The sequence below is a fragment of the Strix uralensis genome, chromosome 1, assembly GCF_047716275.1.
Source record: "Strix uralensis isolate ZFMK-TIS-50842 chromosome 1, bStrUra1, whole genome shotgun sequence".
In the NCBI taxonomy this organism is placed as follows: Eukaryota; Metazoa; Chordata; class Aves; order Strigiformes; family Strigidae; genus Strix; species Strix uralensis.
In genome coordinates, this window is record NC_133972.1 from 23,390,613 (window position 1) to 23,678,970 (window position 288,358).

A 288,358-nucleotide genomic window follows, 5' to 3' on the forward strand; every position below is an offset into this window, starting at 1 on the left:
TTTTTATGTAAAATTGTGAAAATGCGCTGATGCACAGTATTTGTAGTTCTCTGCAAATGCATTGCGGTAGCTTTTATGGTTAAGATTGTTGCCATGTAAAATGTTAGCTGCAGAACAAAAGGTCAGTATTTCTATTTTTTTTTTTCTTTTACTCTCTCAAATTCAACAATCCTCGATACTTACGCAGAGGACGTTTGGCTGAAGAGTGGCTCGCAGGCATGGACTGGCAGAAGTAACGTTTGTAATGCAAAGACTATACCCAGCACGCCCCGTTGTCATGACGAAAGCACACGCTCAGCAGACAGCTTTCTACCACACTGCGTATCACTGACCTGTGCGACCAACCTTTGGCAAGACGAAGTGCTCTGAGTGCCTCTGCTCGGGTACAGATTTACCTGGAGGACTCCGCGGACTTTGTCTCTTTCCTCCCCCACGTTAGCAGTGCACGCTGCAGTGTGCCTGTCGTGGCGTACAGTGGTGCCCGGTCACGGCTTGTCTCTGTCCTGTAGCTATGATGAGTCTGGCCGTGATGCTATTCCCTGTGCTTCTTGGTGCGTTTTATAAAGGTTGAGGAATGAAGCACCGCTGTGTGTAGGGGAAGTGATGCAGGAGCCGCTATTCATGTGGGGAAACTGAAAAAAGGAAAGCTGAAGCAAGACTACTGAGAAATGGCATGTACTAGACAACATAATGGCATACAACATATATGAGAGGTGTCTGTAGGTAGTTTGATCTTTAATTGAAACATTAGCTAGCAAAGCTGCTTAGTTTTTAATGACTGATAAAATCAAATACACTCCAAATCCACTCTGCCTGATCCACCAGTGAATACCAGGAATCAGCACACAAGTGTCATGTCTTTTCTTGCATATTCCCCCACATGTGTATCAGAAACAGTTCCTGATACAGTTACTTAACAAACAATTTCTCATTTAATTGCTGCAAAAAGGCCATTTGACATGCACCGCCTGCAAGATTTTGGTGAAAAAAATACTGGATTAAGAGATTACCCAAGAACAAATTTCCACTCGTCTGGTATTTTGTCTTCTTACTTCTTCGTACATAATTATCTCCATTCTGCGACATGAAGTTGATAGCACTGCAAACTGCTTTGACATTTGCAGAGCACAAGCAGAAGAACGCTTCATTTGATCAGTCTTCAGCAGACGCCTGCTTAAGGAAATCGGAGAAGTTGCCCTTAGATGTAGAGCAGCTTGCAAAAGGGTTCTGGTGGAGTCCTTGCCACCGCATGGACCTCAGTTCTCTTCAGAAGCTTAATCCCCCTGTCGGCTTTGGGTTGCTAAGAGTTTGCCGTAATTTCAGACCTCTACAGCCAGAAGGGAGAAGGGTTATCATTCCCATCTCTCCACCAGTAATTGCCATCTGAAAGCAGGCAGTGGTGGCAGCAGTGCATGATGTTTTGCTGAAGTATTAAATTTACAAAATGTCAGCTTGAAGTCACCTTAAAAATAATCTTTTAACCTTAGAATCAGTATAATAATGCTCATGCTAAAATGTAACAGTAGAATGAGAAGCTAGAGTACCAGTTCCTAGCTGGTGTGGCATGCTGCTACTCAGTGTGAATCCTGAAATGAAGCATGGGCTAGCATAGGGCTGGCACCCTCTGCTTCCCCTGAGGATGCAGCAGCGTGTGTTCAAGCTGTGGTGCAGAAGCAGCTTTGCCTGGTGGTGGAGGAGGATAAAGTACGCATTTGGTTTGATTGTACAGCTAATCCGACCTAGCGACTAGCTGTCACCAAGGCGGGCGGCCGTGCTTCACACTGATTAGTCTCTCTCCCCCGCCCATCCCTGTGCAGCTACTAGTACATGTCTGACCCCGTAGTGGCCTGATTCAGGGAGCTGAGTGGCAGGAAAGTTTCCCTGCATTTTGCAGGACTAATTTCCTGCTGATTTAGCTTCCTGAATTGTTTCCTGAGACACCAGGCAGGTGTTGGTGCTAACACAAGACAGGGTGATGGGAGTACATAGCAAGTGAGGGGGAGTAGAAATGTCCTTTCATGCAGCAGCTGGCTGTTAGATCATATTATCTGTACCCTCTGACTGCATCCTTAGTCTTCATAACAGCAAATGCCACAGATCCCTTCATGGGAATGTAGGTGTGATAGATACTGCAGTAGGAGATAATAAAATCTGTTTTCTGGTTTTCATTTTCTTAGGAAAACCAGTTGGAAACGTTCACGTGTGTTTAAATCAATGGCTAGACTAGAGGATGAATATATAGATAAACCAGTTCATGAACCTTAGCACTGACGAATTGTTGTGAAGGCCTTTAGGCTCTCACGTTCTCAATTTCCCATCTCACATGCTTAGATAGCATTCAGGCTGGCAAGGCACGCTGGAGGGACTGTGGAGCTAGCTAGGTAGCTCGCAGCAATCTTGTGTAAAAGAGATTTCTTCAGAAAAGCTGTAGCACTTAATATGAAAGCACTTTGTTTTAGAAGGGCCAGATGAGCTACATTTGACTTCTGATGAACTATTCATGAAAATAATCTTTTCGATGGCTTTTGGTCTTTGCTAGGGATAGAGAGAAAAGCTGCTGCAAATTCATTATTTATGCTTAGATGCTTCCTCCTTTTCCAGCCACTTCCCCATACTGGAATACCTTGATGATTTTACAAGAAACTATTTCCATTCCAATGAATAAACATCTCAGTAGAGATCTAATTTAATTTTTATGAAATATGCTCAATCATTTGAATGTACGATCCAAGTTTGGTTGGAACAAGAACTTGGAATGGCATATAAGAAACTTTAAAAAATCCTTCCTTTCACATCACAGTATGATTGTAGACTCATAGTTTCACCAGGTGTATCTCTTCAGTGACATTTATAAAGAACAGTTTCACAGTGGGATAGCCAGCAGTGTCTATTCATACCTGAAGCATCACTAGAAAATAATGGAGATCTGATGCCAGATTGTATATTTTTATGTTATAGGATTAATTAGATTATTGATAGAAGATGCTGTCTATAATTACAGCACACATGAGACAGAAAGAAAACCTGAAAACCTATCAGGGGGCTGCCATGAAGAAATACACAAATCATTTCTAAATTCCCTCTTCCTTCTCAAATCATAAACTGCTTTCCTATGTATCAAGAATGAGAGGGAGGTTATGTGTCACTAATGTCAAAAAGTGACTATTCCTGGACAGCAACCAGTTAACAACAACCCACGCGTCTGTGCCCATCACACCTCTTGTACCACTGTTTGTGTATATTTTCTGTCATCATCACTATTCTTGATGGGGTCTCAGCTTGGTAAATTCTGCAGTGATGTGTAAGAAGGTATTGCTGCTCTGAGTAGCCTACGTTCTGTGAGAAAAAAAAGGGAATCTGCCATCATCTGTCTTTCTTTTTTGGTTGTTGTTGGGTAATCTCTTAATCCAGTATGGTTTTGATCAAAATCTTGCAGGCGGTACATGTCAAATGCCCTTTTTGCAGAGATTAAATGAGGAATTGTTTGTTAAGTAACTGTACCAAGGAAGGATGTTCCATCTGTAGGGGAATGTGTAAGGAAAGGCATGACACTTGTGTGCTGATTCTTGTTATTCACCAGTGGATCAAGTAGAGTGGATTTGGAGTGTATTTGATTTTATCAGTCATTAAAACTAAGCAGCTTTGTTAGCTAATGTTTCAGTTAAAGATCAAACTATCTACAGACACCTCTCATATATGTTGTATGCCGTTATGTTCTCTAGTACATGCCATTTCTCAGTAGTCTTTGAGCCCACTTAATGAGCTGTGTTGTCAGCCTGTATAACTGTCAATATTGTAAAGTCCTAATCCAACAAACACCTGTATGGTTAGCTTCATTCCTGTGCAGGGACTTGTGAAGGAAAGCCGGCCACCTGCCTAAGATTTCGTGTGATAGGGGCCAAGGTTCAGTATGTTTCTCTGAAAATGCAGGATCCATCTGGGCACTTTATATGCCCATACTGCAAATGCAATACAATGAGGATATCAATAATTAAAATATAAAAGAAAGTCAAAAGTGAGAGGTGGCAAATCTTTTTGGTCACGTTATCATCAAAATAAGAGAAACTACCTAGGATCACCCACACGTTGATGCTGTGTGGGTGCCTGTTGAAAAGAAGTTTGGCCAACCTGCCTTAAGGGATGTTGATATCAAGAAAGAGCCAAGCATATAAAAAATAAAAACTACATCAATATATCAAAAAGTATCACATTTGCACAAACGGACACCCTGGCTAGGACTCTCAGTATACAGTAAAAGGATGTGACCTGGACTGCAGACAGAATTGCTGTTGCTCTCCTGCACCTTCAGCTTTTCGAGAAATTTAGTCTAGAGTTAAAATGTGTTTCTTAAGTACTGCTGGGATGCTCGCATTAGTGCCTATGCTGGTTTATATATTGCATCAAGTTAATAGCACACTTCAACCGCTTCAGCATGATTTTAATTAGATTTCACACTAGTGAGCTGGTGGTCTTGTGACACAACAGTGCGCTTGCCATTTCAATGTGGATGCTGTGTGCACAGTGGCGGGGTAAGTTCAGTCTTGATATATTTGTACTATCAAAAGAAAGCAGTTACTTGCTGGAAAGTGAAGGGCTGTGTTCTTAATCCAACCCCCTTCAGCTATCATGAAAAATACTGGAAGGAAAAAAAGTCAAACGAAAAACCTGATATTCTTTATTTTTATTATAATTTTAACAACATGAGTAAATTGAAATCTGTAAGCAAAGCAATTACATGAGGAGGGTCTAATAAAGTTGTTCAAGCTACAACCTACTTCGATTGTTGAATCAAACTGAATAAAGCAGGCTGCTTTGATGGGTTTTTAGCTTCCACGAACATAATTGGCAGTGACATCTTCTGCTTTTATGGAAATGGTCTTATGTGGGCTGGGAGTTCCATAATCAGCTGAAAGTAAAAAAATAAATAAAAATTGGTCACTACTATACAAATCAGAAAATTGCTGAACCAAGAACTATCCTTAGTTCAGCTGGTGAAATCTCATCAACTGCAGCAGGATCTGATTATAACACAATTTACCCCTGACCTGAGTGGAAGAGCAAGCCAAAATCTGTGGATCAGATTCTCAGATATTTCATGACTAATGGTGATTAAGGATCTTAAAAAAGCCCAAGCAACCCAACCACTGTAAAGGTGTTTACAGATTATTCCCAGAGGACAAATATTAAAGAGTCTGAACTATGTTTCTTCACAAAAGGTACAGTCGGTGGGCCAGATTCTGTCCTTGGACTTCAGGGGGGAACTTGTGTGCTTAGAAAGGGAGCTTCCCCAAGATCACAGCTCTAATATTTAGACGGTATAGTGGGAGGAGGAGGGAAGTCATAATGTAACCAAGGCAGGAAACAACACCACAGCTGCTTTGCAGCCACTAATGTAGCCACCAGATGCTGTAGTAGCTTTTTAATTTCACATCTCAAATCTTCAGGGAAGTGACACTCATAGACCTACTGGTGTATTCCTAAACCTCCTCCTTCCATGGCGGTGCTAGAAACCCCATCTCCAATACATCAGGAATCTCTGCACGACTGGGTTTGGGGTGTTATTCCCCTTTGGCAACTTCTCCAAACCTCACCATCTACCACCCAGCCTTATGAAACACAAGAACCACCCTAGTCCTATTGCTTCCAGCAACCTCACAACCGCCTTCCCAGGGAGCACATGTTCTCCATCCTCGTGGCACACCTGCTTTTAAGGACAAGTACCTGCTTTGTTCTCCATCCAGAAGGCAGTGATATGCAGCAATGTCTTTTTCCAGCTGTTGTTTGCTGGTCAGCAGATTTTCACGATCCCGTTGCTGCTGCTCGGTTTCTACTTTGATTTCTCCCATCTCTGCCTCCAGCTTGGAAATGACAGAGCCTAGGTTCTGCAGTTCGATGTCATGCCAGTGCTTGGCGTCGTATAAAGAGTTCTCCAGACCCCTCTTCTGTAAGGGCAGGACAGCAGACATTAAACCAGTTAGTTTTCATATGCTTCATAGAGATTTTTATTCAGGTTTGGCCAATATCTCTGTGGAATATGCTTAAGTGGAGATGTAGTGTTTTGAGAATTCTTTTCTTTAGACACTTTGAAAAATGTGTATGATCATTACAAAGGTTGAACTACTTTGGTTACAAGGGACAAATATTCTTCACATTGTCAAGTACTACCCACCCAGCAATTTCAGTGAAATTATTATTGAGTATGAAGACAATGAAGATTGAAATTTGGGACCTGGTTGTTAAATGTGGTACATTTAGTGTACCACGTCAGTCAAGAAGAGCCCAGAAATGTCTGGCATCTCTGGAAACAGTATCAGCTGGAAAATGGGATTTATTCTTAAGTCTGCATCCCAAGATGGGAAAGTTTTCCTCAGAAGGCATGTTGAATTCGTACAGAATATACCCACTGAAAACCCAACATTACTTACCAAGGTTCTCAAAGATTCGGTTTCTGCTTGCAAGCTCTGTATTTTGCAGGCTGTTTCATGGAACTCGGTTCTGAGGCCCTCCACCAGCTCTTCCTCCTGGGTTCGCACGGCAGCCGTCGTTTCAGCCTGTTGCTGGTAAAAGATGGTGACTGTTGTCACAGCCTACTCAAATTATGTTTTAGTTTCCTTACATACCAAACTGACAGTTAATATTTTCACAGCTTGTGGCAATTCTGACTTTAAGTTTGATTCCTGTATATTAAATCCTGTGGTTAAACAATTCTGGATACTTCTTAGTGTCAAAATTATCATATTTTCTATGCATTTACTGTAAAATGGCTTATTCATGTAAGTGTATATATTTTATCTATGCCAACAAAAGCTGTTCAGCATTCATACTAGTACATTTAAAATGACCTATAAAAAGAAAATGGTGCTGTAATTCTTCATTTTGTAGCTATACTATAATATTTTTTGGAAGTTAAGTGTTTTCATTTAGTCAGTTGGATTTCAGAAGTAGTCACACCTTGATTTTTCACATAGGATTCTATGAGTCTATAAGTCATATCACAGAGATCAGAAAAATAATGTCTGTTAATTGAATTAAGATATTCTTATACAGGTTCTTGTTGCTTGTGGGTTTTTATATGTATGTAGTTCAGGCTCCCTGAAAATAGGTGAAGGAAAAGGTACCTTAGTAAAAATAAAATGTCTATACTTTTTAATGAGGTCTGAGATCAAGGTTTTCAATCCAGAGCTCTGGGTTCTCTAGCAAGTACAATTCTTCAGTCAAAAGCTACATTTCTTCTGGTTGACGCTAAAGTTAAACTATGCAAAATACTTCCATTCCACTCTGAAAATTCATCTTGACCTTGTCCTGCTTTCCTGATTAGGCATTCATTTATTTTAAAAGTAAGATAAAATTAAAAAAAATCTGGGACCATGCACCAGAAATCATTTTTATAATTGTTTTTTGTACCATTATGTGAACCCCACACCTTGGTCATTGTGAATGAAATAACCTCAGGTGCAAAAGGTCATTTAAGTACCAGTTAAGTCTCAAACAGAATTTGGGATTTATGAACCTGTGTTGCAGAGGGCTGAATTTCAAGCCAAACACCAAAACTTTCCTTTCCAGCAAATTACACGGAGCCTGTGTTTTCCAGAAATACTTCACAGGGGGCTTGTGCTTCAGAGAGACATAATCCCACCTCACTAGTCCTGGTGAACCCAGCCTAATGAAAATGGACCTGCCACTCTGGAGTAATTTGTGTCTCCTAAGTTGTGTTGAGAATGTACTCTGCATGTTATTATGGTACAAGGACTATAAATGCCTCTTTTTAAAGAGATACATAGGGCAGGGTGGGTGCCTTTGCATCTATATTTACAGCCTACACCCATTACCTGAAGCCTGGCATCTCTCATTCACATTTACCCTGCTGATGGCCCAAATGCTACCTGTAAATCCCACTTGCCCTCACCACAGGTGATGTTGAAACTCCTCCAGGAGTTACCCGAAGCTGTCACGACTGCCTGATGTTAGTAATGTGAATGATAGAAAAGGCAGATGGAGTCAATGGAGGTGGCCACATCAGGCCCTAAAGGGGCATGACACAGCGAGTAAGCACACACTGAATGAGCTTGAAAGCTTTTGGTACACACAGGGTTTCCCCATCCTCCTTCCAGGATTACCAGCTGAGTCATTTTAACAGTCCATGTGGAGGGTGATGCTGGGCATGACACTTGGCCTCAGCTTTGGCGTTCCTTCTGTGAAAAGTGCAGATGTAGTCTTTGTGCCCTCTTCACTAAGCAATCAGTTGTTTTCTGGGGCTCTGCCCTTCCTATTCCTGAGATGCTCCACAAGGGAAAGGCTATACTGAACTGTGGTGCCCACAAGCAACTGGATTGATGGAGGGAGAGGGTGAAATCATCCTCCTAAATCTTTATCATTTTGGTGCTTGAGCTCCCTAGGAATGTGTAGATTTCAAGCATGTCTGCACAGTTCTGAGCCAGGAGTTGTGCAAGAGCACCGAATCTCTCATTAGTCTGTTTTTCATGGAATCAAGATAATTAAAGGATGATTAGGGATAGAACAACAACATCCAGGGTCCGATCAGCATGATATCTGCAGAAGAAAAGTGTCTTTCATAAGGTCTTAAGAGTTCTGGGAATGTGGTAGCAAATTAGCAAAGAAGAGTGACACAATTGACATAATTCACAAGATTTTTCAAAACCTTTTACGAGATCTAGCATAGGGGATGACAGAGGAAGCTGTGTAATCATGTGCTCAGGGCAGAGCATTGCCATGGATCAACAGCTGGTCAAGAGACAGGACATGAAGAGAAGGATTAAGGTCTAGTTCCATTATGACAGATACTTAACAGCTTGATGTGTCAAGGTTTACTGCCTTGAGGATGAATCATGAACTATAAGGATTTATGGATGGCAGAAAACAATACAGGTTAGCAATGAGCAGGGGTGGTTTTGTGGAATTGAACTACATGAGTGAACAGCACCACATCATTAAGTAAAGCATTTTTCAGGGGAAAATATTAAATATCTTGCGTGCCTTACAAGGGTTTAAATCACTTGTGTCAGTTCAGGGAAAGGTTTTGAGCATTATGGACAAAAAAGTGAAGAGATCAAACCAATGGCCTTGAGTTTTGAGGTTACTTACTCATCTAAAAAAGTCCCATGTGAAACCCCACTAGGTATGAATGTTAATTGGTATGTTTTGGTGCCTGAATACCCGTGAAAAATCTAGCCAAGACTGCAAATCTAGTCATAAAACAAAGCAAGTGACACAGGGAATTACACAGAAAAGAACAAAAATACTGCCCTGATGTCTAAGTCAGTGCTAGGATGTAATTTGAAATACCTTGGGCTCACCTGGTCACAACTACCCCAAGAGTGAGTCCAGAGACAGGAAATGAAAATATTAGGAACTGAGGAAAACCTCACAGAGAGAGATTGGTAAACTAGTACTGAAGAGCAAAGGAGAGAAGGGAACTGCTCTCCCTACTCTGATGTCACAAAAGAGTGAGGGCAAATTTTTCACAGTGTGGATAACTAAATGGTGCAATTTAGCCACATAAGATGATATAAGTCCACAAACTTAGCTGAGAAAAGCTGAACTCTTGTTATCTGTATAAATAGTAATAATCTGAATAGATCCATATGAGATACAAAACTGTATGAGATACAAAACTGCATCATCTGGGCTTAAGAGAGGTATATTTGGGGACAAAACCCCCTAGAATGTCATACCAGAACCTGCTCAGAACCAGAACTGATCTTCCCATAAATCTGTGATATTCTGATTCTTCCTCCCATTAAAAAAATCACAAAGCAAAACAGGAACAACTTGAACTAGGAAGAACTTAGACTAAGATGGACAAGTAGGGAAGGGGTAAGTATCAAAGACACGATAGTGGGTTCCAGTGATCAGTCTAGTACGAGCTGGCAGTTTTCCCCAAACGATATCTCTAAGCAGCTGAAAGAGCAGATATTGAAGGTATGAAAGAAATAGGAAGAAAGAAGCTGTGAGGGTGTGTTTGCACAGGAGAACGACGAGGAGGTGGAACAATCATGACAGGAAAGTGGGGACACTGAAGAATTTGGTGCCATCAGAGTAATGCTCATTTTGCTGAAACCTGGCAGTGGGCCAGGAACAGTATTTCTGGGGAAAGCTTAGGAGGCTACTGAGGATGCTCTGACTTTTCAGGGCTGCATATGCTTTGTATGGAGGCACTCTCTGGGCTCATGCAGTTTATTACTGTGTCACCGACTTCCTTTGGGCTCTACGAGCTGAAAATCAGGCCCCCACAGATTAACCTTATGAAAACTTTGCTTAGTAGCAGTCTGTCAGGCTCACAAACTTGATGGAACCTCTGGAATAAACTCCTCTGGTTGGCTTCTTGTACATTCCCTAGCACCTTTGGTATCACTTGTCACAGGATTTTTCTTCTTTGTTTTGAAAATAAACACCTACTCGTATATATCTTTACAAACATATTTCTTGCTTTTTTTTCTTGCTGTTTGCCTTCATTACCCCCTACTCCTCTCATGGCAACTCTGTACCATAGAACAGGGTGCGGCTATGTTTTTGCTAAATATTTCTATAGCACAGCTGTAGTTACGTTTTGCTGTGCCATGCTCTGCTGTAATAGCCAACTCAAAATGAGATGGCTACTAACATATAGGATTGTCCACTGAACTTAATGCTTCAGCTCTGCAAAAATACTTACTTCAGCCAGCCACTTTGGAAAAAGAGTGATCTTTCATGACGAGAAAAAGCTGCATATAAAAGGCTGTTTCAGACTCAGCGTCAGGAGAGGACTTTTAAAGGGAATGCCTATTATAATCACTTTTAATTTCTCAGTTAATATCAAATTTTCCTAGTGCTGCCAAAAGAAACAATTTCAAGGCTGTCTAATTAGTGTAGAGCAATGTGTTTTGCCCTTTTGATTTATAGACCCCTGTAAATTGTTCAGTGGAGGAACGGCCCTAGTAAGAAGGGTAATGACTGTGGCTTATCTTAGGCAGAAGGTATCAACTGATTAAGTTTGTTTTTCTTAGCCAACATTTCAGATCTCTTAGAAAGCTCCCACGTATACCTGTGATATCAGCAGGACCATTTTCACCATTGTTTTACTCTGTGCATCCCAAGAAAGCCACTGATATTTATGAGCATATTTTCCCATGGATTTGGGCCAAAATCCTTTAGATTCTTATTATCTTTTTTGTTTCAAGAAAAAAACAAACACTCAACCCTCAAAGTTATTGCAGAGTATTAGACAGATTTTGTGTTTGCTTCAAATCCTGTAATGTTGGAGTGGGTTACAGAGTGCATACCTTGGTACGGAGCAGGGCACCTGTCTCAGCACGATTCTTTTCAATGTCTCTCTCCCAGTGGATTCTGATTTTTTCCAGTATGTCATCCAGGCCACTTCCCATGGGAACATCAAGTTCTTCCAGCTGAGATCCAGCAAGCTGCTTGTATAATACTTTCACATCCTTAAACAAAAACAACAGACATAAAAGAAGGTGAACAGGACAATTGAATGGTAGCTTCAGGCAGGCTCGAGGAAGAGCTCTTTTGGTGCCACGCACAGAGAGAGTAATTAAATTTGGTCCCAAAAGGTGTCTCTACGTTAATGATTTAGTGCACTGGAGAGTTTCATTTTCAGATGTGGATTTGCCTTGCTTCTGCATGGGGAGTCTTGCTGCAGATCTGGGGTACTGGAAGTGGTTTCCCCCTTGGTGGAAGGAGACTGAAGCCCTCCACCAAGGCGCTGCCTGGAGCAGCCCTCTCACAGTGGCAAGTTCCTCCAGCAGTCAGTTTGACGCATGCACACTGCACACCCGGGACCTGAAACCACCGCAACTGTATTGCCAGTAAACCTGCAATGTGGACTTCGGGTCAAGGAGCTAATAACTTGCAGCAAATCAAACCCTGCTCTTCCCTCTCTGCTGCACCATGCATCTACTGGGAGATACAACAAGTTGTGCAAAACAGCAGGATCTCTACAGCCTCACAGCTTGTGTGAGCCACCTGTGCGCTTTTATGCCTGTGCATGTTAGATGAAGAGCACTATCCTTCTCTGTGACACCGTTCTGTTCCTTCTTTACATATAAGTGCTTCAAAAACATGTAAGCAGTAGAGAATTAGTGTGTCTAGAATTGCACATTTAAAGGTAGTGCATCAGTTGTACATTGTATTCAGGAATGCAAGAATAAATGAGATTTGAACATGTATCTGAACCGTCTGGCACCACAATCCTTTTACATCAATCTGTTTATATGTGCTATTGGCATAAGCAAAAAAAAAAGTAGTGTAAAAGCATCTGGGAATTGTATTTGTAAGCAATGGCCCCTGACACTGACAATACTGGAAAAAAATGGATGGGCATTATATGAATTAGGAACCTGCAAGAATGAAAGCCTCAAAATGTGCCCACTCCGAGTTCATAAAAGGACTTGACACGGATTTCCTAGTGGACACACTAAAGGAAAGAAAGGTTTGAAATAGTTCAGGAAAGTCCTTGGGACTTTATTGTGCCAGAGTTCAGCTGCAGTAATTGCAATAGTTGCTTCCAGCCTTTATTCTGTGACCTCTCTTGAGCAGCTTCCCCTGTCACTGCTACCATGGGAAAACCAGGTCTGTGCTGGGGGTAAAGAAAGGAGCATCCTTCCACGCTGCAAGGGCTCCTTGCTGGCTAAATGTGGAGTGAGTAGATCAGTTACAAAGGTGTTCTCGTTATGCCATGTATATGGGCAGAGAACAGCACCAGTGCCAGCTTTTCTGGTTTCATAGCAATCATTGCAATACACGGAGGTTTAAAGGGGATCTTGTGTATTTCTATCAATTTTATGTTTTCTCTGTTATCTAAAACAACTTCCATCTTTCCTATGCCGTGCAGTGGTGCTGAAGCCACTGGTTATTTTCTGCAAAATGCCAGCCTTGGGATCAGACTCATGAAAGTACGGAGGGGATGAAGTAACCTCATCTTGGCAAGCCAAGTCTCCATATGCCTGCCAATGTTGCTGAAATCTTGTGGTTGTAGAAATAACCTGTAAGAAATGTAAGATAGGATAGCGCCTAGCTTCCATGAGCCATCTCAATTCTTTTACTTCTGAGGCATCAGCACAATTGCTTGCTGTCCCTTATGTGGGATTAGTAGTAGCTCCATGTTTGAGCCCCCATCAGTAAAGATGCTGATTTGGGTCCAGTCCTGAAACCCCTGCTGAAGGGAACAAACTACCTTCATGCAAATAATGATGGTGAATGTAATGAGTATGTGGGAAGGTATTGCAAAACTAGGTAACAATGGGCTCCCCTTCTAGGTGCCTGTCCCTGTGAGTTGCTTCAGTGGTACATTGCTCAGGTGAGACTCAGTTTCAGGAACTGAGCAGCTTGATAAGCCAAGCAGGATATTTTCAGAGGAACCTGGTTAATTCTCAGTGTTGGTGCAGCAGGACCAGAGCTTGTTCCCTGCACACACGTATTCTCTTTACCTCTCTGGCTGAGAATCAGACCTCACTGTTGAGATGTCCACATACGTGACTGTGCAACCCCGCGACCATCATGTGGTGTCATATTTATCAGACAAAAGGAATTAAAACTTAAATCTGATCATGCCTCAGAGGTTAGTGCTTTAAGTTAACAGAGAAGAGAGAAATAAGAGCAGGTTTCAGGAGAATCCCCCCACCCAGATGTGGCAGGAGGAGCTTTTTAGTGCTTGCTTTGCATTAGATGTATGATACCAACTGGATGAAACAGGCACATGCTGGCTTTGCAGTGTCCTGAGTCTGGACTTACTTCTTCATGATTCTTTGACAGCAAAGTTAGTTCTTCTTTCATGCTCTCTATCTGACTCTCCAGATCCATTTTCGTTAAATTAGCATCATCGATCACTTTATATAGGGAATTAATTTCATCTTCCACTGCCTTTCTGAATGGCTGCTCATTTTCATACCTGCAGAGGAAAAAAAAAAAAAACCAAACAAAACCTTAATACAGCACAACTCATCAAGAAAAACACTGCTTTTTTTTTTTTTTAAATGACACTGTGCTAATTATCTCGTATGTCCCAGACAAAGGCACAGAAACACAGAAGATATACTCTGCTCTCACCTTGTCTCGCTATACTTGAATTTAACTGCCTGAAGTACCCTGTCATTAACTCAGAGTGTAATAAAATAGGCCAAGTTAGCAGTCTGCACTACAGTGGTTATCAGCCTGATAAGATTCCTGAATAAGCACAGAGAGGCACATGCTCTCTTGCTAGATCTGGTATTTATATACAGTATGACTATGTGTGGCTTTTTCTCTGTTTGTTTGGCTGTAAAATGAGAATAACTGCTCATTCATCTACAAAAAAACTTTTCAGAGCTATGGTTAAAGAAAACATGCACAGATCAAGCATTACTTTTACTAACAGACATGCTGATGGAAATCTGGCCTATGTTCCAGGGTCCCAGTCAAGAACAAATCTCAGTAGTATCAAAATAAAGAGGAAATTTGAATGGTTGGTTTGTCAACTAGAATTGCTGTTAACGCAAATGGCTCATTTCTAAACTGTAGCTGCAATGGTAGGGAAAATTGTGGCAGGCAGTTGCTATTCTACAGCATTGCTTGCTGCATCGTGCCCATTTGCACCTTTTCATTTTAAGCTTTCCATTGAAAATGTGGCTGGGTTGCATGGCGAATCTCCTTGGGTGGGAGGCTTTTGTGTCAAGCCCATCCAGCCTGAGGACCTGGTGTCCAGGGAGGTTAGACAGGGCGGTTGGCAGGTTAGATGGGAGCTGGCTTCATAAACAAGTCCTGCACTCTGCCCCTTGAGAGCCACCTTCCTTGCTGGGAGTTCAACAGCTTGGGAAAGTGGCAGCTGATCCCAGTGAGAATTAGGAGCTTTTAGTATGCAGTGGATTGATTTGGCATTGTTTTTGTTATGTAGACTGCTTGTCCAAGTCAGCTGACATTTTTTAAAAATATTTTTTAAAACTACTTAAAATATGAGTGTAGCTTGCTGGTCTTAAAGCCATAAAGGTACAACAGAGTTGCACCTTTCTGAAATAAAAGGCAAACCTAAGAACATGATTAACACACTTTTTGATATGATTAAATAAAATAACACCAGGGAGACAGAAGTTTAAGGGATGATAAAAATCATAAGAAAAAAAAAATCAATTATTTTGAAATACAGTTTGTGTGACAGATCTTGCAAAAAGCTATTTGTAAATGAAAGAGTCCATTATGAGTAAAAGCTAGAAGGATCATGTCTCCTGAGTAAAATTTAAAGAGCTTCATGCACATGAATGTTAGGCTTTGCAAACAGAAAGACATTAAAGTAGTAGTTTGCCAGTATTTAAGATTTTTTACTATTCATTTATGTCAATAAAGACAAGAAAAATCAGAGCAGTCCATTTGTGTTTTCTTATCTAACATTTCCATGTTGACGTTTGTAGTGTTGCAGTTTTTGCTTTCCAGCTGCTGCAGCAGAATGACTGTTAGCACTTGTGTGGTACTGAAAATTAAAACTAAAATCTAAACTAAAAACTAAAAATCACATGGAAGTTTGCCTTTATAAAATGTCAACCCAAATTTGAATAAATACTGACCTCTCAGTAAGAGATCAATGTCTGTATATCAAAGAATAGCTTAAGTAATTTTGTCAATGCACTTTTTTTAACTATAGATCTTCAAAATCTTCCAAAATAATGTTGGCATCATAATTATTTTGCTGTTACAAAAGCCAGTCAGGTGGTTGAATATGCAACTTAAAATAACAAGCCCATACTACTCACTAAGCATTACCCCCCTATAGAGTAAGCGTTTGCCAATGCAAAGTTTCAAAGAAAGTGGCCAGGTAGGTGCCACCACAAGACTACCTGTCTTTAAAATCTTCAGCACAGGCTTGAATGTTCTCGGTGTGCAGCATAAGACGAGCATTTTCAAGAACTGCTTCGCCCACCTAGAAGAAAGAGACAACAGAGCTCAAGCAATGAAGAACTTCAGCATATTAGCTATATGCACTCTACATGTATCTTAAGCAGATGTATAGCTTTGATTCTGAAAATAAACCTTTAGCCTAGGGCTGTTCAAATGACTCATTCCAGATAATTTAATCAATTAACTTTGTACATATAAATTCACAAATTCTCTGCAAATAGTCTGTAATTTTTCATCAAACTGTTCATTGCTCCTAAGCATTCATCTTCTTGTGGAAACAGATTTATTCTGATCGTCAGCTGGTTGCAAGGGGCAAAATTCAAGGTATGTTCATCACTTAAGTCCCACTTATATTTTCTAGATACAGTTTAAGTAGCACTTATGCAGTTCCTATTCTACTTCCCATATCAGCAGTCCTCTTCAGGGTCGTCCTCTTCAGTGAGCCAAGGAATACTTGTTGCTCATGCCGCCTGCGAGCCGTCCTCAGCTCCCAGAGCGTCGTTTTTCTTCTCTGATGGGATCCTGTAAGCTCTTGCGATAGATATGAGACCTGAGAAGCAGGCAGTCTTCAAAGATTATTACACCGAATGTGAAATGCTTTGGAAAGATTGTGCAAATAAGACTGGTATCATCGCTATGGCTCTGGGGGGGGTTTCTTTAATGCCCAGGAGACACTTGAGGGGTAACCAAACCTGAAAGGCTTGTGACATAGCAGCTTGTTGTGATTCAAGAGGGTTATATAAAATGATAAAAAGGTAAAAAAAGACCACTGCTTGCCCTGGAGTCACACGTGCACTGAACTATGACCGAAGACGTGCTGAATTCGGTACCATGATTAGAGCAATCATCTCTGCAAATAACTATCTGGGAGCTCCAGCCATCCCGTGGTCCATGCCGTCTCTCTGGAGGAGCTAAACTGAACATCTCTTTGGTCTTTTTCAGGAGATACCCATGGAGATATGCAGTTGAATCTAAACCACCGCATGAATAAGAGCAGCTTTTTAAGCGGGCCAGGAGAGTTCTTGAAGCAGAAATCTTTCTTTAGATAATTAAGTCTGCAACTAAATGAGATTGCAAATCCCCTGAAGCACTCAGCTCCCCTGAGGTGAAACAGGCCATGCAATGTGGAGACATCAAGGCTTCGTCCAGACAAGTTATCTCAAGTACCGCAAATGGGATCGTTGCCTTAGTATGGTCCTACCTGTTCTTTGGCCTGCTGCTTGGTGACGGGGTGAAGGTGGACATGCACAGCTGAAGCATTTCTACGTGGTAATTAGCATTCCCCCTCACAAAAAGTGGCTCACTGCTCCAAGTATCTTATAGATGTTTGGACAAACAAATGTGAAATATGTGAAGGCATCTGATAAGGAGAGATCTGGAGGAATAACCTATTCCCCACACTGAGAAGTCCATAATGGATCATGAAGTTAATAGCACTCTGCATCTTTTAAATCTGAGGAGGCATGAGAGTTAAAAAAAGTGGTTTGCTTACTTCTCACCCACTGTTAGAAACAAAAAAGGAAGGTGGCTGTGGCTGGAAGCCTGGGGCTGAATCTCCATTCCTGCCAGCTCCAGCTTGGGGCTTGACTTCCAAAGGAAAGAGAGCTCATGCCATTGCATGGGTGGCCAATTTTTCTTTAATAAATGTAGGATTTCTTGGCCAATTCCAACTGATATGATAGAAGGATAGGCCATCTCAGAGGCATGCAGTTCTAGCGTTTCATGAAAATAGCATCTAGACAGAGAAGAGAGGTCCTGTGAATACTGCTGCTGGGAAAAAAAGCCCCAGTTTTGGCATGAGAAAATTAAGAGAGCACAGCGAATGCGTAGGAGCCAGAGATGTTACGAAAGCCCCAGGTGTGGGCAAAGAGATGGTATCTGATGGCACACCAGCCCACCCTGCTGTGCAGCACACAAGCACAGAAGACTTTCATGTGCTCTCTTGCACACAGAACTGGCTCTTCTTCATCATTCAAACCTTTATTTCCTTCTCTCTGCTTTTTTGCAACCCCACTTTACCAGCACTGGCCTAACTCCCCAACCCCTGGGTTGTCACTTCTGTGGCATTTCAGAGGGCTGAGCAGAGCCAGGACTTTGGAGGAGTACTGCTCTGCTGTCCTTGGGTCCCCTTGCATCAGGAGACCTGACTTTCTCCTGAAAGACGGAGAAAAGACATTTAGTTTTTACATGGCAGCAGCATGAAGGTAGAGGCAGTTCTTTGACTGAAGCTCTGAAGTTTTGTTTTGGTTTGGTTTTTTTTTTCTTGTTTTTTTTTTTTTTTTTCTTCAGAAGTCTTCCTGTCAACTCACACATGTGTGGATCTTCACAGAAGTTTGGTTTTTTGGTTTTTTTTTTTTTTCCTTCCCTGACTCAAATCAGGGAGCAGAAACGCTGCCCTGTGACTTGCCCTGCCCTGTCAAAACAAACCCATTTGTCTGCGAAAGTGAGCCCACACAGTTACAATATCTGACCTAAAGTCTGAGGAAAATTAATGTCTTTGCGGGAATTTGGAACACCCCCCAAGCAAAAGTAACATTAAATCCTGTGAGCTGCACAGTGTCACTCAGAGGTATGTTAATGGCTAAGTTTAGAGGCTGAATCGTGTGTAAAATGGCTTTTGGGCTGCAACAAAAGCAGAAGCAGGGAATAGCTGATGATTTGCCACTGCCTGGATTTCTGCCTGTATATGGAGACAAACTGTTTTTTAAAAGTGCTTTTCAGTAGTAATCTTGTGGGGTTTTTTGAGGCATTTGGGGTGACTTTTTACCTGACCCTCAGTGGACGTCTTTACCAGAACCCTGGTACCATACTCCTGAGGACTCTGTCAATACCCAGCTCCCCTCTTCATAGATCAGCAGCTAATGCCAAATGTTCAGTGAGAAAGTCCAGGACTTTCCAAAACTGCACACAAACCTGAACTGTGCTATGTAAGTAAAAATGGTATAAAAAAGTCTGATGTTTGGAAGGCTTCAGGGATGAGTGTTGTAGTCAGCAGGTGTTAGCCTGTCAGCCCTTGTGGAAATCAGCTGTGTATGCTTTAAATCCAACAGGGAACCTGAAGGATAAATAATTACAGGGTAGTTTCTATCTAGAAACCTGGTTTCCTGAAAAATTCTCCCTGACTTGCATGAGCTGTGAAAGTCCTTTTCTAAGCTTGAGAAGAAGAGATGTAAGACTTCCATCTAGTGGATCTTTTGTTTGATTTAATTCTCCTAATAATCAAACAGCTGGATGCAAACACGCAGCATTAGTGAGATGGATTCGTAGCCACTTTGCTGACGCAGGTACTAAAATGCATGATGCAGCTGTTTAGGAAACACCCTTCTTTGTGTCCATTGGAAATGAGAGGGCTCGCAATGCTGCAAGCACTTGGATATTGCCTCCTCTGCTTGTAAAGCAGAAGGCAACGGCTGTCCTGCCTCACAGGCTTCTGAGAGGCTTAATTCACTGATGATCGTGTGGCATTTAAATGGTCAAGGTGGGAAGTGTTATCAAAATGCAAATATTATTACTAATAATAGCTCCTTTAAGTCACGTATTGTCTTTCAACACTCGCATCTGTGATGCACATACACCTTTTGAACAAGATTTTTTTTTAGCTCTTGAATTAACGCTGAATGTTTGTGGTATAAAGCATCTTAACTAGAAAGCAGCAACAATTTTCTTTGATTTTACCGCAATTTTATGGACATGAAAGCAATTTTAATTTTTAGAAAAAAAACCCCTATCAAAGTCTGCATCAACATATGGCCCATTTACTGGGTTATGACTGGCAGTGAGGAAAACCAGCCACTTCAAGGGAGTTTGCAGACTCCAGCCTTGATAAAGGATGATGTGGTACAGACACTTATGAGGACAACTTATCCTTGATGGCTGGCAATTTTTGATTTTTAACAGACATCTGACCAAGTTTGGAACTGCAAACTTTACTATGCCTTTCAAATTCTTAGCTATGCTTTATCGATAGCTTTGTATACTTTCACTATTCTTACAAATGCCTAATCCCTTTCTGAATGCTGATGAATTTGTGGCCTCAGGTGTGGCCTGTGATAATGAATCTCATGGTTTAATTATTCACGTAATAGAAAATTATCTGGCTTTTAAGGTCACTTCAGTTAAAGCAAATGATGCCTCCGTGGAGAAAGATCAGAAGATACCAGTCTAGTCTTTCCTTCCATGGAAGGAAATACCATATTCCCTGATATCAGCCCATTGCCTCCGACACATTGTAATTCACAGATAAATCAGGCTAAAATCACGCAACCCAGTGCCTGCTGCTCAGATGCCAAGCAGTAAACTTGTCACGCTTTTGGTTACACTTTCTGTGTTGAACCCCTTTCTCAGAGCCTGAAGGAGAAAATCTCAAAGGTAGCAAGAGTGGCATTTGTTGCATCGCCTTGGGAAAGGCAATACCTAGAGAGAGGCGGGGAAGATTGATAGGTCCTTTGCCAATTCCTGCTGCCTCCAGGAAAACACAATTTCATTTAGAGATCGAATATTTTATGAGTAAACAGGACTGCATCAAAGAATTCCTGGTTCTCAAAGCAGGAGATACCTACTGAAGAAACAATCTGTAAAAACAGTAGTGTTGCCTAAGCACCAGAAGACAACCTCACCCCTCCCACCTCACAGCTGTATGTGAAGGTAGTCCGAGGTTATGCTGTTGGAGGTGGCTGAGAGAACATAATTAAAGCTAATTTATTGCCATCCTCTGTATGGCAGTTGACCAAGCTCTGTGCCATTTTGTGGGAGTTTGTTGTGCCCTTAGATCAGCGGCAGAATGCTGTTTCACCTACTTACAGACACTAATCATGCACTGTGTTGCCTTACAGTGTGTTACAGATAATACTCAGCAGCTCTCCTGGCCCCACAGCAAATAAATTACTGGGTGCGAGTCCAAATATGGTGATTCCTTGGGCTGTCAGTCCTGTATACTCTCCAGGCTTAATATTAACACTGAGTAAATGCTGACAGTAAGGCCAGGTGCAAATAAAAGTAACTCTGGAAAAAACTCTGGTGATCTTTCAAATGCTCCCAACTGTGCACAGGAGTCACAGCAGTGATCAAATTGGTCCAGGACATTGATTCCTTCTTCTGCTTTTGTGTTTACTCCTGTGACCTGAACTGTGCTGCCTGCCATCTCATAGACAAAATAAATCTCTGTGTCTCCTATGCAGCCGTAATTGAACGGTCATGGAGGCTGAGCTACCCTCTCCTCTCTGTAAACTTGCTGAGATTATTTCAAGCGTCCATTTTTCCCAGGTACTGTCTTGCTCCCTGGGAAGGAATTGCCATTACAAACAACCTCTTATTCTGCAGAGGAGACACATTTGATTAATTTTCCACAAGAAGACCAGGATGAAGCCTGGAGAAAAGGATTATGCCTGGAGTAAAGTGAGATGAATTTGTATTTCTGACACATGAATTCCTCTCTGCAAGGATTTCTTATTTCCTGAAAAAGGCCTCCCATTTTGCGCCTGTCTCAGTTAGTGTGTGTCCACCTGCTCTGCTAAAAACCAGCTGCCCAGGTGGATAATTAATGCTTGAGCTGGGTAGTGGCTTCCCATCATTCAGCTCCTGTCAGTGATCCCCTGTTGCAGTAATAGCTCTGACAATTGCAATGAATCACGAGTGGTTTTTTTCCCCTGGGGGACCTTCCACTTGTACCCTCCAAGTCACTCGTTGCCACGCTTTTTCCCCTAGCTCTATGTTTGGGAGAAATGCTGGCACCTTGTTGTTATTGCTGGGAGGACAACTACCCCAAATTTGGGATGCTGGGGCACATTGCAGGAAGGGCAGGAGGGAAACGGGACCTCTGGTCCGCTGGTGTCTCTCCTACCCCACTGTGGAGATGGCCCATCACATTTCTGATTTTGGGGCCAGGAGAGTCCTATGTGGACATATCCTTGTCTTCTCACTAGCAGGGCAAGAAGTAGGGGCTCCTGTCTAGACACTCCCCCCCCGCCTCCGTGTATTTTTCTCCACTGCTTCTTATTCAAAAATTGTTCCTATCATGGGTGTTTGGGTTAAAGTGGGTGACTGCTCAAGTGGCTTTCCACCCCAAAACTTTAACAGCTGCTTCATGCGAATGGCACCAAGGGGTTTTATGGCTGCTGGGCATCCCTCCCGGCTGAATGTGCGGGACTGGCTGGGAGTCAAAATGAATCCTCAGATTTTGCAGGAAGCTGAAAAAAGGATATGTCACATTAAGGTAGATGTGGACGTCTACAGAAAATCTAAATATATTTACAAAACTTACATCTAGAAATGTATCTGCCAGGTATCTCTCATTTCTGTTACACCTTGCTCCTGAACACCTTTTACTTTTCCTACTGGGATGCATCATGGCAGGAGGGTACTGACTTTGGGTGATTGCAGCTGTTTCTGCAACAATTGATTTTGATGTTATTTTAATAAATGTGGCAGTTTCAGTGTTGATGCTGGCATACTTTTGCCAATTAGCTCCAGGATGAATGATTTAATTGGTGTTTGGGCTGGATGAGGTCCTACTTTCATTTTTGGTTAGGTGCTTAATATAAAAAAAGAGAAGAAACCTATTAGTCAGAATTGTACATAGCAGCTCAGATTATATCTGAGAAAGTCAAAACCCACTAAGTGATGCCTCTTTTATTGATTTAATTGCAGTAATTTGGAAAACTTTATGTATTCTCTAATGTGTTTTAATAGTTAGATATGAATGATGCTAATCTTCTCTTATTTTCTATGATACTTGCAAATGCTATTACTACATAGCTTTATTCTTCTGATTTTATACAGGAAGAGCCCAATATTCAAGCTAGATTTCATTATGAGCTGCTCTGATTTACTCATAAGAAGGGGAGGTGGAGGCAATGTGGCAGGATAACAATATGAAGAAGGGTGAAAAGGAAAGCAATTTGGGTGAAAAATTATTACATGAATAAGTCCATCTGCACTACAATGTTGGGGTTTCATATAAAGAAGAATCAAACAGTCCTTCCTAAAGTACCTATGCTTCTACTTTTTTGGTCTTAACCATAAACCCCGGTAGGATTTACAGGTGAGGTCTCCAACTGCAAAATGGCCACTCGTCTGGAAAACATGGGATGGTGGCTGCAAAGCATTAACCCCCATCTCACATCAAAGTCCCCCATCTACCTCAGTGAGATGATAGGTTCGAGGGTATGGTTTTGCGTAAGCATCCCAGATTCAGAGCACCCATTGCCTTCAGCAGCTAGTCCCTTCAGGAAGCTTTATAGGATTAGCAGTGGCAATGTCATTTACCAATACAAAAAGATAGCTTTAAAAGTCAGTGCTTAACTGGGCATTTCTGCTGACATGATCTTTGTACAGCAGCTTATGCTGCCACATTCAAGGTTCAGATGACACTTGTAGCGTTCTGGCTGAGGACCTGCCCTAAAAATGCAGCGCACTATAAAAATGCACCCTCTTTCCTATGCCAGAGTAAAGCTCTGGTCAGCCCAAGGCAGAACACACAATTGTCCTGGGGAACTTAAAGTTGTCTTTCAGGTTTTCTGAAGACCTGCCAACAGCATTTTCCGTGCCTGCACAAGTGCTGCCAGGAAGAGATGTGGAAGATGCCAGGCTTCAGCTCTTTGGGGTCCCGTCCGCTCCTGCTGGCTAGAAGTCAAGAAGCCGGGACTCGTGAGGTGCAGTGAGACCTCAGGGGACAGAGCCCTGTGTTCACTTCAAGCAGGATATCAGCCTGCAAAGTCTTACTGGCCTTACTGGTCAGCAAATGGAACTGCTTCTTGTCCATGAGGTCAATACAAACACCATTTTGCACTCCCACAATAAACACTTCCCCGAAGAACCTGCAACCTGCGCTGGTGGGAGTAAGGAATCATGCGGTGGCAAAGGGAAGGAAAGAAATCACTCATTTGTAGCCATATAATTGTTATTTTAAAAATAAATAGAGCTTTTGAAAATGTGATTAAGAAAACGAGGGAATAAAGTAAAAATCTGAATTGCTAATTAAAAAAAAACCAACGTGCTTGTAATGATATCATGTTGAGGGATAAACTAATTCAGTCCTAGTAGTTTTCTTTTAATAATTTTGATGCCTAGTGTAATAGCCACAGCTAAGAAAAAAAAATTAAGAAAAAAAACCCCACCCATTTTAATCAGCCCAGACTATCGCGCCTTGGGGTGCATTTCAATCTCCCCCATGCACAGGATGCCTGAGGCAATTCTCCTGCTTAATAGGCATTTTCCACAACACACTGTGAAATGATAATGCTAATTATCATGAAGATAGATTTAAAACCCTCTGTCTAGGGCTCCGCGCCTTGAAATCAGGCGGCATTCATCATCAGCATCAACCCTCGCCGCTCAGGGTTGCTAATGACTCGTGAAGCTCCCCCCGTCCCTGCTGCTGCCGAAAGCTCTCCGGAACTCACCTGATGGTAAATTGCCTCCCAGTTCTCCCGCAGTGCTCCCCAGCTGCCCACGCTGGCCGCTTTCTTGTCCAGGTAGACTCTGATGTGTTCTTCGAGCTCCTGGTTGACCTGTTCAAGAGCTCGCACCTTCTCGATGTACTCCACCAAGCAGCCATTCAGGCTCTCGTAGGAGAGACCCCTGCCCTTCTCCAGCCCCGGGGCCAGGGGCACAGCGGCGGAGGAGCTGCGCAGACCCTGGAGGAAGACGCTGCTGATGCCCAGGGCTCTGCGGGACACTCGGGTGCCCAAGCTGCTCACGCCACCGGTGGGGACGGTGCCCACGTAGACGCCGGGGGGTCTCGACAGGCTCCCTCCACCTCCGATGCTCACCCGGCGGCCGGGTGGCCCTGAGCTCTCGGCTGTGGAGGAAGAGGGCTGCTGCCCCAAGAAGGACGACCGGCGCCTCGGCAAGGGCATGATGCTGCTCCAGCCCGCCGAGCGTCACCGCTCAGCCCGGCCGCCTCGCCCGGCACTGGCGGGAGGGATGTGCCGAGCCCAGCAGGTTGGGGCTCGCACAGGGTTTCGGCTTTGTGCGATGGCTTTCTGGAAGGGGGGCTTTGTGCTGCCCGGGAGCGCCCGTCACATTGTCCGGGAGGCCGCTGGGTCAGCAATCCCATTTCAGGGGAAATCTCCCTGCTGCTGCTGCTGCAAATGTGGCAGATGAAAAGCACAATGGTGTTTACAGGGACAGCGGAATGGGGATTCAGTGCAACGTACGTGTTTAAAATACCAGCGGTGTTTTCTACACTGACACTCAGATGATTTCCTACCCTTATACCCACAGGTATCTAGACATATATTACAAACGCCTTGGCTGCTAACACCCACACTTTCTCCATACAGAGTCTCCTGCAGCAAGATGTTACCTAAAGACAGCAAAACCCAAACCTTTGAGGAGCCAGCAGGGCCACGGCTGAGCCGAGCCAAGCCAGCCTTTCGCTGCCGCAGCACCTCGAATACTCCCTCGGCCCTGCTGCAGCTTCTGGATTTCTCTGCGCTTTGGCTTCACCACCCGACCAAGGCACGTTGCCCCAAACCCAGCAGATTTTAACTAGGGACAAGCACCCTCATGTCTACCCCTGCTCAGTCAGTTTAATGTCACGTTATCAACTGCACTTGGTCTGTTCAACAAGGGCCCGTTTCACTTTGCATAATGGGGCAACAAAGTGACGCACCTGTGAACTGAAAGAAAAGGGCAAAACAATCCCTGAGACTTATTGCAAGGGATGGGGGAGTTTGCTGCTGCTCTTCTTTTTATGTCACCGCTCTTTAGTGACTAGTGATCAGGTGGGTAGTTTCTAGGTATGTAAGTAGGATCTGTTTATGGTGCAGTGGGATCCTTCACTAGGTACAGCTTTTTCTACCTACACATAGGGATGCTTCACAGCCAGAATGTAGGATTACCGTGTGTGCGTCTTTGTAGGCATGCCTGTAATGTGCTGATGTTGGGCATTGCCCTAATGTGGTGTAGGTTTGTACGGGGGCGGTGGTGAGTCTTTGGTGAGATGGAATACAATCAGATATCCCTGTCTTCCACGGGTACCTAATCCTGGCTCGCCGGGTTGGTGGCTGGAGTCTGTTTCACTTGTTTTTTAACTTTGAGAACTGCGAGACTGCCTACAGTCAGGTCACCATTTCCCAGTTGTGTGAAGGCTAGGAATAGCGCAGCATCTCACAGCTTTGCAAATATTTTTGGCTAGCTTCTAGGCATTCTGCATTTAGATTACCAAGCAAACTGTGCTGGCTAAATGAGAGGAATCCTCCAGTATTTCTTACACAACATTTTCAGTGTATTTGCTCTGTGTCAAATAAAAAAAAACCCCTGCCTTGCAAAAGCAATACAGCACACAGAAAACAAATGTAAAAATATGGACTTTTTTGTAAAGAACTGAATTTAGCTCTCCATCACCTCGTGCTCTCTTTCCTCCTCCCTGTTGAAATAAAAGATGAAGGTTCTCATGGGATTGCTTTTGTTCTTGGCAAGACCCTCAGAAAGTTTTTCCTCTCTAATCAACCAGTGATTTCCAGGAAGCTGTTTCGTATTTGATCATGAGGATCACAAATATCATATTGCGTAGTGTTTATCCCACAGTGAAAAGATATATTCCCAAAGTGCCAATCCATGTCCGTACACAGCCACATCTTCCTGTCTGCCCTGGTCCACTCGTAGAGAAGCGGTGCATTACTCTCTGATGCTGTGCAGAAAATCAAATATCTAGGAGAGCCCCTATAACATTAAATTTTCCAGTTTCAGGAAGCCTGTGGCCCACATTCAGATTTGTGCCTCGGCACAGTAGAAGTGCATGTGTGGGACAGGGAGAGAGGAGGGGTGACAATGCCTCTGTGCCCCCCTGGTCCCAGGGGGAGCCACATCTTGGTCTGATTCCAGCCATCATTTAGTAAAGTTGTCAGATTGCTCTGACTAACCGCAGCCACCAGGACACCGCCAGCAGGTGGGAACAGCTGGACCAGATGTGCTGCTGCTATAATTCCCTTTTCTGGTACCAGCCATGGTTCACCTTGAACAAGGAATATAGTTAATGATGCTACGCTAAACACATCCTTCTCAAACTTCCCTTTCATGCAACCAAGCAATAAACCTGAGCAGCCAATGGCACAGAGCAGCCAGCTGAAGAAGGGGGTGAACTCCCTGCTGCCTCGCAGTCTGCTCCTGATGAAGTGAGGAGAGGTAGAAATAATCTCCAAGGACTGACGGACAGAGGCGGGGAGAGGACAGCTGACACCTCAAAGGACAGAGGCCATTTCACTTGCCAAATGATACAAAAAAGGCAATCTGAGAAGCAAAACTGAAAATTGTACCAATGCTGGGTTACTCAAAGAGAGAGCAGTGATTTAGGCAAAGTCATTCCGTGTTCCATGTTAGCCTCTCCTTGTAACAACCTATTTTCGATCCATCATTTAAGCTTTGTTCACCCCTACTATTCCCCTAACACTATTACAGCCTGCAATCTAGCGCTCAACTGGCTAGGACTGAAATGCCATTTTGCTCTGAAACACTGTGTTTTCATTCCTAAGGGGGGAAGGAAAGTCTCAGAGAGGAGAGGGGGGTATGAGGAAACTTGATTCAATGGCACTAGCAGTCTAAGCACACAAGATAAATAGAATAGTGGGGAAGTGGCAATGTGGTCAAAGCCACAGCACTCGGTGAGAGTCCCTAGTCACCAGATTTCAAGATTTCTGATAAATTCAAAGGTTTCTTTTCCTTTGAAGGGGACATGCTACGTGCCTTCTTTTGAGGCTGTTTGCTCTGCAGGAAAAAATTCAGGACTCACTGGACTGAAACCGAGCAGCTGTGAGTCCAAGGTGCAATGTGGTTAGGACACTTATGCAGGAAAAAAAGTCACTCTTGTCCTTGCTCCTGTAACTGGAACTTGGCTCTCCTGTGTAAGTCTGAAGAAGGTAACATAAAAAAGTCATGGGGCGACATTACTACCCCAATGGGTTTGCTCATGTCTTGAGTGGCCCTGGATCTCATGGGTACATCAGGTTTGTTTATCATCCCACTGTAGCCCAGGTTCCCTGCTCTCCTCCTGCCAAGCTGGCAGACGTTGGCTGTTTTCTACTGAAAGGGGGACTCTGAAGGGCTCATCCCAGCCAGTGCTTAGGCAGTACCGGAGTCACACAAAGGATACAAGACTGCCACATGCCATATGGACTGCTTCTGGCAACTGAGCTGGTCCTGTCTGGTTTGTATTCTAGCTGGGCAGCCTAAAGGAAAGGAGTGACTGAAGTCATTTTATAGTAGGAGAAGGGACAGTCACTGAGCAGGAATGCCCACAGCCAGGCTGTGTGATGTCATGGGGATGCAGGATGCTGTATCCAACACATGCTGCCTGCACCAGAACCAGCCTTACCCAATATTCTTCCAGACCAAGTATATTTAGCAGCAGATTGTAAATCACAGTGAAGAAAACAGCCCATCTGACAGGTGTTTTGCTTAGAAATACCTTTATTTTATAAAGCCACAGTTTGTTCTGTAAAGTTTTACCACACTTATAAAAAAGGGGCTGACAATTCTGAGGGAGAAAAGAAAAGCTGAAAACGTTTCTTGTAATTCAGGGTTACACAAAGGTTATATTTATAATATATATATTTATTTATAATTTGGAGACAGTAGATATGAAACTGCAATATGCGGGCAGCTGTGGGGTCATATTTCAGAGACTTGCTCGTGTCCCACAAATAGTGTTTCTTGACAGAATGGGTTCACGAGGACCATCCCACTGTCACGGTAGTCGCCGTTGGCAGGGGAGCGCGGCTCAGAGAGGTGGTCCTAGGAGAAAGACAGAGAAGCAGGATGAGCCCTTCACACTCCTCACCCTCCATGAGCACACAGGGCACTCCGCTGCCCTATGCGAATGCACGTGAGGAACGGACAGCTATTTTTATTGCTTCTTCCAATCCTCCAAAAGTGCCTGAATTTTGGGGGCTGCAGCTCCTGGAGAGCTAAGTTTGGTGAGCCCGTTTTGCTCTTCTTCAGGCAGTAGGAGCTGTGAGAGAAGAGCTCCTCTGATAGTCAGGCTGATTCTTTCTCAGTCTGGGGAGCCAGAATTCAGACACACCAAACTTCAGGTCCCTTAGCAGAATTTGAGCTTTCATGTTTCCTTTTTTTTTTTTTTTTTTTTCACTTTCATGACACACTGGAAGTTTCCTGTCTATCAGCTGGGCTTGACTCCTCAAAGATGCATTTTCAGCTTCTTTTTAAGATCATAAAACCACATATATGGTTCCAAACTACCTGAGCATGCCCCAGTTCAGTCATGTTCTGATCAGTTTCAGCGACTCAGATGTCAGATTTTGGAGACCAGCCAATATGTGAATAGGCCTAGCATCTGATTCTTGGTAAGTCTAGACCACGTCCTACCTTAGCTTGAGGAACATGATTGCCAGCAAAGTGGGGTTAATGAAGTGACTGTGAGTGCTTGTCTGATCACATCTCAGAGGTTCCTTTCTAAATACTTTTTTTTAATGAGTTAGTCAGCTAGCTGATCTGAAAATCACTTTAGCATAAACCCAACTCTCCACTGTTTCTAGGTTTTAAATACCTTTGAACTAAGCCAAATTATTCTTCTTTATCTCTGAGGCCAGGGAATACATTTCTATCAGTAGGATCACCTGCCCATATATGAATAATCCCACTGAACGAGTCAGATGCCTTAAGGCTGATGAGTATACACCACCACCACACACTCTCATATATTGATGGTTTGATTGCTTATATACTAGGAACACTCATCCCCTGAACTGGTATTTGAGATGCTATAGGCAGCTCCTGAGACATAAATGCACAAAATTTCTTTGCATTATTAACTCTCACTACCCGCCTTATCTGATACTGTGCAGGACACGCACAACAGACAGATCAGAAGGACTGACTGTCAGTAATAAGCCAGCACAAAGAGCTCTCCTAAGCAGTCATGGTATGGCTAGACATTGGCCGTAGGCTCAAAAGGAAGAGAAACCTGGGAACAAATTCACCTAGAGGTGGTTAACTCCCGTTAACACATAGCAATGGTGGGGAATAGGATGGCAATCCAGTTTGGCGACATATTTATCCCATCTTATACATGTGTAGGGGTGAGTCCTTCTCAAAAAGCTGTTTCCCTGAATATGTATAGAAATTTCAAGGCTTTATTAATATGACTTCCTCTCCCTTCTCCCAGCACAGCTCCAGGTACAGTTTTCAGACCCTAGTTCTGCAAGTGAGGTACCTCTGAAGTCTCCAGGGACTGGATCTCTCTCGGTAACTCTACAGCATGCCTGTTGAAGTAGTCCATGGTAATAGCATTATTCCAATAGCTCAGGTTGTTTTCTGGGTTAGATGTCTTTTTCTTCCTCCTCATGCAGCAGACTGTCAGCAGAACTGCTGTCAATAGAAACATGTCAAAAATTTGGTTATTTCCTTTCAGTGAGGACTCATCAGTACTATGGATTTGTTTTTTATGTTACTTCAGGAGAGGGCTGGTGTCCTTCATTCATACGATTCACTTTCAGTCAGATCTAGCTCTCTCCTAACAAACCCCACACAATTAAGTCAGAATCTGGGTCAAGCAGTTGAGGCTTTGGGCTTGGCAGAATATGCAGATTTACTTTCTTTTTGATGTGAGTTTATAATCTTCAAGATGTGGCTGTCTAGATAATGAAAAGCTTTGGTGTTGTAATTGATGGTATTTTAATACCTAAGCAGGGATTTATGGACCCTCTAGGACAGAGGGTACTCCCCAGGGACTGCTAAGGATGCCTCTGCACAGATCTTTTCTGCTTCTAGCGTGTTCAGACACTGCAGCGATGAGCACATTAGCAAGTGGGCAGTGAGAGACACCTGTCCTAAGCTCAAATACCAAATTCATAAATGCATGTAGCTGCATGTCTTCAATACCAAAAGCTTCTGCCCTGAAGTGCCACTGATCGCTGCCCCTGCATTTGTAACTTGGATTTTGGGTACTTTGTGACCATGCTCCAAAACATCAGTGACCAGCAAGGGCTCCGGAGAGGGGTGAGACAGTGGTGAGGTGGCATGGAGATCACCTCTGGCACCCGTCTCATGTAGCTTATGCTTCCAGGGTAGCATTGACCTCAGAGATGGGGTTTTCCTGCCTGTCTTCATCAGCCGAATCAGGATGCGGGATCTACTGATAAGTGTAATCCGTTCCCCACACTTGCCCTGGACATTGGTGGTGTTTGAGCCTGGCCTCTTTTCTTCTCTGTGAAGCACACTTAAGCTTCTGCAATCTGAAATATTTGAGTTTAAAGTAGAGCAGTTAGGCAAGACGGAGTGACCAGCGAGTGAAATGTGTTGATACAATTGTCTGTCTGGTCTCAAGGCCACAGGCACCCCCCTGACTGCAGAGATGCCAGGACAACGCTGTCGCAGCAGGCAGGCCAAACACAAAGCTGGTTGAGTGTTATTTTCTGGAATTGCTTTCAGTTTAGTCATGTCTGTTGCAATTCAGATGGGTAATCTTGGCAATTTTACGAAAGCCAGGCAAACCCACTGTAATGAACTTACTGCTCCCACTGGTCCTTGCTCAGGCAGAGGCTGAGGCGTGTACGAAGGTTTGTTCAGAGGAGTAATGCATAAGCTCTCCATGCTTATCTTACACCTGTGGAATTAATCGACCAGTTGTGCTTGTAATCTACCTGATTTATGCAGACAGACAGGTAGCTGGACATGTACTTACTTTGATTTGTACCTGTGAAATAGGGAATGCCCTGCCATAAATTCACTCCATTATTTCTAAACCCCTCATGGTAGAAAACAAGAGTGAAAATATTCATGAAGCAGAAAAATAAATTATTTTCTCAGCTACAGCCAAAATTATTTATTAGAATTATAGCCCAGAGGAAAGAAAAGACTGTGGAGAGGTCAAAGCTCCTTTGTATGTTTTGACAAACACTGCAGCTACCCATATGCCATGGGTCTAATTTCTTATCCCATCTACTCACATCAAATGTCAATACAAAAGCACAAGGCTAGAGCTCTGTTTAAAACAAAAGCATAAGCTACCAAGAAAAAAAAAATCAATGGGTTTGAGTTCAGGTGGTTTATGTCTCATTCAAAGGGAAAGGTGAGCTTATGCTATAAATCTTCCAAAACTAATGGAAAAATCTCCCGCACTGTTCCTGTCTGTTTCAGAAAAGCAGGTCATCATCAAACTTACTATTATCTTTGACTCATATTGCTTCAGTCTTTCTATCCCCAACAACTTAATTTGCTGACAGCCTGGCAGCACGACTCCTGATGCTGTGCCTGTCGGCAGGGACCCCACATGGGCCACCAGAGCTGCCCTCCCTGCCCGGGGAAGTGCTCATCCTCCTGAGGGGTGCAGCTTTGCTCCCTACCTTGCTGCTACGCTATCTGTGTCCCAGCCCAACCTGCAGGCTCATTAAGATTAGAAGGTGAAGCAGGACCTACATGTAGTCCTCCCCACTGCTGTAGAGAGCCAACAGACCTTGGAGCTTTTCTGTACTCCAGCAACAAGTGCTCCCTAAGGCACAGAACATTTCTAAAGGTGCCTGAGGATATGAGAGCCCCGATAAAGCCAACTCTATTGCTGTGCAAATATTTGAAAGCCTGAGGTTTTACAGCTTATAAAATGTTGTGGCTGCTGACAGAGGAGTGTCAGATTTGAGTTTTAGGGGCTGGAAAGCCAGTGAGTCGAGGAAATGGCCTTGCTGTGTGCAGGTATGGCTGCTATATAGCAATAATGCTCTCTCCCTTAATTACATTCTTGGCTTCCAACCTTAGTGCACACACAAACAAATGGATGGAAGACTGTGGAAAATGGGTTCCTGAGCTTCCTTGAATATAATATATTTTAGCAGAAGGCTGTCTACCTAAGCTGCACCAATTCAAAGCAGAGGAGACCTGATTTAAGAGGGAGAGAGAGGACAGCAGGGCTGGAATGGGGCTGTTCCCTCCTCATCTCATATTAACTACCCTTTTGGGGCATATTTTAGGGAAATTAATGTAGCTAACATAGGACTGCTCACTTCCAGAACAATACTAGGAACAGGGTACAGCTTTACTGACATTCTCAGATACCTATTTCCTCCCACAAATACAATTATATGTATTACAGAAAAAACTCTTTCCAGACAGACAGTTGCAATGGCCAGTGAGGACATATTAAGTGGATCAAATACACAGATGGCAGAGATGGTTTGGAAGGGAGAAATGGCAATAATAACAACAGAGCTGAAGAGAGAAACAGTAGCTGCAATATCCTGCTTATCTTTCCTGGTATATTATGTCATGTCCTCGTAAGGACAAGAAAGTGCTGTTGTTCAGTGCTGCTATGTAACACCTCTGTTTCAGAGATAGACAACCCTTTGGGCAGAAAAAGGGCTAACTCTTCTCTGGTTTTCAAGCACTCACCTGGATGCTTTCTGGGAGTCAGAAAAGCTAAACTGACTTTTCCCTTTGCCTGCTCCATGTTAAAGTCAAGAGCAAGTACCATGAGAAGGACACTTCAGCATTGTCCCTGTGTCAGGCTGAAGCTCCCCATGCAGAGGTTACAATACATGTTAGGAAATACCAGGAGTCTCTGCAATTTTGTGGACACTGGAGGTTCAGGGAGTTCAGAAGCATTCCTAACCCGCATCTTTTGACCTGTTGCTAGTCTGGCAGGAGAAAAGTCAATCCACATGCTCAGGGGCTGAGCTGCTGAGGAGCTCTGGCAGTGATGCTGGCCTCCTTCTGGCCCTAAGGCAAATTACGTCTGCATTATCTGTCCCCCCACCCATGAAACAGGAAATAATACATCTCACAAATGAGAGAGACAAGAGTCTCACAGATTTACAGGTTTTTAGGCTGGTGGGAACACGTCCATCACCTACTCTCACTTGCACAACACCTGCACACCAGGAGACTTTCACCTGTTAGCTTAACCGTAAGCTGTATGCATGGCATATCTCATAGGAAAATACCCAGCTTCATTCAGGACGTGGAGTAACCAGATATCTATCCCATTCCCACAAAGTTTGTTTCAATGCTTAATTTCCATTTTGGGAACATGTTTACATTCCCCTTGTTGTCTAATACCTCCAGCTTTATCAGCCACTTCCTCGATCTCCTTTTGCCTTTTTTATTAAAAGCTTCCACTATGCTATCAGAAAAGTCCCCCATGTACGTGGGCTTCAGCCTCTTCTCGGATTACATGATGACACGAGTGGAGTTATGTTGCATTTCTCAGCTCTTAAATCATTTGCATGGCTCTATCCTAATCTTCCAATCTTTTTTTTAAAAACATAAACCACCAGGATTATGTACCATATTCAATACTGGCCTCATAAATGCAGTGCAGTGAGACCATACTAACTCCCTACGGTTTCCTGATAGTCTTCTGTCTCTTTTCTTTCAACTCAAATATTTTACCAATCTTATATAGCTGCAAACTGCCTTCCTCCACTCTGCAGCTCCCACGTAAAACATGATGTTAACAGACCTGAAAATTGCAAGCACAAGTCAGGAGATATTCAGACCAAAGGATGTTAATTTACTTCTCCCTATGCCTGCGGATAATAATATAAACTAAGCTTCTACAGAACCCTTGGCTCAGTGACTAAAATAGTGTTTTTTCCATATTTTTTTCACTTTCCCTCCTTTACTGTGGCTTTCTATAGTAGTACAGCCTTAGTTGTAATACAGGTATCATGGTGGGTTTGGTTATTGACCACAGCTGCTTACATCTGGAGACAGGAGGTTCTTCTCCAGCTCAGTCTCAGCTCACACCTGGGGATTAGACTCAGGGCTTGGGATCTCTCTTGCTTCAAACCAGGAAGCAAACATTCGTAGGTTTTGTGATGGAGAAAGTGGGTGAGATAATTTTGGAATGCATCCCAGTGCATGAAATGTGAGCTAAGTGGGGTTAGGTCCAAGGCAATTCTTCATATATTCTTTGAGTTCTGCTGACGCCTGTGATCGGAGGCTCAGCCTTCCTCTCGCATTTTCCCGTGTCAGCAGAACTGACTGAATGAATTGACTTCTGCGCATCTGATTTGCAAGTTTCTGTTCTTCCACGTTTTATCGTGTCATTCTGTAATTACAGAGACATAAGTATTGGGAGCCCAAGGACTGGGATGGTGGGTTCTAAAATGAATTCATATTGTGTCTTGTTCTGCATTGCAGAGACAGGCACCCACACACGTACAAATGCACGTGCACAAAAATGTTCAAGGCTGCCTGAAGGACACTGCAAAACAATTCAAACTGTAACATGCAGAAAATACTGATGTTAGTGTTATATATAACTTTGCTTTTCTGGGAACCCAATGATACAGAATCCTTCATGTTTGCAGCCCACAAATTGTGTTAGCAACATTACCCCCATTATTTATACCATGAAACTGAGGTACCAAAAGGTGAAATGATTTCCCCAGGTTCACGCAGCAGACATGGCTTGCACATTCCTATTTGAAGCATTACTTTTCTGGCTAGCATTTTAAGGGATTTCAGTGGGACTCAGAAACCTGTACATCCTTAAAGAAATATGTACTGTAAGGATGGGGAGGCTAAATCCCATCTCTTATTTCATCAGGTGAGCTCCTGAGGCCTAGGTCTTCAGGCTGGTGCTATAGCCACTGAGCTGTGCCACCAGCACGTCTGGCGGGACCTGCCAGTCCTCAGTGGGGCTCAGATGCCAGGGCACAGCGATGTTGAACAAACCCTCTGCTGCTTCCTGCTCTTAGAGGCAAATCCCCACGGCAGGGATGGGCCAGCAAGGAGCCCCGGCAGGGTCCTTCCTCCATGAGGAGAAGTGCAGTATCCCAGGCACTTCTTCCAGTGGGGACAAGGAGCCAAGCGGTCCTGCAGTCACTCTCTAGCAGGTGAATTCCCCTGCTATGGAAGTTAAAATGCTCACAGGTTTTCATTTAACAGGTGCCTGTCAGTAGAAGGAGTGACAGCGAGCAGCACTTGAGGCCCTACTGTGCCATGCATCAGAGAGGGACAGACATGTCTCTGTAGCATCGTGGTACATTTTCCCTTCTAAGGATTTTGGGTGGCACAAGCTGAGAAGAAAGGCTTTTCCAGCCTCCTTGCCATCCCTCACGCAAGGGTTGGATTATGGGGAAAGGCACAAGGACTCCTGGCAGAGGAGAGATGTGCTGGCCACTGTGCAGCTCTGCAAGGGCTCTGGAAACAGCCCAGAGGTCAGCGAGTTGGCTCAGGGGCACTCCTCATTAGCAGGAGGAGGGAGTCGAGTCAATTAGATTCCTGCAGCTCTGCAGCCATGCACAGGCTCTGGTTGCCTCTCCTCACCTCCTCACACTTTTTTCCAGTGTGTCCCGCTAACTTCCCTGCCTCGGGACTGCCTCTCCCACTGGTGCAGGGCCTTATCCTTTCTCACAGGTGTCTCAGCAGCAGCTCAGGGCTTGCTGTCCCCCTCGGCGGGTCTGGCCAGCAGCCTTGGAGGTGTCAGCCTGAGCACAGAGCCGCCAGCCCGCAGCACTGGAGCAGCAATAACCTCCCATGATAGGAGTCCTCCGTGACTTTCTCTGTGGCTTGTTCCTTCCTAAGGCAGCACAGATATTTAAGAGCATGGGGCTGAGTCTCAATATCTGAGATATCTCCACCTTTCAGCATCCCAAGGCAGGAGCAGGACAGTGTTTTCTCAGTCCATGCCCACAACAGCTGTGACAGTCTCCCACTGAAAACATTTTCATCCCTCGAAAATGAAATGAAATCCAAATGGCTGTACTCTTCGACTGCCTCTTAGCATCAGCCCTCTCTAGACCAGAAGTGATGAGCAAATGCCAGCACGGGGCTTTCTGTCCTCAGCTGCAGGCGCCTGTGCCCGGGAGGTGGCGACAGTCCCCTTCGCACACCGTGCACCCCACACTGCACACTGTATGTACACCACACACCCCACACTGTACACCACACTACACACCCCATACTGCACCCCCCACACCGCACTCTGTATCACCACACACCCCACACTGTTTACCACACACTGCACACCCCACACTGTTTACCACACACTGCACACCCCACACCCCACACTGTTTACCACACACTGCACACCTCACACCGCACACCCCACACCCCACACTGTTCACCACACACCGCACACTGTATCGCTGCACATCCCACACTGTTCACCACACACTGTGCACCCCACGTTGCACACTGTACACTGCACACCCCACACCGCACATCGTTCACCACGCACCACACCCCCCCCCCCCACTGCGCACCCCATACGGCACACTGTACACCACACACCGCACACCCCATACTGCACACCATACACTGCACACCGTACACCCATGTCTGAAGGTATACAGATGCCTGAGGGTCAGGAAATAAAGTGTGCAGCACAGAGGGGAGGCACGACCCATACATGTGCATCTGGGTAAAAGTGCTTTAGGTTGTTGTAAGTTCTTTTTCTTCTCCTATAGAAATAACCTATGCCTGTACAACAGGACTTATCGTGGCATAGTTTAAACAGCATAACTTTTGGATGAAAGAAATTCCCTAGACACTTCAGCCAGATCCAAAATAATCCCATTCAAATGCCTGCCTACCATTCATGTCAACTCTGAAATACACCTGAGGATCCCCAGATTTTAAAGGCAGAGTCCTACTGAAGACCATACTCAGAAATCTGGTCCTGAAAGCAGGACTTAAATATTCGAATCATTTAAACACGCAGTTGTGTTAGAGGTGGTATAGATAATTTTCAAAATAACATCTGCCTTTTAAAAAAATGTAGCTTACAAACAAAGAAACAGAATAGGCACAGTCATATGAACATATACTGTTATGGCACATATGATAAGAAGGAAAGTTTAAACACCACTATTTAATGAATAGTGCATTAGAAGTCCTGCCAGCAGACTCTTCATATTATTATTATTAATAATAATAACTATCATTAGTTATTAGCTCATATATGGCACACTGCAGACAGAAACAAACGCCAGTTTACACACTGGTTATGCTTTCTATGCTTTGCATTGTATGCTATTGTGTTTTGTGGTTTGTATTTGGACGCTTTCTATCCAGATCAGCTTTCTTTCTAAATATTGGCCCAAAACATAACGCTTGGAATAATTTATTTGATCCTCTATTTCTACTGATTGATAGACAAGGCACTGTTCATCAAATCATCAAATTTCGCTGCTTCTCCTCATGTGCTTGCTATGTCCCAGTTTCTCCTCTCCATCTTTCGCAGAGGTATGTACGCACGCTTCTGCTTTGGTTTCTCTTTATTTTGATTGTCTATCATTTAGGTTTAAACTTTGTTCTCACTTGTGGTTTTAACCACGTTGGCAATAGCAGAACCGATGGTCCCAGAGGTACAAGCCTAACAGATATGCTAAGCCAACCCAACAGTTTGCAGCTGCTGAAAGGATTAGTGCAGCTCCCTCTCCAGGTGTATATTCCTGCAGCCTCATCCCCTCCAGGTCTCTGACCTGCGTGGAGCTGATCCAGCTCACTGGGTGGACAGAAAGTACCAAAGAGCAAAGAGAATACTTTTTGGCCACTTCAGCAATCTGAAAGTGTCTCAGGGAGGTGTCAGGTCAGGCCCAGGCAGAAGGAGAGGGGCAGGATCAGGTGGCTGCACGTGGGAGAGGGCAGGAGAGAGCAGCACTGTCATTTCTGGCAGGAGTAAGCTGTGTGCGAGACTGGCTTGGTCATCTCATCTAGCCTTGTCCTCAGTTCAGCTTGTAGCTGTAAATAACAGAATTAATATTCAGTATTGTTGGCTGTTACCCTTTTATGTTTCCTCATGCACCAAAGTCTAGGAAATGTTGGCTTTGTTTCACTCCAGACAGATCAGCATAATCACATCCCGCAATAGCGAAACCCCAGAGAATACGTTGTCCCACCTTGCTGATATAATACAGCTAAGCAGGGGACACCCCGGCATCCACTCACAAGCTTTCTCATAATTTCTCATGTGCTTTTTGTAACTGAGTCAAGTGACGAGACCCTAAGCCAGCTCTGGGAACTCAGCCTGCCCTGGTCCCACAGGTGGCTGCCTCCTGGTGTCTGAAGGCCAGGATTTCAAACTCTTCCTGCTCCCTCATCAGCTGCAAAGTTGGAATTAAAATAGAGGAAACCAGCACTTTGCTTATCAGATTTTAAAATCTGACAGCTCACGAACTGTAAGCAATGAAATATTTTATTGTGCTGGAAAACTGGTGTTTCCTAAGGTATTAGTCATTACAACTGTCATTAATCCTTTGGGTTAGCAGTTGGCTTTTTAAATCCAATTCCAGGGCAGCATATAGCAGTTCCCAGGTTAAAGACTTCTACAGGTTTTGTTCACCAGCTTAAATGCCTTGAAGTAAAGCTGCTTCACCTTCTAGAGTTGTTCAGCCTTGTGTTACACCCTCAAAAGGAGGACCCCAAAAGACTAAGTGATTTCTAATAGCAACAGAGCAAGTATGCTGTGAGTGTAAACATTTTAGCCCTGCATTTTGAAGCTACGCACTTTGGTCAGTGAATGTGACCTCTGTCTAGTGATTGCTTCTCATCCATCCCAAGCACCCTGCCTCTGTTAGCTCTCGACCTGGTCCTTGAATCATGGACCAAAATCCAAATTTTAAGGAAAGAGAAAGCAAAATAAAGTGGCAATTAACTTACAACATGAGGATATAGGTACGCTGATAGCCAGAATGATCCAGGCAATGTCCATCTTGCTGAGACAGATCGTTGCTCTGTGCTGGGGTTTGTCCCCCTCAGTGACATGAGAGATGTTTCCTTGCACCCCGGGTTTCCAGGTCCCGGCAGGAACCAGTCTGTTTAGGAAGTTGCCGGTGGCGGTGGAGCCAGCTGTGGAAATGGAGCTGGACAACCTCGTGGAAGGTGCTGCGGAGAGAGCACTGCCCAGCAAGGTCACATTAGTCACCGCACCGTGCTGCGTCGGAGCAGGTCCCTTGGGGTCTCCTGCTGCTGGGGAGGAGACGCTGACGTCAAAACTGGTCTGAACCGAGTGACCCGCTGCTGCTGTTGCAGATCCAGGGCCAGCAAACAGAGGGACATTTGTACTGAGATTCAAGGTTACCCAAGAGTTGTTTTTGCTCAGCATATCCCATACACCATAGCGGGTGGGTTTAAAAGGCACCGACACTGCTTCAGGATCAGTTGATGGTCCAGCAGTTGTGGTGGCAAAATCTGCCTCCTGCACCACTAGCTCAGCCCCATCCCCTCGCTCTGCTTCCCTAAGGCTTCCCGAGGCGTTGCGGTGGGGAGAAGGGTCCGAGTGTGTAGTTCTTGCCAGCCCTGTGCCATTCGGATCGCTGGACGCTGTGGTCTGGGACCGAAATGGGTGGTCTGTGAAAGGGCTCCTCAGGGTAGGGAAGGGAGAGTGCAGGGTCGTCTTTAGGTAAGGCTCTGAGGACTCTGTGAAGTTGCCTTTGAAAACCTGGAATATTTTCCCCTTGGGGCGAGTCTGTCCTGAGTGCAAAGCACTCTGGTTGTATAAATGATACGTTTCCTTTTCGCCAACACGAGGGCCACTCGCTTGCTTTTGCCCAGTGGAAGGGGCTTTCTCTGCCAGGCTGACGGGATGGGGAATGGCGCGAGCGGACGTGGGAAGGGGCTCTGCCATGTGTCGGTCTTTGTGGTGAGGTGTTGTTCCCATGGCTGTGACAGTGGTAGTGTCCATCAGGAAGCCCTGAGAGGAGGAGACAGTGGGAGACAATACCTGAACAGAAAACACCAGCTCTTCCGTCAGTGCCAAGATCAGTAGAACACCTGGAGGAAAAAACACAGAGAGATGGTGAGACACCAGGGAGAGACCAGCTGACACAGAACAGCATGGCTGATGCGTCTGGCAGGAAGGAATACCTTCCATGTTCTTCAGAAGGACAGAAGAGTTAGATTCCAACTTTGTCAGCTTCTCTGGGAAAGTAGGAAGAGAAAGGAAAATCCGCAGGGGCTGCGGTGGCCCTGTGGCCATGTGAGTGGCGGGGTGGGAATGGGAAGGTTGCAGGGAATCTCTGTGGCAAAGAGAGAGAGGAGCTTGCAGTATGGACTCAGGAGAGTGCTTTAAAGTGCCATAGGCCAGTGATTTCCCTGTAGAAGCTACAAAGCATCCTACTGTTTAGGGGTAGAAACAAAAGACGTTTTCATTTTTGTTTTGGCCAGGAAGCCTCCAGATGAATCTCCGCATCATTATGGGGAACCTTAGTCTGCTCATTCTTTTGGCTGCAAAATCCTAAATTTGGCTGCCTCCAGTCTTGGATGCCATTAAGCAATCTGTTTTTTGGGAGAGCAGCTGCTTAGCCCTTGCCGAAAATTAGGTCAAGAAGGGATGTCTGATGAGAGGGCTTCCTGGGTTATATATGTTGTCCTTTACTTAGCAGCTTTGGAAAATCTAGTCACTTATTTTAGAGTATGAGATGTGGAAAATCTCCAAATGTTAAAAATGAACAAGAAAACATAGCTAACACAAGCATTTTAAAAAGCCACGTGATTATTAGGGGTTTGACTCAATCTAACACAACTGCCCTTCGCACCCATATACAAATGTTTGGTTGTAATCTGTTCTGTGCTCACATGTGCTGTGGGATTGGATTGTGTGAAATTTGCCTCCCACCACCCTCTGTAGTGCACACCACTTCATGAAGTGCTAGATTCACACTGCTGGGAGCATCAATTCTTCCATTTATTCCTAGTCCGGATAATGGACGTGGGCAGCTGCAGTAGCATAAGCCTCCCCGGGATGCAGGGCTAATACACCGTGAGTTAGCGTGACCTGCAGGGACCACATCAATCACACGTCACCATTTCCATATGTTGAAGCTGTCGAGTGTAATGTGGATCTCTGCCCACTAGGAAGCACACGGAATAAATCCATTTTGCACAGTCCACTGAGCATCATCAGATGGCACCATTAGCACTGTGCTAGTGTGAATTTCAACCAGCAGTGTCAAGGTGAAAAATGTTGTTATGGTCTTAACAAATCAGGGAGACGAGTTCGTCAAAGCTGCAGGACTCCAAACTGGGTAAAGATCACCTTCCAGCCAAGACTGTGGTGTACCTTCCTGCCTGCCCCCTTCTCCACCCTTCCCAGGCTTGCCAGCTTTCTCTGTGAGCGTTATTATGCCATTTAGTCCTACCCTACTTGGGAATATCTGTTATGGGCACCAGCAGAAAAGGAAGACAGGGACTTGAGAAAATGAAAGAAGATCTCTGATTAGGTGTCCACTGGGCTCTGCTGCATGTTGGGCAGAAGCAAATGCCATGAAATGTGTGTATTCTGAATCCTGTGGATCATTCACACCCATTCACAAGCAGTGCAATACACATAGCAAAATCTCACCAAAGGAACAGTACCTGTTCCTCCTACCCACCTACATGCTCTACTTTGGTCACTAACCATACTTTCTGAACCAGAACAGCACAGAGCTCTGCAACCAACAAAATTCACCTCATCTTGCCCCCAGCAGCCTCCTGTTACTTCACAGAGTATCCAGAAGATGAAAACTGACTGGATAATGTAGTGATAGACAATTACAAGTAATGCACTTTCCACGGCCTGATGATAAAATTAGCTCTTTTTTTTAATTTCTGAAATAAATATCTCTGCCAAATAAATCATCACCTGGGATACTGCTTCCCAGTCCCTAGCCAGCCACAGACAATATGCTTTTAGCAGAACACCTACTCAAAGAAAAAAAACATATTCTGTACACTGAGATGCAACCAGGAGAGCAGATCGTGCTATACTCGTGCAGCATCAGTCTTGGAAATGAAAGGCAGGAGTTATCTTCACATTTTTGGCAGCACTTATTCTGAGGTCAAGGTCAAAGCAGATATTCTAGTGTCCATATGGCTAATATTTCATGCCAAGACAAGTTGCTGCCACAGAACAAATTCAAAGAGGAAAGGATGATGATTTATTTTGGATTTGGTGTGTGGAGATAATGTTTCAGGAAACTTTAGGCCTGCTGTTCTGAGCACACAAGATAAAGTGCATTGGCAGATCTTATGAGATACTAGATTATAATGATTGTAATTCCAGCTAAAATTTTTGGATGTTCTTTGTGTAACTACTTTCCCTCACGCCTCACGCACAGAACATCTCTATTCGGTTATTCAGGATATTCCTTAAGGAATAAGGAAGTTGTCAGCTTTTCTGCATCTTGTGCCCTGGGGTTAGAAACCTTGATCTTTGGCTAAAAACCTACCTAATATCCATCTCCACTTCTTGGAATACTGATAAATCAGAAGCTTGCTGCTATAAAGATTTATAATGTCTCTGGGGCAGTCTGTTGTGGTAGCAGGTCACCACACATCAGGCACAGGAAGCCAGATGCATTTAGCTAGTACCTTTAGGTGGCTTGTAAAGTATGAATAATTATTCAAAGGCAACACTACATCAGAGGTAATTTATCTGACAATAAACAATATCCCCCATGACATCTGGCTGTCTCAGGCTGTGGCCGTCAGGTTTTGCTCATGCTGGACTCCCTTTAACAGTCTCTGCAGAGCCACTGTGGCCCCATAAGATACAGCTTCTTAGGACTTTTTTTTACTGGTTGAATGGACCAGAGTAACTCCTTCAGTGACAAGCAGAGCCAATTTGTGCCCCTAAATACTGAAAAGATATTCAGCTTAGTAGATCACTGTAAAAATAGCCAGTGCTGTATATTTAGGGAGAACCATCTTCTACATAAGGACTAGCTAAATGTAACTCTCTGGGCAACTAATAAGGACTTCACAGTGGGCTTTGCTGGCCCTTTTAAGTAGACTTAATTGGCTTTATAATTGATCAGCATTCAACTGGAAAGCAAAAGTAAAGCTGGATTCGGTATTTTCAGATGCTCTGCATCATCACCTAAGCATGCTCTGGCTGGATTTGTGGTGACCTGATTGCCCAGAGCTCCCGCTTACTTTTCTGTAATTTGAGGATATGCAATGTCTTACAAAGTGGGATTCTTATTGAGGTCCCTGATAGTAGACTGCCCTGTGTGGCAACTTTGGCTTAAGCCTAAGAAAATGATAATCTGAATTTCTCTACTAAGGGACAGAAGGCATTTGACACAGAAATAGACTTAACCAACCCCTTCCAATTTCTTCCTTTCCCAACCTCTGTCTCTGCTTCACAAATGCACCCACACTGAGAAAAGGGCCATGGTGGGTACTACGCCAATCATCCCCTGCTGCCTCAGCTTACCCTCAGTCAGACTACCACTGAAAGGAACCCTTCTGGTTGCTATCAAGTTGTCACGGCTGAAGTTTTGATATCCCAAGTGAGATGGTACATAGCAGATGCTCTTGGTCAGTTCAAAGCACTGTCCTACAGCTCTTTGCCAAAATCCTTCAGTTTTGGCTGCCTAAGACTTTTAGGATTGATCCTCGAGCATGAGCCTTTTGGGGTAGGGACTGGCAGTCCTTACTATCTGCTGGCATAATGGTAATAGAGACTGATGTAAGCACATTATAGCAAATAACAATAATTAATTATATTTTCAAAGGTAAGTTCACACCATTTTTTCATAATGGTTCACACCGTTTTTTCATAAGGGGCCATTTCTAAGGTATAGGAGCTCATGCTCAGAAGGGGTCAAATGGGTTTGGCTTTTAAATGCTGTGTGTCAAATTCCCACTTCTGGAGTCTAATTTTACGACTACATTAAAACCATTCAACCCCAGTGAGAAGGCTGATTGACCTGACATCTCTGTGGTGTGAACTGTGTCATCCTGTGGTCTTGCATAGTGCACCAAGAAAGGAATATTAAATACAAAATGAATTAACTCCAGGATGAAGCACAGCAGAGTGACAGCAAAGTGTACACAGAGGGTGCCAATGTGCATTTAGCCATAAAAACTTCCTGACAACATGGTGCAATGGTTCAAATCTCAACAGGATCTCCCTGCAGTGCTTCTTCCCACCGTACACTCACACGGGGAGTCCAGAAATGGTGTACAGTTGTGTACGTGAAGAAAATGAAGGCATGCCTTTACAGCAATGTTTTAAAAGACTGCAGTTGATGTCCTCAGCCAGTCTCAGAGAAGTTTGCTTTTCCAGACTATGAAATCCGCAGGGTACTACCGTTTGGGAACTTCCTCACGACCCTTTTATTTGCATGCAGGAGGCAGAACTGCCTCCCTCCAAACCAGAAAAACAAAGTGATTTGGGTCCCAGCAACTGATGTTCTTTGACTGTTTTATCTCAGGACCTCAGGAACCCCCACTAGGAGCCAGTATCCTGGCACAGGACACCATTTAAAGGCTTCATTTAGCAGTTAATACCACCTAGTGCTGCATGGGGCACTTCATGAGCACTTCGAGAACAGCCTTTTTGCATGACATGGCAGAGCAGGCATGCGGCTGTCAAGTCAGCTCACGCGTTCAGCCTCCCCGGGGCAATGCCTTTAAACAACACAAACTTATGTAACTTCTGATCTAAAGCCTGTGGAAGGGTTCCCAATTATTTTATTGGGCTTTGGACCAAGTCCTAATCGCCAGAGATACAGTGGAAACTTTTGAGCTGCACATTCACATTTTCTACAGCAAATGAATATGCACAATGAGCTCAGTCTGGTGTTTGACCCCTTCTGGCCTTTGCTACCTCAGACCTTGCAGCAAGACAAACAGAGCCACCCTGAGCAGTACTTGGCAAACATTTTTGCTCTAGGAAGTCAAGAAGAGCTTTTTGTGCAGAGACCTACTGCTGGACTCATTATTTCGGACTGCTGTGGGCAAGGGAAGCAAAGGGAGCCATCCTACAAAGGACCCATTATCTACAGACCCAGGGCTTGGGTATGGGATGCAGAAGCCTCGCCGTACAACTAACAGTCTTGACTTACTAATAGCGAGAGAAGGTTGTGCAAAACCTGTCCAAAGCAACAGCAATGTTATCGTTGTAACGAAAGCTTTCTTCACAACACTATTAACTTCTCATGTGTCTCTCAGCAAACCTAAAACGTTACAGGGAGCAAAATGAATCTTTAATACATGGAAACTGTGCAGAAAGTATATATTATTAATTTTGTTATGGTCATTTTTGTTATGGTCATTTCTTCATAATCTGTCAAAGCAATATGATTTTCACTCACAATAAAGCAGCCTTTGTACAAACAAAGAGTTAAGCAAATGAGGGAAGAAAAAGTAGGTTACTCTGCACAGAAGATTTCTCTTCCCTGCCTATCAGTAGCTGTCATGCCAGAACTCCCAGATATTAACTTACAAGTGATTGTATGTTTTCCCTTGTAAGTATTAGACAGGATGATCAACCCCCAACTTCAACACACAAGGTATTTGGTAAAATACAGGGAATGAGACACAAAGAACAGCAGCCCTCTTTGCAGTAACATAAAACAGCATCAGCAGAAGTGCTGGAAATCACATGTACAAACACAAATTAAGCGGTACTCGCTGACACTCCCTGTCCAACAACAAGTAATGGTAGCTACAGTTTTTATGTGGCAAGATGTCCTGGTCCTTTAATGATAAAAAACATTGCAGAACACTATTATTGCTTCTAAGATGCACTTCCATCACAGACTTTGAGAGAGTGAGCCTGTAAATCAGAATTAAATTCTGGTCCTCCAGGGAGTTAAACAATGGGTGATACAAATAGGACAGTGTCGTGCAGTTACAGAGCAGGCAGCTCCCAATTCATTCTCACACTGCACTAGAGACTCGCAGATACTGTGGGAATAAGTGCTTTAGAAATGCTTCAGATCCCCTATTCAGCTAAATATATACAGACATCCGAGCTGTTGAACCTTGTGAAAAGACTTACTGACAATCTAGGACAACAGTAATTACTGAGAGGAGGGTAATAAAAAGAAAGAGCCTGACTCTAGCTGCTTGTTCAAGGCAATCACTTACCTGAAAATATCATTTGGACTTGTCAGCAGACATCCTCACCTGCTCACATCACACAGATTTGGAAGCTTCATCCCTCAGTAGAAAAAGGAAAAATACATCTCCCTAATGAGGCAGCAGCACGCAGGAGTTGCTGTTATTGTTGGAACTGGTTTGGAGGAATGAGGACAGAGACAGCCCAGGCAGGCGTGTCTTGCGGGGCTGTGCAGCAAGAGGGCTCGCTCCTTTATGGAGCACCTTTGCAACTGCAAGGCAAGATTACTTACTGAGCTAGTCCCCCTCTCTGCCAGTAGATAGAAGGGCTGCTTGGTATTCCAGCTTGGTTTTCCATCAAGTCCAGATACAGTTTGTCTGACACGGGTCTATTCAGATGCCAGAGGATTGCTGGCAGTTCTCGGTTTCTGGGAACAAAACAGCAACAAGCACCCCAGCTGCACACCCTTGTGAGGCTGTTCAGTCCCTATTTCAAGGCAGAGTGCCCTCCCTCCAGTGCAATGTTTAGCTTTTTGTGTGTGGATGGATTTTACAGATCTACCTCCTGCTTCTGTACCTCCACCAGACTTTCCACTTCATTCAATTATCTCTAATGATATTAATATTCCTGTCAGAGGAAAATATGGGGAATGAAATAGCGCTCTTCTTCTCTCCTTCTCCTTCCCTGGCATTGTAATGCATGTTCTGTATTTTATTTCTTCACTCCTCAGTGGTAAATGGGAAAATTCTACTTTGTAACCATAAAGAAGTCCACAGATCCTGTGATTTCTAAAGCCATAATCCTGAGTCCCTTCTTCCATTTCTTCTTTTTTCTGTGTCTCTCTTTTTTTTTCTGGCACAGCTGGGTGTCTGGAAGAACACACTGCCTGAAGAGCACAAAAATGTGCCCTGTGCAGCCAACTATCAATCCCTCAAAAGGCACAGGCAAACGGTAGAACAGCGACAAGTTGGGGGCTTCTTGAGAGCAGTGTAGGAATCCCCCTGGAGCCAGCAGGCAATCCCCACTACTCAGTCTTTGATTCAGAGTCCCTGTTGTATCCAGAGGTGCTGCAACAGCCCGAGCAGTAGGTTATATGGGCTCCTCACAAAATTCATTCCTAATATTTTGCTAGAGAGAAAAGCCAGTTCCTCCTTCTCTCTTACCATACCTTACTATCTGAGAAGATCCTTCTTTTTTCAGGCCTTGGGATACAAGCATGTTGCAGCCAGACTTCTTTTTTGACATTGTGGCCAAATCAGAAAGGAACGATGCTGTGATGATAGGTTTAAGATTCAGCAGCACTAGCAGCTACAGGGCCTCCGACAGTGACCCCAGTGCTGATTTTTGGGGACTGAAGTCCCTATCAGGAAGGCTAGGCAGGTACATATATTGTAGCACAAGTATATTTTACCCATAGTTACACAAAATCTCTTTTCACAGCCATGATCATTTCAAGGAGAACATGGAAAGACAGAGTACAAATAATAATCTTGGATGTGCTTTGCAGCTCTCATGATGATGCTCCTTTTCTCCCTGACATTTGCAGTTTACTTTTCATCCTTACTGTTTCCAGTCTGAAGGTTTTTCTAAATAAAGATATTTAGTGCATTATAAAAAAAATTGGTCCTTACAAATATCAGCTTGTTTAGCAGTTTCTAGAACTCAGGGCTGATCAAGAGCTGGCTGCTGAAACAATGATTTAGCACGAAGCTGCAGCTGGCGTAACAAGAGAACCATGCCACATATTTTAACCTCTGCTGGAGGATTCGCCACATCTGTAAGTAGTAACTCACTACAGATTTCTTCCCTCTGTGCTGTCATGGATGGAAACACATGGCTCAAAACTGCAGAGACCATCGTTTGGAATTTCAGATGAAAACTCTTCATAAGGACAGAAGCTCTGTGCATTCCCTTGTCCAAAACCACATGGAACAAACCAAAAATAATTTTAAGAGCACACAAGTGTTCCTTGGTCTGACAGCTCCCCCCTCACACAAAGCTTGTCCAGCCCCAGCTTTGCAAATGCACATCCCTTCATATCCAGCCTTTACTTGGCAGCAGTTTTTGTTGGCAGGATGCTGTTGCCAAGGGAGACAGAAAGGATGTGCAGCTGGCTTTTCTTTCACCTGCACTTAGTGCTGCTGATCCTATTTATGTTACTGCAGAACCTTTGGCTTCTAAGAGACCTACCATCAATGTCACTGGACCTTTTGAAGAGTCTTGACAATGACACAAATAGCTGTGGCCTCTGATCGAAAGCTTAAAATAGCATCTTGCCGAAGAGAGGATGTAGTTGGTGTCACAGATGCTGACTCAAGCAAGGGTATCCATTTCACAAGCAACAATAAGAAGGGGGAAAGGAGGATTCAAAGCTATCTTAAAAAGGTTTCTGACAACTCCCCAAAACAGCGAGTAACTTCAGATATGTAGAAGTTACACGTTTAGTCTAAGGTAGCCATGGTTCTGGCAGGCAATTCACCCCATCCACAGATTGATTAGTACCCCAGAGAGGTTCCTCTCCTGCCATTAGGAAAAGAGGTCACATAGAGGAGGATGAGCTTTAACTAGATGTCCAGTTTTCAGGCGATGAAAATTAGGTGAGATGAATCCCACCTCGTATCCCTCTATCTATTTAGATGGCATCATCATAAAGCAAACCAAGCATTTGTTTAGTGCAATAAAGGGATAAATAAAAGTGATGTTTGAAAAGATGAAATGTAGTCTCTGTATTGCAATACTTCCCAGGAGAGGAAATCCCACTGCTTTCGACATTCAGAACCAGTTTCTACTGAACACCAGACAACAAGCCTTAGAGAGCAACACTTCATTGGCATGAAGAGTAGACTAGAGCAGGGCCTGGCAGCCTTTCCATCATAATGTGTTAGGAAGCATTTTTCTTTCTGATATTAGAGGATAAGTGGGCAAGAACTAATTCAGCTGAAGCTAGGAGCTGCTGCCTCTCAAAGAAACAGCACGCTACTGATCAGCTGCGCCTGACCCCTGCAAGGCAAGATGTCTGGCACCTGCTGAACTGGAAAGCAGCAGGTAGCATGAGGAAGTAGGAGCCATGTCTTCATGCATAAGCCTTTTTCCAAAAAATCACAGCTCCTAGACCTGCTGCACTCCTTTCAAAATCCTCCCACTTGCAGTTGGAGATAACCAAGTCAGAGGCTTTTGATTCCAGCACCCGATGATATGTCTTTTCTAAACCTAATTTCTTCATGACTAAGCCTCCAGCTCTAAGTAATTTACACTGACTTACCTATCAATCAAGGATGCTTATTCTAGACTCAGGATTCTCTTTCATTACAGCACAGTCATTTTTAGGTTGTCTTTTCTAAGGAAACATTTATAGGAACAGGTTGTCTATTCCTCTGTCTGTCTTTCCCAGTAACTTCTGATCCATGGCTCATTTCAAATATTGTAACACACTGTATGACAACTGGCGAGGAGGCAGAGCAGAGCGCCCTACTCGTGGATCCCTCTGCTTCGATGATGCAGACTTTTTTTTTTTCTCTGCTTGCAAAAGCTGTGCTTAAATTCTCCAGCTGCAGGTACAGAAATGTTGATACTGCAACCAGAAGGGATGTTACAGTTCTGCATAGGCTGACTAACTTATAAAAATCCTGAAGGTATTCCAGTCATTTCATCTGTTCACCAAAAGTGATTTGGATGATTTATTACTTATGCCCCCTTTAAACACATTATTACATCCAAGTGCCTGGTTATCCTTATGCTTGATCTCCAATGAGAGCTTGCAATGAGGAGCTCGCAGTGATCTGTTATGTGAGCAGGTAACACACAATTAGAAAGTAACTATTATATTTACCTGCAGGAAAGCTTTACTCTGATGTTTTGACCATTCCCCGGTTGAAGGAAAAGGGACATTGTGCCTCAGAGTAAGTAAATGGGGAGGGGGGTGGGGGTGCTTATGCAAGTATTCATTGTCTCAGTTTATCATCTGGACAAGTGAGAACCAAACCAGGTCAGGATCAAAGGAGTCAGCATTTCCAGTATGGCTACTGGTTTGGGGGTACAAAAGGTCAGATGTGAATGGGAATAATTCCCAAGGTGGACTTGGGCTATAAAAGGTAGTGAGAATTTCCATGCCCAGATTTTCTTGTGTGAACACAGTCCGAGGATGTAAGGTTACACGTAAATCATCCAGAAAGGCTGTAACATGCTGCTCTTATTATCTGCTGGGTTATACAGGGCTAGCAAAGCCTCTGGAGTGGATGTAAGGTTGCTAGGGAAAGAAGTGAGCTGTTACTTTTCATTTCTGCTCACCCTTCCTACAGACTAGTGTCAGCTTTCTTTTGGCTTCTGGAACAAAAGTTTGTACTGCCTCTTAGCTGTCTTGAGTTGAACCTGGCTTCAGCTACAGCTGATTTCAGAATAACCTAGATGTTCATCATTGCCCAGCTGCACTGAGCCATATGGGTGCTCCGTGAACTGCTCTTCAAGGAGGTCTGCTGATGGACCGAGGGGGTCAGTGAAGCCCCTCCACAGCCTGCAAAAAATGGAGCTGCATGCTTGAATCTCAAGAGTGTCAGGCATGTATGTTGCACTAGGACACACAAAGATAAAAGGGAAAGATCAAATTCCCATCTTGAAAATATCAGCTGCTCACTGCAGAGATGAAGAAAGGGGTTTTGGCTCCATTAGGTGAATTGCAAGATTGCACAGGTATTGAGATATGGATTTTTTGCCATCCTTTGAAGCTGAGTATTGGTCTGGAAGGAACGATGGTCCAACTTGGTGTAGAACTCCTATGTTCTTGCAAGTAAGGTCAGAGCAGCAGCTGGATATAATTTCTGCTAATGAGAGCAGGACTCTGCTGCTTATATTTCACTCAGTGTTATTGCTCCTGAATTAGATTCAAGAGGTGGAGATATGCAATATCTATCCACAAAGAACATAAGGGTGAGATGACATGGTGATACAGCGTACTTGATTAGTCAGGGGATCAGTAATTCAAGTGGAAATACATATGGAGTTAGGAAGAGGATCTCAATTTATAAAAATATACTCTATCAACGCTACAATTCATTCACTTCTGCAATTCTTATTTCCTATTCAGCATGAATGCAGTTACACAAGAAAGTAAAATGTTTCATCTTTCTGCATGGATGGTTTCTTTTTACATGCACATTTGCATCTTTTAAAAAAAATCCCACTACCAATATGTGTGTCCTTTGAAATGTTAGTTTGGACATGTGTTGGTCTTCCATTTTCAGAGGAACACATTGCATATCCAAAACATCATTTACATTCAATGGTTTAAGTGTTCATAGTGGACTCAGGTCATTAGAGTTTCATCCTGCCTTAAATGTGACAGGCTGGAACTGTTGTATGTGCTTCTTTATACCATCAACATAGAATCATTGTTTGGAATAACAGTAATAATAATGAACATAACCCTTATCACAGCATTATTTGCACAGTACTTAACAAGTAAGATATTTTATTTGTCTGCCATTTCTGGTTAAACCTGCCTCTATTTATATTCAGGAGAGAATCTACCTCACCCACCCCTGAAATGTCATCACCTCCATGCTTAATTTTATTTTGGAAGGAAATTGGACTGACAACCCTAACAACTTCTGATTATTCACAGAACAGCCCTTGTGAAGAGATTAAATGTACCAGCTTTTGCATGTTGCCCTGTCAGCACACAGCCCTTTAGGGATCTTCTCTTGATGTGAAAGTTAGCTCAGCCTCAATGTTCATTCATCCTTGACTTCTGTTTCGTTAATACCAGTTATGTTGTTGGTGATATGACATGGACATCTTATCTCTCTCCTTCGCCCTCCAGCAACTACACTGGGAGCCTCATTTTATTTCAGTCATGCTATTACATAGTTCCCAAAGCATGGTACTTACTCTTCAGCTACTGCTGATGGGGGCTGGAGTCAACAGGCAAACCAGAAAGGGGCTGTTCTCCTACCTCTCCCCTGCACCATCTTCCCTCTGGGAGCACCATGGCTGTGCGATGCTGCAAAGCAACCCTGGGTGGCTACTGAGAGCACCAACTTCTCAGACACCTCTGCCTTTACTGTAAACGTGCAGCCTGGGTGTCCCGTGCTGAGAAAGCATTGCAGGAGCGAAGTCCTGAGGTGCTTGTCCTAATGCTTTGCTGTGTGATGTGTCTCTAGCCCTGTGATCTAACTGCTCTGCTCTTGAAGGCTATTGACTTTTTCTGGTGGAAGGGCAGAAATGCCAGCCACCTAATGGGAACATTTGATTTTTGGTAGTTTCAGTGCCAACCTCAGAGGTAGCGGCACCTGGCTTCACTGCACTGCCCTTAATATGTGTGACTGTCTGGGTCCCAGGGAGGGCTTGAGATTTCCTAACGCATCGACAACAAACTTCAAACACAGCTGTAGGTTGTTTCCTCAGAAATGATGCAAGTACAAATATACCCAGTGGTGCATTTGGAAAGACAAATTCATCTCTGAAATAGCTAATAACATTTTTTTACTGCTTACACTGCTCTGATCCAGGCTTTCCTTGGTCTGGACTTCATTTATTAATATACAAAACATAACCTTGAAACTAGGGCGCAGCAGAGCTAATGACAAACGAAGAACTTTCTGTTACAGCACTTTGAATGAACTACAATTAAACATCACTCTGGGTCCTCAACAGACAGATGCTGGAAGAGCTGTGTGGCAGTCAGATGTTACATTCCCATGAAATGCAATGATAATACTGACATAAGTGTCTTGTTGTCACACTTTTGCCTTATTACATTTTCCCTTTCCTCTCTCTCTCTTTTTAAGCATTCTCAGCTGTCATTTCACCCAAGCAGTAAAATTATTCTCACAGTAAAGTGCAATATCGGAAAGCAATTCTGTTTGGAGACAGAGCACTAAGTGTGGCCTCTCAGTGTTAAAGCTGCAGGAGAACATCAGTCTTTGCATTAACATTAATACCATGACTAAGAGAATATATTAACAACAGCCTTAGTAAAGGTCAGGACACCGAGAGGAAGGAATATCAAGAAGCATTATATGAAGGACATAATTTTAAGATAAAGTGCTGAGTTTCAGCCCCACTCAATATGAGTTGAAAGGACGGGATGGAAATAAATAACAGAAGGCTTGCTTGAAGGACCAATTCCAGGACTGTTGATAGCAGTATCAGGAAAAGTCCACTGGGACATATGGTGGCTTCTGCTGCACCAGTGTAAATCCAGGACAACTCCTCTGCAATTAGTAAAATATTTCAGCATACCAGTGACTCTGAGAGGAGATCATATGAAACACTAAAGAAACCAGCAGAAGTAAAACATGGTTGGGAGCTGAAGACCAATGACCAAATGAGAAGTAAGAAACAATCTGAAGATTAATGGCAATTAAGAACTGGAAGGAGTAGTCAAAGGAGCGGAGGGGCTCATCTTTTGTTCTCTTCAAATCTGGGTGCTGGGTGGGCCACCTGAAGCTGTCATGACAGTTCAGCACAACCACTGCTTGGGTGTTTAATTCCCTCCTTTACCTGGTTTGTTGGAAATCATTGTTTCAGTCAAATGGGAGATTGAAATAAAACTCAAGTACCTGCATACCAAAGATGTGGAAAGCAGCTGCTTGGCCCAAGATTATTCACAATGAGTAACTTGTATGTAGTTGCTAAAAACAAGTTATCTGGCATGAACCAAGTTCAGTGGCTGAAATGCCTAAGATAACAAGAAACCCACCTAAGGTTGTATTTTGATGCAGCCAGAATCCAACTTCTTGTTTTGCGAGCTGCCTCAGCAAGACACTGGAGGAAAACTTGCTTCCATCTGATGTTGGTGGTATCACCCACATGCCAGAAGCCTCATACCAGCGTGGGAGCAGGCAGATAAAGCAGAGGGAGCAGCAAAATCAACACGTACCTTTGCTGTTACAGGCCTAAACCACAGAAGATTTTTGAGGGGACATTCAGCATGCAGCTCTTTATGCAGATACATTACTCTCCCATTCTACCATGCTTATTTAGTGTATATTTATTCAAAAGTGCCCCTGCTGGGAACTGCTCCTGCATGCTCATTCACTGTCAATTACATTGCCAGAAACAGCAGCACCTACAGCAATGATTCTATTGAATTACAACTATTTCCTTAAGATGACCTTGGGTCCGAGATATTTATCATGAGAGTAATAAAACAAAAAGAGAAAAAACTGACACAGCAACAGTTTGCAACAATTTGTTTGTGAAGATGGTGTGATTTGAGCTTGCAAATTACAGGCAAACACTTTGTACTTGCTATGGCAATATAAAGCATCTCTTACTCAGAGCTCCGTGTCAGCTTCTGCCTCTGTCTAAATTAATGCTTCCAATTAGTCCTGTTTTATTGCGCATCCATCACAGCAGATTCACTGTTAGGGCTTTGAACAATACAAATCCATATACTGGTAATTATGAAAAAATACATTTAGCAAGACGCAAATGCTTCATATTTATCAGCACTGCCTTAGGCGCTTTACAGGTTTTTTTCTGACACATTTTTAATTTCTACAGTCAGATTTGTCTTTGGGTTTAGTAACTAACTGAAGTCAAAGGCTGTGTAACTCTCTGCACTGGCCTCAGGCTTGGCTACTTCGTTTTTTCAGCACATCTCTTGAAAAATCATCTCGCTACCCATGTGCGTGTCCAAGGCAGTAACTGAGCTTCCAAGCTACGTGGCACACACCATGCAGGGGGAAAAAATATCCAGACTTATTCCTTGAAATTACATCATATTACCTAACTTATCCACTGCTATTTCCAAACTTTCTCTTTTTTTATATGTAAAATCTTTGGCACACGTTAAAAATGTATGTGGAATAGCTTAGAAAGGACTGAAGAGATAGCAAAAGGGAAGAATGTACTTAGGGCACTGACCAAAATTATGGTTCCCTAATAAGCCTGTGGTTTTGAGAGACACATAACTGTCACAATAATTATTTAACTGGGCTAAAACTTTACAGGTTTGGAGTCAGTCCAGATGTGATATTTCCAGAAGACAGGAGGAGAAGGAGTAATGTAAGGCTCAGCCCTGAACCAAAGCAGAGTCAGTGCTTGTCTCGGCTTGCTAGGGTCTCCGGAGCAGCTGGACACAAACACCACTGGAGGAGCTGCTCTTGGCAGAGCACGATTAAAAAGTGAATATGATGACAACAATTCTTATGAGTTATTTTAAAAATGACCCCTGAAAATAGAAGACATATTTATTTTTTAAAATAAAACATTACGTGGAATTGTTGGAAAGCAAAACTGACACCAAGCTTTAATGTCAGCAGGAGATTTTCACTGATTCTTTATTGCCCAGTCACCTATAGAGTGGCTCTGGAGGCACAGGGAGAGCACGACCTCCCTCCACAAGACCCTTCTGATATAAGAGGACTGTCTGAGTAGTTATCTTAACAGCTCTATCTTGCTGCCTATCGTAGACCTTGATGTGATTGTGGGACAGGGATGAAGGGGAAAGGGTGCAGCTGGAAAGCTCTGCCTCTTGGTTTCTGGAACAGCAGCAAAAGAGACATGCCCAAGGGCAGGCTGAGTCACTTCGCAGAGAGCTACTCTGCTTCATTGCTGCTTGAAAGGGAAACGTTTTAAATCTTGCTCCCTTTGTGGCTCCGGAACAACGGTCTAGGGAGAAAGACAGGGCATTACAAGCTCTGAGGCCAGGCATCAGAAGCACGTAGCATCACTGTTTTTCTACTTGCTGCTATGCAGTCATATGGGGGCCTAGGAGAAAAATCACGGGGAAATCTTAGCAGGGAAGAAACAAGTGGGTTGCTGTAGAAATTATTCTTTAAAATCTTTTAAGTTTTAGTAAAGATTCAGTTCTTTTTCTACAACAGGCTAAAGCTTGTCCTGTCTGATTCCACAGAGGCTTTTTAACTCTAGGGGGCTTTAACTTTTCCACAAAAGATGGAGATAAAGAGCCAGTGGATCACAGCTCTCTAGCCACATGGCTGGCTGGCTGGCTGGCTGGCTGGCTGGCTAGGAAAGGTTCATTTGACTCTTCCTGCAGCAGGATTTGTGGGGTGAGCAGGCCCCCACTTAGCCCTTCGTTTTCGATTCCTGGCCCAGGCAACACTCATGCTTGACCATCCTGTAGGCACTTTAGAGCAACAGACCAGACCCTCAGCTCATGTGATTCGTCTGTCCTCATTGAAACCCAAAAAGCACTGCCAACTTGGAGCCCTCCTGAGGCTGGCTCTGAACCTGGAAAGCTGCATGGCCAAGCACACTCTGTTTTTTAAAACACACTTAAAGCCAGCAGTACAGAGCAACCCCTCCAAAGCTCCAGCCTCACCATGGTGGCACAGTTCATTAACAGGATCATGTCATTGCGTGCTTCTCCCTACACCACCCTACTGAGACAGTGTTGTTGAGCTGCTAGCCTTAAACAAACATGCTGATTGCAAGGGGGAGGAGGAAAGGGAGGACAGAAGGGGAAGAGAGAAACAGAGTAGTATTTTTAGATGGTAGGACAAAATAACCAATTGTAATCTCCCTTTAAAAAAAAAAGAATCACCCATTCATTCATTCACAAGCATAAATATGATCAAACTCACCCTCCACAGAGTAAGAGTTGCTGATGGCAATGATTGCTTATGCAAATCCATTCCTAGCATACACTTCATGGTGTACATTTACATGTCCTTCCTTGATGTGTGTACGATTATGCTGAAGAGTCTTCTTGTCCAAAGATGAAATCTCTGGACTGACAAGCTGTTCCTTCTGTGTACCCACAGGCATAGGCATGCTATGGCAGCAGTTGTGGGAGAGTAAGTCTGGGCATATCAGTGTTATGTCTAATTAATGTATACCTATGTACTTCATGTTTATTTTTTGTTCATCTTTTTATCGATAAACAGATTAGAAAAAAATGTAATCTTTTATAGTTTAGGTCTAGGCTCCTCTTCCAGTAAACACATCAAGGTCTTTCATTTGTCAGAAGTTAGGAAAAACTACTGACACAGGCTGCCCAAGAAAGACAGTACCATGGATCAGATGGAGCATGCTGAGGTGGTCTGAAATGTCCATACAGCATGGTCTCCACTGGGACAGGAGATACAAATCCAGATTTGCAAGGCTCCTTGTTAGTCTCTGTTACAGACCCTGGGCAAAATCATCTCATGTGGAGGCATCATATCGACATATGGCAAGATCTCCTACCATGTATGCATGACATACAGCTTAAGATAAAATCAATTTAAAAGGATGCCTGCTCATGCAAAGTAAAGCCATAATCACATTTGCTTAACTCTGAATGTATGTCACGACAACTGAAGCTCAGCTCAGGCTTAAGGATTCAGTGCTCTGGCTCCAATTCACAAGAGGTAAAATCATCTTGAACTGAGTTGATCCCTGGTTGACACATAGACCTCAGCTAAACCCAGAGAGCCTTGCTGAGGCACATACCTGTTGGACCAAGCAGGGAGTTGTGTCGAGATGTCAGCGGTTAGTTAGGCCATTTGGCCAGGCTTCTTGTGATGGTTTAGGAGTAGGAAGTTTCGATTTCATAACTGCTGTTCATCTGCAGTCTGCCTGATACAGCACATGACAATCCAGTAACAAGCAAGGGCTGGTCTGTAAATACGCTATGGGTTTAAGGGGTTTTAATGTGTCTGTTCCCTTTAACCATTTACAGTTTACAGTGATTTTTCTTCAGTCAAGCAGCTATCTGAAGATGAAGGCATAGATTTGGTGGAATTTTGTGTGGAATTTATACGTAATTTCACGCAAGGGCTCAGCTTGACAGAAACAACAAAATTCACCTAACAAAAAACCCAAGTCAAAGGCTGGTTCAGACTCACTCAATGGATTTACATGATTGATCCCACAAAATTTTGATGAGATGTAATCTATACTTGTGTTCTGGGTTTCTAAAAAATGAAAGTTTGTCTCTCTCTCTACTGTCACCAACATGTCAAGTTGAAGCCCAAAACTGACACTTAAATGGCAGCATTAACTCTCACTCCCTGGATGGGGAAGATATTAGAGAGACCCCTGCAGATAGCAGGCTTAGAGCATAGCTGTAAGGAAGAAAAGGAAGAAGGAAGGACAAAGGAGATGTCCTAAGACAAGGAGTAGGGAGAAAGACAGAGGAAGCAAAAAGGGGAGCAGAGAAAAATAGGAATGGAAAATGGTAGAGTATACATATTTTCTTACTGAATGATACTGGATACAAGAAACATGTCCAGAATAAACAATGTTATCTGCAAAGGTTAATTGCTATATACAGCCAAATCCTATTTCTGATCATTGCACAAACCTCCCATTGACATGGCTGAGATATTTACTCCATGCTGAATGCACATTATTTACACTTCAGCCCATGGATTGGCATCAGAGCTGGAACTGGGTCTTTCATGGAGAATAAATCTGACATTCCTTCTTTCGACCCCTGTTTAACATTCTAGGAAAAACAAATTTCTTCATGAATATGTACAAAATGTGCCAAGACGAGTTCTGCCCTCGGACTGGCATTTCAGTGGGGCTGCGCTGCTGTATTTCAAAGCAAAATTTGGGCTTCGACTCTAATTGCTCCCAACTCTAGAAATATTGAATTGATTTTCTTCAGACATGAACTGTTTTCTCCTTCATCACCGAGGTCTATAAAACAAGCTGAGTTCAAATTTCCTAGCGTCAGCTGTTCTTGAGTTATGAGGGCAGAGAAGCTGCAACCGGAACAAATAGGAATAGCTGGTTTCTCTTTACGCCCACATATCATAAAAACAACCAGGCTGATTTTGCTGAGAGTTCTCAAAATATTCACCTTTAGGCTGAGGCCAAGTCTGAAAAGTACACTGCCACCCCCTGAGGAACTTTCTTGAGAAAATTAGACACAAGTGGAAAATGGGGGTAAGCCTGGAAACAGAAATCGAACTGAACCCGTAACAGTGGTTTGTTTCCACAGGGGTAATTAGGAGTTCCCACGCCTCCATCACAAATTAGCTTTGTAAGAGCTTACATGCTCCTGAGCGGGACTGTGGCTTTCTTCTTTCCTAGAAGAGACATTTTTGCTCTTAGCATCAGATAATCATAGGCTGTTTAGGATAATTTTAATCTGTTTCTTATGTCTGGCAGACAGGAACCTTGCCACAATGACTATTGGGAATGTCTGCAAGACTCTACCCAGATCCTTGCTCACTGCCTGCTCTGGCAGCCCCATCTTTCAAGTTCAGCCTCGCAGCCCAGGCCACAACCAGAACCACACAATCAGGACTCCATGCTGCTGCTCACAAAGCCTGCCCAAGGATTTTCTCATCATCCAATATATTTATGGCTTTCAAATTGAAACACATAGATCTGTTGAGAGGCCCTCACTGTACTAGGCATTGCAGGGACATTCTCGTCATCCATGTGTTCTTCAACGAACACTTGCACCCATGCTTGTCTTCTGAGCTTTGATATGAGCAAAGTAGATTTTAAAAAATTTGAGACACTGGAAGCAAAAGCCACAACTCCAAATGCTCATAATGGAGGGTTCAAGGAGGAATTTGAGTTTGGTGCTTAAAAGCCAACTTATTTTGTTGCATATAAGATACACAGACTGGCTAGAAAAGCTGTTTTAATCCTAGTTGTCCCTTTTTTGCTAAAAATTATTTGCACTTGAAAGCGTTCTGACCAGCCTAACTGCATGCACATCCTTAGCCAAAGGCAGTGGTTATAAAACACCGCATAACTACCCCATTTTACATGTCATTCCCTGGGACAGGGAATCTCTAGTACAGCATGCACCACTGAGGACATCACGTGGGGCCACCATGTGAAAACATGTTATTACTCAGATGTCACGCTGTCAAAAGTTGCAACTACTCACTGCTCTAGTGAGCCATGAATGACTTGTTCTGCTCCTGATCAAGCTCTTCTGGCAAATATAGAAATACTGAGACAGAAATGCCCATATCTAGATTACCAGAAATAGGGGTTGCCAAGCTGCCGATACACTTTTTTTTGTCTGTGATCAAGGGCAAGCACTGTAGGCAGAAGACAGCAGTTTCTCAAGGACCCAGGTGTCTGCTCTGCCATTTTTGCTTCATGCTTCTATGACAAAAAGCTTGCATAGCCCTCCTGTGTCATCCGGATTCCCTGTCAGGTTCAGCCTTGCCCTGATGCTCTGATGATGATCAGGACATAATGAGACATAAGGGGGAGCAGGATCTGCCTTTCCACAAGGCACCTGCAATGCACTGAAGTCACAGGGGTTACAAAAGCAGAGCCAGGAGCAGATTTGGACCCATTATCTTTTGGTTGTTTTGAGAAATTAATAGTGAAGCTGTTCCTCTTTAGAAAGGGGTTACAGAGTATGCATATTTATTGGGCTTTGCTCCCCAAGGTGCATACACACAACTCCCATTTAGCTACCGTGGCTGATGTGAGAATGCTGAGAGGTGGAGAGACAAATTAAGAGGAAGTTTACCATTCAGACTTTCAGTGAACATACAGCATTCCTATTTAAAAATGAAAGAATAATGGTATTTATGCAACTCAGTATTCAGCAAAACAGTAATTTAAATAGAAAAACATTACAAACCCTGAAAATAATGATATGATGCAACAGTACCAACAATTCAAAAAAAGCAGATACAATCTTGTCCAGGGACTTAGAGGACAGGGGATGAGGAAGGTCTTTTTTTTTTTTTTTGATGGGGAAAAAAAAAGTTTTTTCAAGTGGGAAAGAAGATCAGACAGATTTCAGGGAGGAGCAGAAGAGACAGACAGTCATCAGGGCTGTGGGATATATACCATTAGAGAAGATGCAGGATTTAGTTGTACTTCATATGAAATGAGTTATACTTAGTGGGCAGGTGATTTAGTGTAGGCTCACCTGCCTGGGATGTTCATGTGGAGTAGCATGTCCTGGCCTGGACTCAGCAGTCCTGGAATGTGCTTTTGCTGTCCATACAGCAAAAATAAGAATACAGAAATGATGTCTGCAGCGTAGGGAGTACTGATGCATCGCTCTGGGTTAATTTGTTTTATGGATTCACTTCCTGAACATGTCATTAATGAGTCCAGAAACCATAAATACTAAGCCTCAAGCATGCCCTGTTGCGTTGATAAGCAACTGTGAAGAGCTAAACTTGGATATCACATGAATGTTTCTGTTTTTCTTCAAAAGGAATCTCAGAGGCTGCATACAAAGGAAGATCAGGACACACAAGGAAAGCCACTCAAGCCTGGACATTAGACCTGCTGCCCTGCCTTCCTCTGCCTTTCCAGGAGTTGCCAAAGGACCCTTCTGGTGAAGCTGCAGAAGGACTGTCTGCAACTCCCGGGAGGGGACATGCAGGGTCTGTTGTGTCCCCATGGTGTTTTGGCCTCCTCCCACCCAAAGTGGGGCAGGACACAGCTGTTTCAGCCCCCTTATGCCCCACTCTGACCCTGCAATGAATGGGGCAGGGGCTTAAATAAAGGGACTTATTACAGGATGCTGCAACCAGCTGTCTTTTTAAGGATATAGTAACATACCTATCTGTTTGTCTGTCTACCTTCCTACCTACTACATGTACTGTTTTATATCTATGTATCTAGATACAGAAATAAACATAAACAGTATAATATATATACACCAGTATAAGACATTATGTTGTTACAGTAGTTCAAAACATTTGATGCCAAATTTCACTGTTGCTTTGCACAGCCAGACATCCTCCAGTTGACTCAATATATTTTGATTAAAATATTTGGTGGAGGGAGTACACAGCCAGCATCTTTCTGCAGCTGTCCTTACACACAGGCATGACAGCAGCCAAAGACATGAGGGCACAGCGGCATGGCAAACCAACCTCCCTCAGGTTTCTGTTCTATTTCTGTTCTGCTAAAGGGTAGGAGCCCCGGCTGACTAGCTTGCTACTGAGTGATATCTGGGATGGAAATTAAATAGATGGAACATTTGCCTGCCTGTACAGAGGGGGGCAAATAGGAAGGGAGGGGGAAACAGTTGATACATAGCAGTTGCTGTAGAGCAGTAAATATTAGCATTAACTTTGTTCATCACAACTGCACATTCATTATAGCTTTCCACATACCAAATCCATAAGTCTATATGTGCTGAGCCAGTGGCTTGCCATAGCAAGCACCAAATAATGAATGATGTATTACCTCTCTTATAATGGATTGGTTATTTCAACCATACTTGCCTTGATGTGATGAAATAAATGACAGCAATTTTGCTAATACATGGGTTTTCTGCTCTCCCCCTCCTTTCAAATAGGGCAGAAAGGTGTCCTTTAACATTTAAAGCCATGGAAGAACACAATATGTATGATGGTAAATGACTATAATGTAGTATGCCATAAACTGTAAGTACAGTCTGGTTTGAAAGAAAGCTGATGTGAGGTATAAAGAAGGTATTTTACACACGATAGAGGTAATAAATCTAGAGTTTGCTGGAGGATTTAGATCCAACTGGAAATAAATCCATTGCAAATATTTTTGAAGTATTGTATAGCTACATTAAGAAAGGACTCTGCCATTGAGCTGAAAGTGCTTCTCGTTCATCTGGTGATATTACAGCTTTGCCAGTCAAACACTGATCATATCAATCAGTTTTGTATTTCGGACTGATGATGGGAAATGTATAGCATGAGCAATGTATTGCATGAGCAATGTTACTATATTCTCCATTAAAATACAACATCTGATTCAATAGCAAAGAATTGCTGGTTAATGTTGTCCATTCGATAAAGAAGAGATTGGACAGGGTGAGTGCATCATGGCCCTCTTCCTTCCCTATGCTGTGCTTGCCTTGTTCATGAGGCCAAACTGTGACCAAGAAATCAGAAAAAGGCAAGATGCAAAGATTCAGGGTCTGATCCCAAAGCCACCACCATCAGTGGAAGGATTTCCACCAATCTAAAGCGGCTTTAGAGAAAAGCTTTACTTTGGTGTCATTCTGTACAAGCACCTGGGCCCTACTGTGTCCCCACAGAATGGCAGTGACCCCGCACTGCTCTAATCCTTGGCAAGAGGATGAAATCGTGCTGGGAACTCAAATAACTCCCATGGCATGAGGACTGCTCTGCCCTTCAGTAGGGCTGGATGCTAAGCCAGCTGATAAATGCTGCCTGTAGCCAGCTGCACTTTCACCAGCTGCTGCAGCTCTCATCTTCCCTCTGAGAATAGGAACCACCTCTTGGTGATATGGCAGTTCCCCCTTATTTTTGCTGGCTTGGACATGGAAGTCCCTGCCGACCCCAAGGTGTCTTGGTGCTCATCAGGTTATTAATTTTCTAGTACTCCCATTGCTTACTGGGGTTCTCAGTCCTCAAAGTTTTATCAGACCCAGCAGACTGGATCCCACAGTGGTAGCAGTCACCCCTGATGTTTATCATTACTAGTATTACTGTTTTTCACCACAGATTTTTTTTTTTTTTTCCTGATGAATGCTGACTCGTTTCTTTCCCTTTTGCCACTTTGCTTAAGTCACATTTGCCCTCAGAGAAAACTGTGGCAGCGTCATGAACAGGAATGGAAAGCTCTGTCATCTGGAGAGACTAGGATGCAACGTGATTATCATGTTAACCAACTCACTGCCCTTTGGATGCTTGGCCCACATCCAGCAAAGTGACATCAATACAGTGCTCTGGGCACACGCTGCAAGTCGTCAGATTCTACCAAAATGTCAAACAGTGTCCTGGATGCTGCAGGGATCTCAGGGGCTGAACAGCAAACTGCTGCATGTCTCTGTGCCTGGCTGGATCCATGCTCCCTCAGCAGCTCGTGCAGTGCACTGCGCAGGGGCAGCAGCAATGCTCACACACCCTCTTGGAAAGCCACTGAAATCGTTGCGTTGTCCCTTGAGGGCAAGCAGGCCAAGAGATACCCTTCACAATTTTCTACAGCAAATATGAGGTGCAATAAGCCAAAATATTGAACGGACATCTGGCCTCACCTTGCTAACAGAGAGTTTTTTCCTGTGGGATTTCTTTAAGACCTTCTACTGAAATGCAAGCATTTCAGGGACCCTTATGTGCTTTGGCTTGTGTAAATCAAGGATTGACTTGGCAGCCATATAGACTACTGGAGCCTATGCAGCCCTGGCTCCCAGCAGGGGCACATACGCTGATGAAGTTCTGGCACCTGTCTGCAATCCACCAAGACATGACCACCCATGGTGGGCAAAGGCACAGACCAAATCCCCTCTTCCAGCACTGGGCTGCCAGTTATACCCCTGTCCCGGTGCTGCCACACATGAGCCAGGCCAGAGCCCAATCTCAGGCATGGTGCGGCAAATCCAGTCAGGACTCTGCTTTCAGCGGCTTCCTCAGGCTTGGTAGCAGTACAGCCACCACAACAGTCTTGCCCTCTTAGCAAATAAAGGTTCATTTCCTACCCAGTCTATCTTTTGTCTTCTCCCTAATCCATCAGCGAAGATACAAAGCGGAATTTCCATGGCAACAGACTGTGAGGTCAGAGAAAAAGTATTAGGCAGGATCAAGCATCTGAGTGGAATTGGGAAAGAACAAAATTTCTTAAAAAAATTAACAGTCATAACAGAGGGAATAATGAAAAAAAAAATGGACAGGTCAGATAATCCACTCCTGGTATGAAGACTCCTTTCGGTTTCTGAAAAAGCTGGCGCCAGCAAAACCACCCTTTTGTACACATAGAACCCCAGTTTGTCTCTTTGCTTCCTCTGAAGCAATTCCAATGGGAGCAAAATATGGTTGTTCCAGGAACTGAAGGAGAATTCCCGGCCATCAGGAAAGTTTCTCAGCATCTGCCTCTTTTTGCTTAGTGAAAGCCCATTGCATGTTGTCACAAGCCTCTAGTGAAAGAACATCACCACCTCCCCAGATGGTGGGTGGGACATGGAGATTTTTTTTTAACAGAGAACACGCTGATGCATTTTTCCTTTAATCACCTTCTCAGAGGTGTAGTGACCACAGCCTAAAGCCATGTCTAATTAGCAATCAGTTGTTTTCTCCCTGGGGCAGCCCTAAAGCAGGCTCCTACCCCATGACCAGGTGATCCCTGGGGACCGGATGTCAGTGCCCCCAGCATCCGCATCGTGTGCCCCGAGGAGGCAGTGTGGTTAGTGGGGTGAGCCCTGTATGGCCCAAGGATGGACGGCATTACTGTAGCAAGGTCAAGAGATAAGGGAATGAGGTGGGAATACAGATTTCCCCCAGTGATGCTGCCAACCCTTTGGGGTCGGACAAATTGTTACACAGGAGGCTGTGTTTTTGCAGGAAGGCTGTCAGTTTTCTCATATTTTTAATAGGGTCTCCTGCTGTGCCTGAGACACAGTCACTGAGGCAGGCTCTGTGCAATGCGCCCACCGTTGTATCGCAGCTGTCACACAGTGCTGGCGCTGACAGGCTGTAGCCCTGTCACAAACCTAGTGCCTCGCCTTCCCTTTAAGCAACGCCATATATTGCATGTCCATGTTTGTCACCAGCTTCCCCTTCCAGGCTATGATCTAGGACCTACAGTTCTTCACAGAAATCCAATTAAGAACGTTGCACGAGCCCCTCTTCAGATGAAAGCCACCAATTCATTAAGCTACAGGCTTGCTGCTTACACCCAAGGAGTGAAGCGCGCGCTTCCCCCTGGCAATGCTCCCTCCCCTCCGTCCTGCGCGATCAGCACGTGCTGCACATCAGAGGAGACAAGAGGCTTTGGGGTCTCTGGGTTCCCCACAGGGGATTTTTCTCCCTTATTCAGGAAAAATAGAGAAGGCAGGTGGTATCAGACCCTGAAAACATTCTGGTGATGTTTGGAGGGGAGGCAGGCAGATATGGAGAGAAACCTCTAGCATCCATCTGGGATTTATAATGTGCATGGGCCTTTGTGACTTAAATTACTGCTTTTTTTCCACTGCTTGATCTGAGAGCATATTTGAGTTGATCTGAATATCAAAGAAATTCATAAAGGCAGTGGGGCAAGGAGTAGGGCAGAGACTGACAGGAAAATAAGAAACCAGGGAGGTGGTACAGAGATAGTATTGCAGATAGACCAGATAAAAAGTTGAGAAAAAGAGGTGACATGCCTGGCCAGCAGGCAGAACTGCTCACCTTAAATATGCTTATTTTTTCCTACTTAATTTTCTCAAATAGACATTTTATGGTCTGTTCATAGGCTACACATAGCCTCTTGAAAGAGGTTTCTGACACTGGGTGACAGAAGAGCTATGATACAGCTTTGCACCAAAGTACTATGGAGCAATCCCTGCTGTAAAACGGTTCCTCTGAACAATGTCTTCAGAACAAATCCAGAGCTTGACCTGGCTTCCAGGGATGCGCATTTAGTGCACTTGGCCAGATAAAAGCATAAACAAAACCTATCAGATTAAATGATGCTCTGCAACCCTGAAAACTGAAGGGGAATGTACATGTGCATGGTGGGACACAGCAGAGCTATGGAAGTGCTCCAGCCTCTTCATGGTACGTGTCTGTTGGTGGCTCTAGGAGGTGGAACATATTCAGCTCCATAAAAAAGAGCAGGAAGAGAGACTGTGTCTGCAGCCCCTCTTCAAAAGGACCACATGGAAGAGCTAATCATGCCTGAAAGACCAAACCACCACCATTAATACCTTTTCCCAGCAAAATGCTCCTTGTCCACAATGCCAGGAAAATGCCAGTTTCACAGCATGTTCCCCATCACTCTGGCTCTACAGAAATCCTTTACTGGGTCACAAAACCAATTCACACACATGAATAAGGACCATAGCCTGTGTTTAAAATCCAGGAATTCATCAGTAATGAATGACAGTGTTGTCACCAAGAGGATGGCTTTTTTGAAACTTTATTACCAATGACTTAAAGGGAGTAGGAGACACTTGCAGCTGTAAAATTTTATGCATACATATTACGTATCTGTGTGTATAAATATATATGTGCACACATATGTACGTAGCCACACACAAACCTATAATTAGTATTTTCACACTCATAAGTTCTCATACTGCCCCCACAATTTAATGAGTATATTATTCTAGTAATTAAAATTTTCTGCTGTCTTGAATTTAAAGATAGCACATATGGTGGCTTGTATTACTGGAGTATAAAATAATCAGTCTTTGTTTTACTCTGAGCTAAGATTCCTCTCACTTTTCCCCATATGCTGTTTTGAGGGTTAGCTTTGCTGTGATTTCCTTCCCTCCCTTATTGGTATTGAAATATTCTTACTTCTGATTCTTCTTTCATTGCTCCTATTGGTTTCACACATTTTCTTCACATGGTCATGGGTACTTACTGTTTTTATGATTTGCACATTTTCATCCATCTATAAATTTGCTCTCATACGAGTCAGTCAAAATTACATTTTGATTGAAAAAGGACATAACAATGTCATTTTTTTCCATCCAGCTTTCAGACCGGTTTTTCAATGAGCCAGTTAACGAAATCTTGACTTGTTTATCTGCCGTTTCCAGGTTGGATTATAGCTGCATTTGGGGGGCCATTTTCTGCCTCTCTGTTTTGTTGAGAATCTACTCCAAACTTGGCAGCTACTGAAAAGTTGCGCACTCTTCTCACAACTTGTCATCTTCCATCTTTATTCAGGCATTGCACTTGGCTACCTTTTGAGGCTTAAAATTAACATGTTATTATTGTTTCTGAAGACCCTTCAGACTTTGACTCCTACCTATTGGAGAAATTTTGATTTCTGTTTATGTACTTGCTTATAATTTGGGTTCTGTTTCCAATCTGTCACTTGCTAAACCATCTGTGCCATCTGGAATGTGCCTGGCCCCAATTTGGTGGAATTCTCTTCCTTATGAAATTCATGAGATTCAGCCTGCAGATGCTTTCACTGCTTCTTTGACAAATTTACTTAATTTGGCAGCTTTGAGGTTTGCATTTTTGTCAGTTTCTAGGACTGCATCTTGTTCTTGTTGTTATGCTATAAGTGGAGGGGGTATATGGAACATGGATACGCATGACACATGAGAAACCTTACAGTTTCAACAGCTTTTCATACAAGCGAACACAAAGATCTGGGTACCCAAGATCCTTATGAGTCATGTTTCCTCTAGTATGCCATAAAATCACAGGCACTTGAGAATGCAGGTGTAAGATAAATGAAATTCATAGCTGCGCATAAGGTCACCATCAGGTTTATATTTCAGTTTAAGTGGTGCTGCAGATAACAGCACCCAGGAAGAACTGGAATAGCCAAGACTCTGGCTCAAATATTTCACTAAGGTGAAACAATACCTTAGCCATCAGTAGATAAACCTTGCTATCTGTGAGAATTTTTAGCTCCTGAGAAATAAAACCATACTGGAGATCTCCTGAGGATCTGATTTTGGTGCTTTCCAAACCGACTAGGTGGGCCCAGTAGGCTCATGAAGACTGATGAAACTGGCCAAACTTTTAAAGGGTTATTTGAATGACTCCTGGCTAAGCAAAATATGCTGGACCAACCACGGGTAAAATGGAGGCAAACAGGGTCTACGTGCTTCTAAATTTGGCATTATAAAGGTTACTCACATCTCAATACCCAGGATGAAATATCTTACAGGAAATTTTCCCCCACTTTTTTATTTGTTGACTCATCCCTTTTTTGGACTAAATTCAGCTCCTAGGAACTAATGTTTTGATGTACAATGATGGAAAAATTTGGTCCAAAGAGCACAGTTCTAACAAAATAGCCAAAATTAGAAATGTATTAGATTTTATGTGAAAGAAAAATTAAGTTGTCCATAAGTTTTATCCCACCCCTATTCAAACTGAAAGTTCCTAGGCAGAGATCATAAAATGTGAACACTGTAAGTATGTTCATATGTGTTCTAGCACCTTACAAAAGTGATCTGATTTCCAGGGGGGTAATCCCTCCCCAGCAGAAGCAATTTGGAGAAAACGAGAAAACCCAGGTAATGAAAAACTCCTGGAGCCAGATGGTACCTAAGTCCATCCTGCTGTGCTTACTTGTTTTTCTCTGTCACTCCCCATGGCTGCCATGGCTCAATCCATTTCATAGTATGACATTAAACAAAAGTTCTGACAGTTGGCATTGAGTCTGCTAGATCATCATCAGAAAACATTCGAAGTGAGCAGGTGGTCAGGGAGAAACCCTAGCAAACCAGGTTCTGTTCTACATTGAGAACAAGGGAGGACACCATTCACAACCTCCACTGAATCCCTTCCTTACGGCTATCAACACTGCCATGTGTTTTGTGTGGCAATCGCAGCTCTGGAAAAAACATGAGTGTAGGACCACAGCAAATAAAGAAGGGGAAAATAAACAGGCTTTGCTGGTTACGTTTTCTTCCTCAGCATAGGAAGTCATGGAGCTGTATTCTTCATTATTAACAGCAACCCAACTGCCATGCCTTGATGCTCCCACTAAGATCAGATGATCAACCTGACACCAGTTTGTGGAGGTGCACTGTGTTTCCATGTCCTAACTTTACTGCCCCCTCCAGATATGTTGTTACTGTGATTACAGTTGTGTTTAGCAATAATAAAACACACAAAGAAGCCATACAAGGTTAAAAGGTGCTATCTGAATTTATATTTGTTAATGTCATTAGCGTAAAAGACTCCTTTGGAAGACCCAAGGCTCTGTGGTCTGGATTGATGCTAATGGGCAGCATCCCAGCAGGAAGATGATGTGTGCTTCATCACGATGTTAGAAGGAGTTTGTCTGCTAGCCAAAATCTCTCTCCTACTGTTTATAAAGCAGCATCACACTGAACTCCCCCCCTTTTTACAGTTCATTACTGCGTAGTCTTTTAAAGGGGTTGGCTGCTGTTCAATTTCACGGCTTCAGAGTTGCAGAAAAGCACCTTTCAGGGTATCTAACCTTCCCTCCAATCTCATGGCTACTCAATGCATTAGGTAATATTTCACTAGGTCTCTTGCTTGGAAATGCCCTGTTCGTTGCTCCTGTGATAATCCCAAGCAAACAGAAAATCCACTGATCCCGTGTACCACAAGTAATTAGAACTGGGGCTGCATATCATTTCTGAAAACTTGTACAGGTCAGGATTTTAAACATGAAATGGTTTTCAGTGGATTCAGCACTCCACCTCTGAATAATGCAGTCTATAAATTGAAAGTTCCTTTAAAAGATTACATTTTTATTCTTTATTGTCTTCAATTAGTGTTGCTATAATTTAAAAACAAAGCTGGTATTTCTTCTGTTCATAGGATACTAGGATTGTGGTGAAAGGTATCACATTGCATGTGTTGTAACTTTTTCATTCTCCTACCAATTTTTATGATTCCCTTCAAATAATGGATCTCCCTTGTGTACTCATATTTTCACTTTGATTGTAGACAATTAATTTTTATTACTATAAAAAAGCCTTCTTAAATTCTTTTATGATGAGCTTGTTTTATTTATCTAGCCATTAGCCTGTGATAGAAGCAACACCTCTAATGGCTCAGTCAAAAACCTTCTACTGGCAACTTATATAAATCTGCTGTGAGGCGTTAATCTTTTATTAGATTACAGTTACTGTAAAACCTGCCATTAAATTGTTTAATAGGTTTTCTTAATTATGATCTTCTACACTCTAAGAAATAGCTACAGGTATATGCTAAAAAAGGTCTTGAAGCTTTAACTGCAGTTGCATAGTTTCCTAGGCACGAACTGGTAATTACTTACAGGCTTTTTATAAATAAAGAAATCCTTTTATTTCCTTTCCAGCCAATGCCATCAACATTTTAATAAAACATTTAGGTATTACTGAGAGAATTAAACTATTTCTGGAATGAACTGCAAAAATCAGTTTATATAGATGTGTATGTAGATGGCTTCTACAAGCTCATGCTGGCCACCAGCACTTTCTGGCACATCTCTGGCAGGAAGGGATTTATTTGAATTCACAAGATAGTTTTGAAAGGAAAAAAGCCATACATCCTTTTGGGGTGCCACTCAGACGCAGATTCTGACCTCTGGGAGAGCTGATGAGAACCATTTATAATCTGACTGACTCGCCTCAGCATCAAAGACGAATACAATTAGTTCTGTCCTTATGAGATCGAAATTTTGTTTCCAAGCACACTTTTGACTTGACAATGCATGTTGTTTGTGGGTGGACTCCATCCTGGGTTTCATGTCCTCAGCACTGGGTGGGACTGAGAGTGGCTGAACCAAAAATCTTTGCTGGGATCTGCCAGCAGCGTAAATTTAGGAGTGGCCTTGGTAGTTGCTGTAATAATAAAATATTTTTGCTTATTCACTGAATTCAAATTTTAGGTAACAGTTTCATGTACTGCAGGAGGAATACAAAATTACAATAGCCTTGTAACTGTGGAAAACATAGCGAAAGAAAACCAGGGAAAAGATATTATAATTTCATATAATGGAATATGCTAAGGAGTGAAAAAGAATGCTGATTCCCGAGGAATTTGGCAATTTTCTTTTCAAGCCTCTTTCTAATGCACTTACGAATGCATAAATCGTTCTAATGCTCTTTAGGTCATAAAAAGCAAATTGGTAGGGTAAGAACTGTTTTTCCTTGTCAAGTTGGGCACCCTACCTCGTTACAGAAATGAAGACAGTCTGCTTCCTTCTCACCATGCCATCATGATCAAAGGAACAGGATGCGAAAATTTTCCTCGCTGGAACATACTGCTATTCAAAGCCCTTTGTAGGCACCTCATAGCAAAACACAAGTGTCTAGCATGAGATTAAAAGAGAGCGCATGTATTTATTTATTCAGGATGGCATTTTGCAGCCCCAAAAGAAATGTATGTATGCATGTATGCATACATGTACGTCTGTATATGAGGGTCGCTAAGGAGGAGAGCGCTGTCTATGGGGCTCTCTCTTTCCCCTGGGCAAAAGCTCAGCCTTGAAGAGGACTTGCAGGCTGCTGCTGGCTCCTGGTGGGGCTCTGCCATCCCTTCCTCTGTTACCAGGCAACATTATCAGCGATGCTGCACATGTGCACTGGACGTTAATTACTCCTTTCTGCTTGCTGTTTATATTTTCATTTATGCATTTTCCTTCAGAAACATGAGGCAATCTTGAGTGAATGAGATTTTTGTTGAAAGGGTGTCCGTACCCATAAGCTAACTGGCCTGGTGGGTAAAACGTGGCCCTGTGCAGGGCAAGCGGAAGACCCTGCGCTCCTGCTCAGCTCCAGCCATGCTGGATGCGACCTCAGCCCCAGTGACACCGGGAAGGGCTGTGCTGCCACTGCCTGCAACCCAGGGCTTCCTGGCACAGCGCCTGGCTCTCCTGGCTTCCACCCGTTACAGCAGGTGTTTATTAAGTTGAGGAATTAAACCCTCAATCTCGCAAATAAGAGTTGCATTGGGATCAGTGGAAATTTTACCTGGGCTGAGGATTTCAGCATGTGAATGTGTTACCATCCAGATAGTTAAGGTGTGACTTTGTTTTTGTAAAAACAGATGTCAAGAATCAGACTTGTGAAAAGGCAGTAGTTATAAAGTAATTTAGTGCATGTCACGGTGAGTACAGGGTGATCTATCCCCCCATGCAGGAGGGACGGGCACTTGAGGAACAGGAATGACATCTATACAGCAATACCTCGTTCCTTCACTTTGATATATGAAAAAGGCTGTTATTCAAACCAGAGATGGAGTCAGGAGACGTAAGGGCTTGCGTTAAGTGTGTGGTGCCCCCTGCTACGCAAGACAGAGCCACAGCACTGGCCGTTCCCTCTCATCCCACCCAGAGACCTCGTTTCTCAGGTCATGTTTCAAGGCCTGTTTTCTACCAGCTTTAATTACACACTGCTGTTTAAGGGAGAAGCAATGAGTCACACACTGTATGGCTATTAATGAAAATCCCGTTGGTGCAGGCAGGCAGCACTGAGTTTGGCACATGGGGGACAGTGGCACTGAGCTAACCCTGCCCAGGGCAGGCACCAGCAGCGGGGCTGCAGGCAGGGGCACATGGCATCGCCACCGCCTCGCCTCCTCCGCTGGCCTGCACAAGTGTACAGGCTGAATAGAAATTCTGTACATGGTCTGTGAAGCAAAATGTGGTGGATAAAAAGAAGCAAACTCGCCAAACACACCCACCGACCCCTCTTCTGGCTACAGATGCCTCCATTTCCGAGCATCAATGTCAGAATCATCACAGCATTCTGACTTTGAACAGGCTGCTACTAACTGTCCTCTAAAAACTTACTCCCCAACCTTCACAGTGTTTTAGACTGAAGTGCCCCAAATCATTAGTCCCATTTAAAAAACAGGCAATGTTTTACCGTAGGAGACTGTCTTACCATCGTAAGCAGCCTCCCTTTTTTGCTTCAGAAACACTCTTCCATCATTCCTCCATGCTAGTGTAGTCTCTGCGTCTGTGAGCAGCCCGCACTCTCTCTAGGCACACATATAACAGATGTGAAAATGTCCCAGAAGAGACAAGAGATGATTTCCAAAAGGGAGAATTACCTATGTGTCATTACCCTGCCTCTGGTTTCACTGCAATGACACAATACTTTCAGTCTCTTACAAGAACCTCCAAGAAAGAATTTAGGGTATACGGCTCTTCTAATCCTCATAAATCTGGAATTACCCCAATTACCAAGAACAGACATGATTAAAAAGGAATGACCGTACAACAACCTTCTCAACGTCATTGTCACTACACTGACAATTTAATTAAAACTGCTGTGCATTTAGTTATAGTGTGTATCAATAAGGAACATACAGCTTTCTTAAAATTCTCGGACCCGGCTAATCAAAACACACCTCAGTGCTGCTACTTAGGGTTTACATCAATTAACAGATTTTATCATTAGTGAAGACACGAGAATATCTCAAAAGAAAATCCTCATCTTCATATGGGATCTTCATGCCAGTGTATAAATGGAGTTCACTAGAAATAATCACCTTTACTGCAAAAAGCATGACCCCAAGTGTACGAACGTCATGTTCATTATGTAACACTCCACATTTTTTGTCCTGTGCTTTGCTGACTGACATAGAAGATGGAGAGGGCTGTGAGGGAATTAGAAGGTAAACAAACAAAAGTTTAATTTTAAATTTATTGTACCATTTTTTGCCAGCAGAAGTCTACTCTGACTCTGGTCTCACACAGGTGTAAATCTGGAGCAGCTGCCTTGGCTCCTGTGGATTTAGGGGATCCAGGTGCTTACCCATCAAAATCTGATGCTGCTCTCCTTCCCAGATCAAAAACTCAGGGAACTGTTTCAGCAATTCCTGCCACATTTTGTCACTTTCTTTAAACATGGAAGCAGCCCCGCTGAAAAGCTTTGCTTCGCTTTTTAATAAAAATATGTTTATAACCCATGTGAGGCTTTAATGCTTCAACATCAAAAGGCAACTAAATGAACCCCAAATGCATTTTCTAATCTCATATTATTTAAGCTAATCTCAGGATTTCTTGGAGCCTGACTAATGATTTTCAAGCACTTAGGACTGCAAGGACTCCAGCTGGGGATGTGATATCCACTTATTTTATTTACTAAATGACTTTATAACAACTGCTTGCCATTTCACGTCTGATCCTTGACATCTGGTTTTACAAAAGCAGAGGCCAAGCCTGTTCCAGGTCTGACTCACTTCAGTCAGACCCCTCCGTCAGTACTTTTTTGATCCAGACACAGAGCACTGACACTATACCTCTTTCACAAAGCAGAGCTTAAGACGACTGTAAGACATGCTTGGCCCAGGGATGCAAAAGATGCTGACATAGTAAAGGAAGGTCAAGCAGTGAAGAGAAAAGCCATCTCTGAAGTCAAGAAGGTTGAAGCACACTGGAGGGGGCAAAGGTTGCCTTTGACCTCCTGTTTTTTTCTGACACGCTGGTCTCTCCAGAAAGATGAAATTTAGATATGACCTCTTGTCTATTTTTCCTGGCATGCACCTGATTTGCAGTCCTTAGCAGACAGAGGGAAGCAGGAGAGTAAAGCAGATTGAGTAGTTTGCATGCAACTTGTGGAAAGAAACAGGCAGTGCTTTCAGTGTCAGCAGGTTGTATCTGCTGGAGCAAACCCCAGCTCTCATGAACGACTGGCGTGACATCTAGAAAAGAAAACATGCGCCTTAAGACCTGGATGTTGTGCAAAAAAGCCAGTGCTGGGTGGAAGAGTGTGGGATACAGGAAGGAAAGCCGACCAGGAGGTTAAGCTTCTTGCCAGCATAACAGGCTGGGAAGAACGTGGCCTGCAGCATACTTTGCTGTTGCTCTCCAAACCAGTAGCCTGTGCTCTAATGTTCATTGCTGTGTATGCAGAGCATGGCTGGGGTGTCCTGGCCACAGCCCTGAGCTGATGGATGCTGCTGACTTAGAGTTGTAGGACTACTAGAGCTGCCTCTATTAGTAAAGGCAAAGTAAAGATACGGTGGGCCTGGCACCCCTTCCCTGCAGGATGGTGGCCCAAAAGGGCCAGCTGCAGGCTAGACCCATGCCTGTAAGCTGCCAGACACCTTAGTCACTGGTGAGGAATTACAGCTGAAGTTTGTTGAAGAGGAAACATCAGGGAAGAGGAAAGGTTTGCCACAAAAATAATCACTTGGGAGACTGGTTCTCTGTTTTGCTTTGTTTCCATATGGAATTCTCATCAAAACGTGTGTTTTTCTGCTACTGCTGCTGTATTTCAGACTTTTTTTTCTTTTTGGGAGCAGCGTGTGTCGTCTCCCAACTGCGCTGTTTATGTTCTCCTCAGCTTGCGTGCCAGCTGCATGGCAACACGCTGCAGGTTGCCAATAAACACAACTGGAAGCCGATGAGATGAGCATCTTTGAAGATTCAGGCACAGTGTTCTCCTTGGGTGACATGCCATGCTAGATTAAAAGCTCTTTGTATATCCAGACGCTGGTGATAACACGGACAGTTCATGCAACACAAATGCTAATTAGTATGGTCACCTCCTGATGCAGGGACCTCAAGGTTGTTTAGCTTTTAGAGCCAGAGTCAGAACTTATATACCCTCCCAAAGCATCATTCCTAGGGAGAGCTTCCAAAATCATTCAGGTTTTTGTTTAAGGGCCGTCTGGTTTGTTCGACTGAACATATCACCTGTAAGGTCACCCATTCATCTCACACACATAACTGGATCTCCATCTCAGACCTTCCTCTCCGCAGTTCTCTCTCTGTTTCCCAAGTAATCAAGTGAAGCCCTGTGAAAACTGATGGCATTAGATGCAAGCTGGATTTGATCTGTGCTGGATATCAACACTGCAGACCGGTGACCATGTTTATTATATTCACTCATGCTTAGGAAAGCAAATAAACAAACATCTCTCCACAGAATATACCTCAGCACCCCAAACCAATTATGGATTAATCACAAACTGGTTCTACATGTAAGACAATTAAATGTTTATTGGAAAGACAATTACTGCTCTTTAAGCCTCGCACATCTTATTAGCGCCACAAGCAAGATTATCGGATATGGTGAGGACATGTTGTTCTGCCAAAGAACTCCGGTCACTGATAAATATACCTGGCTGTGGAAAGCCTGTGCAAAGCTGTGATGGTCATGGGATGGGACCTGCCATGATGGCATTGGGATTGGACCTGCTTCATGAAAACGGGATGATCTTAACATGAAGTTACGCTGTGATGATTACAGTCAATGGCCCAAAGCCAACAAGCCTTCATCAGGACATGCCTGCTTTGAGGGGAGGGCTGGTGAAATCTTTGGTCTGGAAAAGGGCTGTCAGCTGCCCAGAGCCGCCGGAGTGCTTGGTGCAGCCTGCAGAAGACAGCACTGGCACCCACACTGGCAGGACCTCTCTCTCTGCTGGACTTAATCCTGAACTTCCTGATCATAGGAATTCCTGGTCAGAAGTTGGTAAATATTTCCTGAAAGAAATGGGGGACTGGCTTTGAATTGCCTTTGCATAAAATATTTTTTTTTCTTCCATTTAAAAGGAAAAAAGCAACTAGATTTTGGGGATCTTCAAATGCCAAAACAAAAAAAAAAATTTAGTTTTGACTTTCTTGAAGTCAAACATCCCCCAGATTTCCCCAAATTGGAACGTCTTCAGTGTTTTCAGTTTTATAGAGATTAGTACAGGTTACTACCTATTAAATCAACATTTTAAATGAAAAGTATGTTCAAATCCCCCATTGTTATGAAAGAAAACTATCTGAAAAATAGACCTTTGCTCCAAAAAGTGTAGATTCAATCTGGACTCTCTGCCATCCTATGCTTGGGTAGAATGAGAAACGCTGATGCAGTTTTTAGATTAAGAACTGAGACATGACATAGCGCAACATAGAGACACGAGCTTTCAAGGATGCAAGAACAGCATTGGAGCCCCATGCAGACATATTTGCTTGACTCCAGAAGAAATCAGGAGTCACCTGGCTGTTTCTCATCTAGAAGGAGAAGGAGGGAACTGAAAACAAGACAGCACAACTGCAGATGTTCAGATTAATCTGGGTGACAGCCCAAATGCATCTCTGAGCTGTGGAGTTCTACTTTTGCTTTGTTTCCTCCAAATTTCACTAAGATTGACTAACCTTAAGAGGCAAAGTTCTTCACTTTCTTTCACCCTAAGTAATCCCAAATCAGTCACTGGGATAGCATGTGAGGTGAAACCAGGATCATGGTCACCATCACAAATTAAATCCAGTAACGGCAATGAGCAATTAAACAGGTTACCCTTTAATATTTCCTATATTTCAGCATAAGCTCCTTAGACATCACCCACTCCCTTTCCAGTAACTTCCCTCCCTGCATTTTTGCCCTTCCCAGTATCTCCTCACTACAGACTGGTGGGTCTGGGGATAACGTAAGGCAAACAGTGGATCTATTTCAGCTGAACCAAGACTATTGGCAATACAAGCTTTTTTCATGTAAAACATTTTTTCTCTTTCCTGCACTAATTTCTCAGGGTTGTGGAGGAGCAGTGTTCAGCGTGGTTGGTTAATTTTTATTAATGCGATCTCTCCCTCTCCCTTTATTGGTTACCTATGGGCGTGAAGTTGATTAGCCAAGGGAAAAGTAAAGTTACACATAATTTGTCTTTTCTCACATTTCCATTGATCAATCCATTCCACATTATCCATTTCCCATTAGTTTTCTACTTGCAGCTCACCTTATTTTTAGAGCCATAGTTAGCAAATTGATTTGCTGCTCTTAATCAGCAATTTCCATTTACAGCCTGGGAGGTGGGATTAACACAGCATACTTGCCATTTCGTCTCTGTCAGTGATACCTCACACTAAATAATTTTTACGTTTGGTATGTTTTGCTGATTGAGTTTGCCTTCTGGAAGAACAAGCTATATGAAAAATGCAGCCTAGTCACTGGGCTCTAGGCCAAGTCCCTAGTGCAGGCACAGATTATAGGTCTTTCCAGCAACACAGACAGGGTGCGTAAAAGTCTAAGGAAGCCAAAATATCTGTTTTCAATGTCACAGTGCAGCGGTGAGAACAACATTGCCTCCTGCATTTACACTGCCTTCAACCCTCACCCCTCTATCAGATTTTAAATGCAATGAAACTCGATCAAAGACTCTGGTTATCTGATGTTATTGCTCTGAAAAGGCATCATGAAGGCAGGATGGGATTTTTGTCAAAGCATCACAGAAGAGTGTTTGAATGAATTAGGAGATAATCTTTTAATTCATCAGATTGTTCAGGCATAATGCACACAAATGATAGAATAAGAAACATTGCTGTTTTTCTATTAATGGTTTCACATAATGCTGCCTTCCCTCCTGAGAGTTGATTAAAATGTAATTTAAATTGCTCCTGTCTTAGAGCTTCATTGTCTATTATCTTGAACTGAGCCAGAGGCTCCCTATCGAGAGGATGTTTAACAGCAGAACATTAGCTGATCTCCTCACTTTTATTTCATGCAGAAAAATTCTCCATTTTTCTCAGCTGATATTGTTCATTACGGAAAGATGATGAACACAGGTGATACCATCCAAAACAGATGAGCCAGTCAGTAACTGAGTGGCATTTTTTTTCTTTATTTGGTAAAAAACACCACCAGCTCCTGTTACGATCTTTTTCAGTGGGCCAAAAATGCAACACAACAGAGTATGATCTATTGATGTTGTTGCAATTCTTTTGCCTAAATTAAATAAATTTTGGTTGACATATACTAATTTCAAACAGGAACAACCCTTATTATAATACATCATTTCAAAAAAATGAGTCAGAACTTTCTGTCTCACTACATATGGTTTAATCAATGGAAACTATTTCTAAAAAATGCATTGTGTTAAAATAATTGATTTGGAAGGGAGAACTATTTGCCATATACTCTGATTTATGTTTAAAGATTTTTTTTTTCCTTTCCCTACTGAAAATAAGAATGATTTGGCAACTAAAACCATTCCTCAAGCAGACTGAGTGAAAGTAACACTTCTACGTTCTTTTGTTATCTCAGTGCAAACCCCCCATCCGAGAGACAAAAACTGTTACATTGAGCTCTCTTACTATACACTAATTCAATACCAAAGTCGATCATAGCACTGCAATAGAGAACAGCAAACAGAACTCTGTAACAGAAATCAGTGAGGTTTGTTTTATGTCTGTTCCTCTTTATTCCTTGATTCTGGTACAAAGCCAGACATTTTTCTCAGTCTTTCATGCTGGGTCCTAGCGTAAAGCATTTCCACAGAAATTTGGCACTGTAAGTCAACTAAAAGAAGTAATTCTGTAATCATTTTCTACCACACACCACTGATGCTGATCTCCAAATCTAATGTTTCTGATTTTTCTCAGTATTAGAGCACTCCACAGTACAGCTATGCAAAATCTCATCTCAATTCTATCCCCTTTACACTGTTAGTACTTTTCCACTTGGATGACAACTAGGCAGCATGAAAACTTTTAAATTTTTCTATCAGAAACGCTGTGAAATTTTACCATCTCAGAGAAACATGAATCTTAAGTTGTAGGGAATTCTACTTATTAAGTTCCTTGGAAAACAGCACACAAACATTGAATAAAGCTATGCCTGTACTAGTTAAATAAGACTCAGGAAGATCTCCAAGTCCTGGGTTGTCATGGTCCATAAGCAAAAGGGTTCCCAGGCGTAGGACTGGTGCTGCTCCACTTTGGGGCTACCAAACTGCTACTGAGCACAGTGGGGACCCAGCCATCCTCTTCTGCAGGCTGGGAGTGTTTCCCTGCCTAAAGATGTCAGTAAACCTCAGCAGCCCACTGCTTCATGCCAGTTGGCATCAGCTCTCAGGATTGTTCTCAGGCACGCTTAATTTATTAGTGTCAATACTAGCATAGTTTGAAGTGCTTGTGAGAGATGTGGAATAAGATTAAGACCAGCTGGAACCACTTCCAGAGGTGCAATGTTAAACATATGCTGAGTGGGAGCAAGGCTGGGGGAAACAGGACCTGAGTGATACATTTCACGTATATTTATACAACTTGAGAATATGCAAAATACTATTCTTGTTTATTTATATCACAAAAAAACCCCTGCGAACCAGACACTCCATGTTGTAAGGTGCTTAAATACAGTATCAGTGGAAAGTATTTTAGGGTAGAAGTTGTGCTGTATACTCAAAACACATTTCCTGATTAAGAAGGGATGCTATATTCCCAACAGCATAATCAGATGCATACAAAATTTTTTTCTGGAGAAGCCACGACTGAGCTGTAAGTCATTATGTATGGAAGAAAGCTTACAGAAGCAAAGATGGGAGAGGTAATCTCACAGCCATGAGCATTGGAACAAATCTGTATAAGGGTAGAGTCGTATTTATGGTTGACAGGGTTAGCAGAAATATGTTAAGTAGATTAAGTAGAAATATGCAGTCAAAGATAAATTATCTCATTTGGCATAGTATTAAATCTAAAATGTGGTTTAAAGCATAGAACAATGAAAAAATCGGAATCACTGCACAGGAAGGTGAAAGAACTCAGCATCTCACCACAATGAAAGGAAATTTTCTTCCTGCTCCTTCAAGATCCATTATGTAGCATTCCTACTTTAATCTCCAAATTTGAAATAATTTCCTTTGAACCTCTGTATTCTATACTCAAAGTAGGATTTTATTCAATTATTTCAAGCATTTACCAAGTTACCCTAACTGAATTTCCTATCACAGGCAAAAGGGTTTGAAGAACTGTATCAAGAGGGATTTTGAAAATTTCATGATTTGGTTCTTCTGACCAAGTCCTCTGAAGTAATTATACCTGACAACAGGGGACTCGAAATCTGACAGTGCACGAAAACTGAGAAGTAAGCAAATTAAAATAAATGTAACATGAGCTAAATGGATAAGTTTTTCTCATTTACTGGTAATTATGATTTTAATACAGGCAGGATGACTTTTGAATTAGGTATCCAGTGTCAGTAGGAGCTACACATTTATTCATTAAATCTCTTGTCAAGCCAGTTCCAAAGGAAAAATTCTGATCTTCATTTTGTGTTGTGCATACGTATGTAGTAAACCTTACATTAGTGATGTTTTTGTTATGGAACGGTAATGGGTTTGGTGTGGCCATGAAGCTTGAGACTGTGACATGTTTGTAGCCACCTGTCTCACCCAGAAATGCTGACTAAGAGTGAAGATCATGCACAACCCAATCTGACTCAGAGCACTAGAGGACTCCAGAAACAAGCATCAACATCCACATTAGCAAACAATGTGGTGCAATAGATGGAGAGATCTAGAACGGAGCAAGAGGTGCTGAGGGCCCAATGTCCATGCTGTATGGATTCTGGGGGGCTACTTCTGATTAGCTCTAGCACCCATCAGCAGCTGGGGTACATCAGTGTGCTTGCTCCCAGGGTGCAGACTCCAGCCTAGTTTCATCCACAGGGATCAAACTGCTGCACATGGAAAAAGCTCCCTGATGTGAACCAAAGTGCAGTAAGTGGGGACAGGCAGGAGATTCACTTCAAAAATATCTTCCTAATCTGAACAAAAATGCTGACCAAGTCTAGACTGACAGTCTAAATGAGAACACTCACTGAAATCCAGAGTGCTCTTGGGCAGAGTAACAGGACACAAATTAAATACAGTACTTTGAGGCCACATTAAGGGCAGCCACTTTTGCTTTAGGCACCCAAGAAATCAAGAAATTGATGACACTACTTGTTTACAGTTAGAAGACTTTACAGATAAGTTAATAGACAAAGGAAAAGATACTGAGTGAGACATGGAAATTTTCACAGAAACTATCAGATTTTTGTCCTGTCTGGGAAGGTGCCAGCAGTAAAACACTGTAATTTCTGATGTCTTCCCATCTAAACATCTCAGCAGAACTGGTGCCCCTTCATGTACAAGATGTGGGATAAAAAACTACCTGGAAGTAGACAGCATTCATACTTAATGTTTATACATTACTGTATGTGCAAATTTCAAACTGCTTTGCATAGTTCTAGGCTTGCAGCTTTCACTGAGTTCAAACGAGTTGCACATGACTAAATCACCATGAGCTGCTTAAAAAATATCCCCCCTGGGTCTTAAGCGAAAACTCATTGTTTAAGTGTTGATTATTATTTTTTCTCCACTGAGATCAATTAAGGTCTTTAAGGAGCACAAGGGAAAAGAAGAAAGAGGACTTGCTCATCAGATTAATTTTTCCATGTGTGTGTCGCTAATTTTCAGTTGTGGCTGAGATATACTGAGAAGAGAAGAAAGCATGAACACATGCAGGCATACATCTGATCACGAACCTTAAGGTAATCGATCCAGGTAACAATCCTGGTTACCTGAGAGAGAAATTAGAATTGAGAAACCATCAAGACATTCATAACAAGGGACACAGCCACTTGCATGAAAACCACTAGAAATCAGCATTAGGCAGCCAGACACTAATAAAACCACTTTGAAAGTATGAACATGTTTATACTTTAACAGAAATATATTCAGGGAGCTCCAAATTATCTCTTGTTATCTGTAGATCCACTTCCACTGCAGGATGAAGTCCACCAAATAAAACAAAAAGAAAGAACAAAAATAGTTCTTCCTTTACTGCAGCATAAATGGAAGCAGATCCGAATTACGGTACTCCTCTAGCCATAACAACCATGTTGTTTTAGTCCATCTGAAGTTCTGCTTATAGAATTATATTCCAGGACTGTAAATCAGTGCCGGAAAAACACAATTTAAGCAAAACTGCTGGTTAGAAATCAGGATCTAACTAACCCTTTTTCCTCCCATGGGGCTGATTTGCATGAGACTGATTTAAAATGCAGAATAATACATGAACTTCATGAGCAGTTTAAAGGTTTATAAAATATCCTAATGCTCTCTGTACCCAGACAGCTAATTTAGATTTTTGCTGTGGATTAACTCACAAGCAGTCCAAACTCAGACTTCCATTAACCCATCTTGATTAGCAAGATCCTGACTGCTGTATGAGGGGCAAGCTCCATCTCAGATGTATTCATCTGGATTCGGAGGCTAAAGTGCCCTGATTACTGTTCTCTTTTGTGACCAAGAGTAATTTTAAATGGCTTTACTAATCTGATGTATGGGTTAGACAGGGAGGAAAACCTTTAGTCACATCAGTTTAAGAACTAACCATCATGATCTACGTTAATTGACATGGTGCACACTCTCACAGAAGCCAAGTCACGGTGCCAGACAGACTTTGAAGGGCTAGATCTCCTCCCTCTGCCTTAGATGCAAATGATTGTGACATGGGATAGTTAAGCAACGAGAAAGCCCTCCAAGTACCCAACAGAGGGGAGACAAAACAATAAAATCCCAGTGAAATGTAATGCCTGCTTACAGGGGCATTCAATTAATCAGTTCCTGTGCACCTGAGGTAACATTAAATATTGTCCCAGCAGGGTATCCAGTAATTTGTTGAGTAATAATTACAGCTCCCAAACAGGACACAGCAGGAATACTGTTTATCCATCAGTGTGCTACTGTCTGTACATGGCCATAAGATAAATTGTCTTGGGGACAGGAGAAAATACTTAGGGATGAAAGCGTCAAAGCTTGCTCTGGTGCTCTGATACTAATCCCAAGATCTACAGTAGAGCTACCTTCACCCATGTAAAAAACCCGTGATGTATCAACAAGCTTTAGAATATCTTGATATGGGCCTGACCAGGACACGATGCTAAATAGATCATTATTAGGAGCCAATATTGCCATTTTATCTGATGATACAGCGTGGTCTACATGAAGAACATACAACTGGCAGCTGTCACCAATTGGTGAAGCAGAGACCGATATTTAGAAGCGCTCCAAATTGTTGACACAATCAAAACTGACAACAGTCACCACAAATAACAAACAAAAACTTGTTGTGGTTTTGCTATGAAGAAATGTTTGCGGTTTTTTTTGTTTTTCTGAAACAAGGCAAGGTGACACTGCTTGAAAGGATCCCTTGGGAGATGATCCTGAAGGGTATAGGGGTCCAGGAAGGCTGGACACTCCTTAAGAAGGAAGTCTTAATGGCACAGGAGCAGGCGGTCCCCAGGTGCTGTAAGAGAAGCTGGCGACAGAGAAGACCACCCTGGCTGAACAGGGAGCTTTGGCTGGAACTCAGGGAGAAAAGGAGAGTTTACAGCCTTTGGAAGAAGGGGCTAGTGACTCACAATGATTACAAAGAGATTGTGAGCCTATGCAGGGTGGAAATCAGGAGGTCTAAAGCCCAGCTGGAAATTACTCTAGCTTCAGCAATCAAGGACAACAAGAAATGTTTCTATAAGTATGTCAGTAGCAAAAGAAAGACCAGGGAGAGCCTCCATCCCCTGATAGATTCAGGAGGAAACATGGTAACAAGTGATGAGGAGAAGGCTGAGGTGCTTAATGCCTTCTTTGCCTCAGTCTTTAATAACAAGACTAGTTGTACTGAGGGAATCCAGCCTCCCCAGCCAGAAGACGGAGACTGGGAGAATGACCCCCCTGCATTCCAGGAGGAGATAGTCAGTGACCTACTGCATCACATAGACACACACAAGTCTATGGGACTGGATGGGATACAACCGAGGGTGCTGAAGGAGCTGGCTGGGGTGCTCGTCAAGCTGCTTTCCATCATTTACCAGCAGTCCTGGCTGACCAGGAAGGTCCCCACAGATTGGAAATCGGCCAATGTGACGCCCATCTATAAGAAGGGTCGGAAGGATGATCCAGGAAATTACAGGCCTGTCATCTTGACTTCGGTGCCCGGGAAGCTGATGGAGCAGCTCATCCTGAGTACCATCACACAGCACATGTGGGACAACCAGATGATCAGGCCCAGTCAGCATGGGTTTATGAGAGGCAGGTCCTGCTTGGCAAACCTGATCTCCTTCTACGACAGGGAGACCTGCTTATTGGATGAGGGAAAGGCTGTGGATGTAGTTTACCTTGACTTCAGTAAGGCCTTTGACACCATTTCCCACAGCATTCTCCTGGCAAAACTGGCTGCTTGTGGCTTGGATGGGCACACGCTTTGCTGGGTGAAAAACTGGCTGGATGGCCAGGCCCAAAGAGTTGTGGTGAATGGAGTTAAATCCAGTTGGCAGCCGGTCACGAGTGGTGTCCCCCAGGGCTCGGTTTTGGGGCCATTCCTGTTTAACATCTTTATTGATGACCTAGACGAGGGGATCGAGTGCACCCTCAGTAAGTTTGCAGATGACACCAAGTTGGGTGGGAGTGTTGATCTGCTCCAGGGTAGGGAGGCTCTGCAGAGAGATCTGGACAGGCTGGAGCGATGGGCTAAGGCCAACCGTATGAGTTTCAATAAGGCCAAATGCCGGGTTCTGCACTTTGGCCACAACAACCCCCAGCAGCGCTACAGGCTTGGGGAGGAGTGGCTGGAGAGCTGCCAGTCAGAGAGGGACCTGGGGGCGTTGATTGACAGCCAGATGAACAGGAGCCAGCAGTGTGCCCAGGTGGCCAAGAAGGCCAATGGCATCCTGGCTTGTATCAGAAATAGCGTGGCCAGCAGGGACAGGGAAGGGATCTTACCCCTGTACTTGGCACTGGTGAGGCCGCACCTCGATTCCTGTGTTCAGTTTTGGGCCCCTCACTACAAAAAGGACATTGAATTACTCGAGCGTGTCCAGAGAAGGGCAACGAAGCTGGTGAAGGGTCTGGAGCACATGTCGTACGAGGAGCGGCTGAGGGAACTGGGGGGGTTTAGTCTGGAGAAGAGGAGGCTGAGGGGAGACCTCATCGCCCTCTACAACTACCTGAAAGGAGGTTGCAGAGAGCTGGGGATGAGTCTCTTTAACCAAGTAATAAGTGATAGGACAAGAGGTAATGGCCTCAAGTTGCGCCAGGGAAGGTTCAGACTGGATATTAGGAAGCATTTCTTTACAGAACAGGTTGTTAGGCGTTGGAATGGGCTGCCCAGGGAGGTGGTGGAGTTCCCATCCCTGGAGGTGTTTAAGAGGCGGGTCAACATAGCACTTAAGGATATGGGTAGTTGGGAACTGTCAGTGCTAGGTTAACAGTTGGACTAGATGATCTTCAAGGTCCTTTCCAACCTAGATGATTCTGTGATTCTGTGAGTGATGAATGATATTCCTGTCCCCACGGCAGAGCTTCCAGCTTGCTGTTGAGAATTACAGTGGGCAGGGAACTGCATTCCTGCTGCCTGTGAGTTCTCCCCTGTGAAGGTCAACAGAGATCACAAACAGTTATCCTTCACAAAACACTGATGTAAGAGAGGTCTTGAAGAATCAGGCAGAGATTGGGATTCTAGAGAGTTGGTCTGTTTAGTCTGATTTTTGTGCAGGTCTGTGTTGCTCAACAGTTCTGTCAAGGGATTTGGATCCTCTGGGATGGTTACCTTGTAAGTCAAAGTCTGATTTTCAAATACTCACATACACTCAGAGAAATTCAGGCATACACCATAGACATATGAATCACAGCCACGACCATAATAGTTGACAGGTGGCAAGGCTCAAGCTTTGTTGCAAAGCACCTAAATACTACAACATTTGTGAGACAGCTGCAGATCATTTTAAAATATACAAGTATTGGACTAAATAGGAAAATGAATCATTCAACATGGGCACTATTATTACTGTTGCTTATTTTGAGACAATTTTGGTTTATTTATATCGTACTTCAATTTTTTCAGTGTTTCATTTTGTGCTTTTTGTTTCTAAACATCCCAGTAAGGTGAATGGGCTAGTTCATATTTCCTCAGAGGCAATATTTCAGGCTATTTGCAAATTCAGGCAGAGACAAAGCCTATTATACGGACACTATAGTCAGTTTTTGAGTTGTCTCAGTCATACATTCACCTCCCAGTGACTGACTCTCTAGCTTACATCTAAAATGGAGCTGTGGAGATGTATAACAGAGCTTAGATCAGCACACATTATCTCGTGTGTGCAAGAACCACCTTTTTTACTGGCTTCCTAAAAGTACCATGGAGCAGACTGGCTCAGGAGACCCTTGATAGCTGGTTCTTAATCTGTGATGAGCAGTGGATCTCAGCTCAGGGCTCTGGCTTCCAGGAGGAGCTGGCCACCTTGGTGGCTGCTGGAGGCATTCGGCTCCAAAGCAGCACAAGTTGAGAGCACCGAGCCACAGCGTGCCACATCTGGTGTGAGATACTGCTCTTGACCTGATCCTGCTTTTGTGAAACAGCCTCTGGTAACTTGGGAATTCAAAGAGGGATGGAAGCTGGAAATAGCTGCGTTTCCCAGGGGCAAGACCTTGCTAAGGCAAGAAAAAGAGACTGTTTGGTGAGACCAGTGAGCCAGGAAACCTTCCCGTAAAATCCAGCTAGGAAAATCCACACACATATGTGTCTGTTGGAAAGCATCTGCCATCTGCATAGAGTGGCGATGACATTCCAAGTAGGGTCAGTGTACAAACTGGGGGTGCTTCAAAGCATCCCAAAAGAGAGCACGAGATCAGTCACCTAAAAGGTTTGTCCACAGTGGGGTGTCCTGTGACATTGAGGTCACATTCTTGAGCTTTTCCCACAATTTTTGAGGCTAGAAAGTTTCTTGGAAGTCTAAGCTGAGCCCCTGAAGGACAATTTTTGTGGTTAAGGGTAAATGCAGCAGGTGTTGAATTTGCTCACTGAAATGCATGGTAAAGTCATATATAAAGAAATTGTCTGCTCAGAAATGGATGTTCTAGGATCTTGTTTGGACAAAATCTCACAACCCTGTTCTTTGTCAGGCACCACCTGGCCCTTTTGCAGTTCCCACTAAAAATAAAATAAGAAAGAAATGACCTGACAGTGGAGAGCAAAATGCAATTAGTTTGCAGCTGGTTTAGAGAGTACAATCATTCTACAAGGTGTATCTGCTTAATGTATCAGGAACAAAGAACTGACATGCATGGGATGGAGGGCATCTACCCACACCTGACTGCTATTCAGGCAGCATTTTGATGTAAACTTGTGCATTAGTCCTACTGATGCCAAGGAGATGAAACTATATATTTAAAATTTGTTGCTATAGAATAGACGTTTTGCTGAGGATGGAATTAAAGAAAAAAAAAAAAGCAAAATGCATATTAGGCACCCCCAAAACAGCCCATTTTTCAATTCAACCAGTAGCTGGCACTGTTTTCTCTTTCCAGCACTCTGAAGGATTATGGCCCATAATATGACAACAATAGCAGAACTTTTTCAGCTGATATAGATGACTTTGCAGCAGGCATCAGCAGTAGCATTTACTTTCACGAGAGATGAAAGTGGCTTAATAAACTGCATTTGTGTCACTGTTGCATGATGCATGTGTACAGCATCACCATCCAGAGAACAACAGGCAGCATGGGAATTGATGACTCAGGCAGCAGAATTATGGTTACGCTGAAGGAGCAGGACTACATTCTTCAAGCAGAGGTCATACCTCCCCAATTATTTACAAGTTTCAGTTCAATTAGCTGATGATTGTTAAAATGTCACTTCTCAGGCTTATGATTTGTTTATACAACTATCAAGTAACATTACAACCTGTCCTGTTCTCCTTTTTAATTATGTAGCCAATATTCTGCTAAATATGCTGAAGCAGAAATATAGACATATGAATCAGGAATAGATATGATCAGGTAAAGAGTATTGTGTTGAGCCCCAAAATTATTAATACCTTGTGCTTTCTGGCAGGAGCAAAATGTGAAGGATGTTAAAAATAATTAAAGTCGTTACAGTATTTACAAGGATAAATTGAAGAGATGAAGATTTAAAGCTTAGAGAAGACATGCACAGAAAGGATTGTGAGACAGTTCTGCACACTAGTAATCAGAAAAGGTACATCTGACATTTCTACTTGGTCTGTGTGGGAATTCAATACCTAGACATCTAGAATAGTGAGATATGTGAAAACTGAGAAGCTGTAGAAATAAAACTGATTTGGTCCAGAACAGAAGGGGAGAGGAATAGAGTGGTGACCACAACTAGTCTGTATTACTCCTGTAGAAAGGGGAATTTAATAACACTCAAACAAGAGCTAATCTAGCTCTACCTGGAAGAAAAAAGACTGCACACTGCTAATCTAAATAGCTTAAAATGGAACAACAAACTCTTTTATTTCAGGACAGAAGTCAGTTATTAAGCAAAGTTAACTTAGCAGTTGTTCCCTAGGCAGCCTGCCATTCTCTCTTCTGCATTGTCTAGTATATTGGCCATTCTCAGGAAGATAGTATCAGATTAGATATACCCATCTTTAGATGCTAGATGTGTCAAATTGGAGCTGGTATGTTCCTAATTTAAAAAAAAAAAAAAAAAGAACTAAGCACAATCAGCTTCTAATCATGCAGTTTTCAAAGTGTCCATTAAAACTAATGAATAGAAGCATAGGGGGAAAAATGCAACCAGGATGGATGTGCTAATCTTAAGGGTTTGAGGGCAGTATATCAAACATGACTTGACTCTTTTCATTCAATACAAAATGATTGTTAATGAGGAACGATCAATAAATGTTCTTCAAATAAAACACCAGAGAGCCACACATGAGATAAGCAAGGAACAGGAATTTGCCAAGAGGGGATGCACCTTTCTTTGTTATTACAATAACAATTGCTAATGCTTTGATTTAGACTCAAGGGACTCCTGTAAACATTGTTTCCTCATTCTGTTGCATATATTTAATTGAAAATCCTGTCCTAGGCATTCCTAGCTAAAGGAGATCAAAAATAATTCCAACACCAAATATTTCAGTGAAAATAAGGAGCAGGGTGGATTTTCTGTGTAAGTAAAAATCAAAATTTCAACCAATTAGTTGTCTATCCTATAACTGCAGAGAGGTTACAGAAATTTCAAACTTCAAAAAAAAAAATTTTTCCTGAAAGATGTCTCCATTTTGTTAAACTGCTTCATTCCCAATCCATATGGAAAATCTGAGGTTATGTTGCTCATACTGTACTCCAGGTTTTTTGTGAGCTTGATATATTAGGCAATTTATATTTTATTAGAACAACACAAGCTTGAAGACTCTGGCTCATAAGTAAGTTCTCATTCTTTAAAATATGTGAGAATTATATATGTATTTTTAGATAGATAGATATAATCCTTTTCTGTGTTTCTCTATTCAGGGACATTTAAGTGAAAGTCTGCAGATAAATCTCCAGCTAAAAATTAAATGACTTTACCAGCTGTCCACAGCAGGGACAGTCTGTAGCTTGTCTATTATCTCATCTGGTCTCACCCGCTAAGTATGGTTTGGTCTAGTGAATTCTGAGATGACAGATCTCTAAAAAATTGTAGGTTTTGGGTACTGCTGACAGTTGTATTTGTTATTCATTGGGTGGCACACTTCCCTCTCTGTCAGTACAGAGCGTGATTTTTAGATGCTGCTAGGGATGCTATTTTTTTCAGATGAAACAGAAGGCAGGAGAATAAATATTATTTACAACAGTGAGCCAGGGATTTTCTTTCAGTTTCCATCACTGGTAATAATTAACAATGTATCTTTGTTTGAAGTTCAGGAATTTTTCTTTCCATATCTACTTGTGCTCTATGTCCCTCCAGATGAAGGTACTGTCATGACAGATAACTAAATTTTTGGAGCTGCAGCATTGTTCCGAAGACAGGGAAAACCCTGTTGGAAGATCACATCAGATATTAGGTGAATATCAGGTTTTTGAGAGGTTCTGGATAGGGAGATTGAAGCAAGAAATCTACTTGCTCTTCTGTGTAATGCAGGCTGAAATATTTACCATAATATAAAACTTTCAACATGAACATATTCCCAGAGAGTATGTAGAAGGAGATCAGTCTGTAGACACTTCCAGGGCCACAGATTGTACTGAATGTCAGGAAAAGCATTCAGCATTCACAAAATAATGTATCTCAGGATTTTTTTCCCCTCCTTAATGCTATATAAGCTGGATCATTCAGCAGTGCCTATAAATTTCAAACCAATGAAATCAAACTGATGCATGCATGATACCACAATCCATACCCACTAGATTAGTTTTGGGGCTCTTGCGAGTCAGCCCAGCAGAGCTGGCCTGTGTACAGCTGGGCTCCAACTGCCCCAGCACAGGGGTCTCTTGGGGCAGCAGACCATGCTGCCTTTATTTTATGCTGATTAGCCCACACCACCATTTTTAACATATAGTCACACCTACACTGTTTCACATGATGTGCTGCCTGTATTATTTCACAGGTAGGGCCAGTCAAGCAGGTCCTGGCAATAGGATGGCCATTGGTCCCACTGAACTCCTGCTGTCTTGGGTACCATCCTCCTCCTCCTACTGATGGGAGTCACTGCCTATGGCTGAGCAGCAGTGCTGAGCTGCACTGGAGTAAAGCAGGAGCAACCATCCCATTCTGCAACCCCGCCCAGCAAGAGCTCAGCTGAACCTGGGAACCAAAGGCTGGCCAGAGGGCAGAGAAGTGCTGCCGAGGAAGCTGACTGTCTGCATCTGGCCTCTGCACACCATGACAGCTCCCTTCAAAGCCATAGTCCCATCACCCAAACCTGTGCTTCTGCCCTCCACCTTGCTGATGGTAACAGTGCATCAACCTGCAGAGAAGGGGCAGTGCCGAGCAGAAGAGCAGCACTTCAAGGGCAACCACATCTCCTGTCAATGCCCGAGTTTTTTCACTAGCTTTTCCTCAGGGTCAAAATGTCTATCGTAGATCCTGTGCTTAGCTCACAACAAGGTCTGTAATTCTGCAGCCTGGCAGGAGCATTATGTAGGCATGCACGTAGGTACAGAAGGAGCCTTACGGTTTGTCCCATTTTATGGCCATGTGAGAACAGGAATAATTTAATCCACAGTAACGGCTGATGTGAGAATTTTGAGACAGCACTTGAAACCCAGGAGCAGCAGCAATCCATCCAAAAGCTCTCCAGCACATCTGCTGGAGAGTTGGTGATTTGACTCCAGAGCTGCCATCCCACCCACTAGCACATACTGCTGCTTTGGAAACCTCAGCCTTATCCTTCCTGTGAAAGCGAAATCAGTCCCAGTCACTGGTAAGGACTTTCCCCATTCCCATCATGACCCACAGAATCTGTTTCTCTTAACATTATAAAACAGAAGTAATTAGAAGCTGCATGAGAAGCAAAGAAATGTGATTCCTTGGTATAAATGGTGCCAGAGTTAACCCCACACACCCACCCTCCGTAGACCTGCCAGTCTGCAGAGTACACAATTTAATAATGCCAGGAATCAAAGATCCGTTCTTGTTAGAAAAGAAGCAAAACCCACACATGTTCGGGCTTTCAGGAAAAAGAAATCCACTAACTTGGCATTGACTGTCATTTAACTTGCAGGCAAATCTGCCAGGACCTTGTAATTACAAATACCTGCACTATACTGCAGGTATTGATCCTCCATCGTGTGGAACAAGAGCAATGAGTTAACCCCACTATTACTTTTCACAGAACAGCTGGGGTTTCACAACAACAGAGAATCAATGTCTGGGTAAACCGTTGAGGTATTTTTTTCACCTCCAGTGATAATTCAATTTAGCAGCTATAAAGCAGAAGTTAATTCTTTGCCTGATTGTATTTAGGTTTTCAGAGACTTGCTGCCCTACTGTTTCAGAAAATAGCCCCGTCTAAAATGGTTGGAACACTTTATTCAGAATCACCAATTCCCTCTCATCAGTCTTGAGTGGGCCTCACTGTTATGAGTCTCTTTAGGATGTTTCAACTGAAAAACCATATTTCTATTTCAGTTGCCATGGAACAGCCAATCTCTCCTGGTGGAAAGAAGTGCTGGCATTACATTGTGGAAAAAATGTCCCATAAACATATTCTTTATTACTAATATTGAAAGCTTGATTCTGCCACGTTTACACAAGTTGACTGGCTGATTTTAATGGAAATGCTCTGCTTGATGAAGGAGGGGAGAACTGCTACAAAATAAAAAATAGTAAATAATAATTAAATAAAAAAGAAAAGCTCTAAGAATACTGAGGTTTCAAATTGAGGCTCACATCCTGCAGTCTGCTTTGGGTATACTTCAGTTTGGCTCTGTGCAGAGCAGCTTGGATGACTGTCGTCTTAAATTGGAACTAATTGCTTTGCTATCTGTGCAGAGGAATCTGTCCATGTATGATCTCCCATTCCCTTGCCAAATTTCAAAATTAATTTCTTGAAATACCTAGTAAGACGGGAGGTGAAGGTACATAGATGGGGGGATACAGACTACCTATTTCTCACTGTAGAGCTAGCACCTGGTGCCAGGGACCCTGCTCTTTCTTGGCCTGTAAAGGGACACCACAGTAATTCTGGCAGCCACACATATGGCACGTTAGGCAGCAGTGAATCAGTTAGTGGGACTTTACAGTCTGAGAATTAAGAGTGCAAGGAAAGAAAATAATCAAATTCCACTTACTTATGGCTAGGAGAGGATGGAAAGAGTCATAGGAATGCCTCATTTTTAAAGTTACAACTTAGCTTCATGCCTGTCTGAGACTTGGTTTAAAATTACTAGTGCTTCTAGTAGAGAAAAAAATAAAAACAAACAAAAAACCCTTCTAAATTTGACCAGTGCAATGCATAAGCAGCAGTTCCAGCTCTACAAGTGATATGTCATGACTCATTGCAAAACTGTGTTCACTCTGAATACTAATGCTGACAAATTAAATATCATCATTTTAAGATATTCATCATCTTATCAGCAGGAAGAAGTGCAATGTGCTTTTTCACTAGCAGTAGATAGTAGTAATTATTATATATATGAAGCAATATATTAATCTGTTATTACAAAAGGTTCCTCAAGCATACATTAAAAGCAACCTCCAGCTTTGTGTAAAGAAGGAACAAAAGGGGGCGTTCACTCCTAATCAATTTTAATCAATATCAAACACTACCTGATGTATCAAAAGTCCCAAAAGATGTAGTCTATTTACTGTAACCTTTAACTTTCTCTGGACAACTTCTGCAATGCACTAGGGTATCTGCTCATTGCATTTTACATCTGCACGTGAACAACACACCAGGAGTGGAACATGTGGGTCAATGTGGAATAAATGGAGCTCAATTCCAAAATCAAAGGTATACAGATGAGAAGAAAAGAAGAAATAGGAGATAGGGACAAATTTTGTGGGCTTTTCCACATAATTCTAGCTCTGTGTTATATAACTTAGGTTTCACGTCCTGCATAGTCATGAGATACTGGGAGAGATAATAATAGGCCTTAAATTGTTATTCCTTGGTAACTTTTAAACTCAGAGGTGTGATTAAAGAGAGGAGTGTATCAGGGCTGGAAAATATGATGTGGAAACATCTGGAGACAATTGGAAAAGTGTAAAAATAGACTATATGTCCGAATGTTTTTTTTTTAATGTTTCCAGTGTCTGTGATTCTGTGTTAACAAGCAGTTTTCTAAAATCAGCTTTTAATAGCAGAGTATCAAATTAATGAGTATGACTCTGCTTGGTCACATGGCACTTCATACTTTGTAAGCATAAGGTTAGAAGAAGCATCCCTTCTCTCACAGTTACAGTATGTGCTCATCCCTGGTACAGTGAACCCTCTTACACTCACATATTCCTGATGCACTGAGCATGTCCCCAGAAGCCACAGACAGAGCAGGACATCGCTCCTGAGCTGATAAGCAAACCTGTTTCTGTCTCCATACATGCAAGGTGTTAACCATGCCAGTAGCTCTATGCACATATGGCACAAAAAAACAAGTCTAGGGTTTGGTTTATAAAGGTGATCCCAAAGGGCCAGCATGAAAGCTTGTTTAACTGCTATTCACAAACCAATACAAACCAGAGGAACAGGGCAGGTCCGAGTCTATTTCACAGAGGATGCTCTGATCAGACTTGAAATCTTTATTTTCTCAGGAAAGACAACTGTTGTTTTCTTCAAATGTGCTCATTCTGAGGAGCTTCCGGGGCATGCTCAGGTTCACACAGAATAAGTGATTCCTTTCCTGCTAAAGCTCACTGACTCTTAAAGGCCTTTTCATCTGAAAGCACTGCTGAAGGGGAGTTGGCTTCAGTTTAGAAAGAAAACCCACAAGAAGACATTAAGCCACCACATTACTTACGGCCACCACCTCTGCTATGTTTGCACATCCCAGTCTCTGCATAGGACATGGGCAAGGCGGGGTGCAGGGATGGGGAAATGAGGCAAAAGATGGATGAAGTCTGTCAAGGTTAAATGACAAATTTAACTGAAGAAGTCAGCAGTGGAGCCAGTTATTCAGAACGACATCTCAGCCCTGCTCTGCCATGCTTAAGCCAAGACATCCCTCCTAGCTGGGCATTACTCAGCATGGTAATGCCACTGGCCAGCTGAGCAAATGTAAGAGGCAAAAAGAATCCACATAACAAGAACAAAAATACATGAAAGATAAAGAAACTCGGTCAAAAAAAGTACATGAGACAGTAAGAAAACCCAACATAGCCAAACCCACCCAGTATAAACATAAAGGATTTTAATCTGTGATTCTTAACAGGGTGAAAATGTATTGATCTGCGCAATCTCATCTCTTCCAGAGGAAGTGAGTAAGGAAGATGTGCACACGACCATTTCAGTGTGTGCTCAGTCTACCTATTGTGTACTCCGAAATTATATTATATTATATTATATTATATTATATTATATTATATTATATTATATTATATTATATTATATTATATTATATTATATTATATTATATTATATTATATTATATTATATTATATTATATTATATTATATTATATTATATTATATTATATTATATTCTTGGCCAGTGTCTAATAAGGATGACAAGTGAAGAACAGGGGCAAAGCTTTCAGTGTACACTAAAAAGGGAAAGAAATATACCTATTTCATTGCCCTGCAGCAAGCAATGGTGTCCTACTACGTGCTCAACAGGCACTACCATTTCACTGCAGTTCATCCACTTTGGTGATAAGTACAAAGCCTCCCTTTCTGAATAGAAACTACATGTTGCTTTTCTCCCTCATAAAGCCATAGTGATTATGTGGAAACAGCAGGGGACTTCTACCTCCCCAGAAGATAAGCTCCCTACATGAGCAGAGTGCTAATCACTTACACAGCACCTATCTGCCTTACACTTACTGTACAGTTCTGAGTGAAAAAATCAACTGCTTTACTCTTTGCTTAGTTAGCTTTTCTTTTAATAATCCTGAAGATCAGAAAGAAAAATTAACACAGGATCATTTTTTCCCCTAGTTCAGTAAGCTAGATTGGTTGATAAAATGAGCAAAGAACTTGCACTAAAGTACTGGGCAAGGCCTTGAGGGTAGAGTTTGGATCTACCAGATCTCCCTGCAATCCCACAGAAGCCAATTCCTACATAATTTCAGTTTTCCAAGGCTCAAATAATGCTTTTGCTCATCTTCCCTCTGTTCAGATTTTGAATGCATTAGGATCCAGGACAGTATTGTGCATGTGTGTACAGGGTTTGAAAAAGGAGCCCTTCTGCTTGAACACAACAGGACTATTATCACTAGAAATAGTAAACTACAGAAAGGTTTCCTCAGCTTTTGTGCCCTTGTTCCCAGCACTTGAGGATGGGCAGCATAACGTTGACAATGTTGTATCTGAGAGGAACTCTTCTGGTTGTAGTAACTTCACCCTATTCACCTTAAATAGCCCCATTTATGTGTACATACTGATTTCCAGTGGCTCCTGAAAGGTGAGAGAGAGATTGTTGGGTCTGTTCATAGGTGAGATGAAGAAGCTTCCTGAACCTAAGGTTTCCTTATGTGATTCCATTACTGTGGGCAAGACTGCTGATGTGGAGATTGTAGTGCTCCCCAGCAGTCAGTGGGGTCTGTCATACCACAGATTAGCCTGGTCACTATACCCTGACTGTACAGTCACTTTGCTATATCTAGCCTTTTAGCTTCTTGCTGGCTGGGGCCAAAAAAGGGAGAACTGGGACCCTTCCTATAAAACACTCAGTTCTTTCTGCTATGGAAGAAGAAAGCCAAGAGCAGCAAAAAAAGCCTGGATTTGTTTTCTTTCCATTTTCCATTATGCAAAATGTTCTTGATAGAGATTAATGTCTGTTAACGATCAGGCATTACTTCATCCAAGAAGGATGGAGAACTACTCAGCCATCACTCAGAGAAATGAAAGCAAACTCAGATCAAATCATCACTCTCCTGGCTTTGATCAAGTCATCATCTGAACTAAGTCCAGTCAAGGAAAAAAAATGTGTTTTGAGGAAAACTTCAAAATTTGAGTCCATGTTGACCAAAAACGTACAACAACCAGGAATTACATAGAAAAGACTGTTTTCCAGATGTTTCTGCAATGTAAGTCAAATCATCCTGCCACACTTAAAACCCTAACCTGATTCTTCCAGCTCAGGTGCACTAAAAGCCCCCAGTTAGGGGATGCCTGGACCCTGTGCATAGGCTGCTGCATGGCACTGTCGTAGCTGGGTGGCCTGCTGGTGGGGCGGCTGGAGATGGCACTCCAGCTCTGTTCTGCCATTGACTTGCTGAGGGTCTTCAAGTAAGTTGCAAGTTTCTTCCCTGCATAGATTTGGCTTCCCACCTGGGAAACAGGCAGAGAAACTAATTATGCACCTGGTTACACTACCTATTTCTACCTACAACAAGTGTTTATAGTACACCAAGCACACAAGTAGTTAAGGGGCAATTCATTTTTGGATCTCACTAATGAGGTATGAGCTGTTCGGTTTATCTGCACAAAACACCACGGGAGCCTCAGAAGAAGAAATAATGCACAACATTACTCTCTCATAATTGTTCGTAACTGTCTGTATCTGAATTACCAGAGAGGTTTGTGTCTTCTGTGCAATTCATGGCAGCAAGGTGGTTGGTTTTTTTTTTTTTTTCTTTTTTCTCTGCTGAGAGAAGCACATTGTGCCATGGCAAAGTAACTCACAAGACCCCAGTCTTACTACTATTCACATCCATGCTGAGGGGGCAAAGGTACATAAAATCATACCGCTGGACATTATCATGCCTGCCATCTGCTCCTCCTGCACCTACAAAGAAGTCGACCAGAGGCATCCATCTGTTATGTCATACAACTTTCCTCCTTGGGCTGTGCACCACTTGTATAGCTGCAAAATTGGTATACTTCAGGGGATCATTTTCTTGTGAAGCATCCTACCCCTGCCAGGTGTTTGCTATTGGTCTCTCACATGACAATCAACAAGCTCAGATAGCTGCTTACTATCTAGGACTACTGTAAATAGACAAAATTTAAAGCAAATGCAGCAAGGGATATGAAAATATTAAAATAATTCAATAGATCAGTTTTCTTGTTGGAACAGATGTGGAGGGAACATTTAACACTAGTATAAATCCAAAGATGATCTACTGTATTAAACTTTTTCTCCTCAAAATTAAATTATCAGAGCAACCAAGATGAGAACCTTGAAGTGATTGCACCAGTTGTGTTCTGACAATGCCTAAATGCCTGTACTAGCAAAATGAAGAAGGTGTCAAGGACCAGAAAATAAATTAAGAGATATTTGAGGGATTTCAGTTGGAGTATTCATGTGAGTAGCTGCATGTGAAAAAAGACTTGCACAGACTTTCCATATACGCTTCTGTAAGGCTACACTAATGTGGAAAACAGGAGGAACAGCCTTAAGAAGATGCTTTAATGGATATCTACTAGCTTGAAGTTTTGCAAATAAATGTTCTATTAAATCAATGGGTTTGTTGTGCCTAAAAGATGAGCTTTACCTGACCAAGTCCTAACTTGAATTAAAACCTTCTTTGTCTTCATTGTTTGTCTTCACTTGTCTGAATCTAACCAACTAATCCAGGGTGGGGGTTTTTTTGCACTGCAGGTATGTCCTAAGTTTATAATTATGTATAACAGAAGAATAAAACAGTGAGTTCATGGACACTGTGGCTTACTGGATATGTTAATCCACAAAAGGATACTAGAAAATTATTCTCTTTGGTATAAAAACCACCAGTCACAGCACATCAGTGGCTTAACTACTTAAAAGCTTTTACAGACATAATGGGCAAGAAGCATTCCCAGCAAGAATATTAAATGGAATCTAAATTTTACTAGTATTACCAGGATCCAAAATGTTTAAATTAACTACTATTTACTAGGACTCATCACACTGCTGGCAGGACAGGCATGGATATTGGAAGTGAAAACAGTCACTATGCTCTTTATCTAACTGCACTGCATATATTGCATATACTGTATACATTGAAGCTAATAAAAAAGAAGGGTTTGAAGAATGAATAGTATTTTCAGCAACATGAACTCTGACAGAAGGACACAAGAAAACCAGTCACAGCTCACCTAAGTAGTTGGTTTATATCTGTCATACTTGTCTGTACCACCTCCATATTTTACTAACATAACACATAAATACATAATATATAAAGTATATATAAAATAGAGTATTTCAGTGGAGTGATAATGACTTAAACTGAGCTAATCACGGACTTATTTCTGTGCACTAAGAAGCTGATTCAGTGAATTAAAGAAATGTGAGTGGTGTGACTCTGGATTTACTCTACTAGAAATATAGGTAGAGTATGATCTTTAGCCACTATAGAGGCATTAAAAACAAACTACTTTTTCTTGTTCCTTATGGCAATGAAACAATTTGGTTATCAAGCAGCTCATACACTAAAAGATGAAAGTTCAGAAAGAAACCTGGAAGTGTTACTCAGAGCACCAGATGGAGTAAACGCAGCGTGTTTCATGCTCTTGCATTCTTGTTCACTTGCGTGAAATATTTCCTAAACAATACTAAAAATTACTCCTCATTTACAATGCTTTCCATTATACATACTGCTGCTTTGTTGACTGACCTGTACTTGCTAAGACTCCTCTTTACCAAAGCATGTTAATGATTTCTATCTCAGTTGTAACAATAATTTTCAGAGAAGAGAAGTTAGGACTATTTTTTTTCTTCCTCAAATATTCTGGATCTTCTCTTGAGCTGGACCTTCCATTCACTTGTTCTGGCTAAGCATTTGATTTAGTGACTGCCAGCATAGACACAGTCACAGAGGAATGGACGGACATTGTCTTTTTGAGGGAAGCAGCTTGGGTAGACACAGCTCTACCTAAACTTCGTAGCATTCTCCTCAGAGTCTGAATAATTCTTGTTCAAATGCTAGGAAATAAAATTAAAGGAATGAAAACTGCAGATGCTCCATCATTGCCAGCAGTGTTTTAGAGTATTTCAATCCCAACATACATTAAAAACAGCCTAAGGGTGCTTTTAGCATACTGACTTAGAACTAAGTGAAGCTCCTTTAAAAAAGGGACCCATTAATCCCCTCTACTACAAAAACTGGCTGTAGAGAGAAGCCATCACAAATATAATTCAGTTCAAAGCTGAATAAATAGCTAGAAGGCTGCTGACAGGAATAGCATAGAAGCATAGCAGTCAGAAATACATTTCCAAGGTCTCTCCTTTACATCATCTCTAAACTGTGACATGAAGCACTCTTTTGGGGTAAAGACTAGCCATCCATAACAGTTCAGCCTCTGCCTCTCTGCAAAGGCTATAGGAGATATAGTTAGGTAACTTCAGTATCTCCCCACCAACGTTCTGCAGTATTTTTGTCAAATGTATCACTGCAGTATGTCTTCACCATGAGATCACAGAACAGCAGGGTATACAGTGCACTTGCAGGTACCCATCACCTTTACGTTTGCAGAGCACCTAAACAACAGGTTCCTAGTCCTTGCTGGGATCTGTAGAGGCTTTGAGGCTGGAAACAGGAATACTGAAATGACACTGCTCTCATCAGAATGTTATTACAACCTTACAACCACAAATTCACAATTCAATGACCATTTCCATGTTGTGCTCCTTGCTGATGTTGATGGGCATCTCCTGGAGGTGAATGAGTTATGGGCAAAGCTATGCATCTTCCCTTTTCCTGTTGAACGATCCTACCATGTTCCTATGACAACCAGCAGTGCCAAGGTCCTCTACAAATGAAAATGGGGTCGGAGAAGAGGAAGAAACCACACGATTGATGCAGTTCATATGCAAACTTGCCCTAGGGGCAATATCTTAACAACCTACAGTGCCTGTTGAATGCACCATAGGGTAGTAGATGTGCTTAATGCATGTATGGCAGACAGGTTGAACTTCTCTTATGCTGAGCAATGGACAAATGGATTAAGTAATGGAATAAAAAGAAATTAATATTTTAAAACACTGAAATATGTGGCAAATTCAGCAGACTATGAGGTACCTGTCTCCCCCTGGATACATACAGTTGCCAATCTATAACTCTTACAGTTTAATATAAGTGACAAAGCCCCAGACCTGTCATGAAAATACATCCTCAATAGTGGCCAGAAGCATTATGAATGATATCAGTGAACCTCTAATGCAGCTAGTGATTTTATACATGAAAATGGCAAGAGGTGCTTATGACTGATGATTTATTTCTTCATTAAAACAGTTGTCCTTCAAACCAAACCCTACAATTCATTGAAATTAATGGGGTTTTAAAATTGGAATATGCATTCTAAATTAAGGCTTTTTTGATCTTATATAATGACAAGTATAATACTATTGGCATCCTACCTTTCCTGCATAAAAAATACTGCCTGCTACACTAATATATATTGGCTCACTCAGAAAAGCAAACCTAAGAATGTAAATCTCTAAAGCTCATTCACCAGAGGCTTCTACAGTATTCTGCCATAACTCAGTCCAGAACTACCAGTTTTGAATTTTTCAAACCTGAGAAACTCTCAATTCAGTGTCTTGTGCATTTCAGGGCTGTCAAAGTGAAACCATTGCAGCTAATAACTTTATAAAGGGAAAATTTTCTCACTGCCAGATTCATGACTCTTTCCTACTCTTGCACTGATGCATTGTAGAAAAGATGTTTTGCTTTCTCTTGCATGAAAAAGCAGCCACAGATGACTAGCCTCACAGAACAACTTCATTTTCTTTCCTACTACAGCTTTGACGTGCAGGGAACCACACTGATCAAGAGCAGTCTTCCCCACCCTTGCTGGGTGAGCTACCCTCACCCACTCTGCTCTTCTTCTCCTTTGGGGGTAGTTTCTGAAGGGCTTGCCAGCTGCAACAGGGGCAACTCTGCCAGACTCCGTCCTCTGCACTTCACAAGGAGTACCCAGAAATGCTGCAATAAGAAATTCAAGGTGTGGGTTCTCCTTCAGTGGCTGTAGAGGAGCTACTTCTTTTGGTAATTGTGGTAGGTTGACCCTGGCTGAATGCCAGGTGCCCACCAAACCACTTTATTGTTCCCCTCCTCAGCTGGACAGGGTAGAGAAAATATAACAGAAGGCCCATGGGTCAAGATAAGGACAGGAAGAGATCATTCACCAATTACCATCATGGGCAAAACAGGTTCGGCTTGGGGAAATTAGTTTATTACCAATCAAATCAGAGTAGGATAATGAGAAACAAATCCAAATCTTAAAAAACCCTCCCTCCCCTCCACCTCCCTTCTTCCTGGGTTTAACTTTATTCCCGAATTCTCTATCCTCTCCCCCCCCCAGGGTGGCACAGGGGGATGGGTAATGGGGGTTGCGGTCAGTTCATCATCTGTTGTTTCTGCCACTCCTTCCTTCTCAGGGGGAGGACTCCTCACACTCTTCACCTGCTCCAGTATGGGGTCCATTCCCATGGCAGAAAGTTCTTCATTAACTTCTCCAACATGAGTCCTTTCCACGAGCTGCAGTTCTTCATGAACTGCTTCAGCGTGGGTCCCTCCCACAGGGTGCAGTCCTTCAGGAACAGACTGCTCCAGTGTGGGCTCCTCTCTCCACAGGTTCACAGGTCCTGCCAGGAGCCTGCTCCAGTGCAGGCTTTCCACGGGGTCACAGCCTCCTTTGGGCATCCCCCTGCTCCAGCGTGGGGTCCTCCATAGGCTGCAGGTGGAGATCTGCTCTACCGTTAACCTCCATGGGCACAGCCTGCCTCTCCATGGTCTGCACCATGGGCTGCAGGGGAATCTCTGCTCCGGCACCTGGAGCACCTCCTCCCCCTCCTTCTCCAGTGACCTTGGTGTCTGCAGAGTTGGTTTTCTCATCTATTCTCACTCCTCTCTCTGGCTGCAGTTGCGCAGGCTTTCTTCCCCTTTCTTAAATACATTATCCTAGAGGCACTACCACTGTCACCGATGGGCTTGGCCTTGGCCAGCAGTGGGTCCGTCTTGGAGCCGGCTGGCCTTGGCTCTACTGGACATGGCAGAAGCTTCTAGCAGCTTCTCACAGAAATGACCCCTGTAGCCCCCTGCTACCAAAACCTTGCCACACAAACCCAATACAGTTACTCATCCCTGGCTGTAGATGCTGGGCAATGAAATATATGGACCTGCAAGGTTGGGCAGGAGTTAAGCATCAGTGTGGCCAGCTAGTGGCTCTTGTGAGCAGGAGGTGGATGGCTGAAGAACTGCTTGACACTGCGAAGCAGAGAGCAGAATTCACCCTCACTGATCCCATGATTGAGAAAACCACACGAGCTGAAGAGTCTTCCCTAGCATGACTGTCTTGTTATCTCTGACTGTAAAAAAAGGTCTCAGTTCCCCCCTCTACCAAGTATATTTTTTTGCTTCCCTCTTAGCACAAGAACTGATGGATGCAGAGGAAAATCAGGGCACTGAACATGAAATAATATCTCCTCCATTGCTTTTTTTTCCACTTGCTTTTCTTTTCTATAAAGCACACCTCATGATGGAAGCTTCCAAAACGAGAAGACAGTGCCACAGGCAATATCAGAATAGGTGATTTTCCCCCTTTGTTTTTTCAGAAGTCTCTTTTACAGAGGTTTCCATTTCTGGTTGACAGGGGCTCTTGGCAGCAGGAAGGCTGACTGAGCATTGTTATGAAATGTCATTTTAAAAAATCTTTTTATTAATATTTCCCCCAAATTTATTTGTTTCAATAGCAGAAGATTTACTGCAAGTTTTAGAGTTATGTTCAAAATTCATGAACACAAAGGATGTTGAAACGATGCAAAAATGTATTGCTTCCCGAAGTAACATTAATAATACATCTGTAGATATTGAGACTCGCTCTATACTAGTTGAGACAGAGTATCGATGCAATGTATTCACTAGCACTGTGGATAAATCACCTTGATAAATTCTTCATGCTACACTGTAATCTCCAAAAACTCTCTGACTGGTAAAAAATCAGCCTTGCTGATCCATCTGCGATTCTTCTCACTACCTTGTTATTCATCTGCAGTGACACCTGAGGTTGAAATAACAAATGTCTTTATACATCTGGCACCACAAAACAACTTTACTTCACAAAAGAAAGTCTTGATTTTAAAAATATACTAACACAAACCTGCATCATCCTGCACATCTCTCCCACACGTTCCCCCTCAGTACATCAGATCACACTTTAAAAATATATTTATATGTGCTTTGGTTCTCATGAGGGTACTATCAAAGCTTTTCAATAATTACTACACAAGAAATAGTTCTTCCAGAACTATCAGTGCAGTGGACATACTGCATGACAGTCCTTTCTTAACAGCAATAAACATCATATTCTACTCACAGCTAACTTTGGAGAAGTACACCTCTATAAGCTCATGCATTACTTTAAAAATCAACTATAAATACTACTTTGATGATTTAAGTACTGAGGAGAGCCAAATGCTTGATCTGAGTTTCATTCCCTTGTGAATTCCACTGCCCCAGAGCAAACACAAACGGATGCATCCTTTGCGCTAGATCACAGGCTTGGCAACATACTACCCCTATCAATATAGTCTCTTAAACAGGAACAGAAACCTGTCACAACCAGTGACAATATGCCTCCAGTCCAAAAAACAGGATGCACAACATGCAGTTTGGAGATACAGCAAGACCATGCGTGATCTGCTTTCCTCAATGGATATAAAGCTTGAATCCCTTCAATCCACTGGACAAAAGAGGCTTTACACTTGTCCAGGCCATGCTGAAAAGCATCACCTCTACTAGACCTAAAAATTTCACCTTGAAACACTGAACACTGAGATTTCCCAGTCTCCCATAAGTCACAAGACAGCAAATAAGAGGGACTCTACCGTAACTTTGCCACACTGAAACACAGAATACAACTTGCAAATTAAAATTTGAGAGTAACATGTCTCTACTCCATAAATCTCACACTTGTGATTAAACATGTTAGGATAGGTGTTGCTAACGTCATAATCAAACACCACCTGATTTCCAAATGAATACTTGGATTCATGAATTCATTTGGATTCATCTCCCATCCTCTGACATTTTGACAGCAGGCACCCGAGGGTGCAGAGAACATTCCATATAGGGGACATATCCCTTTGAGGATTAAATGTAGGATTATTCAACCAGGAAATTTAATTTTAAAAGACAAGTACTAGGAGACAGATTTCTTTTTTCATTCATTCTTCACACTTTCTGTAATAATCTGAATACTTCTAAAAATAAAAGCATAAGGATGGCATAACCAATGCCTGTTAATAGAAAAATAATTGGCTTAAATGAGGCACACATTCATATGCACAAAAAATAAATGGCCCAACAATTCTTTTGAGAGTTACAATATTTGTAGCCATATGGTATTACTTATTAATTGTTATAATTACTAAGAGCCAAGTGTATGCTCAGCACCATACAACACATGCAAGTACTGTCAATCCCTGGCCCAAAATGCTTTCAGTTCAAAAGATAAGACATGTAGGAACAGGAGATACTAAGAAATGCAGCGACAAGAATAACAGCCCAAGGTCTCCCTGATATTAGGAGGTGGATTGGGCCTTACTCTTGCAGCTGCATCAGGAACATCCTTCCTCTGAGAATGACAAAATGGGCTCTAAGCTTTTCTCCTCCACAGAGTCAGCAATGAAAAAGAAGCAAGAAAATGGGAACATGTTTTGAGGTATAACAATCCACACCAGCTCTACAACATATTTTGGGCCTTTGGCAATTTATGCTAATTGAATGTAACCCTCAAGCTGTTCTTTCTGTGATGGGGCTGCTCTGGAGCATGGCCAGCCTAGAGTCCAGAGAAGCACAGGCTCCTGTGCTGAACTGTGCCCTGCAGCTCTGGGTCACCACAGAGCCTATGAACCAGGGGAACAATGCTGAAAATTTTGGAGCACCAGTGAAAAGCATTGCAGGAAAGGCAAGTTGCTCTGGTAGGGGTGAAGCACATTTAACTGGATGTCTTGGTTTGTGCTTAGTGCTACAGCATTCCCACAGCTCTCCCTGCTGCCAGGTTCATGGCCCTGCTTACTTCACATGAGGCCAGGAGCAGGGAACACACACAGGAAGGGGCAGTGGCCTTCTCAAGGCTGCGAAGAACCACGTTAAGTCATGAAAAGGCATCATCACCTTCTGGAAGACAAAGGGATATTTTCCATACTGAGAAACACTAGTGAAGATAGATGCCTTGTAATCGCGAGAGCTTAACAGCCAGGAACATTAAGAGATGCTCCTAGTAACGATTCAGACCAAGATATTTTCCTCAGAATTGCCTTTGATTTCTGAACAGGTTTTCCCAAAACAAGAGCTAGTCAAGTCTATGTACACTGCACACCACTCACCCCAGGTTTTCTCTGGCTCTGTAAACTACAAGGGGACAGGACCTTCTTTTTTTCCTGTAGAAGCCCCTCCTTGGACAATGTACACTAAGCATTCTCTGGTTTATGCTGTCTCCAGTCTATCCATCTCCACCTCAGAGGCCAGAGGATTTATATCTGATTCCCTGTCAGTCACATACATGCTTTGCAGTGACTTTGCAACTAATGGTCCCAGTTATAAATGTCCCAAGGGCCAGGAAAGATGCACTGCAATATGCACAGCTGAAGCCCAGGGTCCTGTTACCCTATCTTATAGATTATCTCTCTCCTAAGGGATTGGTCTGCTTGAAAAAAAAGCTGCTAGTGTCCATTCCTATTAAGCTGTAGCAACTACTCCATTCCTGCACATCCTCCTTGTCTGCTCCTGGAAATCGGTCTCGGAGCATCCTCCTTCCCTAAGCACCTATTGCTCTTTCTCCGGCACAGGCTTCATCCTTAATAACTTTCAGGGCACTTCTGTGCAGCACAGACTGTAATGTGATTAACTTTATGCTTCACAACCTCAGTGTTAAGAAGCAGGTCCCGGGGCAGGGATTTGACATGAGGGTCTCAAGCATGTATAGGACCTTGATCAGAAAAACAGCTCTTCCTTCCTGAAATGGGAGAACAAAACAGCTTTGAACTAGGTGAAATGGCTCTAAGGAAATAACACTGGCAAACCCGTGCACTACTGAAGTGAAAGACATAAAACAGGGACATAATTGCTCCATTCTACCTCCAAGACAAGGCCAAAAGATCACAGGGTTTGAAACTATTTTCTTTCTCTCCCTGTGCTTTAAGGCTCTGAATTAACTCTATACAAGTGGTTTGCCCTGTAAGCATACTGTTGTCCATTTATCAGGTGCTCTCGTTGTTTGTTACCTTCGTTTTCTTTTCTTTGACATCTTAATTGTGGTATCTGTATGTTAATTGTTAATGCCCTCAGCAATGAGAAGCTGTGATAACATAATGAATTTGTAGCCTCTACAGGAGCCAGCAGTATCTAATGCTTTAGAAGATACTGCAAAGTCATCATTCTCCTTCCCAAGGGATGCTAACTTCAAGAAGCAGTGCCTTTTTCAAATGCATAAATTAGAATCTTCATGTTAAAGTACTGAGAGCCCCTCACAGGCTGGCTGCAAGGGAACTGCAGCAGCAACAAAGCCCTGGGATTTACAAAACGGGTTTATAATCTGGCCAGAAATCACCGTGTTTTCATGAGTTTACACAAAAGTCCTGTCATTAATACTCCATGGTTCACTCTGAAAGCCACAATGAAATATGATGTGAGGTGTTGTATAAGTGCACAGATTTTCAAGCTCTTTAAGGTTCTTCCGCAATGACTCATAACTACTGATGACATTGGTTATCAAGCTATTTAAGACCAATATTCCTCAGGGATGAGAGGGAATTGTTTGTTCCCTTTCTAGCAATAAGGAACGTCCATGGGTTAAGGACCACAAAGAGGTAGAGTTTGGGGTATGGTCTGAATGTTTCCATCTAAGCAATATTTTAGCTTTCTATGCACAGCATGCTTTATTCTGTCACAGCACACACATGTGTTTTCTACAGATGACGGCAGTGGCTTGAAAGATATCTATATGCACCAGCAGTACAGAGTAAGAACAACAGTACAGTGAATACAGAATATGCACCCAATAAATTTGATAAGCACAAGTGTCTTAGTGGGTATATGAAATACACCTATAGATTGCAACTACACCTGCAATAAGCAGTGAATATATCTGCTTTATTAAGAGGAATACCCAGTCATCTCTTTCCCCATCCCACATTGCTTCCTTCCCTGATCATCCTTTCACTGACAGGATGCAAGACAGTTTTATCTTCCTCCTTCTCCAAGCAGCTGGAATCTGTTATAGCAGAGTTAGTAAGCAATGTCTTGTGAAAGCTACTCCAACCATGGCAAGCTGCATGGCCAAGTGAACACGCAAGAGCAGCCTTTGTGGACCAAATGCATGTAGGAGTGTATAGAAAGGACAGAACGTGTCTCCTAGTGCATGAGACAGATCAGTTTATCAGTTGTAACATTAATTGCATAATTTCACTGGAACCTAAATTAATTAGATAGTGTCTGTGTAATGCTATGACTTTATGAAATACTGAGTAAGATGCATTTGTTACCACTACTAGGAACTGTAAACGTGCACTTGATTCAGTGCCCCTTCTCTTTTTCTTTTTTCCTTTATAACCTGGTCTTATTAAGCACTGATTATTATTCATCAACTCTGAAGCAAAAGACTTATGTTCTGCACAGTATTATACAGTTTTGAAACAAAGTCTGCTTCCTTACATTATGAGAAAAGGGATCAGATTTTTCAAAGTATCTTGGCATTCTGTATCAGAGAGACATGCCTAGTGCAATTCTTAAAGGCACCTGCAGAAGTTTCCTACTTAGCCACCATGAAGACAGCAGGTTAACCTTAGTACTTAAGAAAACTCACTTAATGACCCAAGCGAGTTATTAAGCATTTTCTGATTTGGAAAACCTGGCCCCAAAATCCTGACCTTGTCCATGGATATGACAGTAGTCTGGTCTTAAGTGAAAAGAGTAGCTCAAGAACCATGTCATCATCACAACGTAGCAGAAAAGCTCGGTGATGGGAAAGCTGGCAGGACTACACTGCATTATTACTTCAAAACCTGGAGTGCTGGGTTCCTCCTGGGCACTCATGGTGCACGTAACAGCAGACATACCAGCCAGCACAGGCACCCAGCTTCTCCATCCCATGGAAAGACAGCCTTGGGGTTGAGGTTCCCCTGTGAGAAGGGATGTAACATGCTATAAACTTTCTCTCCTAATTTCCAGAACGTTTTCTGAACCTAGTAGAGCAGCGGTTTTAAGCTACTATAGCGGGGGTAGAGTATTTTTCCTGCCAAGGTCACTTTTCAAACATCTTTTGTGGGACATATAACAAACACCTTCCCTTTATCCAAGATTAATGCAGGGGAAAAATCATGTGAAATGAGACTGTGTGCTTTTTCCAGACCTTGGGAACACATCCTGCCCTTGAGGTTTCAGGCATTAGAGGATATACATAGTTTAAACTGATAATATACTACAAAACAATATGTTCATACCAATTATGTACAGGCCTTGATTTGTCAAGGAAGTTTTGCAGATGCCTATCTTCAAAATAAAGACCAGCCGGATACACTGCTTTGAGAAGCAATGGCTTTATTCCAAAGGCTAACTTAGATGATGCTTCACAGCAATATTTTTTGCAGGTGGAGTTTCAAAGTCTTTCAGTGAGTTGAATGTGCCTAAATTTTGGCATATGCTCAAGTTCTTTGGAGATCTATTGTAGAAATGGAGAGGACATCTTTATATTTGCTATTTAGAGATGGGACAGGGATAATACCCATCACATGCTGCCAAACTGGATGACACTTTGTTTTATACGTATTTCTTCCAAACTGTTTCAACAGCCTGCAATGAGCTTGGTTTTATAAGAATTTCTTCTATATTATTTACATAGCCTGTGGTAAGCTACAATGGACACATACTTGAGTGATCGAAGTTGCCATAACCTCCACATTTAGGTCTTCCTTGTTCAAAAATAATGGGATGTAGAGTGCCAACAGGTGGGTGGAGGGAGAAAAGTTCAAAGGCTTTGCAAAAAGTCAAAGAAATTTTGAACATATAAAAGTTCCAGCACTTAAACACAGTGCTATAAGCATCACTGTATTACTGACACCAGTGTTACGCATCCCTGTGCATGGCAGTTCACACGTGGGGGAATATCAGATAACAATGCATATCAGGTATCTAACAGTTAGCAATTTTTGTGTCTTTCTTGCAAACAGTCACAGGCACTGGATAATTCATGGCCATTAGACACCAGTGTGTGTGATGACATAAAAATTTTCTTATTTCAAATTACTGTAACACAGTCCAACGACAATTCAAGCTAGTGGCTGCTGTAGGAGCAGTCTGCCTGGTGCTAAGAGCTCTATTTACATATTTAACTGCCTTTGCTGGATTAGGGCTTGATTGCAATATTGTCAGAAACATACCAATGTCTCTTAGGCACAGCCAGCAAGAAAAGGCTTTGGGAAAGGAAATAAATGTTTGACAGGATATTTTTGTTTTACAATGCAACATATCAAAGCAAGCTGGGAACATGAAGGCTGGGAATAAAATCCAAATCTTACTAAAGTCAGTGGAAATTTTGCCACTGAACTCAATAGGACAAATATTTCATGGTCGCTAGGCTCCTGTCTGTATATCAGTAACATTTCTTCCTCCACTTGACTTGACAATGAGTCTCAGATACACACATGAAATTGCACAAGCTGCTAAGTCTTTGTTTCTGAAGTTTCATTTCTATTAGAGATGGATGAATAGACTTTTGAAAGGGAAAATACAGAAAAGTCAAATTTGTACCCCTGCCTATTTACTCTCCCTCTAAAACCTCTCTCTCAAGGCTGGAGACAAACAATACTGAATCTAAAATAAAGGATTAGACAGATACATTGTCATACAATGGGGATTGCTTCAGGTCCAAAACATAAGTAATTCACAAAACATGGAAATAATATTGTGGATTCATTTTTGACCTATCAAGTTATTTTTTCAACGAGACAGGAATTTTAAAACCAAATCCTTGCAGTATTTTCCAACTTTGGTAAACATCCACACTCATATGTATGCATTTAACATCTCCTGGTCTTCTAGCATAATTGTCATGGACATCATTACCAGAATGTCCCACAACTGGTGTGTGAATACTTGATGAACATGAGCACGGGGAAGTTAGCCATGTTCGCATTAATTATGAAAAATCTACAGGGTTCTAGCACAAATAGTACCAGTATAAGCAGAAAATTGAAGACTATCAAATGATATGTGCAAAGGTGCGAATTCCTTGCTTGCCAATAGAAAGAACAAATATAATAATGTAACTGTTGGCTTTTTAACCCAAATTTAGTGTCAAGGTCTTAAACCATGACCTGAAATTCTACAGCCTCAGGTCTATTCCACATCTTTTTGTGTTTCATCAAATCTGCAAGAACAGTGAAGAAGTTTTCACAGTATGTTTGTTGTTTGGGGGGGGGGTTGCTTTGTCCTAAATTTGTATCTGCTCTTGGCAGAACAAGGCAAAACATCTCCTCCCCAATAGATGTACCTCAAACTCTTTAATGAGTTTGTGCAATCTGTGGAAAGCTACCAAACTGTAATGCCTTTAAGGGCAAGAATGTTCATGGAACCAACAAATTTAAAATAAATATTGTAAACTATTCAAGGGAACAATCTCAGTTTTAGAATCACAAGAGACATCTGATTCACAGAGTTGTGCTTATCCAGGCAGCGAGCAGGAACATGCTCTCTTGTCTGTGTGCAGCCGAAATCTCACTAAAGGGCACATCAAGGACACTGGAGCCTACATCTGATAAGAAAATGCATATTCAATTTAGTTTCTTTATAAGGTGCACCAGTCTGCTTTCAAAGCTCCCTTTTAAAAGGTCTATTTTCCAGGAAGGAATCACAAAATGGAAAGTTGCAGCTCCTTTCAAGAAGGCAAAGTTTTAGCTGAGAAACTGAAGCAACAACCTTTAATTGAATTCTGGGAAAAGCAAGTGTTGATGGACTGCTTGCTGTGAGCTGCCCGATGGGCAGTCTGTTACCAAGCCACGTGACTCTCAAATACAAATGCTCCAGTCCGGTGATATCCCAAAAAGCTGTGTACATGAAACACTGCATACCCAGAGGCTGTTTACCTTTCTAATTTTTAAGCAGACCAGATGGAATTTGTTGCTGGATAACCACTCCCTGCCGCTCTCTGCTCAAGCTAACACCTACCAGCCTAACAGAGCACAACAAAAATGTTGTTTTCTCTTTGCAAGTCCTTGCGAATGATAGGAAGAGACTCTCTGCTGATCTGTATCAAGTGATCCCCAATACCTTTAAGCCTACGTCAGCTGTATGTTTCTATCACATGGATTAATTATACATAGCTCATGCAAACTGAGAGCCCTCTGTTGAAGCAAGTAGGCTCATTTGTGCTAAGGACAGTACCTAGCGGTCACAGGATCAGAGGGTTTGATGAGAGCTTTTGACATCATCTGGATGACCTCTGTCTCCCCTGAGAGATGTTTTTTCCATTCAGCGCTTCACTGGCAGACTAAAATCCTCCTGACTAGCCTGTTCTAGCATTTCAATGTCCTAACCTGCTAAAGTATTTTTGTCTTATGTCTAACATCAAGCTACCTGCTCTATAAATCCATTTCTTTATGTCTTATCTACTACTATGGGCAGAGAACAGGTTGCTCTCCTGCTTCTGGCAGTAGTCTTTTTCGTACTGTTGACCTGCCTCCTCACTTGCTATAAACGAGCCATATATAATTGTATAAATGAGCCATCAGTGCATACTGTCTTATTAATACCATGTAATTATTCACAGACAGTACTTGGCAACAGTAGAACAGGAGTCGGTGGATGCTGGTTCCTATTAGAAGCAATCAGCATTAGGGGATAATGCTGCTCAGCACTTTTCAGAAGACACTGAGAACTGGGTCTTTGGTAAAACAGGAATTTGACAAACTCACATTGCTTATCAAATATTTATGAAAAGAGGGATGAGCCCCTGGACTTGCTTCAGACTTGAATGGAGCACTGGCTTGTGCTAACCCTTTCTACAGGGTGAACTTCACCACAAGAGACTTAACCGAAAGGCAGTCAGGCTGCCAGTTAAAACCGAGGAAGGCAAGCTGCATCCACAGCAAGGGGATACAAGATTTGTGACAGCCTGTGTTATAAGGCACAGCCGCTCACTTCCATTTTTGCTCAGAGAGTGGTACAAGTCTGTACATAGGAGACTCTTTCTATTGATATTACTGGGCATTGTGCCAGGCCTCAGAGATGAAAGACTGATGCTTGGGAACGCACTAAGTGATAACGGCATGAAGAAACACTCAGACTGGCGTTTATTTCCAGATGCTATGGTGAAAGGTCCTCATACAGACACTGGTTCTCTAAGTAAATAGAAAATAAAAGTCCTTCAATTTTTCAGGAAAATAAATGTCTGAAGAAGAAAGTCTTGTATACAGCTCATGTGCCAAGGCCTTCACCAGGTACCTTTCTCTGCATTTTTCTCTAGTTTATATGCAACTTGAAAGCCCTTAGAGTGAACAGTGCATGCATGGTAAATTGTAATGTGCATGTTCTATTACAGAAAATGCAGACATATTGTGGCTCATGCTGTAGGGCTTAAATCATCACATTAGGTCTTTATAAAAAATGGTGAATGCTCAGCCTCATGGGAAAGGCATTTGCATCTTCATCATTACAGAGGCAACAAACTTCATCCATAAAGATGTGCCTAGAACAAATGGCAGCAAATTGTGGACACATGTTTTGCTTTAATTGGTCCTCATCAACTCAATCTAGCTAGTGACTTCAAAGAACTCTCACTAAGAAACCTCTTCCAAATTCTGTGTTTTAATCTTTTTATGTGTTTTTTTTTTTTTAAAATGTCTTACAGATTTTGGATTAAATAGAATCTTTGAAGATACATTTTGAAAGCACTGCTTCTTTACAGTTACATCACATGTTTAATTACTTATTCATAAATTATGAATGACTAGAGGTAAAGTAGCGTTGCCCAGAGCCCCTGTCCTGGGCTCAATGTAGCACCACAATTTTTACAAGTCTACCTCTTGACAACTGGGATGAGATGCAAGCCAGCTACAACCACATTCAAAAGAGCAGCTGCTGCTAGTGTCATTTTCACATACTATTCTTGATCTGCATAAATGGGTGGAATATGCTCTTTCTGGAAAGCACAGCAGAAGAATATGAATGTCAATAAACTGATTACATAACTCATCTAAAATTAACAAAATAAAAGATGTGTGCTACATTTAATATCTTATTTAGATATGGGCCTGGCTTAAAAAAACAGCTAACAAATCCAACTACTCTGTAAATCAAACAAATATCTACATAAGTCTTTTCTTCCAGCCCCAAAGCCAAGCAGTCCTCATGAGTACGAGGGTCCCTCTGTCTCATGTACTGCGCAGATACAGCTGAACACAGCATAAATGAACAGAGCTGGAAACGAATACAGAAGAGTGTAGCTACTACTGGCCCACTGGCACTGGGTCTCAACCAAGATGTGACAAGCCTCATAGCAACGCACCAGTTTGGGGATGAAGCTGCTTCTTCCTACATTTCTTAGTCACAGGCACATCCACACAAGCAGAGTTTTGTCTCTCCACTGTTTCTCTCATTGCTGCTTCTAGAAAAATCACCAACACTTCATTCAAGCCAACCTAGTTTTTGACTCACAAGAGTACATACATAGTGCACTTCTCTCTATAGCCCTGAGCCTCAATTAATCACTCATAACACAGTAGACAAGATGAAAATGCTGCCACATCACAGAGGCAGCACCATGGACCCACTTGTTGCAGTTGCAGATGAGAAAGGCAGTCAGGCATAGGACGTTGGTGAATCAGCCCAAAGTAGAACATTCTCTTTTGACACTTTCTTTGAAGGTTTGTTTTTTTTCCTCTCTGTATGGTAGCAGCAATTTTCCCTCTTTTGTGCAAATGAAACAAGTAAGACCATGCTGCAGGCCCTTCTTACAGCATAAAGAACAGTTACAGGAAACACATTAAAGTCATTTCCTCTTCCTTGGCTGCAGAATGCACACTATGGAGATTGTTTTTAGCATTGTGGTATAACTGGGGAAAAAGTGAGCTTAGGTAGCATGCCTACAGGGCATCTAAAAGAAAACTGATTTAATAGGAATTAAGTAACTTGGTGGATCTTGCCATAGGCTTCTTACAAACCAGCCAACCAACGAGCCAGTGAAAAAAACTCATTCCAGATGCCCAAAATCTCTCTTATATAGCTATAGCTGTTGCATTTGTTAATTACATTTAGTACACATTTTTGCTGCACTCAAAGAAATAAAGCAGTTCGTTTATCTGTCAGTACAAATAGGATTTTCAGAATCCATCTTTTCAAATTACATCATGGAGTTCACAATATTGTTGTGAATATATATATATGTGTGTATGTGTATATACAGCTCGCTCAGCCTTTCCCTCTTCATTTTCAGTGTTCCTCTATTTGCTGCCTAGATCTTCAACATATTATCCTGAAAAATATAGTTTAAAACAGCAGGGATAGCAATGGGGAATGATGCCAAGCAAGGAAGCATGATATCTAAAAAAAAAAAAATTACAGAAAGACCCAACACTGTGATAGGCTGGAGGTAGAGTATATCTTCCTTTTTTTCCCTACCATGTTTGCAGAAATGTATTCATACGATTCAGTTTCATGTTTTCATTACAATGAACCTAATGTTGTTGCAGCAACAGAGATAATTTTAGAATTAAGTTACTATTCGACACACAGAAACATGTTGAAATGTGACAAAGTATTCTGGGTCCTTAGCTATTGCAAAACACCACAGCCCCCACTGCTGCCAGTGGGTTTCTGGTTATGGCCCTCGCTGAGGAGATCTTCCCCTGCTGCACTCCAGCCAGGCACCCAACCTCTGGGAGCCAAAGGTGTGCTGCCAGGCAGGTCACCTGGGCACATCTGGCCTAGCTTTATGCTCATGAGAGCAAAATGATCTTGTGTGTACCTCCAGAGTCTCCCTTCAGCTGTCATGAAGGCACAGCTGAGTTTCTCCTATGTCATGGGAGAAGCTGTAAATAAGAACAGGAACACTAGCCAACCTAGAAAAGCAAAAGAAATCTCTCATTCTATACCCCAATGGCAATGAGTAAAGCAAAGATGTGATATTAACTAGATTTCTGTAACAGTCCATAAAACAGTTGTTAAACTTAATTTCCACATGTGCCAATAAAAGTAATAGTCCTTGTATTGCTCATTCCATGCACGTGAAGCATGATTGTCTAGTTTCTGTTTTGCTTGGACAAGAATAAGAGAAATCTGTACAAAATTGTCTATGAAAATATGTATCTTGAAGTCAGAAATTCTGCTGAGTTGGTGAGATCAAACCTTTTTTAGATTTTTACTGAAAATAAGCAATTTCCTTTGTAAAACATATGACAGCAAGTGATTACACTTATATTTCATCTATACTTACTTTATTTAATCTCTAAAATTTTGACAAAAAGTTGTTGCTTGTGACATTGACACTGAAAATTGTCAGTCTACAGATATGCCCAAACAGTGTCAATACTGTTTCACTTGCTCCCATAAACAGGGGAGGCAGCCCCACCTAACACAGTCTAAATTTCACCTGAGTCTTTTTGCTCGACTTTCATGTTGCATGGACTCTTCTGAAAGCCAAAACATACAAAAAAGAAACCAGTCATTTCAGAAAGTGACACAGAATTTAGGTCTCTGTGAGTCTGGAGCTCTCTTCCTTCACTCATAGATCTTTTGAGAGACCACTGCTAGACATGCCAAGTGGGATGGATCCCTTTTGTCCACTGAGAACTAGACAAAAAACATAATTACAAAAATGTTGCATTATTTCTTCCAACCACCATCCTGTTTCTACATTTCAATTTTCTGAGGGTGTTCACAGTTGCAAGGCACAGCAAATCACTTTTACTCTTGTACAAGACCCTGCAGAATCAACTTCAACCCGTTTTTTTAACACATCTCCAAATATCTCAGTTAAGAAGATAATTTAGATTTCATATGGTTCCTCCAGGTACCTGAAGCAAGGCACATGGTTAAGTACCTCCCTGAACTATGTCCAGCATAAATATTACTATCTTATATAAGGATTTGAATTGTTCCTTTCTTACTGAATAAAATAATTAATATGTACTTACTAAACAGTTGGCAATAGAGGACCTGTAAGCTTCTCTTCATGGTATCATGTGGTCCTGCTGGTCTGCCAGTTTATTCATGATTCTGTCAAAAAAATCAAGAGAAGAAGAAAATTATTTATTACAAAATGTTATTCTATTGTTATACCTCTTGATTACAATGTAAGATGAAGCTTCACAAGAAAATTGTATTGATTAGCAATGGGAAATTGCCTAACTGCACTTTGCTTGTGTTAGCCATGCTCTCCAACAGCTTGGCAGAGCTATGGCCAAAAAGGGCAAAAAATTCTCAAGAGTATACAAAATACAGGCACTGAGAATTACTTTCATATTGTGCCTATGACTCGATAAAAATCAACCTCACATGAGTCTTTTTAGTTTGGAGAAAGGGTCCTCACTGGAGGAGCAAATGTGAGATGCGGACACTGCCCGGCAGCTGTGCTAGGCACACAGAGATGGAGTCTCCTCCCCAAGTCTCAAGTTTTTGCATCCCTCAAGAGGTACAGTGAGGAGAAGGTCCACCCTCCTTTCCCAATCTCCACAGCGTGGAGATCCCAAACTGTGCTGAAATGGTAGCAGGGAGGGCAGCTTTGTTCTGGGAATTTTTAGCTTCATGTTAGGCAGCTGTTGCAGCTCATGTCACCTCCTGACCTACCCCACCAGCTACCTGGGCTGCAGCTAGAGCTGCAACTGGAGAACCTTCTCTATGTCTTTGGAAACTTTCTATTTCTCTGAAACTGAACTATCTTGATGTAGGAGGGAATCTCATAATTCTTGTAACTGCTGCCTGAAAATGGGATGTGGCAAAACTATCTGACCACCTCATCTCCCCTCCTTTGCCCACTTCGGGAGCGACTAGTAACATTTTATGTGTCCTCAGATGGTATTTTCAAATACTTGTCACAGATATTTTTCACCTCAGTTTTAAAATTATTAGGAAAAAATAAATCCCAATCGTGCTGATATTAATTATTCACATTGTGAGGAAAATAAATGCATAAATCAGAAGTGAAAAGCAAATGTAGTTCCAAAGTGGTGCTGTGAGTAATGTCTCACTGAGTACCCAAAGACAACACAGCATTTAAGCTCTTCATTCCATAAAAAAGCATTTGCTAAAGATTCATAACCAACTTTGAAAGATAGGACACTGAGATCATCCTCCTAAAATGCCTTGTGTCAATATTAAATAGCATGTAGTATCCTCTAGTTTTCAGTTCAACATAATTTCATCTTCTGAACTCCTGGGGACATTTCTGAGTAATTTTAACATGCCCCCATACAAATATTTCAGAGCTTATTTAAAATGCAAACTTGAAGACGTAAAATAAACAAGTCAAACCCATGAATAACACCTTTGAACTGAATAAATGCTGAAGAATTTCTGAAAACAGAACTATGTTTGACTTTTATGTGGAAGCCTCAGAAAAATCGTGACTTTTCTTGCCTGTGTTCTGTAACAAAAGGTCTTTGGGTTTTGTTATTAGATATGGAAATCTATGTACACAAACACCGTGGTTTTGGATTCTCCCATGCTTTCCATTTAAAACTGGACCTTAAAATCATCTGAGTAACTTGAAGAAATGTCAGTATTTGCAAGGTGTTTTCTCCTAAATGAAAGCAATCATCTGTGAATCAATTTATTATTTTTTAATAAAAGTCAGAATTAGACTCACGTCGTTGTTTGATAATGAGAACTTGCTGAGGGACTCCTGTTCACCCCTTTCTCCTTAAGGTTTACGAAACAGCAAAGCAGACATAGTAAAAAAACCTCAGTCTTTATGCATAAATAGACATCATATAGTCTATTACATCACTTTTCAAAGATGCATATACAAAAAACTATGTTTAGCATCCATTAAGATATTAATAAAAATATATGCAGGAAAGGACAAGAATCAGATAAACCACTGACAATGTAGATTCCATAGCCCCAAGGACTCTGCTTGTAAGTTTGTGTCAAAACAGGATTTACAAGCACTGACCCATCCTGAAGTTATAAAAATACAATGGAAAAAAGGGAGAATCCTAAATTGCAACCCTAAATCCACATTATTTACTTTGTGTAATTTGACTGTGCTACAGCTGATACAACTGTGATACTGTTTTTGGCTGTGAACCACAATTTTTTCATGTTTCTCTTCCATCTCCATGTTAATGCTACCCACAATGTATAAAGGTATTTGCTTACAAATTCTGGTACTGTGATTAAAATAAATGGTATGCTTTTGTGTATATATTTAGACAGGACTCTTATGGTAATTTCACCTGTGCTAAGAAATAGGAACTAGTGTGCATATGGGGAAAGAAACAAAGATTAGCACTGGAAAACTTTTGCTATGTTCTTCCATTGCCCTCAGTTAGAAGAGTTATCTTTTTGACTACATGGCCATATAATTATACATAGAGAACTCAGTGAAGATGCATAAACCAAGTGTTGCCATGAGTTTACAACCTCTCAATTTCTTCAAAGTCCTCGATGTGACTTAGGGTTAATTAGAATAGAATATTTCAGTTGGAAGGGACCTACAATGATCATCTAGCCCAAGTGATTTAAATTTAAACATGGGTGGAAAACACTGCAATTAAACTTCTATAATTTTTAATACTTTATTTCTTGTGTACAGGAAATGCATGCAAACCAAGTATTTATTCTACAGATATTGGAAGGCAAGAGACATTTTATGAGATTTATTTGTATACCTTTGGAATCCAAATCAACAAAGATTTCCAAAGCAGAGACTACTTGTCTCTGAGACTATCAACGTTGCACAAAGTTCAGGCAGATGAACCAGCCCATTAGGTGCCTGAATCAAGACCTGACATAAGAACAGACCCACTGCTGCACTTACCCAGGGGAAAGCTCCAGTGACCCCATTACCCTGTCTTTAACATTAGCTGCTAGCAGGACTGTAGGGAAACAACATGGGAAACAACATAAGTGTAAAGTAATCCTTACACCCTGGCATAGGTTGCTCTATTTCCAGCTGAATAAAGTGTCTGAGCTGCCATGTTTTTTAACTTGACAATAATTATTCCTTACTTATCTCCTCCATGTCATACACAATTTCAGTCTTTCATTAGATCATTTAGAATCTCTTCTTCAAGCTGAGGAACTCTCATCTTCTTGTTTCTGTCATACAGAAAATATACCCTATGTCTGATAATCATCATGCCTTAAGCTGTACATATCCCTTCTAGTTCAGATCTGAGGAGCAGGGAACAAAACTGCATGCAGACATCAAAACTTGAGTGTGTACAGGATTTTCATATTGGACAGTGATGTGTCCTGTTTCTTCTCTACTCCGTTCCCAATGCTGTCTATGATTCTCTTTTCCTTTGTGACTGCTGCTGACCTTTACTCCACTGTTTTATAGAGCTGCCTGGTACAAATCCCTAAGTGGCAATAATTCATCTGGAGTCCATCCTCAGGTATGTAGAGCTAGGACTGGTTTTTGCCTGTGTATGTGACTTTGCAATTATCAGCACTGAATTTCATCTGCCATTTTACCACCCAATCATTTACTACCCTGACATTTCTGAGAGATGGCCTATGATGACCTATTGTATATAACAGCTTCTGAAGTTGCCACAGTTTCAACACTAATACTAATTTCAGCAGCTTCCAATCACAGTTCAATCACAGAAAATCTTCTTTATCTCTGAGAAAGAAAAGTTTCAAGGTCAGGCATTTGAAAAGCTGCAGAGGAAACCTCCTTTCTGAGTATTGACCCATGTCCAGCCATCACAGTACTACCTCATGGCCATACAGGCACACCTAATCCAAAAGTTATTTTCCTGGAAGTACCTGTTTTTTGCAACCTTTAGCTTATGAAAATCTTTTGGAGGTCTTCTGTGATAAATACTTTTATTTATTACAAGCAAGAAAGGTTACATATTGAGTGGCTTGTAGCTGAGAGAGCTTCAGTTCACCAACTCACGATTTCTTAAGTATTTGAGCATGCAGTTTTAGGCACTAATAGATTAGCAGAGTCGCGCACATGCAGATGGAAAATGCAGACACACAGCCAGTTCCTGACCTTGGGCAGATTAATGTAAAACCAGAGCATTACTACCTGTTTTAAATACACCAACTGTCACTTACAAGAAGAAAAAAATACGAAGAGTGAGCAGAAACAGAAATGGTCCTGGAAAAAAAAAAAAATTTCGAAAATGTGTGTTAAAACTTTAATAATCCAAAATCTAATCTGAGTACCTGAGTTTTGTACCCATTTTATCCTCACTCTATTCTTTAACACTTCCCTGAGTTTTCTTGGGAGTACACTTCTCCAATTTTAAAAAATACTCTGCTTTAATATTTGAGAAGCCATTCTGAGTATTTGAAGGAATTATTTGTTACAAATATATGAGATCTTTGATTAAGATTTTTAAAAAAATAATAATTCTTAACCTCAATGTCCTAGATCCCTGTTTAGCTCTCCAAGTAAATGGGCACATTCCCAATTACTCTGAATGCTCACTGTCTCTCCTCTGAAAACCAGGAAATAAAGGTCTAATTATGACTTTTGGGTTTTTTCTATATTGTAATCGATATTGGTGTACCTACTGATATATTTTGAAACAAAGTAATAAAGCTAGTGCAAGTTTGTACTCAAATCAATTTCAATTTATAAATTCAATAGTTAAATTGGTGGAAATTTGTATCCAGAAAAGGTGTCACATGCCTTGCCTCAGAGACCTGTGTTTGAAAATATAAGCTAAGCATTTGGTGTCTGGACTTACGTATCTTGCCCTTTCTAGTGCACAACATTTTGCATATCTTACACAGGATGATGAATAGATGTGTGAAATCCCTATGGACAGCTAGCAATATTGTCTTTCACACTAAGTGATCCCCTCAATGTCGCAGCTAAATTAAAGAGGACAATGAAGATATAATGATGAATAGAAGACGAGAGAGTCCAAAAGAGCTGACAGCTCCCAGCCGTTTGTTATGTCTGATGGGAAAAAACATACCATCGGTGCCTTAAATTAAAGAAGAAATGGAGGAGAACCAAAGATGACCATTGAGGCAAAGCTAACAATCAGTGGAGAACCCTTTTTCTTTGTGAGTCTGTTAAACAGAAACCAGGAGCCTGAAATAAAGAAGCTGAAAAAATGGTAATGGAAAAAGGAGACAGGCAAAAGACATGCCACTTCCATCCCATGAAGCATGCAAACTTTATTATGTCATTTCTGACTGTCTTCTCTCCTCTATGGATCATTCTGGAAAGAACAAAAAGCTACATCACTGACAGTTTTCAACAATGTTATTCCTGGTTCTGCAGAAAATAAAAGAGAAAAAGAAGACACACCTACAAGTTCTTCCTTCTCCAATCATTGTTGAATCCCCAGTCAAGAAAACACAGCCTTGATCCTTTCAGTATTGTACAGTCCTGTGATGTTCAACAGATGCCTTACAAGATAGCAACTGCAGAGGCTCCTCACTTACAACTCAGAGTGCTGTGACTCCCCCAGGAATTACTCACCAAGCGTAAACTCCACCACCAAGATCTTCACCCACTGCTTCCCACAGGGTAGTCACTTAGAGGGTATTCAAGCGTGCCTCAAAATGAAGCAGGTGTACTCTTCTTGAGCACACAGGCCTCAAGCGCAACTTTGTGTTTTCAAGTTTGTCTGATTTGTTTCTTAATTCAATGCCATACTTCCACAACTCAGCTGTTATTTTGCAAAATTTATATCCCAAAAAGCTTCAGGGCATGCTAACAAAAAGATGATTAACCTGCAGCAATAAGATTCCTCCGAGCAAGAATTCTGTGTTCTTGTTCAACATGTGCCACATTGTCTGCTGTGATTTATTTCCCACTGCTTGGAATACGCAAACCATCATTACCATCTTTCTTCATAACATCCTGAGTGCAGCATTTTTTATTTTTATGTCGCGTTTACACTTAAATCTTTTAGCACTCTTTGGAATGGATTCCTCTTTGTAGATCTAAGAAAGAGCAATTCACGTCTACTTCCACAATTATCCTCAAAAGTGTATACTTCTCACTTCCCTGAAGTCCCCAAAGAGTAGGGTGTACCCTACCCTCAGGATATCACAGCTGATCAGAACCAGTCTTGCTGGCGTTGTGTGGATCTGTCATATGTGCATAAGGAATAGTCAGGTAGAAGCTGAACTAGAGATACTACCATGCTTTTCTGCATAGACAAGACTTGCATCCTATGTAACATGAACTTACAAGCAGAGAATCTCATACCATCCAGATAAAAAACAACCAGCCCAAAGCCTCTCTTCTCTCTGCATTCAGATGCAGAGAGAGCATCTACAATCCCCACTGGGCCTGAGCCTGGTTGTGGTTATTCTTGTATCAGTGTTTGAATCCATACCTTCCCATTACTACAGAGATAAATACAAATCAAGAAAAACACACAGAGAAAGCAGTGTCAACGCGCAAGGAAAACCTTTCAGTAATTGCTCCCTCTTCCCCAGTTTCCCTGCTTCATCATTAACTTTTGAAATCCCAATCCCCACATCTCTGCTAACATAATAGTTCAAATGACTGTGTTCCAACAGGCCTCCTCCCAACTGTGACAGTGTCTCCATGAACAGTCCTAGGCTAGATGATCACTTAAAAGCTACTGTCATTAGCATGGTGAGTGGAGGACATTGTCACCTAACTGATTCTCCACCACCTTCCTTTATTCACATGTCAAACCTAGGGCATGTCGATGAAAGGGAGAGGGAGGAAAGGCCTAAACTCTTGGGGTTCACTGTCATAAAAACAGGTGGGCATGAAGAACCTCATCTCCAGGTGACCATGGTCAGTGGAAGAACTTAGTCTGAAAATGCCAGGAACACTGCTGTTGCTTTTGGCTGTCTAATGCCTTGGCATCTGCAGTAATCTTATGAACAATCACTGAAACAGCCAAAGGCAAGTGTTGAAAGGGTATGGAAAAATGACAGGAAAAATACAAGGGTGTAAATAAAAGGTCATTTCACGTGAGACTTCCCTGCTTTGATGTATGCTTGCCCTCCAGCAAGCTTGAGCCCAATGACCTTTTTGGAAAAGCTGTGACAGACAGAGTTACTGTCTTGGCTGATTATAACTGAGAAGTCCCAAAGATGAAGATTGGAATAACTATAAAGCACTAGGCTACTGAATGCCCTTCACACTCCATTGATAGTGCAAGGGACTTTATTTCTTGATTTTGTTCCTAATTATCTACCATTAGCAAATACTTTTGAAGGCAGCTCCAGTGGGAGAGAAGTCTGAACATCAATTGTTCTGGTTGTTTCTTGATCCCACAGGTGCACAGACATGACTGTGTGTCTGTCTGTCTCTCCAGTTGTAGAAGAAGAAGATAAGAAGCAGCCTCTCCTTTTCATCATTCATCTCTGTGGAGCTCTGAGAAGCTAACATTGTCATAAGGATCAAACTGACTTAGCAGCTCTAGGGATAATTAGAATTTGGTCATTAACACGCATTGGAGGTGGAGAGGAGAAGACTTGTGTGTGCATTTTAAAACTTGTATGAATTTGGATGAAGTAGCATTTATGTAACATAAGTTCTTTTGCTCTATTTTTCTCCTACACCATTATTTAAGCTACACTGCTTACTAGTTAGATATTATTTTGTTGTAGTTATACCACATATAAAAATACTTTTCCACTTTTGCCAATTTGTTCCAAACGAATTAACCAGCTGGTTACTGTTATCAAGTTATTATACATCAAAGCTGAAAGACAGTCCCACAGGTCAGTGTCTATTTTTTGCAACAACCTAACACTGGATTGTGACACTAGTCATTTTAAGGCACTACAGAGTGTTATTAGTTACTCTTACTTTACAACAAATCTATTGCCACAGAAGGTCTTCTGGGTGCCCATTTGTCTTCTGTTGCTTAAAAAGGCAATTTTTTTCTAGTCACATTACCAGGGTGCCATTTTCCAGGTGGAGGAAGTGACTTCTGCCACTTGAATAACATTAAAATCTCTATTATCTAACAGTAATATGACACATAAAACACACACCTGAGCCTTCCAAACCTCTTTCAGGAAATCTCACATATGCAAATATGTGCTTTGTAAATTTAGTTCAACTGGAAAACTAATAATAATATATTAAGGTCTAGCTACATAAATATTTCCATTATAGTTCTTTCTTTTCATTTGAAACTTATCTTTGATGATGAAATTTTATTGAACAGCTTGAAACATGCTAGTTTCACAAACTGAAGAAAAAGAGTCCAACTTCTCTGAGTTTGGGGAAGGATCATCTTTCACATTGCAACATTAAAAAAAAGTGAAACAACTGGGTCGAAAAAATTGTACAGAAATAGTCTTTAGTGAAAAGAACCTTTCACTGTCTTCTTGAAAAGACTTTTTTTTAAAAAAAAAATGATAGATTTAAGACTAAGTTGTGTAATTTTTCAAAATTTTCTTTATGGGTCTTATGGAGCCAAACCAAAGAAAATCTTTTAATATCCTATCAAGTTCATGATGAAAATGTCACATGCTGCACTATGCCCAGGAAGCATTCAGCAGTCAGTGTAAATTGTCTGCTCTTTGACAGGAAAACTTTATAACCATTGGAAGCTCTGCTGCTAAAAGACTTTCTTGGCACACAAAACTACAATAGTTAAGATATCTCTATAACTTCTGGGAAAACAAAGAAAATATAGCTTGTTCTTTCTTGTCAGTCACAGCAGGGAATGGATGTAGAAACAAGCTCTGTTTCCCCATCACTCTTGTGATGGCATGTTTTCCCGGGAGGATCTCCCACGGCATCTCACCTGCCTCAGGGTGTCCACAATGTGGATGCTGACATTTGATTTACTCACCTAAACTCCCTCTGTAGAGAGCAGGTAGATTGGCTCCTCTGAATCCTGATGCTTGTGACCTGTTTAAAATGCCTCTGTTGGAAGGAGGAGACCCATCCCTTATGTGGGGCTGTTACTCTCCATTGAATTTCAGAGGGCTGTGGGTTCACCATTCATTTCAGCTCGTACCACTGAAAATGAGGATCCCAACATCTGTACAAAGGAATCCCACCCAGTGCTTTCTCCAGCTACAGGGATCTCAAGGTTTATGGGGTTAACTTCTCTGCAGCTGTGTTAAACTGTTCCCTTGTTCCCATTGTGTAGGATACACAATAAGAAAGACTTAATGTAAATAACAGGCAAGCAAATAGCTCTGCCTGCACTGTAATAAACACTGAAAAGGATGCACCTTTGTGAAACAGCTGAAAACAGGCTTTTCACATTATTTGGCTTGATTAAATGTAAATATTTCAAGTAGAGAAGAAAAAAGGGTGCAAAAGAGAAGGTACTATTTTCCCTCTCTTACAATATGGTACTGTATTCCTAAGGTTGGTTGATTGGGTCAAATTTTCAAGAATGGAAAGCATCAACTGTAAACAAAGCGGAGCAGGCATGCTCTGCATGTCTGAAATCCAGGCCAAAATACCAGTTTCATAAAGATGCTTGAGTATAGAAAAATGCAAACAAGTACCTTGCTGTCAAACACCTGTACTTGGCACTGAAAACACTGTTACACTGGCCCTAGATGACTTTAAAGAAAATCCTTAGTAGAGGTGGAAACATCTCAATATAACATTTTAACTGCAAGATCATCTTCCCTTTAGTAAAGGCCAAAATTATCCAGCTAAACAAATAACCCTTAATAAACCACCACAACATTGTGCATCACCATTATCTGATTTACAGTGAACTAAAGATGTGAGCTAAGAAAGGAAAGTGCCTGTAATTGTTTTGACAAAAATCTCACAAACTGGGTTTTAGCTTTGAAAACTTTAACTGTAAAGAGGGTCCCTTTCACTAACTTGCCTCAAGAGACTGTAAAGATACACAAGAAGAAAAAGGTCAGGATAGACTAATTAAGTTTTGGCCTATCTCTAGGGGAATTTCAACTGACCTGATGTAAGATAAGTACAGAAGAGCCCAGTGCATGACCCATATATTCTGCTTTGTCTCCCAACTCCCTGGCTAGTCTACATCTATAAAGCAAAGACGAAATAGTCGCTAGTGAAGGATGCCAACATAATGCTTTTCTGACTCCATCAGATGCTGAATCCAGTCCACAAAACCAGCCTTTTTGAAAACTGAAGATGGGTAAGGAACAAGCGCTTTGAATTAGGTTGCAGTGCCCCACCAGTGTATTTTGATTGTGGTCCATCCTATTGTATCAAAGAAGATCATGTAATTAAGAAGAACAGAAACACCTCAGCTGCCAAAAAAAAAAAAAAAAAAAAATATCAATGCATTCATCACTGCAGTTTTGAATTGCACATGTTTGTTTATGTATGTATATAGCAGATGATGGCCATTTTCTGCTTATCTTTCCTTATTTCCCTATCTATACTAGCATGCCTCTCCCAGTGCCAAAAGAAAAAAAAGAAAAAAGGAAACAATTAACAAACATATATGGCATTTCACCTTTTTCGTTTCAGTGAAAAGAAAATCATATTAAACTTCCCATCAAAATATATGTTTAAGAATATTTCCATGACAGTTTTGGATGGAATGTTTTGAACCAGCTCTAATCATAATGTGTAAGTATAGCATAAGGATCTAATTTCACAATGACAGGTTATAATAGACATGTACAAGTACCTAAGATTGAAAGAAACATTTTATTATAGTTGAAAAAAGCGTAGTAGGAGAGCATAACCACCTTCTGAATTCTTAACCATTCAGTCTCAATGGTGCATTAATATATTTAATCGTAACACATACTGTTGGTTTTTTTAACAGAGCATAAATTCCTAGCAAAACCAACACAGTCTATAATGATATTTTGGTAAAAATATCAGTACAGTAAACAAACATGAAATGTTGGGGTTTTTTAAGTCCTCCTCGTGTGCCTTGCTAGATCCTCTTGCCCCCACAACAGGGTGCTAGTTCTGTGGCAATCCCAACTGAACTGTTTGCTAGTTTCCTTTGTACAGTTACTTTAGAGCACACGTTCATCTTGAAATACAGTCTATCACTTCAAAGACTAAGTCTGTCTGAAGTAGCTTTTTCTATGCAATCATAACAACTTCTGCTCTAAGAATAGAGATATCTTTGGCAGATTTGGATGGATGGATGTACACAGTCATATGTAAATGCATGTACACAGTCATATGCTCCAGAAAGATGATGTCTTGACCTACGTCTCCCTGGCTAAACCTCCTTTTAGCAGAGCCAATAACTACCTCTCTTATAATTAGACATTCAATATGGTAAAAAGAGAAGGGAGATAAAGTGAGCTCTGAAATATGACTGCTCGGCTTTGGAGGGCTGATCAACATACATGGGAAAGTAGAAGAGTACACTCGCTTAGACTTGACATTTCATCTGAGAGTTTATTATGACTGTGTCTAGTTCAAGGGACATCATTTATTTATCCTCAACTTTCAGCCCCAGGGTTTGATGTCAAAGGAAGAAGTGGCCTCAGAAACAACAGGGGACTACAAACCAGTGACCCAGTCATAAATAGCAGCCCCGTTTTACAGAAGAATATTTCGCACATCATTTTGACACAGTGGGTGGGAATAAAATGAAAAATTTACATGGCATCAAACAGAAATATAGCCCCATAAACATTTAGGTTTGGAGGGAGGTGGCAGGAAACAGGCTCTTGATAATTTCCAAATTATTCATTCTTGTCCATGCAAGGTTATTGTAGTGCAAACACTGCATTTCATTTGAAAATGTATGTAGTCCTGCCTGATTCAATAGGAAGAGTCTCAAAGAAAATTAAATGTCAGAGCAGTGCAGCTTATTGGCTTTACTCAATGTAAATTCACTTTTTATGCAACTGTGAATAATAATGCCCTGCTCTGTGTCAATGTGATGTCAACAACTTCAGGCTTTGGAGAGGGGGACTGAAGGCAAGAGAAGGAGCGATAGGGGCACATTCACTGCTAACCTGGCACTGTGTGAGATTTAGCTCTACATGACAGGTCTCTAGCTTTAGAGAGGATTTAGCACACTGATCACTCTGTGTCTTATTTTCTTCCCTTTCACTTTGTACAGCCAGCTAGACTGCTATTGGCTAAACAGTTCATCTTCCCTCCTTCAAAAGATTCAAACACTGGCATATATAGACATGCAAGTAAGCCAGAAGGAAATCCATATGAAAGAATACAGGAAATCTCAAAAAGCAGCATCTGAAAACACGTCATGCTGTCAAGTAAGATTATGCTCAAGTGCACAATTTATTCTAATAGGTTAGTGAAAACTCTTATTTACTGCCCAGAAACGTGAAGTTCTTCCTCAAGCAAAACCCACTGACCCTGATGGGACCTTTGCTTCAGTACAGACCCCAGCACCTGGTTCAGGATTTGTCAAGCAGTGCAAGCAAAGGCCACTGTTTCAAGAAGGTTGTTCTTTTTTTTTTTTTTTTTTTTTTTCTTCTCTAACAGAGGTAAGAAACAGCATAGGTGCAAAAAGAATAAGAAACGGTAAGACTTCATGTTTGATAGGTGGATTTAATAAACAAACACCTGCCTGAATGACTCACCTCAGCTAAAATGTGATGAGGATAGTTTCAGGTCCACCAAATATTCTTTTCCTACATTGCAAGCAAGATGGGCCATGTTCTGAGCTGCCAAGTGCAAACCCAGAGTAACTCCAGTGACTGTCATAGCATGATGCGATTGAATATGAAAATTAACTGATGAAGGAAAAAGGGGAAGAATGGCCTTGTGTAAAGTACTGAACAGCACAGGAGAGGATCTGGGGGACACTGGATTATTACAGCAGGATTTCTGTGGGTACAAACTTCAGTGAGACTCCCCTCTCATACTGAAAGCTAATGGACCCTAACTCCTGTTTGTGCATCTGAAAACCATCTCTTTATCTTAGTCTCTCTGTTTTCCTATTAAAGGAAAGTCTTTCAGGGAAACAGAGTCTACCTTCTCCATGCCTTGCTTGATTGCACCATGGCTTTGCTTCTGTAGGCTGTAAAAAGTTGGGGGAAATGTGTTGTCTCTTCCGGGTGCAATTCACTTCTGAGCCATGAGTTCAGCCCTACAAGGACGGAAGATGGGAGGTGCCTAGCCATGGGTCTATCGTATGACATGATTGTCCCCTCATCCCCTATCAGCTCACACAACTGAGCAATGAGGCCACCCAGGGATGTGATGAAGGATCCTTTTCAAATAAAAATGCGGCTTCTCTCTTGCTTCGAGAGCTCCTGCTCCTGTGTGCTAAGATTGCAATGACAGAGTTGCAGAAGACAGGAATCAATAAGAAGCAATGAGAGCCCTTTTGATGCATCTATCCCTGCAGTGCAAAAGTCTGCACTGGTGACAGTCTGTACACACTGTGACAATCCAAATAATAAACTCACATACGTTGGTTTTTTGCCTACTATCCAGCCTCACTCAGCCTAAGAGCAGGGACTGACCACACACATTCAGTGAGTCAAGGTCACATGAAGAAGGAACCTGCTGTTTACTGCATCTCTGCCTTGCTACTGATGGCACTGGACAGTCCAATGAGAATGAGGTAAGGGCCTGGAGAACCACCATGGTCGTGCCCAGGGCAGCCAAAAGCTGCCCTGGGGAACTGGATTCTCTCTTTGCCTCAGTACCTAATGCCAAGGAAGTCACAAAAACCAAGCTCTGCACAGGCAGTCATTAATTGCATCTTCCTTGTTTACTCAGAGCAGAGCGCAAAACACCTGCGCTCTGATCTGTGAAAGCATGGAGCAATTCCAACTGTAATGGACTCGGCAAAAGCTGACTCGAGAACAAAGAAAGGGCGATCAAACATTATTTCTGGAAAATCAGGGCACAAACATCTCAAGTTGGGCATCTAAATTAAATGTCCCTTCTTGACATTATGCTTCTGTGCCTTATTTTCCCTGGTGTATAATGTCATTTCACCTTATCGGTACCATTGTGAAGATAAATTCATTAATGTTTGTAAAGTGCTCAGATGCCACAATAATGAGAGCCACAGAAGTGCTCCCCAGGAAATTAATAACTCTGGCTTCAAAGCTGGATCTGCATGATGTACAGTTATGGGAGGAAGGGGTGACATAATGAACTACTAAGATAAAATAAAATATTGATTCATCTGAGCAGTGCTGACTGAAATCTCTACTTATTTAAGAGAGCTTTGCTTTGTACCCTTTAACAGGCTTTTAAGTGTAACTTACACTGTTTAAAAAAAAAAAAAAAAAAAGGAAAATGGGAAAAAAAAGACCCCAACTCAGAAACTGTATCACACAGCCCTACAGACACCCACACAATCCTCCAGAGAACCAGAGCCTTTAGGTCCTCAGCCCAGACTTTTAACACTTGAGCTAACACTTGACCTTACCTTATTGATAGTCTGGTCTCTTCTGCCAGAATCCTGTCCATGTCTCTTTCTTCTGTGTATTGCCTCCATCCCGTCTTAAAATCCCACCCATTCCTCCTCAGTTCCCCTCTGCTCCTACTCTCTCTGTCTCACCACTTTATTTCCACATATTCATCTCTTTGTCTCTCTTCTAGTTTCCCTTACACAGAGACCATACCCCAGCCCTGTCCTTTCTTTCTTAATCATTTCAACACCCGAGTCTACCACCTAGACCATGGTTACAACCTTTGTATCCCCTGTCTGCAGCACACTCCCTACTGACAAAATCCAAGGAGTGCTGAGCTGCAAAACTTAAAGAAACATACAAGGATAAGGATTTTTCAGACCAGAACACAAGCTAATCTGGCAGACTTTCACTATAATGCAAAAATCTTTAACCTTAACTCCCACTATAGAAATCCCTCTTAGTTTTTGTCCTGCATCCTTCTTTCTCCATAATAAATTTCAATTTCCTGATCTGTGATATAGACGTCCCACAAAATAATAGAAGGTACTGTAACTTCATGAAACATGATTCCTCTGCCCCGCCCCCGTATTTTTTTTTTTCTCAGAGACTAAACTATTTTTACCGAACTGAAAAAATTGCAGCTTGAAATTGGAACAGACATTTTCTGGGTTGGAAGATTTCACTTTGAATGGTAACAAAACAGTTTTACTGAGTGAGGCATCAGGCAACCTGTACCATACTTAAGGTCAACAGAGTCCTTGCCTATACTGTTCTGCACTCAGGAAGACTCTGACCCACGAAATCACATCAGGCACTTGAATCTGTTCAAGGAAGCAATCAAACCATCAAGAAGGGGAAGTCCTGTAGATAAATGTGTCTGATTCTTCATATACTTCCCTCCAAATTATGCAAGAAAACTTCTGTCTGTTTTTTGCTGGACTGTATACTCTGAGGTGTATTATGATTTACAGAATTTATCATTGCAGAGTTCCTCAATTTCATTCATATTGAAAAATATGAATGCAAATCTTTAACTGAAAAATATTTAAAGAAATTAACTAAAATAACATATAGAATAATTTTGCAACAAATGCATTAATTGTATGCAAACTGAATTAAGTCTTTTATTAGCATGTAATTGGGGGAAATATTAATACATTATTTTAATTTGAAAAAATCGTAAGTTAGAAGCTTTAAAACAGAAAGCTGCATAATGGCAGCTTTAACATTAAGATGTTATTGTAAAAATGAATGTATATAATGAACTCAGAAAAATAGAAATATAAGTGTCTGATCCTTTCCTTGTTTCCTGTACATCTGCATTGGAGTTCGCCTATTGTTATTCAACTAGCTAATCATCATCTTTTGTGTGGTGTGATTGTGTTTTTACTCAGAGAGGCTAATCTGTGAAGACATCTGTTATTTGGTAGATAATAGGCCATTTCAAGTCTCAAAGCCCTGCAAGGCATTTCTGAAGAAGGAGAAGTAGATACATCTGTTCCCACCAGGTAGGACTACAACTGAGCATGCTGTAACACAGCAGAACAAAACTCTTTTACTTGCTATTCACCAAAATGCTAAATGAACATGGAATGATGAAAACAAAGAGCAATTCTGGTGTAGTTTGTTAGGGCTGGGAGGGAGACAGACTTCATATAAATCATTTAACATTTTCTTGAGAAAACAGAACATCTCACGCCAAAGAACAGTGGGACTTGTCACAGTGATAGCAATCCACAGGATCTATAAACCAGACACAAGTCACAAAAAGCAGTGCTCTGCTGAATCTGATGTTCTGGTTTTGGTAAAGGTCAATATTAGATATTTTGAGGGCAATACAAATGCTTGTTTATTCACTTGGAAAGAAAAGCTTGTGCTGTTGCTCCCTAATAACTTATCCATATGAACCAGTTCTCTCCGCATTCCACTGAAAATATACTATCTCTGCATTATCCATGAATCAACTGCAGCTCAGAATAATCCTTATCATGAATTTGGGAAGAAACAGGACCTATCTTTATCTTCAGGCTGCCTAAGTAACCTAGCACAGAGTAGCTGCATTCTTCAAGCTTCCATTCCTTACATCTTCATCACTGTCAGTCTTTCCTATTGTGCTATGAATGTAGATGAGACCCATATATTCAGCTTTATCTTACCTAGGATTTGTGATGCTTTTACTGACAACTGACTGCTCCTAAAGTAGGCTGACCATGCAAATAGCATTATATATGTCAGTAGGGGGACAATGTGTATATGTGAACTTACAATACGTACAGGTTCTTTGTATTTAGACATCAGAATAGCACTAGCCACAAACTGCAAATTCAAGGAGTTCATGTAATTTCCTACTCCAGTTTCAACCTACTCGTGTATTTTGGAGAACCATTACCTAAACAGGAGTTAAAGTTTTTTGGCTTGTTTTTTTACTGCCTCAGCTCACAGGCCTACAATACTGCAGAGATAGCAGAGTTGATGCAGTGTTGCCTCGTTCTCTGATGAGTCAATTGTAGAAATGCAAAACTGAAGTGACATATGATGTTGACAGTTTCTGCTGGTGTGTACGACAGTGGTGTTCAGTGAGATCAGTTAGACATGTTTCCAACACCAATCTTTTTTTTTTTTTTTTTTTAGGTTTCAGATATTTGCAAAATCTTCTTGGATGAGAAAACAGCCTTTCATTTTTTTTCTCAGAAAAATAAGGCTCCACTCTGTAGTTTGGTGGTTAGGCTAGTTATGCACAACCTAGCTAAGTACTCTAACCATCACTCTGCTGAGTACTCTAACATATGACTTCCCTCAATGCCCTGCTAGAGCTATTTTTCCATTTTGTATAAATAATTAAGACATAAAAACAGTGAAGGCCTGAACTTGAGTCTCCCATGTGTAATGTGAGTGCCCCATCCACTAAGTGACAGGGTCAGTTTCTCTGGCTCTCTCTGGCTATGAACACTGAACTATTTGAGGCAGAACATCTATAGCAGGACAAACTGAGAGACACTGATTCTGTAGTCTGCTGACTCACAATTTGGGTGAAAAGAATAAACCGACACACATAGCTTTAAAACTCAGGTAGTTATTTCCTTGTTCTACTTCTTGATTGTGACACCTATGTATAACCATCAATGGTCTGAGATCTCTGGACAACATTAAACCAAGCGATTCCCTGTTAAAAATGTATGCACATTTTGTCAGAGATATTAAGCACAGGCCCATGAAGGTCTTTTGTGTTGACAATAGTTTGGCTACAGCAAGAGTCAAGAAAGACTACAGCTGCTGTAGATGACTGGCAGGTGCCTCCAAAGCCTACACATATAATGGGATGATTACAGTCAATGCCACAGTATGCTCTCACCTTGCATATATGCCATAAAAGCATCCTGAATGCATGTGCAGTCCCAGTTTCACCATGTGCAGGGCAGGCTTCCAAGCAGTTTAAAGATTTGGGAATGACAGGAACTGTTGCTCCTAGATACCATCTACATATAAAGAAGTATCTCCCAAAGGAGTCAAGATCTTGCAATCCCAGGCAAGACAGATACACTCTAAACATCTGTGTTACATCTACATAGCCTTTTGCACTTAAGGGCAAACATATTTTGCTGAAGATGCAAGTTGGCTGAAGGCAAAAGCCATACAGTGTGGTGCTATGCTCCAGGGAATAAAACCAGCCTCTTGACAGAGCTCACTGGATCAAGCATAGTTAAGACAGCTATAGGGTTGTGTTTTTTGGGCAGTCAGGAGCAAAGTGAACTCAGACTGGTCTGCAAAACACCATCAGAGGAGAATTAATAGGCAGGAAACCCTACTCCTGGTAAGAGATTTATCTGTAAAATATGAAGTAATAGCTCTGTGTGGAAAACAGATCCTGAAAGGAGTGCATTACACATTTATGGTATAAAATGCTCTACAGAAGAAGGAAACATCAGAAATGAACTAATAACAAAAAAGATCAGCAGTAACGGTATAAAATACAACACATCAGACAAGTTTTCAAGCAATAGTGCAAATACGTTTTACACAGTTTTGACCTCATCAGTGGCTATTCCTCTCTACCAGTGCAGAATCCATGCAATTAATTCTTGCTTTGCAAGACTCCATGGTGTCTGGAGGAATTATTATCCAGCTTAACAGCAGACTTGAGGCATATTCTCCTATTTTTTTAGCCATATAAAAATTAGGAATCTCATATAAGCTATTTGCCTAAGCTCTTTTTAATCAATGCAAAATACACAGGGTGTCCTCGGTGATAACCGATCTTGTCTTAACAAGGTTAGGATGAAGCCCTACCTTAAAATAGGATGGCTCACGACCTGCAGGTGGCCTTCTCCCCTCACTGATGACGTGAAAAGCCTAGGTGCCTTGCCCCATGTGAACAGGCCTTTTTTTAGAGAACAAAGACTTAGTGAAACAGATTTCAGCCTAACTGGTTAGTCCAAAATCAGATCTGGGGACTTGATCAGTGTCAGAAATAAAACCAAGGCTTTCACAGCCTCTGACTAGTGCCTTAGCTTAAAACCCAAGTTTCTCTTCCAAGTGGGTGCTGCAGTGGAACATATAGATGAGATTCCTCCCCATAATATGTCTAGAGCAACTACATGTAAAATATGCTACTCAGGCCATGACACAGTATTGCTAAACAGATGCTAGCACTGAAAGAAGTTCAGACATAAAACTGATCAAAGAGATGGTGAAATTATCTATAAGGAACAATTTTAATAGACACTGGATAAATACTGTATAGACACATGAAGTATAGAGATGGTAGAACAAGAAAGAATCAAGACAAATTCAGAAAGGCAAAATATAGGGAAAAATAACATAAAGGATTTCACAATACCCAGACACTTTCTGTTATGGAACAGTCTTCCAAGACAAGTGGGGTGAGTAGAGACAGCACATTATAAAATAGATAGGCAAAACACTTGGAAATATATTGCCAGACAGAACAATTTCACAGGAATTTGGTGCTTCAGTAGCCCATGTCTCTCTCTAGCTTCCATGCTTCTATTTTATCACCATCAGTTCAATTATGCACTTGCTTCAGTCCACAAGAAATATTAAAATGAAATCTGGAGACACTGCTTGAAATTGCAAACAATGATCAGTTAGCATTTCTCACTGTACAATTTATTACCTTTCCTTTTCATGGTCTTTGTCATGCCCTTAAGTGCCACACTGATTTACTACACTGTTGTACTTAATTATCTCTAGTGCTTTATTTCAGAAGTGATACTATTCTTAGCTGTTTCTTTATTAGTAATATTGCATTCAGAGGGACCATCCCATCATCCATTTTAAAGCCATAGCAGCAAGTCCAGATCTGTAGTTTAGAAAGAAGGGATAAATTTCAAGTATTTGGGGAACAAGATACTGCTGTAAACTACAGAAAGCAAGCTCCAACATTAGTTTACACCAACAGGTTTGAGGAAAAAAAAAAGCTAGCAAGCAGCCAGCTCCTCTCTGGAAGGCACTAAGATTATTCTGAGAGTGAGACAAGACAACATTCAGATACCTGAGAAATTAATTTTTGCTCAGAGTCTTTAACTCTAATATAACACGCTGCAACGAAGCTTTCACCTATCTCACCTGGGAGCACAGGAATGTGCTAGCTGGCACACGTGAGAACATGGTGAGAGCCAGCTGTGAACACATGCAGATTGGAAATCAGAAGATAATCACTAGGGCAGCAGAGATTTCAGACTGTAGTAGTGGAATAAAAAAACCCCTTAGTTTTTAAAATGGAGCTCAGCGGGTCTGTCAAAGGGTGATTGATACAGTAGTTGAAACAGAAGGGGACTGGCTTCCAGGTCTGTGTTTCTGGAAAGGCTCTTTTGTTAAGGCCAAGCCAAATAACAATGACCTGTGATTTTGTTACTCATGCTTCTGCATAAGAGTACTTCAGAATATGTATGAAATATAAGTAGAAAACTACAAGAATTAGAAGTGGAAGAAGAAAGATACCTGAAATCTAAGGAGCAGACTCAACCTATTAATAAAAGCAATTTGTATGTTCAATGAGACAGAGATTCCTGCAACCCAAACCCACTATAGACATGACAATAGAATATAGACTCCTGTGATGTTTACTCTTAAAAAACCTACCCATGAGTCATGGAGGAGTGGTTTAGATCGCTTAAAGAATCACTGTCAAAGGTATTGCCAAAGTGATTTTAGTGTGAATTTGTAAAAGTGCGACTTAAATTTTGACAGTAAATGTGACAGTGTTTTAACAAGATTCGATGGCAAGGTTCACCTGGTATTTACTGCATAGAGGACAGGGTCAGTGAAACTGTCAAGGAGACCCTCTCGTTGAGTCGTGAGGTTCAGAATGGACCCCCTTGCTTTCTAAACTCCTTCTCAGAGAGAAGTCTAGGTGAGCCTGGATCTACTCCTAGGTCCCAGACTTGGTCAATAGTTTATGTCAAATGGAAAGGTACAAAGAGTAAGGAAAACCTTTCGTTAAGTTACCACACCAATTGTTTAACGTCACAGGGGCTTACAAAATTAACTTAGGTAGGTTATAAGCTCAAAGGAAATTTATTCTGATTAAAATCACTTAATACTCTGACAACATTCATAAACTACAGGTTCCAGATGCAAATGGAATCAAATACTACACAGCTGACTTAAGCTTAAATTCTAGAAAGGAACTAACCCAAAACACGTTTCACTCACCAATCAAGATGAGGGCTCTCAACCTTGAGGAGTTACCTTAGGCAGCATTCCGACCCAAGGGGAGAATCCCTGACTGCAGACCCACTGCTCCAAGGATGACCAATTCCATTATACCCTAGTCGAATCTGATCTGTGGTCAAAATATGTCATGTTAGTCTTCATCGGCTGAAGGTCTTAGCCTTCAACCAAAGTGTGGGTCTAACAATAGCCCAATATAGTTGTCCAACAATATATTGTGATTAAAATCAGCAGATATTGTGGTTACTCGAGTCAGAAAGATATTTGCCAGAACTGGCAGATATTTTTATATCTCACCAGAGACCAAAGTCAGCAGATGTTTTTAATATCTCACCAGAATTAGCAAATATTGTGGCTCAACGGTCTTTTCATCAGGGTGGGTGCAACAGCCACACCGTAATTGAACTAGAAGTCTCAGTCCAGGGATAATGGCTGAATAGCCCCCCTAGCACATATATTGTTCATGCTCAAAAGTCAACATTTGTCAAAAGATAACAAAAAATTTCTGCAAGACATAATGAGAAAGACCTGTTGTAACTTGGATGCAGGGTACATGCTGATTACTGAACAAAAGTTGCTTGTTTAGTACCGGACATTGCATAAGGAAGGGTAACCAAGGTAATGGGGTATGTGTTTATGCAGGAGAGAAAACATACTAGATAGCTAACAACAAAACAGCTTTGAAAGAAAACGGGGTTTTGTCTCTTTTCAGAATTCATGGCAAATACAATGTCACCACTTAAATTATTCCTCATTTCCACATTCTTTTTTTTTTTGTGCCAACTGCTGCTCCTATCTCCAACAGGAAAGTGTCAGTGTCAAAAATGAGAGACATGGTATAACTGCAAATAAAAGTTAATTACTGTGGAAATTCAACTCCAGCGCTTTAATTAAAGCCTGACAAATGTATCATGGACCCCAGGCACCAGCGTGGAGTACACCCATTAGAGAGATTACTCCTCTTTCTATGGCCTCCCATGCTAACACAAAGGAAATATCAATCATGCCAGAAAATGGCTTTTCCAAATCAAAGATGCTGGGAATTATTCTATTACCTTTCTTGTAGAGTTGCTGAGAGGGATTTTTATGCAAGAAAGCAGCATGTTAGCATAAATTTTTGCTTAATTGCTAGGTTAATGTTAAATTGTAGGTTTTCTTTTAGGAAAAATGGCAGCTGGTGAGCCCCTTCTATAAACCTACATTTCCTTGGTAACTTTATGATATGTAAATAGGTATGCAGGAGACAAACAGCTTCAAACTGACATGTGATGAAAAGAAGCAGAGGACATCAAGATGCTTGAAGCAATCTTCTTGTGGGGAAAACTGCAGTGGGCTCCATCTAGAATTCTTCAGCAAGCCCATGTATGTTTTTGCTGCTCTCCAAAACCAGCCTGATGAGAAGAAATATTTCCACTGGAGTTCCCATTAAGAGCAGTCTGGGATGAAACACTTAATCTCACAACATAGACAGTATCACTTTCTCTTTTGGGCTCTAACCCTCCAGCCAACTGATGCCAGGGCACTGCTATGAGACAGAGTGGTTTTCTTTCAGATATACTTTATTGCTCCAACTGCAATTATTTCATTGTTTGCTGAGCACTCAGAAGTAATGAACAATGCTGACAAGCTAATACAGTAAGAGAGCTGGACATTTTTGCTTTTATTTGCTTAATATTTAAGGCTTGGTTTTGCAGGTGATCAAAAAGTAAAAGGAAAATATGCTCAGATCTCAGGAGTTGTTTTGTTACTCCTTTTGCTGTTATATTTAAATAAATAACTTTCTCTGGAGCCCAGGTTCTCCCCCTCTTTGATCCTGAAAGCAATAATCCCATATTTATGAGATTATTTTCGTTGCCATGGAAATTAATGATGTAAAAAAATTCAGCATTATCATTTCTGTATAAACAGGCAAGATGCAGTCCTCTTGAAAGACAAACATTTTCCTGACACCTCTCCCTACCCTCACCATCCTACACACATGGCAGGTCACAGAATCACAGAATCATTCAGGTTGGAAAAGACCCTTGGGATCATTGAGTCCAACCATCAGCCCTACTCTACAAAGTTCTCCCTTACACCATATCCCCCAACATCTCATCTAAACGACCCTTAAACATATCCAGGGATGGTGACTCCACCGCCTCCCTGGGCAGCCTATTCCACTGTCTGACCACTCTTTCTGTGAAAAATTTTTTCCTATTATTCAGTCTGAACCTCCCCTATTGGAGTTTAAAGCCATTCCCTCTTGTTCTATCGCTAATTACCTGTGAGAAGAGACCAGCACCAACCTCTCTACAATGTCCTTTCAGGTAGGTGTAGAGAGTGATGAGGTCTCCCCTTAGCCTTCTCCTCCTCAAACTCAACAGTCCCAGGTCACAGCACAAGAACCCAAAACAAACGTGCAGTGTACAGCATGCCACGGCCTTACATACAGCAAGATTTCCTATACAGGTCAGACTTACACTTCTGTTTTAATGTTATGGGACTACTTCTAGGACTGTGAGGAAAGATCATCCCATCCCAACGCTCTAGCAGACTTGGCTTGTGGCACCATCAACTCTGACAAAAAATAGAGACAGCAGTTTGTAGCAGTTTGGGATTACAGGACTCTACCCACAACGTCTAAAAATCACCTTCTCCTCTCCCAAAAAAAATCAACTTGAGATCATTAAAAGTGCTTTGAGGTACAGTCTTTTTTCTTTGCATATGCACCAAACAGCACCGTAATCCATGAAGTGTTTCAGCAATGCAATCTCCACGCTTATCCTATGGCGAGATACTACTTACTAACACTGACTGGCAGACGTCTCCATCTTTAGTAAATCTGAAACCCATTCAGGAACAAATACACCCCCAAAACATCCTGCTCTTATATCTTCCATATGCTGGTGGCTGATAAGTTATAGCGCTCACAGCAAATTTTAAGTTGTCCCTCAACAAAGTATTGGTCTAAACACCTTATTTTGTCCATAAATTTACTCTTGGCTTAGAGTTGTTTTTATCCAGAGAAAGGATGGAAAGCCAGGATTCAGAAAATTGCACTTTCATGCAATCTTTGAATCTTAAAAATATACAGCTAGATCCCAGGCATATCCAGTGAGTCTGACTTACACACTTATAGGAGTCAATGAAAGAATTTACACAAAGATCCCCAAAAACTCAAAAGTAAACCTCAAAAGCACTCAGATCAACTCTTTGTTCTGATAAATTCACTCCTTCACAGTGATCCAGTGCTCATGCCAGGGCTGGGGATAAAACTGAATTCCTTCTCCCACTCCTTTTGTACTAAATCTTGAATACATAGCCCTCCCAGGCTAGGCATGGTGTGAGTAAAGTAACCACTGCACCACAATATTGCCTACATCTTTTTGTTTATGTGTCTGTTTTAATAATGTGATATACCTAAGGGACATGCATGGAAAACACGGGATTTCAAAACCCATATAATATAACATGCAAGTAAAAAAACAGGTCTCTTTACTCTCTCTCGCAGGTCTGACCTAGAGAGACCAAGAGAGGTAAAACTCCATGTCTTTTTGGTCCTCAAATGCATTTATGAGACACACAATGTTTCAAGCCAACTGTGATGATGATTGTTACAATGGGGACATCTGTTTGCTGAGACTGGCACATTTGTTTCCTTACAAATAAAAGGGGCTGAAAGAAGCCGCCAGTTTTTAATCATCGTTATGGATTTACTCTGATGGTAATATTCAATAAAAATAAAAATTACACAATCTATAGTCTGGTATATTTTAGAATTTTAGGTGGGACAAAAAAAATGTTGTTTTAGCTACAGGAAATTTATCACTTGAAGTAGGAAACAGTTTCTTGACCAAAGGTTCCATGATTTCCTACTTTATTGAAAGCAGATGAATTTTGTAGCATATCTCTGAAGGCAAAGTGGGGAGCTAATGTTGAGTAATAACTCATATTAATGTCTCTAGATATTAATATCACAGTTATCCAGCTTTCTGGTCATTCCACATAAGCACACACAGAAAGGGATATTGATAATTGCAGTTCACAGTACTTGTCACCCTTCTATTGTAGGTATAAGCTGTACCTGGCTCTTGGAGATGCTTTAAGCCATTACTAGTTTAGAGATGCTGTTTGGAACTGACTGGATACACACACAGATTTACTTTGCTCCCCCACAATTTTCTTCTAACAAGTTAATGTAGAATGACCATCACAGACCATCTACAGCAGCTCGAGCAAGAGGGCTTCAGGCACCAAAGCCTGTCTCTTTCTGGAACTAAAGGGATACTGTAGTTCACTAGCAACAATAGCAAACTCACATTCTCCCTGTACAACCACCACTGTAATTAACCACACCGAGTTTTAAAAGGATGTTGCAGACCTCTCTGCTCATATGGTCGATGCAGACATCATGAAAAACTCTACATTACTGCTGTATTATGCAGGTTTCCTTCTTTGTTGACCAGGTGATGATCTGCTCACCACACAATAGAAAAGACATCTCTCCCCCTTTCCTAAGTAAAAGCTGTTTGGCAAAACAGAAGCTCCGTGTACCTAGGGTTGCCAAGCCAGAGGCATTCCTGAGTGCTGAATTCACAAGATGTAAAGAATTATGTGAAGTGGCCAAATCACTTTCCTGAAATGAAAAGACCCTTTAACGCTCAGAGAAGACACATTCGTCTGTGTTTACAAATGTTCCCCCAGCCAAGCTGTGATACCTGAACATGAATACACTGCAGTTCTGATAAGAGATGGAAAGATTAACGTACTGCAAGTCCAGAGGGAAATCCCTCCAGACATTGTTTTTGAAAAGCTTAGAAATCAGCTTCTTTTTTTTTTTGGTGGTTGCCACTATTCCTTAGCAACAAAGCTAGTCTGCTGAACATGGCTCTGCTGTAACACATTCCAGAAATAACTAGCAGGGCTGGCATTGTTTGGACTAACAGGGGAAAACTAATCGGGTCATTTGCTATGTGCTAGTGCTCTCCACCTGCTGACCACCTGTGTGTCCCCAGGACAATCCAAGAAATACCCACATACTCACATGGGTCTGTGTGTGTATACCTAAATATACATATGTATATTTAAAGAGTATTTATATGGGAAGATTTTTCACAACTGTTATGTGGGGGATGGAGAGGAAGATGGAGGAGGAGAAAACAAAGGCTTTCTTCTGTCTCTAACAGAAAGTAGTAAAAGTCCTACTGAAGCCCAAAGCGCATTCCCCTCCCACCCATGTGTTTCACAATTTCCAGGAGGAAACCATATCCTTGTCCACCAGACAGCATGAGAACCACCCTCTCCCCCAAACTGCAAACTCCACTGCCCATGAGTGGAGGCATTGCAGAGAGGAGCTTACATCATGTTCCTACATTTCTCCATCTTTACAACAGCCTGGACATAGTAGCTCCAAAAACTGGTATGCTAACACAGAAGTTCCCTTGTCACAACAGGGAGCGTTTGGAGGCTTTCCTCCTCACTTTCCAGGGATTGCCAGCGAGATGGGGTTCCAGACCAGCACATACTGCAGACAGTGTCCTACAGGTCTGAACTAACCCATCATGTTTTCCTTACAAAGGATGCATCAGTTAAAGAAAGAACTCCTCACAATGCAGTATTAAAGGCAGAAAATTGTCACCATTTTGAATATTTTTCAGTTCCACACTGGGGTAAGGAATTTACACCTAAAATTTTCATTTAAAAAAAACCCCAAACCCCTAAACAATAGCTCACCTAGGATCTAGGAAAAAAATAGCTCAGATCATTGCTTTGTCCAAATCAACCAGGGACTTGAATCTATAGCTCCAGCTTCTTACATGAGTGTCTAAATCAAGAGGGCATTACAAATTGTGGAGAGGAACATTCTTCTTGTGACCAGAAACTTCATCTTGGATTTGAGAAACCGAGATTAGATGAAATAGCTATGTTTTAGTAAAACAATGCTTTCCTTTCAACGCAAAAGTATTTTCTGACAAAGCTTATTGCATTTTGAACATTCAGGCTTGCTCTAATTCATATCTAAGAGGTCAAATCCCAAAGCTCTGTGCCAACAGAAGTACTGACTCACAAAACTTCACATGCAGAGACAAAGGCTAGGAGTGGCTGAGGGAACTGGGGTTGCTTAGTCTGGAGAAGAGGAGGCTGAGGGGAGACCTCATCGCCCTCTACAACTACCTGAAAGGAGGTTGCAGAGAACTGGGGATGAGTCTCTTTAACCAAGTAATAAGCGATAGGACAAGAGGGAATGGCCTCAAATTGCACCAGGGAAGGTTTAGACTAGATATTAGGAAGTATTTCTTTACAGAACAGGTTGTTAGGCGTTGGAATGGGCTGCCCAGGGAGGTGGTGGAGTCCCCATCCCTGGAGGGGTTTAAGAGTAGGGTCGACATAGCGCTGAGGGATATGGTGTAGTTGGGAACTGTCAATGTTAAGTTAACGGTTGGACTGCATGATCTTCAAGGTCTTTTCCAACCTAGACGATTCTGTGATTCTGTGAAAATGACAACATTAGTGGCAACTGCTTTGACATTAAGTTGATGGGTGCAAACTATAACACTATACTAACAAAGTACACACAAGAACTGAGTAACATGTCCAAAATTCAAGAGAACATAGCTGGGACTCTGCTAAGTAGCACTTCATCAATTCTAGCTAATGGCACCAGATGAGATTTTTCTCCCAATGCTTTCAATGTGTCTGTGCTGCTAACATGCTATCGTTACACTGAATGGTACCATGGAACATTGAACTCAAGGTCAAAACAGGGCAGAAAAATCGGCAAATTTAGACCTCTTTCTACTTGATTTTTAAAGGTATGGGATCAATTGTTCCCTCTCACCTTCAGACCAACAGAAGTGAGGGGAAAGCAGAGAGGGGCGCAGATCACACCTGTGAAAAGTTCAATACACCTGCTATTGCCAGCCAGAAGTCTCCCTTTCTGCTCTGACACACTGTGCCTCAAGGTGCAATCTAGCCTACCAGGTATAAACTCCTTCATCTTCAATCTTACACATTTGCCTCTTCATAAAAGTTCTGTACTTCAGTACCAACGAACTGATGCAGGGCATGGATTAATGCACCACTGATGCACATTTTGGGTAGGTAAAAATCATTCAGCCTTCCCCAAGGTGCTTCACAACATGCCTCAGGCACGTTCAGTGGGGCGTGATGCATGCAGAGCATTAAAACTGCTATACACTGTCATCTATTCTACATACCTCTCAGCATTTCATTGCAGGGACGACAGCCTCCAGCGTGACAGTGCCTCCAGGGGAGAGGTACACAGCTAAAACACAGGGCAGCGCGTTGGTTGCCCACAGACTGAAGTGCATCCTAAGTTGTGGCAGCTATGAACCAGTTAACAAACAAATCACCTTAGAAATTAAAAGCTAGCTGTTAAAAATCTCCTCTTTTGACAACCTTCAATTACAAAGACTTGCTCTATTCACATCCAAATTAAATGTAAAAATCTGACTTTCAACTGCTAATTAGCCATGGAAGATAGAGTTACATTTTTGTTATGGCATATTATACTTTCTGTTAATTGTTATTTATTTCCACTGTTTTATTACCGGCATTTGATATCTAGCAATGTTAAATACATTTTTGTAAGACTTCAATTAAAAAAAGAAAGTCAAGGTTCAGGCATGTCTTTGGAAGAAAAGACACTGTAAAAATAAAATACCAGGTCTTTTTTCAATCAAAATCTATGTATGTGTACTGAAGTCAAGGGAGCAGCATTAATTTTTATACATGCTGGAAATCTGCCCCAATATTGCTTATACCCATTAAAGCCAAATCAAGCAGAACCAAGAGTGTTTGTAAGTGGTACTAGCAACGATGGAAGGAGATGAAAATGGAGGGAAGAAAGAGAAGGAAGCGAAAAATTTGATTTTTATTTAAAAAGAAGGGACATTCCCCCCCCCCCCCCCCCAAGATTTTAACCTTTTGGTGACCTTTCCTTAATTGAAGCTTTGCCAGTTAGTACCAAAAGGCAAAAATAGCAATGATAAAAGAACCATTTATACACTTTCTTGTATCGCATGGAGGGTTATTAACATAAGTAGCATTAACATCTCCTAAAACCTACTTTTCTGTTCTGATGATTTACTCCTTGGTTTGTCTATTTAACTAAGCTAGTGCTCAGCATTCCCCTCCCAGTGAGTCAAAGTCAAAGCTCTGTAAACAGGACTGTTTACTGTCTTAATCTGTGCTATTTTTTATACTTGCATTAATTATAGAAACAAACACACGTTATACATCAAGGAAATATAAAGAATGCATTGGATCAGTTTCTGTTCTTACTAACCCAGGATTTGTAGTGACTTTAATTTGCTTCAACTGAGTTATAGCTTCATGAGATGAAATTCAGGCTCTTCAATAACTAAAAATTACACAAAGAGGAACGCTTTTAATTCTAATGAAATATGATGGGTTTGCAGTGAAAGCTTCAGTATTTTGTTTAATTGATCCTTTTCAATAACACCAAATTGTAATATACACTAGCATACAATCTCAGAAGATTTGACACTATCAAATTGCTGAGTACATGAAATGCTAAAAAGCCACTGAGAGAGTAAAATGACCCTTAATGTTTTATTTTCTTTTTTGCGTCATTGCACTGAAGTACTGCTCCAATTCATTTTCCAAGACTTACACGTATCTAGAGGAGCCTGACGCCAAATTTTGTCCCTTTTCAAAGTCTCTGGTATAGCTGTCATTGACTTCAGGAGGGTCAAGATATTGGCTTTACATACAATTTTGGGGTATAAAATACTATTTCTGTTTCCAATTAAATCAATAGCAAATCTACTTACGGTAGGCTTGGGCTTTAAATGTGAACCAGACCATAAAATGCACATCACAACAAGGAATACAAGATTATCTCTCCTCTTTCCATTTTATAAGTTGTAGCAATTGAGGTAATGAAAATCTGATCTGTCTGAAATACCCCTTGTGGTTTCATTGAAGAAAGGATTATTACAACCTGTCTCTTTCTTTCATAATCTAAGGTAACAATCAAAACCCAACAAATATCTTTGCTTTCTACTTAAATGATGGCTACCAAAATTCCAAGTATATTTATTAAAAATGGAAAGCTAGGGCCTGTCAATTTGAGAAAACAGAGCAAGTGCTTAGCAGGTTACCTTTAACCTGCAATACAAGGAACCATGAAGATGTCTAAACTGAACACAAAGAAGATTTTAAAACTAATGAAAATGTAATCAGTGGGGTTTTTTATCCTGTAGGATTCTGTTATATTGCTCCAGACATCTCCTGTCTTGAAAGCTCAATCTTCTGAAGCAAAGCTTTGATCTACATGTTCACAGCTAAGTAGTTTTGAGTATTAAAGAATTAATAACCATGCAGTGCGTTTCCTCTCGCCTAATTCTACATGCTGTATGGTTCTTCAGAAAATCAAACATTATCTGTCAGACAAATGGCACCATGGTTATTTGGAACATTTAATTTGGAGGTTTTCAGTAGTATTTTCAGTTATGGTAATATAATACTGAAAACGGTGGTATTGTGCAGCTACCAGAGAGACAGGGGGTTTTTGTACAGGATGAAAGAAAAGAAGCCCACCGAGTGGTCCTGGCAAGGATGAAATACACTGCTTACTATCCATCCCAGAGCTACAACTCCAATCTTTTGTTCAGCTGCTGTGGGGCATCTTCTGACCTTTTACAGCCTCCACACAGTGTGTTTGGTTTTGATCATTTATCAACTATATAACTACAATAATTTCTTCCATTTCATTGTGATAGCAGCAGTAATAAACATTGGTACTCATAAAGCATTTGCATCCTGCACTGTCTTCAGCACTTTTTAGTTAACAGTATGTGAAATGAAGCAGATGTAATTGGTCTTCAACCCCTTAACAGATCCAGAGTCTTGGTGGTGGCATTTCTTCACAACACTGAGGAAGGAAAATGAATTATGGAGCTCATATGGATCACCCATCTCCAAAGGACCACGGATACTGTAGGAGGAAGGAGCCATTCCTCCCTGGCCAGTGGCTGCCCAGCTGCTGGTGTCTGAGAAGGTGATCTCATGCTCCCCAGGTGTGAGCACTTAGGGGCTACTTAAACAACCACCATCATCTCCCTCAAGGTAGGTTTTGAATATGGAGTCCTCCATGCAGGAGCAGATACATGAAGACTTGAGCTGAGCTCCAGGGAGTGAGTTGCTCTACATAGCTCTGTAGTCCCAGGCTATATCTTACTGAGCAAGTGGTGTAGCCCAATAGGCATAGTTTTGTATGACAAACAGTGGTGCTAAGGGACCAGGAACCACACCATATATGTTTCAGAGTGGGTTACTTGGGACTAACTTTACTTTAGTCTCCCATGGATCGAATAAGAACTAGCAGTTGGATATGTGAGGTGCATCTTCTGGTTTAATTTCTTCCAAAAGGACCCCAGTTCATAAGCACCAGGACTGCTGTGAACCAAAGCATAAGAAGTGCAGACAACTGGTGGGGTTCATTTCAAAAGCACACTTCTCAACCAAACTAAAATGCTAACGCAGACGTATCCTCTTGCTGGCTGTCTTTCTTTGTCAGTGGGGTTGATCGCTAAACACCCAGATGTCAGGTGACAATAGAAGCATGGCCAAGAAAGAGGTTCATAGCAGGGTTGGAACAGGTGGTATTTCAGCTTCTGCATCAACAGAGGTAAGGTGGCTGAGTTTGTGCAATGACTAACACTTCCAGGTGTACCATGAAAATGGAAATTTTCCCCAAATTTACTCCTTATATAACCCCATGACCATAAATAAATGAAGGTAATTGTACTAGCTACTGAGCAGGGAGCTGTAGAGCCTGCCGAGCAGCTGACACAGCATGCAGTGATTGCTGCCGCTGGCTAAGGAATAGCTGCAACTGTTCTCTCCTTTATTTTTCAGCCATAGCCAAGGGACATATACGGTCCTCACAATGTACATTACTATTGAAAAAAAAATAATTCCTGTCATGCTCAAAGGATTGAAAGCAGAATACGTAAGAACAAATAATGGAAAGAGCTACTTTAAAAAAGTCTTTGGATTTCTTATGCTAAAGCAATAATGCCCTAGCCTGCAGCTCTTGGCATCCTTGCTAAGCCACTAACACAAGGACAAGAAGATGGCCTCAGGATAGATATGCAATTAAATACAAACCCTCAAAAACATTTTTTTTTGAGGACCTAGGAGGAACAGTTAATAGCACAGCAGCGCCACACAGATGATGCAAATAACCTGGCTATTTAACTGCCTGATCACAATTTACTGTGGCACGAATCCACTGCTAAAAGGCCTGGATTTTCTCTGCCAGCCACTTCGTAACAGTTATCCTTAACCTCTATAAATCAAAATGCTTGCTAGTTTACCAACTTCAGCAATGTCATCTTCAAAACTCTCAAAAAGATAAAACTCCTTTCCAAAGAAGCTAGCAGAAATAATCTCACTTTTGAAAATACTCTCTTCTCTTACTAAGTGACAATTCGGTTGCATAAAAATCCCACCAATATAACAGCAGTATTACCTGAACTTTATTTGATATGTTCTCATCTCTCAGAAAAACACAATAATCTGAAAATAAGCCAGACTTGTTATGTGAAAATTAACTGGTTAAACAGCAGTTAGCTCTCTCCTTTTCAAATATAGAAGCCCATCACCAAAGATGGGAGACAAGGTCAGGTTTTCTGAGCCAATAAAGCTATTCATATTGTTCTGGTAGCTTTAAGCACCCTTATATCCAATTTTCACAGCCCTTATTTCACCATCTATCTACTAGGATTCTCAAATGAGAGCAAGAAATGTCCCACTACATAAAGGGTTTGCTGGATCTAAATGACTGCTCTATGCCCAGAGTATGAGGCTACACCAATTCTAACCCAGGACGGTCCAGTAACACTGCTCTACCAAGGTGGCAAGCTGCTTTGAGACTTCCTGGATGGAGATAGGAGCTAACTGACCATTCAGCATCAATGATCACAATCCAGGTCTTAAGCTGAGTAACAAAATTACCCACATCTTACAACTCTGTGGAGCTGAGACAGAACAACTGTTCTTCACAGCCAGGTACTGTCTGTAATACCCAAGCATTAATGCCAGTGAATGTTTATCTCCTTCCTTTCACTGGCAGACCATCTGACACCAGCAAAATAAATCTTTCCATGCCAATCTTCAACATATGTATCTGAAGTAGTAGAATAAATTTTATCACTCTGTTCTGGCTACTATTCCAGCATATTTTACTGAATAGAACACCATCTACAGACAGATCCCAAATTTAATCATGTAAGTCTTGTGCATAAAGCAGTAATTTTAGAGGTCTCTTCCTGTAATAAGTTGAGCCAAATAGAGCTGAAGGAGCTCCCTAAAACCCAAAATATTCAAATGGAAGATCATTATTCCAAATATTCTGAGTAAAACAGCAATCCACTCATTCATACAGGTTGGCTTAATGAAAGATTCTCAGAAGACAACCCTTCTTGGTACTCATGATGTTCACTCCATTCAGCTTTTTACCCATTTTACAAGGAAAAAAAAATACCAAAGAAATCTTTACCACTTTTACATATTATTGCATGTCATCGCCTAGCTTGACAGTCTGATGGCAAGCAAAATCAGCAGGAACGTTAACCATTCACAACTGCTGATGACAAACAGCCTTGCAAATTTGAAGGGAAAAGTCAAAAAGGAGACAAGATATTTGACTATGGTGTTTAAAGGTCCTATCCACACAGGGTAGCACCTATTAAAAATTTTGTTGCTGATATGCAACAGAGAAGAACTGACTGTCAGTTTGTTGCAATGCCACATGGTTAGGAGACCAGACTCACTGGAATTATTTCAGTTCATGGAAAATATTAATCCTCTTAAAACATATATATGTATCATGTCAATAAAATGAATACGTAAGTAGGCAAGACAGAAAGTCTTTACCGCATACATGCAGGTGATCTATTTGACACCCTCTAGGTTTTTCTAGGATTGACTGTGGCTTCAGGCACAAGCTGTAACGCTGGCTCGGGATGCTCCATCTTCTAATTAAAGGCTTAATCTCCTCCTAGTCATCTGGGCAGTTGTAATGAAATATGCCAGTTACTCCCTAGTCTTGTTTTGGAAAAATGCCCAGCAGATTACAACAGCAACAAAATTAAATTACCCATTCTGTACATTCACTTCACAGCATACCCACACTGGCCTTTACTGGACTTGCAAGAAATATTAAAACAAAGCAGCTTTCTCTGTTTTTCAGCAAGTGTCAAGGTTTCATTACCCTTCAGGAAAAAAGACGTCTTGCTTAGGCCTCAGTATGTCACTGTGCTTTTCTGACATACCGCTTCACACTTCTGTTGGGACATAGCTCTCTACAGCACTAGAAGGAATACATTTTAGCTGCTACAAGTTAGCAACATTAATTGCAGACTCTTATAAAGACAGATTAACAAGGGTGTAAAACACTCCTGGAAGCAAGGTGTCATCCCCCAAATGCATACTTGTGCCGTTTGTTTTTGAGCACAGTGCCAGCTCCTTTTCCTCTTCCTTTCATCCTCCTCCTCTCCCTTCTTCGCTTCCTTCCTCTCTATGTACTACAACTGCCAGTGACCAGCCTGAATTGCATTTGGGTGGAAACAAGGCTGAAGCAAAATTAATGTAATGGGTCAAAAATTATAAAGCCAGTGAGGAGAAGTAAACAGCAACTGTCTGCTGGCTTCTGAAAACTGTTCAACAGCTCAGCTGAACCCAGAGAAGTCACATCTTACAAGCACACTCACACTTTTACTGGTCTAGACTGAAAAATTTCCCATCACATCCTGCTGCGATAGATCTGACTACAGAAACAGACAAAACAACAATCCTGTAAATTTAGTAATTTAAAAATTACCCAAAATTATGGTTCTCTACATTTCCATTGCCCTAAAGCTCCTGACAAGACTTCCTTCTGCAGTAGAGGTGCCAGCACAAAGCCAATAGTCCCATCAATATCCGACTGCTACAACAAAGCAGCCCAGGTACCTGACTGGAGTGAAGATTCACCTCTTTTTACACAGACCAGAATACATGCTTTTTCATACCACCAAAGGTCTCTGAATAGATGTGCAAGATGAAAGTCTTGGTGTTCTCAGCGTAAAGAGTATGTGGGTCAGGCCAACATTTGGGACCATACTGAAACCATGGGTTTATGAAAGACAGGTCCTGCTTGACAAACCTGATCTTCTACGAGAGGGTGACCTGCTTATTGGATGAGGGAAAGGCTGTGGATGTAGTTTACCTTGACTTCAGTAAGGCCTTTGACACCGTTTCCCACAGCATTCTCCTGGCAAAACTGGCTGCTCGAGGCTTGGATGATCGTACGCTTTGCTGGGTAAAAAGCTGGCTGGATGGTCGGGCCCAAAGAGTTGTGAATGGAGTTAAATCCAGTTGGCGGCCAGTCATGAGTGGTGTCCCCCAGGGTTTTGGGGCCACTCCTGTTTAACATCTTTATTGATGATCTAGACGAGGGGATCGAGTGCACCCTCAGTAAGTTTGCAGATGACACCAACATGGGTGGGAGTGTTGATCTGCTCAAGGGTAGGGAGGCTCTGCAGAGAGATCTGGACAGGCTGGAGCGATGGGCTAAGGCCAACTGTAGGAGTTTCAATAAGGCCAAATGCCGGGTGCCGCACTTGGGCCACAAGAACCCCCAGCAGCGCTACAGGCTTGGGGAGGAGTGGCTGGAGAGCTGCCAGTCAGAGAGGGACCTGGGGGTGTTGATTGACAGCCGGCTGAACAGGAGCCAGCAGTGTGCCCAGGTGGCCAAGAAGGCCAATGGCATCCTGGCTTGTATCAGAAATAGCGTGGCCAGCAGGGACAGGGAAGGGATCTTGCCCCTGTACTCAGCACAGGTGAGGCCGCACCTTGATTACTGTGTTCAGTTTTGGGCCCCTCACTACAAAAAGGACATTGAATTACTTGAACATGTCCAAAGAAGGGCAACGAAGCTGGTGAAGGGTCTGGAGCACATGTCGTACGAGGAGCGGCTGAGGGAACTGGGGTGGTTTAGTCTGGAGAAGAGGAGGCTGAGGGGAGACCTCATCGACCTCTACAACTACCTGAAAGGAGGTTGCAGAGAGCTGGGGATGAGTCTCTTTAACCAAGTAACAAGCGATAGGACAAGAGGGAATGGCCTCAAGTTGCACCAGGTAAGCATTTCTTTCCAGAACTGCTGTTGTTACGCATTGGAATGGGCTGCCCCGGGGCAGTGGTGGAGGTGTTTAAGAGTCACGTTGACATAGTACTGAGGGATATGGTGTAGTTGAGAATGGTCAGTGTTAGGTTAAAGGTTGGACTACATGATCTTCAAGGTCTTTTTCCAACTTTGATGATTCTGTGATTCTGTGAAAATCCATCCTGCACTAACACAATCTAATTGTAACTGTCTTTATCCAGTAACTCCAAGAACTGTTTTAGTGAACTATACCCAGCTGGTTTTATTAAGAGAAGTTGAAAGATAATCTGTTGAATACTATCTAATAAAGAAGGTTAAAAAAGGGAACAGCTAGGCATAAATGCAATAAAAATCTAAACACTAGTGGTATTTCTTAAGTGGAGCAAGGGGGTTTGCATCATTCGTGATCCTGGGAAGAAAGAGGCAGCAGAGTGTTTCTGTAAGCCCTTTTGGACTTAGCACGATGTCACTTGCTATTTTAAGGGACTGAATTTAATGACCATTTCATTTATATATTATTCATTAAGGACTAAATTATGTTTTCAATTAGCTTAAGAAAAGTATGAAATAAATCTGTTTCAGTTGTTCTAGATTTACAAAGTATCAGAAATCATGCTGTCCAGAAAATTGTTCTGATGACACGTGCATTTATGCAATGAAAACGTGGCCATGCAAAGTCCTTGCTCCAAATACTTCAGCTCTTCAGGGGACGGAGGGAGACACATGGCTTTTGCTCTAATCCGGAACAGCTGCTGTCTTACAGACCACCCTCAATGCAATTACAAAGATCCAAAGTGGAGGGAAGTGGATAAAACCCCGATTCACCTGTATTTCAGCTGTGAATCGTTCACACACAGAAGAGGGACAAGCTTTTCAACAGCACACAACTCGCACAAGACCAGTTGTTAACAAGGTACCAAACTGCAGTGATGTAGCACTCAGACATGTATGCTATACCAAAAACTCCAGTATGATCAGACAAAAAAGTTGCTCTAGAACTTAATCTGTTAACAAAAAAACATACAGATTTACATTCTAAATCTGGTCTTTCCCTTTTCCACAAAGCACCTTTAGATAGCACAGCTCTTACAGAGTTGAATCCCACAGCATGATTTTAACCAGCGAAACAAAACCGTAGTGTTTACAATTTAGATCTTTTTAGATGCTTTTATGCAATGAAGATGCCCAACCTAGATGACTCATTTCTTATAAAAGCAGACAAACGTGAATACCCTTAGGAGGATCGAGGAGACGACAGTCATTAAGCAGACAGCTAGCAAGATATGGAGATCAAATGAATGCCATAATGAGAATGGGAATTACCCTTCCTTTTGTTGGTTTTTATTCCACTCCTGCTCAGCCTCCATCAAAATGACTTTGATGATGTTATTAAAAATCGCAGGTTCTTACAGAAAATGGGCTCAGAATGTCTCAAGGCAGCTATTCCAGCTCCTGCAGCAAGGGCCAAATTAGCTTGTTGCAAAATGGTTTCTTCTACAACTAATAAGTGACAGTGGGGTTGATGCAACTAACAGCAGTTCTGGAAACGCTCCCAAACAATTCATGTTTAATTTAGGAATTTGGACAGTGGGTTTGACATTTGATTAAATCTGAATTTCCAAATTAAACAATCTAAAGAGCATTAAATTAATAACACCATTATATCTTGCCTATGACATAACAACTCCCAGTGCCTCCCTAGGTGTTGTTAGGAACCAGCAGTTGATCAGAAGTAGTGATAAAGCTCAGAGTCAACTCTCCCCAGACTGATTAAATGCAGGTGCTTTTTGCATCTTGTTTTCAGATTCTGCACAAGTCTAGTGTGCATCACAGCTGAGACCCATTTCACTGCCGTCCTGCAGCTCTTTCTAAATAAGCTCACTGATCACTCCAGAAGCAAAGGTGTTCACCTTCACTTTTTGCTTCCTGACACGCTGTCCCAGCTGAACTTTGCATTTATCTCATATGCAACTATTTGAAAATGTATGCAGGTGCTCACAAGAGCAATGTCTAGCAGCAGATGTCCAGCATCTCTAATGATACGGTGTTCAAGCCAGAGCTGGGGAAGCCAACAGACAGGTGTTCCTACTCCTCTGTGCTGCCAAGTCTGCCCCATTAAGGCAACGAGGCTGAAGGCCATCAGTGCAACAATCAAAACTTAATCTCCAAATGTGTCTCTGTTCTAAATACCTCTCACCAGCTGGTTACTACTTATCCCCTGATGGTGTCTGGGCACTTTCCCTCCAAAAAAGCAATCAACCTCTTCTGATGTGGTGTAAAAGGCCAAGCTTGTTCCTTCCTCAACATACGGGCACACAATCAATTTACAAAAAGTTCACAGAGCACCAAAAAGAATTGCTTGACCACTCATTTTTCCATGCTGGGCTGGGAAAAGCCCTACCACAGTCAAAGCTGACATTTTGCTTTTGTCATCAGGAAATCTTTCCAGTGGAGAAGCAGCAATATTACTGCCCTCCTCATCTGCCCCTGCAACTGCCAAAATACATCAGCTCAGATTCTTCACTACTGGAGGCTGGGTGCAGCTCCACAGATTCAGTGGAGAATGTAACCCAAGGCAGGGCTTTTCATGGTCCTACCACTGCTTCTGCAAATTTATCTTTGTACCCAAGGGATAGGCTAGGAATAGATAATCCATGTTTAATCAGCACAGTGGCTTCTTCAAGAACACAAAGGGATTTCATTTTTTTAAAGGAATTTACGGGTTTGACTGCACTTCTGTAAATCCTGTACTGGAGTTCCTGCCCCCGTGTGGAAAAATATCTAGGCATGGGCTTACTTTAAAAAATAGCATTTGAGTTTGTTGCATATTTCAGGAAGGGACTTTCCTGAAAACATTCAGTCCTGTGTTAGGGAACAGTCACTGCCAGCACAGGAATTCAGAAGTGATCCAAGAGTGTAAGCACCAAACCTGGGTGACATACACAACTTTTGTCACTAGGCACTCAAATACACACTTCACCTGTTTTGTTCCTACTTATCAAGCATCCAGGCTAATCTTGAGTGCTAAAAGATATATATTTCAAGCAGGAGGTGGTGTACTGTGTCAAAATAGAAACAACTCTTACATTTGTAGTAGTGTTGCTAAGACATCTGTAAATTATTGAGAGGAAAAAAGAAAAGCTAATTTATTTTTATGATCTCTGTTTACTTTTTGCACCTTACCCACTCAGCACAATGCTTTTTCTCATCTACCAGAAGAATGCTTCTTAATTTCCAGCCTATCAGAGGTAGTCTTAAATTTTATTTAGAAATCACAAAGGAGGATTGTCTTTTTCTCAGAAGTGTATTCCAACTAAAGGAACCTAGGCTCCCTCCCAACTCTAACAGAGATTTTCTTCTTGACATTTGGCAAAATGCTTTATTTTCCACACTTCTGAAAACAGTGTTACTGTTCTATTATCCCACGTGAACAGTGATGCCCCATCTGAAAAAGAGAGATACCATTTCCCTTTTGCTGTGCATCATCTTGCCTGTTTATACTGCAGTCTCTGCAGGATTGGGACTCTTCCCCACTACGGGTTTATACAGTGTCTGTGATACAATGGGGCTCTAGTACAGCTCAAAACCTCTAGACACTACTGGAATACTAATATTAGTTCAACTATTACCACTGAGAAGCCAAAACTACTGGGAGAAGGTAATCTGTGAAAGCTCCAAAATCAAATCCTGCAGTCCTCATACTGACAAAACTCTTCCTGCTATCAAGATGTTGGGATTCAGCCATAAATAAAGCCGGCATTATTTTAACAACCAAGCCAGTAATGCCTTTTCAGTAACAAAAGTAGAGGTGGAACCTAGTCCTCCAACACATCTGTGAGAGTAAAGAGCACTAAAACCCTACCTGACTAATTTAGGTTTTTCATGATTCAAACCAGAGAACTCCATATGAAGGCAACTGCAAAGGAGAGTTTAATTTATCCTACATTAAGATTCAAATTGTTCAGAGCTACACTATCACTGATTTAACTCACTCTACAAGATATTATGGCCTATGATTTAATTGGCCAATTACTTATCCCTGATGAGAAATTGGTGAGAATGCTGTGCCTCATACATGAAGCAGTGGTTGTGGTAAGGGATAAAATGTGCAAGTCTGAATCAGAGTATTTTATCAATCATCTGCAAAGCTGACAGTTTTAATGAGTTTGGAATGATTAATATATTAGCATTTCGTTATTTGTCACAAACTAATAGAAAGCCCTATTAAAGTTATGTAAATTCTCTGTCCAGCACAAACAAAGGATGATCCATATTCATACTTGCTCCAGGAAGAATAAAACACATATATTAACTAGTTAGTTGTTTTTCCCAGCTAATACTTCACATACAAAGTGGAGAAATTTATTTTTGCAAATGCCCAACTACACTTCCCAGGTTTTTCCCAATGTGCCCAGGGAAATCAGATCTCCCTTAGATTTCAAAGTCAAGCCATGGACAAGATGGTGACATCTGCAGCACACAATGAGCTCTCGGTCCATTATCATTCTCTGGGTGCCTGGTGCTTAGGGACAAGTTTATTGATGTCCGAAAGAAAAGCCCCAAGGATAACAGGCAAACAGAGAAAATGGAGATTTTTTTTCAAGGAAGAAAAGCATGTTTCAGTTTTGATGCCATTTTCTGTCAGTCCTAGCCCCACAAGATGCAGTTCAGAGAGAGGTTATTGCACGAGTAATTTTAGTGTGCTGAAAGGCCTCATACAGGACCACTGTGCAGGATTAGGCTGGGTGAAGCCCATGTTTGCCTGTGCATTGTGAAAAAAACAGGTGACAAGAACAACAGCAGAACGAACACAGGAGCATACGTGTCCATGCATGAGCAGTCATATGTTTTAACATACCCTTTTGAGCAGTATGTTCACCCAATATGTCCTGATATTCTTTGTGGCGAAATGGATCACCTGCTCCATTCACTCCAAAACCTTTTGTTCTCGTTTCTGTGCCCATTCAATTTATCTCCCTAACAAGGATGAGGACATTTCCATCTTTCATATTGCACATTACAATGGCTGAGCATTTCAGGCTCCATTAGGAGTTCATTGCTCATACAGCTTCGGGGTAAACGCCACATCTGACTACTAAGTGCAGAACAAGATGAGGCCTCTGCTCTTTGTGCTGTAGAAAGTGAGCAGGGGACAGTGGATTTCCAATGCCCAAAGAATGCCAAGCTAGCATAAGATTTACATTAACCTTTGTTCCTTCATTTTTCATGACATTGAGGCTTAGCTTTGTTTTTTCATTTTCATGACATTGAGGCTTAGCTCCACCCTACAGGATCTTGGAGGAAAGAGATGACACACCATTGAAAAGGATATTCCAAGGAAAACTGCTAAAGAATGAAAGCCTCGCAGTGGAGGAGCCCAAGGGAGACACGAGGCCCTCTAGACAGATATGCAAAAGATGTCAAAAAGTGAGGCTTTTAGCCAGGAACCTTTGGCTTGCTCAGTGCATGGAGAGGGAATGCCTGAAAACTTACCAGGTGCTAGTTTAATAGTGATCTTCATGTTTCTACAGTTGGCCAGCGACCTCAGCATCCACCAGCACACATTGACTCTTGACTATGTAAGAGAAGTCCTCAGAGCCTAACAAAGAATGCTTCAGCAATGGTGTTCAAGGCCCCTCGACTTTGCTTAGGTAAATTGCTATACTTCCGCTGTGCTGGCATCCAGGAAACAGCAGTGAGTCACATGGGTTCAAATTAACTTGGGCTGTGGTTGTTTTTTAAATGGCAGAGTCCAATTCAAAGTCCACTGCATTCAACAGAGGATCTCCATGGGCCTTGGGGCAGGCTCTTAATCACAAAACACATCTTTAAACTCAAAAGAATAAAAGACAAGTGTTGCGCTTATGGGATTTCCACATCATCAAACTATTAAGGTGAAGTGGTGTCTAGGGAAGAGGCATTTGAAAATTGCATAGTGCCAGTGCTTTTAAAAATTTCTGCTACTACTGTGCAGGGTATGAATCTTATTACACTAGATAGTACTCCTGCATATAAATGAAAGCAGAAAGAAACCACTGAGAGGAATCAATGAGCTGAATGGGAAGTTTTTTCTTCTTAATCATGTATCAATTTGGTGTTTTCTGAAAGTTATTCTTGTCTCTTTCTTTCTATTATCCTCAAGTGCCTGAAATTCTCTTTGATGGAAGACAGCTGCATCCTACTCATGTTGACAAGCCCTGGAAAAATACATCTGACAACCAAACTCTGGAAAGAAGCATCTGTAATGGCTTCTTTCAGTGTAAAAGAAATCAATGCAGCAAGGTACTAGCTCTTGCTCAGCTTCTGCTTTCTGACACTTTGATGGCTGCTTGCAAGGTGACTTAGCCTGTAGGCATGACCGAGAGGGCTCCAATCTTGTCAGGTCTCATAAACAAAGCAGGATTTAAATTGGTCAGCATTTGGACAGAAAGCTGAATTTTGCAGGAGATAATGTTGGGGATTCAATAGATGGCAGTCTTACCTCAGTCAGGACTGAGCAAATGAGTGATACCAAGGGCTGGAAGTGCCATCTTTTAGAAGAGGTGCAAAAACCAGGTACCAGGCTGAAAAAACCCTAAGGTACTTCTGGGAAGATTATGACCAACTGTTAATTTTTTACTGAGAAATGACATTCTGCCAGCCTGTAGACTTCCTCTCACAGTTTCAAAGGGATACTCTTATGAAACCACAGCATGTGCTTTAAACTCTCCTATCTCCCACTCCAGAGATTGCTCAGCTTAGTGAAAAGTGATTTAGTATCTGTGTATGAGACCAGAATTTCACTGTACAATCCACTGAATACAGTGTCTGATGGGGAGCAGATGGCACAAGAGTGACACTGAAGTATGGATTTTTTAACTTCTAGTGTTGAATAGCTCTCACATTACACAGCTAAGAGATGATTAAGCTGTGACTTGACCGTGTAATCAGGGGGGAGAGGGGTAGAAGAATTTCACTTACAAATCTGTAGGATTTATCCTGTTCTTGGGTCTGTGAAAAAGTGTGCAGTCCTGAACAGGTGGGAGATGATAAGCTTCACCTTCTGCTGCGCCATGCATGGCTTGGATAGATATCAGAGCTCAACCAGTTCTAGTCATGACTTGTCTGGACCAACAGCAATGCCCCATGCCCAATCTTTAATGCAAGAAGCAGTTAGATCAAGGATCATGTCTGTCAAACTGTCTTATCTTCACTGGCCAGACATAATGCATTATATCAAGGGTTCAAGGCACCCGTCCTTGTGGGCAATACACTACTTTCAATCACCTTGCCCTAAACACAAACTGACTTCGAGCTGCTGTCCCACAGAACCTACTAAAACCTTGGGGGTGGGGCTTTTTTTGTCTTCAAAATATTCTGTGCAAAAAAGGAAGAACAGCAACTGTAGTTTTTAAGAGTGAACTCCCCATATGAAGCTGTCATAGAGATAAATGAGAAAAAGGCAGTGCCAAAGCACCCCATGACCAACAGCAATCACCAGTGAGACAAAAAAACCAACGGCAGTGTGCCATTTTCAGCTATAAATCTATGAAATGCACTAAGATCATCCTCATCCCTGCTAGGAAAGAATGCTTTTGATGCTTAGCTTTCACTCCCAGATCCTCTGTATAGACCTTATTAGTTAGCAGTGCTGTTCAGCTCTGGGGCCCCCAGTGTAAGACAGACATGGACCTGCACAAGCTGGTCCAGAGGAGGCTACAAAGATGATCCGGGGGCTGGTGCACCTCCCATATGAGGACAGGCTGAGAGAGTTGGGGTTGTTCAGCCTGGAGAAGAGAAGACTCCAGGAAGACCTTATAGCGGCCTTTCAGTACTTAAAGGGGGCCTACAGGTAAGTTAGGGAGGGACTCTTTATCAGGGAGCGTAGGGATAGGATGAGGGGTAACAGTTTTAAATTGAAAGAGGGTAGATTTAGATTAAGTATTAGGAAGAAATTCTTTACTGTGAGGGTGGTGAGACACTGGAACAGGTTGCCCAGAGAAGCTGTGGCTGCCCCCTCCCTGGCAGTGTCCAAGGCCAGGTTGGACGGGGCTTTGAGCAACCTGGTCTAGTGGAAGGTGTCCCTGCCCATGGCAGGGGGTTGGAACTAGATGATCTTTAAGGTCCTTTCCAACCCTAACCATACTATGATTCTATGATTTTTAAGAAGCCACTAGTTAATTAATCTTCTGTTTGAGTGGTGGGTTATATTTTTCTTCCTTCATTCTTTGGGCTTCCTGTTTACCTCTGATATTACACAACATTGCCACAATGCCTGTAAGCTTCCTCTCACCTGCCTCTCCAAGGAATACTTTCCTAACAATTGATGTATTATTTGGAATAAGGCACATGAAGTTTCAAGACATCAGGAACTGGTCTGCTATCTACCTCTGACCAGTTCTGGCATCAGAAGAGTACATCTTGCAGATAATTATCTGCCCTGCAATCCAACAGCCAACCTCCTCCCTGGGCTGAGAGCTCACACTATGCCAGTGCTACCCCAGACATATAACATCACTGCTATCAGCAATCTCTTTACCATGATTTGTCAGTATTGACCATAGGTGTCCACAAGGTCAATAAATGAGCATGGACAAAAACTAACCCTTGCCTCATCACTGCCATGTGCACATGTGGCATGCATAGTCATAGCTGGCTGCTAGGGGGTACCAATGAGACAATGCAAGAACAAAAATTCTCTCCTTAGGGCAGGCACAAACAGCTGGATGCTTTCCCTATATCAAACTCCAAACAGTTTTAACAGTGCTGGATCAAGGTCTTCTGATGTGTTTGCCAGTGTTTGGGATGTCTATGTCCCCCTTTTTCTTGTCAGAGTGCTGTAGGGACTTAACTCCTGCAGCTCCAGCTCAGAGTTTGGAAGAACTACAAGCTAGGAGGACCTTTTGTTTTGCCAGTGTTCAACACATAGAACAAGTATCCCTTTCTTTCTGGACCTATCAAACAACGTCAGCTTCATCTCACACCATTTTTTTTGCCTCTGATACAAGAAGAAAAAAGTGTTGATGTACATGAGTCAATATGTTCATAAATACAATCGTGGACAAGATGCATCTAGAGCAGTTGGAGTGACTGAGGAAATGTGTGCATGGACATGTGACTTATATCTGCACATGCATTTATGTGCTTACATATATGCACAGTATTTTCCCTTTTAAAATTTTGTACACTTAGTTGGTTAGACTTGTTTCCATATTTTTCTGAACACAGAGCTAATACTCCACACCGCTCTTTATGCACAACTATTTTGCCTTGTTTGCAGAAAACAAAGTAACCTTTAAATAGTAAAAGAGAAAAGGAAAAAAGCATTGAACAGTGATCAATGGACACAATCTGAAAAGGGGTAAATGAACATACATAAGAGAAGCTCTACCAGGGAAAGCAAATTATTATTTCAACCCTTTGAAGAATTTCATTACCCATTCCATCACTGGTTTGATTTCCTGTACCAAACAATCAACTAGCCTTTGGTACACAGTGCAGAGAGATCTGTACCCAATGAAGAAAAGGCCTCAAGAAGGGATTTATTGAAGTTGACTCTTGCCCTTTTGTTAGCAATTTATGACATTCTCAGTGTGTCGAGGACACAGAACTCATAAAACCTGAAAAAATACACAATGGGCTAACAAAATATTAGCAAATTGTGCTGATTAAATGAACAGCATATGACTGGCATGAAGAAACAGTCAAGAAATACAGAAAACAGCATTCTTGTTCATTTGTGTGGCTACATGCAAATCACATGTGCATGTCATTATATCAGGACACAGCAGCCCAGTCATTCAAAATACGCTCCAGTGGGCGTTAGGAACTTGTGAGTCCCAGCATCCTCTCTGGCAATGATGTTGTGTTGCTTTTGACAAGCTACTTTATCTCTTTGCTGCAGTTTAACTAGCTCTAAATGGAGAGGATATTACTTACCTACCTTAGGGGAAGGTTAGGATTCTTAACTACATAATAGACCTTAAGTGTTGTCATCAAAAAACCCCTTTAACTGAAAAAAACCCATGACATACATTTCATGGAGTTTCAGCCATTTGTATTGATTCATTTCTTACAAAGAAAACTTTTAACCCATTAGAAGGACAAGAGAGACATGGAAAAAACCACAGACTTCTCAGTAATTACTTTTCAATGCAATAAAGGGATGCAAGTACTACAGAGTTGTCATGGATTGCAAGGGAGGGCCACTGTTAATGATACCAATACTGCTTTGAGACTTGAAATATCTATGACTGTACATACAATCAAAGTATGATGCCTATTCTTAATGAGAACAAAAGGTCCTCTACCTAGGTTTTCTCATAAAACAGAAAGCTTGTGTTCTGTGCCATTTCATGTTTCTCAGTTCTGAATGAACTACTGTTCGTTCACTCCTGCTTTTGGCTATCAATGAGGATCCTGCAATGTTCCCCTTCCGTTTTCATTATAAGCCAACCTTGGTGACCTAGCTGCCTCATAACAAAAATCTTGTCTGAACAAAGAAACCGTTTCTCATCCACTTCACATAATGCAGCACAAATTAAAGCCCTGGAAATGTTTTATTCCTCCACATTGCTTATCACAACGTAGCTTTTTAGCAGCACTTCATTTGTCCTCTATCCATTTCTACACAGAAACTATTATCAGCCAGCCCTGGAAGGGCAGGAACTCACTGCTATTAAAATGTGAGAACACGTTTCAAACTACTTAATGCTCATGGCAACCTGCAAACTCAACTGCAGTAAGCAGAAGTCCATCTCTGGATAAGTAGACCTATACTGCATGGCTCACCAGGGCAGTGGTGCACAAAGCAAGACCTGCCCTCAGGCACACGTCTCAGGCAGACAAATTCCCGACAACTAGATATGAAATCCTGCTGTATTATTGTACAAATATTGTAAATTTGCAGGTGTATTCCATAATCTAAGAGCTGCAACTTAAAATACTTGCACATTCTTGAACTTAAAACACAGGGGCAAATTTGCTTGCAAAAGGCAGACAAAATTTTCAGTGAAAATTAGTTTGAAGGAATTTTGACAAGTTTCCATGCACAGCAAACCAACAGCATACCTTGAAAGATCTCTATCACTGTTATTTCTGTGTACTTAGTCTTATTTCTAGCAGAAATCAGGAATTACTTCTGAAAGCAATACCGTTGAGTATATTTCCTTGCCCCAATACAGATTTTGTTGGGTTCATTCCAACTTTTAAATATATTTTCAAACCAACTACTATGATATCTAGCTCAGCCCAGCTTGATCTACACTCCTGACTCTGTTCTTGTCCTTTTTATTTAAATCAATAACTACATTATTTATCAAACTGTATCCATAGTCCTAATATGAAGAAATGGCATCATATTAACCACAAGAGGTGCTCACCTCAGTATAATGTTACACACAATTCCCTCTGCAGTTTACATATTTTGAGAAAGCCTATCTTACAAGCCAGTGAAAAGGGTTTACAAGCAGATTAAAGGATAAAACTGCCAACTGCGCTAAAATACGTGGTCGATGCACTGTTAACTACAAATCCATAACTGTTTTGCTGATAAAACATTGCCTAAGCTCCAGTTTGTTCAGATTGCTACTTCAGATTCCTCATGACATGATCAGCAAAACAAGGAGAAGAAATTCTGCTGTTTCCAGAAAAGCTGTGCTGCCTTGCAGTCATGTCTGTGTGATTGATTTTCAAATTTCTCTGTTGAGTTTTAAAGTGATTAAAGGAAACCAGCATGGAATTTCCCCTTTATGTTTTCCGTAAGTAGGAGTGCTGAAGGAAGTGTTTTGACTTACAGCGTAGGTTTCACAGTTTAAGAGATTAATTCCTTCTTCTGCCTAGAACTGTGTGCTCGTGAAACGCTAACTGATTACTAGCTGAACTTCCTGCCCAAGAGCAAAATGACCATGCTGGAGTGCTACTTTGCTCAGAAAGGTTGCAGAATCTCCACCTTTGGAAGTTTGCAAGACTCAGCAAGGCAAAGCCACAGTTAACTTGACGTACTGTTGGCAGTAGCCCCCTTTGAGTTGGAGGCTAGACTAGGTGACCTCCAGAGACCCCTTCTAACCACAATTTATACGATTCTATGACTTTGTACTTGGCCGGTGATTAAAATGTAAAAGGCACTTCCTCCTGGAACAGTTATTTCCAGAGCACTCCTCTCCCAGTGGAGAGTCTTTGGCAACAATTTGAAGTGGAAGATTTTATTTTATAAGGATATGTTTGGAATCCTCTGCCATCTAACACCCTCAGAAGGATACTATCTTGTGACATTAGAAGAATGTATGCAGAAAAAAGAGATGTTGCAGACAATACTTTCCCCATGCTGACCAGGACTAAGAAAAATATCTTCAGGAAGCAAAATAAGATGTAACCACGTGGATGATTAACAGAGATCTTCAGTAATTGCAAATTCCCCTCTCTCATGGCAAGCTCTTTCTCTAGCAGAAGGTAGCTGATGAAGACATAGGGTAACTTTCAAAAGTTCTGGTACTCTGAGTTCTTCATATATGCAAAGCACAGAGTCCATAGGACTAACCTGCCTCAACATTATAGTAACCTGTTTCTTTAAAAGGACATTGAGAAAAGCCAGAGCTCACAAGTACTCTTCATTCAGACATCAAACATGAATATAAAATAAGCCAATTAGAAAAAGCACCCTAGAATATTAATATGCATGTGCTAAAAATGACAATAGGTATCTCAAATGCACTGAAACCGAGGTAAAACAATAGATTATTCAGCATACTAGTATCTCCTAAAAATATCTAGCCTATTAGTAGCTTCTAATCTAGCCTTAAAGTTTAGAACCAAACATGCCCTTAAGGAAAGAGTCTACAAATATTTATACACGTGATCACCTCAATCTCTAGACAGAAGTAGGCATTTAACATCTAAACATAAATTTATGCATGAAACTCAGCTCAATTACACAGTCTGTTCAAGAAAGCATCTGTATTGTAACTAGTCCCATCCATTAAAACTTGGTCTCTGTTAACCATGTCACACATGTAAGCAAAAGTGACTAAAGATTACTAAAAAGCTTCACTTGTAAATAGTTAGAATTGTGTATGCAACTATTATTGAAGTTATGCACAACACTTGAAACATAAATCACTCTAACTGCAGATAGACACTTTGATTTCTCTCTGAAGTACAATCTACTTCAAAATTCATTGCTAGAAAGTAACAGTTGTGCCAAGGTAGTGTTTGATATCTAAATAATTGATTTTAAAGTCTTGTTTGTTGTTGGTTGACCATAAAAACCAGTCTGTCTGTTTGCTAAAATAGTTCCGAACAGATCAGTCATGTAGGAGAGCTCTCATGGGCAATCAGGTTTTTTGCCCCACAAGTCAATACCTGATGCTTAAATGTTCTTCATCGGAAGAAACCAGAAGAATTTTCTTTTCCAGTATATATATGAAGCCAGTTGTTAAAATAACCCACCTTGAGAGCTTTTATCTGGGATTAGATTAGCTCCTTGTTACAAACATACACACATAATTGTGTAGTCTAGTGATTTTCAGTCTTTCTCCATTTGCAGACCCACCCTAGGTATTTTCCAATGGAGGTGAGACTGCCTCTCAAGAAAATTTAAGCCTCCTGACAATAAACTTACTTTAGTTTGATCTCTGCTGCTGAGCATTTAGAAGATACCCAGGGATCTGCAGACCATCAGCTCCATGACCCCAGTGCTGCCACCAGGAGTCTACTCGTACTGGCATGGGCGTGTTCTTGAGTAGGAAACCTTCAACTGGTTATCCTTATAGATACAATTATGCAAGCCTTGTTCAACATGCCTCACAGCTACAGAGAATAATACTAAGTCTCATATCTTTTATTTAGGGTTTTTTTTCAAATAAAAGAAAACAAACTCTGATCAAAATTTCTTGCCTTACTGAATCTCACTTTTCAGGTTTTTAATACGTATGATTGTAAAAAAAGAACATAACGGTCATTACAAATTTTAAGAGAAAACATTCACTCACGTACTTGAAAAAATATTCTGTATTATGTACAGAAATGCTTAAAATTTTTTACTCAGCGATTTCCACTTTTCTTTCTCCCTTCAAAATATGATCCTCTCATTACATCCTGATCATGGTCATGGAGCTAAAATCAAAACTAGTCAAAGACAAACCATAAGTAGTTTCCAAACTGAGGACTCTTTTTCCAATACCCTCTCCCCAAGAACTAGGAGCACTGAATTACTGAAGGTGAGAATTACACTCTCTTCACTGCTCCTGGCCAGTGGTATTAACACAGACACCTTCTTTGCATTTCAAACTTGCACTCAGAGCATGAATGCTACAGAGCAGTTGGGGCATTTCACTAAGTCAGCTCAAAAAAGGAAGGTTGCTTTAGAAGAAATTTCAAATTCCTGCCAAGAAACACTCTAATTTTTTCTTTTCTTTAAAAGCACAGTCTAGAAGAAGAAAAAAATGACAAAATTTGAAACGCCTGGGCATAGTTTACATCCTTCCTTCAGTGACATTCATGCAAAATCAAGTCAAGTCTAGTTTTAATGAAAACAAAAATACAATCTCAGTTCATGAGGCTACCAACTGAAAGATGAGGTTTTTGCAAGCATGTCCAACAAATACCTACAAAAGTGTTCATGCATTGGTTACAAGAACCTCTTTTACATACACAAACAATAAGCTTGGCTGTGCATCCTGAGGGCTGTGCTATCTGCTTGTAGGCACCATGATCCAATGTACTTACTTAAAAGTGAGTTTGTTTTCTTTCAGCCACGAGCATAATTTTGCCAGAAAACCTGTTGTGTTTGTAAGCCAGATACTATTGGTGCTCTCAGAGTCTGCAGGATGAGCATACTCTGTCCTACCTTTTGACAGAGGGCTGTAATGACAAAGACCTCTTTAAAGTTTTGCCTTCTTTTAAAAGTTGCATTGGGTACAGTCAGATATAGTTGATTACTCGTGTATCACATTGCTAGACAGTCCTATAAGAACGCATACTTTTCATAGCTTGCTGTTCTCAAACTGTTCCATAAACTTACATCCTTGTAAGGTGTTTCATTAAAAATTATGACACTTGGCTTAAAGTCAAAATCACCTCTGACTCTGCACAAACTTGATTTTTATCCCATTGTTTATTTATTTATTTATGCAGAACTTCTGAGCTCATCCAGTCTTTACTATTTATTATTATTTATTCTATGTGTCACACAGTGGAGATGACAGCTCTGTTTTAATTTGGTGTCAGTCCAGCCCTTCAAACTCATAACCTTGTATAAATGAGGCAGAGTGCTGGAAGGGAACCCTTTAAAAACTTTATTATAAGGATCAGAAACAGGCTTATAATCATCAAAAAAACCTCCTTAACATTGCACAGAAAGAGTAGGACCAATTTTTGTGGCAGACTTAGATGCTCCTGTGTAGTCATTTAACCTTAAAGTTGTCCTGTGTTCTGAGTACTGAAAAGTCTAGAATTTTGCCACAAAAAACCCCCACAGCTTCAAAATTCCTTTAGTTTGTTCATAAATTATTAAAAATGTACAGGAGGAAAACTACTGAATAGAAGAGCAAAGTTCTGAAGTGCAATACCTACTTCTAAAAATTTTCTCAACAAAACATGCTTTTCAACTACAGCCATTGTTTTACACAATTTATTCTAATATATTGATTTTTTGGGCCACAGCTGTTGTCCTTTGGACTTCATTCACAGCTGTCCCTTCTTTTTCTTGTAATCAATGAAACTAAAGCTACTGTAATATTTACTTCTGCCAGCTTAGTTCATACAAGTCTGTTTGCCTTTTTTCCTTTTTGGCAAAAGCATTTTATTTCAAGCTTGGCTTCAAAGTTCAATCAGAACTTTTTGGCTGTATCTCTCATAACTACTTACTGTATATTAAATAAAAAGCGACGAGGCATGAATGACAAAAATAAGGCTAATTGAAAAGTCTGCTTTTCTCAAGCATGTAATGAGACTGTTGCAATACCTAGGGATTTAGTACCATTGCAGAGCATTTTTTGATATTTTCAACAGACAGAAAACTTCTCAACTCCCTGTACATTCCACTGCCAGCATGTCACAGCTTAAAGAAGGACGGTACATCCATCTACACAAACAAAAAACTGGCTAAACTCAATGCTTAAGGGTTACATTTATGTTCCCCAACTCTGTAAAAGGACAATTGTCTAATAAGAGTGTTTACTTTCTCTGCAGGTGCCTCTTCCCTTCTACTTCGTTCTTCGACCCCCATAACACAGCATTAAATTCAAAGCATCAGACCAAGCCCACCACAGCCAGAATGCAGTTCTAAGTGTGCATGCGGAAACAAAGCTGTCATAAATGTCATTGCACCAGGACTCCTGGACTCAAGTAAATTATTGTAATGAGTTCAGTATCAATCAAACATCCTGCCCCTTGTCAGAAATAAAGCCTGGTTTTTGACTTTTAAAAATAGCTATTAATGTCAATCATGATTTGAAGTCAATTGCACCAGGAGGTCTGTGGTTGGATCTTGAAAATTCTAAGTATGACATGACAGATGGTAATAGGAAGCCTTTGTTACTCGTGCAGCAACAACAGCAGCTACTCTGCTGCCAGGATATACAAGGAGAAACACAAGCAAGGCTTTAGGTCAACATTTCATACTGAGATGAGACACACATAGCAATGAAGGGCTTTTTGTTGTACAGGAACATGTGAGCCTCTAATCCTGGAACTTCCATGAAAGCGAGACCTGTATTTCAGATACCTGGGTTAGAAAACCATTTTCCCTTATATTGTAAGAGATGTATATAATACATCTACAAAACAGTCCTGTAAGAGAATATCCTATGCTAAATGTCTGTTTACACGGGCAACCAGCACTAGCAGCACCTATGTAAAAATCACTGCCTCCAAATAACATCAGCCCTGTTATCAAAATGTCTTAGGCATTAATCCTAGCAAAAGTGGGTACAAAAGTATAGGAGGTATATCACAAAATACACATTTTGTGTGCATGTGATTTTCCTCCATGGTATTTCCCTGGGCTGACAGCTAGGCTTTCTGTATTGCTTTGCACTTTGCCTTTGAAGCCTCCTGCATCTGAAAAGCCACACAGCCTTTACACTCTGGGGTTTGATGCCTGTTCTCTCTTTGGGTTCCTATGCCCAAGGAACAAGAAGCCAAGCAAACAACTCCTTCCTGACATCTAGCCTTGTACTTTATTTACCAAGTGGGTATCTATACTGAATATGCCTCTGTGAAGGGCCAAGACTAAACAGTTTCCTGTCTTTAGACACAAACCAACAACACATTTGAAAAGTGGTATCACAGAGATGGCCAAGCAGTACACTGAACATTTATGCTCTTTAAGGCATAAAGATGACTTGCAAGCAGGTTAAAGAAAAGAAACACATGCCTAAAATCACTCTAGCTGCATTATGAAAACACTGAACAGATTTTTGGCACAGGACAATAGTCTAAATTTATGTTTCATCACAGACTGCTGTACATCTACAAAGAAAAAGGAGGGTGGGGCAATGACTCCTTTCAAGAGGACACAGAGAAAACACAGGATCATGTCACTGAACTGGTGTCTACCAGTAAAACCACCAAAAGTGACCAAGATCCTGCAACCCTTTCTCTGCTGCAAGCCAATATACTGCTCCCGAGACCAGTCTGGCTGTCACAGCACTGCAAAGGAAAACAGCAAACATCACTGCATTAGTCCTTACAATAAGAATGCATCTTGTGATATGCAAGTAGCGTTTCTTCTAGTTCCCCTATCTCCGATGTTACCATTTTATGAAAATGACAAGGTAATTCTCCATCAGGCTGTTGCCTTCTCACCATCTCCTCTCATGTGACAATCGCTGCTGTCATGAATGTCCCACTAAAATTGATGCTTGGTTTCAACCCCTAATACCACACTCACAGCCTTGCTGCTCCAGAAAAGCTTTGAAGAGGAAAAGTAAACATTTGACAAATTTTGTGACTAAGGTGTTCCCTTGTTATGCCTCATGGCGAGATAACTGTTTTCACTGTCTCTGCTTTTGGTATTTGGTTTTCATTTTGTCCATTAATCTACGTATCGTGGCTTGTAACATTCGTAGCTATCTAAAACACAACCTACAAAGCAGTCTCTGCAGAACTCCACATATGAAAAATCAGCCTGTTCAGGTCTTGAGGCTTAGCTCTCTCAAATTCACAAAGATTTGCAACGCATGCAGAACTAACACCACACAGATTAGAATTCCCCAACAGCACATCAAAATTTTTTCCTCTTCTTCAGGCCAATGCAGTTGAGAGGCTTGTTTATCACACAACCCTGGCAGTGGCCATTCAGTGAGGCATTTCAAGAACTAACAGTAGATTTTTTGCAGTCTCTGAAACTCTATCCTAGATCTCAATGAGGTTTTCTGCCTTGATCTTACGGATCTGGTGTGGAGCGCAGCACAAGGTTGTAATTCAAGGCAGGTACTGCTCAGTTGTCTAAGCCTTCCAATTAGCGTCCGTCATGTGCTCTTCTCATCCTCAAAGGCTGCACTACAACACTGCAGCTGCTTAGGTGGTAAATAAACAATTGTCATCCAAGTGTCCTGGATAATGATCTCTAGTCATGCGTACCAGCAGATGAACAAAGCTTCCCAGAATAAGATGTGGAACACAGAGATCATTAAAGCAAGAAAAGGTTGGTAAACAGCTTGCTTTTCTTCAGACAAAACAAGTGAGAACACTTATCATTCTACTCTCCACCTCCGGTTTTCATTTTCAGCTTTCCAAGTGAACGCACACCAAGCTTAAACTGAAGTCAGCAAGGGAGAATGTGATCTTATTTATGAACTGCATAGCCCATGGGGAAAGACAAGCAATGGGACAGAGCATGCAGTCAACGTGACTGGGCAATTCCTTGCAGTCGAGGACCTCAGAAGTCTCGAGATTATCAGCCTTGCTTTGAAATCAAAGCCTACTGCAACCAATCACTTCAATTAGGGCTACTCTGTTTTCCTCTATGTCCTTTTTTTACTGGTTGAACAGTTGTACAAACAAGGGAAAATAGATTCGATTCTGGAATTTTTGGACACTGAACAGCCCCAGTCAGAGAGGACTAACTTGTATCTAAAACGCCATTGACAACTGTAGATGCCCAGATCAACTGTGCAAGACCTGCCCTGTGGATTAAACACATGAAAGTACAGTATGTTCAACACAACCAGAAACAAGCAGAACTGCTGTACGTGTGCAGGCAACGACTTACAGCACAGTGAGGGTTAGGCATCCATTTAGAGGCATACTACTTCTTAGGGACTGACGTGAAGCAGATGCACTGAAGATTCATTCCTCACTGTTTAGGCTTTGCTTGTAAAGGTCGAGGAAGAGACCCTGAAAAACGTTAAACTACTTTTAAAGCAAAAAATCCATCAGCTGTTTTTTCCTAGAGAAACAGCTCATCCATCTAGCTAGAAAGATTATCTAGCCTGCTCCATTTCTCATCCAACCTAAGACTAAATTCTAACTGTAAATTCAGTAGGTTTCCAGACCAAACTCCATCCATGAGTGTGCCTGTCATTTATAATTCATTTACCTAAGCAAATCAGGTTTCCTACCAGAAAACATCCAAATAACTTCCTATCCAAAGATGCAATGCAGCTTCAGCTGACATCCCTAAATAAATTCAGTCTTGTAGGATTTTTGCTCAAAATCTACTAGCTAAGACACCCTTTGAATAACTGGGGCATTTTTAAGAGTAATATATAGTCCAGCATTCAGAGCAAGCTTTCCTCAGGCAGCAACCCAATCCAAACAGTTTTCTCTGGTTTTCATTTTAACCAGCTTATAGAGCTCTCCATTCCTGCCAGGCTGCAAATACATTCTTTTTTTTTTTTTTTTTTCCATAGGAACACTATTCACACAGTATTTCCAGCTTTGCTAGAACTAGAATATAAAAGGTACCAAAATCATCCAAAAAAACCCCTATTCTATTGACTATTGCTAATTTGGCTTCTCTGAACTTAACCAATCTTCCTTCACTTAACACTGTCTTTGGCTGACCATACTGGAAATGGCTATTTAACCGTAAGCTGAGTATGTTTCTCTGAAAGAACAAGGCAAAGGCCCATATTTTTTAAGTGATTTGTCTTCAGTTCATTATCAAAGCTGAGAGCATACACAAATCTCACAAAACAGCCTCTCTGGTCTTTAATGTGAGCTGGATGAGATTTTCTTGCTATATCAGCATTTGGATTTGACGTTTCCTTCCCATAAAGTTCTGTGCCACATGATCTTGTGTGAGGGGAGCTATAAGAAATGTTATAATTTCATCTGATATATTTAACTAGTGATTTTTTTAAAAAAATACCTAAACAAGTGAAATGCCTGAATCAATTTACTATGAGAAGTTGGATGTGGAGTAGGAAAGGAGGGGGAAGGAGGTGGGGGGTGATGTCAGTTTGATAATACAGTTGCTAGAAGAAAACACATTTTATATGGGTAGTAAGGATCATCAATAAAAAACGTGGCCATCATAAAAAACTGTTACAATATAAATGTGACAGCCATGCTGAGATAGGGCTGTTGGGTTTTTAACTGCACCATGAAATATGACATTTCCTAGTGTTTTACGTCAGTTAACAGTGGCAGGGCCATGTTCAATGTGTGTCTATTTGTTTGGTTGCAATAAAAACATTTGAGCTCTACTTCATTATTTAAATTGTACAATTGAGTTGTTCAGAGCTGCAACAGGATTTAAGATGTGCAGCTGGGCTATGACTGTCATAGTGGGATTTTCCACTTGGAAAAATGTTGTGCAAGGACATGGCTGAATTACAGTCAGCTTTCAGGTGCTCTTCAGACAGATTCATCTTGCTGGATGCATAATAAATGAATACATGCATGAACAAATAAAAAAATTACAGAAAGATTTGGAGGAAAAATGAAAAATGTGTCTATTAGAAATTTAATGTGTAACCCAGGCAGCAACAGCAACTTGATAGGAGATCAGGAAGATTTACAGTTGATACCCCAAAAAATGGACAGAAATCAGGATCTTGGTCTTCCTGACTCATAGCCATGATGAGCCACTGACACAGTTGCAATTAGATATTTATTCAGAAACTCTTCAGGATCTTTTAACCTTGATGGAAATGGTATTGTGCTGTTATTAGGAAGTAAGCCAAGGATGTGAAGTGTCTTCTTCTATGAGTTACAGATGATGCTAATTTTACCAGAAACTACTCAAATCAGTTCAGCCATGTTCTCAGTGACAAAACTAAGAAGACACCAGAGCATTCCCTGCACAGAAATTACTTTGGCATCAAACCAAAAATTCAGATGGGAGACAGTGCCTCTTGGACAACAGTTTTCAGGACTTTTGCCATACTTCTACAAACAATGTATTAAAAAAAACCCCAAACAACCCTCATCTTAACAACCACAAATTATATCTATTAAGTTCAAAGAAAGCAAAAAGTGAAACCTCCTATGCTTGGACAAAAGAGGAGACACAGTGAAATAACCCAGAAAAAAAAGGTACCATTATGGAAAAGAAAGTCTGTTGTAAAGAGATAAAAGAATAAACAATACATAGACAATAGATAAAGAAGAAATTTGTCAATGTTATTTCAAAAAGCACTCATTCCATCAGATTGCTTTAAAAAGCAATCATTTCACCAGTAGCCTGTTTCCTAAACAGTCATTTTATTTCCCCTGTACTTTAATAACCCCCAAAAAGCTCCCCTCCCTCAACCTGACGTCTTCCCTGGGTAAGAGAAGCCTGTGCTGTGGCTCATTTAGAGCTGTGAACCAGACTGACTGGCCAGCTGGCTTCAGCAAGACAGAGTCTAGAACAGGCAAGTTTTGCCTGCATTTCCCTCCCTGGAGGATGCATATTCTTTCCCTTCTAACCAGCCACAGGAGGCTGTTGGTTGTTTTTTTGTTTCCCCAGTGAATGTTTGGGACAAAAGATAAACATAGAATAAGATGAATAGTTTGTTGTGCTTAAGCATGGCAGACAAATGAGCGTAGACTGAGGATCGCTAGCTTCAGTTCAGCTGCATGAGTAATGTAAATTAATCCTTTAAATAGCCCTGAACACACAGCATATGTCTAATGCATCCCAACCAACCATCACATGGCCACTGAACATACAGCTCCAGCTGCTGCTCCTATGACATTGAAGTTGTCTAGGGCACGCCAAACAGGCACCTCAGGGATTAGCCAAGCACTCTTGAAGACAGCTTTAACTGTTCATCAGACTATGTGGATTTCAAGAAGTACAGAGGAATCTGACAAAGGGATCCAAATGATTGAGGTTACCTGAGTCCCAGAACAACTCAAGACACCGACAGGTCAATCTGCTTCGCAGAAGTACTTTGTGGTATCAGAGAAGTACTGCATACTCTAGAAAAAAAACAAACCAACTAGTATTGTCATCACTGGACTCTCTCCATTTGCTCTCCATCCCTATAGCACAGGAAACAGGGCCAGAATGAGCCCTTGGGACACAAGAGTGAGTGGTCTCCTTCCTGTGCTACAAATAACACCATGAGAAACAATACCCAGCAACACCAGGCCCAGTGTCACCTCCCTCTGATACCCAGGCAGTAAGACTTATCTTCTGAACCAGAGACTAAATTGGTCCCCATGAAGCCTTGTGCCTGGGAGTCATGAAAGTAATTTAAAGCTTTATTTGTTCACCTTTCCCCCAAGCAGCTCTTGAGTTGACCACGTGGTTCCACTGCTTGGGCCCTGAATTAAGAGCCTGAACAAACCGTGCATTCTCAGACTTGTGCTTCTCCACCAGAAGTCACACAGTTCCCTCCTCTGCAGAGTATTAAATACCTGCTTTAGCAGCAAACAAGCACTCCCAATGAATGCTAAAAGCTACCAGGTTTATGTAATGCTGGACAAGATGATGCTTCTTTCATGTTTTAATCTAAAATATTAAACCTAGATAACACAAGAAAAGTACTTGAAACAATGACTGCTGTGGGGTATTATTAACTGGTTTTCAAACTTCTTGATTAAAGAAGTTGCAAATATCTCAGGGAAGCAATGTCTAGAATCCTACACTTGAGGAGCATTTAATCTTTCTCACTAACAGGAGCTTACTACCATTTAGACTGTGACTACCCAAAGATAGGCAGTCAAGCATACATGAAGGGGATCGGCCTGACCACCGTGTATCTTGCAGCATTATTTGTACAACTTCAACTTAGTAGAATTATCTTAGCATGATACTGGCATAACACAGTGTCTAATCACCTTATTATCCTAAATTCTCAATTGTTTCCTGGTAAGATGCATTTATGTCTTAGCTGATTATCCACTTAAACTATCAAGTACCAATTACAAAATGCAGTAACATTAACGTCACAGATGCTTTGATTCAGAAAGAAGCAACCCCTGATCATTTTTTGGGATAATAAATTGCACGACAGAGGCTGCAGACCTCAGTATGAAATGCCTGTCACTGATCTGAAATAAATAAATCAATCATTCTGGTGTACAAATGACTCATTCCTAAATAAGCCTTTAATTAGTTAGAAATAAACCATGGTATAGGTTTGGTTACAGCGCTTCTGCAAACAGGCATTAGAATCACATTCATGTAATGGCACTGGCAAGTGCAATTCCTTGTGCAGTCAACAGAAAAGGGCCTCTTCTAGGCATTGTTTTATGGCTGGTCCTCATGGAATAAAGTCCCAAGAATCTTGTTTTCCTTGTGCAGAGAGGTCTGAAAAATTGAAGCAGTTCTGTGGAGGCAGACTTGCAATCTATCCCTGTTCACTTTGCCAACTGAGCTCCTCAGGCTCAAATGAACTGCAGACATTTACAAGCAAAACTTGTTCAAAACATTCTCTCAGTTCCTGAAGGTGGGGTAAAGTCAACCCAAAACACCATAGTGGCACTGTCAAGATCAATGTGTCTCACTGTGCATCCTCACTGCCTATGTCTGACCTTATGTTATCACTGTAACTAACTTCAGCTTTCCAAACCTTTCCATACCCTTCAGAGAAGGCCAACCTGTGGCACCCTCGGTGCTGGAAATCAATCATCAATGCAGTTAAATCATTCAAATGGTCACTGGCCTGGTTTTGACAATTCTCAGGCACACTTTGGGAATTAGCAGTGTGCAGATACCACCTCAAGCAAGCAGTTTACATGTGGCTATCTTCTGGAAGCCAAGAAAATTTAATTATATAGGGATGAGCTGCATGTAGCTAGCTGGGCTCAGGGCCCAAGAATGACTCTGGGCATGCCAGCCACATTTAATTTATTAATACCGATGCTGGCTAGGTAAGATAAAACAGCTTCCAGCTGCAGCACTGTAGCTTGTCCCTTGCCACATGGCCTAATGGCATAGGACAGGCTGTGGCTCCATCCTGAACATCCAAGAAGAAACATGAATTGAAGTACTTGAGATATCTGTATGTCTTTTAATCTAGAAACCTGGGTCTTTTAGCTTGGTGTGGAGAAGCCAAAGGTTCACTCCCAGTAGCCAGCAAGCCACTCACCAGAGAGAATGGTCTGTCTGGGAAGACTGGTGTTTAGTCCACTTCAAAGCTCTGATCTCGACTTTGCCTTAGGTCCCCAACTGCCTTCCCTCCCCTACATATTGCTTTGACAACATTGCTTATCTTTCTTCGAGAAATACTGCTTCCTTGTATCTTCATGGCTTCTTAGCTCTCCCTTTATGCCATCTGTTACCTCTTGCCCACCTCCCTGCTGACACATACTAACAGGCTTCTCTCTCAATTGTGCAGAAAAAATGCATTAAAGGCAACTATTTCCCTTCTTGCTTTCTACCCCATCTGAACACCACTGTCACAAGGACAGCTGAAATTGAGCTGGAGGAAAAAAAGAGTCAGAAAAAGAAACTAAAGGAAAAAAAACATACAGAAGATACAAAGCATGGGGAATGAATCCTATAGTGCTGTAGAAGAGCAGGTTGGTGTTATTTTTGCCAAATCACTATAGCTTTAACAGTTTTCAAGACAGAATCATTAAATGGTTTAAAAATTGAGTGACTTGCAAATGGAATTGATGAGCAGTAGGAAAAGCAAGTGTTCAGAGAAGAGCTGCTATAATAATCTAAAGAGTGACATCCTGAAGCTGACCAACCATTCATCTACCCAGTATTCTGTCTTCAAGGAAAACCATGCCTGAAAAAGCCTTGTCTTTCTCCTCAGGATGTAATCGTTGGCTACTGAAAAACTTTCATTTTAAAATGCCAGTGGCTTAACACTGAGTAAATAGCTAGGGCTCTAGAAGAGGAAAAGAATGAATTTTGGCTCTAATGACAGGGTAAGAGTACAAAAGGAATTAAAAACCCTCAAAAAATAACCCTTCCTCCCCATACTTCCCCCTCTTCCCTCCAGAACTCTTCTTATGCATTAAGCTGAGTATCACCCCTCATTTGCTGCCAAGCCAAAGTAACATATAGTAAACGTCTAAAAAGACTCAAGGAATTACTTAGCAGCTCCCAGCAGGTTTCTTCCAGTCCTTTCCATGGCAGTAGTAAGGCTGTGCTCTGTAACTGCACGAGGCTGAGATGCATGTCTGTATTTATTTCTACATCTGTACCTATCTACATATAACTCTTCATTTGAAGTTCCCAAAACATTTTATAAATAATCTGCAGAACCCTTTATTAATCAGGTAACATAACTTTTGTATGGATGGGCATGCTGAAGAGCAAAGATACTCTGTGTCACAGAGCAAATCAGTTATACTGAGCGAATCAGTCCAGTTAAACCGAGCAAATCAGTTAGTCAGCTGTGACGTTGGGAACTCTGACCCCACCTCCTCCCCCTGCTCAATTTGATAAGCCACATGCACATCCCTCAGTCCTATTTATTTTGCCTTCCCCCTCCCTTCCATTCTTCTTATTTTATGAGTGAAGTGCTTTTGTCAGCACAATTCCTTAACAATAAAACAAATGGGAATGAACATCTAACATCTCTTTTCAAAACCAAGCATATGCCATTTGCCTTTTTTTTTCTTCTTCTTTTTTAATCCTAGAGAGATAATTACCTGGCCAGAATTGAGAAGACTGGGCAAGCAACTTCAGTTCCGCAGGGACAGGATGGATCTGCTAATCAAGCAGGATAAATGCTTCAGTAATCACTTATGCTAGCTGGGTTAAGTGACAATAGGAGCTACAGAGGCTCAAGTCTTATACTTCTTCAATATGTTCTGGTCTATTAAATAAGAGAAGAGTGTATAAAAACTTTCCATTTGGAGAAGGAACTCACTTGAAGCACTTCCACAGATTGAGTGTAATTTGGGGAAAAGTAGAGGAAACACTACAAAAGTAAGAATTTAAATACAAAGGTTTAGTTGAGGACTTAAGTTTGGTGTACTGTGGAAAAGAAGAGAGGAGAAAGGAGAAGTTTTACGTGGATTAAAAAGACTTTATATGACTAGGCTGGACTGCCAATTTTTTCATGTAGATTAAGAGCTATAAAAAGGGAAAGGACTCATACTAGGGATCAGCCTCTCTCTCCAGATTAAAAGGAGTTTAGTAATTATGGTTATGGAACACTGCCACTTCCTTAATGAGGGACTGAATCCACAGCTTCTCCTGACAACCTTCTCACCACTGAATTTTCCCAGGAGATGGGAATGCAAACCTTGGTGTTCACTGCTGAGCCATAAAACCAATAACTTAATAAACCACCTGAAAAGACTCTGTATAGTTATAAAGGGGGTAAGCAGTGACAGCTTGAGTTAGGAGGTCTTGCTGACTTGAGGCAGAAGTCTTATAGCAAAGTGCATCTTTTCCCTTTATAAGGTCTGCTAGTTTAAATAACCTGTAACATATGCTTTCTCACTTGGCTAGTTGTGCTCTCCTGCAGCAAGAGAGAGTCACACAGCTACATGGCTAACATTTAAGAAGCAATGCCTCTACCTTTTCAGGCCCTTATAAGTCAAGGGGTCATATGCTTTGTCTTCCAATTTCACCATCTAGCCATTAAGGTTTATAAAGTGCTCCATTATTACATGAAATACATAGATTCATCTTGATCAACTTGGCAAATGTCATTCTACATTGATGAACTGCTTACTGCAACAAAGAATGAGCCTCTTATTGAAACTCATGTAAGAATGTGAACCTTACCTAGAAAGAGGAAATTGTGGGCAATCTGTCTTTCAAGTCACCGAAAAGTGTACTGGGCAAAGCAATGGAAAATATGAAACCAGGAACAATCCTGCTTTGGCATGCCAATGAATCAAGTTATCTATGATCTTTTTCATCATCTGCTGTTGAATTATGTGAATTGAAAGACAGTATAAATACACTGTAATTATTAATTTAAAAAAAAAAAAGACCAGAAACTACTGGTGTTTCATTTAATAGATCAGAACAGATGAATTATTTTGAAACCATATTCTGATAACGCCTGTTTACGCTAAATAGTAAATCAGCTGAAACTGACCTACTAGAATAATGTGGGAGAATATCTGTGAGGAAATTGGCTTAAGTATGTAGATGTGAAATTACATGGTCTTGAATCAAGTACCAGAAAGTTCTCTAGTTTCTAAGGTAATTTATTATCTTATTAGACTTTTCTGACACTCCTCAGTTAGCTATTATATTTTGAATTAGATCTTCACTGAATAAAGGAGAATAAAAATATTAATAGTTGAATTCTTCTTTGTCTTCATAGGAAGGAAGTAGAGAGAAAAGCTGTGAAGAGAACTAACTAGTACTTGCTATTCATCCCTGTCCTTCCTGGAATGTTTGTTAATTTTTCTGATCTAAAGTAGACTATAATGTATCAGCCTTTTAAATACACAAAAGTGATGCTGGAATCGAGGGATGGTGTTCTTCAGAAGACTCTAAAAACATGGCAACATAACAACACACTTGTACTGAAAAATGACAGAAGAAATAGTGAGTTTGGGCAAAATATAATTTTCAAATATGCTCAACAGTACTGTGTAGTACAGAAAGTAACAAAAAAATTAGTCTCCAAGAGAAGTTACAACTAAAGACACCATACAAACCCATTGTCATTAAAACTGATCGTTAATAGCACAGGGCCAAAATCTCTCACACTGACTCATGAGTAAATAGGAGAGGAAGTATCTGATCCATGTTTATTCAAATAGCTCCAAAACAGAAACAAAAAAGCTGCTTTATCTCAATGAATGATACCTTCTGGAGAAGGCCATTTTACAGCTTTATCCACACTTTAGGGTACCACTGTTCTGGAGCTGAGAAACCAGTACCATGTCCAGCAAGAGTCCTGCTTACTTCAGTGATCTCTAGGGTCACTGCAGGACCACACAGTTTCTAATTAACCTATCTTCTTGCTACCAAATTTTTGTCATACTCCTGTGATCAGTCCTGTCCAAATCATTGAAAACAACTGCACAAATACACTGAACACAGTTTCAACCATTAAATCAATAGAAAGCGTACTGTTGATTTCAGTAAGTGATCCCTCATGCTTTTTCAAAAATATTTGTGATATAGACTGTTTTCTACTGTCAAGATACAGGCATAAGTTACTGAAGATTGCCTTGTACTAAGTAGAGACCAGATTATTCTTCCAGCAGAAAATGCTGCATAAATGGGAGAAAATGCCCCTAGGGATTCCATTGAGGTGATAGCTCCACACCAATTAAAAATTAAAAAAAAAAAAAAAAACCAAAAACCAAACCAAAAAACCCCCACAGATCAAAATACAGAAGCAGACAGTGGAAATAAATTCAGCCATGGGACATGTCCCAGAAACCAGTTGACATCTGTGCAAAGATGATACGTCACTGTAACAGTTCTTATCCCTACCCACACAACAGCACAATATCAGCTAATTTTTTCTGTCCCTGAACAGTATTTGTGCCTAGTTTGTTGTTTTGGATGCTGGAGATGTTGCAGCAAAGCAGTGAGCAGATGGCTATTTAATAACACGAGTTGGGCAACCCCTCTCAGAACAAGAAACTACGCCTTCGTTAGCTACTTTTCTCATCACATTGTGTATGCCATGAGGGAGTTCCAAACAGAACCCACCTCCACAGCTAGTTACTGTATTTAGAAAGGGTCTGCAGTGCCAGAATGCAAACTGGTGGATTACTTCTGACCTTTATCTAGTTACATGATTACCCAGCTGTCAGCTACAGATGGTAAGCTCCAGTGATAAGAAACCCACTCGACCAGTCCGCTAGTGATCACATTTTGCAAGTTTTGCAGTGTTTATAACACAGTAGCAAAAAACCTGTATTAGACCTGACATGATAGTCCCACCGATTATTAGAGTTGTACACATACCCTGAAGAATGAAAATCTTAGCTTTTAGCATCTATACAAAAAATAGAGGGTCATGAGTCAGGGATAGGAGGGAAACAAAAAACGGTTGCTTTTCAACAAACTAATTTGCCTTGCACATCGGTAAGGGCATTCTATTAAAAAAGGTGCCTGAATGTTGTCAATGTTCATGCACTAACGACTACGTGGCAAGAAGCAGTTCAGTATGATTCTTAGTGTATCTAACCTAAAGACAGCGCCAAACCCCTGTGGAAAAGATTTATGATTGCAATTACCCTTCACTTAAAAGTTGATTTAGGGCCAGACTGTTTCTCTGCAACAAAGGTAGAAATAAGGTGGGTTAAAGTAGATACACAGAAGAAGGTCCTAAGGGAGAAAACACTGCCCAGTGATGACATCAGTCTCTTAGGAGCTGAGATTCATGATTTCTATTTTTGGCATTCCTGTTGCCATAGCATTAAGACCTTGGGAGGAGGAGATACGATATGTGATGGGGCTAGCTTCCCTGATTTTACCTAACACCATACTTCCAGTCATAAATAGCTGCACTAATTACAATATAACTATTCTCAGAGCACTGCCTAGCGTAAGTCAGACACTGCCTCAGAAGGGTATTGTGAAGTTTAATTAATGCACACAAAATACTTGGAAAGCCTGAGACTAGTTTGCTGCATCACTGCAAGGTAGCATGCCACAGCTGCAGAGCACTTTTACTGGTAGTTGGAAGAAAAACAGCAAATGATCCCCTTGTTGCAATATATCTGAATATTTGCCATAGCCCACTAACACATTTTATATCAGACAGGGAAAATGAAGGTGATTCAGTACAACCTGAGGTTAAACTGGAGATAAAAAGCATTGAAAAAATCTGTAGAAAGTATGTCACAGCTACCCTTCCTGCAATGTTTCAGTGAGCTATCCTCTCCTCACATAAAAACTTCTTAATTACAGTCTTTGAATAACCCCCGTGGACAGTTACCCACGTCAGATTTCAGGATGTTAGATTAAACAAAGAGCTTATGCTACTTGTGCGGAGTGTGAAAATTATCTTCCCACTCCCTCAATGCCTTCCCCAACGCCTTCCCCAACTCTCTCACCCAAGCTCCTGCCTCAGAACCAAACCACAACAACTGCACTATCAGATTGAGCACTAGACTGGTTTTGTACTATTAGTTGCCAATATCTAAAATTGCCTTTTCTTTTAAGAAAAAGTCACCGCTGGCACCCATGTATCCAAACCTAATTCTTAGGGAGCCCTGCTGGCAAAATGTACCCTATGGTTCTTGAAAACTAAACACACACTTTTGGGAAGCAGACTATTTATTTCTAACCTTATGTATAAACACCTACTCCTTTGATATTCTAACACTTTGCATGTTTCATATATAATAACTTTCATCTACAAATCTTAAAGCACTTCCCAAACCTATCTCTGTGCAACACCACACCTTCCATGGGAAATACACCATTATAGACAAACTGTCAGATTTTAAGATGTCTTGCCGTATTTCATATTGATGTGGACAGGTCCTAATAGTAGCTTTAAAACCAGCCAAGGCTAGCTGCTTAGTCCTTCTGACAATTACACTGAGCAACATTTTGTGTTTTTTAGAGATCCTGCAAGCTTTTAAAACTTGTTCATTTACTAGCCTGTTATAGAGAAAACTTGTCAGAAGCCAGCAGAACCATTCTCCTCACTGGCATTCAGTTACTCCTTTTACTATGTAGAATCACAGGATCTTAAAAAAAATGGATCTTAGATATGAACACAAATTTCTCTCGGGGAACATATTTTTTCACATTCCTCTTTACTGGAACAGACACACACCTTAGATGAGACTGTGCCTCTGATACCTGAAACAGAAATTTTTTGCAGTTCTTTGGGGAAAGATCTGCAGGAAAATAGGCAGAACGGCTTCCACTATACCTGGGCGCTTCTACTGATCAGTGCAGACAGTCTTCATACGTGACAGCCAACACTCTAGGGAAATTTTTACGGAATGTCCCTAACAGGTTTCAGCATATCACTTTCCTATGCCTTTTCTACTTGTGCAGGGGAAAAATCACAATGATTCTTTCCCAGGGGCTGCTTATGTGAAACAAGAAGGGCTATTTCACTAGGACTCCTTTGCTCTGATCTGCCATGTGTATAGCACATGCCTCAGGTCATTCTATTTTGGTCTTTTATTTCTGAGGTCACTTTAAAATAAGTGGTGCCACTTATATCAGAGATAAATCAGACATTAGGATTTCTCAACCTATTGCCAGATGAGCTACTAAAAATTATCACCTCCATTTCTTGCCAGAATTTCTTTCACAAGTTCCAAATTTCCTTCACTCCTCCAAACCTGGAAGTCAGGTGTCCTGCAGCTTGAATCATGAGAGCAGCAACATTAAATTAGAAAAGATGCTGGATGAAACAAGACTGGAAACTCTTGAGATACCCAACAGAAAGTCAGTGGGAAGTTAAGCACGAGTGCGTGAAGAGCACAAAGCACTGTTTTCATATATATACATAATTGAAGCTGCAAGAGACAGGCATGATGTTACACACGCCTGTCTAATAAGTTTAGCATGAGAGAATAGGAACGCTAACATAATTTCCTTGGAGATGAAGAGACACCATGTGAATCTATTTGATCTGAAATTAGATAAGACAATAAAATGCTAACTACCAACATGAAAATGTGTTTGATTTTTTTGTGACTGAGAAGCAGACTATTTCTACTTCTCTACAGAGCAAAAGTTCAAGGGATGACACAGTCCCATGAGAGAAAAAGAAAGAAGATCCCACTTAGTGTAAAGCTGGATAAAACCAGATTGATCACCCGTAAGCAGACAGCTAAAATTAACCTGAAAAGGCACAGTAGAATGAAGGAAGAATTTCAACAGCCTAAGGGGAAGTGTGGAAGATGTCAAATTCTCCAAAAGGGGAAAATTAAGGCAAGACATAAACATATGGAGTTTGAAAGATGAAGAAAGATGTAAGCTACTTCTGAGAAAGAGAAAACTGAAGAATCAGTATTATTAAATTGCCAGAGAAAGTCCAAAATAAGAGTAGTGTGGTTGTTCCTGACAATTGGTACCTGACAACCTCCATTCTGAAAGCTATTAGGTTGCATGGCAAAATCAGGAAATAAAGTAAACAATGTGTGTCTAAGACAACAGCCACATTAAGAGAGATTCTACTCAAGGGCAGGAGTATTACATCTGAAAAGAAAAAGCAACAATTGCAAATTAATAAGCCTATTGTGATAGGTAAAACACCCTTCAATTTAAAGAAAAGCTCTGAGCATAAGATTTTACATGCACTATTTTTGATGAACAGTTGCCTCTACCATAAGATAACACCAGAGAAGCTAATAGACCAAACCAGAAAGAAGAGTAGTGCAAGGTGACTCTCTGAAGCCATTCTTAGCTTTGAAAATCTCTTCTGGAGAATGATGTGGAAAAGAAAAAAAGATTCAGCATAAAAGGCAGAGTAGCTAAACACCTTAACTTTATAGACAATATGCCCTACATCCAAAATTTGACTAAGCTGAGCAAGGAAAGTCAGCAGTGGATGCAGCTGAACGAGCAAAAAGTACAATTCTTCAGAGCATTCAGAAAAGGACTGGGACAAAGACTATAACTTTCAAAAAAGACCCAGACAATCTCTTCTTTGAATACCTACAAAAGAAAGCAAGAATTATGACACTGATGTAATCAAAAGACAACCCCAACAGATGATTTTAGATATTAAATACTTATACAGTAGTTCACTAGGATGCCTAGACAAAGCTGCCTGCTGATTATGTTGTTCAAACTAGACCAAAGTCATATAATAATAGTACTCTGCACTTTTAGCAATTTGGATCTTTAGCAACTGCACATACATTTTCCCCTCACTTCGTTCCCAAAGTCAAACAAAGCTAGTGCTATTACTCAGTTTAACCATAGGAAAGATTTAAGGTGCATAAATTAGGTAATTTGGCTAAAGCCATGCAAAAAAACCCAGTCAGATCTTGTGGGTAAGACCATGCCCAGACCATCTTTGTCTCACTTTCTAGTAAAAGAAATCACCGTTCCTTCTTCTGACACAGTTTTCATACATATAATTTTCCCATGCCTTTTAATACACGTTTAGAAAGATGCCAACAATTTAAATTTGGATCCCATGCTGACATGCATGAAAACATGCTTTTACAGAACATTCTGAAGTCAAAATCCTTCCCCACTTTTTAAGCACTTCAATTCATCACTCAGCTAGCTCTTTGCAGCTATAAACAACTCCCAACTACATGCAAAAGAGGATGCTAGCTTTCACTTGTGAAACGTCACATGATGTGCTTCTGCCTTCCTACTCACGGGCATTCCTTTGACTTCTTAGCACTGCTGTTGGTATGCTAAATGCCAAAAGACACTTGTTTAAAAAAGAATTTTACTTTGCATTTGCTTTTACAAAGGCTTGTTTTTAAGCAGTGTACATCTAACAAAATTAAGCAATCAGCACGTGTGTGTACAGAAGAATAAAAAAGATGAAAACAAAAAAGAAAAGGTTATATCAAAGAGCTTTAAAAATGCAATTTTAGTAGTCTAACATGTAATTAACAGCATAGATACAGAAATAAATACACAAGTCATACTGTATACATTTGTAATGTTTTCTATACTGACTTAATTTCCAGTATGAGGATCTCTATTTACAGGGATCTCTTTACCACAACGAGGTGCAACCTCACCTTTGCAGACTAATTTAGAGTTTAAAAGTTCAGTTTGGCCTCTTTCTTATAAGAAGCTGAACTCTAAAACTGAGTTTTTCCTTAATTTCTATGGTTTTCTGTACTCCACTTACTATTTTCAGTTCTCTTCCTGAACAGCAAGTAGTTGAAACGAAGTGTGACCTTTGTATTCACTTTAAATTTGACCTAAAACATGCAGCTGAAATTCAACAGACTGATCCTTAATCTAACTGAGGATAGGAGTGGCAAGGCCTACTCATTCTGCAAAAAGATCAACTCATTAGTGTAAGAGCATTGAGTGAATATCCAGGTCTGGTGCTTGGATCAGAAGTGGAATTTAGTTCCTGTGCCAGGAACAAAATTCCACTCAGTAGCCATCTGTATGGAGGGGGGGCAGGCAGGAGGTGGCATGGGATAAAGACATTTCCCCACCTCACATGGCTGTTATGAGGTTGTCCTCAAAACCATGACTCGTTATGGGTTGTGAGGAACCTGAGTATACATAGGTAGTCACCTAAAAGCGTCCCAGCTTTTGTTTCTATGCTTGGCAAGAAACCAGAGGAAGCACTACGCAACCTGCATAACCAGGTACTCACGTCTTTCTTTTTGTCAGTACTTATGAACCCTCTTAGATTAGTCTCACAGCAAGTTTACCTTTATGTCAGATTTCCCATCCTGATTTTACACAGTACACCAGCTTACTTTAATACCAGCTATCAAACGAGGTCATATTCCCAAACTTCCTTCACTTACTGGTGAATTCAACACCACACTTGACTGCATTTAACTGCATCCATAAGACTTTTCATACACATTGTACATAATAGTCTCCTACCACCCCAAAAGAAATGTTATTGCTTACTATTAGGAATAGTAATCAAACTTGTCAGGGCCAGATCATCAAGTGGAGTGAATTATGCATATTCAATTGCATCAGCATGAACAAAATGTTATCAGAACAACTGTATTTTCCATCTAGTCATCAGAAAATAATTACAGCATCTCACATACAACTTGAAGAAATGACTAAGTAGCAACAAGTGTTTAGATATTCTTTACTGAAGAAAAGACACTCTCCCTGGACAAACAAAATAAAAATAAAGTTGTAACAATTCCCACTTGGTGACCCACATCAGAACTAGAAAAATGCATTCTTTTTGATTGTGAAGACTCAGATCTCGCTCCATACCATTCTCCTTTTGATGGGTTTTAAATATAATATTCTGTGACTAGTGTCCAATGTTAGTAGTAATACACGAAGGCAAGCACAAACACACCTTATCATCAGTTGGCTCTGTTGTGACTTCTGTATCTTAACAGCTGTTTTGGGAGGGCTGACTTCTGAAGCTAACTCCTTTAGGATTTAGCTCATGAAGGAACAATGACTTACAGCATGCTCTCGAGTAGCGACAGGGGAAAAACCCTGGATTGCTAGCTGCCATCTCATCGTTTTACTTCAGGCAGCTGGGAAACACTGCAAAGCAGAACTTATCACTGGGGACAAGGGATCAAAATGGCTGAAATTAGAAAAGACAGTTTGGCTGCTTTCAGTTCAAGTGGAAGTATTATGAAAAAGTGTTTCGAATTATGTCACACAGGGCAAGTGTCACTGCAGTTAGTAAGAACTTACTGTGCCAGCAAATGTCAGGACAAATTACACTGCATACAGGCAAGCTGTATGTCACCCTCACTTCCAAAAGGGAAAGGCTTCCTGCCACTGCCAAGCTGCTGCTCCCATTTCTGAGTTGATTTAAATCAAACTGCTCTTATTCAAATCAAAACATCATGGAGGGAGTACTATAGCGACATTATGGACAATTCTTCGGTTCCCTCCCTGCTTGCAGGGATGAAACGCTTTGATTCCCCACCACCTTAAAACACAATCACCTTAAGGCTATAGAGTTGCATATATAAATGGATGCCTGCAGGTTCTTGAAACCAATGCTTACCATGCTGATGAAAAATATCTCACTGTCCCCTGTGCTCCTGGGTATGCACCCATCTAATCTTTCTTGCCTCTTTGATCATATACTCTTTGCAGAAAGGTGTATTTACAATTTATGCTGGACCTGGCATGGTACTCAGCACAACTGAGGTCTCACCAACGCTAGTTGGTCCCTCAGCACTACTAGTAAAAGTAAATAATAGGAACATCAAATTCAGTGCACCAGAAAGGAGAAAGACAGGACTAAGTCATAAGCAAAATCAATTTATTTTATTTAACTATAAGGAAATCTTTCACTGAACTGTGATCTCCTAGCAAAATGAACTGGTTTTGATTCAGCTATCCTGAAGTTTGAAAATAAATGTTTCAATTATAAGTTACCAGTGCTTCAATATAGAGAACAAACACATCTTTATGTTCTGCAGAGAAAAAAAACGAGCCACAAAACATCTTCATGAGTGGAAGGAAATTTTTATTCAGTTTTGAACTTTTCCAATACATGACTTCCCAGAAGTTTTCAGGTGCCTCTTCTTCAGGCTTTCATTTAAGACTTAGATAGCTGAAAAAAGTCAACTGAAACTTGCGTAGCTTCTGTTAATATTGGAATACCTGTGTTGAGTATAAACCAGAAGGCAGTCTGTTTCTTCACTTTCTACGTTGTTGATGTTTCAATAATTTCTCAGCCAAAAAAAGATAAACACACCTAGAAGGCTATCAAGAGTAATGCCCACAAATAAATGGCAATATAAAAGTTCAGGGATTCAAGGTCTGGCTTTGATTTAAGCCACTATTATGTCCAGTAATTTATTCTATCCTACAGCTGCAGGCTATCATCCCAAATAGAAGAGTCACTACATTAGACCATCTCAGGTGCTTTAAAGCAGAGAGTACACAGCACTGAAAGAGCAAGGAAGTTTTACGTGGAGACCAAGACCATACACAGAAGTAGCTGGGCTGCAAGCTCTCATTTCCACACAACAACTCTACAGGGATGACAGCCTTTGGCAAGGAAAACTAACAAAGCCACTCCGGGGCTCTAACAGCATTTTTGCTGTGAATAAGTGCCTATAAATCTAGTTAACTAAGACACTGCAGATGCTCTGACTCTGTATATTTTTCTTAGCCACTAGTACCAGTTTTTCAGAAAGGACTCAATTTATGTGCAACTCTGTCTGTCATTGACTCGTGTTCTGAATGACTGGACCTGAGCTATGTCTGTGTAAGCAGAATTTGCCTCCATGTATTCATTCTCTATCCCCAGAATGGCTGCTGCAAGAATGCAAATCCTATTTGGAAGGATTACTTGCCACGCAACAGCCAGAGGCCCTGTCCAAGGCCGGGCTCCCTCCCATGCCAAGAAGCACAAACTCAGAAGCTCCAATTCAGAGAAGAACACAATTAAACAGGCAAAGTGGCAACACGAAATGGTATTCTTATTTCGCATATGCGGAACCAAAGGTGTCGTTCCCCTTCCCCCCATTATATTAGCTATTTGCACTAAAGCTAGGGATTTCATAACATGCAAATGTAAATATCTTCAAACAAGAAAGCACAGACCAGGCTAGCATTTATACTTGTGGAAGCTGGCAATAACTGGTGGCAATACAGATTCCACTGGACCACTTGTGTGTGGACACCAGTGGTCACACAAGCATCTGGCAGGGGAAATAAAACTCTTGAGAAGTGTCTGCTATCTAGATCAGATCTTACAGATTTTTATGGTCTATGTACATTCCTCAGTAACAACAATTACGGGAAAATTACTGGAATGTCCCAAGTACTCAAGAGTTTGAATGCGTTTTTCCTCGCAAGTTGTATTTGCTATTGGTTATCTTCGCATTTTCTACATACTTCACACATTTCATTCCTGTTATTTGAGCATACGAGGGAGCACTCCTGTTTCTAGAGGATGCAGTGCCAGCCTGTTACTTTCCCCACCTTAGGAAGAGGTCTCTCCTCAATTTAGTTTTTCCACAAGAGAAGAATGAGAGGTGTGTATCTTATGCTTGTGAAAATGGCAGACTGGTAACACTGGACACTGGTGGCCAGTATTTCTGTACAGAATAGAAGCAATGGCAGTGCATTGCCCCAGCACAGATGGTTCCCCCATAATTTAACACTGGATGGTGAAAATGGAGAAATGGAGTGTCACACTGACTACAGCTGAAAGTCCTCTCTGGGTTAAAGCAAACATCAGCTAAGACCAGTTGTAATTGCCCCTTTTTGCCACGGCACAGCTGCCTGATTTGAGCTCCTGAGTAACACAGAGCTGGTGTTGTGGTTTTGCATTTTCTCAGCAGCAATCTTGTGTTGATCAGAATTGTTAGACCACAAAGACGTCCCACATAGCCAACCCACAGCCATGCAGAACTACATCATCTTGGAAATGAGAAATTTTACTTTACAATTAATTTGCTTCATGTCTTTCTCAAGTGTTTCTACCAGTTTCAAAAAAGTTTTTGAAAAATCTGTGTTTTGTACCTTCCCTGAAAACTAAGGAAGCATTCAGAATAAGTGACAGCATCCCCACTCATTATGCAAAAGATGCCAAGAAAATGTACCAAGCTCTTCACCACCCTCAGCTTAGAGCAATATGTAATTAATTTTTATTGGAATAGCTAGAAAAAAGAAAAATACAGCAGTTTTTGTGAACAAGCCATATAACATAACAATCCTGAAAGAACACTAGGACTGTAAAAAGAAAATGGCATAGCTTGCATCTCCAGTTAGAGACATTTTCTGGCATCCAGTTTAGAGACATTTTCTCCTGATTAAGATCCTGCACTAAGTAGTACAGGTTCCAAGTCGACTTCAATCTACAGCAATTAATAAGCACATAGAAAAAGATGCCTTAGATGAGTGGGAAGGTCTCCTATTAGCACATGCTAAAAATAGACAACCTGTAGAGTTATCTGAACAGATACTTTACATAATAAAAAGTTGCATTTTACAGGCCCTGAGGATCCACAGTTGTCATTGACTTTTGAAAGTTGAGGCCTTTTTGGGTCTGAAGATAGTCCAGTTACACATTAATTGTAGGCCACAGTTATTAGCAGTGAGCCACGAGACTGAACAAACTTTGGAGAACACCTCCACTGCCATCTTGGGCAGTGCCACAAAAGAAGGGTGAACTGCACCAAAGAGAAACAAACCAGCAGAAAAATCCTTTTGTGTCTTACCTTGTAATGGGAAGAGCAGATGCCTTCAAACATATCTATATCCATACAGTCCATTGGTTCGGATCTTCCTGGTAATAACAATTCTTCCAGCTTCTTGTTTTTTTATTTTTAATCTGCCAGCTGGTGCAACCTGTAAATTTACAGATGTGGGTGTGTTATTCCAATATGTTTATTCATCTCATTCTACATGGCATTCAATTTAAATTCATATGGCTCTGTGCCATGTGGCTTCTATTGCTCTCCAGAGCTTTCAGTGTAATGGATTACAGACCACAATGTTTCTGTAGGTTATTGATTTTTTGGGAATATAAGTAGAGGACTCTTTAGGATTTCTTTGTAGACTTTCCAGAACATCACATTCCATATGTGTGTATCTTGTATGTTTGAGAACATGCTCCTACCTTATGAAATTCAGATACTTTACTGTACAAAAAAATAGCATAACTTGCATCCCTGAATTGTCAATTTCTTTGTCAATTTATCTGTTAAAGGTTGATGCTTATGGAAAAGGACTGAGTTGCATCTAAATACTTGTACAGAAATAGGAATGCTACTAATATGAGAAACTGGAGGTTGACAAAGTGGCCAAGATTTATGGTCAGCAATTAAAGTAACAAAAAAAGAAAAAAATGCCTTCTAAAAAAGTGAATTTGAACACTGTTCAGAGTTTTTCAGGAGCAGACTGAATTAGTGAGACAGCAGGAAAATTCAGTCAGAGGGATTTTTTTGGTAGAACCACTCAGGGAATCACAATGAGATTCCTCAATTGTATCTATAGCTGCAGTGCCTTCCAGGTATTTAAATTTGGTCATCCAAACCAAAAAGAACTCTGAAAACCAAGCAACAGGTTCTCTGCTTGGGCACTGCAGTTTTCATCTGTGAAAGCTATGAGAGCGCCACTTAATATGCTTGACTCCCCACTGTAGACTGTTCAGCATATAGAGCATTACCTGTGTACCTGACAGATACCCCTCCCCACCCTCAATATCTTGATCCCCATATGCAGGATCCACAAGCAGAACACATTTTCATGGTGGATTTTACAAAAACATATTTTAGTTTCATGAAAGTTCAATTAAACAACAGAGTGCAGTTATCTGTTTACTGGCAGACAGGCAGTTCACATTAGTTCAGATCTGCTTTGCTGAGCTGTGTTCAACTTCTCAAAGCATTTGTCTGTTTCATTATGAGATTTCACCAGACACCCCCAGCTCCAGTACCACAGCACAGAAAATGGGATGCACAACACCCGCTGCTTAAAAGCTGCCCCTGCTCTCTAGTAACTGTTTACAAGTATTTCAAAGATTTGCAGTATACACATCTTATCTAGGCTGCTCTCTCCCTCCCTGTTTTTTACCATGGAAATTGAAAAATTAATTCACTTCAGTCAGAATGCCTAAAAATCATCAGCAATGACATTTTATACTATATTAACCACTTGTAGCCTTTCATCCTGGTATAAATTCCCACTGCAAAGGATGGCACATAAGGCCACCCTGTCCCTACACGGCAGAGCTAGCATGTCACAGGCTGATGGCACAAGGTATATCTGATTTAATTGCCATTTAAACCCAAAATTCCCAATGGAGCCAGAAAAGGCCTTGATCCTGGGAGATGTTTCAAGCGAGCTGTGCCTCCTCCTTGATACAGACAGATCTCAGAACTGAAAGGTCGCGCACAATTACCCTAGAGTCCTTGACTCTGAATCTCCAGGTAACCCCCAACCTTATGTGGGCTCTCCTTTTCCCCCTGACAACTTTCAGGACTTGATTTCAGTGAAGCACAATATGTGTCCTTCAGAAGTACTGGCTAAAATGACAGCCACGACTGGACATGGAAAAAACTACAATATTCACTCTTACAAATTAAGCAGCAGAATGCAAACTGCTAGGAAAATAATACTAAGAATGCCTCACTATGCAGGCTATCTGAACATTTCCAGACTATATTTTTATTCAATCTATGGTTTGGGACTCTCTAATTGGGACAAAACCTCCCTCTTTGTGACAGTGAACTATGTAGAGACTGGCACGGGGAATCAGTTTGCATTGCAATTCCACTGTATATTACAATCGCTGGATCATGCTGGTGTTGTGATTTTGACCTAATGCTGTATCACTCTTCTAAATCAAAATCCAACATAATGTCAGCCATCTTCAAATATGTAAATCTGGTACTACAACATTAAACCTTCCTGCCATCTCAGACCTGTTGGATAGACTAGAGCCTCTAGGTGAGGACAGGCAGCCACCAAGTCTCTTTAGCATTACGTGGCCAACTATCTCAGTGAGAAGGTGATCAATCTCCTTGTCCCTGTAGCACCAAGGAGACCTGAGGCAAGCAGGGTCCAGACAGAGGTGAGTGGCTGCTGTTCTTTGGATGGTGGGACAGAGAGGCACATCACTGAGCCATGGACTCAATCACTTGACTTGGCAGGACGAGGCAGCAGGTTAAGGAAAGGGACATTTGGGACAGAGGCTTTGGCATGTGCCTGGATGTAAGTAAAGAGAACTCTGATGGTGTACCACTCCCACAACACTACTGAAGAACTGATTACAGTTCAAGGGAAAAATTGGTTGGCATGTGCCAAATTCCTATAGAATAAGGACTCTGTGTATGTAATCATGTAAATTGTGTGACTGCAGGGATAGATATGAGGTAGCCTGCACTGGAGAACAAAGACGAATAAGTCAACAGCAGCAAGCAAGATAAAGAGTGAAAAGACATCTAAAACTGTTTTTTCTTGCTTGATCACTAAGATTAATTACCCTCACAATGCACAGGCTCTGCTCAAATGCTGGTAGAAACAGAAATGCACAGGAGATCCCCTTGAACCTACCATTACAAGTAGAACGCTACAGTATTATTTTGTATTCAAACCTTGGATGCATACTAATTCTAGTCCTTTGTATATAATACTGTTATTTTTTTTACCATGTTTTCCTACGTAATGATAGACATTACATGAACTACAGAAAGTGCAGTTTAATTAACAAAACTCTTAGAGTGTCTTTAAAGTGTCTGGTTACATGACACACCTTTAACTATTTACTCAGAAACTAAAGCAAAGGGAGCTGTTTGAGAGATAACATACATCTCGATTAGCTACTGTCCTGATTTCAGTTACACTGTTAATCTATATAGGTATAAAAAAATGAAGCTGAACAAAGGAGGATTAGCAATATGTGGAAGTGATTGCATTGCTTTCAGCTCCACTTACAGATGATAACTCTACCTCTCAAAATCCTACCATGTGAAAAGCTGATCGTAGTTTTTCAGTGTGTGCTCAGGTACAGAGAGTACTCTACCTGCACCTCTCTAATCTGAAGTTGCAGAACATGCTATAAACCATTGCTTTAACAGCTTGGCACAGATCACACCTCTGAAGTCTTTGAATAGGAACACCATTGATCAGGCAAAATCCCTCTATTTTACGTGTCTTGGGTGACTTTCAATCTTCTGGAAGAAAAAACATAACAGGGAAGGTACACAAAGGGCAGACAGGTTCTGCTCCATTAACGCCGATTGACCTGTTTACAGTGGGTGTGGATCTGGACCAATGAAAAGGGCAAAGCTGCAACTATTTCTCAGATACGAAAAACTTCTAATACACACCCGTGTTATTTCCAAACATGAAAGAATTATATGCTCAAATGTACATGCATACGTGTATTATGAAACCCCACAACCAATCTTATTATGCAACCTCCATTTTAGGACCATCATAAAGCATCATCTATTCTAGAGGACTACTGCTGGATTACAATTTGAATGCCAGTGATCCTTTAAGTGACCACAGAAGACTTCTTTCACCACCAATTCCCCTATGTCTTCCACAACCAATATACTGTACTACTGTCTTGTCATAAAATTATGTTTGCTCCTTTGAGGCATCACGATGCTTTACTCAAAGGCACTTCCTGGAAAAGTCTGACTTAATAGACAGAGCTTAATAAAGCAGCATGAGCTGCCCAGCCAAACTTTTTATTAAATCATACCTAAACTGCCAGAACTATGCCATTGCAAAGACCCTTGAAAAGGAAGGTATCCTGGCTATCCTGGAAGTGTATATACCAACCTCAGAACAAAACTCACACATTCTTTTTGATTCATACTAATGTCATTGGTTATAGTTGCAGGATGCATTAAATCCTGCTTAAATCACTAAGCATATGAGCACTTGTGGATTGGCATTCAAGACTGTGGTCTTCTCCCAACAGCATTATAACGAGGCTGAGGTAAACCAGCCTGCTGCAGTCAGCATACTGGCTCCAGTTGCCTGCGTTCCTCTGTACACTCCCACCCCCAACCCCTTCTCCACCCCTCTTCTCTTTGTCATTTTTTCTTTTTCTTCTTCCCTTCTTGCTTTGTCCTCTCTCTCCTTTTGTACCAGTACAGGTTGGATGCCAGCTGGCTGGGAAAACAGCTTTGCAGAGGAAGACCTGGGAGCCCCAGTGGACAACGAGTTGACCATAAGCACATCCTTGTGACAAAGAGGATGGAGCCAGACTCTTCTCAGGGGTGCCCAGTGAAAGAACAAGAGGAAACAGGCACAAACTGAGACACAAGCAATTCCATTTAAAGATAAGAAACTCTCACTGTGAGGGTGGTCCAACACAGGTACAGGTCACCCAGAGAGGCTGCAGAGTCATCCCCGGAGACTGGAGTTATTCAAAACCCAGCGGAACACAGCCCTGTGCAGCCTGCTCTAGATGCTTTGAGCAGAAGGTTGAACCTGACCATCTTCAGAGGTCCCTGCAACCTCAGCCATTCCGTGAGCCTGTAAACAGAGTTCTGTTCCCTAATTTATTTATTTTTTTAAACAAGCATGTTACTGACATGGTCAAGTTGAAAACCTGATCCTGAACAGTGGGCCAAGAATTTAATTTGAGATCTCCACACTTTATGGGTGGAATGGACTGATGAAACAATTACTTCAAAAATTAAACTATGTTAGAGAGGCTCCTTACTCTAAGAATCACACAACTCCTCTTGTGCTTTTCTTAGAAGAAAAAGCTCCAGTGGTCACCACTGCTTGCAGTAAGAGCAGTAGTTCTGCTTGCAGCATTTAACACATTGCCCACTTGTGGCATTATGTTTATATCTTGCCCTTTATATCACACTCCCAAACAGAGACTGCCAAAGCAATTTTAGTTAGCAAATCTTTTCATCAGCATCACAGCATACTGGATAAAACCTGCCTTCTGATGCAGAAGGAATGATGAGAGACCATAGAGAATTCATCCCCATAATAAGGAACAAATCAGATCCTTACCCAGTGCTCAACAGAGCTTTGCAAATGAAAACCAGTAAGTGTGCCAGCTCATACACTTCTTTCAGGGAATGCTATCAGCAAACCAAAGGTCACAATGAGTGCTTTAACTATGGATTACATATATTGTCATCAGTGGCAAGGACTACGCAGTACCAAGCAGAGATGCATCATGTTCTTAGCCAGAAAGGTGGCTAAGTATTCTGCATAATCCAGTTCCTCGGTCAGCCAGGAGCAAGAGATGGCTCATCGCTCCTTATTGCAACAGTTACTATATTTCTGTCATTAATTACCTACAGGTAACATATCTAACCTCAACATTCTGAGTTCTAGCACCTCAAACTCAAGTCTGAAAAGCTTTATTTACAACAGGTTACAACGTAGGTCCACAATTACAGTCTGGTCTCATTCCTATTTCTTTTGAAGAAGAACTCAGTCTTGAGTCAGCCAAGAGAGTCAGTCAACTATGAAGCTTTCTTTTTGTGGATGCTAAATTAGAAACTTAACAGCAATTTTAGTTTTTCCTATTTTGTATATTTACTGTGGCCAGACCATGCCTCCAGCTGAGCTATTTGCAGTTACACCACAGTAACTGCATTGTCCAACAGTTCCCTTGGAATAATTCAAGGAATGACGAGATAGTTTTTGGCTCACTTAATCTCTACTGATTTTAAGTTAACCATCTTCAGTATCACAGTCATACATTCACACCCTATCACTCAAAGGAGATCTGTTGCAGACACCACATTGTCTTTAATTATGCTCCACCACACAGCTGAGCTTTGGATACAAAACTTAGTATCTATTCATAAATTTGTTGGTTATTAATTCATTTAGTTGTTTAGTAAATATGGCCAGGAATTCCAGTTCATATATTCCACAAACAAGGATGCCATGAAACAATTCAGTGGAAGTTTTTACACAGATCTGTTAACTCTGACCAGAATAAACAACTTGCAAGCACATACACTAGAATTTGTGTGTACATTAATTGCCTCTATTTACCTGGCAATTGATTAATCCAATTTACAGCATGGCCAAAACCTCTGGTCTAGCTATAGTCCTCAGAGAAGAATTTGTTTACCTGCAATGAGCTAGACTGGAGCATGAGTTGGTCGGGTTTTGTTGATGCAACCGAGATCTGTTGCATGCCCACCGAGGGATTCAGCTTAGCTAAACTCTCACTGTGGGCAGCTGCAGGCTGTGAAGACATGCAATCTGTGCTGATTCAGCTTATCTGTTAAGGCAAAACTCAGCCCTGGCAAGACCTCCAAGGGAAGGCAGCACTAGAGCAGATGCTACAGCACAAGCACTTAGGAATATTGCCTCCTGTTGCCAGGAAAGGAAAGATTGCCCAGTGTTTCCAAACTTTTTAAAGCAGTTAGTGTCAATATGTAAGTCTTTAATGTATGCACATTATTGCAGCTATTTTAGCATTATATTGGCACATCCGTTTTATTAGCAGAAATAAAAGGCTTTGTCAATAATAAACTCGAGTTTTTATCCTGCATTATGCTACTGTAACCGTGGATCCTGTATACAATCGCATAATTGCATCTCTACCATTGTACCACTTGTAATTGCCTTTCCTCTTTCTTTAATCTCTCCAGCAGAAAGACTGAAGTTCAAACTGTTCCATATGTGGCATTAATCTAGAGAACATCAGTTTACAAGGGTAAATTCCATCAGTCCTAAAAGGATTAAAGGTATTTCTGCAGTTTTCAAATCCTCAGAAGTAACAAATATTTTTTTAAAGGAATAGGTGATGTTCACACAGTTGATTAGCATGGTCCACCACAATTGGAATAGCTGGTAAGAAATTCACCATAATAATTTCACTGCACCAAAGATTACTTTATGATTAGTACTTACAGTAAGTCTGCTACATAAACTAAAGGAGGACAGGTCACTCTGGGACAACAGCACAGTAGGCAATAGCCAGTTGCTTGCACGTGTAGGTCTAATTAATATAGTTTTTAAGTAAAGTCACTAGAATATCTTCAGATACAGGTAGCATCACTGTTACTATACTGTTATCTACTCCCGGAATTTATCTGGTTAAAATTGCTCTGCAAACCTAAGAGCCAGAACTTAATATAGATTTGAACAGTTGCACCTGCTTTCCAGAGGTACTGCTGCAAAGCATTACGACAAAATTATAGCTTTCTTAAAATTCGCTTTTGAATTGCATTCCTTAATCTACTATTTTGCCCCCCGCAAGTCACCTGTAAAATGACAGTTTCATTCATCAGAAGAACATTCCGATTGCTAATTTATCTCCCGAGACAGTCAAAGGGTCATTTTTAAACATTAAATTGCCAATAGGATAAAGAGGGACTGATCCTACTTGCTTTAATTAGCAGCTTTTTCCACAGAAGCCTCTCCATATAAAGGATTCCCTCCACAGACCTTGAATGCCCGACTGCTTTCTGCAGTTGAGAGAGGTGGATTTTCTCTGTTAGATTATGTATTTTGTAGTTCTGCTGCACAAGCACGGCCATTTATTCATAGCATAGTCCAGCTTCCTTCCCAGTTTTTCCTGTAGAAGTCAGTTCAATCCCTAATTACTTATCCATAGCTGCTTTATCTCTGTTGTAACCCATGCATTCAATCTATGCTTTAAAATATTTTCCTGAAACAGTCATCTGGCCCCTCCTACTATTTGAGAGAAATATATGAAGGCTATCTCTCGTAAACTGCCTAGATAAAAGGTACTGCCTACCACGGTACTACAACAGGCTATGCTTCAAGACCTGTTTTTACAGGTCTCTCTTGCAGCATTCTACTTTAAATACAACATGCAAAGCCACAGGCTTTCAGTTCATTACGATATGGAGCGGTCTCATGCCTTCGGCTGTATATTACCAGTGTGCATCCCAGCAAACATACGCTCACTGGTCGTGACAAGCACCTTGTAGTTCCTGCTTAAAAAAACCCCCAACATATATATTCTGTCTTCTACAGGAGATACGATGCTTTTCATGCAGTAACCGATATTAATGTCACCTTCCCTCGCAGCTCCCACCCATTCAAAAAGAGTGGAAACCATCGCTACGCGATCTCCACTACGTGCCTGCCCCTGAAACTGCTTATTCACATATAACCGAGCCCGCTAAGCGGCAGGAGGATAGTTAGAACGCCACGCTTTTAAAACTAACCACCGCAAACCACCAGGCACTTGCCATTCCGGATCGCATCACATAAAAGAAGAAGAAGAAGAAAATCCGTAAGCAAAGCGCGTCTCGGAAGCAGAGCCCCATCCTACCCCCCCCCGCCACCACCCCCCAGCCCTTACTCCCCAGCTTGGCTGCCGGACCCAGCCCCGCAGCGCCCGCCCCAGGAAGGAGCCGCCGGCCGGGCCCCGGGAAGAAGAAGGAGCCGCCGGCCGCCGCTTACCGGGCTCCGCCGCACGCTGAGGCTCTGCCGGCGGCGCGGGCGGGGCTCCCGCCGGCCCGGCCTCCCCGGGAGGGGTCCCCGGCTGCGGCGGAGGGGGCGGCCCCGCCGCGGGGGCGCGGAGCGGCGGCGGCGGGCGAGGCGCGGGCAGCGAATGTGACTGAGGAGCCGGTACCTTGGCAGCGGGGGAGATTAGGGGCAGGGCTTTACAAGGGCTGTATTGGATTAGCGGTAATTGCGCCGAAAGGGGAAGTCCGGTGTTTAGGGGGCCAGGCTGGGGAGGTTAAACGCCCAACAAAAGCTGCTTGGCAGGGATGGGGCGCTAAAATGGAATTGCAGGTGGCTGTCGCCGGCGCCGCGGAGGGTCGCTCCCGGCAGTGCCTTTTCACAGAATCACAGAATCGTCTAGGTTGGAAAGGACCTTGAAGATCATCCAGTCCAACCACCAACCCAACATTAACGGTTCCCAACTACACCATATCTCTGAGTGCTATGTCGACCCTACTCTTAAACACCTCCAGGGATGGGGACTCCACCACCTCCCTGGGCAGCCCATTCCAACACCTAACAACCCGTTCTGCAAAGAAATGCTTCCTAATATCCAGTCTAAACCTTCCCTGGCACAACTTGAGGCCATTCCCTCTTGTCTTTTCGCTCATTACTTGGTTAAAGAGACTCATCCCCAGCTCTCTGCAACCTCCTTTCAGGTAGTTGTAGAGGGCGATGAGGTCTCCCCTCAGCCTCCTCTTCTCCAGACTAAACAACCCCAGTTCCCTCAGCCGCTCCTCGTACGACATGTGCTCCAGACCCTTCACCAGCTTCGTTGCCCTTCTCTGGACACGCTCGAGTCATTCAATGTCCTTTTTGTAGTGAGGGGCCCAAAACTGAACACAGGAATCGAGGTGCGGCCTCACCAGTGCTGAGCACAAGGGTAAGATCCCTTCCCTGTCCCTGCTGGCCACGCTATTTCTGATACAAGCCAGGATGCCATTGGCCTTCTTGGCCACCTGGGCACACTGCTGGCTCCTGTTCAGCCGGCTGTCAATCAACACCCCCAGGTCCCTCTCTGACTGGCAGCTCTCCAGCCACTCCTCCCCAAGCCTGTAGCGCTGCTGGGGGTTGTTGTGGCCGAAATGCAGCATCCAGCATTTGGCCTTATTGAACCTCCTACAGTTTTGCCACAAGCACTGGGTGGTTTCAAATTCTGGCAGTGTTTTACCGCTGTGATTTACAGCGGGGCCGGTGTGCTTGCAGGGCAGCTCTGGTGATCCCGAACCCGGCTGGAAGAGACCCCTGGAGGAAATTTGCCACCGCTGAGTTACGATTTATCCTGCAGGCAGGACGTCAGTGTGGCTACTCCGGGAGAAAACGGGCCCAGGAGGTGCAGATCCAGAAACAGTGCTGGCTCCCTTCCAGTTTTTACCTATCCTACACACTACTGCTTGCTGAGAATCTTAAGCATTCGTTCCTTTTCCCTCATTAATCATGATCATTATTGGTCTGTATTTTTCTATATTCATCAATAGAGGGAAAAATCCTACCTTCTTTACTTACCTTTTCATCCTGAGTTTTCTGTTGCTATATAATTATTAACAGCCAATACAAACGTGCTTCATCTGTCTTCTGCCATTGCAGGCTGTCTTACCTTTTCTTTCTTATCTCCTCAATGAAAATGTGGAATGTGTCAGAAATCCACGACCTAAGAGTGGAAAGTGGTACACACAGCTTCAGACGTACATGGTAGGTCATAGCAGTGAGTTGGACCCTGCTGCCTGGTTGCACAGCATTTCATTCCAGAGGCTTTGCAATCTTTGCAGTCTTCCTTTTGACTAAAGAAAGAGTTGCTGCTGGTAAAATATTACCAACATTGAACCTATGGACTGTGTGATGAGACTTGCCTTTGTCAGTGCAAGAGCATCAACCACTGTCTTGTTTTTATGGCTTTCCCGTCTCTTTTCTTCTTTTGCCTGATATTTCCTTCGAGTTGCTGTGTACTCGTAAAAAATGAATGTCTGAGTCCATGTCACACACCAACAACTAACAACATCTGTAGTCAGTTATGTTTTTAAATCACAGTACAGATATTAAATAATTAGGCTAAATGTGCTAATTGAGCTGTAATAATGGAGTAACCCATTACTAACTAGGAAGTGTAAGATTCCCATCCTCCTATATGAGGAGCAAAGCAATATAAGGACAATTTCTCAGATCAGCATACTCAGTTATGTCTGCCAGTTTGTGGATACTCTAGTTTATAATGCCCAAACTAAGTACACTGATCACCAGCTTATAGACTCCATAACATAGTCAATAGCCTCTAGAGCTATAGAGGAGGAGAGAGAATTAGTACTCCAATTTTTGGCAACAAAGGATCTGCATATGTAAAATAAATCTTTTCCATCTACATTAAGTGCTCAATCAAGGACTGTGAAAATCCTGGCTGTAAATGCCCAGTTCAGCTTTGCAATAGGCAGTGCTTTCTGGTAATCGGTGGGATCAAGCATGTCTTCCCTGAGGAAGCTTTCCTTGCTACAAATCCTTTAAAAGTTCCTCTTTCCAGGTTTTATGCACTTACTGTACCTTTGCTAGCAGTGAAGTTGGTAGTAGCAGGAGTATTACTGGAGGTGGATAACAGAGGGCTTCGTATGCTTGTCTCACAGAGTAGACCTGATGCAGAGGTGGTGTTGGAAACGGAGTAACTGTTCTTAGCTCAAGAAGAACAGATTTATTTTTGCTAGAAATTAAATTTCAGTCCAGATTCAAAGAGAAAAGGAACATCAGTTTGCCTAATCTTCCTGCTGCCCTATACGGAATAAGGTCCAAAGTTAAAAAGCACCCCTATGCTCCACACAGAGAGGATTTGTTTGGCAGAACGTCCATCAACTCTGATAACCTTTTAAAATAATCTTGTTCTGTAAAAGCCTTTTCTTTTATAGTTGCTTAGTGCAATTCAGGAGGAAATCTCAGCTGCTGAGAAAACATTATCCTAGCGTTCACACAGACCACATATGAAAACCATGTTTAGAGAAATCACTTGTTTGTCTGTGTTTAACATACCTGAGGTTAACCACTTCAAGGCAGTTTAGTAGTTTGTTTTTAAGCAGCCAGCAATAGTTATTCACAGGTTAAAAGATGTTTTCTGAAGAAGACTAAGGTTCAGCCTCTTCAGAGATCTACAATTTAAAAAGAGGTTATGGCTTATCTCTGGCCAAAAGTCAGCAAGCTTGGCTCCTTTGAGGCACTATAATTCATAAGTAATTATAAAGAACAAATGAGAAGGATTGGAATTTCTTCCTCACTAGTACAAAATTAATTTTGATATTATAACTATAGTTAGAAGAAATTTTCAAAATCCTCACAGGATTTGTAAAAGCACAAGACATTATTCATCCTTGTACCTAATGAAAAATAAAAAAGGGAGTTCCAAAGCAAAATAAATGGCAATTTTCAGTGTATAGAGAATCCAAATTGAGCTGGTTTAGATACAAAGTAAAATTTGTCTGTGTAAAATGGATGGAAGTTGTAAAGTGGGATGAACAAGGATATATACATGAATTCTTTGTCCTTGAAGTACTCCTTAGCACTCAAGAGAACTGAAGCTTGATACATCTTCATCAGCTTCAAAGGGTCAGGATGAGGTGCGCAAGCAAGACCGATCCATTGTGAATAAGATATTCATGTAGGAGCCAGGCAAAGCTGGGTTTCTCTTCCTGAGCCTGCCACCAAGCTATTACATTTTTCTGACAAGTCAGGTCATTTCTCAGGCACTTCTTTTTCTCTCCTGTCTTTGGCCAACTTGACTTCAAGCTCCTTCGTATAGACACAGTCTTTAAAAACAGCACACTGACTCAAAAATGTTCCAATTTTAGCTATAGTAGGTACAATATAAACAAACAACCAAATTTACAGAACCAGAGCCAGCAAACTTATGAATTCCAAATTTTTCAGTTTCCTTTTGAAAGTGTGCCCCAGTGAGGCTGGTCCCTTGAACAGTGTAGGAGTGATTCTATTGCCAACTCTCAGAGCTACAGCTATGAGGAACCAGAGATGAGCACTCTACAACTGTAACCATTCCTTCTCTCTGTAGACCAGTCACATAGTGGGTAGCAAACATCCAGCAGGAGCTTAGAAATATGCAATTTTAAAAATGGAATCACTCTGTCACCGGAAGGAAAAAGTATACAAAACTTATTACACAGTATTTTTCCACCCCCTTCTTATTCTAGAAGGACTATAATTATTCCCTGTTGCAGGAGCTGTACAGTAGTAATCCCTCTCCTCCTACATGCTTCATTTACAACTTGAGAGTAACAGCCTATTAAGCTTTTAATAAATTATACTAAAATATTGTGGTACTGTTCTAAAAATAAAATCTGGAGATGAGTTCCTTACATGCATAAAACTATCCCTTAAACACATAGGTTTTTTACAAAAATGTCTTGGCTCATAAACATCTGTGATCATAAATAGTTCTCGGAAAAGCACTGGCAGTGAATTTGTAGTATTAGAGTCACTTTTTTAAAGGAGAAAGCTTTTGTCCTTTTCACTATTAATCTATTTTCCTTTCACCTCAAATTTAATTCATCTCTAGGTCTTTACAAAGTCATGAAATTATTCATGTGCTACGAAGGATAAGGTAGTATGAAAGAAGGAAAGACCTCTTGAAGATTCAATAAAAGTAACAGTAGAAGTACTGGGAAGAATATGGAAAATATTGGACTTTCATTCATTCAGGACCACAACATCAACCTGTGCCATTTTAGAAAGTTTTAAAAATAATGCTTCTTTTGCATTCACAGGACTGATTTTAATGGGGAGTTCAGACAACAGCAGGCAGTGGAGTGTTCTTTTACCACTGCCTTTTTTTTGTATTTACACCTGTGTTTAACATTGAGGCCCCGAATCCATCATTGAAATATTTAATTAGTCCGCTCTTCAGGCATCTTGAACATTCACATGCTTCACTGACAGTCATAGGAGCTATAAATACCTAGCAGCTCTAAGACTGAGCAATGTTTACTTAAATCTCTGTAAATGGTCCTGGAAGTCTAACATTAAGCCTACAAACTTCAAAAACCTTAAACTTCATATCCGGGGTTTTTCTATCCTTTTTTGTCTCTCACAATCATCTTATAACACCCCAGAATTTGTAAAAAAGAGAAAGGGAAGGACAGAGGAACAAAAAGATGATCAGATATGAATGCCAAAGTCATTTACACATAGGACATGCTTATATACTGAATGGCTTGAGGAAAGCATTCACAGATTTCATTTTGATGCATATTAATCAAGATGGGTTTACAAAAAGGTAGCTGTTAATAGGGGAAAGTTGTTCTTGTGCTGCTTGCATGAACATACCAGGAGTCCCCAAGCATTTCATTAAGCAAGTAATATCTTAAAGATGGAAAAGAAGCAGTATATTAAAAATACAAAATCTTCAACAACAAAAAAAAAAATTACCAAAGCTTTAAAAGTTCTCAGAGAGGGAAGAAAACCCCTTAAGCCTTGCAGAAGAATTCAAAAGACTTTGAGAGTACTGTTCCTTGGGTAAGACTGCAGCTGTTTAGGTATTCTGCTGAAAAGCATGGAGTATACCATTGAAAAGAGTAAACTAGAATATAAAATTATCATTGCTTGTCACAATTATTTTATTTCTCTCCTCTAAATATTACATATCAGGCTTCAAAATACGGATGTTTTTCTTATAAATGTGCTGAAGATACTATTCAAAACCAGAGGTGTGGATATATATGTGGATATATGGATATATGGATATATCAAGGATATATACATTCCTCATCCATATCTTAATGAAACACATTTCTAAGGATGATCACGGGTAACTAGAAGTAAAAATAGGGGTATTTTCTTCAGCACAGCCATCTGAGCCATAGTTTGCATGAAGAAAAGCATTTCTTACAACATGTCAGCAAAGAAATCTAGTTTAAGGAAGGTCTCAGCTATAAAGAATTCCTACTACTGTTTGAGCAGTCACTACTGGCAGGAGCTGTCTTCCTGAAGGGTTACCACATCACATCAAAACAGTGGAGGCTTAAATTTCCATTTTACCATCTGTCTATCGGAGTCAGGAATAACAACAGTGGCACAACAGGAAAGAAACTCAGGCACTCTGGACAGCAAGTGACCAAGATGACCTCCCTCATGGCATGTCTAAGCCTCTTCAACAAACCACACATCTTCGCATGCCCCATAAACTCCAGCGTTTGTTGCTGCTGTCTTTTCCTTCATCTTCGGTGTTTCCTTAATTTATATCTGTATGATTGACAGAAATGTTCCATGACCACCTTTATGCTGAGGTTTCATATGTGCTTTCCAGCAGTCAAAGATCCCTGGTGGTCACCTGGCAAATTGCTTTGCACTGGAAACAGCTTCAGAGCATCTTTGCAGAGGTTCCACTTCACCTTGCACCCCAAAACAGCTGCTTGGGTGTTTGTGTATCATCCAGCCATCCTCCGTAAGGAGAGCCCTCTGCAAGCAAGTTTTCTTCATGTAAGTTTGAGTGAGTGCTTTCATTAAAAAGATGTGCATACCTAAAAACAATGGATTTCTTAAGAAAAAGATTTGCTTACTGCAAGAACTTATCAAAATATTATGTGGCTCAAATAGGTGGAATTTAGTTTTGAGTCATTGTCTGGGATCCACCTCATGGAAACTTAGTGGTGTCAATTAAATTATTCTCAGAAGTATCTTAAGCCCAGCTTTTAGAAACAGAGGAAAAAACCATGATTGTAATGGTACAAATAAATGACTAAATAAAACTAAAAGCAACTGCAGGAAAAGTTTTGATTAACTATGAAAGAATATGAGATACAACAGTAGCAAGTTCTTCAATTCTTTTCCTATCTGTTGCTAAATGTTCTTAATGAAGTACTTAATCCTGCAGCTGTGTTTTAATAAACTGATATTAGGGCAGTTGTTATTGTGTCAGCATCGTGATAAAAATCCAGGAGGCCTTTCCAGAGATCATCACCATAACAGCAAAAAGATAGGACTTGCTATTTTCTTAATAAACAACAGATAAGATACAAACTTCCCTTGTATTTAGAATCTCCCTCCTGTCCAGAAACTAAACTCATTGCTTCATTATAATTAGGAACCTTGCAGATTTCTTTATAATTGCTAATTACTTTTTAATCTCCCTGGCAATAAATAGCTTTTCTAAACTTAATTGATTTCACTCACAAGGACTAACAGATTACCCAGGATTCTGCTCACCATCTGTCATGTAAACACAGGTAAAGTAAAATTTTCCTTGCTTTTTCCTCCTAAATTATGTCTCTTTTCCTTTGGAGTTGTTCTGTTCAGATTTAGAGTAGCACACAACAGTTTTTGCTTGGATGCATTTATTTGTAAAAAATTTTTCAGAAGCAGAAATTAAATGTACAGTGAATGTCAGAGACTTTCAGTAAATTGCAAAGGGTTATATTAAGATAAAAGTTCCCCTGAAAAGATAGTGTAATTCTTATTCCTAAATGTAAAAATCTCTAAAACTACAATCAGGTTCCAAACTAGCAAGGGATTGGTTTAACTCATTATTATATTTCTCCAAATTGAAAAAACTAAAATAAGCTATGTTTTTTATTTTTGTCTGAATTGTGCGTTTCAGCGAGAGAAGGAAAAGAAAACTCATGTGTTTTCAACCTCAAAGGTTGGGACTGATTTGTAATGAAAATTAATTGTCACATAACTTACAAGTCTAGGAAGTGAGACTTTAAAAAAAGATGTCTGATAGAAATTGTTTGCACTTTTCCTGATCCAATTAGAGAACTATCTCCTTGCCATCATGGCAGTATATTTCTGTTTTACGAAAATGTAACCAGTTAGAGCCTACTGCATCTCCTCTTTATAGCTGGATGAAAGTATTGGAACAAAACAATACAGTGGGTCTTTTTCAAGGGCTATTCATTCAGCCCTGTAAAAGTCACTGTTCTGTAGAGATTTTTAAGTGCATTTGGTTGCAAAACATACTGTAAGATCCTGATTCACTAGTGCATTACTTGTCTGCTGGTGTGACTCCTGGAAATCCCCTGGACAAAGCAGCTTTCCAGAAGGGTTCCACAACAGCCCCCGTGTCCTCACAACAGTATTTTTTCCACGCTTTGTTCAAGAAAAGAAAAAGAAGGTCTTTTTTCTAAATACAACTTGCAATAGAAGTATGGAAGGATTTCAGCTAAATATAAGATATGGTTAAGGTATCTGCCTTTTATTTATTATTAAAAATACATGTAGAGTGTTGACAAAAAAATAGAATAAGGCTGTTTTCTTTGAAGAAAGAAGAAGTAAAAATATGTATTGCACTGAAACAACTGAAACCGGGCATGTGAATTCTGTTATAGTATATTGATTTGTTTTGATTGCTTTTGTCCACAGAGTGTTAGCTTTTTGTTTACTACGTAGATAGGGAAAAAAAAAAAAAAAAAAAAGACTTTCAGAGAGAGCTTTTCCTTTCTTTTAGTGTCTTCTGGAGGGAAAAAACCGTCTTTGTTTTCCATCCACTTGCCATTCTCCTTTTGCCTACCATTTGCTGCCTTCATCCCTGCTTGCAAAAGGTTCTCAGCCATTTTTACAGGACCAACCTCCTAAAAAAATCTGTGCCCATCAATTCCCAATGGGTTCAGGTGTTTGACTTTCTCCCTTGACTCTTCCAAACTTCTGGAAAGACCAGCCCATAGCTCTGCAATACAAATCTCCATCAAATCCTAGATTTGTCTCATCTGTTCTGAAACACAGTAATTCAATTTGGAGGCAGTCCAGACTCCACTGTATTTTGTGCTGTGTTTTGTACAAGAAGCTTCTGATCAGTCAACGCCAGATTTTATTCATCTATTTCTATTACATGTCAATAAAACAAACAAACAAAACCCTCTTAAGCACTGTGCAAATTATGTTGTCTGAGACTGTTAATATTACAGAAGGCAGGAGTTGTTAACGGGAGGGCATGCCTGGCATTGGTAGAGAGCATTTGTCAGAGTGAAGATGGACTGAGTGGCAAGGGGAGGGAGTTGGTAAAGGAAAAATAATAGAAGTTTTAAGACCCAGTTTACACTTTATATATCATCCCAGATCGGAAACAACTGTTACGACATTGGCAGCTGATCTTTAGTAGCATAAAAGAGGATGGTGAAAACAGCTGCATTTCTAGTGGATATTTATCTATCTCCTAATGTGTATGAATTAGCTATATTAATTAACTTTGACATTAATTGCCAGACACAGCATTATGATCAGAGAAACAAGTCTCAAAGAGTGCCATTCCCTGGTTTCATGTTGGGGAGAGCGCTGGGCTCAGGTGATGCACTGTCAGGCCACTCCTTGGGGACTCATAATAACCCTCCCATTGCCAACCAGATGCAGCTGCAGGGTGACGGGTTTGCAGACGCCTGTAAGCAGGTCTTTAGCCTATTGGCAAGCTCCATCACCTCTGAAGATACAATACAGAAAGCAAGAACACCATCCACCTTGTCTTGGTTTTAAAGCAAGCACAAATTACTCAGTGTATCTAGTACAGTTGCTGATATTTGAGAAAGTCATGTAGGGATTTTCCTGGAAAGGATGGATCAGCAAATGTTTTGGCTTCTTATTCACCCCCAGTAAAAAGGAAGTTCCTAAGTGTGGGTGATTTTGTTTATAATGTGTCACACTTCAAGGGATTTGGCCAAACATTGGTCATGCTCTGAAATGAACAGAACACAATGCATTGGGATGGCAACGGGCCAGTCCTTGGAAACAAAATAGATGTATTCAGGCTGTGGAATTTGGAGTAATGATTCACCCAGCCTTGTGGCAGCAGTGTAAGAAGTCAGGCTGGTAGATGCTGAGCCTGGACTGATAGGAGCAGGGCTCCTTTCTCTCAAAATAACCAACCTGAGTGGGACTTGGGAATCCCTCGCTAGGGGTGTTGTGCCATGTCTTGAATTTGAAGGATAGAGAGCAAGTTATGTCCATGTGTGTATGTACACACATGCAGCAGTAAATAAATGTGATTTGCAGCTCAATCCCAATGTAGCGTCTGTGCCCTCTTTCATCAGTATGCCCGACTCAACTATTTTTTCGGCATTAGTGGCAAGTTTCTCATCTTGAAAGCAAGGGATTTTTCCAAGACCATTTAAGAGTTTACAGTGCTCCCATCTGTCCTGTAACTTCCTCACTGCACATGGAAAATGGAGGTTTCCAATCTATTTATCTGGTTCTGTTTCAAATGCTAAATTCAACCTTGTTATTAACCACCCTCTAGCAATTCACAGCCCTACAGCACATCAACCAAGATGATCCTAATGGTTTCACAGGCCTGTGGCCATATTCTGAGACTCTGAAGTTAATAATTTTGCTTGAATAAGGACTTCAGAAATGTTAAAACATTTGGTTAAGAACTGCAGACACAGAAACAAAAAATACAATGTCCCTACATACCCCTTGTTCTCTTGAAGACAAAGTGGAAATACTTGCCTCATTCTTTTCTCTTCCTATGCAAATGTCTGCAGTTTCATGAGGTTTACATTATTAAAAATTATCCTCCGAGGCAAAAGTTGTAGAGCCAACTGAATGCAGCTCATTTTCAAGTCAATGAGTTTCTATTTGAACAGTCAAGCCATACAAGTTAAGATAGTGGAATGAGAAAGCAATAATCTAGTAATAACAAAGTGGGAAGAAGTATGAGTACTTATTAAGCCTTGCTCCCTCAGGATTGCACAATTATGTCCGAGTTTTTAAATATGCTGAGCTTCAACTTAAGTCATGTGCATGCAGTGAAGCAGGCAAAATTTTAACATAATCACAAAGTTAACAGTTTGCTGAATTTTGCACTTGTGTGAGTAGTACCTCAGTATATAATTTATTTTTTCTAAACTGCCATTCAAAAATAAAATCAGTTAAGGAAAAAGTAAATGCAATGCTGTATTCAGTCAAAAAAAAATATGTTAGTGCTGTTCTTTTTTCCTATTTGCTTTGTCTTAATGAGGATCATGAGTAGTTTTTCCCACTGCAGTTAATGCTGGAAGGATTGAAGGAAAAAATGAAGAAATGGACAGAAAACAAAGGACATTTGTAAAAGACCGACTAATATAATCTGTCCATGGAATTTTAGCACTCATGCAACACATGTTTGTATTCAAAAAGTTAAGATTTCCCCTTTTCTTTCTGAATTTATTTTAGGAGACAGTGACCACATTTCAGCTTTGATGTAACCATTTTCAACCTAGATAACTGCCAGCTGTAATTATTTAGTACCACTGTGTCAGACAACTCAATCTTTGAAGTTCATCCTCCATTACTTCTTCAATAAGAAATCTCAAACCCCCTTTTTTCCTCTGCCCTTCCAGCCTCCAATGGGTCTCCCCAGCCTCATCACAGACTAAAGTCAAACTTTAGCCAACCTATAATCAACTTCTTCCAACCATTGATTTTATTATTTGGTACCTTTTGATTTATAATGTCATTCAGTGTGGCACCTGCCTCATCTCAGCCCTATTCAACCTTCACCTTGCTAGGCACATGTTTATTCATCTCCTCCAAGAAATGCTTTACCTAATGGACAGTTGCAATTCTCCATTTCTTAAAGTAAGGAGTGAAGGAACCCGTTTTTCTTTGTCAGCTACATGCACATACATATATGCACATACATACATTTTCATTACTCACTACAGGTTTTTCCAATCACGAAAGCTTCTCTATTGTGGCTGTCAGGAAAAACCTGTGCTCACATTACCCATATTAAAGTCAGATCTGACTCCATCACTATTAATGCAAACTAGAACTGATTGTCCTGTTTTCTCCAGATTTTTATTTCTACCTCTCCTAGCCAAGGCAAGAAAGAGTATATGAGAAACAGAATACATCCAGGCAAAAGAAAATTTAGTCTAAAGAGACAATGTCTTTCTGAACACCACCAGAAATCATCAAAAACAAATAAATTAGAAATTAAAGACACAGTCATGCTTTACATAATGCTGATCTACCAGTATTTTTCTACTTCTATTGCTGCTACTGGCTTTCTCGTGCCTTTGCACTCTTTATAAATGTGCTAGATGTTAATGTAGAACATGTACTTAGAGAAGTGTATTTTTCTAGCTCTTGAAAAGCATTTTGCCCTGTTACCCAAGGTAAATTCCAGAACAAATTCCTCTGGATCTGCCAGTAAAATTTGTGCCAAAGTTCAGATCTGAGCTTCAGATAAAAAGGCTTGGAGCACAATTCTATGCACTGTATAGTTGAGAAAGTTAAAAATCAGATTTGATTTGGGGGCTTGATTTCATTTTCGTTAAAAAAAATCAAACTCTTTCCTTCTTCTGCATGGATCCATTACTGTAGAGGGAGAATATAACAAAAAGAAAGATAGCTTCTTGCTGTATTGTAAGCAAGTTTGCTCCTGCTCTTGATGCCCTAAGACGTCTCAGTAGTCACCATAGTTAACTGTGCTATACAGCACAGGCTAGAAACACCATGCTGTTAATAATAGAGGTCTCCTTCCAACCTCTCTAACCTGTTGAGCAGCGTGCTCAGCATCTGCACTGGAATCACAAGACCTTTGGCACTGGTGCTGTCCAGCTGACATCAGTATAAGCCCTGCTGTTGAGTCCAAGGATCACAAACTTTATTTCAGACACAAGTCAGAATTTTGCTTTCTAAACAATATTTTCTCTTAGCTTCAAAAGTGGTTTTATCTTCTCTTTACCTGTTGCTTTCTTCCTATCTTGTTCAGTAGAATGACTAAAAATAATTACCTGGTTATAAATAAATAATGGCCCTGAATACAAGGGGAAATTAAATGAAAACTGAGAGATCTTTTGCATTAGATCAAAGCCTGTTAGGGACAGTTTCCTTTGGAGTATAATTGTAATTGGCCAACTTTGTGACTTAAGGGCAAGGAAGAGGTAGGAAATAAAAGGAATATAAATCAGGGGAGGGAAACGGCTGGCTTTAAAGTTCACGCCTAATTTTGAAGTTATATCTGTTACATGACACAAACAGCCTTGGTTAATAACTTTATAGCAGACAAATATTCAGGTTTTTTTGTCCATAATGTGAAAAAACTAAAGAGAACTGAGCAATGAAGGTCTAAGGAAACACTAAAAATAGCATGGAGCTGTGTCAGTCGGTCATGGGACCAACAGTGCTAAGTGTTGTGCAGAAAGAGTAAGAAATTCCTTCAGAAGATGCAGATTCCCCAAAGTTTTGTAAGGTAACAGACTTTCGTCTGGAAGGACATTATGCCCTTGCAAAAAAAAGTGTGTTTGGTACTGGCTTTGAAGTAGACAGATTCCTCTTGTGAAATTAGCTTTCCTTGCATTTTGCTTAAAATCAAATTTTATTTTTAAGACTGTTTTGAAAACCAGAAAATGTTGAAATAGTAAAGATGTGAATCTTTGTGTACAGGCCTTTTTAATGAAAAAAGCTACCTAAGAAAGCATACCTAGAGTATGATCTAGAAAACAATACTTACCCTTTTTCATCAGACACCCTGATTACAAAAGTAAATAGATAAGACACAGGTCATACTAAGTTTCCTGGTCTTACAACCACTCTTTTTAGCAACTGGGATGATTCAAGGGGATGATCTGGAAGGGATTTCCTGTTCAACAAGGTATGGTTTTGGCTAGAAGGATTCTGTTTCTTCCTACTTAAAGAGCTCCCCGAGTTCACTAAAATATAAATGAGTACACTTGTGTTTTTCTGCACATTACTCTTGTTTGAATGGATAATGTGAGGGAAGACACAACTGAAAAACAGACCTAGGTTTGTTCAAAACCTGGACAGATTTACAAACATTGATATGAATGAGTGTTTATTTTAAAAGTTGTAGTACAGCAAGAAGACATGGGGGAGTCTAGAGGCTCATAGTTTCAGTATGAGATTCTGTCTAATCCAATGTACAGTATATGCTACTGGAAATAAGAGCAATATGCTGATAAAGTGAGGCAGTCTTTATGCATTTCTTTAACAGAAAAATACAGGTAAGTTACCATCTGCATTACTAGCCAGAAGCAGTTCAATTCCATCTCTCTCATTTTAACTTTGTCAGCCTCTATATCCTGGCTGTTAAAACACAATTCTGCCCTCCCAGTCTGCCTTGTTTATGTTGCTTTAAAAAACTGTTCTTCAGAAATTATCTGTCAGGATTTAAATGTTTCTATTACTTGCGTGCTTCTGTGAATGCTGCCTATTTGTCTTATCTTTGAAAGATCTGGAGCAAAATATTAGTAATACTAAAAAGAAATAGGAATGAGTTATCTCACAAGAAGAATGGATTTTTATTTTAAGGGAAAATAATTTTGAGGAATTTTGTATTCAAAAGGAAGATAGTTATATTAGTCATTGTTTGCATTAATAATTTTGAATTATTTACTGCACACACAGTGCTATTATCAATTTGCTAGCTATCCAGCATGAAAGAAGTAGTAGTGGATTTCAACGCATAGAATTATGTAATCCCACTTTGAATTTACATAAACCTTTATAAAATCAGAGAGGAAATACACTGACCTCCAACTGCACATAATGTATCAGATAAAAATAGGTTGCTATAGCTCAAATCCCTAATTTTTATCCACTTTGCTAAAAATAAAGGTCACAGTTCTTTTATTCACATTGCAAGTACCTGACTGTACCCATTGCTCTAAAGGAGAAGAAAAAGGCACATCCTGACTGAAGGCCAGATGCTGTGATGAACATCTGATTATAGAAGAATTTCCACTAAGTCTGCAGGAGCATGGTTATAAATAGGTCATGCTCAGCATAAGTCAAGCATGTAGTTTCTGCCCCATCAGATAAAAAGAAGTATCAGTTCACTTTGTTTCCCATCTTTGTTTGGATAACTCACTTGTTAATCCAATACAGGCAGCAAGCAATTCACTGCATTTTTTCTTCTGCTCTTATTCCTGTCAGTCCTCATAATAGAGGCCTGTGTTTTGTTGTTTCTTTGGATCATTACTGAAACACATTTATTCACTGCTGTTTCAGGGCTGATGAACAGGTGTATTCTTAAATCTTCATTTAGTTTTCAGTGAATCATTTGGATGTTTCTGAGTTCAGTCTCTCACATCCACTCCTTCATGTCATTCAAACTTCCCCTGTGCTGACAGGTTTGCAGTGCCAGATTAATTACTGCATATGAGTTGGCTTTGTTAGCAAGTCATGAGTTGAGGAAACTATGATGCATAAAAATAGTATTGTTATAGATCTGATAAAGCTAGGGCTGTAGGACAGGCACATCCTTTTATTAGCTCAAATGATACAGTTAGGAAAAATGGACAAGTTTCCGGGTACAAACATGTGAAGCCTAATTGTTTGTCCCAACTGTATTAGCTGGTTTAATGTCATTCTCCAAATGCTTTTTCTCTTTGTCATACACACACACGACACACACACAGAGTACTTTGTGCCTTGTACAATCATTTCAAATGAGGATTTATTGGCAAGGCATTTCTGGTTTTTATCTAGGAAATGGGGAGTGGGGGAATAGGTAAGAAAAATGATTAAGAGATAATACACTGCATTTCTCTGAAACTGAACAATAGATTTAGTTTCTTATGAGGACGATAAGGCCAATGAAGCAATATTTGGGTCACTTAAGCAAGCTTTGGGTCAACAGAAGCTGGTTCTTATGGGTGATGTCAACTACCCAGACATTTGCTAGAAGAACAATACAGCAGCTCACATGTCATCCATCAAGTTTCTGCAATGCGTAGAGGACTGCTTCCTCATACAAATGTTCAATGTGCCAACCACGAGTGAGGCGCTGCTGGACTTGCTACTCACAAACCAAGAAAACCTGCTTTGTAATGCCTTAGTGCTAGCCTTGGCTGCAGTGATCACATTATTGTGGAGTTTGGGATCCTGCTGAGCACACTGAAGGTTAGTACTAAGACAAAGGTTTTAGATTTTAGAAGAGCAAACTTCAGCTCACTCAGAGCTTAGTTGGGAGGGATACTGTGGGAACCTTCCATGGAGGATAAAGGAGTTAGTGAGTGCTGGGAGTTTTTCAAGAATGTTCTTCTGGAAGCACAAAACCAGTTCATCCTCTTTAAAGGTGAGGGAAGTAGGCAGAGCAAGAGACCCCCCTGGCTTAACTGCGACCTTCTGAGTCTGCTCAAAACCACAAGAGAAGCATACCAGAGACAGAAAAGTAGATGAAAACCCATTGAGAACTACATAGGCATTGCCAGGGTGTGCAGAGATGCAGTTAGAAAAACAAAATCTCAGCTCAAATTACAATTGGCCAGAGATGTCAAAAACTGCAAGAAAGGGTTCTTCAGGTACATAGATAACAAGCAGAAACAGAAGGGAAAAACTGGCCCGCTGTTGAACAGGAGAGATGAATTGGTCACCAACAATGTTGAAAAGACAGAGGTTCTCAACACTTTCTTCAGCACTGTCGGGCTCCAGGCCTTGGAAACAAAAATCCAGTCAATGCAAACACAGACCCACTGTCAGTGAATGAAGAGTTGATATGCAAACTATTACAGGAGCTTGACCCTTACAAATCGATGGGCCCTGACATTATCTACCCAAGGGTGTTAAGACAGCTGGCTGATGTTGTTGCAAGGCTGCTCTCATAATCTCTGAGAAGTCGTGGAGATGAAGGGATGTCCTAGAAGACTGGAAGAAGGTTAATGTCACCCCCATCAACAAGAATGGCTTAAAGGAGGATCCAGGAAATTATAGGCCCATCAGTCTTACTTCAGTCCCTGGGAAAGTTATGGAACTAACCCTCCTGGGTGCTATCACAAGTCAAAAGAAGCATGTGATTGGGAAAAGCCAGCACAGATTCACCAAAGGCAAATTGTGCTTGACAAACCTGATCACCTTCTACAACAAAGTAACCTGCTCAGTTGGTGTGGGGCAAGTGGTGGACATTGTCTACCTGTATTTCTCCAAGGCTTTCGATACAGTTCCCCACAGCCTTCTGCTAGAGAAACTGATGCATTACAGTCTAGACAGGTGGTCTGTGCGATGGATCTGGCTGACAGGCCACACCTAGAGGATAGTGGTAAATAGTTCTTTTTCAAATTGGCAACCTGTCACAAGAGGGGTCCCCCAGGGATCGATATTAGGCCCAATGCTGTTTAGTATCTCCATAAGTCATCTGGATGACAGGATCAAGTGTAACCTGATGAAGATTGCTGATGATACCAAACTGAGTGGGGAAGTGGACACTTCAGAAAACTGGGCTAACAAGAACCTTATGAGGGTCAACAAGGACAAGTGCAAGGTCTTGCACCTGGGAAAACATAGTCCAGGAATGCAGCACAGACTGGGATCTATGCAGCTGGGGAGCAGCTCTGTGGAAAGGGACCTGGGAGTCCTGGTGGACCACAAGCTCAATATGAGTGAACAGTGTGTTGCTGCAGCAAAGAAAGACAACAGGATGCTGGGTTGCATCAACAAGGGCATCACCGGCAGAGATAAAGAAGTCATTATCGCACTCTACTCAGTGCTTGTCAGGCCACACCTGGAATACTGTGTTCAGTTTTGGTCCCTGCTATACAAAAAAGATGTGGACAGGCTGGAGAGGGTCCAGAGAAGGGCCACAAAGATGATCAGGGGACTGGGAAGCCTGTCATATGAGGAAAGGCTGAGAGAATTGGGTTTGTTCAGCCTTTAGAAAAGAAGGCTTAAGGGAGACCTTATCACCATGTTCGAGTATTTAAAGGGTCTCTACAAAGAAGACGAAGACTCCCTTTTTACTAGGAGTCACATGGAAAAGATGAGGGGTAATGGGCACAAGCTACTCTTGGGGAGGTTCTGTTTGGACACAAGAAGAAAATTTTCCACAATGAGAACAATCAGCCACTGGAATAATCTCCCCAGGAAAGTGGTGAATTCCCCAACATTGGACACTTTCCAGATTCAGCTGGGCAGGGTGCTGGGTCATCTTGTCTAGACCGTGATTTTGCCAAGAAAAGTTAGACCAGATGATCCTTGAGGTCCCTTTCAACCTGGTATTGTATGCTTCTTTGATTGGTATGGTGTGACAGCTGGGGAGAAATAAATGGGAAGTGTTGGAAGTGTTAAGAAACTAGTCTGGAAAAAGAAAAGACCTGTGAAGTGAGGATGAAAGCCAAGGTTCTTTCTGAAGAAGAAAAGTGATAGATTGGAGAAAGCAAGCCAAGAAACAAGCACGTGCTAAAGTATTAGAAGTAACTAGGGAGGCAGGAGATGGACATCTAATTCAGTTATGATAGACATACATGGCCTATTTCACAACCTCTTGCTCTAAAAGTGCTGTACTCACAGCTAGAAAAAGACAGTTGGAACACTGGTAGAAAACTGTCTGGTTATTGTACTCAGAATGGTTTTCAGTTTTCAAGAGAAGATCCAGAGGTGTCTGAATACAACCTATTTCTGAGTCTGACTATATAAAATTCAAGAAACTTGGCTGTACCCTCACAGACATCAGGGAAGTTGTCACCACTGAAGGCCCACTGCTTTTGATAATGGTTTTTTTGGTGAAAGCACAAAATTCTTGTCCGGGTAGGTGACAAGCCAGGGAAGATTTTTTTTTTTGTATTTGTAAGTCTAAGACAGAGTGCATCTTATCTCTATCTTATGTTTACCATGCAGATTAAAGCAGAGGTTTTACCAAAGGAAGAAGATATTTAGTATACAAAAGACTGTGGTGTGTTGTTTGACCACTGGACTAGTGGTTCCAAAGTAGGTCCCAGGTTGTTGGTTTTACAGAACAAAGGGAGATACTCATGATGTTAATGAAAAAAAAAAATAACCCAAAACCAAAGAACTTGGCTATTCTGATTATAGGATCAGGCTAAATTACCAACTGGAAAAAGTAGTCCAAAGATAACAGTTACTCTGGGCCCTGGGGAAACCAGTATGGCTCAGCTGCTGCCTGTGCCAAAAGGAAATGGCTCATCTGAGAAAATGAATGCTTTTTGTAACCAAGGTTGACATTGGCAGGGCTTATACCTTTCCACAATAATGCAGTAGACATAGCCAAGATTAAAAGGATTTGTAATGCATGATTTACATGATAGGACAATAGAAAATGCTATTTACTGCTCACCTTTCTAGCCCCGTTATTCATTAGAGTAACACATGATGTTTTCTTTGAAGTCCAGAGGAGGAAGAAAGGCTTGGACAGATTTCATCAAACTGTAAACTCCCTGCCTGTGTTCCATGCACATTGATGTTGCTTTCCTGAAAGCACACCCTGAAAGGTGTTCCTTCCCTCCTTCCCCAAACATACTTAGACTCTGCCTTCCTCCTTTTGCCTCAGACTATTACATCATTTTCCATTACAAAGTTTGTCTTCTAAATCTATGCATTGGCAACCTTTGCAAAGTTCTCCATTTATTATTTCCACACAGCCTTCTCCTTTCTGCTTATTTCTAATATATGAAGAAGAGTAAGAAGGAAACTTAATATATATGACATAAAGTTTCTATATTCTGATGTATTTATTGGAGTGATGATGCATTGTTGCTTCTGTTCTTATCATGAGGAACACAATAGCTGGTTTTTCTGTCCATTAGCATAATTGCATGTGCCTCTCAGGCCATTCATTCTGAGCTATCTGATGCTGCTCTACTTTGGTTGCCCTCTATAATGCTTATTGCAGGTAAGGAATGACAAAATTCTTCCTAAATGCTATGTCTACTGCCACACAGCAATCAGCTCTAGGAAGCTGCTTCTAGGAAGAATCTGCTCCTTTATTCTCTACCCTTCTCTTCTACAGTAGACCTGAGGCATGGATTTGGTTTTCACAAGCTCTGGAGAATCAGGCCAGCACTGTACTTGACAGGCGGAGCTCCAGCCCAAAGCCACAGGACCTGCAACAGTTACTGTGCCAGATCAGCACCTACACAGTTCCTCGCCCACCATGGCAATGGGTGTGATTGTCATCTGGATGATGAAACAAAACTGATCCTTTTGGCCTCTGCAGATCACTGAAAATCCCAGTGGTTTTGATGAGATTACTTCCAGTGTCTTGGAAGCCACAGTAAGTGATCTGTGTCCAATCTGTGCAACTGTATTGTCATGAAGATGATGGCTTTGCATTGAGAAACCAGAAATGTGGAGTGCTACATGGCCTAAAAAGTTCAGGAGTCCCTTTCCCAGAACCAGTCCAACCTGGATAATTATATTCTAGGGACTTAAATGCCCAGTAGATTTAAAATAGTTATTTGGGCTTTATTTCCACTTCATCCTCTAAGGCTCCATGTCCTTGCTACTTCCTATTAAATAAAAGACCTCATATTTATGTAAGACACAAACTCAGAGACAGTATACACACATGCTACTATGTGTGTATACCTTTTTGATGTGCTTAGAGGTGAAAGGCAGTATATTAATGTGAGATTACTATCTTTTCTTCAATAAGAAATCAAAGGGAAAAGATCAAAAGGTAGTGATTTCATATAAAAAACACAATGAGAGTTCTCTGTCTCCATGTTTTGTCTGTCAAGTTATTTATAACCTGTAATTATTACTGCCCTTTCCATGGTATAACTAGGTTGCACATTGTAGATTATTAGAGTGATTATTCAGTGTTGGTCAAACCTTAAGGTCCTAATTAATTCCTAGTACAAGTGAAATGATTAAAGTAAGTCACAGCTTTATCTACAAATGAAGTAAAACCAGACTGTTTTCTCAGCACCTGGCCTACTGCTTTATTACACAGTTCTATTGTCATCTTTACCTTCACTGCTTTATACAACATACAGCATTTCCACTGGCTTTGCATGAGAATAAGACTAACAGAGATGTGTCATCCCTTGGAGTAGCTTTGCCAGGATCAGACTAAGAGATAGCACAAACCAGCACTGCCTTTTGCTACCAGACACTGCTCAGTTTTCCAACAAACCTAATTATGAAGTATTGCTTAAATTTCTGCTTGTTTATTGATTTCCAGAGAAGGTTGCCTAAGTAAGGGTGAAAAATGAGAACTGACTTCAGGTTCTGATCCAGCTTGCAGCAACCACCAATATTTAAGGTGTAAACTGAGAGATAGCATCAATGGCAAAATGCACTGAATTGAGACTACACAATTTTCCATGCTTTAAATTCAATATCTTGGTAGCAATAGACAAGTTTACCCCTACATTAAATATCAAGTTTCAGTTTGCATTGCAGATTTATTGAAAATGATGACAGGAAGCAAAGCATGAAAAAATGGAAAGCAGCTAGTGGGAACTGCTTTGTTTCTGGGAATCTAACAAAAGGATCACAGTACCTACATTTCTGAATTGGAAGTTGAGAGAGATAAAGGGAGTTTGACCTGAAGCAAAATATCTGATTCAAACTCTGAAACTAAATTTAATATTTGCACACTCATTTATAGTGTGCTGTTCCAGAATTTGTGATTCCAGTGCCATCATATGTCTTTGACTCATAAGGGGAGTTGAATGTGAAACCAGATTCAGATTTTTCAACTCAGCCCAAATCACAGTGCATGGCTGGTATAAAATGTCATTTAATTTATCTCTCTATTTTAAATATCTAACAGACTAAGTCCCACACGCATTATAAGTAAAATAAGAAAGATAAGTAAATAAAATCTCAGAATTTTTTTACACAGAAATACTTTGAAAAATGAATTTTCCATCTGCAGACTAGCAGCGAAAAAAAAGGAATTCATTTTTACTTCTTTTTCAGTAGATGCCAAGTGTTTCGTGCACTGACTATAAGCTGCCAATTTTCCCTTAGTCTACATACTAAGTGAAATCTGATCACCTTAAAGCTCAAAAATATATCACAGGACAGAAATAATAGCTGTAAACCAGGACAGATGTCCTTCTGATGAAGTGATGCCAAATTATACTTCTCTCATCTCATGGTCATGGAGACACTAATATAAAACATGATGACCTCCACTACTGTACCCAGTACAAATCATAAGATCAGAACAGTCAGCAGTTAATTCTGAGCAATGCCAAGTGCTGTTTTTAGAAGATGATTATGTATCATTCATTTCTCATTCCTTGTTGCATCATTGTGTAATGCAGACATCACTGGCATTTTACTGAAGATACGAGTATATTCTGGATCTCCCCTAAGGATTAGTTTAAATTATGAAGGAAGGGGCAGAATCTGTGCTGAACAATTGTAACCCATTAATACAATGGATTGAAAATGTGACTGTAACCATATTGTTTTCATATTTTGATTAAAGGAGATTGATAGAGAAGCAGAAAAAAAATCTTGGTGTATTACATTCAGAGAAGAAAGAACATGTGATTGACAATGTGATAAGAAGCAGTAGGAACAAGGGGAAGGATTAGTTACTCTGGAGTGCTGAAGTCAGGAGTGTCATCCCATATTGAACCACTTGAACATCCATGCCATACTGCATATTGCATATGCCACACAAATTACAGAAAATATTTTCACATGTTCATCGCATTGTTTAGAAAACTTTTTAGGGAGTAAAACATTTCTGTCTAGATGCAGCAGTAAGTTTAAGGACAATACTCAGGTCTTTTTCTCCAATAAACTGCAGTGTTTTTCTCGTTCTTAAAAGTACCACAGAATTAAAACTTATTGATTCTACAAACAGAGGCTCTATAATGAATGCTTTTGTACAGCTGGTCAGGAAACCAAAGCGCATGAAAAATTCTGACATTTCAGTCTTTGGCTGCTCTTGTTATAGAGAACTGCCAATATTTTCTCAGGAAGAATGAGAGACACACCAAACACAGATTATTTATGTCAAGGCAAACAACACCTTACATGTGAGAGGCACAATTCCACTGTCCGCCCTTCTTGAGTTGAAGATCAACTTGAGTTTCCCATATTCTAAACAAGAGAGAAATCTAACCATCCATCACAAGGGTTTGTTACTCTGATTCCAAGAGCAGTGGAGTTCTTACACAAAGCACAGTAACTGAATCCGGAGAGTCTGAGAGACTCCCATCCTGGAAAGCCAGCCATGTCAGTAGAAGACACTCATAGGATATGTCAGCACTTGCTTGAGTCCTTGTGCCATATTCAGCATACTGATGATTTAACCAGACCTGTTCTTATCCCAAACAAGTGCCTTGGTTAGTGGCTATTAGCTGCTGTGTGATCTTTCTTCTCCACATGTGCCCCTGTTGCAGAAGCCCATATCCTGAATCTAAAAAACTCCAAATATTTTTTCATCAGAACTGGCACATCTCTATTTTACTGTTTCTCTGTCAAAAAGTCAGAAATTTTAAAAAACAACCCCCCCAAAAATAAAAACTTGTTGACTAACTGCAGTGATGTTAACTCTATACAGAGATGAGGAATTCTTTCAACCTCTCTTTTTAGCGTGGTAAGATTGATAGAGATCTAGTTTTTAGCCAGCTGTGACATTTTTAAGAAGAGGAAAATCATAACCTGTCAATTTGGAATCCTGTTTATCTTCAGCTTTACCCAAATGTGCCTTTTCCCTAGCAGAAAGAACTGATAGTTTAAAATTTGAAGACATACTTGTGCCGTAATGGTATTTTCCTTAACAAGCACTTTGAAATAGTAGCACAAATGTGAAGGAGATGCATTAAGGAGGAACAGTAGGTTTGGCACACTGAGACCAGCAGCAAATGTATTTCTCACCTAGTGCTAAAATTCGCTGTGCAGATTGGACAGGTAATCCTTGCAAACTTTCAAAGGTATTGGTGTACAAATAGCAAACACCACTCTCATTTGAAGAGGCTGCTTACATATCTCTAATAGGCATCAGAGGGTTCCTGTTTGTCAGAAACATAGATTTTAAAAACCATGAATGACAGTATAACAGAAATTAGAAAGGGAAGAGATCTATGAGCTTCTGCAATACATTCTCCTACTGAGGATTCATTTCTTTATTGTAGTTTATCTGAAACGTTCAGGTGTGTTCTAATTTTAGCATTTTGAGAAACAACTTTTTAAGAATATTTGAAGAAATTGACTTGCTTTTACAACAATGAGCTATATAGGAAGTGTTTTTCCTTAGAAAGCAAGGAGTCTAAAACATCACCAATCTGTTCCTGTGTTTGGAAATCATTTACCTACCACCTGGGAACATTACAAACTGACATATGGTACTGTCATTGCCTGCCTCCTGGCAGCTAATGGAGGGTATCTACATGAGAGGAAAGTTTAGCCTAGTTAGTACTAAAGAACTACTAGAAAGAAGAGAACCATATTTTTTTCCAAGCGGAAATTGCACTCTTAAGTAATTCTTAAAATATTGAAGCAATAATTAGAGACCAGGAGGGATTGAGCTTGCCAGACTACTATTTTTAAAGCTAGGGACTTAAATAAGAAACAAAAGAGAAGAACAATTTAACACAATAAATAATTCAGCAGTGGAACTCATGGCCACAGGAGAACACATTTATGAAGAGATTGAAAAGATTACTAGATAAATTCATGTAAGAAAAATCCTTAAATGGCTATCAAATATTATTACAGATGCAAACTCCAACCCAAGATGTGCCCTTAATGTGTTAAACAGACAGAAGTTGGGAGGATGTACTGATAGAAATGTCACTATATGCTTGTCATTTTTTAATGCTGTCTCTAGAGCATCCATTATTAGACATCGCCAAAGATACTGGGGAAGGTTGCTTTCTTGACTGACCTGCTGTAGCTGTTCTATGTAAGGAATGTTATTTACAGAGTCACCAGTCATCATGTAAGCTGTGAGTCTAAAGGAATGCCAAGCCAATACCTTTATTTATGTATTTAGTCAGGTACTTTTATTTATGTGACTGAATACTGGTGTAAGTGTCAGATTATAGGCATTCACTTTAAAAACTTTTAGCTAAAGGACTTTTTAAGTATGAAACATAAACTAGTTGTGTAAAAAATGGATATATGGCACATTATATGTGATAGTTATAGCATAATTTTATACAGATTCCAAATGTTATTTCAAGACCTTTTAACATCCTGCAGTCTGCCTTTTATGTTTATCAGCCTAGATCTGCTGTGGCTGCAATAAAGAAAACTTAAAAGGAGAAGGACATTTCCAATCCACAGCAGAATATATTTGCTAAGCAGTAAATATAAGCAAGAGTTCAGCTAATATCCTCTGTGTCATCATCTGCAAATCTATGATAGTCACACATAACCTGTCTTTTGTTATTAAACCAATAGATCTAGTTCAGTAACTTGCATACACCTGGAGAAGGAATGACACTAACAACATAGGTTTGAAGTCCAAGTGCATACCAAAGGTTGCAGTTGGTAACCCTCTAGCCAGTCTAAAATTATGCACGTGGGTTAAGAATTTATGAAGATTTCAAATGCAAATGGTTTGTTGATCCTGAAAGACTGCATAGCGGAAAGTGGATAAAAGATGAATCCGCTGATTATGTTTCTGGAATTTCTCTGATTTTATTGGTGAACAGGCCCAAGACATGGGGCAAAAAACCCACTAGAATGAAGTTGAGCAAACCTTTCTGATGGGAAAGCAACAGAACCACATCTTCTCTACTGTATGGCAATCCTAGTTGTCTTTAGAGATCAGAAGCCTACAAAGGATGCAGAAAAAGCTTATTCCTAAGCAATCTGCATGAAATTTTTTTCACCTGTCCTTGGATTCTCAGCTCTTAGAAGGACTAATGCAACCACCATTCTTTTATATTTTAGGGGAAATTTATATGCAGTTTGCCTAAACAAACCTCTTAGCAGTTACTTTTCAATGCTGCTTCACAGCAGCAGTAAGACAGTGGGAGAAAAGATAATTCCCTCCTTGATATGTAATGCCCCATCACAGTTAAATGCTAGATAAGCATAGTATACCTCAGCCATGTAACCCTTACTTTCACCACTCCCCATGACAGCTCTAACTGAGCTGGTAGCTCCACAGGCTTTAGTCTCTGGTGGAGATAGCAACTGGCTTCTGAAAACCTTACAGAGGCATAATATGGCACTGGAACAGGTCTTTAACCTCATGCACGTCCACAGCAAGGGTGTTGAAGCCTGTATCGATGGTCTCTGCAGCTCAGGTATGCCCTGCTCTGGTTAGTTCTTCTCACAGAGATGTCTCTGTTTTAAGCAGTGATGACAAACCATCTCTGCTGTCAGTGGATTCTGACTGGAAGCCTCTCCATGAGAAAAACCATGGAAAAGCAGGGTTACAGGGCCAGGTCCTTAACTGGTTTTTATCCAAATAACTCAAGTAATATCAGTGGATCAATGTCCATTTTCATTACCAGAAGATATGCCCTACTGTGTGTGTGAGGGTGCTACTAACTTATTTTCTCAAAGGGAGATAGTGCTGCACATAAGGAATTTGTAGTTCCTGAATAAAGACTCAATTTTCTCCTGCTTGTTCTCACTATCCTTCAGTACAGATACAGCCTTAGCCGGCTCTTTCATGACCATACAACACTGAGTTGGACTGAGATTTAGACTGAGAGCTGATAGATAACATTACCAGCCTCTGTGAGGAAAAACATAGGAGTCAATCAGCTAATGAATTCTTCCGTAATGGAAGTAGTGCATAGGGAAAAATATGCTATGGAGTAGAAAAAAATCTTCCTCATAATAATATACTCTTACAGGCATCATCTTGTAAAAGAGAACTAAATGACTCCAGGCTACACTCCTGAGTCTAGCTTCCCTGAGGAAAGCAAACAGGGAAAACACTGAGTTAAAAAGCTACCGGCTCAAAACTAAACATCTGGGGGGGAGGGGGCAGAAGGAAGCATGAAAATTAAAATTGGAGGCATAGTTGGGAGTGTGCTACACCACTGACATTTAGAAAACTGGACTTTCTGTTTAAGTTTACATCATCATCCCCAGAATGCACTTTGAGATATGCAAGAAGCTCTTTTCCTGTATTACTTTTTTTAAGCTTGATTTTCTGTGCACGCAATGATCCATAACACATAAGTGAGAAGACTCCAGGGCAGTAGTTAAATGGAAGTGCTAGCCTATTTTTCTAAGATCAATAGTCTCCAACACATTCAGAAAGTTGTCTGAATATGGACCATTTCATACAGAGTGGTTGCAGAGTGATGGCAACAAGGAAAGCATCCTGCAGTACAGTTAAGGGAAGTTGACCTTATTTCTTTGCAGAAGGATTAATCTTCCTACCATCACTCAGGAAACAAGGCTTTAAAAGTGACACTGGGTGAAGGAGGGAACCAAAAACACCATGAAGGAGTGGGGGAAAGAAAGTATCTTCTTGTTAAATAAGAAATCCTTAAAATTTGCCAGTGGCAAATAAAATGACAAATAAAATAAAGTGACAACCACTTTATTGTCACATTTTATTTTCTACTTTATATCAAAGCACCAGATTTGCAATGGCAGCCATATAAGCAGCAGATTTTATTGTGGCCTAGTATTTAAATGTTGGCAATGGAAAAGCAGGTGCTGCCGTTGCACACGGTGAACAACAAACCCATCAACTATCTTTTACTTTGCTAGATTCTTAATAGAGGGCTTATAACTGTCAGCAGGTTTCACAACAAGGAAATGTCATTGATTTCAATTAAATTATTCCTTTACATTGGTGTAATAGAGAGGCTGAGGGCCTATAGTTTCCTTCTTCCATCTTGATAGTATACCCAAGAGTTACTTTGGTCTCTTGCAAAACAACAGAGACTAAATGCATTAACATGTAAGACAAAAAGAGGGATGTAATCAAAGGGGATTCAGGAAATAAAACAACTTTTATGCCTTTAGCATCTGATGTGTTAAATTGGGAGAGCAGTAAGATTTATTTCTCTGTGTCATATCATCCAAAACCAGCACATCTCTCTCCGAATTTGCAATTTAATGCTAAAAAAGATTATTTACTTTCCACCCATCCTCATAAATAATGGACAAGGTCTAATTTCCAGTTCAGATTGCTGATGTTAAGATTAACAGCAGTTTACTTGGTTTGGTATGCGGACGGGGAAAAGCCAAAGGACAGTCTATAAACAGAGATTGTGCAATCTCTTCCCTCTTGCTGTTGTTGCTGCAACCATAGCTTTGGATGCAGCTCTGACAACTGCCATTTTTTAGTTATTTAACAGCTGGATGTGTTTAAACGGACACAGGATCAAGTTTTACCTCAACCATTATGGAGAAGGCAGGGAAGCAGGAATACTGCCACATGCACATCTGCTACAGAACTCCACTGTGCACAGTTGCTCTGTCACCTGGGGTGTGCACCATTAACACCTCTTCCTGACTCCAGAAAATGCAAGTGGTTCAAATGTGTTGCATGAAATGAACTGGTAGTTAGGTCAGAGCACTTTCACTTATCCTCACCTAGCAAGTAATCCATTGCCAGAGGGAAAAAAAAGCCTGACTTATTTCCTGTTAGGAGGGAAAGGGTTCCTTAAACTCTCCTGTTCTTCATGACACCAGAAAAGCACAGCTTAGGACCTTCAGTGCCAGCCTGTGACACAAGTGTAGGTTTTAATTTGATTTGTGCTGATTTATACAAGGAGGGAAAGGAGAAGAGAATCAAAGTTGCTGGAGGCTTTTCAAATATCTAATTACCAAAAGAATCAGTCTTGATACAAGGAAGATGTTCAATTTCATGTAATTTACAGCATTTTGAACAGAAAACTAGAGAAACAATGAAGAGTAGGATGCCATCTGCTTTGTTGACAAGACTGAAGGAAAGATCATCATATTTGACTACATTTGATGACAATCTGATTGACAGCCAATATCAAATACTAAAAAACGACAACAAAAATGGATCCTTCTCCCCTCCCCAATTAGAAAGCAAGTCAGAACTCTGGTTTACATTACTTTTACAAAAAGCAATATACATATATTACTTTCTGCAGGTTTATTTAAATGTATGTATAATATAACATTATAGATTTGCAGAACCAGAAGCTAATACTCAGTGCCGATTGAAACCAACATGTTTTAGCTATTGTAAAGGTTCAAAATTTGATATACGCATATATGTTTCTTTATATGTTCTTATGGAACATTTGGAAAAGGTATTTCCAAGATATCTTATCAGAAGACTAGAAATGTCTTCAGCTGGGGCTGAGTGGGGCTTGAAATTCCCCAAACCTTGACGTTAGATGTACAAATAACCTTAGTTTGCTCTAACAAAAGAGAAAATTAAAAAATATAACATAAGAAAACCCAGGTAGAATATGACCAATACATGTTTTCTGCAGACTTGATCAAAAGATTTTCAAAAATTATTGCATCACTCACATTAATTACTTTGTGAGGATATCATGGATCACTACTTCTATGTCGCAGGTATGTCTAAATAATTGTGTTTATTTTCCTACTTAAAAAGAGAACAATTGTTTTCTTTCACTAAAAATAATTTATTCCTTACTTTTTTGGAGAGGTTTTCCTTCATCATTACAAAGCTAAAGTGAATTAGTAACTCTCACAAGAGCTGAAATCGTTTCAGTGCTCAATAGATCTAACATTCCTCTGTATTTTGAAATGGTAACAAATTAAATAACATGGCAAGGAAGAGTAAATTACTAGAGGTTTGGTCATCCAACCTTTGTATATAAGAACCATTCTGAAGTTAACAAAAATAGCACAAACATAGCTAATGAAATACCTTACGCAGAGATGATCAGGGAAAATCCACCTACATGATTCTGTCACATGAATTAGCTCAATAAACTGAATATCTGAGGAGTCCTTATCATCTGTGTGTCCTCATTCTACCCTCGTGCCATCCACACAAATTTCACTATGCTTAAATTTAGGCACGGACCTGGACCTTTTCGTGAAAGTTTTTGGTGCATCCTATAATCAAAATGCTTTATAAACAGAGACCTCTTCCTGCCGGGGCCTTGTGCTTGGCTGGTCTTTAGCACTGCTGGGTGCTATAACCATGAAATAACAATACTGCAAAGTGAAAGAAAGGACCATTAAAATGCTAATACATTATTAAGTGGGCACTGATCTGGACCTCCCACACAGGTATGTGTCACCTCTCTAATGAGATTCAGAGTATAAAACAGACCCAGAAGCTCATACTATTACTGAAGGAATTGCTCACATTGCAAAAAAATTCAAAGGAAGCATCATAAATGCAACAAAATTAAACAAGTGTGCTCCAGGGGAACAGCTTCTGTCTGCAGTAATGGAAAGATAAAATGAGGGAAGGGATGTACTTCTAACTCCCCTTAACATTTTCATTTCTTTACTAGAGCTGATGCTTAAACCATCCCTCCTGGAGTTGAAGAGGCAGCAAAAGGCTGAGGAGTTTGGCAATAGCTGCCTTTAGGTTTCTTTTATACTTATCTGACTGTATCCCTTCCTTTACAAACATTTTTTGAAGTCAGAATTAAGTTTATGTTTATGTATATTTTATTTTGTTTCGATCTTCTGCCTATAGCCATATGTTCTCTTATGATGAACCTGCCCAGTGGTATTTGAACTTGCTTCCTATATTCCTTTCTCCAATCTAAAATCCTATTATAATGTCATTATGGCTTGTTATGGCCATATATAGGCCAGAAACTTGTGTTTCAGAAGCCATTGAGTCAGGAAACCTTGATGTCATTGCAGTTAAGAGTAAAGAACAGGTAGAATGGGAGCTGTCCTCATTTATAGTTAAGCAGGTTCTCTAGTTCTCTCATAACAATGTTCTTTCCATGATAGCTCCCAGTCATATAGTCTAACCATAATTTAGAACTGCTGAATCTAAGGTGTCCACTAAACAAGTGAGGGAGTACATAACCAAGGTGGATTGCTGTTACTTGGTCAAATAACAGGCTTTTTTATGTCCTCTGAGGGTACTACATTTAGAATAACAGAGTGGATGGACCCAGAATGTCCCTTCTTGTAACAACCTTTTGCCTGTTTGAAAACTGATATTACATTGCCTCTGATTACTGTTCTCTAGGCTATTTTTCACACCCTCCTTGTGTAGACTTCAAGGGAGTTTTTTGCTGTGTGCATGTATTTGGTGGGGAGGAAAGTATTTGCTTCCATTACTTATATAGTATTATTGCAAACCCACCGTATTTCAAATCTGTATACATGGTATACAAATATATCAATCTTAATGTACATTTTAATGTGGAAATTCTCTGTACCATGATGCCACCACTCAGTGAAAGGACACTGTTAGTTTGCTTGTTTTACTGAGGAAAAAGTTGAATCCAACACAAAATGCATTTATTAAGGCTAGGAAATAATATTTTAAAATCCTAGAGTGGATGTGACTCACATGACCCTCCAGATTTACAATGCAATCTTTTTTTCAAAATACAACATTACTAGGTTTCAATCTTTTATATTTAAGTTCTGTAATTATAATGAGATGAATATTTTATCCTCTACCATATGATCACCCTAGGCTGTTTAATTTTAGACCATGAACCATATTTTAACTAATACATTAAAATGTAAGATATCATCCAAAATTACTTAGGTTTTTAAATACATTGATATATGGGGTGTGAACCTTACAAGACACTTTCACTGTACCTCCATGTACCGTGAAATCCCTGTTCTCTCCAAGTTTATCACATTGTAAAAATATGACAAACTGTATCAGCATTACATTATCACAGAGAAACCTGCAGAACCAAAAAGGTTTAATAGCTCAGAAAGTATGTGCCTGTGTGCAAATGCTGCCTATTCCTGCTTTGTTTCTCCCAATGTTGTTAAAATCCATGTCTCACTTTGGCAACCTCCACTATCCAAGGCAGGAAAGATAATGTCATGGTGCTGATGCTCTTGCATCAATACATTTAGATGCTCCATAACACCTCCCACTGCTCTGTTTTCTTCCATCCATTGGCTCTTTCACTTCCCCCACTGTTAATCCTTCTATCTCTTTCCATTACAGAGGATGCCAGAAGGATTTGAGCCTCTTTGCTTATGCAGGCTACAGCTCCGAATGCTTCCATCCCTTGTCCTGGCAGACAGGGTCAAGCTCAATGAATGGGAACATTGCTTTGCCAGATTTTAGAACACTAAGGAAGATGACAATGTGTCATGTTCCTGATAGGAATAATTGTTACACACCTCTGCAGCTGATTGCATTTGGCTGAGAAGACTCAATACTTTCAATACTTTCTTGCCAAGTGTCTTAGAACCCTGACTTGAGTACCTCTGCAGAGCACAGCCTCTTACTAGGTTTAGGCTAGTCTTCAATATCAGGACCAGGTCTAGATTACTGCTCAGGGTCATCTCCATGTCGAGCCAGAGACTGTGGAGATGAAAGCTCACTCTCCAACCTTACAGTTACTTATATACTCTAATTGTTAGATCAGTCCTGTCTTACCACTGGCCTCTTTCACCTCTGCACCTTCAGGTGGGACAGATGGCAAAGAACGCTGGTACAATTGTATAGGTTTAAGGATGCCCTTCTGTGTCTAGTGTGAATACTGCAGACCATTTCAAACTTGTCTGTTCAGCACATTCAAGTCTGTGACCATGCCAGAGAAAGAAAATCTGCATTCTTCTATATATATTCCAGTTCGTGAGGAACCCGGAATGCTGACAGCCAGAGGACAAAGTGCTCTCCCTGATACTGGCAATTGTGTGCTTAGCTGTACTAAGCTGTTTCAACGGAGTATGGCATATAACCAATATAAATTTACTGCTTGGCTGGTAATACCAGGAAAACTTAATAAAATGCTAATCAACACAATTGAATAGATGCTTTCCTCCTCAAACTCTTGAGAAAATATTTCTCTAGACTCATTTTGGAGGTGTCTCTCTACAACACAAATTATTAAAAAAAGTCTAGACACATAAGCATGCAAAGTAATTCCATGGGAGCTCTAAGAGCTCTGCTGCAGGTTTCTGGCCAGATGATCTCTTGGAGAAGTATTCTTTGTGAGATCTCCTAATGGATTCTCAGAGCTGCGAAGTGAAATATAACACCTTCATTGCTGCTAGCCCACAGTCCCCAGGAGGGAACACATCTGCTCTTTTACATTTGGGGTCAGTTAATAGGCAAGTGCAGCCCTCAGTTATGCTTGGGCCTTCCTTACAGAGCAAACTAGGGTATGGAAACTTGTGTAAGCAGGTTATGCACGTCTTTGGGTCATCTCTGAGGTTAATTAATATCCCATAATCAATACAAAGTGGGTATTAGTTGTTCCAAGAATGTTGTCTAGTCCTCACTGAAAACCTCCAAGTATGCTGCAAGTATATGGGGATTTTTGGATAATATCCCCTAATTTCAGAAATATGACTCTGTGCAGCACCTGGAGGTTATTTACACTGTCTTTTTAACCATTTAGCTAAAGGGTTGAGGTTCCTTACACATTTGGTGATAACAGGAGGTAGACTTCTTCAGAGAGATAATGTATCCACATGCATAAAGAGCCTTCTCTCCACACAGGTGACCATACTCCTACGTACCTCTTAACTGAAGCACACAAGAATATTGCTTTTTCTCTCATTTATGTGAATCAGAAGGCAGTAGTATTAACAAGAAAGAGATCATGTTCAGCCTTTGAAGTGTTCTTCCTTGCAATTAATTAATTTCTTCCCCTTTGTGTTGCAGTTTGTTTGTTGGATTTTTTTTTCAAATCATAATCTCTTGGATCAAAATAGGAAGATAGTGACTTATAGTATCCCTCTCCTTTGAAGTTCCTTTCAGAATACTAATCTGGCATGAAACAAAGGCATAATTCAAAATTTTAATGGGTTTTGCTGTCATATATTGTAAAACATATAATTTAAAGTGCAATGACAGTTTACTTAAAATGGGGTTCTAAAATTACTATTAACTTACCACTTCAATGTACTTTCATGTAAAATCTTCTTACAGAGAACCTGAAAGAAAAATAAAGCCATATGATTATTTGGCTGAATTTTTGTGTTCATTTCAGCCTATCCTGTGACTCAGCTGTTAGCTAGACTCGATGCTTTTTTCTGTGAGTATTTTTAAGTGGCTGTCTTCTCCACTCTTGTCTTAGCACATTTGCCCAGAATGTCTTCTTTGTCTTTACAGCCACAGCAGTGAGACAATTTCATTTCGAGGAAGTTTCTCAGTGTTACATCTGTGTTAGAAAATACAGGGTATTGGCTGCAGCTATTCCCAAATGGTAAAAAATTAGAATTTCTTATAAGTGTGCTGGTTTTAAAAGAGAGAGTAGGAATGTATTGTTCTTCCTGGGAACAAACATTATCTTCTACAGATTCAACTCTATCAGATATCAAAATATCAAGGGATATAAAACTAGTGTGCTGTGGCTGTGCTGCAGGTTCTACAGAGAATTTTGGGTATCACACTTCCAAAATAACCACTAAATCTATTCAATATTCATCCTTAGAAATACAAAAATTCCATCACCAGAAGATGCTTAATAAGGCCTAATAAGGAGAGTCTCAGAGTAAGAAAGCAATATATAAACAAGAGCCTTTAGATGTCTGTGCTGTAGCCAGTGTAACTGGAATAATAAATGGGGAAGAGTATTATTACATACTCCATTAGTCTACCCAAAATCCAGAGGTGTTTCATAAGCTCAGCAGCAGTAGTATGTACATTGTCACCAGAAATTTTTTCTCCAGCAAAAATGGCTTGGCATCAACCTTCTAATCTGCAAGTCCTTTACTATCTACTAAATGTATGGTATGGATAAATACCACATAGTTGCAACTTTATCTCATTTTCAGGAACTCCACCAGAGATCATCCCTCAAAACTGTGTCCCAAAACTCACATAATGATTTATTCTCAGGTTCTGGGAAAATCTAACTTATTTTAGCACCATGTTTTATATTGAAATTAATGGACCACCTCTTGCAACAAATAACACACTTTATTGGGTTTGTGTTTGCTCAGATAATATTATTAATAATTGTAACCAATATACACTTGATAAAAGTCAATATTCTGAAATAAAATTTGACACTATATAATTAGAATTACAGATAACAATACAATTATTTTGCAGAAAATGTCCCCCCTCCTTAAGAAACAGAGAATATAAAATTTAGATTCCTTAATCCAGTTGTATCAGTTAAATTGCTGACTTTATAATCTCTGTTCACAATGGAAAATTACATTCCCTTGAAAAAACTAATTACCATTTCCGAGCATTTCCCCTAGCTCCTAAGACTTATATCAAACCCTAACAAAAGATGGAATTACCATAGCAACTGCCAATCTGCTTGCTTTTTATTGCTGTTTTTGTTTTCTCACTCAGAAGCCCACATAATAAACCCGTTTCATCAAATGACCAGCCATGGGAGACTTGAGTCAGTGTTTTCAGAGAAGACAGTGCTTTTCTACTAGAGAAAGATGTTGAAAGTTGAGAAAGCAGCAAATGCAGATGACAATTGCAGCCCAGCTGCACTTTGAAACTTCCAACAGGATGAATCTTTGTCACGATCATTGAAGTATCCAACAACACACATCTGCTGCAGAAAGAAACATTTCTTAGTACTGCTTTTACAAGCTTTATGCCACATCAGATCTTCATTGGTCTACTGGCCTCTAACATATCATGACATTGTGGCTCAGCAAAGCCACAGCATTAAGAAAACAGCTTCTTGTCATGGAAGCAAGACCTTTCACCTATATTCACTTAGGCAAGTTATGCCCTAGGAACACAGTAAATTCTCACCACCAAACATAACTGAATGGCAAAACCATGTGCAATTTCTGAAAGGAATGAAATAAACTGTAGAAACCAATGAAGTGCTAAAAAGGGCTCTTAGGACTCCTTACATACTTTCTTCAATATTAAATAATAACTCTGAGAAAGCGATTAAATGTTCAAGCTATATGGTACATAATTCTTATTCTGCCTTTATTGCCACTAAAAGTACTTTTGATGAAAATGTGTTTTTAAATTGTACACATGTTGAGCAAAGAAACTTGAAAGTCTGAAGGTTTCACTCATGGAAAATCACACTCTTGCCTTGACATCTGAGAAAAAAGTTCACTAGTCGTTTATTCAAAGGCTGTCATTCCCCACTCAGAAATGCATGAAACAGTTAAATTCTAAGAATATTGTCTTCACCTGTTTTAAATTCTGTATAATTTCTCCATGCAGGATGCTTTGCACACTTACTTACGTTATTTTCAATTCTCCCTACAAGCTCTCTCTCTCCTTTTATTTATGTCATGTCCAAGATCATGAAAGTTATAAGTTTGTTCTTGAGAACAGGACAAATGTGGGACTGCAGAGAAATTTTTCAAAAATGTCAGCTGCATATAGCATGCGATGATTTAACTGACCATATCAATCATCCCTGCAATTTAAAGGCAGTACTGGTTTCAGTTTAGCTGACAACATATAAAAAGTTTCTGTGACTTATTCCTGAGGTTTTGACTCCTGGTAGTAGAATGAGGAGCGAGAAGTGAAATGCTCAACAGCATATTTATCCTTTGCCAATATTACCTGTAATCAAAGTCACCCAGCACTGCCTACACAACAGATGGCTTTTGGATCCCTCTAAAGCATAGCCACCCAACCAAGCTTTTGCTATTTCTGTTCTTAAACTCACTGTGGTGGTGATACAGCTTCTGATTAAAAAAAAAAAAAATCACTCTTAACGTCTCTGAAATCCAGATAAAATGGAATAGACTTCCAAACAACTCCTAGTTTTACAAGTAGAGCAGCAGGACAAAGGCACTAGCGTATGCCTAATCCATCAAACATTAGTAGCTGGTTCAGTAACATAGGGAGGAGGAATGGCTTCCATAGATATTGAAAAACTTTCCAGAGTAGAAACAATGTGATATTTGTGTTTTTCATTGCAAATTTTGTTTTTAGTGTAGATGCTGGAAATTCCAGAGATCAGCTTATGTATTTGGGGCAGTGCTCTTTAATGGATATTTCTTTATGTTAGAAAAGCAACACATGTCTTAAGATGAAAAATTAAACAAGATCTTTTAGACTCCAGAAAGGTCTCAGCTTCATACTTCATCCCTTCTGGTCCTAAAACCACACACACCAAACTCAAATTCCTTCTCTTTCAAAAACGTCTTGAAACAACCTTTTCCATCACTCTCCTTTCTGTGGGAAGAAGGAAAAGTAGTCTCTCAATCCATCTTTCTTTGGAAAACAGGTAAAAAAACCCCTATGAAACAAAATAAAGCTTAAAAAATATGCACTAGAGGTCTCAGCAGTGACCCAACTGGCAAATCAGCCCCAGTAGCAGCAGTGGTTGTCAGCAGCCCTACTAGCTATTTTCCTTTCTTTTTTACTTTTTTTTTTTTTTTTTGCATTTAGGATACTTCAAGATTTTTCTGACTTGGGGTTTTATTTGCTGACTGTTGTCTCATGAGTCTGGACTCCTGCAGCTTTCACTTTGAGCCATATCTTATGCTGCCAAGGATCCAGGCTGAAAATGGAAGGCTGGATTATAGGTTAATAGGCCCTGTCACAAGCTGCAAAAATCTCTCTCTCTGCAAACATGGAAAAACTACACCAAAATCTTCTACATATACATATGAATGTCTAATTTCCCTTTTTAGGTATACTGTGTATACTTTTTAGGTATCTGCATATTGATTAAAAATAGCTGTGCAGTTTCTAATGTAACTATTTAGAACAGGTATTTTTATAAAATATATCATATTCTATGACTTCTTGCCACAGAGAAGAAATTCCAGCCCTTAAAGGAAAATACAAAACTTCAATAAAATTTACATTTAAATACACTAATTCTGAAGTTCCTTAAAGTCACTTGGGCAATAGATGCAGAATTTGTTTCACCAAGATCAAATATTCTTCTCTGAATCACCTTATTAGGAAATCTGCACGTCTACTTGACACTTACTTCTTTTTTTAAAATTAAGCAACATTTATGACAGCTTTTTGCAAATCACACTTGTAGTTGTATTTCACTTAAGAAATGTAAACATTTTAGATCAAAGATGAATAATTGCATTATCCTTCATTCCTAATTTACATGTAAAAGTACTTGCTAGCTATTAATGAGGTATTTATTACACTAGGTAGTACATATACTACTAAGCACACCAAATAACACACATTATTTTTTTTGGAATCCAGTTTGCCCTTTGCTTAAGTGGATGGCAAAACTTCATGTACCTCAGTAAATACAGAAACAGGACCAAAGCTCATTTCAGTTACATACAATGGAAAAACCCCAAACTATGTGAAATAAGCAATAGAATGAAGACTGCACTGTATACTGTATATAGTTCAAGAGTGGTGTGATAATCTGTAATGGGTAAAGAGACACTGTGATTTCACCTCATACAGTAACCTTTAAAATCCCTGTGTTTCTACAGAAGAGAGATCCAATATCCCCTGATAGGCAGTGCTGTCTCCAGCAAATGCATCTGTCTCTGAAGACCTTGGTGATGGTTTACAATTCCCAGGAAGCCAACTGTCTTGCACCTTGTTCTTACTGAACATGCATTGCTATTCTGGACTGGCACTGCTGAATTAAGTTTGTCCCATGTGTTTTCCAGAGTCTTTAATGAATGTGAGCTGTCTGGAAGCAAAGCCTTTGGGAGCACAAAGCAAACAAAGGAACAAACTTTTAATCAAAGAATTTAAGTATGCTCAGAGCTTGGTTGTGTGAAAGACAGGGGGAGGCGAGGGTTCTCAGCATCCCACAGGAATAAGTAAATACGGTGGAAGGTGAAAAGCTTGCAGCCAGAAAGTCAGAATCACCCATTCTCAAAAATCAGGTTTTATAATGCATACTCTGTAGAAAATGATTCACTAATAATGGCTAATTTGCAAGAAGAAAGTATGTATGCTCTGAAATTAAAACCCTAATTAAAACCATATTAAATTTTGAGATGTATAGAGCTGTAGTCTGAACTGTAGGTATAAAAAGCTAGTTAAGGGCTCTCTGATATCATTCCCTTAAAATGATATCAGAAATCACTTTCCCCTCTTCATGTAAAGATTTTAAAAGAAATTACATTTTGCAAATTCAGACAGAAAAATTATCGATGTAAGGGCAACTCTGGAATTTCCAAAAATGTCTGTCAATTTTTCTGTGAATTAATCATTACAAATTGCAGGCAAGCGCGTTTTGAATCCCTGTTGCTTAACCATTGTTTTGCAGTTATTTTCTTAGGCTTAAAATATACATGTGAGAACATGCTTCATACATACAAAACCCATTTTACAATAGTTTTTACCAAGGAGAAAAGGATGACATAATTTCTTTCTTCTCTGACTATGTAATTCAGATGGGGAGGATTGCATACAATGGTGAAAACCTCATAACCCACCTAGAATATGATGTAATATCTCCAGGTGATCTTCAGATTTGTAAAACAGTACTCAAAGGTGAGATTTCTGTATCTTTACAGAAGACTTACTTTCACAATAACACTCTGCTGGATAAGATCTATTCAGATATGAAAACGTTCCCAGATACGGCTCCTACAGAGAGTCATAGATCCACAGCATCATTTATGGAAAGTTGTAAGTACCCTTGAAATCAAATGCACGTGTTCAACTCTGCAAGACCATGCCTGCTCCAAAGCCAGTTAGCTCTGCAGTACAACCTGAGTACCCAAATGTTCTGGTGAACAACTCCTGTGAAACCCTATGGCACAACTCTAGGTCATGGTCTCCACACCGTCTCCTGAACCTATCAATATAGTTGCAAACCAAGATAGGTACAGTGCAGATACCTCTGTGCTGTAATGATGGTGATGACAGCTTAGGTACATTAATATAAATGAGTTTAAATTAATCCGTTAACTAACTTTAAGATTGGTAGGAAATTTCAAAATGTGTAACTGTAATAACATGGAGCTCAGTTTGTGCCACAAAAAGCACCCAGTAAATAAAATAAACACCTAAACTGTCATTGTGTGTTGAGTCTGGCAGCGATAGACAAACTAGCTAATTTATAACTATTTCATTGTGTTCACAAGACCATCACTGCTGCAATACAAACACACAACTGCTGCACGACAAGTGTTCACTTGTCCTGGCAAGCAGAATGGTATGGACGCTGAAAGTGCAATGTGCATTTAGCAAAAGCTTTATGCTGGTGAGAACCCCTAGTGTCTGAACATCTTCAGATGGAATCACAATCATCCCCTTCCAGAAGGACAAACTAGACAAGATTTTAACTCTAATATATGTATTTAAGCTATCCCAAGATTCATGCTGGGGAGGAAGGGTGGAAAGTAGCTTTATATTTGGCTGCCTAATTTAAGACATAAACTGAGGGGGAAAATAGACTTTGTACAGGTTTTTCCTATAAACAAGTTTAGAGCTTTTAATCAACTCACTCTCTTCCAGTCCTAATGAAAATGCAGAGATTATGAATGCCCATTTTGATCATATGATAATACAGTGAATAGTCTTTGCATTCCATTTTTATCAACTCATTTTTTTGGACCATTACTGAGATTTCTTAAAGTCTAGAAGTGGGAACAGGAAATCAGAGTTTATTTGTAGTCTATGAAAAAAACATTTTAAAAGTGTACAGCATAAAGATTTATTGAACTAATAACAAAATACAGATATCTTGCTGAGAATTACAGTGTTACACAACCATTTCAGCACCTTGGATTATTTTAATAAACATATCAAAGGGAGAAAATAAAATAGCTAATATTTTTAATGCTGGATAATAGTTCTTGTTCACTTCTGTATTTTAGTTAATTATTCTGTAGCTCAGAAACTTGCAGATACCCCTTTTTTTCAATATATCACATGTGGTTAAAATATTAGGGATCTCTTTCATCTATACTCCCAAGATGGATCTATCTGCCAGACTTACTAGTTTATATTTATAACACTTACTTGAAATCCAGCATCATCTACTGATGGAAAATAATGAAATTTTTAATGTGAGTAGAAAGTCACTTTTCTTGGGATACTGTGAACATATTCCCTTGAAATTAATTTCACTCTCTGTAACAGTTCTAGATCTAATATTGTAAGATGCTGAGCACCTTCCTTTCTTGAGGGCTGTACCCAAAATGCTTTTTCCAAAACAGTGTATATAAACTGTTTTCCACACAAGATCTTTTCTGCTAGCAAGTTACCCCCGCTGTAAGAAAGCTGTTGGCGTGGGAGCTGTTGGACCAGATGCCCTCCCAGAGTCCTTCTAACGTAAAATATTTTAAGATTCTACTATTTTTAAGGCCAGCCAAGCTCTGACAGGAGACAGCATACCACTAGATGTGGTGCCACTAGATCCAGTGGTACACAAAAAAACCCAGGATATCAGCAATTAATGCCTGGAAGATGTTTCCAAACCCTCAGAAAGGTGACAGAGAGGTGATCAGGCTCAGCTTTAGAAATGGGCTCTGCTGCAGAGTTGACAAAGATACAGAATTCTTAAGTCTCAGCAGCTGAAAATATATGTGTTTGGGGTTCATTTGGATATATTTGGATTTCCAAATTATATAATTAAATGGAAGAAAATCCATATGTCAAATCACAAATAATCTATCTGAAACCTTTGGTCTACATTTATTTTCTATTGGGATTTTGGGCCCAATTTATCTTAGCTGACATTACTTTTTGGTGTCTACTTTGCAACTGAGACTTAAAGCACCAATTATCATATCACAGTGTCCTGAGATCTGCATTGCCGGTGATTACAAGAGACCTAAAGGGTAGGGAAAAAGTTCTCCATAGACTCTTGTATTCTGCAGATTAGTGATGATGGATCTGCCTCTCTGGCTCCTGCTTGAAAATATAAATTCAGAAAAACAAACCACCTGGCTTTAAGCCCATTATGATCAATAGGACAAAGCCTATTAATTGAAGTCTGAGAAGTCTCAGAGATGTCAGTGGGAAATTGCATCTGACTCTCATTAACTCTACAGAAGAGCAGTAACTAATCATGGGATGGACATGGTGTAAAAGCCAGGAGCCCTGAGTGCAACTCCTTTCCAGACCCTTGGTTGCTTCTGCAGTAACTTTCCCCTACTGTTTTAGGTCAGAGATTTCTACCATCTTGAACCCTTAATTCTGTTCTTGTCCCTTCCAGTGGGGCATAGAAACATTTTTGGAAAGTCACTATGAATTTTCTAACTGGAACTGAATTCACAGCTCAGAGTGCAGACTAGATCTCCCGGAAGACATGACCACATTCACCTGTTTTGAGTTTAGGGGATGAGGACACCTAGCATATTTGCAGCATCTGCTCTTCCACAAGGAAATCCTAACTTAGCTTTAAGCCTTTCTGTCCACCTACCATGTAAGGGATTATAATGTAGCTCATTGTGGGAGCATGTCTTTGCTGAAAGACCATATATTTAAATGTGATATGTGCTATGGAGACAAATAACTCACCAGCAGTCACGCTACTTTTCAATTAGTTATTTGCAGTACTTCCTTCTTTCTAGCGACAGAGTGGGAAATTCTAATAAAGTTTATTAGTTAGTCTGTGAATTCTTACCTCTTAAGAAGAAAATGAGCCAGATGCAAATTGTCTTTATTTTGGCGTGAGTTTAATTTTGTGTCCTCATTCTTAAATAAGAAATTAGTTATAACTAAGTACGCTGTTCTGCAATTAAGCTGCCACAGGGAAGATGCAGATTTCTAGGAAACATCTTTACAAAGAGTCATCTCTCTTAATGAAGCCTGCATTTTATAAACAGATTGTTCCCATTTCAGAAGGACTTAGAAACCCAGAGACTTTTAAAGTGTAATATGGATGTTCCCAATTAATGTAATTGTGCAATAACACACTATTCTAAGAATTGAACATTCTATCCTCTTAAGCACTGAACTGATATGCCAGTGGGGACACTAGTTAGAAGGGTGCTTGGTGACTTTATGTGGAACAAAAATGCCCTATTTAGAACCATTCTACGTCTGCCTTGAAGAAGGAGCTACAGAGTTTTAATTCTTAATTGTGAAGAGTGTAATTTATATTGTTTCGAGCTTTCTGTCATCTCTCTGGCTCATCTCAGTCTCTGAGAGCTTTCAGAATGAAAGGTTTTTGCAACAAAAGGCTTTTTTTTAAGCTCTGGCTTTTATTTCCATTTATTTGTGATGATGTTTTCTACAGTCTTGTACCAACTGCTGAGGAATATTCTGAACTCTTGAGCACTGAGCAGCTGGGTTCTGACCTAGGCTTAAAGCACATGATAGTAAAGAGCACCATGAAACTTGGAACATATTCTGCAATTCAGCTTGATTTTTAATTTTGCATTTACAAAGTCCTAGAAGTCTCCTGTGTTTAATGACCTCCTCCTTCTAATTTCTCTAAGCATGTTCTCTACCTAGAACCAGATATTAACAGTTTCAAAATCTGATTTAAAAGCCTTTCAGTCCTCCCTTACTCTTTCTCTTTTTGTTTGTTATCTTTTCATCTTCTCTCTTCCCCTTCTTTTCCTGTTTTGTCTCTTCTTCATTGTCACGGTAAGTAGTAACTCCATTCAGTTCAGTGAACTTAAATTGGTCTAGATCCAGGTCAAAATCATACTTTCACAAATCAGTTTCATACAACTTTAAATTAATGATTATCCTGCTGTGAGTCCAGGTTTGTCAGCCTCCTGCAGTGGACATACCTTCAGTTCATGGGCTCTCCCAGAGCATGGAATAGTCTATCCAGGGAAGAGATAAAAGCAATTTATAATTCAAATGGCTGCAACACTGGTATTTATATGATAAGGAATTATTGTATCTGGAAAGGGACAAACTGACTGATCCAATAAGGTGTTTCCACCCCTGATTAATATCAGAAAATCTTCCAAGTAAATTATTCTCCTTTTCTGAGTTATTATTCATATTATTTCTCAGAACAAAATCTAAGTAATTCTACTACTGTTCTGGGGCTTTTGCAAATGGAAACAATAAAAAAGCATGGTGAAGTGCGAATAAACAATGCTATAAAATATAGTGCTAGAAAATACTGAAAAAGTATGATTTGAATGGCAAGCACTGATGCACAGTAAAAGATCTCTTTATTGTCTTTCAGGCTGGCTTGCACAGTTATGTCCTATGAAGAAACAGATTGCCAATTTGGCTAATTACCGATCAGTTCCAGGAACTTACTGGTTACAGTTGACAGGGGCCTCTGACTGCTAATGGCAGGTTCCTGACTGGATTAATTTTGCAGTTCCTACTGACTGACATTTTTATTGGTCTCAGGCTATAGATATGTTATACTGGTCTCAGCAGTGGTAATTAGCACAGCTCCTCCTTTAGGTGAATGCAACTATATAATTTCTAGTATTTGATCTAATGCAGATACCTACGTACAGCACTGCTTTGTGTTGGGTAGCTGCAGCCTTCTGGTCGCTGAGCTAACCCTGGACAAATGCTGAATTTTTTTATCAAACATTACATTTTTCAGACGACACTGACATTTACTGCTTATAGGACACTTTAATAAGGATAAAAGCATTCAGAGCAGGTGGATACTAACAGAAAAGAAGCTCCTGTCTGTAGAGGCTTTGAACAATATCACAGAAGAGAAATGAAATTGTAATGTATGGTTTAATAATGGTACATCTTATAATCCCCTACACACACACACACATTAACCTTTTTCAAAATGATTTTGCAGAGATTTTCTGACCACATGCTAAAAATAAAAACAAATAAATAAATATAGATTAGCAGCTCCAAGAGGTAAAGCCAAAGGCAATAGATAAAAAAGTGCTTGATCTCTCTTATTGAGTCCTTGAAAATCTTAAGCCTTTAAACAGTAACTGTTTATTAATAACAAAATTAAAATAAAATAAGATAAAATAAAACCAAAACATCTATGTGAAATGTAGACCCAGGCCATTTTCTTCTATGCTGTGTGTATGAATCACGCTCTGTTTAAGAATTGGTGGTGGTGGCTCTCCCAGAAAACAACTGCTGAACTAAAGGAAATGTTGAGATTTTAGAGAAATAGACTAAAATACAACAAATAAAATTAAGAGAGAAATGTAGCACCTATTTGGACAAGGGAGCTATACTAATACACCTAAGGATGATGTATTAACCCTGTGTTAAGGGTATCATCATCTTCAGTACCTTGAGCAATTTCAGGGAATTTGTAGGCTTCTGCTAGCTGCATATAGACAACTGTCTACCATTGGAAAATCACTTATATTTGGAAGGTTTCACAAGCACACTGGGACGTGGACTAATGTACATTACAATACAGCAATCAGTCCTACCCTGCATTGGTTCTGGGCACAAAGGATTTCCAGTTCTTTTTTTCTGTGAGTTTGAAAGCCACAGTATACACTAATAACCAAGGGAGAAACTTCCCAGTACCACTCTTTTTTTTTCTGATAAAATGAAAAAGAAAAGCACAGCTATCTTCCTGGATTTTGGCATGCTAGTCACAGAAAGAAAAATTCATCACTTTCCCCTGAAAAAGAGGTGGGCTTCTTGCCCAGTGGGTCACAGGTCTGTATTTGACCTTTTTACAGGGCAATCAAATGCAAAATAAACCACACTTTTATCTCCTTTTCCCCTTGGATTTTTTTACATTGTTCAGTTGCTGTATCTTCCAGCAAAATTACTGTTAAACAGATGATGGTTTTAAATGCCTCTCCATAAAATGTCAGCAAAGCCCATCATCACATCTCCATAGGTTTTAAATGATTTGGAGTTCACAGTCAAAACTGCATTTTCCAGTTCAGTGAATCCTTTCGCTGACTATTGCTCCAACATCCTTGTTGTTTCCCATTACTGAACAGAAGTCACCATATGACTCATAATAATTTGGATTTAATTGCAAAGATACAACTTTGGTCCAAGTGGATAGTATGGGAAGGAGGGGCAGGGGAATTATTGCCTTTTTCTAAAGCCGTGATAAGATTTCTTTGAAACATTTTCAAATCTCCAGCACGACATGTTCACCCCAATTCTGAAGGTCCTTATTAAATTTCTTCTAATCTAAAATATTCTTGGGGTTTCTCTCTTGTGATGTTATTGCCTAATAAATGGTGTGGAAACTTGGAATTTTTCATAAAATCTCCAACAACATGAAAATATTTTCCATAGTGAGTAGATTTCAATCTCTAACTCCCTCTGTGGAAATGTTTTAATCATGAAAGACAGAATGGAGTTCTCGTGGGGCTCTTATTTAAAATAGTAAAGGAAAATATTTCCATCTATTATGCAATTATGAAATATGGTTTGGTGCTTTGTTTACAACGGGCAAGCAGACAGTTATTTTACTGAAAGAATTGACTGGCATCTTGCATGGATTTTTGAGAGGGAGTGTATTGTGCTCTGAGAAATCCTTGTATTTCTGCCAGTCTAAAAAATGTTATTGTTCTCAGTCTATATCTTGGTATTATTTGTAAGGGGACATCCAGCATTTGGAGTAAGAAAGAACTCTTCTGTATAATATTCCTCACATATATTTGAAGCAATTGAATAGCTTATATGAACAGCAACATTCTGTCAAATGCAGTATTCTCCCATAGCTTCATGCTATTGCTGTCTCGAGAATGATGATAGAGAGGATAGCTTGTCAATCTGAACTCATTTTCCACCTCCACATTTTGAAGCACTGAAAATGGAAGGAATATATAAAGGCAACCAAGTTTGCAGATACTGTTAAACATCTAAATAACATAAATCTTGGCTCTACCTACAAACAGGACTGCAACAACAAAATTTCACTCCAGCTGCACATCCTGCATTTATTAGCAATTAACACCATTTTGATTTAATTTCTAGCTTCTTCTATTCCTTTTTACATATGCAACATGTACCACACAAGCATTTGAGTTTAATCTTCTAGTGCGAGTGATAAATATGAATGTGATGGGAGGTTCATGACTCCATAGGAAAAAACCTCTGGGGTTTGATTTTCTGTACACTTAAGTAATGAAAATATTAATAAAATTGATTATATAATTTTGTTCCTAATCTAATATTGGATGCACAAGTAGGGATAGAGGAACAATAGCCTTACTGACACATGTAGCTCCCTGTGACTGCAGTTGCCCAGAAAAGTACACTAATTCCAAGTGACTTACTGGATGACAACTTCATTAAACTATACATAGGCTTGCATGGGAATCTTTACTTAAAACCAGTATTCAATAAAGCCTTGAGTTTGGGTGAATTTTATGTTTCATATTAGAATAATTTTCCCTGAATATAGCAACACAATTATATTTCAATGGACTGTTTAAAAAGTTTTCAAGATTCTCCTGAATCAATCAGCAAACAGATTGAAACATGGGGTAAGCAACAACAACAAAAAGAGAACAGATTCAATTTACAATGGAAACCAAACACTTGCTTGGAAAAAAAAAAAACAAACAAACACCTTGAAAAACTGTTTAATCCAGAGAATAGAATATTTTTTTGTACCATTAATTAAAAGCTTCGTGAGAGCAGAAGCATTGCCAAATAAATGTAAGTATGTAAAAATTTAAAAAGTCAAGTTTTCGAACCACAGCTAGAAAACCATCAAAAGCCAAGAGCAATAAGGGATCTGACATGGTACTAAAGATATTCAGATATAAGGGTACACATATACTACAAATTAATTAAGACTGAGACAGCATCCACCACGTCAGGAATGACGCAAAACTATCATATTCCTGGAATATTTTGTATCTATTTATAGGGCCTATTAATAGGGCTTTTCTAAAATTTATAAACATTTTCTCATCAATTTTCTCCTTAAAAGTACACTTTGTTATTCAAACACATTAATATATTTTAGTGTTGACTGTGACTATACTCTTATGAGAGAGACTTATACAATGCCATTTAGAAAAACAAGTTTTCCACGGTGTCTTATCCTTTTGAATTGTCAACTAAAGTTCATCCAAAAATAAAGGGTTATATTAGGCATAATTTAAAAACCTATTTTTCTATTTAAACATAGAAAAAAAGGTCATGCTTTAATAAGAGAAATGTCGTTTTAATAATAATGTATGTGGAGGCCTACTGGTTTTATTTCTATTAGCTTGCACAAGACTTTCCCATTGGGGTAGCATATTGATCTCCTAACTCCTGCTAAAGTGTTGCATGTTACTCTATTGACAGAAAAGGCAGCAGGATAAAATACTCAGGAACCTTTGAGCTAACGATTCTGAAGAGCTCCACAAGGACCTATTATAACAAAGCAATTGGATGATATGACGACCACATTAAATTGAATGTAGAAAATTGCAAGGTAGTGCATATTGGAAAGAACAATTTAAACTACTCATATGCACTGATAACTTCTGAATTAGTTATAAGATCCCGATGAAAAAAAATGAAGGAGTCATCAAAGAGAACTGAATAAAGACATTTCTTCAATATGCAGCCAGTACCTAAAAATCATAATTAAGATATTAGGTTGCATTAAGATGGAAATACAGAATATTATTAAAACTATAATGTTAATATCTAAATTACTGGTGCATCCTCACTTTCAATATTACATGCAGATACGTGATCTCATCCCAAAAAATGATACAGTAGAAATAGAATAAAGAAAAAATATGACTATGCCTTAGGGACAGGTAGAGACTGTCACAGGACCTTTCTTAACAATAAAAACCTCAAGAAAAAAAAGTTAGGGGTAGAGAAAAATAACACTCCAAAATGGTTCCCAACCTTTGTAGAAATATTCAAAAGAAAAAGGCAAAGAGGATTTCACTGTGTGTAAAGAGCCAGTGTGGGATGGGAAAAAAGATACAAAGAGGCTATGCCAGAAAAACAGAAAATAAGACAAGTAGGAACATCAGCAGATCTTCTAGTCCATCCCTCAGGCCCTCGACATGAAAAAATACTGAGTCCATCCCTCAGTCCCTAAAATGAAGGTCTGTATTTCATGCTTGCCCATGATGTGTATTTCACAGCAGTCCCAGGGGTGCTAACACGGTTGTAGTGATGGTTTAGGCCGGAGATGTACAATCCTCCCACCAAAACCAACATGGAGAGAGGTTTCCTTTGCTTCTAGTTCTGCAGAGTCTACCACGTTTGGATCTTTGGGTAAGGTCATGGTTTAGACATTCACATACAAGTCGATCAAAAGCAATATATTAAGTTATCAAATGTTCAAAAAAGGCCCAATCAGTATGCCCTGCAATGTCAAAACAAGTAACACGCACTTATCAGTAGTTTAAATACTTTATTTGTATACACACCCTATTAACTAGTGCCACAAGAGACTGGTAAAACTTTAAAAAACAACCATTGTGAATCAGGTTGTAGTAAGTAATCAGCAACTGCAACTTCTGTACTACCTTGGGTCAACACATCCTGTCCCACAAGTCACTTCTCATGAAACTGGCATTTTTTTCCTAGGCAAAGCAACACATTACAGGAAACAAAACACGACATATTTCAGTATGCACAGTAACAAATAGCATGCTTCTGAGTTAGGAAGAAACTTCTACCCAAGTGTGGAACTTCCTTAGTCACTTTTTAAGGTAGTCTTAAGATACCACAGGGCCAGGTACATAACAATAGCTTCAGAAGATTTGGTTAACCAAAAAATAGGCCATTTTCTGTCAAGAAATATTTTCATAATCATCTAAAGAAGAAAGCTATAAAAATAATTTTTACTTAATCCCTTCCAAGGAAAAAACTGAATTATAGCAGATCACAAAGTGTACAGTCTTTAAATAAAACTAACATTCAAAAAGAAAAGATGACATGGCTAGTTATTCTTGTTTTGGCATCTTCACTAGGGTTCTGGTTTCCTTTTACCCATCATTTCTGGAGATACATTTTGGAAGTAACAGTGTTGCATGTTGTTTTGGGCTGAATGGGAGAACATGAGTGTCTTGATTGTATTCCTTTCCAGAATTTGTTTGTGTTGACTGCTGACCAAGCTGTCTGAATCTTAACAATAGAAAGACAGGAATTACTTAGTCACTGTCTCTTTTCTTCTGTGTCTGTTTCAATTCTAGACTACATATACTGAAGATGAAGACATGCTCATTTTCTTCTCTGGATACAGGCTCACAGTTTGTACAATATTTGTCTCTTATGTAGACATATGGGTAGTTGATCTGTTTTAGACGGAAAAATAAGCAGCAAATGTCAGACTCATGTCAATTCTAACAATACTGGATTTTAAAAAGCCCAAATGTAACACCTACAATAAGAAGAGGTTGCTGGAAAAATTATGTCCAGACTCTCATCTGTTGCAGTTATGCTTTCGTATCAATGGATTTCTAACAATGTACAGCTTGGGGCTCTGATCACTTCTATACTACTACTACTTTATAATTCTTCTTTTCCCAAGATTCTTGATTATCTTATTTCCTTTGTTTGCAGGTTTCATGTTCACAGAAGGTTTTACTTCACTGTCTGATATGATCAAAAGAGACTGTCAACAAAGAAAATATGAAATGTGATGGAACACTTAAACTGTCCTTATACTATTGTTAGGGCAGTAACAGCACTGAGGAGAAGCTGCCTCTGAAAGACCCAGATGCCACATAGGCAACAGCTGTTGATTTATTTCTCCTTTACAAACTGGTTTGCATCTGGGCATTTTTTCCCAAGTTATTTTGATAATCTCAAGTATTTCTGAAATGGTAACTTGAAGAGGTGAAAAAAGTGAAGTAGTTTGGAGCGAACTGAAAACACTACATCACTGAAGTACAGTTTGAAGTCTTACAATGAAAAAGGTTGCCACTCTAATGAAGCCCCAGATCCTAAAGGAATCTGTAAAAAAGGGAACAAATATTGAAGTGTTGAGGTAGGCAAGTGGAACCCAAGGTTTGCACAAATGAAGCAACAAATATCTAATACAAGTGACCGAGTCATTTCATATTCAGTACTTCTTGTTCTAAATAATTTTGGTTTATGTCTTCATTACTTGGTTTATATGCCCCATTTATTTTGACAAATCAGCCTCCTAGTCTTCAATACTATAGCCTTCTGGATTTCCCAAAAGGCATCTTAATTCTTATTTCCTTTGCTGGCAACCTGGCTAGCCTTCCTCTAGGCTAGTATAATGCTGGCAAAGAATGCGCTCCTCAGCTTTTATTATGTCGAAACTTACAGAGTTAGATTTAATCTGTGTGAGGCCAAAGAGAACTTTCAGTAGCTATGTTACTTGGTTGACTGGGGAAAAAATGTCAGGATAAGCTCAGAAAGAAGACAGTCAAGTTGTCTGTGTCGATGACAGGAAAGTTGACTTGGAAGGTTAAGCTGGAATATATTTTCAAAAACTCTTTCCCTTTGTTTCTGTGGGAAACTGATACTATTGCAACCATGTTTCTGCTATCAATCATAGATTCTTTCAGCCATCTTCTAGTATCATTATTTTTCAAGGTATTCTGAGTGTTGACTAGCATAGGAGGAAAAATAAAGAAGACTTCACTCAACTTTAACTCATTTTACTAAAATAAAGTTTTCCTCAAGCTCCTCAAGCAAATTACCATCTTAACCATTGAAATATGTTTATAGATAGGTTCAATTGCAATTACAGGAATGAGGTGGCAAAGAGGTGGAAGAAATGCAAATAAAATTGATCACTTACCAAAGGTAAGGTCACATTTCCAAATAGCATACCAAAACCTTAACAGTGTAATGATATTTACAGGCAATTTCGATGACACTGTATTAATTTCAGTGGAATTGTACCTGTTTACAAGAATGGCAAATCTGATCCATCCATTTATACTGTCAGTTTTTTTCACTTTATAAGAGAAAACTATAACTAGTTCTCACAGCTGAAAAATGATGCTAGAAAATTAAGACTGGGTTGTTTTCCCCAACCTTCGCTGATGCTGATTAGGTGCAGAGCAGCATAGAGAGTGTGGAAAGTTCCCTGACGTTACAACTTTTAACTACAAAATAGCTGGCCTCCTAAGTGGACTTAATGCATGAATTACTAATTGCAGATTTATTATCTGTACTCTGCAGTGGGAACTGTTAGATCATCCAAATGCTCATTTTGACTCCACAGTCTAAGCAGCTAATCCTGGAATCAAGCCAACAAGTAGCTATGCACATTTCCAATACACCCTTGAATGTCGCTTTTTAATGTCTTCTTATGGCTTACTATTCTTGATGACCAGATCAGCTGAGCTACTAACAGAACTGTCTTGGAATACCTGGTCACCAGCTGGTCAGGGTCTGACTCAGATTACTGTTGCCCACTTCTTGGATGAAAGAGTCAGTCAGTATTGGCAGATTTCAGATTAGTCCTGTGGAGAGGAAAAACTGATAATGGAAGCACAAATGCCTTCAATGTAACCTCATTTATATACAACAGGAGTATAATGTCCTGTTTTCCTGAACCCCAGTAAGGAACTTCCTGCCTTACTACAGTCAGCACTCAACCCAAGACTGCCTCTCCCTTCATTTCTCAAAGGTCATTTTGACTTTGGCTTCTTTGCTTTTGACTCAGCTGAATTTCCTTTTCCTTCTCCCCTTTCCCCAGTCAGTCCTAGTTCCTGCATGTGCTTTATCATTTCCCAAGAAAAGGCTTTAGCCTAAATGGTTTCTGCTCATTCTTATCCAGGCCTGTGTTCAACTTCTATTTTTGCTGTGGCTGAACAAAAGGGAATTAACTGCTCCTTCATTTAGACTGAATGGAAGGAGAACTGCTTTACACAACAGCTTCAACCCAAACTGTAACAAGAATTATTTCTTTACACACACTTAGATTTTCTTTAAAGTTGTTGGGTTTTTTTTAAATCCTCTGTTACATATATTTTGCATATATTAGATTTTGGAACAGATTGATGACTGATGGAATTAATCAATCCCCATTGTTAGAGTTTAAGAACTGCTTGTATAAGCATATGGTCTTATTTATAATAATTGTATCAAGGCCTTGCTTCTAGCATTAACATGCTGCATAACAATAAAGTAAAGCTATACAGGACACATGGCTTCTGCTAATGATATTTTTATGTAATAAGAAGCAGAGTTATGAAAAGTCAATATACAGAGCAATATGCAAGTACGAAGTCACAGTATGTGATCTATTCTGCACAACATGGATTTCACTGAAGACCAACCCTACATGGCAGAAGAGCCATGAGGAATGAAAAGGATCAACACCAATATGACTCTAAAAAGTGACTTAGAGAACTGAATAAGAAAATAATCTTCCTGACTAGATAGTGTGTTTCCCTCTTTCTCCCAAAACAACTCTGTACAAATGCTGCTTCAAAAGTAATTCTAATAGGACTTTTCAATGAAGGCAGGATGAAAAAACTATTTTCTTGGTTGCTAATTTAGTTCAAGTAAGGTACACGTCATTGTTAGATGTTGTTCAAACCAAAACCTCTTTGAACCTCTTCAAAGCTTGTCTATTTAATCTTCTAAATACATCCACTACCAAACACATAGCATGACTGTACTTCCAACAAATGTAAGACATTTATAATGCATTCATTGTTATATGCCAATTAACACCACCACATAACAGCATGTAGCCTTGCCATGCACTGTGATGTTGCTCAACAGAATAGCTTTTGCCAAAATTATTACAGTCTTCAAAGCATCATCTTCTTAACCAATAGTACATGGGAAGCAAAGCTGCTGTTATTTCAGATATATAGATTGTACTATTCTCTTTACAAACACATTTACATAAAAAGACAAACCTGTGTTCTGAATATAGTCATATATTTATTATTTTTAAAACAGTGACACTAATAAAAATTATAGAAAATGTAGGCCTAATCTTCTGTGCTGCTTAGAGAAATTTAAAAAATCTGGTAACATTTAGTGTGTCATACATATAGCTAAATTTCTAAACTTTCATGAAGACATGTATCTATAGCTACATCTTTGCTTTTTGAAAGAATATATAACCAGCTCCAACCAGCTGGCCAACTTACACTGAATCTGAAAAGCTTGAAAATATCCAACTACTCTTTCACATTAGAAGTATAGCTAGTGTTTTCAGCATTCAAGCACATAGATACAGTTTTGTTACTGAGTATCAACTCTGTGATGGCTAATACAAATCAATAACTTCAAGTACATCTCTACTACTCTACTTGATCATGTCTCATAATGACAATATATCTCAATTACAATGGCTATTTTACTTTTCAGTGTTTTAGCAGAAATCTCTGTGTTTAAAGGAAAGCAGGAACAGTAGAAAATAAGTAACTTACAGAAATTCTAAGTATATAACAATCATAAATTTACTTTTAGACGTTACATTTTTGGAAAACAGATACTGGGAGGATATAATAGAAACCACAATAAGCAAAACACCTCCAGATTAGTCCAGCATCAGAAAATGAAATGACAGTCACACACAGCTGGGTTTGCAGACAGAAACTGAAAATACCCTCAAGGCAATTGCACAAGAAGAAAAACAAAACAAAACAAAACAAACCCCACCTGTCTCAAAGAAACCTGGTTTCCCCAAAGGAGTTTGCAATGCAGAAGCAAGGAGTGCTGGAAAAGACAAGTGCTCAAACAAGCTTCACTGTCATACCTTTCAAGAAATCCCAACTAGATCTTCACATGGCAGTCTTTACTCTAACAAGTCAAAAGTGACCTTACATAAATAAGGGTGAAATAAAAAGACACACAATTGTTTCACTGACGATGTTCTGCAGTAAAGTTCACTGAATAAAATACTTGCTAACCGCTGAAAAAGAATTACAGACAAATTCATCTGGAGATAAAATGATACTTTCAGGCTTATGAAAATACAGAGGATAAGATGATGCATAAGATATTTTGAGAGTCTGACTTTTCTGGAACAAACAGTGGGAAAACGCAAAATTATCTTGGTTTTCCAGCCAAGGAACTACTTGGCAAAACAGCATCAAAATGTGAAAAGAAATGAACACCGTTGTGGAAACACATTTGTGCCTGGTTTCCTACAGAACTCTGGAAAGTTAGTGAGCAACCAGCATTCTACAGTCACTGTTCATTCCACCAGCTGTAATTATTTTATTATCTGGGTATGTGTTGCACCTACTTATTAAATGTTCAGAAAGGAACATCTCTGGCCCCTGGAAGACTTTTACATTTCTGTGTAATGTGTGTTGTGACTGTCACAAACAAGCACTGATTATCAACTGGATCTTCAAGCACCCTGGAATAAAAACCTCTGAGTAGAAACTCTTCCTTCCTCCCAATCTCTCTTTAATATCCATATCATATATGGCCAAATTTTCAGCTCAAAAGATAGCGAGAAGGGAAAGCTTGTAGCTTTGGGAGCTGGAATCTAACATGTGACTATCAGTAAGAGCAGGCTTTCCTGTTGCCTAACATTTAACCCAGTCAGTTATATCAGTACAGAGACCTGAAAAACTATATAAACAGAATGGTGTCTTTTGTAGAGACATTACTAGAACAGGACAATGGCACACATGCACAAAGGAAAAAACAGGCAAAAGGAAGGCTAGCCCAAAATAACCATGATGCATTGAACTGAAATAGATTCTATTTATATTTTAAACAGTCATAGACAGTCATGTTCATATGCTATGAAACTGGATGAGAGAAAATGGACTTTAGAGGATTTAAATGTAGCACTTATAAGAAAGAAGTGAAATCTGTGTCCAAGACATAAAGCTGTCATGGCCAAAGCCTGCAAACTTTTGTGTACCTGCAAAATCTTGTTTCTATTAACGGTCATACTAAGTTTGAAGGGTGAAAGCTGAACACTAGGTATTTGTGTCTATAAAGATTCAAAATATTTATTAATGTTTTAATGTTTAAAGTGAGAACAAAGAGTTCTCAGCTTAAAGGTACACTTTAAACAGAGGTTTCCAGCTACATGTATCTCTGCAGATAAAGGACCATCAGATTCACAACTGGGTAGGTAATTTAGTGTAATTTACGGAAAAAGCTTAAATCCAATATTCCACTGAGCCTCAGTAGATTTAAAAAAAAATTTCTGCGAGGCAGACTGAATAAATTATACCCAGCATTTCTGGATAACTTTTTTTGTTATTTAAATTGTTCCTATCAAACCAGTTCCCTCAAAACACACACAGGCCCTGACCTTACCTCCATGAGTATTTCTTGAATATGTCAATTATAATGGCATTATTTCAACAGGATCATGATAAATCTAAAGAGCTAGTTACTTCCTAGACAGCAAATGGACTAATTTTTTCCTAGCCCTTATATTTCTCCTTCTTTTCTATAGCTTTTGAGGAAGTTGTGAGAAAATGGAGATACATTTATAAGAAGTGCTTTGTCAAAGCTTATATTATAATTCTTAATCTATCATATAGAGTGCCCAGAGCACTCAGTGGATGACTGCAGATGGATTTTAAAAACCTAGAAGAACAACAAAGAAATCAGATATATTCTACACTCATTCCAAATACAGAATATGCCTTTTCTATTCTTACTGAGCTGACATGCTGTTGCACTGGGTTAAATATTTTTCAAAAGAATTTCTACCTTGAGCATATGTGTCTCATGCATCTGACCCTTCAAGGTCTTTCTAATTAAAGACACACTATATCATCATCTGCTAGATGCACTTGGAGTTAATATAATTTACCATGGCATTTCTAATACAAGACATTTTACTTGGATTCCAATAATAAATAGAACTGCTACAAACATAATGAAATCATTACAGCAATTAACAAAAGCACAGTTGTATAAAATCCTCACACTGCAGCAGAAAAACCTGAGTCAGATAGTGGCTAAGATAAAACAGGGAGAGCACTTCCATCAAAGCAGAGACAAGCACAAATGTAATCTAGCAAACAAGTGGTACCAGGGTTAAGGAACATGGCACTGTCCCAGTCTGCTACAGAGCTTAAGCTCACACAAACCTAGTCTTCCACAAACTCATTTAAAATGGTCTCCTCAGGAAAAAACTTTCAGGCATTCAACAATCGATATATCTGATATGCTGCCCTATCCTCTGCCTGTTCCAAATTCCTAAACTATTCCAATCTTGTAAAAACAGCAAGATCAGGAAGAGGAAGAAATGTGCATGTTGACGTAACTAAGCAATCACTGGTTGCAGATTTACTAATAAGCAAGGGAATGGCATAGTGCTGTATATGTAGTGTACTCCTGCAAAGGGATAAACATGATCGAAGGGAAATGTCCTGACTTAGCAAAACACTGAGGCTCTTTTCCCTGAGCATTTCGCACTCTTCATTTAGAGTAATGAGGAAGCCACTCCTCTGGATATTGTGTTCAGACCACCATTACCTAAAGTAACTGCATAAATTCCTTTAAGCATCACCTCTATCCCTGACCGCTTTGAGACAGTTTATTTCAGATTAGTAAAGTGGTTGTCTAACTGACTTTGTCATTCATGTCATCCACTCCCACTAAAGCTAATGCAGTCTGTTGTAGATTTGACCACTGCTAAGCATGATGCATTCTCCGTGTCTGTTCCACTTGTAGCAGAGACTGAATGTCAGTGAACACTCTTCTTAAAGCTTTTGGTGATGCAGGTGCACAAACCAATAAATCAAATAAAGGTGTTTTAATATCAAGCTCTGTTTGAAAAGGAGGGGAGGTGATGACGAAAAAAATCTCAAAATCTCTGATAAATATAAAATCATCAGTAAATTAATTTTTTTTCAAGCTCATAGACTATTTCCATAATTTTTTTCCAGCTGTATACTTCTGATGCTTCCAATACACTTTAAAAATGTTCACACAACTGAGAAAAGCATAGTCAGGGCCTTGTGGATGCCACGATTCCTGCAGAGCTTAAGACCAGCTTCCTGCAGAGTAAACAGGTCTTGCATCTAAATAACTGATTAAAGCCACTAGGTCTTTAATAAGTTAGGTGCCCTTTTTACTGCAAGCAATAACAAAGCAGCTGAAAATGGGAGGCAGTGAACATACTGAACCTTAGCTGCATTACACTTGGGGTGTATCTAAAATGCAGTCACTGTGCTGCACATACGGGAACTAGCTCAGACACGAAAAGTAGCACAAAGTGACTGCATGTGCAGTGTTTGGTGAGGAACTGGGTACATATTTGGGCCTTTAGACAAAAAAACCCTGTGCTGCCAATACCAAAGTTAGCTAGTATAAAGGTAGCTCATACCTGCCTCCATATGCTGTAGCTGGCTGAGTGCCACAGGCACTGCATCAGGCAGCATTGGCTGGGGATGGAAACAGAACAGGTAGGAGGAAATGGAAGATGGAGAGAGACCAGAGGAAGAGGCAGAAAGAAACTAAAAGGGAAGCAGGTAAGAGAGACCAAGAAAAACAAAGGCAGAACAACTGAAAAATTTTTGTCAGATTTCATATGCAAATTATTTACGTGCAATGACTGAATAACCACAGTGTGACGTAGAAATACTTTACAAAGTCTCTGCTACTCTGAAGTTAGAGCCCTCAAAGTACAGAACCTACACAGAAGGGAATCCCCAGTGGTGAAAAGCTGGCTCTACACCAACTTCATGTAACAGTGAGTGGCCGAGGAAGAAACATCAGTGTAGACGCTTCTGGCAACTGAATCATTGGCATGGACGTTTGGCACATAGGTGCAACAAAGAGCAAATAAAATATCCCTCACCACTGTAATTTTATTCTCTTTAGAGGCTGAAAAGATTCAGAGAGTAGAACATCCTTTCTGATGCACTGCCAGCAAAATAAAGCAGAAGCAGATAAAGAGAGAGCAGATCTAAAGAATGTTTTGGAAGTTGTAGTTTCAATTTCTGCACATGAAAACCACCTGCATATGTACAGTAAACTGTGGCCATATGAATAGTGATACTATTTTTAGCAGCAAGGATCCAACTGGACATCCTCACATGCAGAATCCTCTAAGGGAATTATCTCTGAAAAAATAATGGTTATAAAGCAGTCAGTTTCTAAGGGGATTAATATCAACCCATAGTATTATTGATACATACAGAAACTACATAGAACTATCCCACCACAAGATGATACAAAAGTACCTAATTCCTGACCATAACCATAGTTTAAATGAACTTTCTAGGTGGCTGAACAGGTATAACAAGCACCATTACTCTTCAGGCCACATTACACAACCTGCAATTTGGACAGTAAGCCATGCTCCAATGCCTTATTGCATGTGGCAACCTTTAAAATATTCAGATGGAGAAAAACAGACATACGATCTTATGTTGACTGCTGAGTAAAAGTATCCCTTGATAGATGGTACTAGCCTTCTTGTCTATAATCCCAATATGATATTCCTTTAAGTCTTTGTGTGAAAAAAATGCCAAATCTCTTCCTAATTAAAGCGCATATTAAAACCTGAAAAACTCAAATAAATTTCAAATTGTTGTACAATGTCAAATAACTTGAGCTGTTGAAATGCTTCCTTATTTTTTTTCTGCAGGGAACAATTTTCAATGTTGGAAGCAAGCCAAAAAGCCCAGCTTGGCCAGATAAAAAACATCTTGAAAAACATCACTTTCTAAATTTGTAAATTAAGCAGTGAAAATAAAGCTGGAAGAGAATGAAAAAAATATTTCTGTCCCTGTACAAGAATCTTTTAAGAAGCAAGAATTAAATAGCAGAAATAGCTAATAGAAAACAAAACCCACCCAACTTCTAGAGCACCACTGTAGCTGGCTGCAAATATTTCGTTATTCATCAAACACAAGTTTGTGCAACAAGCAAGAATTTGTGCCTGCATCTGTGTATGCGAAGAGATGTATATAGAAATATAAATAGGAAACTTGAGTTCCTGGCTGCAAAACCATTGCTTGTATGAGACCGAGAAAGCCTAAGGCTTATATAAAGCCATATGAGCAGAGCATACCTTTGTACAATATGAATTTCCCCTCCAGCTATCTATACCTTGTCTACTTACCAAACACAGACCTAGGGAACACATGGAGAAGCAGCAGCTGAGGGACTAGGTGTCATAAGGCAGCGTATTTTGTCATTATTTTGCACTTTTTCCCATCCTGCTCCCCTAGTAGAGATTTATTGAGCCAGTGCTTTGACTGGAAGCATTAATGTTTACCCTGACCCTATATGAAAGGTCCCACTAAGTTCTGCAAGTGGAGATGCACATCACATAGCTTTCATGTGACTATCTAGTGTATCGAGTAAGCAAAGATGTGGACATGACTATGAGTTACACTGTCAGTCACCTATGTTAAGTGGAGAAGACTAATAAGATAATGTTATTTACTTGCAAATCTGTGAGTGAGTTTAAAGAAGCATTTCTGCTTTTATTCCTAAATTGCATCGGAAGTTTATAGCTGCTGGTTTATTTTCTAAAACGGCAACATTTTCCCTTTACTTACTGTCATATAATATTTATAAGGTACCTACACCTCCACCCCTGGGGTGCTTCATGAGCAATTAAAACGCAATCATCATAATAAAGAAATAAATAACCTTAATTAAAACATTGCACAGGAACCTTCCTCAAATGCAGAGCCAGTGGGGAGCTGTCTGTCTTCATGAGATTTTACATATTTGTCAGTTAGACTGAGATCCAAATGCAACATCAGGTTTCATGGACATCATCTGGATTTATTATATTCCCTGAGGGCCATGGATTCATACCCCACTAAACAGATGATACTCAAATGTAGATTATTTATTTGTTAGATAAGATTTTTTAATTGCTTCATTTAATTAAATTTTAAAAAGAGTTCCGAGTACCTGGACCACACACAATCTCCCCTACTCCCTTGCTACCCTTCTTACCTTCTTTCTTTCAAAAACAAACAACATCTCCAACAACGTCTCTTCCCACTCCTACATTTTGTTTTTCCACTCAGGGCTGTTATGTTACAGCCTTTGGTACTTCCTTCTATTATTCTCTCTTCAATGCTGTGTTTACCAGACCCTCATCATTCCAGGCAAGGAAGAAATCTGCAAAATATTCTCCCCCTACCTGTTACGCATCAGCAGGCCTAGATTGTTCTTAGTTAAGTTGTTTTAATCCTCAGTTTTTCAGTGTAATGTTCCCCAGAGGGAGCAGAAGACCACAGCAAAAGAAAACTTCTGGTCTGAAGTACGGTCACTTTCAAAGCACTATACAAACCTTTTCTGGATACTAAAACTTCAGAGCTGAAGGAGATTAAGAAAAAAGAATTGATTTACTGAAAGTCATTGGACACAGAATCACAGTTCTTCTTGAGTCAAAACTCCTCTTTGACAATATCATTTACTCTCCAACTCCAAAGCAATATTTTCTTGCTTTGCTTGGCATTTTGTTCAAAATCTTCATATAAAATTATCCACCCCTTTTAAATATTTTGATACATATTAAGGGAATTCTGTCCAGTCTGTGACTTCTTCTTTTAATACACAAGCTTATCTGCCCCAGAGCACGTGTCTAACTCAATCTTCTAGCATAACCCTAGAAAATGTAAATGCTCTGCCAATTTTGAAGAGCATGGTGGCAACAACCATGACTCTAGAATGTCTCTGCTAGAGATACTGACTGTGGCACCACCCTTTCACACTTTTTGTTGAAGAGTCCAGTCCCTTAAAGATGGTCACATGCTCTATTACAGCTGTAGCAATAATGATGGCTATTTTCAAAGTAATCAGTGCAACTCTTCCACCCAGGACTTTTTCTCATACAGCTGCATGATCAATACAAATAGGCAGCAAAGTTCTCATGGAGCCACAGGACTAAGGGTGCTACCGAAAGGAAGATATCCCTCATCTAACACAGAGGCACAAAGATTAGTACAGATGGCTCTTGCCTCGAGTGAGCACATGGTTTTCACAGATACATGGAAAGATGTGTACCTCACCTTCTTCCCAACCCTGCTGCCTCTTTTTTATTTGGATGAAGAGAATCCAGCTAAGAGCTAAAATCATACTACTGTGTTCAGCTAATTCCATGTTTACAATTTACTGTAAGGTTGCTGAGCTATATATATTATATATGATGCCTTTCATATGCTTTGAATATGCTATTTTCTAATTGTATCTGTACCTACTGGTATTCACTGAGGACCACGTGGACTCATGGCTCCCAAGTTTAGCAGTGAATGCATGACTGATGCATTTTAATTTCAGGAGATCTCTCAAGTTCTAGATATGTTTCAGAAGAGTGAAATGCAACAGGATAACATCATTTCCTTCTTTTCCAGGAGGAATTCAGGATGTCTTCTTGCCCAAGGCATTTACTATTTATTTTCAGTTAATTACTGGGGGGGGGTGTGTGGGAGGGGGTGTATATACCAGGCTTCCTTCTGTTATAACATATTGTCCTTTTCTGAGCTGTCCTTTTATATTTTAATTCCTCCTCTGTTGAACTAAATGGAAATGAATTATAAATAGCTAAGAAGTGGCAACATACATAAGGACAATATGAATACAGGCAGATCTTTTATTGTATCACTTCGAAACAAAACAGCTTTGTATGCCATGATCTTCTTAATTTGGTGTACAAACAACTGTTCTTTTCACAGGTCTCCCTACAAGATGCTTGTGATTTACCATTGTGCTCAGGTAAATACAGCTAAGAATTACATGCTGTTTTCTGACTGATAACTGCATTTGGCAACTCCTGACATTGCTCTTAGGACAGTTTTACAAATTAAAATAATGTGCTGAATGAATAGAAGGCATTTGTGCCTCAAGAGGATGTCACATACCTCTCCAATTTATTTCTGATGTTCGTGAGTGCATATGGCACACACTGTCTCAGTGCAGGCTGACTGCATTCCCTCTGAAACAGCAATCCAAAACCCCACCAAATCTCATGTCATCATCATTATTCTCTGTGAGCCCTCATGTCACCTCAACCTGAAGCAGCTGCAAAGGCTGCAAGCAGTAACTGTTCCTCCTTTCTTTGTCTTTGTTGCAGATACAAATATCCTCTTCCCTAAAACAAACAAACAGAAGTTTTATTCTTGCCTTTTCTCCTTTCTTTCTGAGAATGTATTTGAATCATCAAAATCAAAACCCTAACACCGGTGAATGGACTGCAATTGTTTTATACCATTTCATACTACACAGCTGATTGTTGTTATAACAGAAATAATCAATGTATGGTTGCAAGAGGAAAAAATAGAATTTGTATATTGTATATAATCTACATAGTTTAGACTGTAATTTTTATGCTCTAGAAATACAGTAAAAAAAAAAAAGAAAAACCTTAAAATCCACAGTTTTTTCTTTAAAATGCAGAATTCTTCCAGTAATAATTCTAAGTGAGTACAAGAGGGCCACAGATTTATGAGAGATATACTATTTGTCTAATGCCAACTGAACAAACATTCCTGGGGGAAAAATTTGTTCTAGATTACTAAAAATTGAACCCAGATCACATTAGAATTGAGATTAGACTGAAGATGTTTGATCCTACCAGATTTTAAAACAGCCAGACCTTTAAAGGAGTTTAGATCAGCCTATTCATGTAATTATCTTTGTGAGAGAATGAAAGAGAGCTGAAGCTAATTTTGAAATTAAAACATGACTAAAATTCAGTATCTGATGTGTATGCATGTACATGAAAATGGATTTGATTTTAATGAGAAGGCAGTTTTTTAACATCCTGAGATTCAGGAGAAAACGTTAAATCTTTAAATTATATCTTCTTGACATAGATAATATCTAGGTACATATAAAATAGTATATATGTGTATATATGCATATTTATATGCACTATAAATATGGTGTTGATATATATGGCATCTAAAGTATGTGAAAATGGTCAGAATTTTTATAATTACAGCATTTGCATGAATAGAGATGGGTTAAATGAGAGTATCCATCCTTGCTTGTATTTCTGTGAAAGCTCGTGGAGTTAAAGGAAGGACATGTCACTCTTTTGAATTGTAAATTCTATTTTAAAATGCACCTGAAGGTGGGTGTTTTGTTCATCTATAGCCTTGTTTAGATGAGGAAGTTAACAGGTAAATTTGAAATTCAATAGCTAACACACACTAATTTCCTGTGTTCACACTATTTCCTGTATTAACACTAAGTAACAGAATAAGTAGAATAAGTATGCAGGATAATATTTCACACAAAGTAAAGAGATGTCCATACTAGGAGACAGAGTGGAATTACAATTTAAAATTACAGCTACTGGTACAAGCAAGTGGGATAAAAAGAAAATGATCTTCAATATATTTTAATGTCATTCAAGGAAGTTTCAACACAGAATAGTTTCAAGATTGCCATCTCATAGGGATTTATCTCACAGTAGACTGAAGAAGCAAGTTTAACTGTAAGAGAGAAAGGCTAAAGGCTCTAATCGTATGAGATCTAGATCATTTTAGTGACTGAGGTCTCAAATATGTAAATATTTTGTGTCGATTTATATTACAAAAATTGTAATGAAGTCTTTATTGCTAATGTAATCGTAAAGTAATTATGCGGTGACTAGATTTATCTTATAATTTTAGGTCTCAGAGTTCTTTTTAACAGTCATTACTTAATTAAAAAATTGCAAAAACATTTCTAAATCCAAATCTAATATTTTTCTCAGTTAAAGGCAAGTGGAAGTAATAATTTCTACAATTCCCATTATTTGTATTGTGGAAGCTCCCAGGTGTACCAATTGTTTTGAAAATACCAAAATTCATTCCAGTAGGATAAATGCTCCATTATACCATTTAATTTTACTCATGACAGTTTCTTCTCACATTAAATATTCCTTCAAGTAAAGAAGCATCTTACACTTAATATTAAATCCATGTAAGTAATAAATAATTGCTTCTTAGATCCATACACAGCTAAGGCTTTTAACTCACATCAAAAATTAGACTAGCCAAAATATTGTTGAAAATAACGTTATTACCTGTTGCTGTCCTGCCCAACATCTACATACACAAGAGAACTCCAAAGGATGAGTGGAATGTCCTTTCATATTTTACAACTCTCATTTTTTCCAGAGAGAAGATAAAAAGCATTTTACACTTCATCCCATGGCTTGTCGTAAGTAATTTATTTCCATAAATTGGGAGAATTGCAAAGATTAATCTAAAGATTGTCAGACAAATTATGTGTTTAATTTATGCTGTAATTGAATTACTGCAGCTATAAAGTTTACAATAAATGAAATAAGAATTCTGAATTTAAGTTTTAGTCCATGTTAATGTCTTAAATTTTGTAATGTAATACCTGAGCCATAGATAAAGGCCCTATCCAGACAACTATATTACTAAGGTCACTTGTGATACATGCATGGTCATTTTTCTTATCTCACCTGCCAAGGACAGATGTTCAGAATTTGTTTTACTGAATTTGTCTCCATTGACTTGAAAGTTGCACTGACTTTCAAAACATATTCTTGCTTAAAAGATTATATTGTTTATTCAGACTACAACCAAACAATGTTGGTTTTAATTCTCAATAATGAAGTCTGTTTTCAAGTACTCATCACAGAAAAGTATCAAAGAAATTTTCTTTATCTGTTTCCCTTGTGAGAGATTTGAGTTTCATATCTCAAAGTGTTAAAATGATAAAGTCACAAGAGTCTGGAAAATTACTTTTGTGTCTTCTTCCTTCCAAGAAGAAAAATGGTGATGAACATAGTTGCAGAAACAGAGCAATAATGGGTTTGTACTCACAACATCATAAGGGGTGTATTGCAGTCTGCCTAGAAATATATTATAAACCAAAGTGACATAGAGGATTAATTTTACCATACAAGAAAGAAGTCTGATAACTGAGAAGTGGTATTGCCCACTCCCCAAGAAAAAATGAACCAAGCTGGGGATTTTTCTCCATTGTAATTAATAGACTGTTTTAATTTAACTGCTGTCATTATCTTCAGAAGACAGTGTAAGGACTAAATTCTGCCTTTATATTGCTGATGCAGATTGGTAACTAGTGAAGTAGCTAAAATGCTGATGGCAGTACCCTTGGTTAAGTTACAATCTGATGATGATTTGCCACACTCCCTGAAAAACAAAGCCTTACATCCACCGCATTTGTAAAGCTTCAGACTGCCAAAACACAATTACCGTGTAAGTGAAAACTGCCATTCCATGAAACAATTAAAATAAGTCCTATAGTTCTATCAAAAACCACAGGATTCTGTCTGTAAACAGTCAATCCCATTTTTTAAATGGTCCTCAGAAGGACAAGAATTAAACTGAGGACTAAATGTAACACCTTACAAAGAAAATTTTCCGTAAACCCTTGAGCACATAGTAGTTATGGATCACTGTCAGATGTGGGGCCAATTTCAGTGGCAGTGTAACTTCCTAAGTCAACACAGTTACAGCCTCCTACTTATATTCAATTATAATAATCTACAAGAGGAGTGAAGCATTTTATATCAAATGACTCATTTTGTAGTAAAACTGAAATCATCACATAAATTATTTCCTGACAGTTTACAGAAAGAAGGAAAACTCTCCCCTGTCTTCCACCAATATAACTCTGTAACTAGGAGCAGAGCAATTCATTCACTTGCTCACAGGAAACATAAAGGAGTGACAATATATTAACATATGTGTGACAGATGGATAGCTACATGGGGAACTGAATCCTTCCAAACTACTGTTTTATAGAAACAATCTTTCAAAACAATGTACTGTCTTAGGTCACAAAGACAAAATATTGACCCAAACTGGAAAGCAGAGGGGGGAAGAAGGAGAAGGGAAGATAGGCTGAAATAGAAAACCCTTCGAAAATCAAAGCAGTGGTGCAAACCTGGTATTTCCTGTAGTTATTACCTAAGAATATATTGGAATGACAGAAAACAAGTAAATGCTTGCTAAAAGTCAATAAACTTCGCTTTTTATGACACAGGCACATCACAGCGAATTTCTAGTCCATTTACTTTCTCTCTAAAACCTTTGAACTACATCTCCATATCTATAAATATATGGAGAATACATATATATAAAATGAATATCTAAAAGATTTGCTGCACACAAATAAGATAGTGGCATACCAAGTACAGAACAAATATGTTTGGGTTTTTTTTGAATGTGTTAAAAAATTACCAGCAGTTACATGATAAATGAGCAATCAGGATGTCTGATCAAAACAGACATGATGTATGTAAAATAGGACAAAAAGAACATTTGGCATGTGTTGTGGACATTGAAAGACATGGACAGTTTATAGGAAATATTATAGGATTATACTAGGATTTGATTCTAGTAATCCACTAGATTCTTCAGAAAGTACTCATCTGCTGATGCCAAATTCTGTGCATAACTAAGCTTGTGGAAAAAAACAGCAGCAGAGAGCCTGGAAGACTGACTGTAAGGGGGCGATGCTCTTTGGAAGACATGCCTTCTGAGCAGCTAGACAGCAGACCGCAACAGCCTTTTCACACCTAAACCAGAAGAGTCATACATCTGTGATTAATGGGTATTGGTACCAGAAAGAAGGATCAGTGACTACTCCAGAACAGTTAACAAAATATTTCTAGAAAGTCAAATAAGAAGCTGGAAATAAAAAGACCACCTCTGCAATCAAAGGAGAATAAATTTTTTCTCTTGTTTAATCTATTACAAGAAGCAAGTGCTTTCCTCTTGTGAAGCCTAACTATGTACATATATATATTGCATATATAAGTTATCCTGTACAGGAATACAGGATATTCAAACTCAGTAGAAGACCATTAGAAGAAAGTACTCAGAATGAGGAAGTCAAGGGGAGTGACAAGGGTAGATTTAGTCTATAGAAAGGTTCCTGGATGAAGATGGAATATCCTCAATAACATTAACTACAAGGATGTTATTTATCTGTAATACTGTTATTATTTTTGAATTTAAGAGAAAATGAAGGTTACTCCAAATACTTGTCTGGACAGCACTTCCTTTGCAGAAGTAGAGTCAGAAAGCGGACACCTTGTACTGTAATGGCCTAAAAACACTCACTAAATACTTTGACCAGAGTTCCTTAGTCAAGATAAGAGCAAGGCCTGAAGTAGACTCATCCTAATTGCCAAATCGTTCTGCTCCTACTGGACTTCAATGGGAGAAGAGACAGCTCAGCACCCTGTGCACTGCACTCAGAGGGATTTTTTTCCAGCCAAACCCCACCTAACGTCAAGAACTAGGAGTCATGATTTCATCAGCAATGAACACAGACAACACTTAGACTAGACAAAATGGTTAAATTTCTTTAAGTTGTTTGGGCTTCTCATGCCCTGTAACTACTGGGGGTGCTCTATCAAATTGAAAATATCCAGCAGCTATTAAAAATAGCCATATAACAAATTCAATTTAATTGTCTTGTGGATAGCATGAAATTGAATACACTGAGGTTATTAACCTTCAATACTCAAATTCTGGTTTTCTATAATTATGTTTTCTGGTCACAGAAACCTGTGTATCAGAGCCAACAATACACACATTACACTACTAAACAATAGTTGAGGCCTCAGGGTCGGTTGACCTTCACATTGAACATTCATAGATAAAATTTTTTTTTGTTTTAGACTACTTCCCCTCCTGATAGACATCATTCTAAACTTAAGAATTATGCTATTTTCCTTCCTTTGGCATGTTTTGCCCTTAACTATGTAATAAAAATGCTGGTGCAATTTGTGTTGCATGGTACATATTAGCTATTTTATTGCCTATGTTATGTTTGGAAATAAATATGTATAAATTCAATTTATCCATCCTATACGTTGCAATCTCACAGGATTATAGCCCTTCATTTAAAAGTTTATAGAGCAATAAATGCTTGAAAGTGTTGTATTCATGATCACCCTTTCAGAACATGAGATATCAATTATCACCATGACTTCCACTGTGTTTACACTTCTTTTGTAATCTTTCCTTATATTACAGTCTCAGCACTTGTGGTATTTAGTGACTTCTTCATATAAACTGTAGTGTTTACAAGTCTTTTAGAAGAAAATTCACTCCATGGAAACTGTTTTCTACAGAATGTTGTGAGAAATGTGTTACTTTCCTTCATAATTTGATATTTTAAAAATCGTAATACAGTTTTTTAGTAACTAATCTTAGCATATGATCAAGGCTGTAAAATAAATGGCAAAGCAGAGATACAATGGTATAACTCAGTTAGTTGCCCTGCATTTAATTTAGTTTGTTTCAGGAAGATAGAAGAGAGAAAAGATAGATGGTGATGTTAGCTTGTACATGAAGGATTTGCTCTGAAGCCTGGAATGTGGATGAACCCACTGGAAGTCTCTTCTGGAAAGCCTACTTATGAGATCAAATCAGCAAAATCAGATAAATCAAGATTTCTGTAAGCCTTGTGTAAAATCATTCAAAAAAACCTGAGTGGTGACAATGAGGGATGTTAGTTTCCCAGATATCTCTTGGGGAAGGAACATGTTTTGTCTAGTCAACTCTTGGAATGCATTGGTCAAAAAGAACTAGGCACAAATACTCCTCAATATTTGTTTCTAATAATAGGAAGCAGCTGCTGGAGGAGACTGAACTAGAAAGCATCTTGTCCTTCAATAACTTCATAGGAGTATAGAGGGAAAAAAAAATGTCCACATGAAGGCATTCGAACACTGAAAGAAGATGCTCAAAGAGGCTGCAAAATCTCCATTCTTCGAAAAACTGGGCAAGGCCATAAGTAACCTGATCTAAGTTGGTGGTGTTCTGAACAGGAGTTTGAACAGAGGGAACCTGCAAAAATCCCATCCAAGCTATACTGTTTCTTTGATTCTATGATCCTTTATGAAATGGCAATGTTCTCAGCCGTCAAAAGGGAAAGGAGAAAGAAATGTGAATATATACTGAAACTGAACCTCAGTGAACTTAATAACCAAACCAATATATATCTAGCTCAAAATCCTACCTCAATCAGTGGCTGAACTCTTAACTGAAATGACTATATTATTTTTGCATGGGAAGAATGGAAGGTAGCTAATATGGCACCAATCTTTAAAAAAAGGGTTGAAGGGGATGCTCAACCTGCAGCAAAATCAATTCAGGTTAGGCATTAGGACAACATTTTAGTGGTAAAGGTAGTGAATCAATAAAAAAGACCAAGAAGATAAATTGCAGAAGCTCCAACACTGGAGTCTGTTTAAGAATACATTGGACAACCATATACTCACCCAGTAACATTCACTAACATGAGTTAAACCAAATGACTCAACTACCTCATTCTGTCTCACAGACATCCACTCATCAATATGACTAAGACTAAGACACTCCTACATTTTCCTTTAACCTCTCCCTTCTGTTTCTTTTACTGACCACCAAATCCCTCTCATCCGTATTCATACACAGCAGCTGATCACTACTTTTGAGTTAGACTTACCTCTAAAATCCTCACACCCACACTACATCTAAATCTCAATCAAGTTACTAAGCTCCACTCCACCTCTAAGATTCGTCTATCTAACCACAGGATCTGGATCTCATTATCTGTTATTCATAAAACTTTAACCTCCGTTCTATCAGTCCTGATCCAGTGCAAGCTGGATCTGCTGGTACATATCCAGAAAGCTGCTGAAAAAGTAATTTTCCAAGTTCATATTACAACAGTTGTCTCTTTATATTCCTTCCACTGGCTCCCCTCTTTTATTGCAAGAAATCAGAAAAGACTGGTATGCATTTTCAGAATGTGCACGTGTATCTCTATCAAACAATTCTTACTGAGATGGTGATCTGCCAATGCTGAACTCATTTTAGGCTTACTATACAAACAGGCAAGCAAGCAAACAGTAAAACAATTTGTTCTCCCTTCCCTGCTGTCCCTGATACTTTGGTCATCTCTTAACATCAACATCTACATAGCTGCTTCGTTATTCTCCTCACATCTTTCTTTGCTTAGGCACCCTTCACAGAATTGCAATGCTAGTCAAATTGCTGGTGTGCTAACACAACAGGCTATCAGACTGACCGAAACCAGCCCACTGATTCCTTGTCCTCCCTTTTTGGTCTTCATTTACATCCATTTTATAATACGCTGACTTGCATTTAAGATGTAATTTGTAAGATAAAAGTACAATTTTTCTTTTCTGTGTGCACGGTACCTAACAAAATAGGTCCTGTAGCACAACAATATTCTCACTACTACGGTCTGTCTTCTCAAAGGTATTTATATGTCTGAGGATCTGGATCTGAAAATCTCTCATTCCGTTTCCTAGTGTTTAATGATACACAACAAACATAAGGCCAGCTATTTCCTAAATGTTCCTTTGTAAATGGGGAAGATGCTTACTCTCCATCTCCCCTCAGCAAATAATTACACTCTTCTGTACAAGCTATGGTTTTAGACAAAGGTAATTCAATGTTTCTCTAAGCTTAGGTATTGTAGCTTACTGCTGAATACACATTACTTATGCTATTTGAAGCCTCTTTTTGTAAGGACATAAAAGGCAAGTGTAGATAAACAAGACATCTATGTGTCTGAGCCGCCAGAGCACAGTAAAGACAAAATAAACCATTTCTTTAGTCATGTGGCAAAGTGCTCATCATGTCTTCCTTCAAATAGGAGGGGTAAAACTCTGCTCTTAGATTCAAGCTGGTAGATTTCATCTGCCTGCAGATGCAATAATTGCCTACTTATCATGATGAAGAAAGAATATTGTAAGAATGATCACTTCCCTCTATCTCTCTGCAAGCAGAAAAAGCAACATGTGAATGGTGAACCTGAAATCAAGCACAGCATTGTTTTCATTTCATCATTGCTTGAACCAAGATTAAAAACTGTTTCACACTGACCTTATTTCGTTAACAGGGCCATTTTTGTGGTATCAACCTTTTCTTTAACCTACACTATTGTTGTGAAGTACATTAAGACTAACTTTATTCAGTTAAATTCTTGTGATCTTTTAAAACAAATAATAGAATAGATGATAAACTGGGACAGAAAAGCACTCAGGTGTACACCAATGACTTAAAAAGGATTCTTCACGGATACAGGTATCTGAGCTATCATATCCCAGTCGACGGTCAAGGCCTCACTGTTGTAATTCCATAGAGATGCTGAACAAACTGCATTAATAACACTTGCCTTACTGGAAAGGGACTGAAAAGGGCTTTGTTTCTCTTTCCTATGCTTTTAAGTGTGTGAATGTTAAATTGTAGCTCTCTCCCTAAGCCAAATTATTTCTAAGAAAACTGAAGGCACTGGAATCAAATGGCTGCCAGTCCATCTAACTGATACCATTATTTGCACAGATTCAAAATTTCAAAATAATGTAACGTTAGTATTTCTTTTTTTTCCATTAAAAAGGTACTTTATGAAAATACTTGATCCCCATGTATTAAGGGCACATATATAACATGGTGGCCTTTTTTATATTTAGCAAATATTATTTAAAGTATGAAATTTGACTGTTTATTTCAACTAAAATACTGTGCAGTGAAATATCACAGCTATCGTATCTAAACACAGGGCTTCAATATACGCAGAATAATAATTAAAAAATGTGCAAAAAGTTATTTAACATGATGGAAAGCATAAGAATTTTTTTTTCAGCAAACATTATCTGGCATTCACATCTTTCTCACTATACAACGCCACAACTTTAACAGGGAAGTACTCACACTGAAGTTGTCTCGTTGTAAAAGAGGTGCGAACATTCTCCAGAAGTCTTTCAACATCTTCTGATAAACACTACGAAACTGATACTCTGTGTGATCCTCAAATTTCACTTTTCTTCTCCATTTGGAGATATCAGCAGCAAAGATCGTTGCACCTTAGAAAGTACAGAAGGCTAAAGAACAATTCATAGGGAACAGTTTCATAGTTTGTTTTTGTCTTTAAACAAATTTGCTTTTAATTTTGCATTATCCATGGTTGTATGCCATTTAGGAGGTCACAGCTGCCTAAAACATTTGATTGAGTTCTTCTTTACTGGCATTAAAAATCAAAGTAAAAATAGAGCTTTTTCCTCCAAAGGTTGCATGCATACACTTCATTTTACAAACTTCAGAGTCTCTACTTCAACTATTCCCGTCCCCTGGGAAGTTATGTACCTGTATAAACCCGAAGTATAACAGTGCCCTTGTACTTTCTGTTAAATGCTTGCTATTGAATGTCTTGATTGAGTGACTTTGCTCTGGAAAGCTAGAAGCTTGCTGTATGTGGTTGAACTCATTTTCTTTCCATGCAGTTAAAAAATACAGAAATCAAATACCTTGACAATCAGCCCCAGAGACTGCTTTTGTTCCATACAGATGAGAGAGGAAACAGTTTTCAAAAAGGATAAAATCAGCAGAGGAAAAACGAAAGTGTCAAAACTCTAATATAGTTAACCAGAAATATAAATAAGGAACTATGAAAGTACTTGACAATGTTCCTTTAAGTAATACTAGAAAGTTTTGAAAATCACACTGTCCTTGACTGTGGTCAAACACAATTAATCTTAAATTTGAAAAGAAGAAAAAGAAGAAGCCCGAATGTATGATATAATCTTTTTTTTTATTGCTGGCACTTGGTTCTGTAGGGCTATCATTAATTTTTAAAGTCAACGCGAATCAGGAAACTTCACTTTTATCTACTTCATCAACAAAGTAAAGTTCTCGATATTCAAGCAATTTCTGGACTTTGAATAATTTTTCTTAACCGATGTAGTAAGTCAGTTATTTAGTGTCAATTGGCCTATGCAGTTAAGTTAAACTGTTTTCTCAGGAGTGGACATTGTTACAAACTACTGCAGAGTGGGGTTGCTGACATGGTCTTCCCTGGGTTGAAATGATGGTCTGTCTCCTCACCTGGCTCCAAGTCTTTGGCACCCTAGAAATCAGTAGGACAGGTATACACATGAGAAACTCACTCCTTAGACACCTGCAACCTGAAGCCTTTGGAAGTAGAAAGAGTTTTAAAGAAACTGTTCGTGGGCGGGTTCATCTGCCCCTTAAAGAAGCAGCAGTATGACAGCTTCTCTTTCCTTCTTGCCAGAGCCTTCAAGGAACAACTTTTTTAGGCTCTGTTCATCTTTGGGTACTCATTCTAGGGCTGATATAACTTGCATCTGTTTAGCTTACTGCAGTTCATTATTTCTCATGTGATCAGTGATTATTCATAGGTCCTATCCTAGGTGGATTTGATTCAAAACTCAGAAATGTCTGGAGAAATTCGTAACCAACTGCTACCCAAATTATCAAATAGCCTTTCGATACTTCCTAGAAATCATAGAAACTCCCGATTCCAATTTACTGGAAACTGGGAAAAACAAGGAGTTGATATCGATCCAAAACCAGAAGTTCCAATAATATATCTCTATTCCATTAATGTATCTCTATTAATATAGGATGGGAAACAGAGTAATTGAACTATTTTGTTGTCATTGTGAAGTTACTAACACTACAAAACAAGCCAGCAGATTGTTTTTCTGATTCACTGGACAGCTACATTCATTGCTATTTCTTGACATAAAGCAAAAGGAAAAAGCATTTGAAAGATTTTCCCTCAGTAGAATTAAGGTATACAACCTCTGTGGTCAGAGTACATAAAAGTAAATGAGCTACTCAATAAGATGGGAACATGCATCTATCATTTTATAACTTTTTCACTCAGAAGTCAGATAAGTGTTTTGTAAAACCAAGATCACTCACTCTTCTTGTCTTCTCTGCACTACTGTTCCTCTTCTTGGCACCATCTATGAAACACTTTGGCCAACCCCCCAACTTGAACTGAATCATAGCTGGATTTAAGTCAGTGGAACAATGACATTTTATATCAGCTGAAAATACCTTTATAGAAATCAGTCTGGCACTATGATGTAGCAGTGTCAGCCACCAGAAGAAGTAAAATAAACCATATGCAATATACAGCTATTATGTCATCTAATGACAAAATCTATTTATAGTTACTTGGCATAGTAACTGAGCTGATAACTTTCATTTTGCATTGTAGAAGTAGCTGCATTATTCAAAATGCATTTCATAGCCTGTTGGCCCTCAGATATTTCTTCATTTTCCTGTCTTTTGATCAGTACCAGGCAAAAGAAAGACGGAACCAATCCAGCTACACTGAACAGAAACAGTGCACCTGAGAAGTTGAAGGCTTGGCAACCTAAGCGCAGAGCTTGGTTCTGATTAAAATGTGCAATGTATCAAATTCTTCTTCAATCAACTCTGCCCCTTGCACTTGCTTCTGTGGTCTGTCAGATACATTCTTCTGGCTTCCTGAAACTGCACGCTCATCTATCTCCTCCTTTACCTCATTTATTTTATACTTTTCTCCTTTCATGCCATTCTGTCCTCTGCCTTAATTTAGTGGTTTCTAACTTCCACGACCACGCTTGCTCCCCAATTCCATCCCCCTTTTTCAAGATCCAGTGTCCATGCAGAGAACAATGAAATATTTCAAGATCTGAAAAGAATTTACAATCATGTAACCTGACGTTGTGATTTAAAAAAAATTCTCCTAGGTATTACAGAGCAGTCCTTGAATCTAGCCCAAAATTTGTGGTTGAAAGAAATTAAGTGATTGAAAGAAATCTAATGCTGATTGAAAAATTTCAAGTGATTCAGAATTTGCCATCCTAGGAAATGCAGTTCTGATATATTTATGTTTCTGCTTGCAGGAATAGAGTCCAAGTTTATCATTAGTCACTCCAAAAGAGATTTATAAGCATATGCTCAAGGTGATGAAAAAGGAAGATATACTCACAAGTCAGGGCTTTTGAAAACACAGAAAACCTGATATGTGAAACTTGCAAAAGCTCCTTTTGGAACGCTTAAAATAACTGGTGCAAAGCCTCCTTTGTGGAACCTCCCTTTTTTCCTGAGCTTATTCAGGGAGATATTAAAACTCCAGAAGAGGTTTCTGGGTTCAAACTAAACCTTGTACTGTCAAGTTAAAGAAGCTGCATTAACACACGATTACACTTGCTTTAGAAAATTTATGATGTGTACTGTGTAATTGAAATAATCTTACTTTTTCTTTCTGAAGATTTTTATAGGAGAGAATTTTTTACTTCTGTTTCCAAATAAAAGCAGTTTTCTTTGTTTACATCTTTTATTATATTCAGTAATATTTCTAGTGGTTCTTGATATTTTTGCAAAATGTTCTAGAGTTCTTCACAAGTAGCTTTTATTTTTTTAATCTGCTTTTTTATGAAACACATTTGTTTGCAAAGTGAGTACATAGTCAAACATTTAGGAGTCACTTCTTTAAGATTCAACTCCTTTGGGATATAATCTGTACAACTGTATGAATAGCGGGTTTAGAAATATGATGCAGTACAACGTTTTTCCACAAACATCAGCGTTTTTGAGTCAAAATATGACTAAGCAAAATGGACATTCAGCTATGCTTTTTATCTTAATTCAAGTATTTTAACAGTTTTTCTTGAAAGAAGTGGAAACATAGAAGTATGTGGTTTCCTAAAGAATTTTGAAATGTGATGAAAATGGTGCCATGTGTGATACTATACTTGAATTTCCACCTCTCCCCCAGAATATGTAGAAGAGATATTTACATCCAGACTGTGCTTTTCCTCTGCCAAAGTGGAAACATCATTAACAATAGAAAGTCCTTTCCTGTCACAGCCACACTCCAAGGTGAGATGTTATTTCTGGTACTGTTTGGGTTTCTCTCCTCATAGATTTCAGGCTAATTTGGATCTGCAGGAATTACTCCTGCATGAAGAAGACAGGAAGGCCTAAAGAGTGAAGGCTGTGGATTGCCAGCACTTCTAACCACACCAGCTTGGCAGAAAAGTCATGGATGAGTGATTCTTACCTATATGTGTAATCAGATGCTTCAGTAATGTTTATTCTAGATACAAATGAAGAAAAACAAGAGCTGTTGAAACTACATCCAAAGTGGATGTATTTTATCTCAGGACGAAAAGCCTGGAAGAGCAGTTCAAATCCAAACATTACATAATCTCATCATTCTTTATAACTTTGCTATCCATTATATTCTGCCACTGGGTAAAGACATGTGTCAGCAAACATCTCTTAATTGCATTTAAAATTTCGCCATCTTCCTAAAATCTTAGAAATCTATTCCATGTTTCAACTTCAAATCTATTTAATATGTATTATTTTAAAATGCTTAGCTAAGGCATTATAGCAAAGTAAAGCAAGAGTGACTGAAGAGAAAGAATAAAAGTAAACCAAGTATCACACAAAAAAAATATTTATTTTCAAAAAAATTATTTATTTCATCAAAAGCAAACATAGTATTTACAACAGACATTAGTGAAGATTTAAAAGGTAAGGTTCTGCAGTCTGAGTAGCATAAATTACCTCGTAGACTTCTAAGATACAAAAACGAATAAGAGAATAGTCTGCTTAGTAGTGTTGTTACTAGTCTATGAAAGAATCATGTATTAAGCAAAATAATTCTTCAGGGCACTTAACATTTTTCCCCTTTGGTTTCTCCTTTACACTTTTAGTTAATTTTCTACTCTCTTCTGCCAATCACAAGCCATCTTGAGTGATTTAAGGGAAGAGTGTAGTAATAATATTTCTCATTTTCTACCTTTCCTAACAAACATAAGGATTCTTTAAAAGAAAGAAATATGGGTACACATTAGATAGAGGTATTTAGGCCCCATTTTCACACTGGCTCAAATTGAGTTTAAGACCAATTCAACATTGTTCTAAGGAATCTGATGAAAAAGTAAATTAGACTTCTAAGTCACCTAGAAGCTTTTTTAATATTTTACCTGGTCTTTAATTAAAATATCACAACCCAAGTAGAAAGCCAGGCTTTGCTTCATTACACTATGGCTTGGAGTGCATCTCTGAATGAATCAGCTCCAAGCTTTAATAGGAAAACGTGTTTTTGAGAGGAGCAAGCACACAGCTGCTTAACCATATGGAGGTGTAGCTGCATGAAGCTCTGTTAATATCTACTTCTCACCTCCTCACTTACACCCAAACATGTTGCCCCGGCACAGGCTCCTACTTCCACCTTCACTCCCCTGCAGCCTCCTACTCTCACCATCTTTTTGTCCTCCTGTAATACCTCAGCTGTTCGAGAGCTCTAGCAGGTCACCCAGCCACGTGACCTTGAACACTGACAAGCATCCTGCCAAATATACCAAGTCTTGCACAGCTTATTTTAAAGGAATGTTAGATGTCTCTGGTAACCAAATATACATGCATCAGTTACTGGAAAAATCAGTCAAAGAATTTCCCATCCTTTCCACACAGCTGGAATCCCACAAAGTGATAATACTGGTTTTCAGGGGATATATACTGCTTTTTCAGTCACTTGCTATGTGTAGGTTTATACATTAGTATGATTTGAACCTCTTTGTTCTTAAGTTTTCTGTAGCAAAATTTAAAAGGAAGATAGATGGGGCCCAATGTACAGAATGCTATGCTTTGAAAAACTAGATCATAAATTATGCATATGAGAGCTAATGAAGAGCAAACCTATAAAAGGAGTTAAACAGTTATGTTAATATCAGAAGCATGAGCAGATCTAAACCAATTATCTTTACCTGATAAACTTACTGATAGGTTTCAAGTTGACAAAGAAATAATATATGTACCACACACAAGGGCTGATAACTTTCTCTGTGGAATTTGTCATGGATATAAGTAAATTCCCCTTTTATTAGCACGGAATTGAAGAGCGGAACTTTTTAGCACAGACCTGATTGCTTACTATACCAGTTTTTCACCATTTTGTTTTAAATAACTAACAAAAGAAGACTCCAATTCTTCTCCCATGATGACAATAGAAACATGCTATAAGAGAGCAAGATACTCAAACATTTAGCATATGAAAATTTCCCTAAGGTGTGACTAACTAAAGAGGTAGCTCCTTGAACCTCATCAAAATTCACATGACTGCACTGAAATACAAAATCAGAACCCGCTACCAAGCACATAGTCTCTACCCAACCATCATTGAAGAAAACGCATGCCCAATTCTGTTGCTCATTCCCTGTGGGCTCCAGGCACTGCATCCCATCTGTGCTCTCATCATTCGTCTGTGAGCTGTGTTCTTAGTCTGTATTCTGCTTTTGCACCCTTCTGAAAGTGCCTGGAGCCTAAAGAGACACTTCATATGGAACATACAATTGCCTTGCTCAGAAAAACAAGCCATGCTGTTTAAACACTATTCTATGTTGCAGGCTGACCAAAGACATTCTGGCCTTCGAAAAGATTAATCCAAACACTTCAGCATCCTCTCCAGGGCAGCAAGTTACTCTGTGTTAATACCATGCCCTAAACTGCAACAGGAGAAGAACAGAGACACAGCCTCATTTCCTTAGCACATCCTTCAGAGAACATGGCTAAGGACCCTGGAATGCAACTCCCAAAAGGCATTGCCACATTGCCAGTCTGTTGATTGGAGGAATTTTGGAGAGATTTGTTTCTGAAACCAAGCACCTGAGTTTGCTGTTTATTAGATATGAATACCCCAGTGCTCCTGATGAACTGAGGAAGCACTGTCATGATACCCCAAAGCAAAAGGTACTTCACTTGTGCCCAGTTCATTTGCAAGCTATTCAGGTATCGTTGGGGGAAAAAAAAGCTCAGTGCTACCTGAGTTCCTAACACAAGCTGGCCCTTAACCCAGAAACAACTGTTTCTTCCATCATCTGTGTACACAAGTGCAGCAGGAAGAATAGGAGTTGCCCTTACCCTCAATTTCTCTTCCATGCAGATTCATTTTCAAAGAAAACTGAATGTTTCAAGTAGCCTTGGGCTTTTCTTTAGCAGGTGCATGAGAATGAAGTGACAGGCTTTAGGGAGGATGGGGAAATAAAGTAATTTTGAATGTTTCCTTTACTGTTAGGTATATGTAGTGTTTATTCTAACGTATTGCCTAATCTAAAGTCATGTCAATGGAAAGGCTTCACCAGAGACTGCAACAAATTGTTTACTCAATAAAGGTCATTCAATTGGTGCTGTTCATCATTTAGTTCTATTGTGAACATAAGCCCAGGCCTGACATTTAACGATTTAAAGCTAGGTAGGGTTACTGTTTCCAAGACTAGTCTCATTGCCAGACAGAATTCTAGTAAAATTTTTTTGAAGATGCAGTGTGAAATGTTTCTTCTGATTTAAAGGCAGTATGTTTTTTGACAGGTCTGAGATATGCATTTCGTGGCTTTATTTACCTTGTTTAAGAATAAAGTGACAATTTGCTGTTTATAAATATGTTGAAAAACTGTTTTATAGCGTATTTTCTCTTTGAAGTCAATATAAAAGGTCTTTAAAAAACAAGTAGAAAAGCACAGAAAATACTTTGCCCGCTTTGTTTTTGTTAGAAAGTGCTCTGGGGAGTTAGGTCTCTCTTCTCATTGCAGCTTGCCTTCTTTGTGCAGAGCAGAAGCTTTATAAAAGAAGTTTAGCCCTTGTGACTGCAAAGACAGCTTTCTAATATACTTGAGGTATTAAAGATTGTACTATGGACACACTGCAGCTTGTAGAGCATGCTCTGTAAATCTGGTATATCTCATATGGATCAGGTCCACTGCGCTTGAGCAGGTAGAATGATAGAATCGTAGAATCATTTAGGTTTGAAAAGGCCTTTAAGATCATTGAGTCCAACCATTAACCTAACCCTGCCATGTCCACCACTAAACCATGTCCCTCAGCACCACGTCTACACGTCTTTTAAATACCTCCAGGGATAGTGCCTCAACCACTTCCCTGGGCAGCCTGTTCCAATGTTTGACAACCCTTTTGGTGAAGGAATTTTTCCTAATATTCAATCTAAAACTCCCCTGGTGCAACTTGAGGCCATTTCCTCTCGTCCTATCACTTGTTACTTGGGAGAAGAGACCAACACCCACCTCACTACAACCTCCTTTCAGGTAGTTGTAGAGAGCGATAAGGTCTCCCCTCAGGCTCCTCTTCTCCAGACTAAACAACCCCAGTTCCCTCAGCTGCTCCTCATAAGACTGGTGCTCTAGACTCTTCACCAGCTTTGTTGCTGTTCGGATGCGCTCCAGCACCTCAATGTCTTTCCTGTAGTGAGGGGCCCAAAACTGATAAACTGTACAACAGATGTATGTTGAGTTGACACTTCCTACAACATCACAGTGCACAGGCACAGTGGAGCTGATTAGCATGTGCACAGTGGGCAATCTTCGGTATGTCTCGCTATACAACAACCAGTTGGACCAACCTGATAGGAACTTGTACCACGTGACACAGTGGAGATACTCCGCAGTTACAGACTTCCAGAAGCTCACAAGATCACGACCACATTTCCTATCCAATAATGAACATGCTCTGTTTCCAGATACATATACATATTCACAACTCATAAACTGAAGTCACTCCAAATGTGGAGACACAAGGTGCCAATTAACATAGCACGCAAAACTCCACAAGTGCACATTTCTGCTGTAGGCACTACAGACAAGTCTTTTTTCCTTCCTCCCATTCTCACTGGTCACAGTTCACTGCTACAAAACTCCTGAAGTAAGATGAGTTGTGGCATGAACCTGGAATGTAATCACAGACCTTTACACCTTCAATCTAAAGTACTCCCAGCAGAGTTACTGTAATGGCATGCCTCACATGTTTCAGAGAAAAATTAACTAGACCTTTTGCCATATTACAGCCCGTGGTTCTAATTTCAGCAATGCCACAACATAGCTTCAGAGTGTTTAAATAAGCTGTAACTTAATTTAATATATATCTGACCACAAAGCCTTTCTTCATTTGAGTCACATTTTTTAAATGGCATATGTTTAAAGGAGTATATGCAGCCTCACTGTTCTCCAGCCATTCTTATTATGCAATGGTTATCTGATCTCTCTGTGTGCCAGCCAGTTATAGCCTCAGGACATGCAGAATCTGCTGCAGTTATAAAAGAGAAACATCAATTGGTTTCGATACACATCTCATATATAGAATTTAAACACACGAAGTGCTAAAAAAACCCGCTAGCCTAATAGCCCAAGAAATTTTTTAGGAAACTGCACAAAGTGACTCCACAAATATACCACATAACTGTTTAGAGATAAAATTCTACATCACGTGGTGGTCAGATTCATCTCATACATGCGGCGCACAAGTAACTACATGCTCTTTCTAATAACATGAACTCCATGGAAAATACCTAAGATTTTTCATTAATTTCAGTAATTTCCACACTATCCAGAATAATTTCTTGAAATGATATCCTGTTCATCAAGACAAATAATAAAATACAGCAGCACCCCTCAACAGTGAGCACTTCTGGCTACAAAATTGAAACTGGAGGGATCAATCAAAAAATAAAGGAACTTAGTATTTAATTTTCAGCTAGGTGAAAAGGACCTTTCTCTGGAAGGCAGATGTTCAGAGCATCTAAACTTTTACTGAGACTCATTCAGAGTTGAAATCAGAGTTTCAAATGTACATGCTAAGAACTTCTGGGAAGCTTTCTAGTATTTATCTTCTTAAAGCTGGGATTCAACGTCCCACATGCCATGCCTCTGGTGGCACTTCTACCACTGGCCTAGCAACATGGGGATTTCTGAACAACCTTCTTCTCACAGGAAAATATCTATGTGACTGTCCTTAAAACTCCTAAAAGCAAAATTGCTTGTGCATGAAAATAAAAGAGTGACACCAACCACAAGAAAAAAGGGCAGGAAGGGATTAGCCTCTTGCATATCAAAGTAAATACTGACATGATTACAGATTAGGCATGATTAAGGACATTGCTAAATTGATACCTTAGTGAAGTGCAGCCATTTGCATTGTTGAATTAAAGGTTGTTCTAGAAAGAGACTTAGGTATGGCATCTTCTAGTATTATCACGCCAAACTCTTAAGCCTCTTGCCTTGATGGTGCAATCTATGACTTTAAATGTCTGACTTTTCAAGACACTACAAGGGGAGAGTCACTCTTGACCACAGACAGAATACTGAAGGACAGAGATTATTGCTACCTCAAGGAATGATGAAGAATGGCTATGTTTTATACCTGATCACTCTTGAGATATCTAGTGCCTCCCTGAATCAGACATCTAACATGAAGGAAGAGTTCATTTCAACCTCATCTGGGTATAGCTGAGTACATCTGGAGACAGAAGACTCTTTTTAGCTTGCTTGAAGAGAGGAGGAGTCCTAATCACTGAATTAGTGAATCACGATCATTATACTTCTTTCTCTCTGTCCCCATAAACCATGCAGTCTCTGCTGTATGACGTACCAGTTCTCCCCAGACAGTTGCAGAAGGTCCAAGCCCAGTCCTCCCTACAGCATCTTGGACAGGGCACCTTTCTGGGAAACAAGAAATGCAGGATCTAATTGCTGTAGGCTAAAGAAGCCAGTGAACCCACTCTGGTATCAACCTTTCAGATTGGGTGGCAGCACCATTTCCACATGTGTTTTTGAAGAAAATTTTGTTCAGATTTAGGATGCCTAATTTGCAAGTCCAGATCAGCAAAGCTATAGGGACACTTGGCTCTGCCAAGAAGGCAGATGTTCTGGGTATGAATACAACATGAAAATACTCAGGAAATTTCACTTGGGTCCTATTGAATCTCACATTCCCACTAACACAAGAAGGTTTTGTAAAGAGCACTCTTAAGTGATCTTAAAAATTATTAGGTACAATCTTCAGCATATTTCTTCTATATTAATCTCTTGTTATGAATCATTGTAGTTTTGTGGCTCTAGACTGAAGCAATAAAGAGCATGGCAACAGCAATTGCTTGTCATTAATATCTCTCAGTTTTGCTGTTTATTTGGACATTTCCCTCCCTTTCACCCGACTTTTCTGGTGAACAAGATTAGTTGCTCCTCAGCATTGTGCACACACTGTACTAATCCAATTGGCCTGGAATGAAATGACCATGAGACTGCAAAATCTGAGATGTCCTTCTCAGTTCAGTGATGATTCAGTGATGATAAAATGGATGTTCAAGAGCTCTCTTCTTGCTAGGATTATAACTCATTGTGGAATTTTCAGTTAAAACTCAGTTGAGACTTCTGAAAAACTAAGGTTGCTTCAAAGCCTCTTTTGAACTTTTAATGGAGAAATGTCACTGAGTGATTTGCCATAAAGATTAAAGAAGTTTATCTTGTCTGGCATACTGAAGCCATGAAGGTGAAAAGTCTGGTTCTGATTATGAATTGCATTGTTCTGAATCCATTTTCTATAGCTTACGTTGAAACATTTAATGAGTCCTTGCATTAAAGTTACAAACATAAATATGTATGTATGTCTCAGGAGAGACGCTGGAGCTGAGCAAGGCAGCCTGACCTGCTCCCCATGTAGAAACCAGTGCAACCAAGAAAAGGCGATGGCTGATAGTAGACGACTCTCTTCTGAGGTACAGAGGCACCCATCTGCTGACCTGAAGCACTCTCTAGGGATGTGTGCTGCTTACCAGGGGCTCGTATCAGGGATGTCACCAAGAGACTCCTGAGCCTCGTACAGTCCACTGACTATTATCTGCTGCTGTTGTTTCACATGGGCACCAATGATACAGCCAGGAGCAGTCTGAGGAATGTCAAGAAGGATTACAGAGCTCTGGGAGTGCTATTAAGGGACTTTGGAGCGCAGGTAGTTTTTTCATCAATCCTCCTGGTCAAAGGGAAGGGGTTTGAAAGGGCCAGTTGAATCTGGCAAATCAACAAATGATTACTGGTGCCACAGCCAGGGGTTCGGCTACTTAGATCACGGGACTTGCTTTGAGAAATCTGGTCTACTGGGGGCTGATGGGGTCCATCTGTCAGAGAAGGGGAAGAGCATCTTTGGTCATAGACTTGCCAAGCTGGTGAAGAGGGCTTTAAACTAAAGTTGCCAGGGGAGGGGAACCTCAATCCATCCCACTCCTACCAGCTTGATGCCAGTGCCAGCAATAGATGCCCAGAGCCTGGAGAGGGATCATGGGTCAGCAGGTGAGCACCTGAAGAGCAGCACAAAGGAATTCCAGACAGTAAGTCAGCTTCATCGGGGACCCAACTTAAATGCCTCTGTGTAAATGCAGGTAACATGGGGAATAAACAAGAGGAGCTAGAGATGTGTGCATGCCTGCAGGGCTGCAATCTTATTGGCATCACTGAGATGTGGTGAGATGGCTCCTATGACTGGAGTATTGCAGTGGAAGGATACAGGCTCTTTAGGAAGAAAAGGCAGGGGAGATGGGGAGGGGGGGTCATCCTCTATGTCATTGACCAGCTGGGGTGCATGGAGCTCTGCCAGGGGATGGATGAGGAGACGACTGAGAGTTTATGGGTCAGGATTAAAGGAAGGGCAGGGACAGGAGATGTTATAGTGGGGGTCTGCTACAGGCCAAGTGACCAGGAAGACTGAGCGGGTGAGGCCCTCTAGAGACATATAGGAGAAGCCTAATGTTCACAAGCCCAGGTCCTCATGGGGGACTTCACCCTGATATCTGTTGGAGGGACAACACAGCAGGGCACAAGCAATCCAGGAGGTTCCTGGAATGTGTTGATGATAACTTCCTTCTCCAAGTGATAGTGGAGCCAATGAGGAGAGGTGCCATGCTGGACCTTGTTCTCACCAACAAGGACAAGCTGGTAGCGAGTGTAAAGCTCAAGGGCAGCCTTGACTGCAGTGACCATGGAATGGTGGAGTTCAAGATCGTTAGGGCAGTGAGGAGGTGCACACCAAGCTCGCTACCCTGGACTTCAGAAGAAAAGATTTCAGCCTCTTCAGGGATCTGCTTGGTAGAATAGCATGGGATAAAGTCCTGGAGGGAAGAGGGGCCCAAGAAAGCTGGTTAATATTCAAGGATCACCTCCTCCAAGCTCAGGAGTGATGCACCCCAACAAAGAGGAAGTCAGGCAAAAATGCCAGAAGGCCTGCATGGATGAACAAGGAGCTCCTGGACAAGCTCCAACACAAAAAGAAAGCTTACAGAGGGTGGAAGCAGGGACAGGTAGCCTGGGAGGAATACAGAGAAATTGTCTGAGCAGCCAGGGATCAGGTTAAGAAAGTCAAAGCCCTGAGAGAATTGAATATGGCCAGGAACATCAAGAACAAGAAGAAAAGCTTCTATATGTATGTTGGTGATAAAAAGAAGACTAGGGACAATATGGCCCCTCTCCAGAAGGAAACGGGACACCTGGTTACCCAGGATGTGGAGAAGGCTGAGGTACTCAACAACTTTTTTGCCTCAGTCTTCACCAGCAAGTGCTCCCGCCACACTGGCCAAGATGCAGAAGGCAAAGGCAGGGACTGGGAGAATGAATAACCACTCACTGTAGGAGAAGATCAGGTTCAGGACCATCTAAGGAACCTAAAGGTGCACAAGTCCATGGGACCTGATGAGATGCCTCCACAGATCCTGAGGGAACTGGTGGATGAAGTGGCTAAGCCACTGTCCATCATATTTGAGAAGTCCTGGCAGGCCAGTAAAGTTCCTGCTGACTGGAAAGGGGGAAATGTAAACCCTATTTTTAAAAAGGAAAAAAAAGAAGACCCAGGGAACTACAGGCCAGTCAGTCTCACCTCTGTGCCTGGCAAGATCATGGAGCAGGTCCTCCTGGAAACTGTACTAGGGCACATGGGAAATAAGGAGGTGATTGGTGACAGCCAACATGGCTTCACTAAAGGCAAATCAGCCCTGACAAATTTAGTGGCCTGCTACGATGGGGTGACAGTGTTGGTGGATAAGGGAAGAGCAACTGACATCATCTACCTGGACTTGTGCAAAGCTTTTGACACTGTCCCACACGACAACCTTGTCTCTAAATTGGAGAGACACAGATTTGACTGATGGACCCCTCGGTAGGTAAGGAATTGGCTGGATGGTCGCACTCAGAGTTTTGGTCAATGGCTCGATGTCCAAGTGGAGAGTGATGAGTGGTGTTCCTCAGGGACTGATATTGGGACTGGCACTGTTTAACATCTTTGATGGCGACATGGACAGTGGGATTTGTTGGCGACACGACAGTACATCAGCAAGTTTGCCAATGACACCAAGCTGTGAGGTGTGGTCGACGCACTGGAGGGAAGGGATACCATCCAGAGGGACCCTGACAGACTTGAGAAGTGGGCCCATGCAAACCTCATAAAGTTCAACAAGGCCAAGTGCAAGGTTCTGCATGTGGGTCGGGGCAATCCCAAGC

At 40.4% G+C, this 288,358-nt stretch overlaps 2 protein-coding genes across 5 annotated transcripts; both read right to left on the reverse strand.

Moving 5' to 3' along the window:
• Positions 1 to 4,760: 4,760 nt before the first annotated feature.
• BFSP2 (beaded filament structural protein 2) lies at positions 4,761 to 24,734 on the reverse strand. Its single transcript, XM_074891667.1, has 7 exons — positions 24,279 to 24,734; positions 15,819 to 15,901; positions 13,747 to 13,903; positions 11,280 to 11,441; positions 6,426 to 6,557; positions 5,722 to 5,942; positions 4,761 to 4,906 (listed from the first exon to the last, which is right to left on the reverse strand). Exons 1-7 carry the CDS (start codon positions 24,732 to 24,734, stop codon positions 4,903 to 4,905), a joined length of 1,215 nt encoding a protein of 404 aa, XP_074747768.1. The 3' UTR covers positions 4,761 to 4,902.
• Positions 24,735 to 28,269: 3,535 nt separating this feature from the next.
• On the reverse strand, positions 28,270 to 202,052 carry TMEM108 (transmembrane protein 108). Of its 4 annotated transcripts, none has more exons than XM_074891686.1 (5): positions 201,930 to 202,052; positions 118,056 to 118,137; positions 39,436 to 40,548; positions 30,050 to 30,204; positions 28,270 to 28,611 (listed from the first exon to the last, which is right to left on the reverse strand). In XM_074891686.1, the coding sequence occupies exons 2-5, from the start codon at positions 118,093 to 118,095 to the stop codon at positions 28,489 to 28,491; spliced, it is 1,431 nt and encodes a 476-aa protein (XP_074747787.1). In that variant the 5' UTR covers positions 118,096 to 118,137; positions 201,930 to 202,052; the 3' UTR covers positions 28,270 to 28,488. The 4 variants fall into 4 exon arrangements, with proteins under 4 accessions (XP_074747787.1, XP_074747780.1, XP_074747798.1 ...); XM_074891679.1 differs by lacking the exon at positions 201,930 to 202,052 and adding an exon at positions 193,262 to 193,392; XM_074891697.1 differs by lacking the exon at positions 201,930 to 202,052 and adding an exon at positions 176,456 to 176,534.
• Positions 202,053 to 288,358: the final 86,306 nt, after the last annotated feature.

Bases quoted from the DNA above. Each gene is read 5' to 3' on its own strand.
- BFSP2 (XM_074891667.1), bottom strand. From the start codon at position 24,734: ATGCCCTTGCCGAGGCGCCGGTCGTCCTTCTTGGGGCAGCAGCCCTCT. The intron at 15,902-24,278 runs GTGAGTTCCGGA...TCTTTCTTCTAG, and splicing joins GGGAGGCAATTTACCATCAG to GTGGGCGAAGCAGTTCTTGA. The intron at 5,943-6,425 runs GTAAGTAATGTT...CTGCCCTTACAG, and splicing joins CCGAATCTTTGAGAACCTTG to AAGAGGGGTCTGGAGAACTC.
- TMEM108 (XM_074891686.1), bottom strand. From the start codon at position 118,095: ATGAAGAGAAGCTTACAGGTCCTCTATTGCCAACTGTTTA. The intron at 30,205-39,435 runs GTAAGTTAATTG...TTCTATTGACAG, and splicing joins CGTACCTATATCCTCATGTT to CAGTTCTGCTGACAGTCTGC. The intron at 28,612-30,049 runs GTACCTCACTTG...TCTTTCTCCTAG, and splicing joins AGTCCCTGGAGACTTCAGAG to GACCACCTCTCTGAGCCGCG.